The 287523-nt window shown below is 48.1% G+C and overlaps 2 protein-coding genes, 3 long non-coding RNA genes, 1 other non-coding gene and 2 pseudogenes across 17 annotated transcripts in view; 6 read left to right on the top strand and 2 right to left on the bottom strand.

The window, feature by feature from the left end:
* LOC141582669 (uncharacterized) overlaps nucleotides 1–65275 on the top strand; it is a 530026-nt gene extending 464751 nt beyond the window's left edge. Inside the window, exons 2-3 of the long non-coding RNA XR_012515552.1 lie at nucleotides 61778–61832; nucleotides 64737–65275. This is a non-coding gene — a long non-coding RNA (uncharacterized LOC141582669). The remainder of the gene's footprint in view (nucleotides 1–61777; nucleotides 61833–64736) is intronic.
* Nucleotides 65276–100426: 35151 nt separating this feature from the next.
* GLRX5 (glutaredoxin 5) lies at nucleotides 100427–121746 on the bottom strand. 2 transcript variants are annotated; one of them, XR_012516252.1, is made up of 3 exons: nucleotides 121326–121746; nucleotides 110250–112329; nucleotides 100427–109369 (listed from the first exon to the last, which is right to left on the bottom strand). XR_012516252.1 is itself a non-coding variant. In XM_003929008.4 (2 exons), the coding sequence occupies exons 1-2, from the start codon at nucleotides 121618–121620 to the stop codon at nucleotides 112151–112153; spliced, it is 474 nt and encodes a 157-aa protein (XP_003929057.2). In that variant the 5' UTR covers nucleotides 121621–121746; the 3' UTR covers nucleotides 100427–112150. The 2 variants fall into 2 exon arrangements, 1 of the variants encoding a protein (XP_003929057.2); XM_003929008.4 differs by having other exon boundaries at nucleotides 100427–112329.
* A 66-nt stretch (nucleotides 121747–121812) lies between these two features.
* On the top strand, nucleotides 121813–135711 carry LOC101042061 (uncharacterized). Its single transcript, XR_744983.3, has 3 exons — nucleotides 121813–122193; nucleotides 123610–132354; nucleotides 132451–135711. It is a non-coding gene; the product is annotated as an uncharacterized LOC101042061 (long non-coding RNA).
* On the top strand, nucleotides 123044–123318 carry LOC120364154 (small Cajal body-specific RNA 13). The gene has a single exon (XR_005579497.1).
* A 2699-nt stretch (nucleotides 135712–138410) lies between the features above and the next one.
* SYNE3 (spectrin repeat containing nuclear envelope family member 3) lies at nucleotides 138411–241565 on the top strand. Of its 11 annotated transcripts, XM_074393561.1 has the most exons (19): nucleotides 138419–138481; nucleotides 143482–143517; nucleotides 147787–147918; nucleotides 180854–181011; nucleotides 187304–187476; nucleotides 188880–189189; nucleotides 198396–198557; nucleotides 199706–200053; nucleotides 203014–203150; nucleotides 205401–205575; nucleotides 209121–209303; nucleotides 210957–211100; nucleotides 212956–213090; nucleotides 216134–216295; nucleotides 216431–216603; nucleotides 217061–217181; nucleotides 219191–219352; nucleotides 223042–223191; nucleotides 224274–229889. In XM_074393561.1, exons 3-19 carry the CDS (start codon nucleotides 147885–147887, stop codon nucleotides 224517–224519), a joined length of 2973 nt encoding a protein of 990 aa, XP_074249662.1. In that variant the 5' UTR covers nucleotides 138419–138481; nucleotides 143482–143517; nucleotides 147787–147884; the 3' UTR covers nucleotides 224520–229889. The 11 variants fall into 11 exon arrangements, with proteins under 11 accessions (XP_039325387.2, XP_074249664.1, XP_074249662.1 ...); XM_074393566.1 differs by lacking the exon at nucleotides 147787–147918 and having other exon boundaries at nucleotides 138421–138481; XM_074393562.1 differs by lacking the exon at nucleotides 138419–138481 and adding an exon at nucleotides 232733–241565 and having other exon boundaries at nucleotides 139093–147918; nucleotides 224274–224312.
* LOC141582662 (uncharacterized) lies at nucleotides 189988–192894 on the top strand (annotated as a pseudogene).
* On the top strand, nucleotides 237080–245761 carry LOC120363984 (uncharacterized; annotated as a pseudogene).
* Nucleotides 245762–277950: 32189 nt separating this feature from the next.
* Nucleotides 277951–287316, bottom strand: LOC141583591 (uncharacterized). Its single transcript, XR_012516251.1, has 3 exons — nucleotides 287167–287316; nucleotides 281590–281978; nucleotides 277951–280153 (listed from the first exon to the last, which is right to left on the bottom strand). It is a non-coding gene; the product is annotated as an uncharacterized LOC141583591 (long non-coding RNA).
* Nucleotides 287317–287523: the final 207 nt, after the last annotated feature.

The raw sequence follows: 287523 nt of genomic DNA, 5'->3' as shown, positions 1-287523 counted from the left end.
ACCAAAAGATTGGGGAGAAAACAATCCACTTCTTCAATGACCAAAACAAGTCTAGAATTGGCGCTCTTTGGCTCTGCAGCCAGAGCTGGGTCTTGTGGTCATCCCTGAGCCAATCACTATCATCACAGGGGACCTGAGACTCTGATTGGCCAGGCCTGAGTTGCATGCTCCTGGAAGCAGGGAGGAGGTCACCCTCATTAGAAGCAAACTGTGACGACTTTCAAAGGAAATACAGGCTCTGATTAGCCATGGGCTGAGTGGATGCTGATTAGCTCCAAACCACAAATGCTCACTCCCCATGCTCTGTGCTCACCTCTGCACTTGAACTCACTCCAACGCCCCACATGGAAGGACCTTGTCAACCTGGAACGACCTCGTCCATCCCACCACACTCCATCCTACACGCCTATGCACTAAAAGACCCAGAGCCTGCCTCCACCAAGCAGCCTTCCCTGATTACCTCAGCCCACACATACCCTTACTCTGCATTCTGAAGCCACTTACTGTCCACAAAACTCACAAGGCACCTAGCACAGCTGCCTGGTCAAGCTCTTTGTCTTTGGGGATGTGTGTATTTCTCTTCAATACAGTCCTCTAGGAATAAGGTATATACACTTTTTCTTTAAAGAGTTAGATTGTAAATAAATTAGGCTTTGTGGGCCATATAGTCTCTGTAGCAAACACTCAACTCTGGCATCAGAGCACAAAAGTAACCATAGACATGTAAATTAATGAGGGTAGCTGTGTTCCAAGAAAACTTTATTTGCAAAAAACAGGTAGTGGGTTGGGTTTTGCCCAAGTGCTGTAGTTTGTCACCCCTTGCTTTAGGGCTTTAAGGACTGGACTTTGCCTTCTTGATTTCTGAATTTCCCATTCAAGTCAGCACAGTACTTCAAACATAGGAACCAACAGTAATCAAAGCTAACTGGACAACATTGAATTATATTATTTTCATTTCCTTCTTTTGAAAGAAACAGTAGAAAGCTGTGAAGAGTGACCGCAGCCAAAAAGGAACGAATGTGTGTTTCTGGTCCATACAAAGAACGAGACACAGGATACATTGGGCATTTCTCTGTCCAGACTTTTCCAGAAATCAGAAACAACTAAAGCAGTTGGTAAAAGATACTCCTCTCGGGCACACCAATCATGAATAAATGTAAATGCATGACTGTAGGTGTTGTGTGTGTGTGTGTGTGTGTGTGTGTGTACATGTGTCTGCAGTTATGTGTGAAGGCTTGTGTGTCGTACTGGCACACCGCCCACAGGCATTCACATTGCAAAAGCCAGCCTCATCATCCTGCTGAATCCACTTCCTCCTCATAGGCCCTGCCAAGACCGTCCCTTAGCGTGCATCTCTGTGACTGTCTCTGGGAATAGAGATGGTTGAAACCTGGGCCATTCTGTGGTTCCATGCTAGGTATTTTGGGAGCCCTTTGTTCCTTCTGGAGGGCCACGTGCCACAGAAGTCACTGAGGAAAAGTGAGTGTTTCAAATGGGAGTATCGATCCCTCTTGGTCTTAAAGATCTAATTGTGTCTTTGAGCTGAAAGCTGTGGGAAGAAGCACAGGAAAGAGAATGAATGGACTTGGGTTCTGAAAACCATCTTTTCTGCTGCTGGGAGGGGTTGGCAGGCCCTCTTGGGGTTCCCCACTTCTATTGAGCCCCAGATGTCCAACCTTTTATGCCTCCTGCTTTCCTGCCTCACTGGGCTTTGTGAGAGCGTCTGGGTTCTACTACATATTTACCATGGGGTCCTGAACAAGCTGTGTTGTCTTCCTGAGCCTCAACCACACATCTGCACATTAGGAATAAAATCTATTTCTCAGACAATTGTGAGAATGGAAGGTGATGCATGTGAGGTTCATGAGACGTAACTGACTCTCAGAAATGGGAGCCAGCATTAATAGCATCTCGATTCCCAGAGACGGTCACAGAGATGCACGCTAATAATAATTCTACTTATTATTATTAGCAATGATCCAAAATGCTTCATGATCTTCAGCTTTGTTCATGTGGCCTCATTCTCTAGAGGGCCCTCCAATCTATCCCCACACCATGGTGTCTACTTCCTCACAAAGGGACAAAAGCATTTCCCTGGTCATTCTCCACACATACCACTAACTCTTTCATATAAGCTTCAAGAACCTTGTCTTGTTCTGAGGAGCCATATGGCAATCTGGGAAAAGAACCCAGGACTGGTTGTTCAACCTGGGTATAAGTTAGGGCGCCCCAGAGAAACAGAACAATTGGGATACACATGAGATTTATTATGGGGATTGGCTTTTCAGACGGTAGGGGCTGAGAAGTCCCACGATCTGTTTTCTGCAAGCTGGAGAAATAGGAATGCTAGTGGTGTCATTCTGTCCAAGTCTAAAGGCCTATCAATTGGGATGGGGTTGGGGGACAGCTGCTACAAGTTACTGGGTTCAAATACCCAAGAATTAAGCTCTCTAATGTCCAAGGGCAGGAGAAGATGGATGTCCCAGGCAGAGAAAAGAGAGCGAATTCACCTTTCCTCTGTGTTTTTGTTCGATCTGGGACCTCACGGAGTAGATGATGCCCACTTATTTGGTGAGAACAGGTCTTCTTTACTCAGTCCGCCCATGCAAATGCTAATCTCTTCCAGAAGCACTCCTATAAATACACCCAGAAATAGTGCTTTACCAGCTATCTGGGCATCACTTAGCACAGTCAGGTTGATGCATAAAATGAAGCAGCATAACCGGAGTTCAAATTCTTGCTCTGTTGCTTGCTACCTGGAAACCTAGGACAAGCCTCAACCTCTCCAAGCCTCAGTTCTGCAAACATGCAGTTGACTCTTAACTCTATGGGTCAGTGTGAGGAACCGTTAGGGTGAGAGTGCATGGTACATTGAAGGAGCTCCAAAAATAAAAGCTCATGTTCAATACATGCTGTCAGCCCACAAAGACATTTCTTATACCTGCAATACAAACTTGATTCCCACCAATAATACAACATTCCTCTTAGACTACATTTTTTCTTCTCTAAAGAACCACCCAATGGCACAGAAAATGAATTCCCACTTCCACCTTCCTTGTGGCTCGTACAGTTCTCTGTCCTTGTTACATTTTCCCTCTCCCATTTGTGCTGTCGCCAGCTCCATTAGAGCAGGAGAATTAGGGCTTTTTTTTTTTTTTTTTTTTTTTTAGATGGAGTTTCACTCTTGTTGCCCGGGCTGGAGTGCAAAGGTGTGATTTTGGCTCACTGCAACCTCTGCCTCTCAGGTTCAAGTGATCCTCCTGTCTCAGCCTCCCAAGTAGCTGAGATTACAGGCCCATGCCACCACACCTAGCTAATTTGTGTATTTTTAGTAAAGGCGGGGTTTCATCATATTGGTCAGGCTGATCTTGAACCCCTGACCTCAGGTGATCTTCCCGCCTTGGCCTCCCAAAGTGCTGGGATTACAGGCGTGAGCCACCACACCTGGCTGGAATTAGTCTTTATCATGATTGCCTAGACTGTCCTGCTAGTGTTCATTGAAAAGACTTTTTTTTTTTTTTTTTTAGTTCCAAATGCAGAAACTAAGAGCAAGGTTTTCCTTACCAAATTCAAGTGGACATTTTCATTAAAAAAATAAAATAAAGACTCAGAAGCCACAGGGAAACAAGCAAATGTTCCTGTTCCGCTTCACTGTCCCTTGACTCAGTGGGGAGAAAGTGGTCACAAGGCTTTCCCTGGCAGACAGAGGCCACTCAGAGAAGGGTGCGCATCACCAGTGTCCTGTGGAAGTCCAGGTAAGTGGGTCTTGTCTTGTCAGGGGAAGAACAATGTGTCTATCCACTGGTCACTGCCTTCAGTGATCCAAAAATCACTGGGCACCTACTGTGTGCAAGGCATCATGCTACATGCTGGTGTGACCTTAGGGAAAGAAAGAAGTCAACACTGTTCTGGAGTTTCTCAAAATCCTAGGGAGCCAGCCCCAGTCCTTCTCTTCTGTGGGCCTGGCCTGTCTCAAGAGGGTCTGACAGGAACCCACAAGTTCTCTTAAGCGATGCTTCCCCAACACTGTGATGCTCTTAGATTTTAAACACCATGTTGATCCTAAATCCAAACTGCTGCCCTATTCTAAAGTCCCTGGGGATCTAGGCCCCCCAAATGAATTGCTATCCAGGTCAGGAGGTATCTGTTCATTTTCTTTTCCATCAGGGCAAAATGTCTGATCCTGACTGGACCTTAACTAAGAGCTGGAGAACACAGCAGCTTCATCCCGCTCCTAAAGAGGAAAACAAATGAGAACAAAGCTTGAAAGGGCATGGAGGGAGGGTCTCGGGTGGGAGGGAGCCCAGGCGCGGTGAGTGCAGCACAGATCCACATCGGAGGGCTGAGTGCATTGTTCTGTGGAGCTGTAGGGTCTATTTACCTGCTGGTTAGTACCAGCAATTTCATCCACCTGCAGAGGCATCTCTTATGCCCACAAGATGAATTTTGTGTTTAACAAATAACGTAATATCTCTTAAATCAGCACTTTTCTCTAAGAATCCTCCCAGCTGCACACACACACAAACTTTCCCAGAGAATGGTTTATAAAAACACTTCAAAATCTCAAGAAATGGATATAGCTAGAGAAAAAGGTCTCAGAAACTGCCACCACCATGGCAGACAAGGTGACTCAAGGCAGGCGTGGGCAGTAGCCTCATCAGATGGGGATATGGTCCTGCCTTGCAAGACTGTGGTTAGGGTATCACAGAGATAATCACCTGCAGGAATGGGCAGCTGCCCCCAGGCTCCCCTTCTCCGCCGTCCCTCCTTTCCTTGATCCTGGCTGACAGCAAAGCAGCTTAAGGTGGCCTGAATATTGGGGTTTTGAAAGGCTTCAGAAATGCTCCCAGGACAGTGAGCCCCGCACAAGCCCAGACAATATGTTTCCAAGGCTTTAGATGTCTTCTGTGCCTTACTGAAACCCAACTCTCAGCTCTCGAGGCCAACACCCTATGCTGACTCTTTCTTCACTTTTGACCCTCAGTTCAGCTCCTCAGAGTTACTAGATTGTCCAGGAGGAAGAATTGTTTGAGTCACAGCCCTCCTCCTGTCCCCAGCTCTCCCACATCTGCTTTTAAGCCAGCAAGTCTGGCATCCCCATTCCCAATGAGCCTCTTACCCCTGGAAGGACAGTTCAGTGAAGTGACTTTGGATAAGCCACCTACCCATTCTGTGACCTTGAATGCCATGATGGGGTGCTTAGGCATGGGAATCTACAGAAGAATTATAATCAAGTCATTTGCATTATATTGGTTTGCATTTTTAAAAAGTTCCAGCCAGGCATAGTGGCTCATGCCCATAATCCCAGCACTTCAGGACGCTGAGGCGAGTGGATCACCATATCAGGAGTTTGAGACCAGCCTGACCAACACGGTGAAACCACATCTCTGCTAAACATACAAAAATTAGCCAGGCGTGGTGGCACAAGCCTGTAATCCCAGCTACTCAGGAGGCTGAGGCAGAATTGCTTGAACCCTGGAGGCAGTGAACTGAGATCGTGCCACTGCACTCCAGCCTGGGTGACAGAGAGAGACTCCATCAAAAAAAAAAAAAAAAAAAAAAAATTTCCTTCTGATGGCTTTTTCAGGGCAAAAATCACATAAATGGAAAGAAGTCTTGCATTAGACTCAGACAGACACATTATGGTGCTGCCCTACTCAGTGAGGTGACCCTGGGGAAGTCCTTTAGTGTGGTCACCTTGGGGGATCTTGTAAAATGCAGATCTGCTTCTGCAGAGGGGAGGGAGACCTGAGATTGTGCATTTCTCACAAGCCCCTGGGTGATACTTCTACAACAAGACCCAATTCTCTGGACATCCGCCGTGACCCACGTTTCCCTGGACATGGAGCCTCAGTTTCAGCATCTGTAAAACAGCATCAACAAAACCTCAGCTGTATGGGCTGCATGGGGTGACAGCGAGATCTGGCAGCATGTGCGGCTAGGCTTGTGCTGAGGCACCCCTGCCCCCAGCTTGCTTTCTTGCCATCATGGCCATGCCCCAGGATGATCAGTGTCTGTTCTAGGCTCAGCGCTGACTCCTGCATTTCCGCTCCTCCCCCCGTTTACAGCTGGCGCACTCTGGAAGTTTGCTTGGCACTGCACTTGCCTTTCAAATGCCCTAGAAATCTTATTCTGGCTCTTCTCTCTTCTCAAATTCAAAATCCACAATGCTTGCCCGAGGTTTCTACATTCCCAGTGCCATTAGGAGATTAGAATTTTGCAACACTGGCCTCTCTGCTGCTCCCAAGTTTCCACTTTTCATGCCAAGCAAGGCACAAGACATATTGGCCACATTCTCCTTCCAAGTGAAGGAGCAACCTGTGAGGATGGGCTTTCTAATAATGACTTAAATGAGCAGCTCACCTGGTTCATTTCCCAGGCCCTCCAGAGGGCTGGGGTTGGGGAGGGCTTGCAGGAACCCAGTGAGGTAGGGAGGGTGGGAAGCTCTGCATGCATGCCACTGGCCCAGAAGTTTCAGGGCCTGGGAGCTCATCCTGGCTCTGCCTCTCACTCGCTTCATGACTGGGCAAGTCATGACCTACTCAGGCCTCAGTTTATCCATCTCTAAGAAAGACGTGAAACTAAGCGTCCTCTAGGAACCCTTACAGTTGACCCTCCAACCTCTTGTGGTATCCATTTGTAAGTAAGAAGACTCAGGTTTCTGACTATGGGCCAGGACTTTCTACCCACGATATACATGGTAGTCATGCTTATAGCCACGATCCATGATACATGATACATATATCACACACATCCAAGATAAGCATGGAGGGACTTCCTCCCATTCTGAAAATGAACCACTCAAAAGCTACACTTCTCTCCCACTGTGGCCCCATTTCTTTGTTCTTTTTATTGCAAAACTCCTTGATAGAGTTCTTGGGGACGTTTTTAATTATGTCTGCCAATTTGTTGACGCTGCTCCCAGGGAGAGGTGGGGTCCATGTCTCCCACTTGGAGTGGGATGGGCTTTTGAGAGTATTTTGACCAACAAGGCAGGGCAAAAGACCACACACACAGCTCTGCCTTGCTCACAGAAATTCTCCTTCTTAAGCAGTTTCAATACCCTGAGGCCACCATGCTGCAAGGAAGCCCAAATGAGCCCACAGCCAGCAACCTCATGGAGAGACCCCGAAACTGCATGAAAAGTGAGAGAAGGATCTGCCTGACCAGCATCCAGCAGCTCCGGCTCCAGCCACCAACGGCCTGCATGATACTGGCCTGGCAAGTCCCAAGTCAGAACTGCCCAGCCAAGTCCTTATTCTCAGAAACCATGACAGAAAACAGAATGATTGCCATTGCTCTGTGCCACTAAGATTTGAGTGACAGGACAGCACTCAACACTGGAACAGTGGTCTGTTTGTGCTCCTGCAAATCCCTTCATTACCTCACTGCTCCTCCCAAACTGCTTTCATGACCCATGACCATCATCGTGCCAAATCCAGCAGTTTCCACCCTCCATCCTACTCAACCTGTCAGCACCATTTGACTTGAAGTCATATCCTATTACGACGTGCTCTGCTCAAAAATCCCCAATGGCTTCCCATCTAAATTAGACTAAAAGCCAAAGTCAAGACAATAGCCAACAGAGCCCCAGTTGATCTGCCCATTCCCCACCCTTCTCACTCAATCCCCGCTGCTCCTCCTTCTGCTCCCTCTGCTCTGTCCGCTGTGGCCTCCTGGCAATGCCTCAGACATGTTTCTACCTGAAGGTCTTTGCACTTGTGGGCCCCTTGACCTGGAACTCCTAGATAATTGCATGGCTCTTGCCTTTACCTCCCTCACTCAAGTGCCACTCCTCTAAAAAGCTTTCCCTAATGACCCTTATTTATTTATTCTTAAATTTATTATTATTACTATTGAGACGGAGTTTTGCTGGAGTGCAGTGGTGCAATCTCGGCTCACTGCAACCTCTGCCTCCCAGTTTAAGCAATTCTCCTGCCTCAGTCTCCTGAGTAGCTGGGATTGCAGGCACCAGCCATCACGCCCAGCTAATTTTCATATTTTTAGTAGAGACAGGGTCTCACCATGTTGGCCAGGCTGGTCTTGAACTCCTGACCTCAAGTGATCCACCCGTCTCAGCCTCTCAAAGTGTTGGAATTACAGGCATGAGCCACCACGCCCAGTCCCTTATTTAAAATAGACACCTACCAACACCCCTCACACACACACACCACTACGGGACCCTTTCTTGTTCCTGTTTTCCTATAATGCACCTCACCCTCTGGAATACTTTACATTCATTTGTTCTATGTGTCTCCCTCCATTAGGCTCTTTCAGTCACTGCTGTTTTCCCAGCATCTAAACAGTGTCTGGCACATAGAAGGCACTCAGTAAGTGAATGAATAAATGAATGAATGAATGATATACAATTATGGCTCCTGATTGTTGCCATCAGAGTGATACCAGACACAAATCACTACCCACACCCTTCAATAGCTCCCTATCATCTTGAGGATAAACCCAACCTCCTAACCCAACCTTTAAGGCCCTTTATGACCTGGCTCCTGCAGACTTCTACAGGCCCCACTGCTCACTGCTACCTGTGTTGCACTTCACATTCCAGCAACACCTAACTGCTTATGAGTTTTTCCACGTTCCCATATGTGTCCCATGTCCTTGCCTTTGCTCTACTGTCCCCACTTGCCTGAATGCCCTCTCTGCCTTCTCCCTCCTGCAACATTACTTCTCTTTCTGCAGGGTGCAGATTAAATATCCCTTCCCCAGGGAACCTTCTTTGCCTACCCTAGGCTGATAAGCTTCTTCTTCATGCTCCTAAAGCACCGTGGGTTAATCTCCGTCACTGTAGCTACCACTTGATTGCTTACCCACCTGTTTTCCCCACCGCCACTAAAATGTAGACAATACCAATGACTAAAGACGTGAGCATGTTAACTTAATGAAGGGCAAGGTCCAGGGACAATGCTGCAAATGATACTCTACAGGGTGACCCTGGATGAAAAGGAGAGGAACGGTGAGTCAAATCTTCTGGGTCCTTCTTTTAGAGAAACTTGGATGTGAACTGGTTATCAGGAGATGTTATGGAATTATTGTTCATTTCATTGGGTATGTCTGTAAAACTGGGAAAATAGTATGACTGCCTCCATAGGTTGCTCTAGGCTTTAAATCCAGCATTGATTAAATTAGGCACATCTTCAAGAAGGGCTGAACTCAAAACAGAGCTCAGTCAGTAATACTGGTGAACAAATATGATGCTTCCATCTGGTCCAGGGCTGGAAGTGCAGTAGATACTCCCAGAATGTCTTTGAATTGGAAAAAGATATGAAGGCATGAGCACGTGGGGATGTCATGCAGCACCACCCGGAGCATGTTTTGATGGTGTAAGGAAGAGAGGAGAGGGGAGCCCCTGCTCAGGCTCCTGCAGGGATGAGGCTGAGCCTGAGCGAGTGGTGTGGTGACAGGTCCCTGCTCCTCTTCCCTCTATCTTCAGCAGGCAGTGACCTGGGCGCTTCTCTCATTTATATGACAATAATGCCCCCCTGGGCCCAGGGAGCTGGGCAAGGGGAGCTGCTTTCCTAACAGTTGTGGAAAGACCCAGGCTGAGGCTGACAGGGGGAGGAAGATTTTGCCAAACTCTGTTGGGAGACTCAGAATCACTAACAGCAATAGCCAAAAAATCCACCCACCCAGTGGCAAAATTGTGAGAGTGATTGATCATCAGGAATAAAATGAACTGCTTACTGAGAATGATTCAGCCAAGGCCCAATTTTTATTGGTTATTTTATTTGAACTTCATATGTTAATTTCATGAAGTGGGAATATTATCATCATTTTGTAGATGAAGGAATTGAGGGTCGGAGGCGGGTGTACCATCTCCTAGATTCACAAGGAGTCAGCATTTGAACAATTGCAAAGCTCTTTTACCTGCTACACAAGTTCACAAGTTCCTGAGAAAAAACCCAAATGATAAGGTCAGGAATAACACCCCCCCACACACACACACACACATACACCAAGAACCCGGCTTGGTGATAAATTAAGATGTAGGGAGCTGTACTCCTGCATCCTGGGCCGTTTCCTCCTAGGACCTCTGCTCCTGACATCCAGCAGCCTACTCTTTCCACTCTGCTTAGCGAAGCTTCCCTGTCCCACCCAGCCCCACTCTACCTGCTCCCAAGCTGGAACCTTCCAATACTGTCTGAGTGTCCAGCCTCCCCCCAGCACCTCCCCTGAGTATCGATAGCTGCAGGGCAAACCTTACCTACTGGTCAAAGCACCCAGAATTCAGGGCACACCCCTGGCCTTGGATGAAGACAAAGATGAAATACACACCCAGGGATTCAGGGAGAAACCTCTGCCTCAAACAGGAGTGGCTAATTCCAGAAAAGAACAGAGATTCCACAAAAGGGCGTGAAGGAGACTCCTGCACCCACATTGACTCTCTTGCCTAGCAACTGAGGGATCTTTAGATGTGGTCTGTTTCAAAACCACTTTTGTGCTCATTGGCCAATATGATGAAAGAAATAGACTCTTAACAAGGAAACTCTTTCTCTATCTTTCTACACCTGCATTCATTCATTAACACAGTTTTTGTTGAGCCCTCACTATGAATTAAGTCCTGTTCTAGATGCTGAAGTTGTAACAGTGAAGGAAATAGACAAGAACTTCTGGCCTTATGGAGCTGACATTCTGGAAGATGGACAAGCCCCACGTACAGAGGTAAACATACCATGTGTCAGATGGTAACAGGTGCTATGGAGACAAGCAAAAAATGAGAGCAGGGTGGCTGCAATTTTAGATCAGAGATCAGGGAAGCCTCACTAGGATGGGTTCATTTGAGCAAAGACCCAAAGGAACAGAAGGAGGTAGCCAGCCAGATATCAGGGGAGGAAGCATTGCAGGCAAAGGAAACTGCATGTGCAAAAGCCCAGAGGCAGGAGCTATTTCACTTGGTCAAGGAACAGCAGGAGCCAGCACCAGCCAGAGGAAGCTGACAGGAAAGGAGGGGGTGGGCAAAGCAAGTTGTGCAAGGCCCTGTGCAGCACAGGAAGCTCTTTGCCTTTTCCTCTGAGCATAGCTGGAAGTGACTGGAAGCTTCTGAGCAGTGCTGGCATGTGATCTGACTTGAATTTTAAAAGATGACTGTCTATGTGAAGAATAGATGGCTGGGGACAAGGTGGCTGCAGAGTCAATGAGGGGGATCTTGCAGTAATTCAGCCAGGATGACAGAGGCTTGGCTCAGTAGGAGCATGGAGAGACAGAGAAGGGGTCAGACTCACAATGATATACTGATGGCTTATTACATATATAATAAGAGGCAGCTGGGCGGGGAGTTAAGAGTGGGACCTCTAGAGTCCAGGAAGCCTGTGTTTTAATCCTGGTCCCTCTTTCCCAGCTGGTTGTCTTTGGGAGAATTGACTTAATCCTCCTGAAGTTCCATTGTTCCCTCATTGCAGAAACTACCTCTGCTACCTCTTAGCTATGATAAGCTTCCAATGTAGTAATGCTTGTGTGTTAGTCCATTCATAGATTGCTATAAAGACATACCTGAGACTGGGTCATTTGTAAAGAAAAAAGGTTTAATTGACTCATAGTGCTGCAGGATATACAGGAAACATGATTTGGGAAGCCTTAGGAAACTTACAATTATGGCAGAAGGTAAAGGGAGAGCAGGCATATCTTCACATGGCCAGCAGGAGAGCGAGCAAGCTAAGGGGAAAGTGCTACACACTTTCAAACAACCAGATCTCATAAAAACTCTATCATGAGAACAGCAAAGGGGAAGTCCACCCCCATGATTCAACTGCCTCCCACCAGGCCCCTCCTCCAACCATATCAGCCTGTACCACCCCCTACCTGACCACCACCCAACACGCCTCTGACACACAGAAAGCACTCAATAATTATGAGACTTGTGGTGGCTCTTTGTAATCAAAGACCCACTGGGACAGAGACCACAACAGTTTTTCTCTGCTGTACTCCAAAACGCCCACTTTATATCGGCTCCAAATTAAACTCCAGGTTCTGTCTGGGTATTCAGGACACTCTGACGCTGCCATTCTGACCCGGTGGCCATGCTGGCCTTCCCCTTGTGACCTCAGGGATGGCTTATCTCATGTTTATATATTGAAGCTTTGGAGTCAAAATTATAAGAATAGTGACTTTTGTTAAGAAACTATTTTTTGGCATGAACTCCATTGAACTAATGTAAACCCTTAAAATAGTTTTCCACATATTATGAGCTGTGTCTTGTTTTCCCCAAGCTGCTGGGATGTTGAAGGCTGGGAGCTCCTTGCTGGGTCCTTTCCCAGGAATTGCCCTCAACCAAGAGAACTGCCTCTCCCAAGGCCATGCCACCCTCCCAGCCTAATCACTGTTGATGTGAGCAGTCATTTTAGAAATTGTTTTCATAGGACTAGACTTAGGCACAGGGCTGCTGCATCTTACAGCTTCATGGAGTGCTGGCTGGGGGCAGCCCCTGGCATGCCTGGGACACCCAGCTGTGGGTCTGGGCATGGCTTATCTTGTCTGTGTGGTCATAAGACAAAGCTTGGATTCACTGAGCAACTGTTGGACCTATCCAGGCTTCGGACAGGTGGTTTTGCTTAGCATGGCTATCTCTTTCAAGTTCACCAGTGAGCTTATTGCACAATGAAGTCAAAGTTGCAACATCATAACATCCTCTGGGCCAAAACAGCAAGGTTCTGCCCCAGCCCCTGGTGTTGCTTCTGGCACCTCAGACTCCCCTGGGCTGTGTGGCTCTCATTTTCTTCGAATTCTTGTGACCCCCTCCCAGTGGGGAATGCTTAATCCCCATCTCAGATCTCTGCCCTTCTTGGATCCATCACAGCGTGACCTCTTGGGCACTACTGCCAACGTCAAGGTGAGTTACTCATCAGTGTCACCTGAGGATTAAAAGCAAAGCGATGGTCCCAGCAATGGTCCTCCCTGGTCCTGGCCGTTCCCTGTAGCAGTGCCATCCAGCACATGCAATGCAGAGGCCCTAGCCGAATCCCCATTCCCCACCACACACACACACCCTACATGCTGTAAGGAGATTTCTGGAAACAAGTTTTGCCCTACAGGACTCTGCCAAGGTCCCCTGGCTCTGCACTGCAGTTAACTGAGCCCGCACCTGCAGCCTTATCATCCTCACCTGGACTGTAGCCTCCCCACCTCCCATGGCTTCCTTTGCATTGAACTGTGCCCCAGGAAGCTTTCAGAGCCTATGCAGAGCCTAACCTACCACACCCTGACCCAGCGGATGAAGCCACCTCCTTGTTTCATCCACAAGCTCTTTCATCAAATGATCATCACTCACCTCCCAGGTTCCTTGCCCATCAATGCCCGGTCAGTCCCCCTCTGCATACCTCCCTCCAGATGTCCCCAAATACTTGCAGGACCCACATCTTTTCTGCTTTTTCAGGCTTCCACAACATGCCACTGTTGTTTCATTGGCCCGGACTTCCCTTCTGCCCTCTGCTCTATAGCCCCAGTGCACAGGGCATCTCTTCCACCGCAGCTCCTCCTCCTACCCTCCCAAAGCAGATGCTGCAGGGCATCACCCAGATCCTCCTTCAGGATCGAGTTCTCCCCAGTTGCTGGGGTGTTGAAGGCTGGGAGCTCCTCACTGGGTCCCTTCCCAGGAATTGCCCTCAACCAAGATAACTGCCTCTCCCAAGGCCATGCCACCCTCCCAGCCTGATCACTGTCGATGTGGGCAGTGAGGCCCTGGGCAGAGAGGCAGCCCCTGGCCTCCACTCAGTGCAACTCCAAAGAACCATCTACAGCGTCCTACGTTGCAACCGTGCCAAGTGACAGCCTCTGCCTCTGCTCAGCCCTGCTCTTTACAGGGGTTGCTGCACCCCAGGGGTTGCTGCAACCCCTGTAGGTGTTGCTGACAGCAGCAACCTCCCTTTCAGAGTCCACTGGCCGGAAATCGAATCCGTGATGAGCCTCTATTTAATGTTCGCTCGGACACCAGTCTCGCTTCGTGGGGACTCTCCATGGCCTTGTCTCCCCCACCAGACCACCATCCTCTTGGCAGCTTTAGCCATTCATTCCACAGATACTGACTGAAGAGCCCTAACGTATTCATTCATTCCACAAGTCATTAATGAGCCTGTATCAGGCGATGAGTGCCAAGGGTGAGTAATCAGACATGGAGCTTAAAGTGTGCCTTCTGCCTGTAATCCCAGCACTTCGGGAGGCCAAGGTGGGCAGATCGTCTGAGGTCAGGAGTTCAAGACCAGCCTAACCAACACAGAGAAACCCTGTCTCTACTAAAAATACAAAATCAGCCAGTCATGGTGGCACATGCCTGTAATCCCTTGGGATTACAAGGTACTTGGGAGGCTGAGGCAGGAGAATTGCTTGAACCCAGTAGGCGGGAGTTGCAGTGAGCCAATATTGCACCACTGCACTCTAGTCTGAGCAACAAGCGTGCAACTCCATCTTTATATGTGTGTGTGTGTGTGTGTGTGTGTGTGTGTGTGTCTTCCCCTCTGTATGACTTACCCATGCCTACTATTACAAATTACCACACATTTAGTGGCTTAAAATAACACACATTTATTATCTTATAACGCTGTAGATTAGAAATCCAACACGACTCTTCCTGGGCTAATATCTGCATGCCGTTAGGGCTATGTTCCCTCCAGAGGTTGAGAGAGAATCCACTTCTCGCCTTTTCTGGCTTCTAGAGCTTGGCTCATGGCCCCTTTCTCCATGGTCAGAGTCGGCAAGTGCAGGCTGGATTCTTCTCACACTCAGACCTTGCTCCTGCTGTCTCCTTCTCCGACTCTAACTCTGCTTCCTTCCACCCATGGGGACTCTGGTTACACTGGACCCACCCAGATAATCCAGAAAAAAAAATCTCCTTATTTAAGGCTAGCTGATTAGCAGCCTTAATTTAATTTGTAAACTTCATTTTCCCCTTTGCCATGCAAGCTAACATCTTCATAGATTCCAGGGAGTAGAAGGTGGACATCTCCGGGGTGGGAGTGCATTAGTCTGCTGACCCCACCCTCCTGCCTAGCTTGCACATGACACTCAGTAAATGCTCAGTAAATATTACAACAAAAGAGTGAACCTATGAAAAGCCCTAAACAGTTGATCCCAAACACGACTCTTCCCTCCACTTCCACCCTCTCTCCTCGGCCCAGCTGCACTGGTTCTAGCTTGTGTCACACGCTCTCACCCTTTCTTGGGGTGTCACTAACTCCTCTGCTCAGCCTGAGCCCCAGCAAATACTATTCCATTGTCCACACTGGGTGATGTATGTCTCATATGTGTATCTATCTCACTCTATGATGCCTGTCTTGTCTCTGTCCTTTCCCTGCATCTGCTAGTCTCAGAGCACCTCCCGGAGTGCTCAAGCCTGCCCACTGGAATCATTCTGACATTTTCCTCTGCCCACAACCCTCGGGTCCCCCCTGTAATCTCAGTGCAGTTTTTCTGCATTCTACTTCTGTCATCTCTCACCTTGTTTCTTCCTCTAAGGGCCCCATCTACACATTGTACATTTTCTTTTTTCTTTTGAGATAGGGTCTCACTCTGTCACTCAGTCTGGAGTGCAGTGGCACAGTGTCAGCTCACTGCAATCTCCGCCTCCTGGGCTCAAGCGATCCTCCCACCTCAGCCTCCTGAGTAGCTGGAACTACAGGCACGCCACCACACCTGGCTATTTTTTTTGTATTTTAGTAGAGATGGGGTTTTGCCATGTTGCCCAGGCTGGTCTGGAACTCCTGGGCTCAAGCCATCCACTCACCTTGGCCTTACAAATTGCTGGGATTATAAGCATGAACCACCACTCCCAGCCCACACTCTACGTTTTCAATAAGCAAATCACTCCCATTGATGATGCCGCATTTTTAAAAAGTACTTAAGATGGCACCTGCATTTTTTTCATGCAGACAATCCCTGCCCACGCTCTCACTCCACTTCTGGCATGTCTCTCCTAAATTTACAACCACTTTTTTTGGGATGGAGGAACCATTTTTAAAATAATGACATTTAATATTTAAAACATTTCCACTCCTGGCAATATATTAATATCTTAAGTTGTCAAGCCTTAAAGGAAACCAAAAGATCATAGTAATCATGCTGGGAAGCTGTGCCTGATACACGATTGATGAGAACTCCTAGATAACAAAGAGCCAAAGCAGCGGCTCCCCCACCCCGCCTTCACCTCTCAAACCCACACATCACCTCCACACCTGTGAGAGTTACACACAGTGCTGTGTGTGACATGCTCACCACATTGTTTGAAAGGTGAATATTCTAAGTGGAGTCTATCTGTCTACCAGTGGTTTTCTCCATTGTTTATAAGAGCAGTGCCTCGAGGGCAACACCAATCCGAATTTCTGGGTGCAAGAGGTATAAGGGAGGCGGTCTGGTTGGTGGTTGCACTTGGGTATTTGTCTTGACGCTGAATTTGCATGACAAACCCACTGCTGAAGATTGGAGCTTCGGCCACTGCTGGGGGCTGCCTTGATTTTCTTGCACGGCTGGGGTACCCTTTAGAAAACAAAACAGGAGGCTAAGAAAAAAGAAATTTAGCATTTATGGAACATCTGCTCTATGCCAGATATTTCTCAAACACTGACCTACTTAACCATTACAACAGTTCTGCAAGGTAGGAACTATCCCCTTTTTATAAATGAAAGAGGCTGAAAAAGGTTAATTAACCTGCCTGTATTTGGTCTCTTTTGCAGCATAACAAATTACTCCCAAACTTAGTGGCTTAAAACAACAAACATGCATTACCTCACAGTGCCTGTGGGTCAGAAACCAGGGAGAAACATACCTGGGTAGTTCTGCCTAGCTTGCACGGGACACACAGTAAATGCTCAGTAAATATTACAATGAAAGAGTGAAGGTATGAAAAGCCCTAAACAGTTGATCTCAAGCATGACTGTCTTCCCTCCCCTTCCACCCTCTCTCCTCGGCCTAGCTGCACTGGTTCTAGCTTGTGTCACATGCTCTCACCCCAAGAGAGGGTGCACATCCCTTTCTTGGGGTGAAAGCATGTGACACAAGCTAGAACCAGTGCAGCTGACTGAAACCTCACGAGGGTTTCAATCAGGACATTGGCAAGGGTCCCAGTCATCCAAAGGCTTGACTGGGGCTGGAGGATCTGCTTCTGTGTCAGGCAGAAGAATAATGGCCCCCCCCCAAAGATGTCCATACCCTAATCCCTGAAACCTGTGAATAGTATATGCTAAAAAGGAATAAATGTTATAGACAGAATGAAGGCTGCCAGCTGGTATACCTGTATAGGGACATTATCCTAGATTATCCAATGTAATCACAGGGTCCCTAAAAATGGAAAAGGGATGCAGAAGATATCAGAAAAAGAGATTGGCAACAGAAGCAGGGTCGGAAAGATGCAGTGTTGTTTATCTGAAGGCAGAGGAAGGGGCAACAAGCCAAGGAATGAAGCTATCGCTAAAGTTGGAAAAGACAAGGAAGCAGATTCTCCCCTAGAGACTCCACAAAGAAACAGCTCTGCGGACACTTTGATTTTAGCCCAGGGAGGCCCCCTGTTGGACTTCTAACCTACAGACTTTAAAATAGATGTGTGACATTTTAAGCTGCTAGGTTTGTGGTCATTTGTTACAGCAGCAATAGAAAACGAATACAAGCTTCCAAGGTGGTTCACTCACATGGCTGCTAGCAAAAGACCTCAGTTCCTCACCATGAAGGTGACTCCTATAGTCTGCTTCAGTGTCCTTACAACCTAGCAACCGTCTTCCTCCAGAGCACGTGCTCTTAGAGAGAGAGCAAGGAAAAAGCTGCAATGCCTTTCGTGCTCTAGTGCTGAGAGTCTCTAGTTGCAGAGTCACCAAGTATGAACAGTCCACACACAAGGGGAAGGGAACTGAGCGTTTATGGCCGTACGCCCTGAACGTGCTCCAACTCATCTGAAGGGAGGAGTTTCAAAGAATTTATGGACTTTTCTCCACACTGCCAAGGTCATACCAGATTAATCAGTAGATTTCAAATTAAATTATAAACTCAGGCTTCTGTCCCCAAAGTCTACACTCTTTCCATGTCACAGAATTACAGAGCTGGCTCTAAGATTCAAGTACTGCAGTCTTGCCAGATTACTAGTGCTACTGAGGCTGGGTTCCCCAGGAATAGTAATGGGGATCTGAGAACTATTTTCAGTATTTTTAAATTGCAAAGGGAACATCACATTCCCAACAAAGATGAGGTCGTACCAGCTCTTACATGAAATGACATCAACTCAATTTGCTTATACTGTGATCAGAAGCTCTAGTTGGAAGTTATGGATGTCTTTAATAAAACATGGAGAACCTAATGTGATTAAATAAGCTCTATCTGACAGATAACATCTTTCAAAATATAGCCTTCCAAGGACAAAAAACAAAGAGCATCTTGGTGGGGAGGTGGATGGGTATCCCTGCTCTACAGCAGCTTTCTGTTTCACGAATGGGAAAACTGAGGCTCAGAGAGGGTGGGGTCTCACCCAGGTCACGCTGAGAGTTAAACAAAGCCAAGATTGAACCAGGACATCCTCATTCCCAAGTCAGTGCTCACAGCCTCCAAGGAAAAGGTTTTCTTTAAATGAGAGACGGGCGAGCAGGGGAGTAATCAAATAATTTTCTATTTGTTCCTTCAGAGAAGGCTTTACTTATGATGCATAGCTTATGAGGAAAGGCCATTATTGTGTCCCCATGGGAGCTAATGACAGGGAGGTGATGACTAATCTTGGAAGGGGGTTTTGGGGAGGAAGAGGTGGAGTCTCTGTCCAAATGACTACATGGATCCCAGAATAGTCCAATAGGCAAGAAATGACATCGAGCCATGAGTTTGTTCTCTACCCTGGATGTCAATCCCTAAAAGAGGAGGACTCAGATGACCCTTCATTATTATTCAAGAAACCAGATTATTCAAGGGACTCAGATGACCCTTCATCTGAGTCCCTTGAATAATCTGGTTTCTTGAATAATTTCCAGGACCTGGCTCTGCACCTGCCCCCAGTCAGGTTCAGACCTATTTAGAGTCCCAGGAAGAATCCCATTTCTGCAAAATGGCGCAGCTGCTGTGGAAAAGTTTTTTTCACTTGGCTCTCATTTCTCACTTTCTTATTTCAATTGTAGTTCCCAATTGATGCTCCTCAAAAATTGAAAGTAGATTTACCATGTGATACAGCAACTCCAATTTGGGGTATATGCCCAAAAGAATTGAAAGTAGGAATTAAAACAGATATTTGCACACCCACATGCACAGCAACACTATTCACAACAGCCAAAACAAGGAGCATCCAAATGTCCATCAACACATGAGTGGATAAACAAAATGTGGTCTCTACATACAAGGGAAAGTATTTAACCTTAAAAAGGAATGAAATAAGGCCCAGTGCAGTGGCTCACACCTGTCATCCCAGCACTTTGGGAGGTTGAGGTGGGCGGATCATGAGGTCAGGAGATTGAGATCATCCTGGCTAGCACAGTGAAACCCTGTCTCTACTAAAAATACAAAAAATTAGCCAGGCATGGTGGCACGCACCTGTAGTCCCATCTAATCCAGAGGCTAGGGCAGGAGAATCGCTTGAACCTGGGAGGTGGAAGCTGTAGTGAGCTGAGATTGTGCCACAGCACTCCAGCCTGGGGGACAGAGCAAGATTCAGTCTCAAAAAAAAAAAAAAAAAAAAAAAGGAATGAAATACTGGCACATGCCACAACATGAATGAAACCTGAAGACATTCTGCTAAGTGAAATAAGTCAGTCACAAAAAAGACATACTGTGTGATTTCACTTAAAAGGTACTCAGAACAGTCAAATTCACAGAGAGAAAGTAGAATGGTGGCTGCCAGAGGCTGGGAGAGAGGAAATGAGCAGTCAGTGTTTAATGGGTACAGAGTTTTGGTTTGGGAAGATGAAACTGTTCTAGAGATGGATAGTAAGGATGGCTGCATGACAGTGGGAATGTACTTCATGCTACTGGACAATACATTTAAAAATGTGTTATGATGACACTTTTTATGCTATGTATAATTTACCAAAATTTTTTAAAAATTTAAAAAAGATATCAGGGAGGTAACACTCTTGGGGAAGGCTAGAAAACCAGGCTTGGAAGCTACCTATCCAGGACTAACACCCCAAACTCCCCTAAAGACCCCGCAGGGTGGAGACATGGCTGCTGAGCTGCCAGGCACAGACGCATTACCAGTGCTGGACTCCAGAACCTGCCACTGCTGGGGAGCTGCTGCCTTGCCACCAGTCCTGCCAGGATATCTCTGCTTCTTCACAAACTTCTGCCTCAAGGAGCAGAAGCCCAGATCATGTGCACATAGCCTGAATCCAAAGGAAATCATATGCATATAATTTGTATCAACTTCCATTGCAGGAAATGGGTTCTAGTTCATAAAGTGGGAGACTTCTCCCAAATATTTTAGAAAAAATGGCCCTGATATGGTTTGGCTGTGTCCCCACCGAAATCTCAACTTGAATTGTAGCTCCCATAATTCTCCCGTGTCATGGAAGGAACCCAGTGGGAAATAACTGAATCATGGGGGTGGTTTCCCCCATACTATTCCCATGGTAGTAAAAAAGTCTCATGAGATCTGACAGTTTTATAGGGGATTTCTCCTTTTACTTGGCTCTCATTTCTCTCTTGACTGCCACCATGTAAGATGTGCCTTTTGCCTTCCACCATGATTGTGAGGCCTCCCCAGTTACTCGGAACTATGAGTCCATTAAACCTCTTTTTCTTTAAAAATTACCCAGTCTTGTAATCAGCAGCCTGAAAACATACCAGTACGGGCCCTTTCTCTCCATCCACACCACCCACCTTCCAGATCCAGAGTAGCGTGTCTCAGCTCAATACTCCTAACTGCCTCCTTCCTGGCCTCTCTAGAGCTATCCCTTCCTATCCAGTCTGCAGTCTCTGTATTCTCAGGGGTCGTCCCTCTCTTCCTTACACTCACATCCATTGTGTCACCAAGGCCAGCCTGGCTCTGCCTCCCCAGAATTCTTGTCCACCTTCTCCTTGCCACTCCTTTCCTCTCTGCTCTTAGAATCTTCATGCAGGCCCCTATTACCCCCTTCTGGTTCCCAAGCACAGGTACTCTTGACCACTCTCAGCTTCCCCCCATGATGCTTCTACATGGTAAACCAGACCAAAGCATTCCCCTGGTCAAAATTCACCTATCACTGGCTCCTCTGTGCTTTGAAGACAGAAGGCCAAGGCCTTAGCCCGGTATCTATCCATGCATCCTTCACCCGCAGCCTCCCGTGGGATCATAACCAGAGCATATCCCAGCTGCAGTCACCATGCTCTCTCTTGTGCACCCAAATACTACATTTCCAAGTGGACCATCCTTCCCACCCATTGGCCAAGTAAAATACTCAGGAGACTTGCGTGGCCTTCAAGGGTAGGTTGAGGGCCGTCTCTATGTCCCAACACACATATCCTGCCCATCCACAGCTCACTCAGCTCCAGAGCAGCGCTTACTGCTCCAAATTGGAACAAACTGTTCACTTATTGAAGCCCATGACCCCCAGTAGCCTGGAAGCTCCTTCAAGTATGAGACAATGTTGTGTCTCAGCACCTAGCATGGCAAACAGTAGACACTCAATAAATGCTAAATGCATGAATGAGGCAACTGAAGTCTTAGCCTCTAAAGAACACAGCCCTGTCTCTGGGGAGCCAGTCCTGGTATAACAGGCTGGGCTCTTTAAGACTCAGTAGGTTTTGTTCTGGGGTGATGCTAGCATATCTTATTGCCTCTGGCCCACAGGGCCTCTACCCACAAAACCACCAGCAGGAGAACAACCACTGGCCTTTCTCTAGAACTTCCTGTATAACCAAATGTAGCCTAGAACAACTCAGAACCCAGCCTCTCATCTCTCATCTCAGAACCCAGCCTCCCATCTCCCATCTCAGCACCAAGCCTCCCATCTCAGCACCCAGCCTCCCATCTCATCTCAGAACCCAGCCTCTCATCTCGCATCTCAGAACCCAGCCTCCCATCTCTCATCTCAGAACCCAGCCTCCCAGCCTCTTACCGGTCCTGCCTACTCTGTCTAGGCTGTATCATGTCCTCAATGCACCAACAGCATTGCCCAAGCTTCCAGCCACACTGAGGCAAGACGAGCCCTGCTAAGTGTAGTAGGACAGGGCTGGCCTAAGTTTCAGCATAGCTAAGGCACAGGTCTCCATGGTCCCACCCCAGAACTTCCTGGATGCACATGGCCCCACGTTTCATCACCTGCCTTTCTGCTTAGAGTTCTCCCTCTGCCTTCCCATGCTTTCTCCAGTTTCTTCCTTCTCTGCTTTTCCTTCCTTCCTTCTTCTTTCCTTCCCTGCTTCTTTCTTTCCTTTCTTCCTTCCTTCCCTCCTTCCTTCCTTCCTTCCTTCCTCCCTTCCTCCTTCCCTCCCTTCCTTCTTTCCTTCCTCCCTCCCTTCCCTTCCTCCCTCCCTTCCCTTCCTTCCCTTTCTTCTTTTCCTTCCCTTCCCTCCTTCCTTCTCAGTCCCCTGACTTCCCTCTCCTTTCCCTCTTACTATGGTCTGAATGTTTGTGTCTACTCCATATTTGTATGTTGAAATCCTAACCCCACCATGATGGTATTAGGAGGTGGGGTCTTTAGAAAGTCATGAAAGTTAGCCCACATCAATGAGATCAGTGCCTTTATAAAAAGGCCCGAGAGAGACCCCGTTCCCTTTCTGCCATGTGAGGACACAGGAAAAGGACAGCTATCTATAAAACAGAAGTCGGACCCTCATCAGACATTGAATCTTCTGGTGACTTCATCTTGGGCTTTCTGGCCTCCAGAACCATGAACAATAAGTTGTGAGTGCAGCCCTAATGGACTACGACACTTCTCTCTTCCATCCACATCCATTTCCATGAATGCCTGTAGCCTGCCAAACAGGTGGAAAATTGAGAATCAGCACATCTTGGTGTGCCCATTCTTGTAGCTGCTGTGCTAGGCGCTGAATATGGAGCATCTCACCACCTCCAGGCCACAGTCTCTGACACTGGAATCATGATACTCAGTTTACAGAGCAGGAAATTTTGCTCAGACAGGTCCGATCATTTGTCCAGCCTTACTCATTAAGTCACCTAGCTCACATTCAAACTCTAGCTGCAAAGGACACACCCTCCTCCCTGCACCATCTGCTTTTTCTGCTCTGACAATGTCTTCTGCAAGAGGAAAATGGCCTACTCCTTCTGCCCTTGAAGAAGTTTCAGCACCACAGTAGGGAGAGCTTTCCTGCCTGCCAAGAAATTTTGACAAAAGGTGGGGGAGGCCCGGGAAAACCAGACATTCACGTTCTGTTGGGGAGATGCTTGAATTCTTCAAGAATAGATGAGGCTTAGGCTGCATGAAAGAAAGTTCAAGGGTAGGACAGGCAGGAAGGATGGGGTAAGCTACAAGAACATGTCAGCCTCCCTGGAACTCAGAGAGGCCTGTGCGTCACTGAGAAGTGATGCCCATCCTTGTAAACCACAGAGGAAATAGAAATATTGGGCAATGATAAAAATAGCTCCATGGTGACGATGTAGTTTTTGGAACCACCTGGACAGTGAGATATTGCTGATGCTCCACCGGTGAGGCTGCTCAGATTGATCCATGCTCAGGTGGGGGAGACAAGCAAATGAACTCATCACTTCAGGTAGAGAAAAAATAAAAGGTCACCTTTGGTACCAAGATATTTTTCCAAGTCACAGATCCTAGCAATACCTAAATCCCACCCTTACATAACTGAGGGTTTTGCAGCCCAGGGCTTGCTGTCTGCAGTGAGGATCTTTTAAGAAAACAAATGGTCACTGTTTACATGACGATGACAGAAAAAAAATGAAATTATGAAAAATTTTTCATTAAAAAATAATGAAAACCAAGCAAGGGCCCCCTGGAGATCATTTTGACAGGTAAGTAAAAGGCACACCAGAACAAGTCCCAGGACTGCATCTGCCCCACCCAGGGGCCTGCCTCCCTGGTGGGGCCTCGGGGAGTAGGTACCACCGTTCTCCAACTTGCTGGAGGTTTGGTTTTGCTTAGGAGTTTTTCTTATCAAAGTTCCACTCTTTGTAGTTATAAGAGAGAAAGTGAGGCTAGGCACGGTGGCTCACGCCTGTAATCCCAGCACTTTAGGAGGCCAGGGCAGGCAGATTGAGACCATCACGGCCAACATGGTGAAACCCCATCTCTACTAAAACTACAAAAATTAGCTGGGCATGGTGGCACACACCTGAAGTCCCAGCTACTCTGGAACCTGAGGCAAGAGAATCGCTTCAACCCAGGAGGCAGAGATTGCAGTGAGCTGAGATCGTACCACTGCACTCCAGCCTGGTGACAGAGTGAGACTCTGTTTAAAAAAAAAAAACAAAAAAACAAAAAAACAGAGAAAGTGAAATCTAGATTAACATGCCAATTACTCCTTGGTAATTTAATTAACTTTAATTGTCAGAAAACAAACGTTATCTCCCTGAAATGCATTTCCCTTGTTGCTTTAGCTGCTAGCACTTAAAACCCAATCAGCATCTATTCAAAGAGTATCTATCTGAGGGTCCTGGTAAGAGCTACATGACTCAGCTTTTTGTTTAGAAAAATGGTAAGAATAACCAAAAAAAAAAAAAAGAAAGAAAAAAAGGAAAAATACCTGATACTACTAAGAATTGTACTATGTGCTCAGCTGGCACTGCCCAGCTTCTTCTTCCTTTCTTTTTTTGAGAATGAGTTTTGCTCTTGTTGCCCAGGCTCGAGTGCAATTTTGTGATCTTGATTCACTCACTGCAACCTCTGCCTCCAGGGTTCAATCGATTCTCCTGCCTCAACCTCCTGAGTAGCTAGGATTACAGGCTTCCACCACCATGCCCAGCTAATTTTTGTGCTTTTAGGAGAGAAGGGTTTTCACCATGTTAGGCAGGCTGGTCTCAAACTCCTGACCTCAAGAGATCCACCTGCCTCTGCCTCTCAAAGTGATGGGATTTCAGGCATGAGTCACCTCACCCAGACAGCTTCTTAGATTCATTGCCTCTCATTTAATCCTGTAGAGTAGACACTTCTGTTATGTCCATTTAATTGATAAGGAAATAGAAGCACAGGGAAGTTAAGGACCTTGCCAAAGTCACACAATTCATTTGTGGCTAAGCTGGGACTCCAAGTCAGGTCTTTAGTGCCCAGTTCTACATTACGCCATTTGCCTATTGGGAAGGTCTCTAGTCCCATGTATTCTTAAATGTCTTATTTTCTACCACATGCATTACAGCAGGGGCTGGAAAACTATGGTTACATGCCAAATTTCACTGTTTGCCTGTGTTTGTAAATAAAGTGTTATTGGAACACGGTCACACTCATTCATTTACATATTGTCTATGTCTGATTTCACGCCACAACAACAAAGTCGAGTCGTTGTGCCAGATTGGCTGGTCTCCGATGCCTAAAACAGTCACTATCTAGCCCTGTTCAGAAAAAGGTTGTCAGTTCCTACTTTCGACCTCTGGTCCTCAAGTTTGCCTGTGTTTTGGAGTCACTTGGGGAATTTTAAAAACACCTCTGCCTGGGCTCTGCCTCACGTGATTCTGATTAAACTGGTACGGAGTGCAGCCCAGGCACTGGAATTCTGAAAAACTCCCCGGGGCCAGGGGATTCCAATGGCAACCAAGTTCAAGAACCACTGCCTTAGAGCGTAAGGGACTTAACTACCCTTGCAGTAATTACAGAAGTTCAGTGTACACATAGGAACACTTCACATGGCACTTAAGCATCACTCTGCCATCCACAGAGGACCTCCTGCCCCTCAAAATCCTGTTAAATGTAGCCCACAGCCCAATTCCAGCCCCTCCCCACCATGTCGGAGTCCACCTGATCGGTGCCCAGGCTTCTCCCTCCTCATCCTCTCTCCACCTGCTGACTTCCTGCTTCCTCCCTCGGAACCCAGCCCCAGGTCCAATTTCCACAAAACTCCACTGTTTCAAGCATTTCCAGAAGTTACCGAAGTGCGATGCTGCTGATGGCGAGTGGGTGCCGTTGAGGGTCGCGCGACAGAACCCCAGCTGCGTGCTGCTCGCCGGCTCTTCCCGCTTTCCGCTCTTCCGCTGAGGCCCACCCACTTCCTGAGCATCGGAGAAATCCTTCCCCTCCTCCCCGGCTCCGGTGGGGCCCTGGAGACCTGGTTCCTTTTTGTGCCGCGGTTGGCTTATCTGTCCCCTCCACAGGGGACCCATAAGGGATGGCAGGTCATCCCTACAAAACACGTGCATGCTAACTGCTGTGAAAATAAAGATTTCTCAGCATTGTTCATAAAGCAAAGTGCTTGATGACACAAGATAGGAACCAACAGATGCTATTTACCCCATTTTTCGGGTGAGGAAATGGCAACCTGCAAATTTTCAGACACTTGCCCAAAGTCAGTCCCAGCCACCCAGGTTAGGCAGCTGGCCACACACGCTGCCCAGGGAAGCACAAAGATCCCAACCTTAGGCTGTTCCGGTCTCCAGACTTTGGCCAGCCTGCCACGTGCCATCTCTGTCAACCCACTGTCCCTGCTCCTGCTTCCCGAGTTCTGTGAATATGTGGCTCTCGGTAGCCTCCTGTGCCCTCCTGGGATGTCACCTATTGGAACATCTCCACCTACCCTAGTCAAGCTTTCCCTTTGAAATCCCCCCACCCTTGGATCCATTCAGCAGCGTTTTCTTTTCTTTTTGTAGAGACAGAGTCTCACTCTGTCACCCAGGCTGGAGTTCAGTGGCGAGTGCACCACCACACCAGGCCATGGTCAGCAGCACTTTAAAGCAAAGATGTTCTCACCGCACCCTTATCCCTGCAAGATTGACAAGGGTCGACCAGGCCTCTTCTGGGAGAAGGAGGTGGGCTTCATTTATATAACAATAATGTATTGAGTCCCTGTCGCGCCACTTCGAGACTTCCATGAGGAGCAAATCAAACAGTTTCTGCTGTCATGGAAAGAGAGGCTGTGTATTATTTCAGACGAAAGACTACACATTCAGATCCCAGCTCTACTTACCAGCTGTGACTACTCTGTGCCTTAATTTGCCCATCAGTAAAATGGGGATACCGAAAGTACGCATAGTACCCATCATAGGGTCGATGTAAGAAGTCAATGTACATGAAGTGCTTAGACAGTGCCTGGCACCGAGAAAAGTGCTATGTAAATATTTGCAATCATTCTGGAGCTCACAGCCATATTGGGAAGCAAACCTGAAACAAGTGATTAAGGTAAAGTGGTTCGCAAACCTGGCTGTGGTTTAGAATTCCTCATGGAGTTGTTACAAACACACTTTTGGACCCCTCCCCACAGCGAAGAGGCGAGTCCTAAGTCTAAAGAATGGTGTCCTTTTAGAAAGAGGATACAGAGACATGCACAGAGGGGAAGAAGCCAATGGAGGCAGAGATTGGAGTCATGCAGCTATAAGTCAAAGAACACCAAAGACTTTCAAGAGCCACTAGGAACTGGAAGAGGCAAAAATGATGCTCCCCAGAGTCTTCAGGGAGGCTGTGGCCCTGCCAGCACCTTGAGTTCAGACTTCTAACCACCTGAACTAAATTTCCGCTGTTTGAAGCCACCTAGTCTGCAGTCATTTGTTACAGCAGCCCTAGGAAGCTAATGAAGATTTCTAGGTCAAATTTCCAGTTAAAAAGGAAAAAACAATGTAATAAAAATGTTAAGATATTAATAGCTACAGAGGAGAGAGAGAAAAGATCTCTCAATGATTAGGCTGTCTGATCAAGCAGACAGGCTCTAAGTGGGTTTGCCTAGAGAGTAGAGAAAGCATTAAAAACAAATCCTCTTAGGCCTTTTGTGTAAAACGTAAAAGAAATGAAGGGGCAAAATAGTAGCCTATTACTAAAAAGTTTTACAAAGAAGCCAGCACAAATCATACAGAAACAATACTCCATGCTTTAATAGAAGAAAACTTCCAAGACCTCCGAAGTTATGCCTTCTTGCATGAAACCAAATTAGGAGCCCACTGAGGCCTGCCAGGGTACCCAGAAACAAGGATGGTGCCTCAGGCTACCACCTCTGCCATAGGCTTGCCACATTCCTGCTCACGTTCTAGGCTTCAGCTACAGTGAAATACTCCAAGTTACTCAACCATGTTCCTTCATGGTCTTCCATGTCTCCTTACATGCTTTACCAGAAATGAAACCCCTTCCCCATCTCCCCACCATCCTGCCACAACTCCTGCTCACCCCCTCGCCATCCTGAGACCATCCACTCACCTTCCAGGTCATAGTCAAGCACCTTGGTCTCCACAAAGCCTTCATCAAGGCTGCCCCTTCCTTTTCCTGTGCCCACGAGACCCTGGACACATTCCTATGATCCCATTTCTCACCTGCATTGTCATTTATATTGTTACATCTCTATTTGGCCTTCTAACCTGGAAGTTTCCAGAAGACAAGACTGCTGCCTTTTCCTAGCCTTGTTTCCGCTGCTTGCTCAGTACTCAGCCTTGTTTTACTCTTTAGGAATAAATTAGTGCTGTACCTAAGGCCAGCTAAATTTGCAAACGTAAAACAAAAATATTTGAAACCCGAACAAAATGATAGGTCCAACTATAGAAAAAGAGCAAATTTAAAATTAATGTTTGACCATTAACTGTAACATCCAATCAATTTCATTAATTATTCACTTTAGTATTTGTAAGAATGTCATTACAATTGAAAACAATTGTGGGATAGGTTTTCTCTCCTTGCAAGAATCCCTCATATGCCTAATGACTGATGAGAAGTCACAGACAATCACAATGAATTACTTAAATGCAAATCATTTTAAAAGTACAATGAAGGTGGAATGGGGAGATATTGTTCAAAGGATACAAATTAGGAAAATAAGTTCAAGAGAGCTATTGTGCGGTATGGTGATTATAGTTAATAACAATGTACTGTGTGCTTGAAAATTGCTGAAAGAGTAGATTTTAAATGTTCTCACCACAAAAAAATGATAAGCATGTGAAGTAGTGCATATGCTAATTAGCTTGGTTTAGCCATTCCACAGTGCATTCGTATTTCAAAGCATCATGTTGTATACAATAACTATATATCATTTTTATTTGTTGTTTTGTGAAAGGACCATATATAGAAAGTGACCCCAAAATGCGAAAGGAGCTGAGAAACCAGAGAACAAGGCAGATGTATCCAGTTTGCCTTTAGAGGGTGATTTACTGGGGAACTCACAGACAGACGTGTGGTCTTGGATGGCCGCAAGACAGATAGATCTTCACAGTGTTATCCCTGAAGACGCAGGGCTTATATACCACAGGGGAAAGAGACACATGCTCCATAAGGAATGTGCAGGACAATTAAAGTCAACCTTCAAGGAAAGGACAAAAATGCTGTGTACATCATAGCCTTGAATGTGTGTGATAGTATCAAGGCCATCTTGACCTAAGGGCAGGATTTATGGTAAGCAGATGCTCTTTCACAGGGACAGGGGATAAAGTGGGAATCACAGGCATTCCCAGATCTAGAGTCAATCAGAAGTCAACATGGCAGACCAGCATCTGAGATGGAGTTACCTTAGCCTCCATTTGTCAATTGAAAAAAATTAAAATTCAAATAAATAAAGGTAAAACCATCTTAAAGGCTTTCAGATTTCCAGAAGAGAATGTCTAATGTGTGATGGTGGTGTCTTTCAATGGGTTTGATATGGAAAGTGCTGAGAGGTCCTAAGTCAGGAGACCCGATGTCCTGCGAGGATCTTAAAGGGATCTGGCAGTTCCGACACCTAATAGGGATTCAAAAGATGGGCATTGAGCAAATAAATAAACACAACCTTTGTTTCCTTCAGAACAAATAGCAGCTCCTGGGGTACCGTCCATACAAGGAGAATGTATGCCTAGCCTGGTGGGCCATGGAAGACCAAATGCCCCTTGTGATGTCTGGAAAGAACCTTCTCTCTGCTGTCCATGTTTCCATTTCTAGGACTATTAATTAGAGTCATGCTCTGGGCCTCCTACCAGCCCTTTGTTCACTCTGAATTTTAATTAGGGGAAGAGAAAGTAGGTATTCCCAGTTCAGCCCCTTCTTTCCTTCTTAGAGATGCAGATTTCTACAGGAAGTGTGTATTTGGGGCTGCCCTTCCTGGGGTGTTAAGTGTACAGGGGCAGACCCTCATGTGGGGAAGCCAGCAGTAGCCTCGCTGTACCCATGAGCAATGGGCGGGACTTTCTGACGAAAGGCTCAATGCCTCCTTTGCTTCCATGATCCACACTTGGAGTGTGTGACTTCTTTACTGGTTCGTTGTGTGTGACGCTGCCCCTCAGATGATCAGCGTAGCTAAATGATAGGCCTCAGCCTATGAAATATGAAAACGTATCAGTTCCAGACTGAGACTTTAGGAGGCATCACACATTTCTGCTTACCCTTCAAGCACTTCTGCCACAGTCAGTGGGAATAGCATGCACACGTAACCCCTGGTCCCAGAATCAGAGACATACAGGGCAGAGCTGAACCCTACCTGCAGCCTGAAGCTGAGCTGCCCTAGAGAATACAGACCAATGAGTAAGAGAAATACTTTTGCGTGTGTCATAAGCCACTAAGATTCGGGGGGTTATGTGTTATGCAGCAAAAAAAACCTAAGCAACACATCATCTAACCTAATGCTTAGAGATCATATTTGGTCTCCATCTGCTGAACTCAAGCTAGGAAAGAAAGGTGTTACTTAATAAGCCTCTCAAGCCCTAACAACTTGCAGCAACACTGTGGAAAGGTCTGTGCTTGGCAGACTCCCACATCGTTTGTATACATCTTAAGGAGATCCTATGTCTGTAATGGGAGCTTCCATATAGTGGGCAGAGATAAGATGATTCAGGAACATAATACTATTCTCTAAACGGGGATTGGAGAAGAAATTCAAACCACCCCACTACCTTGTTGAACCATTTGGAAAAGCAGGTCAGAACCAGAGATATTGGAAAGTACTTTCAAAGCTTCTAATTTTCTGAAGTTTTTCTTTCTCACCTTGGAATGTCTTCAGATGCCTGGATGGAGCTGTGTTAAAAGTACCTTCTTAGGTGTCTGTTTTTCTTTCTGTGCTGGGAATTCATTGAGGGTAGGGACTGTGTACCCTCTGTGTCCGTGTAACCTTGCTCTGAGCTGGATGGATGAATAATGGGAAGGCTCTCTGACCCTAGAGCACAATGTGGGTAGACGTTTCTGGTGTTGTAAGAGATGCCCAGGCTGCTGAAACCACCTTTACAAAATTATGACAGGAAGAGAAATCTGACATCGTTGACTCCACCTTACTTCTGACCTCCAAGCTGTCCTTGGGCATTCCTGGCCAAAGGGCAAACTAACTTTGGGAAGAATTTAGTTTATAGTTTAAAGATGTAAGCAAGGATGGATAATAGCCCTTCCCAAAACTAAACTGATTTGTAAAATGATTGAAAGGCTACAAGGATAAGATTCTGAGAGTGGCCTAAATTCTGCTAAGATATAGGTGTAGTTAAATATCCAGTCATGGTTCCGGTGGTCACAGGATTTATAGCTTTCCCGATCTCTCCTGCAGATAACATCACTATTGGAAAACCTACGATTGGCTTTCTGAGATGTCTTTTCAGACTTTTGCATTTCTGAAGCTCAGATGACTCCAACTGGACTTGTGATCATGACTCACCTGGTCTTATGACCCCACCCAGAGGCAGACTCAGTGCACAAGGACCATTTTCTACACCCATGTGATATGTTACCGACCAGTAAGCAGCACCCATTTCCTAGTCCCCGACCCACCATGTTATCCTTAAAAAGCCCTAACCTCTGGGACTTCAGGGAGACTGATTATAGTAATGACTTCCATTCTCCCACATGGGCTGGTCTCACATCAACTAAACTCTTTCTTCACTGCAATGCCATGGTCTCAGTGAATTGGCTTTGTCTGTGCCTCAGGCAGGAAGAACCCGTGTGGTGATTACACTGTCACCATCAAATGAGAAGGCTGACAAGAGCACAGATCCCCAGCTTCCCACATCTGCTAACTCCACGGGAGCTTTCTAGCTAAATAGATCAAATCGAGCCCCTGAAGACCATGTCGACATTTCCCTAAAACGGTGAGGCATAGTGATGTGAAATGAATTGTTCTTCACAGGAGACACCCTGTTGGTGGTCACTAAAGCAGTGTTTCCACAGCTGGGATATGTACTTTTTCAAGGGCAAAGGAGGCTTCAGGGCAAGTGACTATATTCTTGGGAATTTTACCTGTATCCTCATTAGCCTTGTGACTCTGGAAATAAAACATAATCTCTTGGAGACCTCATTTTCTCATTTCTTACGTGGCCATTGTTCTGCCGGCCTCACGGAACTTAAATACACAGAATAGATGCAAAATGTCTAGGCTGTAGTAGGCACTTCTTAGAATTAAGGGTCTCTCTCTTTTTTTTAAATGTTTTGGAAACAGCTGGACTTTTAGCCAAATGGGCTTTTTATGACATCTTTGGCCCATAAGCATCAAAGGTAGTTCTATTTTGTTTCAGCACATCTTGGATTTGCCTCATTTGAAGGGATGTGAAACAGAGACATGCTGATACCTGTCATTTTAAGGAGTTTTCAGAGCATGGCACATCTTTCAGTAGCATATGTGTTAGCTTGACAAACTGGAAATGAAAGTGTTAGCTTTGAACCTGAGTCCCAACTGGTGCTGACCCCATTCTTGCCCTTCTAACCTTCTTGACCAATAGGGTGCTTCCCATATGGCCTGGGCCCTGGCCATGGCTCTTTCCTTGAATGGACCTCCTCCCTGGGCTGACAGGTCACCCTTCTCTTCATCACAAATAACAATTCCAACACCAACCCTATCTTCAAAGTGGTGCCAATGTCGCCTCCTACAGGAAGTCTTCCTTTCAGCCACAGGACATTTGTTCTTTCTTTCATGCCTGCTGCAGTGCAAGGAGCTTTGGAGTTAGCACTGGATTTACAAGGTGGACTCACCCCTTCACAGCTCTGTGACCTGAAGCAAATGGCCTAACCTCTCTGTGCAGCCAGTTCCTCATGTAAAAATAGAATAATCATTTAATTTGTAGGGCCATTGTGAAGACTGTATGACATAGATCCCTTATAGCAAGGGGAATATTCAATAAACACTTTTTTCTTTCTTTCTTTTTTTTCTTTTTTCTTCTTCTTTTTTTTTTTTTTTTTTTTTTTTGAGACAGAGTCTCACTCTTTTGCCTAGGCTGGAGTGCAATGGTGTGCTCTTGGCTCACTTCAACCTCTGCCTCCCAGGCTCAAGTGATACTCCTGTCTCGGTCTCTTAAGTAGCCAGGATTACAGGCACACACATCACACCCGACTAGTTTTTGTATTTTTTAGTAGAGACGTGGTTTTGCCATGTTGGCCAGGTTGGTCTCCAACCCCTGACCTCAGGCGATTCACTCACCTCAGCCTCCCAAAGTGTGTGACACCATGCCTGGCCTTCTGTCTTATTCCTTCCATTGGCCATTATCACTGCATTCCCTGTCTTAGTTTGAATGCTCAGGTCTTTTGCCATAAGCCTGTAGCTTGTCATTCATTCACAAAGTCATTCATTAATTCTTTCAAAAGTATTCGAAAAATATTCATTAAATACCTGTTTGCCAGGCACTATCCCAGGCATCTGGATATACATGTGAATGAAGTAGTCCTCACAGGGCTTACCTTCAAGCTGGGAAGACAGAAAATAAACAATAAACAAAACAAATTGCATTATTGTGTATGTTAGAAGACATTAAGGGCTATGCAAAAAGTGGGAGGAGGTCAGCGGGGATGAGACGTGTTGAGGGAAGATCTGGCTGCAGCAGTAAGCAGGTGGCCAGGGAAACCTCACCGACAAGGCGAGGTTTAAGCACAAACTTGAAGGAGATGAGTAAATTTCATCCATTTGTTGAATAAATAAATGAAGGAAGCAAGAAATAATTACATTTTATTTATTTCTAAGGTAAAATAGCCCAACAGAAAGAACTTGAAACTATAAGATTTCAGGCCAGGCACAGTTGCTCACACCTGTAATCCCAGCACTTTGGGAGGCCGAGGTGGGTGCATCACTTGAGGTCAGGAGTTCAAGACCAGCCTGGTCAACATGGCAAAACCCCATCTCTACTAAAAATACAAAAATTAACTGGACGTCATGGTGTGTACCTGTGTTCTTTGCTACTTAGGAGGCAGAGGCATGAGACTTGCTTGATCCAGAGAGGCAGAGGTTGCAGTGAGCCTAGATTGCACCACCGTACTCCAGTCTGGGTAACAGAGTGAGACTCTTATCTCAAAAAAAATAATAATAATAAAAGAAAGGAAAAAAAAAAGAAACTATAGGATTTCTATCAAACCCAGATCATATCCTATTAATAGAGGCAAGGAGAATTCTCAACATAATTGGTCCTTAAAGTAACATACCTTTTATAAATAGTGACATCCTGCCAAGGGGCAAGGGGAGGGCTGAATCAACAGGGGAAGTTTTAATTGACTTCCTCGTGTAAATGATATTTACAAATGCATCTGACAAGAGAAGTCTGTTTGTACTGTGAGTAATTCCTCCTGCAAATTCTCAAATGAGTTTGCTGGCTCTGACCCGTATTGTGTGCGCGGCACTGGGGAAGACTCAGAACTGAGAGGCCAGCTGGGATTTTAAAGGTGTTCCTCCTTAAACTGGCACTGGATGGCAGATAAAGAGACTTTACTTATGTGGTGGCTGTGTCCCAGGTGACCTGCCCAATGGCCACCTGCATGACTGTAGAAAGAACCATTGGCATGGCAGAAAGAACTCATAGGTCAATCTACACATGGTCTTCCAGCAACCCCAGGAGGTGACAGAGATGAAGTCTTCACTCTCACTTCACCGAGGAAGCAGCAAAGGCTCAGAGAGGGACGGCGATGCTCCAAAGTCACACAGCTACTGCCCAGCAGGACTCAGTCTCAGACTCAGGTCGTCCAATGCCCATTCAGGTTCTGGTCCACTCCGGGCAGGTGGGCTGCAGCCAGAGAGGAAGATAAGATGGGGAGAAGGACCCACCAGCTCATTCTGCTTCTCAATCAGGGGCGTGGGTGTTCATGGACTGCCACAGAACATCGCCACCTTGTTTAGCTCCAGAGTGCTGAGTGGAGTGTGGCCACTGGAGTCCCCATGAAAACCACCTCATCTCACATGCCCAGCGAGCAAAAAGGGGCAGGGAGGGTCCTGAGTTGTCAACATCGCAGCATAAAGTTTTCCAGCAGGAGAAGAAACACTTCTTACCAGTTCAGCTCTGCAAGTCTGCAGGGGCCAGACATCAATGCAGATACAACCGTATAGCATCCATTCTTTCCTCGGTCTCAGTCTCATCTGGAAAATATCCCCGGGACATTACTCAAGCCTCTTTGGATCTGAAGGGACATCACTCCTTTCTTTTCTTTTTTTTTTTTTTTTTGTTTTAGACAAGGTCTTGCTCTGTCACCCAGGGTAGATAGAGTTCAGCAACATGACCACGGCTCACTGTAACCTTAAACTTCCAGGCTCAGGACCATCTCAGCATCCTGAGTAGCTGAGACTACAGGCACACAACAGCATAGCTGGCTAATTTTTTTGTTTGTTTTGATTTGTTTGTTTGTCTGTTTTGTAAAGATGGGGTCTTCCTATGTTATCCAGATTGGTTTCAAATTCTTGGCCTCAAGCGATCCTTCCAACATGGCCTCTCAAAGTGTTGGGATTATAGGCATGAGCCACCATGCCAGCCTCTCACTCCTATCTTGAGGGATTTTATGTTTGCTTCATTCATTCATTCATTCATTCATTCATTCATAAGTAGATAACTAGACCCTGGTCCTGTCCTCAGGAATCATGTCAATGTTTGTGGTGCTAGGAGGGGGAAAATACTGAGAATTAAAGGAGCCAGAAGAAGGGTACCTAGCTGTGTCTGGGGTAAAGTGGGAGTTGAAGGAATGCTTCCTGGAAGAGGTGGAGCTTGGGCTGAGCCTTGAAGAATAGGGGAAGTTATCTGGGTAAGAGGTAGACGGGAGAGGGGTAAGAGAGAGAGCATGCCATCAGAGGCCTGTAGACCAGAGAACGCCATGGGAGGCCTGTGGGCGTGGTTTAGACTGCTGGAGCAGGAGGTTCTGAGCCATCCCAGATGGATGGAGCCAAGAAATAAAAGCAGAGAGATACAGGACCTTGGAAACCAGACTGAAGGAGCTTGGACTTGATCTCCAAGAACAGCAGAGACAGCCAGTGGAGACCGTTAATTAGGGGAGTGACAGGGTCAGATTCGTGTGTTAGGAAGACCAGTCTGGCATCTATGGGGAGAAGAGACTGGAAGGCAGAGAGGTAGGCAGGGAGGCCTGGCAGGATTTTACTCTCTCCCAGCTCAGCCTCACAAGGGGTTTCCACCAACCCTTCTGTGACAAGGAGACCTGATGCCCTCAGCAGGTTCTGGAGCCCAGACATCTTGGGATTCTGGGCTGCAGGACCCATGTGGAATCTTCACTAGATTAGCTCTCTGCTGCCCCCTACTGTCTCCAGGAGGCCTTTTGGTCCTTGCAGGCTTTTTCTAGACCTCTTAGATTCTAGCATAGGAACAGTAAACTTTTTCTATAAAAGATGAAGTAATGCAATATTAGACTTTGCAAAACATACGGCCCCCATTGCAACTACTCTACCTTGCAGCACGAAGGCAGCCACAGACAAAATAGAAATAAACGAGTGTGGCTGTGTCCCAATAAAACCTTATTTACGGACATTTAAATTTGAATTGCCTATAGCTTTCCCAAGTCACAAAACATTCTTCTTTTGTTGTTGTTTTAAAACATTTAGAATGTAAAAACCTCAAAAACAATGACAGAAAAGAAATACCCCAATTTAAAAATGGACAAAGGACTTGAAGAGACGTTTCTCCAAAGATGATATATAAATGACAACAAGCACATGAAAAGATGCTCAAGCCCCCTTATCATGAAAGACATGAAAACCGAAGCCACAGTGTGAGGTCATCTCACACCTATTGGAATGGCAATTGTTGAAACGCAATGCATATGGACAAGGATATGGAGAAATTGGAATCCTTATGCAGTTGGTGGGGGTGTGAATGGTGCGGCCGCTATGGAAAACAATTCAGCAGCTCCTCAAAAAATTCAAAATAGAATTACCACAGATCCAGCAATTCTACTGCTGAATATATACCCCAAAGAACTGCAAACAAGGCCTCAGAGACATCTGTTGGCCCGTCTTTGTTGACTCACATTGCACTATTCACAATAGCCAAGAGGTGGAAGCGACTCAGGTGTCCATCAGTGGCTGAATGGAGCAATAAAATGTGCTGTGTACGTACAGTGTTATTCAGCCTTAAAAAGGAACTAAAGTCTGACATTAGCTATACCATGTGAACCTTGAGGATATTACGCTAAGTGAAGTAAGTTAGTCACAAAACAAGACAAATACTGCATGATTCTACTTATGTGAGGTACTTGTAGTAGTCAAATTCATAGACACTGGGAGAATGGTGGTTGCCAGGGCTTGGAGGAGGGGTGAATAGGGAATTATTTCATGGGCATAGAGTTTGAGTTTTGCAAAATAAAAAAGGTCTGGAGGTAAGTCTTACAACAATGTGAATATGGCCGGGTGTGGTGGCTCACGCCTGTAATCCCAGCACTTTGGGAGGCTGAGGTGGGTGGATCACCTGAGGTCAGGAGTTCGAGACCAGCCTGGCCAACACGGTGAAACCCCATCTTTTAAAAAAAAGAAATTGAATATACTTAACACTACTGAACCGCACACTTAAAATGGTTACAGTAGTAGAGTTTTTGTTATCTCTGCTTTACTACGTTTTTTAAATGTAGAAACCATTCTAGGCTGGGATGCTTTATAAAAACAGGTGGCAGGCTAGACTTATTTGTTACTCTGTAATTTGCTGTCTCCTACTCTAGCAGAACAAACTCCATGGAATTCCAGAACCCTTCCTTAAAACCTCACAGCATCCTTCCTGAAGTTCTCAGAACCAACAGCATTTTCCAATTTCCTCACAGGGCTTGGAAGAGAACTTTCGCTATCTTAACAAAATCTGCCTTGTGAACTCCAAATCAGGATCAAATGAGTGGAAGCAACAGAGTCTGACCCATACGGTGAGTTGGTCCCAGATTTGTTTCTGTCTTTCTCCTCCTAGCATGAGTGACAGGCACCGTGAATCCTCTACAGATGCAGCCTCCAGAGGGTTCAACTCTCCCTGTGATTGGGAAGTGCATTGTCAAGCTCTCACCTGAATGGTTTGTCAGATAACGTTCTGACTTCAGTTCTTCATTCAACACATTTACTGAGCACCCAGTCCCTGAACTAGACCCTGGGGTACAACAGTGCAGAGTATACACAGTCCATCTCCCAGGAGCTCACAGCCTCATGAGCATTCATGTGGGGATGTCAGGGCAACAGTGTCCTAGGGACCTGGATAGTAACTTGTTGAGCTGGAGGGCTCCGAAACCCACCCAACACCAGCCAGCACCCTGGGATAGAGAGGAGACAATATCCATATAGCAGAGCTCAAAACATTACTGCCAGGGCCCAGGTTGGCGTAGCAGGCCAGGCTTCCCACGCTCCAAACCTGTATTCATCTCCTTCCGGCATACAGTTAGCCTCCGTTTCCAATTAGGTGTGACCAAGTTCTGAAATGTGGTCCATAAACTCTCCCATTGATGGCTCTTCATGAACACCCCCTTTGCCCTGAAACTGGGTGTTGGAGTTGTCAGGCCACACACAGGAAGGAAGGATCTGGGTTCCCAAAACAGTGCATGGGGAAGAGAGACCAGCTGATCAAAGATATCTGTCTGGGAATTTTGTAAATGAGGAGTAAATTTTAATTTTGCCAATCTACTGAGATTTAGAAGTTCGCCTATAATGTGGCTAGCGCCACTGTGAGAGATACGCTGATGTGTGACGTACAGAGTGAAGAGAAACACACATCTGACTTTTAGGCTCTGTGAAAAAGACTGGCACAGGACAGAGGGGGCGAGAGAGTGAAAGCAGACAGCAGATGTCAGACAGCAGCAAGCCATATCCCAACTCGGGCTCAGATTTGGGCTCAGGTCTTGGACCCACCAAGGGGCCCAAGACAAGCATTCACTTTTTATGATCCTTAGTCAAGCGGGCAGCTGACTCCTGACCTTGAAGTGCTTTGAGGGAATATGAGGTCATGAGTGCAGGAGGCCTGGCACGGTGCTGGCTCAGAGAGTGTAGTAGTGACTCCTGAGGATAGTACGCTCACTTTCTAAGGGTGGGAACAGGCTGTGTTTCAGTTAGGTTTGTCCAAATAATCTTCCATTCTGTATGCATTGTCTTGTCTGTGTAAATGGAGGCTGAGCTTTAGCTGTGCAGATGGACCAACAGATGGTCGTAGAGAGGCTTCCTCCATGCACCTGGAGGAAGGGACCAGCTTTGTGAAAATCTCTCCACCCCTCATCTACATGAGTTTGCCTTCTCTAGTAATTATTCCCTTTTAATAAATGCATCTACAAGAAGAGTCTCCATTTTTACTGCCTTCATAGGCCTGCAAAGGTCTGTGTTCTACACTGAAATTTTCCTGGGCTTTTGGGTAGCCTGTTTCCCCAGTAGCTCTGGGGTGTTTCTTTTTGGTGGTTGGTTTTTTTTTTTTTTTTTTTTTGCTTTGTTTTTTTGAGATAGAGTCTCACTTTGTCAGCCAAGCAGAAGTGCAGTGGCACAACTTCAGCGCACTGCAACCTCTGCATCCTGAGTTTAAGCGATTCTCCTGCCTCAGCCTTCTGAATTGCTGGGATTACAGGTGCACGACACCATGCCCTGCTAATTTTTATATTTTTCATAGAGACAGGGTTTCACCGTGTTGGCCAGGCTGGTCTTGAACTCCTGACTTCAGGTGATACACCTGCCTCCCCTCCTAAGGTGCTAGGATTTCAGGCATGAGCCACTGTGCCTAGCCGCTCTGTGGTGTTTCTGATGGAGGTAAAACCATCCGGTGGTGTGGCATACGACATTGCTCTCTGGCCTTTGTGCCAAAAGATGCCACTACATTTTGCCTCCCCAACCAAAGTCACAGGACAGTGCAGCGAGGAGCAGGAAACATGTGTGACCCCAGTCTGCAGTGTGCCTCAGTGGGTCCTCTGTTGGCTCTTCCTGATATTAGGTGCCAGCTGCCCAGTCTTCCTGCCTACCCTCTGCTTGCACAGGGCAAGAATAAAAGGAAAATGGGAAGTGGGTAATCTCCCTACTCCAGGAGTTATCTGGGGAGGGAGGGAAAAAAGGCACCAGCTCAGCGCTTAGACCTATGATCTCATTCAACCCTCACACCACTCCGAGCAGGTCCTGTTAGCTGTGGGGTAGGAAAGAATTCTGGCCTGGATCCTGAGCCTCCAGATCCTTGGCCTACTCCTCCACACATGCTCAGGCACAGAGAGGCACAAGCAGGAGGATAAGACCAGCCTAGACTGCCCTACAATGGCAGCCGGCTCTGGCTGCAGGTCCGTGGCTTCCTGGCCTGAGGGCTGAACTAGGCCAAGGGTATGGGTCGGGATTCCTGCTCCCCACAAAGGGACAGGCACACATGCTTGCCCCACCCTCACCAGCAGGCCTCACCTTCCTTCCATGTTAACTCTGTGTGTGGTGTGTGCGGAGTTGTGTGTGTGATGTGTCTACTGCGTAGTGTGTGTGTGGCATGTATGGTGTACATGTGGTATGTCTAGGGTGTGGTGTGTCTGATGTACAATATGTGTGGTTTTTGTCCCAGGACCCTCTGGCCACATCAGTGAAGGGGAGAAAAAAAGAGGCAGAGGGGAGGCTAAGGCAGGGCACTGTGGACCATTTGAGCCCAGGAGATAAGGCTGCAATGAGCCATGATCAGGCCACTGCACTCCAGCCTGGGCAACAGAGCAAGACCCTGACTTTAGAAAGAAAATAAAAAAGGCCAAGAGAGCCCAAAAGCCAAAACTGTCTGCGTAAACGTGCGAGTCTACCAACAGAGCAGGTCAGGAAAGAGTAGGTGCTCACACCAGGTCCACGAGTTCCACTGACGGCCTGCCTCTGCTCCCTGGCATGCAACCCTCCTGTGTGTCCTTACCTGTACTGAAACTGTTCCATGGTGGTGAAATGGGGGAAAATGAGATTCCCCCAATGGCTAGTTAATGCCACCTACAGCAACATTGTCTTCTTGTAGAAATAAGCAACCTGAACTCCAGAAGGTCAAGTGCCTGGGCCATGCTGCGCAGCTACCCACGGGGCCAGGCTGGAGTCCACACCGAGAGCTGCTGAACCCTGCTGCACACTCACTGCAGCACCCGGACCACTCTACTGCAGGCTTCTCCCTCACTGACTTCCACCCCCTCTTCTTCCTGATGCTTTCTGAAGGACCCCGACCTCTGAGAGGCTCTGATCCATGAACCCTTCCACTTTTTCCTACATGATAGTGAAAGATAAAAGAACGAACTGCTGCATCAGTTCATTAGTTCTCAATACTGAGTAATGAGTGTTTTAAACTTACCAGGTTAAAACAGCTAGCATGGCTGGGAGCGATGGCTCATGCCTGTAATCCCATCAGTTTGAGAGGCTGAGGTGGACGAATCACCTGAGGTCAGGAGTTCGAAACCAACCTGGCCAATATGATGAAAACCTGCCTCTAGTAAAATACAAAATTAGCCAGGCATGGTGGCTCATGCCTGTAATTCCAGCTACTTGGGAGGCTGAGGCAGGAGAATCACTTGAACCTGGGAGGCGGAGGTTCCAGTGAGTCGAAATCATGCCACTGCACTTCAGCCTGGGCAAAAAGAGGGAAACTCCAATTAAAAAAAAAAAAGCCAGAATTTATAGCCTCACAGTTTCTGAGAGTCTGGTATCCCAGGTTGGCATAGCTGGGCATCTCTGGCTCAGAGCCTCCCAGAAGGTTGCATCAAGCTGTCAGCTGAGGCTGCTGTCATCTGAAGGCTCAACTGGGTCTGCAGGATCCACTTTTAAAATGGCTCCCTCACATGGCTCCTGGCAGGAGGCCTCATTTCCTTACTCACTGTTGGCAGAAGTCCTCTTTGTTCCTTGCCACATGGGCTCCTCATGGGGATGCCTGCATGTCCTCACGACCTGGCAGCTTTCTGGGTGAATGACTGAAGAGCAAGAGCAATTGCTTTCTCTAACCATGTCTCTGAGGTGGCACAGATTCACATCCATTGTTGTTGCAGCTCAATTTTTCTATATGTTAGACACAAGTCACTAAATCCAGTTCACAGTCAAGGACAGGGGAACAAGGTTCCACCCTTTCCTTATCTCTTTTTGGAAAAGGAATAGCCAAAAACTTGTGGACTTTTTTTCTAAAAAGATGGAGATGGGGGTCTCACTGTGTTGCTCAGGCTGGTCTCAAACTCCTGTGCTCAAGCCATCCTCCCGCTTCAGCCTCCCAAAGTGCTGTGATTACAGGGGTGAGCCAAGGCACCCAGCCTGGACATTTTTTTAAACCACTACAACTTCTCTGCTTAGCCTACTTAGATTCTGTAATCCTTCATTACCCTTACTCCTTTACATATAGCCTCCATTTTCTCACCACTCTGTGAATCCAACCACTCACCTATCCCTCACCTGCATCTGAGCAGGTGAACACAGCTGCGGAGAAACTGACTTCACTTTAAGCTCAGCCACCAATCTCAAATGGAGCCTGGCAATTCAACCAGCTCACTGGGAGCTTGCAGCCACTCCTCAAAGGGATTGCCCACCTTCTCCCCCCAGCTCAACCTGCTTCACTCCCAGACAGGGACTTCCTGACCTTCTCCTTTTAAAGATGTTCATCCTATACAAATCGGTGCCTGTCTCTCCCACCTTTGCTCTTGTTGCCATAGATGATGTGACCCAGAACCAGGGCCACCACTTCCCCTTGTGCCCTGCAGCCCTGCTCAGACTTCTCTCCTGCAGTTTTTCCCTCTCTTCCTAAACCTTCATTTCTCCCCTCTCTACCAGGTATTTGCTATCAGTGCACGCACACACACACACACACACACACACACACACACTGCTGTGGCATCTCCTATCTTAAAACCAACAAACAAGGCTATCTCCAGTGGCTCATCATGTCCCTGCAGCTCTCAACTCATCTTTGCTCCCCTCCATGAGAAAACCTTCTTGAATGAGGTTTTTTGTTTGTTGTTTTTTTGGGGTTTTTTTTTGAGACAGAGTTTCACTCTTGTTGCCCAGGCTGGAGTGCGATGGTGTGATCTCCACTCACTGCAACCTCTACCTCCGGGTTCAAGTGGTCTTCTGCCTCAGCCTCCTGAGTGTCTGGGATTACAGGCACCTGCCACCATGCCTGGCTAATTTTTGTATCTTTAGTAGAGAGGGATTTCACCATGTTGGCCAGGCTGCTCTCCAACTCCTGACCTCAGGTTATCCACCCACCTAGGCCCTCAAAATGCTGGGACTACAGGCATGAGCCACCGCGCCCAGCCTCTTGAATGAGTGTCTATGGCCCCTGCTTCTCCTTCCTCTTCTCGTGTTCTCTTTCTGGCTCACCCCAGTCAAGCCTCTGTCCTCCACCCCGCCGAGACTGCTCTCATGAAAGCAATTTTGGTCTTCGTGTCACCCGATCAAATGGGCACATCTGTTCTCATCTTCCACCTCTCTGTTGGGGCCACATGGTTGACTCTTCCTTGTAAAATGCATTCTCCTCTTAGCTTTTATGCTCTAGAAGCTAACTTTCCTACTACTCCACTGCCTGCGTTTTAGAGTCGGCAGATATAGGCCCATTATGCCAATGCCTCCAAATGCACCTCTCCAGCCCTGACTCCTCCACAGAGCCCCAGACGTATTTGCCCAACTCAGCGTCTCCACTGGGGTGTCCAACGGGTTTATCAAACTGATCACTTGATTCCTCAGGGCCCCCAACACATGTGCGCATACATGTGCACATGCACACACACATACATACACGTGCACGCGCGAACACACACACACACACCCACCCACCAAATCAGCTCTTTCTCAAATCTTTCCCATATTGCTAAGCGGCACCATTGCCTACCCAATTGTTTAAGTCAAAGCTAGAGGAGCTGTGCTTACTCCCTCTATCCTCTGCCACACCTGTGACGTGGACTCACTCCCTTAGCAAATCTTGCTAATTCCATCTCCAAAAATCATCCCTAAACCACTTCTTTCTCTCCATCTCCGCAGTTCCTACTGTCGTTCGAGTGGTCACCTCCATCCCCCGACCTCTGCGGCGCCTTGTTCACTGCATGCCCTGCCTCCCTCTGGCCCTTATCATCCATGTCCCAGCAGCCAGAGTGGTCTTGTTAACACACCAATCAATTCAGCTGCCGAGGATAGAAGCCTCCCTGCTGTTTTCCTCCCTCCCATCACACCTGGAAGGAAAGCCCAGCTGCTTACCCCAACCCAGGAGGCCAGAGCGATCTGGTTCTCCCTGTCTCTGGCCACATCTCTCCAAACCCCACCTGCATTTCTGTTCCCTCATTTCTGCCTTGGTGCCTTTGCATCATTTACTCTGCCAGGAATGCTCTGCTTCCTACTCTGCCCTCGACTTGCTCCTTCTCATCCTCCTGATCTCATTTTAAGTGCTGCCTCCTCAGAGAGCCTCCTGACCACCCTAAGTTCACCTCCCCCGACCCACGCACACACGCACACATGCACCTCTCTCTAGCTGTAGTTTTCATGGCATTGTTTTACTGCTTCACTAATCTGCTGATTCCATGTGATCAGAAGAGTGTCTGGCACATAGTAGGTGCTCAAAACAACACACTGAACAAGTGAATGTGCAATAAATATTTGTGGGTAAATATGCACAATATATACTATTCTTCCTAAATTACCAGACAGTGGGGTGGTGGTTTTAAAATGTGTCCATAAATTCTTTGACACTTCTCCTTCCAAAAGGTGTCATAGCCTATTGTCCTATTCTTGCATGCAGCCTGGACTTAGTGACTCGCTTCTACTGAACAAAATGTGGCAGAAATAATGTTTTAGGACTTTTAAGTCTAGGCAATATAAAGGGTGGCTTCTGCCATGTTCTGTCTCTGTCTCTGTGTCTCTCCCTACTCTGGGGGAAGGCACCTGCCATGTTGTGAGAACACTGAAGCATCCTCAGGCCCACATAAAGAGAAACTGAGATTTTTCACCAATATTCAGTGCCAACTTGCCAGTCATGTGGGCAAGTTTGCCACTTTGGAAGAGGACGCTCGAGCCCCAGTCAACCCTTCAGAAAACCACAGCCCCAGCCACAATTTTGACTGTAACTTCATGAGAAATTGCCAAGCAATTTAAAATTTCTGACTTACAGAAACTGTCAGTGATCATAAGTGTTTATTTTTAAGTCACTAAATTTTAGGATAATTTATTACATACCAATAGCTAACAAATATAGTAGAGACACAACTAAGTATACAACATGATTCCTGTGCAGAAACTCCATGGAGGAAGGAAATGAAGCTAGTCTGACACACATGTTTATTCTCACTTTGAGTCCTGGACTTCACGACTTCTTCTTCAAGGTACTTCGTGATATGTACTAGAACTTCTAGGAATGAAAATCAAGCTGATGGGTCTACAATTGGAAAAATATCCTTTTTCTCCCTTTTCAAAAAGTGCACACTGTCCCAAGTCTTCAAGGACTCCTCTTTTCTAAAACACATTTCAGCAATAGCAGCATCACCGGCAATTTGCCTTAGCTCTCAGGATAATATTCATTTAGTCAACAGACTCAAATTCTTAAAACTGCCACATGCTCTTTCATACTTTCCATCCTCAACTTATTTCTTTTTAAAAATTTTATTTATTAGACTTTAAGTCCTGGGGTACATGTGCAGATCACAGAGGTTTGTTCCATAGGTATACACACATGATGGAAGTGGTTTGCTGCATCCATTACCCCTTCATCTACGTTAGTATTTCTCCTAATGCTATCCCTCCCCAATCCCCTGACCCCCTGATATTCTTCCCCTAGCCTCCCACCCCCAGGCCCCAGTATGTGATGTTCCTCTCCCTGTGTCCGTGTGTTCTTACTGTTCAACACCCACTTATGAGCGAGAACATGCAGTGTTTGGTTTTCTGTTCTTGTGTCAGTTTGCTGAGAATGATGGTTTTCAGTTTTATCCATGTCCCTGCAAAGGACATGAACTCGTCCTTTTTCTATGGCTGCATAGTATTCTGTGGTGCAAATGTGCCACATTTTCTTTATCCAGTCTATCATTGACAGACATTTGGGTTGGTTCCAAGTCTTTGCTATTGTGAACAGTGCTACAATAAACACACATGTACATGTGTCTTTATAATAGAACAATTTATAATCCTTTGGGTATATACACAGAAATGGGATTGCTGGGCCTCAACTTATTTCAAGAAGATCTCTGATACGGTTTGGTTCTGTGTCCCTATCCAAATCTCATCTCAAATTGTAACCCGCATGTGTCAAGGGAGGGATCTGGTAGAAGGTGATTGGATCATGGGGGTGCTTTGCTCTCTTTCCAGCTTGTAAGACATGCTTTGCTTCCCCTTCACCTTCTGCCATGATTGTAAGTTTCCTGAGGCCTCCCAGCCATAAAGAACTATGGGTCGATTAAACCTCTTCCCCTTATAAATACCCAGTATCAGGCAGTTCTTTTTTTTTTTTTTTTTTTTTTTTTGAGACGAAATCTCACTCTGTTGCCAGGCTGGAGTGCAGCAGTACGATCTTGGCTCACTGCAATTTCCACCTCCTGGGTTCAAGTGATTCTCCTGCCTCAGCCTCCTGAGTAGCTGGGACTAAGGCACCAGCCACCATGCCCAGCTAATTTTTGTATTTTTAGTAGAGATGGGGTTTCACCGTGTTGGCCAGGATAGTCTCGATCCCTTGACCTCATGATCTGCCTACCTTGGCTTCCCAAAGTGCTTGGATTACAGGTGTGAGCCACCGCACCCGGCCTCAGGCAGTTCTTTATAGCAGTGTGAAAACGAAGTAATACATTCTCCAGTATCTTTTGACAGCTCCTTCTAAAATTCCACTGATCTCAATTCAAGGTGCTCAGTATAAAGTGGAGAAACTAGAACATGTTAGGCTTTCAGCTGCATCATTGAGTGGTGCAAATCAGTCTCCCCAACCCACCCCGCCATATGTACACATGGACATGCACATATGTACATGCACACAGGTACACATGTGTACACATGTGCTGCATTATTGTAAAGGCCATACAAGATAATACACATAAAGAGCTTTAGGCAGGACTGCTAAGGAGGAGCTGCTGTAGAGAAATTATTATTCTAAGAGACTGCATTGGCCTGCTTGTCACCTGCCTAGATTTGGAAATGATCTAAGAGAGAGTTAATAAAATCCGAGCAGTTAGAAAACTTTAAGCAGAGATAGACTAGGGAGGAGAGGGATAGGAAGTGACACATACTGAACGTCTATGCCGTGCCCAGCATTCTACATACATTGCTTCATTCCCTCCCAACACAGGTGGGTGTTACAGCCCCACTGTACACATGGGGAGACCAAGACTCAGGTAATAAGCAGAGCCAGCATCTAAGCCACATATACCCTGGGTTTAGCTTCAACATGCAATTATTTGTTTCTACATGTATGTTGAAAGAACAGATAAGAATAACTTTGAGGTTTCCTTGATTCCTTGTGGTCTTGGGGACAACTGCACATTCTGGCCCCTGCGGTGGTGTGACTATAAAGAGAGAACATGCCTGATGGTGGTTGATTGTGCCTTGGGCCTGGTACCAAGGTCACAGCAACATGGAAATTCACTTTTAGATCATTCCTTCCAGCCCCCGGCACTCTCCTGGCCTCAGCATGAGGGCTGGCATGGTGGAGTCATGAGAAAGTCTGCAATGCAGGACCTGGGTCTGTCTGCAGGAGAGACACAGTGGCTTGGACCTTCATTACTTCCCATTCCCATCACTTTTGAGTGTGTGACCTTGATGAGTTACTTAGTACCCTTGTAGGATGGTACTTCAGAGAGCACTGGGTTTCCCGCAGATTCAGTGAGACTGTGTATGTGGAATGCCTGATGTATAACACAGACCACAGCATGAAGCATTGAAATGAAAACGTCCTGAGCTTTGATCTGGTTTCTGACTTCGACTTTGCACAAGTTCACCTTCCCGCCAACCTGCCTTCCACACACATACCCCACAAACACAAACATGCACACATATACACATTCATACACAGATACACACCGTATATACACACACAGACGCACACATACACACATGCACATATACTCACACACTGCACATATACACACATACATGCACACATATATGCATACACCTCACATTTACACAGAAACACATACATACAGACATGTATGTGCATACACACATACTCATGTACACATATTCACACACCTGTGCATATACACACATACACATTCACATATTTATACTAACACACACATGCACGTACACATGTGCAAATACTGACAGTCACACACATATATGCATACTCTCATCTCACTGCCACTAATGTCCTGTGAGGACTTATATCAGCACCATCCAATTAAAATATAATACACACTACACATTATTTAAATGTTTCTAGCACCCACATTAAAAAAGAAAGAGAAATAGGTGAGATTTATTTTAATGATATATTGTGTTTAACCCCATATACCTAAAATAGTATTATTCTAACATGTAGTATTTTAAAAATACGAATAAGATAATATATTGTGTTTAACCCAATATATCTAAAATATTGTTCTAATATGTAATATTTTAAAAATACGAATAATAGGTGAGATTTATTTTAATAATATATTGTTTGACCCAATGTATCTAAAATATTATTATTCTAACATATAATATTTTTAAAATATGAATAAGATACCATACACTCTTTGTTTTTGTACCAAGATCTTTAAAATTCGGTGTGCATTTTCCACTCACAGAACGTCTCACTTCAGATTTGCCCCATTTCTGGTGCTTGGTCACCACATGTGGCTCCAGGCAGCTCCGCCTCAGACCGTATCTTTCCCTCCCTGAACTTTGGTTCCTCCGACCACGCAGTGAAGGGGGAACCACATGATCCCCTGACCGCACCAGCTCGCCCTGCAGCTGCAGCCACCTCACCACTTTGCTGGTTCCTGTCTGATTAGCAGGGAGTCCCCACTGTCTGCGGAGAGAACAACGCACAGCCGTTGCTGGGAATTAATGAAGCAGAGCCGCACCGGGCTATAAAAATGTCGTTAGGCAGCCCTCCAGCCACGGGGTTGACCAGGGAAGCACTGAATGCACCCATTGGGGAGATAATCGGCTGATAATTGCGGCAGAAGTGAAGGGACTGCTTTGAATGCTGAACACCAGGAGCAGCCCCTCTAGGCTGGGGCTCCCCTAAGAGGGGCACAGGACACAGGGATTACTCCTCTAACTTTGCTTTTATTATTTTATTTTATTTTTTAGTTTTTGAAATGGAATCTCTCTCTGTTGCCCAGGCTGGAGTGCAGTGGAGTGATCTGGCCGCACTGCAACCTACGCCTCCCGGGTTCAAATGATTCTCCTGCCTCAACCTCCCGAGAAGCTGGGACTACAGGCATCGACACCATGCCCGGCTAATTTTTGTGTTTTTAGTAGAGACAGAGTCTCACCATGTTGGCCAGGATGGTCTCGATCTCTTGACCTCGTGATCCGCCAACCTCAGGCTCCCAAAGTGCTGGGATTACAGGCAGGACCCGCCGTGCCCAGCCCTAATTTTGGTTTTAAAAGAATAAGAAGAAACGCCTCACCAATGACCAGTAGGCACTGCCAGAGCAGGGGCACTGGCATCTCAGGCAAATACCACCACTGTAAGTTCCAGCTCCCTTTCTAGCCTCATGCAGTTCAAGGAAATCACTTCTCTTCTAACTACAAGCAGCCAGAAAGAGCACACAGTGAGACACAAATAAAACAGCTCAGGCACGCAGGCAGGCACGAAGGAAGGAGGGGAAAAATCTCTCAGGTAACTGCCAAACCTCACCCTCATACAATGGGCCCCCGTAGAACAGTGGGCCTTAATAGGCACATTCCGCTCCCTTCAGGTGCACTAAAATAGGGAAGCTAAAGGCAAACGGGCGATGGCGTATGTCTGCAGCTGCAAAAATAATGTGTAGAAACAGACACACAATTCTCCCTCCCCAGTAAGCACAACAAAAAAACCACAAAAGCAATCCAAACCTCTAATAAAATTTTCCACCCTAAATCCTTCCACCCTTTACTCTGTAAAAAAAAAAGTGGGTCTCTAACCTAACTCAGCCAAAAGCTCCTCTCAAGTTTGTTTTCTCTAAAATAAACCTGTCTTAACTGGCAAGTCACCTTTCGCGTTTCTTTCCTCTTTCTTTAATTCTTACAAACATAAAAACAGGATTCAGCTCTGCAGTAGTCAAAGAAATGCAAATTGAGCCTCCGAAATGCCTACCTTTTTTTTTTTTTTGCCCCCACATAGCAAGTTGCCAAAAATGTTTTAGAATGCTAATACCCAGTATGGGTGAAGATGTAGTGAAATGAACAGTCTCATATATTGCCAGTAGAGATATGTGGATACAGCGTTTCTAAAAAGTGACTAGCAGTATGCTGTCAGTGTTTTCTAAATATGCAGAAATCCTTCCCTTTTTTTCTGAGGTCTATCCTTAGAAAATAACCAAAGAGGCTTTATCAGTTCGCCTGTGCTGTGAAATACACCATCCACCAACACGTAAGGGCCTGCACACTACATTTAGCTCACAATTCTCTGAACTGTCTGGGCAATTCCTCTGGTCTTGGTGGCTTGACTAATCTGTCTTACATATCTGCAGTCAGCTGGAGGCTCAGCTGGTGACTGCCTGACCGAGGATAGTGGGGCAGCCAGGAGAAAGTCTCACAGACCTCTATGACATGGAGTTTAACTCACCAGGGACCCAGCTGCCATGCCCTGAAACCCATCACCATGTTTCCACTGAGGCCACGTTGCCCGTGGGCCACTCCCTTACCAAGGCCCCCACAGTAGGGACACTAAGGCAAGCCCTCCATCCTTGAGAGACATGGGACACCTGTAACAGCCAGCTTCAGCTTGGGGACTCCTTGATGCCTTTGCCAAGCCTTCCTTAGTTTGTGCAGCCGTCTAGAACAATTCTTCCCAACTTCAATCTCTCTCCCCTCCTTAAAGGGCCAGACTGGCATGGCTCTCTGACAGCTCACCCAGCCTTTCTCTGCCTCTGCTCCATTTTCTCTCACACAGGCATTTCTCCTAATGCAATCCTAATACACGCACTTCATTCTGCCATGGGTCCTGCCTTTTGGAAGACTCAAATGAACGCAGAAAACCCAACTCGCATGTCTGGCAGTTACCTGGCTGTTCACCACAGTTCTCTGCCCCTTGGCCTTTCATCCACTATGAAGATGAGGATGAGACTAGCTCAGCACATTCTTCTGGTGATCTCAGGGAGCACCACAGCTACAACTTCCCAAGTCGCATTTTGTATATCCCTTTGGCCATACCTAGAATCAGTGTGGTGGAAACAGACGCAAGGGCTGGGTGCAGGCAGGAGAGTTTGCAGGCAGCACCACAGAGCCGTCCAGAGATGAGTCTGCAAGGGCACTCAGTGTGCATTCATTTAGTCATCCAACATATGGGTACTGAACACCCACCACGGGCTGGGCGCCATCCAAGATGCTGGGAATTTAGCTGTGCCCAAACTGGCAAGCTCTGCATTCCCCTGGAAACTGTATTCCAGTGGAGAGGGACAGGTGTACAAACGAGCAAGCAAACAGCCCAAGAAAAATCTCAGAGAGCAATAATAATTATTCAGAGAATACAGATAATCAAAGTGTGGTGACATGATGGTGAACCGAGGGAAAGGAGCAGGCCTGTAGGCAATCTAAGCAAGAGAACAGATGAGCCAAGGCCCAGGTGCAGGAAAGAGCACAACAGGCTGGAGAAAGAAAAGGAAGACTGCCATGAGGCTCAGCCCCAGGAGGTGGGTGAGGAGGAGCGTGTGTGATGAGAGCATTGAGGTCATGACACTGGGACCACAAAGGCCTTCGTGCACCGGGGAACAGGCTGGACAAATGGTGAGAAATCCCTGGAAGGGGTATGCATTAGTTCATTCTCAGGCTGCTATACCCAAGACTGGGTAATTAAGACAGAAGAGAGGTTTAATGGACTCACAGTTCTGCATGGCTGGGGAGGTTTCAGAAACATACAATCATGGCAGAAGGGGAAGCAAACATGTTCTTCACATGATGGCAGAAGAGAGAAGAGCCGAGCAAAGGGTCTCACGAGAACTCACTCACAATCCCAAAAACAGCATGGAGGAAACCACCCCGTGATATAATTACTCCCACCGGGTTCCTCCCTTGACATGTGGGGATTATGGGAAATATAATTCAAGATGAGCGTTGGGTGGGGACATAGCCAAACCATATCAGTGTGTAATGGGGGCAGGGGACATGATCTAATTTACATTTGTAGAAGATCATTCTAGGTACTGGGCGGAGATGAGATGACAGAGCAGGTGTGGAGGTGGGCAGAGCAATGCAGAGGCAAATGCAGCTGTCCAGTGAGGACAGATAGGGGCTTGGACACAGAGCTGGGGGAGGAAACAGAGAAGCTGGTTGCTTGGGGATACAGTTTGAAGGCAAGAGTTGATAAGGGCTTGGATGTGAGAGGTGGGTAAGGGATAGGGAGGAATCGAGGCCGAGCCCTAGGTTTGGGGGCTTCATGGTTCCAGAGGGAAGTACCAAGGAGGAGCTGGCCTGGAGGTGGCAGTCGGAATGGAATGTTCTGGCAGGCACTTGTGGAATTTGAGTATTGTTAGATTCCCAGGTGCAGCTGTCACTTTTCCTGTTGGGTGTACATGTCTACAGTTCCAAAGAGGGGCAGGGCAGGGGTTAGGGACTGAGGGGTCTCGGTACATAGTGGGGATGCCACGAGGTGAGATGGACTCAACAGGAGAGTGTTACCAAGGGACCCAGGACTGAGCACCAAGGGACTCTCCCACTGAGAGTCAAGCAGCAGAGGAGAAGCCCTCCAAGGTGGGCCAGTGGATCCAATAGTGAGGGGATGACCCGGGAAAGTGCAGAAGCCGAGGAGAGAAAGAGATTCCAGAACCAAAGGTGTGCACATCTGTGCCCAACGCTGCTAAAGCATGAACATCATGAAGACAGAAAAGCGATTACTGGCTTTGGCAACTCAGAGATCACTGCTGCACTTGCCCAGTGCAGGCTCAGAGGAACGGTGGTGACTGGAGACCGATGGGATTCGGCTAAGATGGGAACCCTGCAGGAAGACATGGCAACTATAGGCCACTTCAGAAGTGCTGTTATGAGGGCAGCAGAGAACTGAGACCCTGGCTGAAGTGGGAGGTAGTGTCACGGGAGGATTTCTTTGTTTTTTTGTAGTACCAGAGCAAGTTTCTAACCTGATGGGATTGACCAGCTGAGATGGAGAAGTTGATTATTCAGGGAGGTGCAGGAATGTGCGTGAAAGAAGCCCTTGGAAGTTTCTGCAGGGCAGGACGCAGAGCATGAGCCCTTGGCCCCTGGCACTTGGCCCCTGGTGGAGCAGAAAGGTCCGTTGTGGTCTTGTGTAGCAAGACGGCGGCATGGGCACACTCGGCAGGGGCTACTGCAGTTCTCACCCCGCCTGGGAAGACTGTTTCATGAGTTCCATCCACAAGACTGGAACTTATAACCTGGGGGGCACGTGTCCCCACATCCCCAGCAGCCAGCCCAGCACAGGGCACATTGCACCTGCTCAAAGGCTGTGTGCAGAATAAGCAATTTCCAAATCAATTTCCAATGTCGACGTTCAAAGGTGGGGGAATTTTGCTGTACAAATAAACAATATTGGAGACACAGGTGATTCTACGTTTTGCAGGGCCTTCTGCCTGTCAAAGTGCTTCCAGGCCCTTAGCCAGTGCCACCTCTTCCAGGAGGTTGATTCTTCCCACTTTAGGAGCCAGCTCCCATTCTCACACCTGCACCAGAGTGTACTTACATGTCTCTTCTGGCAACCCTTCCACTTGACCTGTATTAGACTTGCTATGTTTTCCTCTTGATGGGGCCCTAACCTAATGTTTGAGAGTGAACGAACACTGGGGCCCCTAAGAATGGAGTCATATCCTATTGCTCAGCAGGCTTCAACACATCTTCGCTGAATTGAGTTGGATATCTCAGACTTGTCATGGAGTCTTCTTTCTTCTTCCACAGAGCTTGAAACTATACACATACTCTGCAAAATGGGAAGGAGGCTTAATCACCAGCTCTGTGCAAACAGCAAGGAGATGGGTTCTCAGTTTTCAGTGTATGTCTAATGGGAAAGTTAAAGTTCAGTTCAATAGGGCCCTGCTATCAACCCAGCCAACAAAGGCAGGTGTTCCTCTCTCATCACGCCTCATGGTGCTTCGAGACAGGGTCAACCTGAAAGCCTCCTGTTCCTTCTTGCATCCCCCTCACCTGGCACACAGCCTGGCCCAGGGTAGGTCCTCCAAGCATCTGCAGAGGTGTCAAATCCCAGAGCCTGAATGTGGTCTTTCCACCACTGTATTCCTTGCATATTAAGTAATTGATGTGTACAGAGAGATATGCTTGAAAAGGACATTTTAAAGGCCTGACATGAGCTCAACTCTGCATTGAAGTGTAAGGCAAGAAACAGCTTGGTTAGGACTGACAAGCTGGCTTGGCTGATTTAAGGGAACTTCATGTGGACAGAGATTAGATCAGTCCCATGTGATTCCAGAAGGGAGAGGCTGGATGCAAGGACAGGGAGAGAACTTACTCAAAGGCGGGTTTCGAAGAAGCTCTTTAGCAACCAAAGCTTTTCGGGATGGAGCAGGAAGCCTTACAGAGGAGCAGCCTCTCTTTGGCCCCCCAGCAGAGCTGCCAAAAAGTGACTCCATGAGTCTTTTTGGCTTCAGAGAGAAAAGGTAGACACCTGTGAGGATCAGCAATTGCACAGTCCCTGCGCGGAGGGGACCCGAGACCTCCTTTGTGTATCCTCATCGGCGTTATTTGGTTCTAAGGGAGGCACTTATGGAACCACCTCTGAACCTCTGTGACGTCAACACACTTCAATAAACTTGATGATATCCTCAAGCTTTATTTTATTTTTTATTTCTTTTTAATGTCCTTATTGAGACAGAGTCTCTCACTCTGTCATCCAGGCTGGAGTGCAGTCGCATAATCATAGCTCACTGCAGCCTCTAACTCCTGGGGTCAAGCTATCCTCTTGCCTCAGCCTCCCTAGTAGCCAGGACTACAGGAACATGCCACCATGCCTGGCTAATTATTTTTATTTTTAGTAGAGATGAGGTCTCACTATATTGCCCAGGCTGCACTTGAAGTTTAAGCAATCCTCCTGCCTTGCCTCAGCCTCCCAAAATGCTGAGATTGAAGGTATGAACCACTGCACCTGGCCCTCTTGAACTTTTAAAAAATTATTATTATACTTTAGGTTCTGGGATACAGGTGCAGAACATGCAGGTTTGTTACACAGGTATACACGTGCCATGGTGGTTTGCCACACCCATCACCCCATCATCTACATTAGGTATTTCTCCTAATCCTATCCCTTCCCTAACCCCCCAACCCCAGACAGGCTCAGGTATGTGATGTTCCCCTCCCTGTGTCCATGTGTTCTCATTGTTCAAATTCCACTTAAGAGTGAGAACATATACTGTTTGGCTTTCTGTTTTGGGGTGAGTTTGCTGAGAATGATGGCTTCCAGCTTCATCTGTGTCCTTGCAAAGGACATGAACTCATCATTTTTTATGGCTGCATAGTATTCCATGGTGTATATGTGCCACCTTTTCTTTATCCAGTCTATCATTGATGGGCATTTGGGTTGGTTCCAAGTCTTTGCTGTTGTGAACAGTGATGCAATAAACATACGTGTGCATATGTCTTTATAGTAGAATGACTATAATCCTTTGGGTATATACCCAGTAATGGGATTGCTGGTTCAAATGATATTTCTGGTTCTAGATCCTTGAGGAATCACCACACTGTCTTCCACAATGGTTGAACTAATTTACACTCCCACCAACAGTGTAAAAGTGTGCCTATTTCTCCACATCTTCTCCAGCATCTGTTGTTTCCTGACTTTTTACTGATCGCCATTCTAACTGGTATGAGATGATATCTCATTGTGGTTTTGATTTGCATTTCTCTAATGAACAGTGATGATGAGCTTTTTTTCATGTTTGTTGGTCACATAAATGTCTTCTTTTGAGAAGCATCTATTCATATCCTTTGCCCACTTTTTGATGGGGTTGTTTTTTGCTCATAAATTTGTTTTAGTTCCTTGTAGAATCTGGATATTAGCCCTTTGTCAGGTGGATAGATTGCAAAAATTTTCTCCCATTCTGTAGGTTGCCTGTTCACTCTGATGGGAACTAATTAAACTAAAGAGCTTCTGCATCTCTTGTACTTCTTACACATTAAATAACTGCATCTAATCTAATAACTAGCATAATTTCAAACTAGAGATCAACATATATGATGTTTTGTGACATCTGTAACAGTTTGAATGTAGTATGAAAACATCTGTGATTTTTACTTGTGACAAATTTACAATTATTGAAAATACTACTGTAGTTTCTTGCCTATAGTCCAAATTGAAGTAAATGCTAAATTTTAATGAGAAATTAGAAAAAATGAACTTGTAATTTTTTTTCATTCAAGTTTATAGGACACTCCAAAATCTGCAATGAACCTTCCAGTGCCCACAGATGCCAAGTTAAAACCCTTGAATCTGAGCTTCTGCAGAACCTCTGACATTTTCCCAAGTGTATGTAACATTTTGAGCAGTTTGGTGTCAAACACCATTATGGTGCCCCTTTGGTAAGCTGTAGCATTTGTTTCTGAAAGCCTTGACCCCAGCTGATAGTGACCAGGAATGCTGGACAGTCCTGGGAATGGTCTATTTCTTTGTAAGGCAATAAACAGTAGTGGTCTATGGGAGGCGTGGCTGTTGCTCACCCATATTCCCCACCTACTTGCAGTTAGGTGGCCTGGAATGGAAGGAAGGAATAGGTGCCGCTTCCAGGAGGTGCACTGAGAAGCCCCTTGAGACTCCTACTATCCCTTTCCCAGCCTGGTAACCCTGAAGTGACGCATGGTGAGGCAACTGTAGAAGAAGCTGTGCCCCTGAGTGATTACATGGAGCAGAGTCCCCTGCTGACTGCATTGCACGGGAGTGCTGGTGAGAGGGTAAACTTTGCTGTAGTAAGCTGCTTATGGTGTAGGTGACTTAGTGGGTACTTATGGTGTGGGTGACTCAGTGCACTTAGGCGACCCACACTTATAGACCTTCCTCCCTGAAGACTCTGTGATTGGCACCCCGCATGGTCATTTTTCCTCCCTGAAGTCTTCGGCACCATCTAAGCGGTCTGGACACATACAGTGTATTCTGCCTGAATCTGACCTTTGAGTTTGCTGCAGGGTGCCTTGATTCCTCATTCCTCATGCTTCCACAGAGGGGAGGGAAAGTCTACCCCACTCCCAGGAGGGAAAAGCAGGGGAAGAACACTTCCAGTCTCCCTGTCTCTTGCTCACTCCTGAAGGAAGAGGAAGAAAGACTCCTTGTGTTGGAGAGTTTGGGAGAAGGAACTGAGCATGTGCGGTCAGCCTGTTTCCCTTCCCTGCCCAGAGCTCAGCCACCTCCCTTGCTGCTGTGCAGGAGGCACAGACCAGCGCCTGTGTCCCCTGAAGGAGGAGGCCTGCAGAGCATGAGCAGTGGGAAGTTCAGTACAGGCATGAAGATGATGCCTGAGAACACATTCAATCAATTGTGTCAGGAATCAAGCTGACAGCTTGATCGCCTTTCATCTGCCTCTCATTTTCTATTTCTCTGCTGGGTCTGAAGGCAGGGGAGGAAAAGAGAGTATTACTGTTTAGTAGCCCCAAGGCACTCCAAAGTAGAAATCACAGATGTTTCCCTGTTATATTACAGCTGTTACAGACATCCCAAAATATCATGTACATTGATCTCTAGTTTCAAATTATGCTAGTTATTAGATTCTATCTGGTTGTTCAGTGTGTAAGAGGCACAAAGGGGCCAGGCATGGTGGCTTATACCTGCAACCTCAGTACTTTGGGAGGTTGAGGCAGGAGGATGGCTTGAGGCCAGGTTCAAGATTAGCCTGGGAAACATAGCAGGACCTTGTCTCTACAAAAAAATTTAAAAAATATTAGTTGGGTGTGGTGGCATACACCTGTAGTCCCAGCTACTTGAGAGGCTGAGGTGGAAGGATCATTTAAGTTCAGGAGCTCAAGGCCACAATGAGCCATGACTGCATCACTGCACTCCAGCTTGGGTGAGAGAGTGAGACTCTGTCAAGAACAAGGAAGGAGGGAAGGAAGGAATGAAGGAAGGAAAGAAGGAAGGAAGGAAGGAGAAAAGAAAGAAGAATATACTAATAACTATGTTGATAACTTTATTTTGATGCAATTGGTTTTTTTTCTAATTCAATACATTTTGCATTATGCATGTAAAACCCGGATTCTGAAAAGAGACCATAGGCTTCACCAGATTGCCCTGAGGGTCCATGGGATAAGAACTCCAGGTTTAGATCAGGTTAGTTTACTTAACAGAGAGAAACCCAGAGAGTTTAAGAAAGCATTTATAATGTTTAAAGTCATGAAGAGGTACAAGATGCTGTCTACATGCTAATATTTCTTTAAACCTATTGTTTTCATATTTGTAAGGAGCAACTAGAAACTATCTAATTACTACCAGTAATTAATCAGTTACATCTCATCAATACCAATAAAGGTTTCCTTGTTGACATATATGTTTATAGAGAGCCCAGGGAGATATGGCACCCTTACAATGAATCCTTATACACAGTGATGCTGGGAAACGTTGAACTGGCTCTTTCCAGGGAAGCCTACATTTGTCATGTTTACCAGTTGCTGTGGTGTAAGTGCTCCCACCGTAGTCGATTTCAGGCTAAACAACACGACAGCCACTGAACACAGAGCTGGAGAGAGAGGTGTGCAGCAACACACTATCATCCGGTATAGTACAGTATAGCATTTCCACCTGTAGATACCATCGATGTGAATAACTCCCAAAGCACAGGTAATAGCAACACGGAATCCAGTAACTAGGAAGGGACGTATTTTGCATATACATCACTTTGGAGTGCAGGGGTGCAACCACAGCTCACTACAGCCTTGGCTTCCCAGGGCTCAAGCGATCCTCCTGCCTCGGCCTCCCAAAGTACTGGGATTACAGGTGTGAGCCACCATGCCTGGCCTATATAACTTTGCCTTTAAAATAATCTATTTAATTGTAAATTTATGTAATAAAGTTTTCATAATGGCTGTTTTAACAACCAGTTCGCAACATACCTCAGCACTTACCCATCGGCTCTCGGGAGCTGGTTGGGGCGGCTGCAGCACATCGCTGCTCGACACCTTTTCTACCACACTGAGAGCAGCAACACCTGGGAAAAATTCAGAAGGTGAATTCAGCTGTGAGACAAATCCAAACAGACAACACCTGCTTCTGGCACGTGGCTGATCGGGGAGAGCCCAAGGTAAATGGAGAGCAGGAGGCCAATGCCCCCGCTGCTTCCAAGGGTTTGTTACTGGCACACTCCCGTAATTCAGGTCATCCTGCCCCTATCATAGGTGATCAGCACTGCAGTCAGGGAGGCCTTCCGAGTCTGACTGCACCTGAGTCAGTTCCCGCAGACATCAGGCGCCCTGAGGACAGGTCTGCTGAACAGCCAGCCACTTGGTGGGATGTTCAGAGAGCCTAAAAGTCCAGTTTCCCTACCCCACACCACACCAAAGTTCATCCCTCTCCTGCCTACCTGATCATCAAAGTGTTGTTCTCTGCTCACGGCCAAACTCTCCAGGAGGTGAGGACCTTGCGCTCCTTGCCCGACTCCCGAATGTTCAGGGGCCCCTCTGTGTTCTGCCCCTGCCTGCTTCTGCTGTCACCACCACAGCCCTCCTCACTCAGGGACTCAGTTACCCTCTGTGCGCTGATGTCAGCCAGATCCCCCCTTCCCCAGCTCTCTGATGCCCACCTGCCTGCCAGGAAGCTCCACCTGGGCGCCCTGCAGGCCTTGCAAGTGTGTCCTCAATGGAACTCACCACCAAAAGCTCACCGCCCCTCCACATCCTCCTTCAGCTCCCGAGAAAGGCGCCAGCTACCGTGAGGCTCAACCGGAAACCTCGCCCTCACCACCCCCGCCCCCGTCCTCCTGCCCTCACCCCCCCATCCTCCTGCCCTCACCCTCCCGCCCTCTTGCCCTCACCCACCCCGTTCTCCTGCCCTCATCCCCCCGCCCTCCTGCCCTCACCCACCCCGTTCTCCTGCCCTCACCCACCCCGTTCTCCTGCTCTCACCCACCCCGCCCTCCTGCCCTCACCCCCGCCCTCCTGCCCTCACCCCCCGCCCTCCTGCCCTCACCCCCCTGCCCTCCTGCCCTCACCCCCCTGCCCTCCTGCCCTCACCCACCCCGTCCTCCTGCCCTCACCCACCCCATCCTCCTGCCCTCATCCCCCAACCCTCCTGCCCTCACCCCTCTGTCCTCCTGCCCTCACCCCACCCTGTCCTCCTGCCCTCACCCCACTCTGTCCTCCTGCCCTCACCCCCCCACCCTCTTTCCCTCACCCCACCCCGTCCTCATTCCCTCACCCCACCCTGTCCTCCTGCCCTCACCCCCCCCATCCTGCCCTCGCCCCACCCTGTCCCCCTTCATCCTTACACCCCATGCTCCTCCTGGTCTCCCCTCATCCTCCCCCCGTCTTCATCCTCATCCCCTCCCCAGCTACACTATCTTCTCCCTGACCTGTCCTCGGTGTCTCAGTCACTCACTGCACCCAGGCCTGGACCTCCAGGGCACCCTGCCGGCTCATCCCACCCCCTTTCATAGGTGCTCAGCACTGCAGCCAGGGAGCCTCCTTCATTTTCTCATCTCACACCCTGGCTCCGTCCCTCTCCACTCCCGCCCTCACCACCCGCAACCTTTACATTCTGCTGGCTGCTCATTCCGCCTTCCAGAGGCTCTTCCCTCCGCTCGCCACCTCTTGCCAGCAGTCTCCTGGCTGTCTCTTGCGCATCCTTTAAGGCTCCCACTCCTGCCGTCTCCAGGCAGCCTTCTGTGATCCCTCAATCTGGGTTAGGAGCCCTTTCTCCATGTTTCCACAGCACCTGACCTGCGCAGCACCGCAGGACTGTATATCATGATTGCCCACTTTTTTTTCTCTGCACCCTCCCCTAGACCATCAGTTCTGGCAGGCCAGGGACTTAGTCATGTTCATATGGGATCCTCATGCCGTATACAGTGCCTGGTCGCTATTAGGTGCTCATCAAATCCTCGTTGTTAGAAGTTGAGTTTTGCTAACAGTAGGAGGCAGAATCTTCCCAGTTCTTTATCCTTGGCACTGCTTCGGGCACTTTGTAAATTACAACTCATCGAGTTTTGACAACAGTCCCATGAGAAAGACACAACTCTTATTTCCACTTTACAGATGAGAAGACAGTGGCATAGAAAAATTAAGTGATTCATGCAGGATCACAGGGCTGTTAGTGGCACGGCTGGGATGTGGGTCGCAGCAGCCTGACTCCACAATCTATGCTGATCATAACTGCTGTGCTGCCTGGCCACGTGGGTAGTGAGGAGAACACAAAGGGTGAGGTGCTTGCTAGCTGAGGGGGCAGCCCCCCCTTCCCAGGGAGTAGGGAGCAGAGCCCGCCTCAAAACAAGGGCAGGCCAGGAGTTCCAGGCTGCAGTGAGCTGTGATTATACCACTGCACTCCAGCCTGGGCGACAGAGCAAGACCTTGTCTCTCTCTTTTTTTTTTTTTAAAGTGGAAATGATAACAACTGATATGCGAAATTTACAGGCTTTAAAGCCGTTTATTAACTTTGGCATCCTCACAACTCCAGGATGGGGACAGAGGAAATAATACTTTCCCTCTTTTACAGAAGAGGGGGTTGAAGATCTGAGAGGCTGAGTTTCTTCCACAAAGTAACACAGCTGGTAAGATCCGAGGCTGGGCTTCCTGCTCCAAGACTGCTGCTAGTTCTGGAGGAACCAGGACGCTCCTGGATTTACCCCCTAGAGTTTATGGAGCAGACCATGCCCTGCCCCACGCACGGTATCTTGGGCATGAATGAGAGGTAGACTACACGTGAGAGTAAAATTTTAAACTGGGCCAAGCTGGACTTTATTTTTATTTTTTAATATATATATTATTGCATTTTAGGTTCTGGGGTACATGTGAAGAACATGCAGGATTGTTGCATAGGTACATCCATGGCAACGTGATTTGCTGCCTCCATCCCCATCACCTATATCTGGCATTTCTCCCCGTGTTATCCCCGCCCCAACTCCCTAACCCCCCGTCCCTCCTCTAGTCCCCCGCCACAGACCTCAGTGTGCGATGCTCCCCTTCCTGTGTCCATGTGTTCTCATTTTTCAATACCCGCCTATGAGTGAGAACATACGGTGTTTGATTTTCCAGTTTGCTGAGAATGATGGTTTCCAGGTTCATGCATGTCCCTACAAAGGACATAAACTCTTCATTTTTTTATGGCTGCATAGTATTCTATGGTGTATATGTGACACATTTTCCCTGCCCAGTCTGTCATCGATGGGTATTTGGGTTGGTTCCAGGTCTTTGCTATTGTAAACAGTGCTGCAATGAACATTCGTGTGCATGTGTCCTTACAATAGAATGCTTCATAATCCTTTGGATATATACCCAATAATGGGATTGCTGGGTCAAATGGAATTTCTATTTCTAGGTCCTTGAGGAATCGCCACACTGTCTTCCAGAATGGTTGAACTAATTTACACTCACACCAACAGTGTAAAAGTGTTTCTCTTTCTCCACATCCTCTCCAGCATCTGTTGTCTCCAGATTTTTTAATGATCTCCATTCTAACTGGCGTGAGATGGTATCTCAATGTAGTTTTGATTTGCATTTCTCTAATGACCAGTGATGATGAGATTTTTTCATATGTTTGTTGACCTCATAAATGTCTTCTTTTGAAAAGTATCTGTTCATATCCTTCATCCACTTTTGAATGGGTTTGTTTTTTTCTTGTAACTACTCTGTTTTAGTTCTTTGTAGATTTTGGGTATAAGATCCTTTTTCAGATGGGTAGATTGCAAAAATTTTTTCCCATACTGTTGGTTGCCAGTTCACTCTAATGATTGTTTCTTTTGCTGTGCAGAAGCTCTGGAGTTTAATTAGATCCCATTTGTCTATTTTGGCTTTTGTTGCCAATGCTTTTGATGTTTTAGTCATGAAATTCTTGCCTATGCCTATGTCCTGAATGGTCTTGCCTAGGTTTTCTTCTAGGGTTTTTATGGTGTTAGGTCTTATGTTTAAGTCTTTAATCCATCTGGAGTTAATTTTAGTGTAAGGTGTTAGGAAGGGGTCCAGTTTCTGCTTTCTGCACATGGCTAGCCAGTTTTCGCAACACCATTTATTAAACAGGGAATCCTTTCCCCATTGCTTGTTTTTGTGAGGTTTGTCAAAGATCAGATGGTTGCAGGTGTGTGGCATTGCCTCCGAGACCTCTGTTCTGTTCCATTTGTCTATGTCTCTGTTTTGGTACCAGTACCATGCTGTTTTGATTACTGTAGCCTTGTAGTATGGTTTGAAGACCGGTAACGTGATGCCTCTGGCTTTGTTCTTTTTGCTTAGAATTGACTTTGCTATGTGGGCTCTCTTTTGGTTCCATATGAAGTTTAAGGTGGTTTTTTCCAGCTCTGTGAAGAAGGTCATTGGTAGCTTGATGGGGATAGCATTTAATCTATATATTACTTTGGGTAGTATGGCCATTTTTGCAATATTGATTCTTCCTAACCATGAGCATGGAATGTTTCTCCATCTGTTTGTGTCTTCTCTTATTTCATTGAGCAGTGGTTTTTAGTTCTCCTTGAAGAGGTCCTTTACATCCTTTGTTAGTTGTATTCCTGGGTATTTTATTCTCTTTATAGCAATTGTGAATGGGAGTTTGCTCTTGATGTGGCTCTCTTTAAGTCTGTTATTGGTGTATAGAAATGCTTGTGATTTTTGCAAATTAATTTTGTATCCTGAGACTGCTGAAGTTGCTTATCAGTTTAAGGAGATTTTGGGCTGAGATGATAGGGTCTTCTGAATATACAATCATGTCATCTGCAAATAGAGACAATTTGACTTCCTACTTTCCTAATTGAGTATCCTTTATTTCTTTTTCTTGCCTGATTGCTCTGGCTAGAACTTCCAATACTATATTGAATAGGAGTGGTGAGAGAGGGCATCCTTGTCTAGTGCCAGATTTCAATGGGAATGCTTCCAGTTTTTGCCCATTCAGCATGATATTGGCTGTGGGTTTGTTGTAAATAGCTTTTATTATTTTGAGATACGTTCCATCAATACCTAGTTTATTGAGAGTTTTTAGCATAAAGGGCTGCTGAATTTTGTCAAAGGCCTTCTCTGCATCAATTGAGAGAATCATGTGGTTTTTGTCTTTTGGTTCCAGCTGGACTTCATAATAACAGAAAGGGGTTTACTGAGAGGCCTTTGGGAAGGAAGAACAAGGACACTTGAGAGAGTGTCTGGGGAAAATAAAGCCGTTTCTGGTTTGTACCATCCCCCTTTGGTCTTATCCAGCATGCTGCCTGGGAGCCCACACCTCTCTCGGCCTGTGAGGGGCACTCCGCCAATGTTTGTTCAATGACTTCAGGAATGGATCGGGTGTCAAACTCTGCTAAGCTATGTGTAGGTGGATTTGACTTGGGGTTCAGTCCTGGGGATGCTATTACAGAACCATAATTGGTTTCTCAGAGGTGATTTGGTCCTCTTGTTAGCAGACTAGAACACTTGAGGGCTTCAATCTACTGACATTTAGATTGCCTTGGGAGAATAGCCAGCAATTCTTGCACCCACAGATTTTAAATGCCTGCATTCAGTATCCTGACAGCAGGCTCCAGGTAGAATGCTAATGAAACTGGCCTCCAATCCCCGGACCTCAGCTGTCAGAAGGAGAGAAGAGGACATCTGCACCCCCCGCCAGAGAAAGCCCAATGCCTACTAAAGAATCTGGGGGGCAGATGCAGTGACCTTCAGTCTGGAGCTTGTTCACTGAACCTCAGAGACTATCATTTGAGCAGGTGGTCTTGGGCCTCTATGAGCAGCAGGCTGCACCTCACCATGACCTCCTCATTCTACTCCGAGGCATCTTCATGAAAGCAGATGTCCATTGAAAAGCACCCAAGGGCAGTCTCAGCTGATGAACTTCAGAGACAATGAAGACAAAGGTTCTAGGTCTCCTCTGCCCTTGGTTGGTACCTCTGGTATGCACTTGGCCCCTGTGTCTTTATTTAGACCAGTCACTTTGCAACCCATTATGCCACCCAATCCCTGATCGTGCCCACTCTGGTTCCTCACCTCTACTGTCTGACTTCCCACCTTGAGCTCAGCAAAAGCAAGCGGTGTTTTGTCTGCTTTGATACCCTCAGGCGTCCCCAAACTATGGCACACGGGCCACATGTGGCCCCCTGAGGCCATTTATCCGGCCCCCCGCTGCACTTCAGGAAGGGGCAACTCTTTCATTGGTGGTCAGTGAGAGGAGCACAGTATGTGGCCGCCCTCCAACGGTCTGAGGGACAGTGAACTGGCCTCCTGTGTAAAAAGTTTGGGGACGCCTGCTCTAGAGGAACAGAACTAATAGGATGTGTGTATGTGAAAAAATATATATATGAGTTTATAAGTATTAACTTACATGATCACAAGGTCCCACAATAGGCCATCTGCAAGCAGAGGAGCAGGAGAACCAGTCTAAGTCCCAAAACTGAAGAACTTGGAGGATGTTTTTCTGAAGAATGTTCGAGGGCAGGAAGTATCCAGCATGGGAGAAAGATGCAGGCTGAGAGGCTTGACGAGTCTCTCCTTTTCACGTTCTGCCTGCTTTATATCTGCTGGCAGCTGATTACATTGTGCCTACCAGATTAAGGGTGGATCTGCCTTCCTCAGCTCACTGACTCAAATGTTAATCTTTTTGGCAACACCCTCACAGATACACCCAGGATTAATACTCTGTACCCTTCAGTGCAATAAAGTAGACACTCTGTATTAACCATCACACCCTGTATTAGTTTGTTTTTATGCTGCTAATAAAGACATATCCGAAACTGGGAACAAAAGGAAGTTTAGTTGGACTTACAGATCCATGTGGCTGGGAAGGCCTCAAAATCATGGCAGGAGGTGAAAGGCACTTCATACATGGCAGCAGTAAGAGAAAAATGAGAAAGAAGCAAAAACAGAAACTACTGATAAACCCATCAGATCTCATGAGATGTATTCACTATCATGAGAATAACACAGGAAAGACCAGCCCCCATGATCAATTACTTCCCTGTGGGTCTCTCCCACAACATCTGGGAATTCTGGAAGATAAAATTCAGGTTGATATTTGGGTGGGGACACAGCCAAACCATACAATTCTCTTCCTGGCCCATCCAAATCTCATCTCTTCACATTTCAAAACCAATTATGACTTCCCAACAGTCTCCCAAAGTCTTAACTCACTTCAGCATTAACCTAAAAGTCCACAATCCAAAGTCTCATCTGAGACAAGGCAAGTCCCTTCTGCTAATGAGCCTATAAATTCAAAAGCAAGCTAGTTACTTCCTAAACACAATGGGGTACCAGTATTGGGTAAATATAGCCATTCCAAATGGGAGAAATCGGCTAAAACAAAGGGGTTACAGGGCCCATGCAAGTTTCAAATCCAGCAAGGCAGTCAAATTTTAAAGCTCCAAAATGATCTCCTTTGACTCCAGGTCTCAAATCCAGATCATGCTGACGCAAGAGGTGGGTTCCCATGGTCTTGAGCAGCTCCACCCCTGTGGCTTTGCAAGGTACAGCCTTCATTCTGGCTGCTTTCACAAGCTGGCATTGAGTGCCTGTGGCTTTTCCAGGTGCACCATGCAAGCGGTCAGTGGATCTACCATTCTGGGGTCTGGAGGATAGTGGCCCTCTCCTCACAGCTCCACTAGGCAGTGCCCCAGTAGGGACTCTGTGTGGGGCTCTGACCCCACATTTCCCTTCCACGCTGCCCTAGCACAGGTTCTCCATGAGGGTCTCGCCCCTGCCACAAACCTCTGCCTGGGCATCCAGGCGTTTCCATACATCTTCTGAAATCTAGGTGGAGGTTCCCAGACCTCAGTTCTTGACTTCTGTGCACCTGCAGGCTCAACACCATGTGGAAGCTGCCAAGGTTTGGGGCTTGCATCCTCTGAAGTCACAGCCTGAGCCGCACCTTGGTCCCTCTCAGCCATGGCTGAACCGACTGGGACACAGGGCACCAAGCCCCTATGCTGCACACAGTCTGGGGACCCTGGGTCCAGCCCACAAAACCACTTTTTCCTCCTGGGCCTCTGGGCCTGTGATGAGAGGAGCTGCCGTGAAGGCCTCTGACATGCCTTGGAGACGTTTTCCCCCATGGTCTTGGAGATTAACATGTGGCTCCTCGTTACTTAAGCAAATTTCTGCTGCTGGCTTGAGGCTTGAACTTCTCCTCAGAAAATGGGTTTTCTTTTCTATCACATTGTCAAAGACTGCAAATTTTTGAAACTTTTATACTCTTCTTCCCTTATAAAACTGAATGCCTTTAACACCACCCAAGTCACCCCTTGAATGCTTTGCTGCTTAGAAAATTATTCTGCCAGATACCCTAAATCATCTCCCTCAAGTTCAAAGTTCCACAAATCTCGAGGAAAGTGGCAAAATGCCACCAGTCTCTTTCCTAAAACATAACAAGAGTCACCTTTGCTCCAGTTCCCGGCAAGTTCCTCATCTGAGACCACCTCAGCCTGGATCTTATTGTTGATATCACTATCAGCATTTTTGTCAAAGCCATTCAACAAGTCTCCAGGAACTTTCAAACTTTTCCACATTTTCCTTTCTTCTTCTGAGCCCTCTGAACTATTCCAATCTCTGCCTGTTACCCAGTTCCAAAATCGCTTCCATACTTTCAGGTATCTTTTCAGCAACACCACACTTTGCTGGTACTAATTTACTGTATTAATTCATTTTTATGCTACTGATAAAGACATATTCAAGACTGGGAAGAAAAAGAGGTTTAATTGGACTTAAACTTCCATACGGCTGGAGAGGCCTCAGAATCATGGTGGGAGGTAAAAGGCACTTCTTACATGGCAGCAGCAAGAGAAAAATGAGGAAGAAATGCAAGTAGAAACCCCCAATAAACCCATCAGATCTTATGAGACTTATTTACTATCACGAGAATAACATGGGAAAGACCAGCCCCCATGATTCAATTACCTCCCCCTGGGTCCCTCCCACAACATGTGGGAATTCTGGGAGATATAATTTAAGTTGATATTTGGGTGGGGACACAGCCAAACCATATCAGTGCACACAGTGAGCCTCTTGGATTGGATCTATTTTATTTTATTTTATTTTTTGAGATGGAGTCTTACTCTGCTGCCCAGGCTGGAGTGCAGTGGTACAATCTTGGCTCACTACAACCTCTGCCTCCCAGATTCAAGCCATCCTCCTGCCTCAGCCTCCCAAATAGCTGGGAATTCAGACATATGCCACCATGCCCAGCTAATTATTATATTTTTAATAGAGACAAGGTTTCACCATGTTGGCCAAGCTGGTCTCAAACTCCTGAACTCAGGTGATCCACCCACCTTGGCCTCCCAAAGTACTGAGATTACAGACTTGAGCCACCACACCCAGCAAGGTCACTTTACATTTGCAGGAATCCCCTCCACATCAGCTCCACCAAACAGGAAAACCCTTTGGTACGGGTTACACCTGAGGCTCTGCAGCCAGACTGCTGGACTGAACCGTGTCCTCTCTGGGGCTACTCTGACTGCCCACCTGCGTGGATGGACAATGGCAGAGCCCCTCTCAGCCGAGCAATCCCTCACCCCAGCCCAATAAGGACATTTAATTTTCGTTCTTTCTACTTCTCTCCTCTTTGCCAAATCACTTATTTGACTTTCTTCTCTGTCTCTCTCACTAAAGGATAGAACACCCTCAAGAGCAGGAGCTGTGTGTCTCATCGCTGCACATCCAACATATAGTGCAATTGCTGATGCCCAGGAGGTGCTCAGACACCCTGCTGAAGGGTGAGCAACCCATGGCATGAAAGACATCAATGGGAGGGATCCCCATCATGTCCTCATTATGTGGGTGAGGCACTTATCACATTTCAAAATTTCTGAGACTGGAATGTGTCTTATAGTCACTGTGACTGATTGCAGTCATTCCTGCCTGAGCACATCAACCCTTGCAGAGTGTGGGTGAACCATAGACAATAGCGAAGCACTCTTTTAAGAAATTACTGTATGTGGTAGGCAGAACAATGCCACTCCAGCCTGCAAAGATGTCTACCTCCTAATCTCTGGAACCTGCGAATATGTTACTTTCTGTGTCAGAAGGAGCTTTGCAAATGTGATTAAACTAAGGATCTTGAGGGGGAAAGATGATCCTGCATTATCTGAGTGGGCCCAGCATAATCACCAAAGTCCACATAAGAGGGACACAGGAGGGTCCGAGTGAGAGGAGGCTGTGCATCGACAGACTCAGTGGTCAGAGGGATGAGGGATGTGGTCACAGGCTGAGGAAGGAGGACCATCCCTAGAAACAGAAAAGACAAGGAGATGAGTTCTCTCCTAGAGCCCTGGAAGGAACACAGCCCTACAGACACCTTGATTATACACCAGTGAGACCTGTTTTGGGACTCTGACCTCCAGAACTGTAAGATAAGTTTTTCCTGTTTTGGGCCAATAAACATGTGCTAATTTTTTATAGCCACAATAGGAAACGAATTATACTGCATCTCGCCGTTTGATGACCATCATGGTTATAATGGATGCTGGTAAGACTTACTAACGGAGGATAAAATAGGGGGTAAGAGTTGGATGAACAATGGGATATTTACATTCTCCAAATACCTGCCTATAAGCTGGTTATTAACTACATGATATGGTTTGGCTGTGTCCCTGCCCAAACCTCATCTTGAATTGTAGTTTCCATAAGCCCCACACGTGCGGAGTTGCTAGCATTATCAAACCCCAGATTTCAGGTTCAGGTACCTGATATGCAGCAAGCCAAACACTGACGCATCAGCACTTAGTCAGGAAGGAGACCCAGGCATCTAGGATCACCTCCCCCTTGACCTCCACACTGCATTTCAATAGAAGAAAAGGCTGGCCAACTGGTGCCTCCGGAATCACCTTCCTGTAACTAGCAGGCATGGTATGGGGAATCTCTCTGGAAAATATTGTTTTTATTTAAACAAGATCAAACTCCCACCCCACTCCTCCATCCAGAGGCCAGAACCCTTTCGCATGTAATTCCTAAAATTGTAAACCCAAGACCCTTTCATATGTGATTTCTTTTTGTTTTGTTTTGTTTTGTTTTTTCCTTTTTGTGGAGAATGGGGTCTCGCGATACTGCCCAGGCAGGTCTCGAACTCCTGGGCTCAAGCTATCCTCCCGCCTCTGCCTCCCTAAGACCTGGGATTACAGGCGTGAGCCACAGCTCCCAGCCCATATGCGATTTCTAGAGCTGTAAACCCAAGATCTTTTCATATGTGATTTCTAGAATTGTAAACCCAAGACCCTTTCATATGTGATTTCAGCAGAGAAAGGTTTATTTGATTTGGCTGAAGCAAGAAGGCAGGAGAAGCAGCCTCTCAAATCCAATCTGCCCTTGAACATAACTGGGGGCTTTTATGAGCAAAGTAGGTCGGCAGGAGATGGGTTTCCCCAATGATCAAAGCTGTGTGAGTTCCTCAGCCCAAACAAACTTCTGGATGCTATCAAGGACATCTGCCTGACCTAAGGATCATTGATCTTTGAAAGAAAAACAAGTTCATCAATCTTGCAGGCAGCCCTGGGGGTTAAGACAGGAAGTTAATCAATTACTACTGACTTCCCTTATGCAAGCAAGCCTGCACGGAGGAAAAAAAGAACAAGGAAATAAGTAAAGTGTACCTCTTACGATCTTTATAATAAAGGCTCAATTACATTGGGAGGATTAAAACGCTATTGTAACAGTAATACCAGGAACAACGACATTTAAGCCAGTGTGTCTACTGCTCAGGCACTGCGCTGTCAAACACCAGCAGCGAGTCTAGTACAAAATAGATGCTCAATAAATGGTAGCTATTGAATCAAGGCCACACATTTAATTGATACTATGAACAAGATGTTTGAGGGGAAAAAAATACTATTACTTACTTAATGTGGAACAAGTTGAGTCTTTCTCTTGAGCTCCCCCCTGCTGGTTAGGAGGCAAAAATGTTATTTGGATTCTGTTTAGAGTATGCTCAGATCTGAGTCCTCAAACTGTTTCAGTCTTACATATACACCTGTCCTGTTGGCTGTCCTTGTGCTGACCCTGACATCTGCCTGCTCCCTAAGGCGATGTGAGGAGAGGAGTACATACTTTCCAACATGCTGTGAGGATAGGGACCCTGGCCTGTCCCTGGGAGGCAGAATAGGGCCTGGAGGCAGAGAACATAAGGCTGATCCAAGCTGACTTCCTAAAACAAAGTCAAATGGAATATGAATGGCTTTGGAACCTCACTTCATCCTCTCCATTTACATGATTACACTTTTTTTTTTTTTTTTTTTTTTTTTTTTTTTTTTTTTTTTTTTTTTTGAGCCGGAGTTTCACTCCTGTTACCCAGGCTGGAGTGCAATGGCGCGATCTCGGCTCACCGCAACCTCCGCCTCCTGGGCTCAGGCAATTCTCCTGCCTCAGCCTCCTGAGTAGCTGGGATTACAGGCACATGCCACCATGCCCAGCTAATTTTTTGTATTTTTAGTAGAGACGGGGTTTCACCATGTTGACCAGGATGGTCTCGATCTCTCGACCTCGTGATCCACCCGCCTCGGCCTCCCAAAGTGCTGGGATTACATACATGATTACACTTTCTAACTTCACATTCCTCCTCTCCACTTACAGACACCTCACACGCCAAGTAACGTCCTCCCCATTTACATAGGACACATTTGGAGTAAACGACTTTGTAACTTCTCTTCATTGTCTTCATTTACATAGAGCATATACCAAGTAACCAGTGGAAAGCATCTAGAGAATACCTGTACTGAAATCCCAGAAAATTCGGCAACCGGGGCTCATGAGCCCCTGTGCTCCAGCTTGCTCCCACTCTGTGGAGCGTACTTTCATTTTCAATGAGTCTGTGCTTTTGCTTTTCTCACTTTGTTCCTGTGCTTTGTCCAATTCTTCGTTCAAGATGCCAAGAACCTGGACACCTTCCACCAGTAACACCTGGATGTGCCCCTGGTATGTGTGGGTCCCCACAGTCACCTCTCTCCCCTGGAGCCCCTGGGGGCCAGGGTAACTCGGTCTGATCTTGGAGCTTGTCAGAGGTGCAGGATCCCTCCTGGATTCCCATGGCTGTCACCTCCAGCTGGCCTGTTGGCCTGAGTGCCACCTTGTCTTGCCCAGGGCAGACCCTCCGGTAGTTCATTCAGCCTCTGTGCCACTCAGGAGAAACTGAAAACTTGGCGTTCCTCAGCTGACTCTCCGGACACCTTTCCAAAGGTGGGCCTCAGGGTCAGAGGCAACAGCCCCCTCCTTGCCATGAATATCCTCATGGTTCCAACACCCTATCTTCCAGCCTCGGGCCCAGGAAGAAAAATCAGAAAAGAAGCTTCTGCCTCATTGGCCTTCCCACCTCTAGCACTTCCTCCCTTCTCTCCCATGATTCTCCAGTTTCCAATGGGGCTGGCTGCTCTCCCAGGGCCCCGTGACTCCACTCTCAGTGGTGGCCAGGCCTTCCCCTTGTAGACCATGGGGATCCCTAAGAGCCTCTAGGCTTTGCCCTTGATATGCTAATGGTGGCAATAAAGGAATTCCCAGCACATCTCAAAGCTTTCAAAACCAGGTCTCACACAGCCTCTCCTGCCTCGGGGCAATAAACCTTCTGGCTCCCCTGGAGGGAGCAGCTGCAAGAAAAGGAAAAGAGAGAAGTTAAAATACAGTGATTTAAATTTACAAAAAGTTTCTCCTTAGTACACTATTATGATAATTACGGCCCTGGGAATCCCCGGTGATGTCTCTGGACTTCAGTACACACTTCAGGCAGAGCATTTTTGCAAATTCATGGTCTTAAGTCCCTAGGACAGCAAGATGTGAAGGAAAGCCAGGGAAGCAGAAGTCCTTAGCAGACCTGGGTCTTGAACTCTCTCGAGCCCATGGCTCTTCTTGGATAATGAAATTCAGGGATTGGAAGAGGCTATCTCTAAGGAAAGGCTTTCAACTGAGAGTCTCTGGCAAAGGTTCTAGTAATTCCATGTACTTCCAATTTTTGATTAAAGCTGCCAAGTACAATCACAATGTTAAGATTCAGAGTTCTTCCAATTTTTGATTAAAGCTGCCAAATTCAATCACAATTTTAAAATTCAGGGTACTTAAGAAGTTTAGAATCCTGGGTTCTGCCAGAGCAACCCTCTGCAGGTGTATGGAATGGCTGCATCCATCTGACTAGGAGAAAGAGTGATGGGTACTGGGGAGGGTTGATTAGCAGGAAACTCTCCAGGGCAGATGAATAGGAGGACAGAGCCCAGCTGGAGGGAACCAACAGGGAATAAGAAAATGCAGAGCAAGACGGCAGATTTCAGGAACTGAATAGGGTCAGTCCAGAGAATCTCAGCAGCAAGTACAGAACCAGCTCTTGTACCTTGCCATGCTCAGCAAGCCAGTAGCACGTTGATCTGCTACAATAACTGCCTACAGGATCTTCTGCCTCTATTCCTGCCCCTCCAATCTCTTCGCCACCCTTCAGCCAAAGAGCCCACAGCCTTTTGGCATCTTTCCATTGATCAGGATAAAGACCATGGCTGAAAAGGCCTTTCATGGACTGGCCCAGCAGTTCTCAACCCTGACTGCATATAGGAATCATGCTGGCCCAATCCCAATTCTGATTCAGTTACTCTGGGATGAGGTCTGCGCATCAATATATATATATATATATATATATATATATATATATATATATATCAGCATATACATAAATATATGTTAGTATATTATATATACTGGTATATATAAATATAATATATAAACATATACTGATAAATTTTTATCATATATATTTATATCTTTATGTTTATGTTTATATATACTGATACATATTAAATATATAATATTTATACTGATAAATATATTTACAACAGTATAAACATATTAAGTATATTATATATATTAAACATACGTTAATATATATATTTAATCTCCAGGTGGTTGTAACTCACACTAAGGATTGAGAGCCCCCTGCTCTAAGCCCTGTCAACTTCTCCAGCCTTATCTCATGAAAGTCTCCCTCTCATTTTCTTTGTGGCACAGCAACACTGACCACTTTGCCCAGTACTTTTTTTTTTTTTTTTTTTTTTTGCTTAGTATACCAATTCCATGTATTGCTAAAGAAGTCACTTCGCTTAGTAAAGACCAATGATGGCAGGTAGAAATAAAAACATTTAATCTGGGCTGGGTGGAGTGGCTCGTGCCTGTAATCCCAGCAGTTAGGGAGGCTGAGGCGAGAGGGCTACTTGAAGCTACGAGTTCCAGACAAGTCTGGGCAACACAGTGACACTCACCTCTACAAAAATTTTAAAAATGAGTTGGGCATGGTGGTATGTGCCTGTAGTCCTGGTTGTTAGGGAGAGTAAGGCAGGAGAACTGCTTGAGCCCAGGAGGTGGAGGCTGCAGTGAGATCTCTAATCCCACCTATCCGGGAGATTGAGGCAGAAGAATTGTTTGAACTCAGGGGGCAGAGGTTGCAGTGAGCCGAGATAGTGCCATTGTACTCCATCCAGCCTGGGTGACAGGGTGACATGCTGACTCAAAAACAAAGAAAATCTAATGGATCAAAAATGTGAGAAAATGGGCACAATTTGTTTTAGACACATCCAGTTTTTCAGTTTCATATTTCACAGATTGTTGCCAGGAGTCCTTTAGCTGGTAGACTCTCCCTGTGCATTCTAAAAGCGTTCAAGTTCCCGAAACAGGTTTCTACACACACTTTTCAGGAACACATCTGTTGTGAAAAATAAAATGTTTGTAGCACTGGGACTCCAAACAAAGCCTGAAGAGGGGAAGATGTACTTGAAAGTGCTTATTAAAGAGTCTGGGGGCAGTGGTTCACACCTATCATCCCAGCACTTTGGGAGGCCGAGGTGAGCGGATCACTTGAGGTCAGAAGCTGGAGACTAGCCTGGCCAACATGGTGAAACTCTGTCTCTACTAAAAATACAAAAAATTAGCTGGGCTTGGTAGCACATGCTTATAATCCCACCTATCTGGGAGGTTGAGGCAGAAGAATCGTTTGAACTCAGGGGGCAGAGGCTGCAATGACCCAAGATTGTACCACTGCACTCCAGCCTGGGTGACAAGAGCAAAACTCCATCTCAAAAAAAAAAAAAAAAAAAAAAAAAAGCGTATTAAAGATAGAAAATTCTTCCACATGAGGAAAAGATGGCCAGAGCCACCGTACAGTTAGTTTCTTTCTTAAAGACTGGATACAGAAAAGAAAAATGCGACCACTTGCATTTCTTGCTAAAAGTAAACGAAAAGCAGTTTAATTTCAAGGATATACTGTGGTAGCTGTGATTGGATTTTAGGTCAAATAACCAACAGGTCCAACTCAGTATGAGACAGGGGGAGCCTCATTAGAATGACTGAAGAGGAGGCAGTGTGACCAGTACAAATTATTGCCCTTTGAGAATGGAGGTGTTGCTTTCTTGTTCACTGAAGATTTTAATTAGAAACTTATTCTTCTTTACAGATGCTTCATTTAGTTGTATTCTAATTATAGACCTTGACAAAAAAAGCCAAAAGAAGAGCCAGCAGAGCCAAACCCACGCCATCCTCGGTGCACACTCTTGGTGTAGCCTTGGTCTGCGCAGCACCGTTCTGGAACTCGTCAAGTCGTGCTGAGAGGCAGCAGGGGTGTGGGATCCTGGACTCACGTGGTTCCCAAGCCTGTTTCTGAAGTCCTTTGTCAAACCTGAGACTTCTCCCTTTGCAAGTGGTTTGCTGATGGAAGGCGTGTACACTCTGGCATCTGATACCAGCCGCCCTTTCATAACATGTTTGCCTGATTCATAGATGTCCACTTCAACCATTTTCCCCATGAATGCAGGGTTCTTTGGCACTAAAATCTGCTCATAGAATTGATTGTGTGCAATGTAAAACTTGGAATCAAAAGATTCTTCTGTTACTAAGGCTTGCTGTCTTTCACCAATCTTGTGATCATACGGACTGTAAAAATGAAATACCTGAGAAAGGTCCTTTGTCCTTTGCTTTTTCACTTGTGCTGAAACTTGTTCTATTTCTGCAGCAGGAGTTCCTGGTCGTGGGTAAAACTGGTTAATAAAGAGGCTTGAAAATTTGTACTCTTCAATGGCTTTCACTGTTTCTTGAAATCCTGATCTGTTTCTCCAGGAAAACCACAGATAATATCTGTAGCAATGGTTATTCCAGGAACAATATGTCAGTCTGCCTTTCCCTTGGGTCATTGCACTTGTTTATCTCCTATGCCCGGAAAGTCTACTCATTTCTCAGACCTTGACTCAAACATCCCTCCTGGAGGGAAGCCTCCCCTGGCCTACTGGACTAGACTATGTTATCCTCTTACACACTGTATCCTCCAGGGTCCAGTTAGGAAAACAGAGGCCACTTCAGGTGTTTTAAGTGGAAAGAATTTAAATCCTAGAAACCGGTTACATGGGTGACGAAAATGGTGACAAGCTCAATGGGATGATGTAGCAATGGCAGTGAATTGATGCCACCTCTGGGGCTGGAAGGATAAGAGACATTTGCCAGGAGCTAGAAATTGGGGCAGTCTGGTAGGAGCCAGAATACAATGAGAGCTGCCCACTGTGGGATGGGACCACAGCGGGAGGAAGAGATACAGCCATTGCAGTAGAGCAGGAAAAGCTGCAAGACAAACCTCTTGAACACTGAACTGGGAAGGAAGGGGTGATTTATTCAGCTTGGAGTGCAGCACAGTTGCCTAACAGCTGAGTTCATCTAATAAAGAAAGTCCGTACCCTTTTAAAGGCTTACAACTCTAGAAATTACATGTGAAAGGGTCTTGGGCTTACAATTCTGGAAAGTACATGCGGAAGGGTCTTGACCCATGAAGTAGGTGTCAGGTGGAGGTTTGATCCTGTTTAAGTAAAAATAATATCTTGGGAGAGATTCCTCCATACCATATCCGTGATCTACAGATGGGATTATGGTTAGCAGTAGGGATCTTAACCTTAACCAGCCTGGTGGTGCAAACTGGTTCCTCCTCTGGCCAACTTCTAACTTCTTTTGAGATGCAATGTAGAAGGCTCAAGCTGATTAAGGGTTGCCTTTCTCAGCAGGAGATGCCAATCAAAGTAGAGAAAGAGAGAAAGAAAATACCCTGGTTTCTTCCTTCCTCCCACATTTGAGTCTCCCACCAGTGCTTCCCATTAGCCCAAACTACCAAGAACCCAGATGGCAAAGGAGCCTGGGAAATGTAATTCTACATGATACCGAACAAAGCCGATGTTCCAGTTGGCTGCGTCTGTTACAGTAGGTAGTAGGTAGTCAGCAGGGCAGGGGAGGGTGCCTCCTGACCGGGAATGTCAGATGACCATCAGATCATGGTCAGGTGGTCATTAACTGTCTCTCTAAAATAATAATTGGTCACAGCCAGCACCAGGGAAAGGCAGTCTCCCAATAGATAGAAACACCTGAAACTGATGATCAGCAGCTTCCAAATAAGATCTCAGGAGTTGGGCAAGTGGGCTCAGGCATGAGCCTGAGGCAAAATGGTAGCGTTTAACTGGTATATGACCTTCATCTAGAAACATTCAGCTGGTAAGGGAAGAACGCCTCAAGTGAGCATGCACACAACTCCAGTAAACACACCATAAGCACACTGTGCATGTTCCTCTCCCCAGTGCTGGCAGACCACTGCCCATGCAGACAGCCCACCCCAAGGGAAGAATCAGGGGAGAGGAGGGCAGACCCCAGAAGCATGCTGACACATAAGATCTCAAGTCAAAGGTCAAACCATGCACTTAAGTCACCCACTTGTCCCTCTTCCAAGTGTATTTTACTTTCTTTGATTCCTGCTCTAAAACTTTAATTTTTGTTTTAGTTTAATTAATTAATTAATTTATTTATTTATTTTGAGATGGAGTCTCCCTCTGTTACCCAGGCTAGAGGGCAGTGGCACATTCTCAGCTCACTGCAGCCTCTGCCTCCTGGGTTCAAGTGATTCCCCTGCCTCAGCCTCCCGAATAGCTGGGATTGCAGGTGCCTGCCACCACACCCAGCTAATTTTCATATTTTTAGTAGAGAGGGGTTTCACCACGGTGGCCATGGTTGGCCAGGCTGGTCTGGAATTCCTGACCTCAGGTGATCTGCCCACCTTGACCTCCCAAAGTGCTAGGATTTCAGGTATGAGCCACCTTGCTGGGCCTGTCCTAAAACTTTTAAATAAACTTTTACTCCTGCTCTAAAACTTGCCTCAGTCTCTCACTCTGCCTTATGCCCCTTGATTGAATTCTTTCTGCTGAGGAGGCAAGAATTGAGGTTGCTGCAGACCCGTATGGATTCACTGCTACTAACACATCAAAGCACCCCAAAAGTGAGTCACTTAAAACAATGTATGATTATCACTCATGGTTCTGTGGGTTGATGTGGCTCAGCTAGGAAGTAAGTTCTCACTTGGGCTCTCTCACATGGTGGCTGGGGTGCAATCATCTGAAGGGTCAGCTGGACCTGCTGTCCAAGTTGGTGCACACACGATGCTGTCAGTTGACACCAGCTGTCAGCTGGAAGCTCAGCTGGAGCTAGGAACCAAAACTCCTACACATGGCTTTTCCATGGGCTTGGGGCAGTCTCACAGCATGGTGGTTGTATTCCCAAAGGGTATACACCAAGAGCAAGCTTTGCAGTAGTCTCAGGTGGCAGCTATAAAGCTTCTTATGACCTGGCCTTGGATATCATCTCTTGTATCTATTGGTCAAAGCACAAAATGGATTCAAGGAGTTAGAAGAAAAGACCACTTCTTGACGGGAAAGCAGTATGTGCATCCAAGGTGTAAAATAATTAGTAGTGATGATCTTTGAAGGCAAGCGAGCATCATCCAGCCTATAGCCAGTATTTACATTCCTTTCACATGCAAAATTTACTCACCACCTGAGACACCCAAACTTTCGGTCTACTATGGATGGCATCAGGTTCAGGCTCTAGGGTCCAGGACCTGATCATAGAAATCAAGAGCAGGTGTGGATGAGGCGCTTCAGGTACAACTTCTCAGGTGCCGTTCCTCTCAATCTAAGAACCTGAAAATGAAAGAGACAATTCTGTCTCCCCTCATATACCGTTGCTAGTACACAATAGAGAGTTAAAGGATAAATAAATAGCATTCCCATCTAAGGGGTACCATGGGGAATAGGAGGTACATAGGTGTCCCCAGTCCCTAAAAATTCTGAAGTGCAGCCGAGGACCCATCTACCAAGTACGAGCTCAGTCGGGAGACCCTCACCCAGGCGGCACTGAAGGTACTGAGAGGCAGACACCCAGATAGAACAACACAGTGGATCTACACGGGGGACGACAGCCTGAGAGCTGAGAGGCTGACAGCCTTCCAGGCTGAAGGCCCCGAGAAGGTTCTGCTCCATGTATTTATTTGCTCTTAGATCGGCGATTCTTATTAATACACAGGTATTCTCTATTTACTCATAACTCAAGAATATACCAAGTAGGCAGCTGTTACCCACCTACCACTAATTATAAACTAAAAGGCATTCTCCACAAAGGAGCCACGGGCGCAGCGTAAACTTAATATTTCTCAACACCCATCACTAGCACCTGGATTAAAGCCGGATCCTGCTCCCTGGGAGTGCTTCTCCATGGCTCTGGGCTCTTGGCCACGCTCTCTGGATCACACCTCCTTTTCCATAAGAAATGGCCCATGCGTACAGTCAAACAGCTTTGACAGTCAGCCTCCTGAGTATACAATATTCGAGGCCAAAAGGTCTCCTGTCATTTTGAACTGCCCCTGTTCCTTCAGTCTAAGCCAATACATTTCATTTAAATTTTGTATGGGTTTTTCTGTTATCAGATTATAATCCCATATTTTTTCCCTAAGATATATCCTTCTCTATTTTGGGCTGCCAATAAAGCCGCTATGGCATACCTTTAAGATTCTGAAAGGTCAGGATGTTTAGAAAAGATGGTATAAAAGGCATCTGCTAAGATCTTTGAAGCCCTCTTTTCTAGCAGAGAGGATCTAGAAAGTATATTCTGAAAATTTTTCTCTTTTTGATGTGTTTTTGTTTTAGTTTTGTTTTTTGTTTTTGAGACGAAGTGTTGCTCGGTTACTCAGGCTTGAGTGCAGTGGTGCAATCTTGGCTCACTGCAACCTCTACCTCCCAGGTTAAAGTAATTCTCTTGCCTCAGCCTCCTAAGTAGCTAGTAATACAAGCACGTGCCACCACACCCAGATAATTTTAGTGTTTTTAGTAGAGATGAGATTTCATCATGTTGGCCGGGCTGGTCTCAAACTCCTGGACTCAAGTGATCCACTCACCTTGGTCTCCCAAAGTGCTGGAATTACAGGTGTGAGCCACTGTGCCTGGCCCTTTCTAAGGCCTTAATAAAGGTATTATAGTTGCACCCTGGACTTCATTTGACCCTGACATGCCACATTTTACTAGCATCTCCATGGATTTGATCTTTGCCTTGGGCCCATTTCTTACTATGAAAACATCTTGTCATTTGGAAAGATTGTCCTGAACTGTCTATAGTTTCTCTAAATTCTGTTTGAAAACTGAACAGTTCCTTTTCTGAACTCAAGCTCACCTCTCTATTTCCATATCTTACATGCAGCTTTTTTCAAAAGCTAGTTGGCACTTTGAGCATTCCACCTGGAAGCTTCCTTAACCAGGTCCTCAAGTCCATTAGGCAGCATTTTTATCCCCAAGTTGAAAAAGGCAACCATCTCACTGATTGTCCTGACATTTATACATCACATCTTCTTTCTTCCAGTCTCCAACAACAACTTCTTTGCCATCCTTTGAGCCTTTACTGACAGTCTTCTTGGAATCCTTCCACCTCTTCCCTGGCACCCAGTCCCAAATAAAGCAGCACTTCATTCCTCACTACCAATTCCTTCCGTGTTATCTGTTACTGTGTAGCAAATGAACCCAGGACTTAGGCTGAAATGGAAAATGTGTTCCTTCTCATGGTCCTGTGGATTGGCTGGACTCGCCCGGGATCTCTTATGTGGTTATAGATGAATGGCAGCCCAGGGTGCAGTCATGTGAAGGTTCCACTGCACTGAATGTCCTAGTAGATTCTCTCACAAAGCTGGTGGCTGATTCTGACCAGTAGCTGGGGCTGTCAACTACGTAGCCTTTTCATGCACCTTGGGCTTTTCACGGTGCAATGGCTGGATACTGACAAGGAGTGTCCCATGAGCAAGCATTTCAAAAGAACCAGAAAGAAGGTCAAAGACTGCAGATGCTCTAGCCTTGAACACCTCTTCCACTGTTTCCTATTGATCAAAGCAGCCACAAGCTAGCCCAGATTCAATAGGATGAAGAAATGCATTCCACCTTTCAATGTGGATGTTTTATGTCTGTACAAGAAGGAAAGAAATTGACAGTGGCCATCTCCGAAGCAAGGTACCACAATAGAGAAGGGCAGGCAGTGGTTCTGGGGGCAGGGAAAGAAATGACCAGCATCTTCATCTCCCTGTTCCTTGTCACTGTGATCATACTATTACAGTTTCTCATTAAATATTTGCCTCTGATTCTTGTCTCCCTCCACAGTACATGGACTGCACAGAAGCAAGGCTCACATCTGTTTTTGTGTACAATTGTATGTTCACACTTAGCACAATATTTGGTTCTAAATGCTCCATATGTACAGAATTTGTTTAATAAGTGAATGAACAGGAAATACAGTTGCCTGGCCACTTGATGGGAGTTTCCAAGGGAATGAAAGGCTGTATTTTCACTGTGGCATATGGGTCCCTGGGTGATAAGGAGTAAAGCTTATGTTCATTCATTCATTCTGATCTTTATAAACATCGGTGTCTTATAGATGAGCACTTCTCAAAGCGTGCTCCATGAATGCTGGACACGAGCATTTCTTGGTTTTGAATGTGGGGGGAGGGAAGGAAAGGGTCAGGGTATCTAGTAAGAAAAACAGACATCTGGGGTCCATAACAGTCCCCATAAGTCTGAATTGAGGGGTGGTGGTGGGTCTCAGGCAGCTGCATTGGAACCAGGCCCCCACGGGGATTTTTGCCCTGTGAAGTGTGAGAGTCTATGCAGTGGATGATATTGAACAAAGGGACCATTAAGGCACAGCACTTCACCCATTCCACCATGAGCCCCTGCTGTGTGCCCCACTGAGTGGGGGCTATGCACAGCAGTGAACAAGGCAGAGATGTGCCTGCCCTCAAGGGGTTCCTACTCTTGTGAAGAGTCAGATAGTAATCATAATAATGACAAGAATATGGATTTCAGGAGAGGGACAGTGCAGGAAGCTGTGAGGATGTGTAATGGGGTCATAACACAATGGGGAGTTGGGGAAGACCTCTCTGAGAAATTGACTTTAAGCTGAAATCTGAAGTGGGGACAGGAGTCAGCTCCCCAGGCTAGTGAGGGTCGCAATGCCCCAGCCAAAAGGCCAGCCTGTGGGGAGGCCTAGAGGTGGGAGAGGTTGTGGAAGGGGAAGAGCTGAAAGAGGGCCAGAGACAGAGAAGGAGAAGGGGAGATGAGAAGCTGGCAGGGCCGGACCCCACAGGGCTGCACCAGAGAGTTGTAACTCTGTTCTCCATCCTTGGAGCAGTGACCAGTCCCTGGAGATGGGAGGCGGGGAGTGTCGTGGGTAGAGATGGAAGCCTCTGACAGAGGTTGAGAGGAAGTCAGTGGGGTGGGGAGCCCCAGGACATAACAGCATCACAGCAACCAGAGGAAGGTTTATGAAGGCCATGCCAGTGGCAGATGGCACAGGCCAAGGGAGAGTGATGGCTGCTGAGTGCTTTGAGATCACCCACAAATGAGAGTCACTGTTGAGGCAGGAGATCAGCAGGACTTGTTTTCTGAACACGGTCACACCCCTGATTGTGACCCCACAATTCAGAGAAGGATCTGGTGAAAAGAGTGTGCAGGGAAGAAGCCTGCTGAAACCAGCAGATGGTGACAAAAGCTACCTCTAGTTGCCCTCACTGCTCATTAACATAGACACTCCCACTGACGCCATGACAGTTTACAAATGCCATGGCAACGGCCTGGAAGTTACCTTACGTGGTTCTGGAAACGCCTCAACTCTTTCCCAGAACGTCCTGAATAACCTGCCTCTTGATTAACATGTAACTAGAAGTGGGTATAAATGCGGTAGCTCATGGAAGGTAGGCTGGTGTGGTGTGTGATCTCCATCAAGTCTTTACGAGGAACAGGTGCACCCTTCTGTGTACATGCCTCCCTCCTCCGGTTGGAAAGTGAATGTGATGATGGGAGCCTTGGCAACCACTTTGGACTATGAGGAACAGGGTTATGCCCAAGAGACTGGGGATGGGAGGGCAAAGAGAGTTTTGGGAACTGCTGCATGAACGCTAGACTTCTCTATACAAGAGCAAAATTAATTTTTTTTTCTTTTTTTTCTTTTTGAGACAGAGTTTCACCCTTGTTACCCAGGCTGGAGTGCAATGGCGCGATCTCGGCTCACCACAACCTCCGCCTTCTGGGTTCAAGCAATTCTCCTGTCTCAGCCTCCTGAGTAGCTGGGATTACAGGCACGTGCCACCATGCCCAGCTAATTTTTTTGTATTTTTAGTAGAGACGGGGTTTCACCATGTTGACCAGGATGGTCTCGATTTGTCGACTTCGTGATCCACCCGCCTCGGCCTCCCAAAGTGCTGGGATTACAGGCTTGAGCCACAGTGCCTGGTGAGCAAAATTAATTTCTATTAAAAAAAAAGCTGTCAGAAACATTTTTTTTTTTTCTGAGACAGAGTCTGGCTCTGTAACCCAGGCTGGAATGCAGTGACGTGATCTCAGCTCACTGTAACCTCTGCCTCCTGGGTTCAAGCGATTCTCCTGTCTCAGACTCCAGAGTAGCTGCAATTACAGGTGTGTGCCACCGTGCCTGACTAATTTTTGTATTTTTAGTAGAGACGGGGTTTCGCCATGTTGGCCAGGCTGGTCTCTAAATCCTAACCTCAAGTGATCCACCTGCCTCAGCCTCCCAAAGTGCTGGGATTACAGGTGTGAGCCACTGCGCTTGGCCGGGAAACTTTTTAAAAAGCAGCTGAATATAATCCTATCACACTTACTCACCCTGAGCCAACTTACTCATCTCCCAACACCAGCCACTTAATCCAGTGTGTGTGGACAGTAAGAGCTACCGCACGGACTCCTTATGTGGGTAAACAGTGGCTGACACATACTGCGCACCTACTCCTTACCAGGCCCTTTTCTAAGCACTTTTACTTAATGTGTACTGGCACGTGAAGTCCTCATCACAGCCTCCCAAGGAAGGTACTACTGTTATTTACCATGTGCAACAGGAGAAACTGAGGCAGAAAGCAAGCACTGGCTCCTTCATTTCAGCTGTGAGTGGCAGACACTCCTAACGGAAAACGGCAACTGTGTTTTTCTCACCAAGTCCAGCAGTCTGCTGACCTGGACACTGATGGAGCTCTACTTCATCACGTCCTGGTAGCTCACCAGGGAGTGGACTCTGGAGTGTGGCCCTCACCCCCATGAGCCATGTTGGCAGCACCAATGCAAACAGTGCAATAGAAGAAGGGGTTATAAACAAAACAAAAGACCAATGAGGAAAGGGCTGTCTCTTGAGGAAGGCCTCCCAGAAATTAACATGACATTTTGGCTCAGATCCCACTGGGTGGGATGTAGGCTCACGGTCTCCCGTAGCTGCAAGGGAACTGAGGAATATAGTCCTTACTCTGGACTGCCCTATGCCTGGCAAAACCTGTTACACAAAAAGGGGGAGGATGAATGTTGAGGAACTTAACCGCAAAGAGGTTAAATAACTCACCAAAGCCTCCAGAGGCAAAAATGTGCCAGAGCCTGGATTCAATTCTAAGCAGTCTGACTCAAGTGTCTGCCCTCTGAGCCATTCCTTTCTGCTGAGGTTGGCAATCTATGGTCTGTGGGCCAAATTCAACACACTGAGTGTTTTTGTAAATATTTATTTGAATATAGCCATGCCTATTTGTTTACGTATTGAGTATGGCTGTTTCTGCACTATAAAAGCAAAGTTGAGGCCAGGCGCAGTGGCTAATGCCTGTAATCCCAGCATTTCGGGAGGTCAAGGTGGAAAGAGCACTTTAGCTCAGGAGTTTGTGACCAGCCTAGACAACATAGCGAAACTCTGTCTCTACTGAAAATGCAAAAATTAGTCAGGCATGGTGGCACATGCCTGTAATCCCAGCAACTTGGGTGGCTGAGGCAGGGGAGTTGCTTAAACCTGGAAGGCAGAGGCTGCAGTAAGCTGAGATCATGCCACTGCACTACAGTCTGGGTGACAGAGTGAGACCCTTTCCCCCCTGCCCACAAAAAAAAGAACTTTGAGTAGTTGCAATAGAGAACATATGGCTGGCAAAGCCGAAAATATTCATGTGTTTATGCTTTATGGGAAAAGCTTCCAACCCTGTACTGTATTGAGTGTATTAAAGGAGATAAACTATGTAAAATGATTGGCACAGTTCTTGACCCAGAACAAATACTCAAAAAATAGTATTCATCTTGCTGATGTCATAATAACTGATAATATTGGCACTGGTGTTAGGATCAGCACCAGCATCAGATCAGCATGACTGTCAGCATCTCACTAGGCTGCCTTTCAAGGGAGAAGCAGAAATCCCACCCTCAGGGCCAGGCTGATGGAGAGATGAGCAAATCCTCCCAGGGTCCTCAGCAAGTTCTTTTCCCTCTGCCAGGTGCCAGTGGAGAGGTGAGGTTGGTGACCACTGGCTCTCAGAAGGTCAAGAGGAAGCATCTCTTGCCAAATGGTGCCCATGCTTTGCAGGGCTGGGGACAGGCTGAAATTGCAGCCTGAAATTCAATTCCTCAAATGCGTGTAGGTCAGCAAAAGTTAAAAAGAGAATCTGACCTAACACCATAAAAATCCTAGAAGAAAACCTAAGCAAAACCATTCAGGACATAGGCATAGGCAAGAACTTCATGACTAAAACATCAAAAGCATTGGCAACAAGAGCCAAAATAGACAAATGGGATCTAATTAAACTCCAGAGCTTCTGCACAGCAAAAGAAACAATCATTAGAGTGAACTGGCAACCAATAGAATGGGAAAAAATGTTTGCAGTCTACCCATCTGACTAAGAGCCAATATCCAGAATCTACAAAGAACTAAAACAGATCTACAAGAAATAAACAAACAAACCCATTCAAAAGTGGGCAAAGGGTATAAACAGACACTTCTCAAAAGAAGACATTTATGAGGCCAACAAACATATGAAAAAAGCTCATCATTACTGGTCATTCGAGAAATGCAAATCAAAACCACATTGAGTTACCATCTCATGGCAATTAGAATGGTGATCATTAAAAAATCTGGAGACAACAGATGCTGGAGGCGTTGTGGAGAAATAGGAACACTTTTACACTGTTGGTGGAAGTGCAAATTAGTGCAACCATTGTGGAATACAGTGTGGGATTCCTCAAGGACCTAGAAATAGAAATTCCATTTGACCCAGCAATCCCATATATATCCAAAGAATTATAAATCATTCTATTATAAAACCACATGCACACGTATATTCATTGCAGCACTGTTTACAATAGCAAAGACTTGGAACCAACCCAAATGTCCATGATAGACTGGACAAGGAAAATGTGGCACATATACACCACGGAATACTATGTAGCCATAAAAAACGATGGGTTTGTGTTCTTTGTAGGGACATGGATGAACCTGGAAACCATCATTCTCAGCAAACTGACACAAGAACAGAAAATCAAACACCACATATTCTCACTCACAGGCGAGTATTGAACAATGAGAACACATGAACATAGGGAGGGGAGCATGACACACTGGAGTCTTTTGGGGGGAACTAGGGGAGGGACAGTGGGGAGTAGGGAGGTTGGGGGGGGATAACATGCCAGATATAGGTGATGGAGATGGAGACAGCAAACCACATTGCCATGTATGTACCTATGTGACAATCCTGCACATGTGCCCCAGAACCTAAAGTGCAATAAAATACTTAAAAAAAAAATGAATCTGTTGACAAAATGATTTTAAAGTTCATCCGGAAGAGTAAGCTGGAAAGACAACCAAGAAAAGTTAGAAAAAAGAAAATAAAACCCGGGTGCGGTGGCTCACACCTGTAATCCCAGCACTTTGGGAGGCTGAGGGGGTGGACCACTTGAGGTCAGAAGTGCAAGACAAGCCTGGCCAACATGGCGAAACCCTGTCTCTACTAAAGATACAAAAAATTAGCCAGGCGTGGTGGCGGGTGCCTTAAGCCCAGCTACTTAGGAGGCTGAGGCAGGAGAATTGCTTGAACCCGGGAGGTGGAGGTTGCAGTGAGCTGAGATCCAGCCACTTCATTCCAGCCTGGATGACAGAGCGAAACTCCGTCTCCAAAACAAACAAACAAAAACAAAAAAGAAATGAAAAACATGAAAGATGAAAGATACTCTGCCAGGAATTTTAGATTGTAATGTCTCATTTAATCCTCACAGGAACGCCATAATGGAGAGGCTGCTATTATGCCCACTTTTGAGATGAGAAGGCAGAGATTCAGAGATGACCAAGAATCTCCAAGGATTACAGATTTAAACACATCTATATCTATCTATGTACCTATACCTATGCCTACACCTAAATCTATGCCCATACCTGTACCTAGATAAATGGTTTGAGAATGCATTTGATTGCAGGTGTTTTTTTCAATCAGATCCTAAATCTCTGCCTTCTGCCTGATGCCTCCAACCATGCTGGTCCACTGGGAAATGCCATGAAAGTGATTAGTATGATTATCTCTGATTGCTAAGAAAACCCATCATACTGCCGGCACTCTGTGATCTCTGTCAGAAATGGTTGATTGAAGACACCTGTAATTTTGGAAAATGTTGATATTTAATAAATAACTCCCAGCCCCCTAAATATTGATATTTAGTAAATAATTCCCCAAAATTATTTTACACACATACAGAGAGAAAGAGAAACAGAGAGAAAGGATAGAGAAAGACACAGAGATAAAAGAGAGAGAGAGAAAGAGAGAGAGAGAGAAAGGTTGTTTAATGACCAGGACCAAGAAGGCCTGCATATATTCAGCAAGAAGTTTTATCATCCCAAACCTGAGGCTGAGACTTGATTAGTAAATTCTAAGCCTCTTCTTCTCCCTGCTATTTATTACCAGGGCTTAGAGAACCTCAAGCTGTCAGGTCAGTTCTGTGATCCAAATGGCAGGACGGATCAAAGACTCCCACAACCTCTATGCTCATTAAAATCTATTTCACACACCTGTGGTGACTAGAAGCCGCAAGGGCTTCCAAGCCCCTCTCACATGACTGGACTTGATGAATAATTCCTGATAGTACCTGATAGCACTTGGCTCTCACAGTCTGCACACTAGATGGGTTTCACGTCAACTTAAAAAAAGAAGCCAGGGTTTACCTCTCAGACTTTCTCTCCCCACTCCCCACTGCGACCACACAAATGGAAACACTACTGCATTGCATGGACATTTGTACAGTATTGGTGATCTCTGTCACTAAGCAAAGGAACCCTAGGCAATAGAAAAGTGTGAAACCCACCCATGACTGGCCCAGGGAATGCCAGCTCCCAGGCCACGGTGCAGAGAGTTGGGCTTCATACTCAGCTCCTGCTTCTCTCAAAATCTCCAATTCTATCTTTTAATTATGTCTCAAACCCTTTGTCTCCACCAGCACTGTCATCATTTAAGTTATTTGAAAACCACTCGGGTAACTTAAACGCATGGCAGAATAGGAAAAGAAGAATAAGTAACTTTTTAGGTATTCAATTTGCTTGACATCTCCTATGTGCTAAGTATATTATATATAAGCTCTCTTTCATTCTTTCCACAACTCTATAGGCAGAAAGATGTTATGACCACCAGATGGTGAAACTGAGCCTCAGATATGTGAAATAACAGTTCCATGGTCCCCAGAGCTAGAACCAAAACTTAAATCTGAGTTTTCATTCAAAGTTCAAAATCTGGATTCAATCCAGTAAGTATTCTCGAGCATCCGCTGTGTGCAAAATGTTCTCCCAGGTGCTGGGGAAACAGCAATGAACAACAACAACAAAATTTTTCACCCAACTTTCACCTTTGTATAGAATGTAGTAGGTCATAGCAGCCTGGGTTCCTGCTGCAACAATTAGAAAAAAAAAAAAAAGGAAAAGTTACCAAAATTATACTCTACAGATATTGAAAAGCTGAGGACTCAAGAAAGGATAAGAGGAGCTAATGTTCATAGCATTGAGGAAATAGAGAAACTTTCCATCCAAGAGGGTCATGTTCAAAGAGCGGATATAAGCCAGAGGTGGACCGAACCTAACTAAGGCCCACCCCAGCCACCATCCAGCCCAATTGCTGGGGAAAGAGGAAGACTCTCTGGTGGAAAAGGGCCTCATCGATAGCCTCTACGGATCTCCTATACAAAACAGTCATCATACAATTTTTTTAAAATGTGACCCTCAAAGAAGAAAAAATGTAACCAGAAGGAAGAATGGACAATAGAGGCAGACCCAGAGATGCCATAAATTCTGAAGTTAGTCAAGAGAGATGTTGAAGTAGCGATTATGAATACATTAAAATGGAAGAAATGATGCACAAAAGATGAAAATGAAGAATTTAAATCAAGAATTGGAAATTTATTAAAAAAGCAAATAGCATTCTAGACCTGAAAAACATAATATCTAAAATTGAGGGCTCATTAGATAGGTTTAACAGCAGAATGTACACAGCAGAACACAGAATTAATAAGCTTGAAGATAGGTCAATGCAAAATATCCAAACTGAAGCACGCAGAAAACAAAAAGAGTGGAAAGAACAGCACAGAGTCAGAGACATGTGGGATGTGAGCAAATGACCTCACGTTGTGTAACTAGAGTCCTCTAAAACAGGCAAGAGATCAGGGCAGGCCTAATAGTTGAAGAGATCGTGGCTAAGAATTTTCCAAAACTGATGGAAGAGACCCTCCTATAGGTTCATGAAGTTCTATGGGCTCCCATGGAGCCCTGGGCTCTTGGCCAACAGCTGACCATGGTGGACCTGTTGTCAGGCAACTCGTTTTCTAGCTGGCTCCAGCCTGCTTTGTCTTTAGATTTTAATCATTTAAGAAACACCACTAAGCCTTTTTTTTTTTTTTTTTTTTTTTTTTTTTTTTGATTTAAGATGGAATCTCACTCTGTCACTCAGGCTGGAGTGCAGTGGCGCGATCTTGGCTCACTGCAACCTCCGCCTCCCGGGTTCAAGTAATCCTCCTATCTCAGCCTCCCTAGTAGCTGGAATTACAGGTGTGTGCCACCACACCCAGTTAATCTTTGTATTTTAGTAGAGACAGTGTTTCACTATGTTGGCCAGGCTGGTCTCAACCTCTTGACTTCAGGTGATCTGCCTGCCTCGGCCTCCCAAAGTGCTGGGATTACAGGCATGAGCCGCCACGCCCAGCCCCACCAAGCCTCTTATAGACCTGGTACTATGCTGGTGGCGGACACAGCCAATCAGACCGGCCACTGCCCTTGGAAGCTGCATAGCTCCTGGTGGATGGCAAGAGGCCATACAGAAACGGAACTGGGCTCCCACTTCGCTGGCTTTAAATTCAGTTCCCTTCTAGGGCCCATGAATGTAGGTTAAGATATTCTGGGGAAAGCTCACCAAGGCACCAGGTCAGAAGTGAGAAAAACAAGGTCTTCTTTGCTGTGATCCTTATTTCTTGGACTCCCACAGCCTTGAAACAACATGAGCCAGAGAAGCGTTGGGCCTGGAGCATCCCCTCCAGTTTTGTGGCTGGAAATGCAGCCCCCATTCCATGTTCACAAGGGACGGTGTCTCCCATTCTGCTCTGAGGTCAAGGCTGATTTGACTATTAATGTCCCTGGTGTGGAACAGGTTCTGTTTACGACATGCCCAGAATCAAAGGAGAGTGCCCTCCCTTAGCCCACCCCAGAGAGTCCCAGCTCTCGCAGGGCCCGGCCTTCCTTCCTCCCCTTTCCTCTTGTGCTCAAGTTCCTTCCACCCATCCCATATGCCCTTCTGATTTCGCCTGAAGCATAACTCCCTCCTGGAATCCTTACTCGACCGCCCCACGCCCAGGTCCCCTTTCACGGAAACAGCCTCTCTCTCCTTCCATGCCCTTCTATTGATGGGATGATCTGACTAAAGCCTGGCTCCTGCTAGCTACCTGTGCACAGCAGCCGTGCCTGGTTTAGCTCTCTACTGTGTCCCTGACGTCTTGCACGGTACCTGGCATAAAGTATATATTGTATTTAAAAGTACTTTGATAAATGAATGAATGAATGAATGAATGGGGGGGATGGACGGATGAAGACACCTAGGCAGGTGGGGTTGTTGAGCAAATGTGCCTGGGAATCCGTCTTTCACATTTCCTGATATAGCAACACCAGTGGAAGGCCCTGGGTTCAACAATAGCAGTTCCTGGCCATTCAACAAACGTCCAGCTCTGTGTGAGGAGCTGCCATTGAGGAGGGCTAGGGGATAGGGTGGGGGACAATGTGTTTTCAAGAAAACTTCTTATAAACAACTAATATCAATTTCTCCACAGTTGTTCCCACTTAATAACGATGCTGCTGCTGCTGCTGATGTAATAATATTTATGCAGAGCTTCCAATGCACCTAGTTCTGTTCTGGACATGTTACATGCATTTTTTTTTTTTCAAAACTCACAAATATGCCCTTAGGTATTACTTTTTTTTTTTTTTTTTTTTTTTGAGACAAAGTCTTGCTGTGTCACCCAGGCTAGAGTGCAGCAGTGGTGAAATCTCGGTTCACTGGAACCTCGCCATCCCAGGTTCAAACGATTCTCCTACCTCACCTTCCTGAGTAGCTGGGATTACAGGCACGTGTTACAACACCCGGCTAACTTTTTTTTTTTTTTTTTTTTTAGTTGAGATGGGGTTTTACCATGTTGGTCGGGCTTGTCTTGAAACTCATGACCTCAAGTGATTCACCCACCTTAGCCTCCCAAAGTACTGGGATTACAGGTGTGAGCCACTGTGCCTGGCCTACTCTTTTATTTTATTTATGTATTATTATTATTAGAGATGAGGTCATACTATGTGGCCCAGGGTGGTCTTGAACTCCTGAGCCCAACCAATCCACCGCCTCAGCCTCCCAAAGTGTAGGATTACAGATGTGGCCACTGTGCCCGACAGGTATCACTCTTCTTTCCTCTGACAGGTGAAAAGGCCTGTGGGGTAGAGGGAAGGGGCAGGTTTGCCCAGGGTCTCATAGTAAGAGGTAAGCACCACACTAGATACTGCCTGACCCCAAACCCACAGCGAGGGGAGGCGCGATGCTCTATCCCCATGGCGGCACAGCAGTGAGCGTGGACCCTGGGGCTCAGACTGTACACCCAAACGCAGTTCTTTGTGAGGCTGATAACACCGTCATCACTTTGCAGCACAACCCAACAGAAGCTGGTTAGCCTGACTGTTCTCAGCAAGCCACTCCCAGCACAGACACGGCCCAGCTAGCCACTCTTTTCCCCAAAAGCCCCCGTTTCGAGGCACTGACTTTGCAAACTGCCGAGGCAGAAGGCAGCCAGCCAGCGTCTTTGTCTTTATTTTTCCTGACAGCTACGTCTCAGAGTCCTACAAATTTACCAACATCTCTGAGGGTGTCTGGGCCAGGCCTTTGCAGCCGCAAGCTGATCTCCATGGGCATTTGGAAGGAAGGACTGGAAGGGTCTACTCCCATTACTCCCTGCCCGAGAGGTATCCCAGGCTCCTTCAGCAAAGTCAATCCTATAGGTCTCCTCTCTGGGGACTTGGCAGTGTGGGCACAGCTAACAGCAAGTGTGTGCCCACTGGCAGGTGAACTAGCTCAGGGACCTTAGACAAGGCATTTTTTTTTTTTTTTTTTTTTGAGAAGAATCTCATTCCATTGCCCAGGCTGGAGTGCAATGGTGTGATCTCGGCTCACTGCAACCTCTTTCACCCAGGTTCAAGTGATTCTTTTGCCTCAGCCTCCTGAATAGCTGGGACTACAGGTGCACCACACCATGCCTAGCTAATTTTGCATTTTTAGTAGAGACGGGGTTTCACCATGTTGGCCAGGGTGGTCTCAATCTCCTGACCTCGTGATCTGCCCTCGTTGGCCTCCCAAAGTGCTGGGATTACAGGTGGGAGCCACCGTGCCCAGCCCAGGCACTTATTTTTCTAAGCTTGTTTTTTGAATTGGTGTGTTATTAAGAACTGAGTCACCAAATAAAAGTGACGATTTGCTGTGATCTTTTTATTCTTCCACTCACTCATTCAGTATTTACTGAGCACCTATGCTAGGCTTCACACTCCGTTTGTTACCAGCATGGTTTTGTTTGTTTTGTTTTGTTTTCGTTGTTGTTTTGAGATGGAATCTTGCTCTGTCACCAGACTGGATTGTAGTGGTGCAATCTCAGCTCACTGCCGCCTCCACTTCTGGGTTCAAGCGATTCTCCTGCCTAAGACTCCCAAGTAGCTGGGATTATAGGCATAGCTAAGTTTTGTAGGTTTAGTAGAGACAGAATTTCACCATGTTGGCCGGGCTGGTCTCGATCTCTTGACCTTCTGATCTGCCTGCCTTGGCCTCCCAAAGTGCTGAGATTAGAGGCATGAGCCACCACATCTGCCCAGTAGAGGGCCTTGACTGCAAGTTGTCCAGAGTTGATCTTTTGAGCAAAGAATTGGACAAAACAAACCAGGAAGCAAGGAAAGAATGAAGACGTGAAAGCAGAGACTTATTGAAAGTGAAAGTACACTCCACAGGGTAGGAATGAGCAGCAGCCCAAGGGCCCTGTTACAGAATCTTCTGGGGTCCAAGTGTCCACCTGCTAGAGGTTTCCCACTGGCCACCTGGCGCTCACCCCATGCAAATGAAGTGGTGGCCCATGATCAGTCTGACTGTTGCAGAAAGGGCTCACAGGGCTGGACACTTGATGTGTTACGTCCTTGGTCCTCACAGCAGGTATTGTGAGTGCGTCTGTGCCAGGAGGGAGGTCTGGGGCTCGGAATGCACTTGTACTTTGCCTGTGATCACTCAGCTAGTAGGAGGGGTGTGGAACTTGAACCCAGCCTCGCTCCCAAGCCGTTCTCCTAACCATTGTGTAATGGTGCTTTCCTAGAGCCCTTACAATCCAGCAGTGTCGACAGTACTCACACAGCTAAGCCTGATGTGGGGCCGGTCATACGGAGTGAGTAGGATTTCAGAGGAGGGAGGCAGCAGGTTTTATCTAGATGGACCAGGGAAGACTTGGAGGAAGATGCCGCCTTGAGCCCGATTTTACAGCAGAGCCAAGCCTCTACCTTTCCCTCCACTCCTACTGCTGTGGCTACTCCCCTACTACCGGTCCCTCTGGGAATTTACATTCCAGTGGAGGCGACAAGTGACCTCCTGAGGGCTGGGCTAGTGAAGGGATAGGGACCCAGGAGACATGCTTCAGGATAGGGGGATGTGACCTATGCTAGCGGGTCGGGCAGGCCTCCGCAAAGACGAGTGTTTTCAGCTGAGCCCCATGGGATGAGTACTTTTATCTGGAGAGAAGTTTCAAAGAGAGGAAATGAGCTCCCAAAGAGGACAGCATTTTTTAGACCCAAGGGATGACAGAGCCTGGAGCCTGCAGGGGGATGAAGACAGCTGAATGTGACAGAGCACAGACAGCCAAAGGAGACATCACCAGAGTGGGTCCAGAGCCACGGGGTCTCAGGAGCCACTGCTGGGGGTGTCCTGGGCTTTCTGGCAGGAAGAGAACAATTGCATTAGTTGAATCCAAGATGAGTTACAGGTGTGTGGTTTCTTAAGCGTGGGTAATGGGCAGGTGGGGCTAATTAGGCAATATGGGGTATGGTAAGGGATCAGCAAGAAGAGAAGAAATGCAGTTCAAGAGATATTTAGGGGCAGATACCAACAGGACTTGTTTGGATTGAAAGAAGGAGGCAAATGGGGTTCCCAGGTGTCTGGTTGGGGCAACCGATTTGACAGTGGCTTTCAACAACAAACTACTTGTAAATTGCAATTCGTGTGACACGTCACATTTTCCAGCACACCATCATGTGTATTCTTAGAGCCTTCAGCCATGTGGGAGATGAAGGCGCTATCAAAGGACCCAGACACAGTGCAAGGATAGCCTGTCCTGAGTACGGCAGAGTCCAACCCCCAAGTTCTGGGGAGTCCTCAAACAACTGAGATTACCTTCTTTGATAACCATCCGCAGCCCAGAGGGATAACACTTCGAATGCCAGCTATTCCACATCCCACCTAAGGAGAGGAGAATAAAGTTGGCTACCCCCAGCTGTGTGGGATTTTTGGATTTTTGCCTTTTTCCCTCTCTCTTCTGTCTTCTATATAAATCCTGCTTATGTAGAAGTCAACCTATTGTTTGTTCCCTCATAGATCAACAGATTAATTGGCTTGTTATAGTACCTATGTCTTTTACTTATTCTTTGACAGGCGGCACTATTATTATTTCCTTATTTACAGATGAGGAAACTGAGGCTCCGAGAGCTCGAGTAGGAGCCAGGATTCTGATAGTGGTCTTCAGTGCCCAAATTTCCACCTCTCTCTCTAGGACAGCTTAAAGCCTTGATTCTGTCCTGTTAAAGGGGGCATTTCCAGGTAGAAAAAAATCGATGTGGACGCGCTCGATGTTTCCGATATGATTGTGCTGTCTGGAGCCCAAATGCTCTCCATCCGGCCCTTGAAATGTTTGGAGGGATGCAAGGCCAGAGGAAATGTGGAATGTCCGGGACTTAGGCTCTACCTGGGGACATAGAAAAATCTCTCTGATTTGCTTTTCACCTAGAGAATTACGTAGGGAAGGTCAGGAGTGGAGAGCGCGGCTCCACGTGGCTAAGCATTAGCAGTGCACCTGCAGGCAAGAAGGGAGCCAGATTGAGGCCACCTGCAACAGCGGGGCTCATTCCCGGAGAAGCAGCGCCATCTGCTGGTTTCTCATGATATGACCATGTCAGACCAGAATGAAAGCATTTGGGAGGAACATGGCATCTCAGAAACGTGAAATGCTAGCCTGATGTTTTACTGTTTGGAGTAAAATTTCAGACTATACAAGGATTTGATCCACTTAGGATTGAAAACAAAATCAAAAGCAAGCTTCTATGGTCTGAATGTTTGTGTATGCCCTAAATTCCTATGTTGAAATCTTAACTAACCCCAAGGATAACAGTACTAGAAGGTGGAGACTTCGGGAGGTGATCAAGTCATACCGGTGCAATCTTCAGCAGGGAGATTAGTGCCCTTATAAAAAGGACCACAGGGAGACCCTAGCCCTTGCTACCATGAGAGGACATAGCAAGAAGGCACTAGCTATGAGGAAGTGGGCCCTCACTAAACACCAAATCAGCTGGGGCCTTGATCTTGGACTTCCCAGCCTCCCACCCTGAGAAATACATATTTTTTTTTTAGACAGAGTCTTGCTCTGTTTATCAGGCTGGAGTACAGTGGCACAAGGATGGCCCATTGCAACCTCCACCTCCTGGGCTCAAGTGATCCTCTTACAGAAGACATATTCAGTATTTCAGATATGATTGTGCTGTCTGGAGCTCAAATGCTCTCCCTCCAGCCCTTGAAATGCTTGGAGGGGTGCAAGGCCAGAGAAAATGTGTGGGACTTGGGCTCTACCTGTGGACATAGAGAAATCTCCGTGATTTGCTTTTCACCTAGAGAATTACTTACGGACGGTTAAGAGTGCAGAATTTCCCAGCCTTCCAAGAAGCTGGGACTACAGGCATGCACCACCATACCCAGATAATTTTTGTATTTTTTGTAGAAACCGGTTTTCACCATGTTGTCCAGGTTAGTCTTGAACTCCTGGCCGCAAGCAATCTGCCTGCCAAAGCCTCCCAAAGTGTTGGGATTACAAGCATGAGCCAACACAGCTGGCCACAATTGCTGTTGTTTTAAAGCCACTCAGTTTATAGTATTTTGTTATAGCAGCCTAAACAGTCTAAGAAATGAGCTTTTGTTAATTATTCAATAAATAGTATTGCGCACTTAGGAAAATAAGACAGGTATTGTTTCTGTCCTTTTGGAAGTTGCATTCTGGCAAAAGATAGAGAAGCTGTACTCTCTCTCTCTCTCTCTCTCTCTCTCACACGCACACACACACACGTAGTTATATACATACACGCCTGTGTACATATATACATGCATTTGTATACAAGCTTGTTTTAGGTACTGGTAAATGTCATGAAGAAGGAAGAAGAAGAGAAGATAATACTGACTGGGGTTCTGATGGAGTAAGCAGGTGGTTGCTCTCCAGCCAGGACAATAGAAAAGACCTCTTTGAATTAAGATCTGAATCATGAGGACAAGGTAGCTGTGCAGGAAAGAATTTCCAAGGAGAAGGAACGAGAGCAGAGGCTGGGGAAAACGTGAGGAAGAAGCCGCGGGGGCTGGGGCACAGCCAGAGCATGGCCCAGCTAGTTCCATAAGCGAAAGGCCTGAATCAGCAAGATTCACGTTTCCCAAGATTATCTCTTGAAAAGAATAGGTGTGTGAAGTTCAATCTTTCCCAATTCCTACATTACTGGGCACTCTCTCAATTACTTTAGTTTTTAATAATTACAGTCTTTCTGGGGAAACCACATTAGCCTGAAATAACCTCAAGGTGAGCTGTTTGGCCAAACGTATTTAAAGCGATACTACTAGTAATCCCAGCTGGAATGGTGAATGATGTTATAAATAAGCTTTTTAAAAAAACATAGAATTTCAGTCAGGCATGGTGGCTCACACCTGTAATCCCAGCACTTTGGGAGGCCGAGGCAGGTGGATCACGAGGTCAGGAGTTCGAGACCAGCCTGGCCGATATGGCAAAACCCTGTTTCTACTAAAAATACAAAAATTAGCTGGGCACGGTGGCGCAACTAATCCCAGCGACTCGGGAGGCTGAGGCAGGAGAATTACTTGAACCTGGGAGGCGGAGGTTACAGTGAGCCGAGATCGTGCCATTACAGTCCAGCCTGGGCGACTTTTATTTTAGATTGGGCGGGGAGGGGGCACATGTGCAGGTTTGTCACATGGATACGTTGCATGACACTGAGGTTTGAGGTAGGAATGACCCCGTCACCCAGGTAGTGAGCATAGTACTCAGTAGGGAGTTTTTCAGCCCTTTCTCCCGATGACTTTTCCCACTGTGCCTGGTAGCATAGTTGGTCAAGACTGGATCATGTAGGCAAAGTCTTTTCTAAAGACCCAGGAATGACCACGGGGAAATGAACAAAGTAGAGAAATGGTCTTACAAGATATGGTTTGCTCAGCTTGGGTTTCAAGGCACAGTCTTGAGGCAAACTGCAGAAGCCTTTTGCCTTAGTCTTAAAATAGACTCCATGTCCCTCCGCGTCCCACCATCCACACTGTCTGTACGTTTATCTAACTATATGGTGGTATGGAATTGGGTGCCTTCTTAGAAGTTCCCGGGGCTAATCTCCAAACAAAGTCTGGAGACCCAGTGGCAACGTTTCAGAGATGACCTCAAGGAGGCTGATGGACAGCCGGGTGGTTGCTGAGATGACGTCAGCCTGAGGACGACTGGGACCTGAGACAGTCACCAAAACAAGACACACAGACGTTAGGCTCGGCCCAATTCCTCCATGCTTTCTTTATCAAGTTTTCCTTTTCAGACTCTTACCTTTCTGCGAAAAATTCAAGCGGTTAATTTGGACAGGAATTCAGCTGCCTCCCCTGTCCTAGTTTGGGTAATACATTCACTCTCTTTCTATCAGACGTCACTCTTGTGAACCGGACTCGACCAGCAACGAGTGTCTGGACCTGCTTTGTTGGGTCACACAGGCAGCACCCAGAGGGGCCTGAGTGTGCGACAGAGCTATGTGTTCAGGCTTTGTCCATGATACCCATGTCCTTCCTGCGGAGAGGTCAGTACGCCCAGGGTGGTGGTGCTGTCTTTCCTCAGGAACACAGACTGAGTTAGAAGCTCAGGACGTAGATCCTGAGCAATGGGGCAGGAAGTTCCTGGACGCTGTCACCTGTAGTAGAGTCTGGGGAGGAAGAGCGCAAGGGCTCAGGTGAGTACAGCCTTTGGCCCCACTGACCTGCTATCCTGCGGGAGGGGGAGTAACCAGAGAAGGCAAGGGTGCTCTGAGTGCAGGGGTCTAAGCATGGTGCTGAGTGCAGGGGTCTAAGTAAGCGTGGTGCTGAGTGCAGGGGTCTAAGCGTGGTGCTGAGTGCAGGAGTCTTAAGCGTGGTGCTGAGTGCAGGGGTCTAAGTAAGCGTGGTGCTGAGTGCAGGGGTCTAAGTAAGCGTGGTGCTGAGTGCAGGGGTCTAAGTAAGCGTGGTGCTGAGTGCAGGGGTCTAAGTAAGCGTGGTGCTGAGTGCAGGGGTCTAAGCGTGGTGTTGAGTGCAGGGGTCTAAGCGTGGTGCTGAGTGCAGGGGTCTAAGTAAGCGTGGTGCTCAGTGCAGGGGTCTAAGCGTGGTGCTCAGTGCAGGGGTCTAAGCATTCGTGGTGCTGGTGTGTCAGGAGTCCCGTGGCTACTTGCAACTCAGCAACACACACACTTGCAGTGCGACACGCCCAGGGCTTGCCACACAGTGTCTGGCTCAATGTCAAGATAGAAGTCCTGCAGCGCAGTCACTACTGAGCACAACACATGATCTTCTGGAACCCTGGCCACTTAGACGGGGCCATCACTGGCAGCTGCACACCATCTCCTGAGGGTGTCACAGCAAAGATGACCTACCAAGAGAGGCTGCCTGATGCTGCCTGGTGGCCCCAGGGTCATTGTCCTCTAAGATCAGTGCTGGCATCACTTCTCAATGGCCCCCAGCCCCAGGAGACTCCCGCTCTGTGCCTCCCGATGCCCAGGCAGACTGTTGTCATGACAGAGCTTTCTGTGCTCTCAGCCACGCCCCTCAGTCGCCTACGAGGAGCCATGTTTGGCTACAACTGTACCCCTAACACCCATCTATCCATTCGGTAAGTAAATAGTGAGCTCCTGCATCTGTTGGGTGTGATTCTAAACACTTGGAGTGTAGCAGTGAACAAAACAGAGCTCCCTGGTCCCATGAAGCTTCCAATCACGTGATCTAGTCGGCACCCACTGAAAGCTGATTAAATGATGGGCCATGGTAGAAGCAGACCAAATCAAAGTGAGGACACACACTTTGGGGACCACCATTCAACTCACTACATCACCCTATAAAAGTGAGTTCAGATGGTAGTGGGGTGTAAATGGCTTTCTGGGGTTTAACTTGACAACCTGTAACTATCCATCATCTCTGCAACGGCACCATTTCTTGGAATCTACCCGTATCCGTTTTGTGGGACTCCCTCAATTAAAGTACCACAAACTCAGTGGCTTACAACAACAAAAATTTATTCTGTCAGAGTTCTGGAGGTCAGAAGTCCAAAATTAAGGTGCTGGCATGGGAGGACAACCTGTTCTTGGCCTCTTCTGGGCTCTGGTGGCGTGGATTTCCTTGGTTTGTGGCCATCTCATTTCCACCTCTGCCGGTCCTGAGTGGCCTTCTCCTCCATGTGTCTATGTCTCCTCCTTTTCTGCCTCTTACAGGGATGCTTCGTCATTAGATTTAAGGCCCACCCAGATCATCGAGGATAATCTCCACATCTCAAGATCCTTAACTATTATATCCGCAAAGACCCTTTTCCCAAATAAGGTCACATTCACAGGTGCTGGGGAATAAGACATGGACATACATTTTGGGGGACCACCATTTAACCCACTACATTATCCTATGGCAAAACTCCCTTTTAAAAATTTGAGAGGCTGGACGAGGTGGCTCACGCCTGTAATCCCCACACTTTGGGAGGCTAAGGGGGGATGGGTGGATCAGTTGAGGTCGGGGGTTTGAGACCATCCTTGCCAACACGGTGAAACCCCGACTCTACTAAAAAAATTTAAAAATAAAATAAAACTTTTAGAACAAAATAAAATAAGTGAATTGAAAATAGCCTAGAGGTGAAATAATCAGAGACAAGCAAAAATTTAAACAACACAAGCTCAATTACTGCCAGAGCCATTAAAAGCATTTCTAAAGCTCAGTGTGGTTGCATGCACGTGAAATCCCAGCTACCTGAAAGGCTGAGGTGACAGGATCGCTTGAGCCCAGGAGTTGGAATCCAACCTGGGCAACACAGGAAAACCCATCTCTTAGAAACAAAATTCATAAGTTTCATAACATGGGAAATGTTTATATTGTAATGTTGTAAGTGGAAAAAGCAGAACATTAAATTGTCTTTACAGACCGATTTCAAATACGTAAAATTATGCAAAGAATACTAAGTAGAAGGCAATGTGCCCCATGAAAAGTATTTGTTGTCAGTGAGTGGGATTATTGGCCTGTATCTTTCCTTCTTTGTACTTCTCTGTATTTTCTAAGCGATACAAATTATTTTCATAAATGTGAACAAGTTGGGTTTTTTTTGAAAAGTTAAAAATTTCTTAATGTTTTATTCCTGGTACCACTACCACAATTTACAGGGCAATATACCTGATGTAATGAAAAGAAAAATTAAAAGCGACAGCAGATAAAAGACCTCAGGAACGTGCATCAAATTGACACGACATTGCTCTCAGCCACGCCCCTCACTCGCCTACGAGGAGCCATGTTTGGCTACATTCATCAACAGCTGTGCTTTTTGCAAACTGTGGCTATGACCGTCCTGAACAAGAAGGGTTTCCTGTTTAAGCTGCAGTCACTTTTCTACCTACGGATCATCACTGCCAATGTGAACAAGCTTTGAGGAAATTTTGTTTAAAAACAGTAGCTAAGCGTAGTGACTGACCATCTACGTTTATTTTGGCTTCCTAAATTACACTGGAAGCAAAGGAATGAAAGAAATGTAAAATAATGTAGATGATCAATAGGATAAATGATGTAAAATCGCAAGAGCAAGGAGAGACAGGAGACACGAGCAGTCGAGAGAGCTGGCAAGCTTGCACACAGAGAGAATTAAGCTCAGCTGCTTGGGACTTGCCGGCCCCACCCAGTGTCGCGCAGAAGGAGGAGAGGGGCTTTGGGGGAGGCTGAAAGCAGGTGTAGGAAGCCAACCTGCAGGTGCCCTCTCCTACCTTCACCTGCCCTAGCAGGTAACCACCTCCCATCCTGGAGACTGGGAAGAAGGGCCCAGTGGACCAGAGAAACAGGTGAAAGTCTGCAATCTAACTAAAGGGGTCTCCAGCCCACTAAATTGTCTAAGGAGGGGTGAAGTGCCTGAGCTAGGAAAAGAGCAAGTCCAAACTCCTGTGCTGATCAGTACTGGGAAATGCCCGTGAACAGCCACTGCACTCCAGCCTGACGCGTGCTACCACATAGATGAACCCTGAGGGCACTATTGCTAAGTAAAATCAACACTATTGTATCAGTCTGTCCTCACACAGAACAGACTGGGTATACATACATACCCGAGACTAGATAATTTAGAAACGAAAGAGGTTTAATTGCCTCACAGTTCCACGTGGCTGTGGACGCCTCCCAGTCATGGCGTAAGGTAAGGGAGCTTGTGCAGGGGAACTCCCACTTACACAACCATCAGATCTAATGAGATTTATTCCCTACCACAAGAACAGTATGGGGGAGACGCCTCCCATGATTCAGTTATCTCCACCTGGCCCCCCTTGACAGGTGGGTATTATTCTAATTTAAGGTGAGATTTGGGTAGGAATACAGCAAAGCCATATCAGCTAAAAAGGTAAATGCTGTGTGTTTCTACTTGTATGTGGTACCTCGAGTAGTCAAATTCATAGAGACAGAAAGTCAAATAGTGGTTGGCAGGGGCTGGGGGTTTGGGTTGGGGGAGGAAGGATGGAGATGGGGAGTTCTTGTTTACTAGGTGTGGAGTTTCAGTTTTGGAAGGTGAAAAATTCTGGAGATGGATGGTGGTGGAGGCTGTACAACCACGCGAACGTGCTTAATATCCCGAACGATGCACTTAAAAATGGGCACGATGATAAACCTTATGTGTATTTTACCATAGTTTTTAAAAAGATTAATAGGAAATAAGAACTCTCTTAGGAATAATAATTTTTCAAGTTAGCAGAATTAAAGGGAGGGACGTCTCCGTCTGTATTTTTAGCAGAGACGGGATTTCACTATGTTGACCAGGCTGGTCTCAAACTCCTGACCCCAAGTGATCCACCCACGTCAGCCTCCCAAAGCACTGGGATTACAGGCATGAGCCACCATGCCCCGCCCATCTAACCCAGTATCGATCCACTGTTGGTTGTCCACCCTGTCTCTCTCCTGCTGGCAGATGAGCCTGTAAGAAGAGGAATGTTTTTTGCGTCACTCACTGCTCTCCTGCCCACACCGGGAACGCTGCCAGACTAGAGAGGCACACAGCAAATACCTGTGGGAGAGAAGAGAAAAGGAAAGCCAGATAACATCTTGACATATGTCTGAGTTTTTTAGAAACCCAGACCGCCACCAAACAAATCACTGGCACCGAATCTCAGATAAGGGAACTGGGGACTGAAGTCTGACCTTCATTCTTTGTTCTAAGTTTCTTCCTGAGGGGCCTGGAGCCTGAAATAACATTCTTTTCTGCTGCCCCCAAAGTTGGAAACAAAGCTTCTCTCCCTTAACCAATTGTAAATCCGAACACCTTTGAATCTACCTGTAAGCCCCACCCCTCCTTCACAACATCCCACCCTTTTAGGCCAAAACCATTGTGTCATCTCCTCCATGTATTAATTCATGATTTTGCCGGTAGCTTCCACTTTCCTGAAATGTACCCCTTCCTCTAAAAACCCTTATCTACAAGCCATGGTGGCGGGGGGCGGCGGGGGTGGGGAGGAGGTCAGGATTTGAGCATTCACTTCCTGGTCCTCCCTGCATGGTGTTCTGCAAACAAATAACTTCCTTTCTACTGCTGCAAAGCCTCAGTGTGGCTATCTGGTCTTACTGTGTTGAGCAGGCAGACCCAAATTGTGTAACAATATGGGTTTAAGGAAACCTTTTCCAACAGGCTGGTCTCAAAAAGCAAACCTCCCATGCATCTTCTTTAGGAAGCTTTTGCAGGATGTGCTCCAGCAGAGCAAAGGAATAAAGCAAAAAAGACCAAGACACAGCACACAGGAACAGAAAATTCAACACAGGAAGAGCAGGATGACAGACATCAGAAGGCAGCTCGAGGGTGGAGGATTCCAGGAGAGGGCAAAGGTGACTATGAGTATCCGATGCTTCTGTTCAAAAACTTTATATTGACAGGTATTTAACAGATGCCTGTGCACTATATAAAAATTCAATACAAAAGAATCAGATAGAAAATAAACCACTAAAAAAAGACAATTGTTAAAAAAGGGAGATAAAAATTAAAGGAATACAGCACATGCTTATATACATATATATTTATTTCACTAACATATATAGTCATAATAAAGACTATTGTGCTAATTGTATAGGGAACAGTGAGAAGGATAGATTAGTGATTATATGACAGCATTTTTTTTTTTTTTTGAGACAGAGTTTTGCTCTTGTTACATAGGTTGGAGTGCAGTGGCACGATCTTGGATCACCGCTACCTCTGCCTCCTGGGTTCAAGCTATTCTACTGCCTCAGTCTCCCAAGTAGCTGGGATTACAGGCATGCACCACCATGCCTGGCTAATTTTGTATTTTTAGTAGAGACAAGGTTTCTTCATGTTGGTCAGGCTAGTCTTGAACTCCTGACCTCAGGTGATCCGCCTGCCTTACCCTCCCAAAGTGCTGGGATTCCAGGTGTGAGCCACCGTGCCTGGCCAAGAGTATTCTTAACTATCAAAATGGCAGAGATTAGATAATATCTGATTGATTAGCAAAGAAATAGCAATATAAGCATATTAAGAAATAACTGGTTAGGTGCAGTGGCTCATGCCTGTAATCCCAATATTTTGGGAAGCCCAGGTGGGTGGATCTCTTGAGCCCAAGAGTTTGAGGCAAGCCTGGCAACATAGTGAGACCCCATCTCTACTAAAAATACAAAAAATTAGTTGAGTAGTGGCCACGTGCTAGTAGTCCCAGCTACTTGAATCACCTGTGTGGGAAGTTGAGGCTGCAGTGAGTCGTGACTGCACCACTGCACTCCAGCAGGGGCAACAGAGTGAGATCCTGTCTCAAAAAGAAACAACAAAAAAAGAGAAAGAAGAAAGAAGGAAGAGAAGAGGAGGGGAGGGAGGGGAGGAGAGGGAGGAAGGGAGAGAAAAATAAAATATGGAGGGAAACAGAAGAAACAGCTCAAGAAATGGAGACTGGTTGCCTATAGAGAGCAGGACCCATGGATCAAAAGGTAAAAGGCAGGAGAGTGCTGTTTTTCACGATTACTGTAGTTTTTTAAGTATTGTTTGACTAATTATATGCATGCGTTGTTTTATTAAAGCTCAAATGAATGGGATGCTAAAAGCTTATACCCTATTTGACCGAATTGCTGACAACCACAGGGAACAAAAGGACAGACTGTGACCAAGGAAAAGGCTGGGGGTAGGGGGCAGACAGAGGAAGGCGGGGGCAGCAGCAAGGGCTGTCAGAGGGACACCACCAGGAAGTGAGAACTTGGGGCAACAGGTGGCCCTAAGTATGTGCAGAAATATCCGACCCCTCCAGGGCTGTGACAGGTCAGACGGAAGTGCAGGGAAAGACCAGCAGCCCACGGGACGTGCTTGTAAAGCACTTTGTTTATTTACGGCTGTCTGGAATTTCACAGAGTGAAGTCCCAAGGGACCGCTGGCCTGGCCACCCGGCCAGCCGGCCATCTGGCCTCACAACACACGGGGCCCAGAAGGCTTTCCCTGGCAACACCTGCATTCACTGTCCATGTGTCTAACCTCAGAGGTGGGAACCTCTGCTTCCTTCACATACTTGATAGTGGATGGCCGGGGCAACTTCCATAACCCTGGCCTCCCTGGCTCTTTCAGAAGGAAACTGAAGCTCAGATTCAGTTCTTCTTCTCAGGGCCGCAGGGCGCACACTCTGGACGCGCGGTCAGAGCTGCACTCAGTGGCTGCATTCACTGAGCCGGGGCTCTGAAGTGTGCTACAATATGGATATGATCACAGCTCCAATTCCACCAGGGAGTGATATTGGACAAGTGACCTGACCCCTCCCAGTCTCTGTGTCATCATCTGAAAGGAAGAAATAATATCCCACATTTGTGGGTCTTTGGTGATGAGCAAATCATGGAGCTAAATGGTCAATAATTGTCTGCTCGTACCAAGTAAGTATCCACCATGAAATCCAGGCAGCCAGGAGTATTCATCTCCTTGTGCCACTGTAACAAATGGCAAGCTTAGTGGCTTAAAACAATGCCAATTTTTAATCTGATAAGGCAGGAGGTCAGAAGTCTAAAATGACTTTCACTGGGCTAAAATGATGGCCTGTGTTCCTTCTGGAGACTCCAGGGGAGAATCTTGTTTCCTTGACTTTTCCAGCTCTAGAGACTGCCTTTGATCCTTGGCCTGTGGCCCCTTCTGCCCTCTTCAGAGTACCTCACTCCAACCTCTGCTTCTCTCCTGCCCGGGACACCTGTGATTACACTGGGCCCCGTCACGTGAGCCAAGACAATCTTCCTATCTCAAGATCCTGAACTTAAACACAACTGAAACTTTCCCCAGGTAACATATTCACACTCTCTGGGGGCTAGGACATGGACATGCCACCACACTTTTTACAAAATCCACCTGAACTGAAGGAACTTAGGTATAACTGACACTATCCCTTGCTCTCTGCTTTCCCAAGAATCATTTTCAGGAGACTTTACTAAGGAATTATGGGCAAAAGTTAAATAAAAAAATTTAAAGGCCAAGCAAGGTGGCTCACGCCTGTAATCCCAGCACTTTGGGAGGCCGAGATGGGTGAATCATGAGGTCAGGAGTTTGAGACCAGCCTGGCCAACATGGTGAAATGCTGTCTCTACTAAAAATTCAAAAAATTAGTCAGGCGTGGTGGCAGGCACCGGTAATCCCAGCTACTCGGGAGGCTGAGGCAGGAGAATCACTTAAATCTGGGAGGTAGAGGTTGCAGTGAGCTGAGACCCTATCGCTGCACTCCAGCCTGGGCAACAGAGCAAGACTCTGTCTCAAAAAGAAACAAAAAACAATTAAAAAAGCCAGAATAACAGGAAGTGTGCTGCTAGTTTCCCAGGATGACTATTTACTTGTAAACGTACTGAACAACTCTGAGGTTCTCCTTGAGATTTGAAATACTTTGATACCTGTCAGACTCTGACAGCACCTAACAACCCCAAGTTCAAGGCGAGAGGTGAGGGTTATCTGACAGCCAGCTGAGGTCTCAGCCTCTGCCCAGCCTGGGTCTAGAGCCAGAAGAGATCCCCAAACTCTCAGGCTCAGCATGGCCTCTCCAGGAAGTTTGCTTCATCGAGGGTGGTGATGATCAAAGCTAACAGCTTGCTCAGGACTAGTGAAAACACATCAGTAATCTGGAAGTACTTTCCACATTTGCTCACCAAATTTCCTAGGAACCGGAGAATATTTTTACCTCCTTTTTCTGGCAAAATGAATCCCTGTGAAAATGGCTGAGGTACAGTAGAACCCAGTGTCATAATCCCTGCTACTGATAAACTGGAATTAGATCAAGGTTAAACTGCATTCTTTGAAGCATAAATCAGCACAATAACTGCCTAACGTATCAGTTCAGGAAAGACTCTCTGCTGTGGTATGAAATAGAAGCAGTATTTTAAAAAATAAAACTTGGTGGCAGTAAGTCGAACTATAATTGTAGGGAAGATGCTTTATAGAGAATTCTTTCTGGCTGAAGGCCCTGTCGTCGCCCAGGGCTGCTGAGCAGTCCACTGACAGTACCATCGCAAGGATTCGATCTTGTCCTTTGCTTTCAATGATGAGTCTACATGCTCCGGGACAACCAAACATGAACGATGTTCTGTTCATCAGCATGGCCTTCTCTCTACTCCCTTAAACCCTCCAAACGGTGGTGAATACCACGGAGCGGCACAAAGTCCGGGTGTCATCCAACATGAACTGTCAAGGTCAATTTGCAGTGAGAGCTCATTATGATCCATGTTCTTGGTAGGGTGCTGTCATCTAAGCTTGCGACACACCTGAGCTCGGTGGCATCTGCTATTTGCTCTGTTAAATAGGAAGGGAGGTTACTAAGTTGTCCGAGGTCAGTTGCACACCAGGCAAGGGCTGGGATGCAAATCCAGGGAGTGTGACTTGAGTGCCGGCTCTTAGCTACTGCCATGTCACCGGGCTGTAATCTGTAAGAGCCTAACATTTCTTGTGACTAATGCAAAAGGAATGAAGAAAGGAAATTCTTCACTCTTTTCTAAATATACTTTTTGGGGGCCCTCTGCATGCTGGCCAGAGATTTGAATAAAGCCAAGTGAAAGGCAGTTAGGTCCTGGGGTGAAGAAAAAAGAACAGGGCTGTACAGCGAATCAAGGGGTCTGTTCTGTCCGGGGTCAGGGAAGGCTTTCCGGGGTAGGAGAGACTTCACTGTGACACAGCCAGGCGCCCCGGGAGGTCCGCGAGGAGGGGAATAACATGGCTATTCTGGCTGAATCTGGGATAGGGATTGTAGAGGTGAGGTGGACCTTCAGTGCCATTTATTGGCTCAGGCCAGGCGTCCCTAAACTTTTTACACAGGGGGCCAGTTCACTGTCCCTCAGACTGTTGGAGGGCCGCCACATACTGTGCTCCTCTCACTGACCACCAATGAAAGAGGTGCCCCTTCCTGAAGTGCAGCGGGGGGCCGGATAAATGGCCTCAGGGGGCCGCAGTTTGGGGACACCTGGCTTAGGCTCTGCCCTCAGCTCTGCCCTGGCTGCACTGGGCTCTCAGGGAAACTGCCAAGACAACAACGCTCCCCTTACCCAAAATGCCCACAGAGCTTTAACACCTAATGTGATGTTACTCTCAGGAAGTAAGATGGGAATGTGGCTTTACACTAGGCCACCTGGGTCACTTCATGCATCTCTATAAGTCCCTGGACCTTAAAATGGCTTTTCTCTTCACCATTCTTCTGTTCTGCTTCATATTAGCTATCATATGGTTCTTAGGTACCATTTAAAGCTTTTTTTAAAAGATTTACTAAACAATTCTTAAGTGGAATGTTAAATTTTAAAAACTCAATGTTTTGTGTGGCAATCCCCTAATATTTATCTTTTCCTGTTGGCGACTCTCAGGAACATGAAAGCTTGCTCACCTCACATTTAAATTTGTTTCTGCTGGCACAGTGGCTCATGCCTGTCATCTTAACACTTTGGGAGGCCAGAGTGGGAGGACTGCTTGAGCCAGGAGTTCACGACCGGCTTGGGCAACATAGAGAGACCCTGTCTCAACAACAACAACAACAACAACAACAATTAGCCAAGTGTTGTGGTACACATCTGAAGTCTCAGCTATTCAGGAGGCCGAGTGGGAAGGATGGCTTCAGCCTGGGAGGTCAAAGCTGCAGTGAGCCATAATCAGGCCACTGCACTCCAGCATCGGCAGCAGAGCACGACCCTTTCCTAATCAATCAATTTGCACCAATAAAACCTTGCCAACACAAGTCATTCCTCTACACTTAGCACAGTCCCTCCTGTCACAAACAAGGGATCTGATTTCTCAAAATATAATGTATGTCAAATATCTAAGTAAACTAACAAATGTAACAAGAATTTTCTCTTAAGCTGGCTGCTACGGCTTGAAAAGTTAAAGGAAAGCTTCAGTTCCCAGATTCTACACAAGTGAATTAAATAGTGCCAATAAAAATAAACCCAACTTAAAAGTTATCTTCTGTCCTAAGATCTCTCTAAAATTCACAGCTTAAATGAAGTGTAATGACATTCATTTAACTACCAATCCATTAAAAACCTAAAAACTACTTGAAATCATAAAACACTTAATCTAAAATACCTTCACCTATTTCTAAGGGTCTAATAACACACAGACCCTGAAGCTATGACAAATACTGAAATAATCACACTGATACAGGCCTAATGTACTGTAATGAAAACCCAAGCAGCAACTGTGTATTTTAAATAGATGTATGATACTGCTGTTTGCACAATGAACCTGTGTCTCTGCTCTCATTCTCAGTGAATTCTAATTATGCAGACTATCAAAATCATTGAGACTTATACTAGATAGCATCTTCAATTTCCTACTTGGTAGACTTGTTAAACATACAGAAAAAATTATTATTTAACTCTGATAAAGAATACTTACGTTTCTGGTAGAGCCCAGTGATTCCTTCAACTTAAAAGTTCTCTAGGGACTTTGACATGATCTCACTGTAATTCATAAGCGTGAGTCAAATTGCTCACTCAGCAGCCTTTTCCTAGCTCTAGTATTCTAGAGAGGTTTCTTACATTGATGTTTCTCATCATTTCACTTTTCAGATGAAACCTAAGGGTACATAGGCAGATTTAAGGAAAAGTCAAAAGAAGCAAAATTGTGAATAAGTACCACACTCCTCACTTGTGATGGCAAGGGACAATTTTACAGACCTGGCCTATGGCCCACAGCCTAGATCCGTCCAGGAGCAGTATGAAGTGACTTACTCATGGTGACTCTGTCAGCAGGACAAGGTGTATCCTTCTAGTGCTCTTGCTTCCCTCATTTCTAAACCAAATGGCTCAAATGGATGCATTCCAACCTCCTCTAAGATCCCAGGGTTCCTTAGCTTACAGAAGACATAAAGCTATCAGGGGATGTAGCAGACAATTCATGTAATAACCTTTTTCTGAGAATAATCTATTTTTCTTTTCTCTGACACCATGAGGTGGGAGATTACTGAGGAGCAGTGCTCTAATCTGATGGGGCAGTCCCCAGGACAGGGGGTGGGGCTACAGCTTTCCTTCCCTTTCCAGAACCTCTGGGGAAAGGGGCCAGGGGCGCCTCCATCCAGTTCTAGCCTTCTCTCATGGAGGAAGTCTGTTTTCAGAGTTTTCACAGAGGAACTCAAGGAGATTAAATCATCAACAAATATAAGCCTCTAGAATGTCTCTGGGGAGAAGAGCCATCCTATCCTTTTGATTAGAAAATGCATCCTTCTTCCCACCTCTGCCACCATAAAGATGTGTCTCTAGACAAGTGCTCTCTTTATAAACAAAGCCTCCACACCGCAATAGGGTGGGTTTCCTTCCCAGGGGCCACTGCACAGCCCCAGGTGTTACCAGGCCCCAATCTCAGGTGCAGAAATCATGGAAAAGCCTTATAAAGACACCAGACACTGAGATAATCTCTGCCACAATTCCAATTATGTCCTTTTTCAGAAAGGCCCTGTTTTTTAAGAAGTAAAATGCTCATTAAATCCCCTAGCTGGATGGACTGTTGACGATGTCTCCCTATCTAACTGTAGCAGTTTGCCAAGCACAGGGCTCCAGAGATAGGCAGGTGGAGCCGCCTCCTCCGGCCTCACCCACCTCTGCTCCCTCCAGCCCACCGGCACCTCCAGCTGCATAGTTGACTCAGTATCCAGACAGCTGCTTCCCCAAGAAAGTGGACCAGGGCTGGATGGCAATTCTTGTGGCAAATTTAATAGAAGAATATGAGAATCACTCTTCCCACACGTAAGACACTGCAGGCACTCCAAATCCTTACAGACATATGTGCTTCAGGATCAACTCAGACATGCACAGCATCCCGGCGCTGGCAGTTTATTTTAAAAAACATCACTCCTCCCCACCCCCCCACCCCATTGTCACAGTTTCTCTTTTGCCCATCATTTTTCCATAACAAAAGAAGCGACACAAAATCTGGGGGGAAGATACTGTCTTTGCAGACTGACACATTTGCAGAGGGGTCACGAATAATGATTCCAAAGCTCCTATTTAACTCCTGAATCAGGTCCAGAAATAAATGACAATATAAGAATGAATGTTGTTTACAGCAGTATCATAATACAGCATTGAATCATTACAGTGCAGTGGTTGTAATTAAGTCCACAATAAAATATTCTTAGCCCAAACACCAGACGAACTAAAATCACCCAACTGCTCACCAACCAAAATGATCAGTGCAAGCAGCTGTTGTCTCAATAGTGAAAACCAAAATCAGTAAGGCTTTTCTGGCAGTGAGTCTGACATGAACGGCTTCCTCTCTGCTCAGCGAGGACCCCACCGCCCTCACTTAGAGTCTTGGTCTTTCTTTTCATCTAAAAGGGCAGAGTGGATCCCCAGCTTTTTCAGTTCTTCCACCAGGTCTCCATTCTGGTGCATCTGCAGAAGAATGTCACAGCCCCCCACAAACTCGCCGTTGAGGTACACTTGCGGGATTGTGGGCCAGTTGGAATAGTCTTTAATGCCTATGGAGAAAGAACATTATTTGTTATTTAAATGGCAAAAGCTGAACCTTTCATGGCTAAATATGTAACTTTTACCCACTACTAGCAGACAACCCACTGTCCCTCCCTGGCTTCCCTCAATCTTAAGAGCACTGTGCTTGCTACTAAGAGCATGAGTTTTTGTGTGAAAGAGACCAATGGGTAGGCCCTAACTCTTCCAATTACAAACCGTCTGCCCTCAGACAAGTCACCTGATCTCTCATCCTGTTTCCACCCTCATCTCACAAGGTTTTTGTGAGAATTAGGTAAGATTCTCAGTAAAATACCTGATACGTCATGGACCCCAGATTAATGGCAGAGGACTGAGCTGGGTAATGCAAGTTGCATAAGATATATAAGGCCACAATTCTCCATCTGCCAGTCAAGCTTCAAGTGAAGCCAAACTTGAAGAAACGTCACAACCAACTTCGTTTCCAAATGGACCCATCATGGTAACTCATGGCCAACTTGGGCAATCCCACTGTGCGCTTTTCATGACTCTGACTGTCTAGGTTGCTACAGGCCATCAGTTACTTCTGCTTGAGATGATGGGTTGTTGATTTTTTTAAAAAAATCATTAACAATTACTTTTACCCAAGGAAAAATTCCTGTACCATGGCTATGGACTATCAGTTTCCATCCATCCAGCCTCTGTGACGGGCTCTCTGTGGAGGAGACGATCTGGCTCTGTGCAGAACCCTAAGGGACTGGTAAATCTAATGAAGGAAAGGCCTAGAGCTCAGCAAGTTCTCTGTAAAGGGCTGGGGGCTGGGGGAGTGAGACCAGCTCTGCTCTTAAGAGCTCACAGCAGCCAAGAAACCAATCAGCCTGCATGTGATCAGTCCTGTGTGCAAATGGCTCTGAGGACACAGAGGAGATGAGGGACGCTCTGTGACAGCGCAGCTGTGGGACTACTCTGTTCAATTCTGAGCCACAAGGATGATGACTGTAACAAAATGGTAAGAAAGAAATGTGGCTTTAATCTTAAGACATAAAAGATTACTCTTTTTAACATTTCTCTTCATCATTCTACTTCCTTTTCTTCTTGTATGTTAAATTGACTGTGCTTTCAAAAACATATCCGGCCATTAAAAAGCCTGTATTGGTCATGTTAAAAATGAAGACAGTCAAAGCATGGCATGTATTAACTAACCTTTAGAGTTACATATATGTGACACTTTTATATTTACACAGATATTTTTAAATGGCTAACATTAGCATAAAGATAAACAAAAAAGTCAACAGATTGTTCAAGTAAAATTTACACAAATCAATTTTTATGTAAACACACAAATTAAAAATGCAAAAACTTGCTCTTGATACCCTATGATTATCGACCATTTATTTTCCAAATAAAATCACTGATTTCAGTTATATCACAAGTAAGTCCCAATATACAATTTATTTTTTCTTAAAAGTTACTGCCTTCTAAAAAAAAACTGACTTTGCTCTAAATGACAGCCCTAGAGAAAGCCCCTGAGCCAAGGGCTTTATCTTGTTCCTCCAGACTTCACATATTAAGAAATGGTTACATTGCTCTGGACCTCTAAAATGACACCTCTCAGCCACTCGGGTGTTGGTAAAGAAACATCAGCTAGCTGGTTGGCATTTGCCAATAAGGGGTAAATTCCATTAATCATCAAAATGTCTTTATAATGCCAAATATCTAGACCAGGCGTCCCCAAACTACAGCCCACGGGCCGCATGCGGCCCCCTGAGGCCACTTATCCGGCCCCCTGCCGCACTTCAGGAAGGGGTCAGTGCTTCAGAAGTGCTTCTGAAGCCGCACTTTCATTGGTGGTCAGTGAGAGGAGCACAGTATGTGGTGGCCCTCCAACGGTCTGAGGGACAGTGAACTGGCCCCCTGTGTAAAAAGTTTGGGGACGCCTGCTCTAGACATACTAGAATATCCTGATGAGTTCAAGTTGTTCATTGTGCTGATGTTTGGTGCTATGTCAACAAAAACAACTAGCATTAATTTGCGTGTTTTTTATTTTCTTCAAGCTCTGTCCTCAAATACAAAGTCTATCAAAACTTAGCTGAGTGTTTAAAGTAAACATAAGCTTCTTTTAATTCCCTTGAACTTTCTTAAAAAAAAATTTTTTTTTTTTTTTTGAGACAGAGTTTTGCTCTTGTTACCCAGGCTGGAGTGCAATGGTGCGATCTCGGCTCACCGCAACCTCCGCCTCCTGGGTTCAGGCAATTCTCCTGCCTCAGCCTCCTGAGTAGCTGGGATTACAGGCACACGCCACCATGCCCAGCTAATTTTTTGTATTTTTAGTAGAGACGGGGTTTCACCTTGTTGACCAGGATGGTCTCGATCTCTTGACCTCGTGATCCACCCGCCTCGGCCTCCCAAAGTGCTGGGATTACAGGCTTGAGCCACCGTGCCCGGCCCCTTAAATACATTTTATACAAATGAATCATTTACCTACATGATAGATCTGTTTTGTTTCAATGAATAATATAATGTGTGAAGCTTTCCATGATAATCAGTTTTTACTGATTTATCTTGGTGGGTGTCTACAATTTTTGAAACATACCAAAAATGGAAATAAATTTGCTGCCCAAGATTCACCCAAAACCAAGATTTACCCTAAAAATACATGTTTTTAAAGTAAAATTGCTTTTCATCAATCAATTTTATAGTATTGTACTCAACTAAAGAATTGGGCTTGTCTCATAAAGTTTAATGAATGAGACATAAAGTTTAGAATTAAACATAAAGTTTAATGAATGATGCAGATCATACGTCCTGACTGTAAGAGAAGAGAAGAGGAGACTCCCAGAATCTTTACCACCAGAACTACTAAAACGAGCGGGCTCTCAGACACTCCAAACACCCAACACACAGCCAGGGGCAAGTGATACTAACTTCTCAGTAGCCACTCTGCCTGTTCTTGACAGCAGCTGACGGTTTACCAAAATTAAACTTAACCACTTCTTTAATTTTTAGATGAATAGGTGAAAAAAAGGCAGCTGGCATCAAGGCAAAACTTTGGCATCCTTCTTAACAACTATGCTATTTTCCATTTTTAAGAAAACTGATTACCGGTTTAAACATTTAAGGAAATACTCAGTTGCTTCCTAGAGAGTGAAGTGAGAAACTTCTAATAATAAAAGACTACTCTTCATAAGTTGAATATTAAAACAGATCCTGCGGACCCACAAGTAACTGTTTAAACATGGTTCATTTCTCTCACACTTTTGTTTTCAAAAACTGCAGTATGCAGTGGTAGTTCTTACAAATATCCCTTGAAATAACTCAGAATCAGAGAGCAACTCCTGAAAACTAGAAAATCATATCCAAGAATGAATTTGAATGATAATGGTGTTTCATATATGATAGACAGTGGTGATTCCATCTGGAATAGAAAATGCTGACTAAAAGTATAGCAGAGTAACACTAGGAACTGGGAGTTAGGAGACTATCTTACAGAGACAATTTACACATGTCTAGTGCTCCATCAAAACACTCCAAAAAAACAAATTCACATTCCAAAGCATCAAGCCAGAAAGAGTAGAGAAATGTACTTTAAAATTTCCCTCCAGAACTTTCAAAAGGTACTTTTCAAACTTCATCACATTCAGAACACTCAACTTTACTCCTGGTTTGGACACTAAATTATAAGGAGCACCATAATCATAGTCTTCTTTCTTTCCTGGTAGAACTTCACTGCAGTAGCTTTAGAATCTGACGTGAAATCCAACTCTGCCTCTTACTGACTAGGCTCTGTGACCTTGGGCAAGTCACACCACCTCTGAGAGTCACACTTTCTTCATATTCTCTAATTTAGACAATGGCGTTAAGTCGAGATAAGATGAGCTGAGCTGAAAGCATGGAAACCAGCAGACCCTCACTAGAGGAAAAGCAAAACATGGGGTGGAGAGGGCAAGACAGGCTTGCGGGTCAGTGGATCTGGTTTGCTAGCCTGTAAATGGAGTCTCAGACAAATCTGTTAATCTCTTAGCTTCAGTTTCCTCATCTGTAAAATGAGAATATATGATTTACAGATTTATTATGAAGATTAAATGATACCTAATCAATGAACTGAGTTGAGCTCCTAGCATAGTACCAGGTACAATTGGACCTTTTCTCCATACCAATATCCTCTACCACCCACCCGTCATAGTAATGCTTTTCTGTGAAAAATATGCCAACAGAAAAAGAATAGGAACATAATGCAAGAAAAAGTGATTATGTCATAAAGTAATAAAAATACGATTCAGGCCAGGTGCGGTGGCTCACTCCCGTAACCTCAGCACTTCGGGTGGCAAGGCTGGTGCATCACCTGAGGTCAGGCGTTTGAACCAGCCTGGCTAACATGGTGAAACCCTGTCCCTAATAAAAATACAAAAATCAGCCAGGCATGGTGGTAGATGCCTGTAATCCCAGCTCCTCGGGAGGCCAACGGACGAGAATTGCTTGAACGCGGGAGGCAGGGGTTGCAGTAAGCCGAGGCTGCGCCACTGCACTTCAGCCTGGGCAACAGAGTGAAACTCTGTCCCAAAAAACCACAAACAAACCATTTATTGAGTTAAGGATTAGTTTCACACTCTTTAAGTATTTTACAAAAATAATCTTATTTAATCTTTACAAAAATCTGGCAATGCAGGTACAATTATCCCTACTTTACAGACGAAAAAACTAAGGCTCAGAAGGGTTAAGTAACTTACCCAAAGTCACAGTGACAGCATGCAGTGAAACCAGGATTTATACCCAGGCTTCCAGGAGTATAAAGGCCCAGGCTCTGAACCACATGCTACCTGAGTCCCTCACCAGAGGCAGCCTCTACCCTGCAGCTGCCATCTGTCACTCCTGCCCGTGACTGCAGGTGCACTGCATGAGTATCTGCAATACATGGGACTGTTTCATACCTTTAACATTTACATACACAAATGGTAGTATGCCATAATTACATGTTTACAACTTGCTTTTTGAGCAAATACTGTATTTTTGAGATTCAGCCACGTTAAATACATCTAGATCTAGTTTAGTTTATGATTTAGCTTTCCACCATATGACTAGTTTGTCTATCCGGTCTACTACTAACAGACCAAGATTCCTTCCTGTCACTTTTTCACTATTGCAAGCCATGCTGCAATGGGCACCCTGACACAGGTATCCTAACACAGAGGTCCCAACCTTTTTTGGCACCAGGGACTGGTTTTGTGGAAGACAATTTTTCCATAGACCAGGGAAGGGTGGGGACGGGTTCGGGATGAAACTGTTCCACCTCCGATCAGCAGACATTAGTTACATTCTCATACCTAGACCCCTCGCACGTGCAGTTCACCACAGGGTTTGTGCTCCTATGTGAATCGAATGCCACCGCTGATACGACAGGAGGCGGCGCTCAGGCGGGTAAGCTCACTTGCCCACCGCTTACCTCCTGCTGTACGGCCTGGTTCCTTGGCCTGGGGTTTGGGAACTGAAGTCCTAACACATATATGCAGAAGTCAGTCTCTAGGCCAGGGGTGGATCAACTATGGTCTTAAGGCCAAATCCAGTCTACTTCCTGCTTTCATAAATAAAGTTTTATTGGCACTCAGCCTGCTCATTCATCTACGTATTGCCCACGTCTGACTTGAGGCTATATAACAGCAGAGTTAGTTGAATAGATGCGATAAACACCACACAGCCCACAAAGCCTGAGGTACTTACTCTCTGGCTCTTTACAAGAGTAGGTTTGCAGATGCCCGTCCTATATACCTAGGAGTCACGCAGCTGGGCCTTAGGCTCTGTTCACCGGGAACTTGACTGGGCACTACTGACAGTTACTCCTCTTTGGTACCATTTTATACCCCCACCTGCAGCATACCACATGTCCACCACACAAGCACATACACACAACATGTTATCCAACTTACAGGCTTACCAGCATGACATGTATTGTACTACTATCTTAAATTGCCGGATACTAAAAAGGTTGGGCATATTTTCAAATGCTTAATAAGCATTCAACAATAGAATATGGTTGTTTATTCAACAAATCTTTGAGTCCCTATTGTGTCACTCCTCCAGATGCGAGGACTACAATGATGATCTAAGTTGGTAGCAATTTACAGATATTTATAAAGTCTTTAAGGCCACAGAGTTTGCAATATAATGATAAATAAAAGTAGCATTTATTTATTAAAATGCTCACTGAAAGCTTGCTTTGCATAAGCAGTACACACAATGCCACAGGCAGTTGTATAAGACATGTTCCCTGGTCTCTGGAGGGCAAAATACTATGTATAGACAAGCATGATCTTAATGTGTTTAAAAAAAAAAACAAAAACGCTTAGGAACTAAATCCAAATGTTAATACAGTAGTTTCCATGAGATTACAGGTGATTTTCATTCTTTAAACTTTTCAGCATTTTGTAAGTTGCTTCCACGAGCGTATGTTCCTTTATTAAGACCAGGATTAGGAAACGAGCCTACTGGGCCCTCATCCCTTTGTGACTGTCTTCTGTGTGCATTCCAGACAAAAAGAAAAGGACAAGAAGGTCTTGAGAAGGCAAGAACATGGTGCTGCCTCACAGTCACCTTTGTTCTTTGGGTCACAGTCTCAAGATCTATCTGCATCACATTCCTGGGAACCCAGTTCCCAAAACTAGGAAAGAATGTTTTCCTCTAGCTTGGGCCCTTTGTAAAGTTCAGGTCTCCTTGGCATAAAAACTGACAAAAGGCCAGTTTTGCAAGAGCCTCATTCCTATTCCTAGAAATGACCTTGGATCTGGTGCACAGATATAGCTTTGGCTGGCAAAGGCAAGCATCAGACAGCCAATTAGTTGCTTTTGGTAAATAAAAGTGTAGAGGGAAGAGAGGAAGCGTCTTAATACCCTGGCTGAACTAATCCCCATTTTGAGAACCTGCATTTACCACCCTGCCCTGGTCCAAATGTTAATACTTACACTAGTCTTTACTTTTTTAATCAATAAAAGAGGTGTATGCTATATTCAATATATATGCAACATACTTATTAACCAAAATAGCAATCTGATAAAACTCAATGGTCAAGGAATGTAAGGGTTAAATTCCTGTTGCTGTTGTCTGAACACTTAAGAATATAAGCTCAGAAACCAGACACCAGACTTGGATGGAAGGCAGAAAAACAAAATGTTATCAGGACACATTCTTATTTTTGCTCATTTCAGTTTTAGCTATATTCCAGCAAAGCTCATTTCCAGCTATAGTAAACAAGGGAAAATAAATTCACAAACCAAAGACCCTCAAAACATTATACTAGGCAAGATAACAATGCAACCTTTTACTAATGCCATATGGGCAATTTGCAGGAGACCCCCTGCAAGGTCTCTGTTAAAAGATTGCAAAATAGGTACTCCTCTTTTAAGCAGAGAAGCTGTCTCTGAAGGAAGACTGCAGGTCTCTTGCCTCGTACATGATAAAATTGAGCCAGTGACTGGTGGCATTCTAGTTGACCAGCAAGACAAAAGGGTCATGAGAATAACATATGGTAATATCACATATACCTGGCCATTTCAACCTGCTCTCTGCACTCCTCAGCATGCCTCCTGGGCCCACCCCGCACCATCATCACCTACAGCAAATGGAGAATCAGCCAGCACCAAGAGTTTCTAAGGATTAGATAATCTGGGAAAAAATACATTTGAAAACTATGAAGTCCTAATATTAAGACAGTTACCATTTACTGGGTTCTTTCTGTGCCAGATAAGGTGATACACACTTTCTGTAATTTTTACTTCTTCTGTCTTGCTCACGAAAACTCTGCCTCGTCGTCTCGTTATCCTCATTTTACTGAAGAAAAACGCAGTTAAGTGACTTGTCTAAGTTATACACCTGACTAGCCACAAAGAGGATTTCAACCCAAAGCTTTTCCAAACACCATCCTGTCTCATGAATGTAAGGAATGGCCATGATTAGTAATTTCAAGTTTAGAATAACAGAGAACCTGGCACTATTTTTAGCATACACTTGGCACCTCTTTTTGGCTAGGGACATGCAGGGACTCAGTCACTGAAAGTCTCTGACTGGGATGCAGGTCACTCTCTAGAAGGAACAGGTACGGCCTTCTCATTTCTCCACCAACCCTGACCATCCTGGCCAAGGACCAGGCCCTTGTGCCTGGCTTCTTCCTCCTCCCCCATTCAGATAACAGTAGCAAAGCCATGTGAGGTACTTGGAAAATATGCTAATTACCTGCAGCCTCCCCTCCAGGCCTGGCCCCTCTAGCCTCTGGCCCAATGGCCCCCTGGGCTGCAAGGCTGAGACCGTGAGTTAGCCCGGGCTCAAGAGCCTTGGCTGCTGCTGTTCCCCACAAACCTCTCCAAGCCCTGGCCCACACACACTCAGCCCCGTGCTTGAGTATCTAAAGCCAAATGTCATGACTTTCCGCCCCCAACACAGATCCTAAGGCCAGCCGACAGCAGTCCCAACCCTTTGCTTGTGGCAATCACAGAGGATGGTGCTTGACACCCCGAGCCATGAGCCAACAGAGGCCGGCCTCCGACCTCACTAGCCTCAATAGCAACCTCAGCCCTCTCCCCACCATCGACAGCCCCAGACCCTGACCCACGAGCAGGCCAATGGCTTCTAAGCTCCCCAAAGTGTCCCCGAAAGTGCCTTACAGTGGGTCCTTACTATGCATTCCCCAACCGTGGAGGGCAGAGTCAGGCTGTGGGCCACCCTCCTCGGAGCCAGCCATTGACAAGTCGCCCCGAAACGCCTATTTTAGCTCGAAGTGAGGATAAGTGAACCCTTAGGACTTTACCTACTGCTCAAGTTGGCAACAGTATCAGACCCCCAGATCCACAAGACCCAGTCAAATCAACCACACCCGACTCTACTCGAGGACAGTGCTCCCGGCCCTAACCCGACTCGAACCTCCAGACAGACCCCGGACGACGGAGCCTCGCTCCCCAGCCCGGCGCGGCAGAACCCCTCGGCCTCGTGCAGCGACGTTCCCGGGCCCGGGGCGGAGGGCGCCTGCTCAGCACGCCGGCCTGACCTTGTCGGAGCTCCGGGTCGTCCAGCACGTTGTAGGCCGCGTAGTCGCGGACGCCGTGCAGCCGCAGGATCTGCACCACGGCGTTGCTGAAGCCGCACTGGGGGTGCTCCGGCGTCCCCTTGAGGAAGACCACCACCTTGTCCTTCTTCACCAGCGCGTCCAGCTGCTCCGCCGAGCCGCCGCCGCCCGCGCCCGAGCCCGCAGCCCGCACGCCCGGACCCCAAAGGCCACCGCCGCCCGCGCCGCGCCCCCAGCGGAGCAGAGCTGCCGCCGCTCGGCGGAGGGACCCGCTCATCCCCGCACGCTCGCCGAAGCCCACGATGGCCCGGGCCCTAAGCCGACCACCCGGAGCCCTCCCCGGCCCGCGGCAGCCGGGCCCGTCCCCCGGTGGCCCTCATTGGGCCTGCTCTAAACTGCCCTCCGTGATTGGACAACACTGACCGGCAATACTCGATTCTACCAATCACGTTGCTCGTCCCACCTGGCAGCTGGGAGGTGGGCCTTATGCCGGAGCCGCATCCTATTGCGTTACTATTGGCAGTAGGCAACCGCTTTGTTACTTTATTGGAGAGAGTGGATGTCCATCAGGGTCACGCTTGCCGGGCAACGAGAGGCAAAACAAGAGGGAAGACGACTTTCCTCCCGTGAGCCAATGGGGCCAGCTGGGATACTCGGAGACCCCTGGGAGAGGCACGGGGCTCGCCTGTTCCGCGGAACGCCGGGAAGGGGTCACCTCCAGATGAAGTTTCCGGTTCCGGTGTTAGCGGCGGTCGAATTGTCATGGCAACGCGGTTGGCTGGCGCGTGGTGCGGGTCTCTCGGGAGGTAGCGTGACTAGGCCAGGCCGGTATCTGCCTCTCCCAGCTTAGGTGAGCGTCTCCGGGGAGCGCTGCGGCCGAATGCGGATCTTCGCGGCGGGGAGCAGGAGCCTGCCCGGGGTTCCAGCGCTTGGGCCTTAGCTTCCACTCTTGGACTCTTCCTCGGCTTCGCCGTCACGTGGGAGCTGAGGCTCTGGGGCTCCCGCCTCTGGCGCGCGATTATTTCCTCTAAAAGAATTTTCATTTTTAAAGTTTGTAAAGCGCTGTTGCCTGTGTGTTTTTCTTTGGCTTTCTGTTTTCTTCCTTTCTTTTTATAGAGACGGAAGTGGAGGCGGGGGTGGTGTCTCACTTTGTTGGCCAGGCTGGTCTCGAACTCCTGGCTTCAAGGAATCCTCCTGCTTCGGCCTCTTGAAGTGCTAGGATTACAGGCGTGAGCCACCGCGCCCAGCAGCCTCTGAGTTTCCGGCCTCATTGGCCCTCTAGCCCTTTTAAGCTGTTGGGCCTAGACTCAGGAAATGTTTGTTAAATGGTAACTAAGAAGTGAATTCGTTCGTTCCACAAACGTTTTCTGAGCAGCGGCTGGGTGCTAGGCGCGGTGCCAGCGCGGAATGTCCTGGTGCCTAAAGCTTGGAGCCAGCGGGAGAAATAAGCAGATACAAAGGAGCGCAGAGGAGAAGAAGAAAGCCTCCTTTGGCCCGTTGCTTGCTCTGTTCTCCCTTGTACTTACCATTGCTTGACACAGACAGTATTTACTAGCTTGTTTATTGACTTCCCTACCAGGCGCTCAACTTTATTCACTGCTGTATCCTCAGTGACTAGGACGGTGCTTGCAATGTGGTAGGTGCTCCTGTTGGTGGGAAGAATAAATCCAGAGGAGCAGGGCTTAGTGGAATTGCTACATAATCTGTAGTCTTGGAGCCGCGAAGGGTTGGTAGTACCCTGGAGCACACCAGACTTGCAGAAAAAGCATACTCCAGAGGAAGCTGAGGCATGCCTGCTCGAGAACCAGCTGTTCCATGTGCAATTTTCCTCTGATAATTCCTGGTCACTGTTGCCACGGTGGTAATGACTGGGCTATGTCATTATCTATCCACCAACAGTAAGAGAAGCATTGCAGTCGAGATATTGTTTAGCAGATGGAGTGTTTTCTGTTGGACACTAAGTACTGCTACAAGTTTCTTTTCTTTTTAAACTTTGAGTATTTTTTTTACAATGTTGCTGGAGGTGATTTGTTTATGCTTTGGGAGTGTTCAAATTTAAAATCAAAATCAGCACATGTCAATGACTGAGTCTTTCAGATATTCATTTAGCATGAAACTTGAGCCTAGTAAACTATGAAAGTAAACTTGGGACATTACCCATCAGTCTCAATGTTATATTTTCACCCCCATCAATATTGCTGATGTTCATTTTCTAATGTGGGACCTGAAATTTACCAGGTGCTTAAAGAATCTTTTTGCTTTTCAGATTGATTGATTCGAGGTAAATCAGAGGAACAAGCAACATGAACAGAAATATATAGAAAATGCTATTATGCCGAAGCGTAATTGTTTCAGAAGTCCGGTATCTGGTGCACTTAACAATAGAGAATGTATTAAATTCTTTCCAAAATAACCTTTCATTCATGCCTATGTTGTAAGTTTTTTGTTTGTTTTTAAGTAAATATTAGTGATTTGTTCCCCAAAACCTAAACTATTTATGGCTGTCAACTTAAATAAATAACGAGCAGAGAGAGGCTCCCTAAAAGAAAATGGCGTTTATTCAGGAATGGAGCATTATAATGGGAAAATGCATGTCATAGTTAAACGAGTGTATCCTGGGAGATGGAGGAAGACAAAGGTCTTTATAGGAAAAATGAGGAGGGTTACGTAATTGTTTTGAGATACTGATCTTTGATCACGAGGATCAGTAAGAAAGGTGACACCAGTCCCAGGTTGGAGAGGCAGTTCCTTGGCAGGCATTGCAGAAGTATTTTTTTTGCGTGAGATTGAGATGGCCTTTGTGAGCATCATGGTTTTGCAATCTTTTGTGATAGTTTTTCTTATCAGGCATTTATGCTCGAAGACTCTTTATGGCCTTCCCTGTGTCTATTTTGATTCCAACATCCTTCTCATTGCCCACTCTAAACTGTCTAATTCTGCTTTTGTATTGGTTGAGAGCAGGAGAAGAATTGACAAACTTAGCATTCTGAGAGCAGTAATGAGTATCGTATTCTTACCTGATGTATAATATTGGCCTCAGAAACACAGTTGTCTTTTTCAGTTGTTGAACATTGTATTACGTTGAGAATGCAGCTGCCATTAAAGATTAATAAGAGTAATCGTTGAGAGGGAAGAGTACAAAGCCTCCGTTTTGCTAAATCATCGTGAAGTTGCCATGTTTTTGTAGAAAGTGATAACATACAGTGTGTGAAATGCTGAGGATATAGAAAAGCATGTGGGTGCTCTTTCACGGAGCTCTTTTGATAGCCTGACCAAGGGCAGGAAACAGATCGTGTATCTGAACCAAAGAAATGGAAACAGTACATCTAAATTTAAATGTTCAGTAAAACAACCCAAAATACAGTGAAATATTTAGTGCCAAACGTCAGTGATCTTAAGAAACAAAACAGTATTCCAAGTATTTCGTCCAAAGTAGCAGACTTTTGCATATACTTTGGCATTTTGGTTTTGAGATTCCTCTTTCATCCTATGACAAAAACATGACAAAATATACTTCTTAAATAAATATGTCATCAGTCTGCATCTATGGCCAAACACTGGATGTTTTGAGTAAATGGCCTGTATTAGTTTGCGATGGCTTCGCACCCTGTGGACGGTTAATGAAGAGGTGAGGGTGGGAAGTACAGAAACTCCTGAGAATCCTCGGGTTTGAGTCACAGGATGGATTAAACCCCAAACTAAATAATCATGCCATGGAAACATGCTGACTCAGGCATTCTAAACATGTTTTTCTTCCCCTGTGCTTATTTTTAGATAAGGCTTCACTATATTTGGTAAAACTTCTGTTTTCTATCTACTTGTCCAAAAACAGATTCACCATTGGATTAATAGTGTAAACCTTTACATATCTGAAATAGCTTCTTCCCTTTATCAGCTCCAAATGAAGAACTAGAGTTCAGATTACTGAACTGAAGGTGATGCTTTATCTGGGCACTGCACATTTCAGTGTTTCTGTTCCTTTACTTTTTTAAAAACTTACTTTGCTTTATAAAGAGATGAGGTCTCAGTAGGTTGCCCAGACTGGTCTCAAACTCCCGGTCTCGAATAGTCCTCCTGCCTTGCCCTCCCAAAGTACTAGGATTACAGGTGTGAGCCACCGCACCAGCCCTGTTCCTTTTATACTCAGTGCCGTGTTCTTGTATGTTCAACAATGACCTGTTAGAAATTGAGATGGTGTGTTTGCATGAGAACGTGGTACAAAAGTGTCTGAGCTGGCCAAAACATTCTGCAAATGTCATAGTAAGGGCAGAGTGGTTGCTGGAATTGTGCAAGGGTCTGATCCACCGCACATTCCTAAGCTAAAATAGCATTTGGGACCCAGAGTTCTACTGACCTGAGCTGGAACCTGAAAGCTTTCTCTGCGGTGCCCTTAGCTATCATCTGGTAGTTTTAGAGCATAACTGCAATCCTGGAATTAATTGGATTCCCTGGCAACACCAAACATAATGTAATGTGTAAGGAACTGAAGCAAAATCCAGCCCTCAGAATTTTTCTAGTCCCTAATGCAGAGATAGATATGCTTGTTGGATTTTGACTACCTCTTTCTGACAAAGCAGCTGGTTTATTAATACTTTGGCCATAGGAATGGCCTCGGCTTTACTCATCACTGCTTCCCACATCTTAGAGACAGCCTGGAGACAGGAAGGCAGGCCAGCCCCCATTGCGTCACACAGGCCGCGCCCCCTTTGCCTGCCCTGAGTCCCTGGGTCACTGAAAAGAAAGGGCGTGCTGTAGATCGGGTTAGTTCAGTCTAGGATAAACTGTAGGAGGTAGGTAGCATTGATGAAAAACCCAGATGAATTTCTTCATAAAAAGGCTGCAGGGTTGTAAGGAATCTGTGTGGACTTTGTCTGCTCCTAAATATTTACCCCTAAATGTTATCTTGCATAGATTGTACTTTTTTGTTAAACTTTTGTGTATATACATAAATTTATTTGAACCTTTCGTTAACCCTAGCATAACCGTTCTCAGACATTTTGGTCTCCAAATTGTTTTTTCTAATGTAATACGTTGTTGAGCCACATTAGCACTTGCGTGTCTAAGTTTTGTTGCTTTCACATGCAGTTTCTATTTTCCTGCTGATTCATAGCATCACCAAGTCCTGCAGAAAATCAGCTATATAGTAGATACACAGGTGATTTTTGTGCTTTGTAAAATTAAAATGACAAAAACTTCTCATATCTAATAGCTGGACACGGTAACTCATGCCTGTAATCCCAGCACTTTGGAAGGCCGAGGTCAGCAGATCACCTGAGGTCTGGAGTTCAAGACCAGCCTGGCCAACATGGCAAAACTTCCTCTACTAAAAATACAAAAAAATTAGCCGGGCATGATGCGGGTGTCTGTCTCCTGTAGTCCCAGCTACTTGGGAAGCTAAGGCAGGAGAACTGCTGCAACCCAGGAGGCGGAAGTTGTAGTGACCTGAGGTTGCGCCACTGCACTGCACACTGCAGCCTGGGTGGCACAGCGAGACTCTGTCTCAAAAAAGCCAACAAAAAACCAAAAATCGAATCAAAAAAATCTAAGCCATAGCCTTCTGTTTCTGAAAGCTGTGTTCCTTTTGGTCCCACGCTGCTCTCTCATTGAGGACCAAGCTCCTCGGCTGCATGCCTTTAAGTTCATACATCTGCTGGATTTCATTCTGTTGTGAGTCTTGCTTAATAACAAAGACATGGGCCTGAATCATAACTCCCATAAAGTGGTATTAAGAATTAAGTGGTAATCATAAAACTTGTTAAACCTTTTGATTAAAGGTGATGAAAGAATTGTTTACTTTTCCCCAACTGCCTGTTTAATGACAGTGTTTTGTAGTATTGCATGTTTATTTTAACCAGCAGATAGTTTCTATAATTCAGATTATTACATTTTAAAGATCTGAAAAGGTTCCTAGATCACAGAATAGAAAGTGTAAGGAACCAGTGCTGCTGTGTGTCAAACCTGTTAGGAAGATTTATCTGTTAGCAGAAGTTTCTGTCTCCCTCTGATAGTCACTGAGTTTGCCAGAAGAACATTTCGGAAGTTTAATTGTTTTCTTTTGAATGACTGCTAAAATGTATTGCCAAGGCCATAAATATGCTTTATGATGAGTCAGATCTTTGAGCTTTAATAATTTAATGCCTTCAAAATACAATCTTGCTATTGTGGGAACCCATTGCTCTAGCCTTCTTCAATAGTTCATCTGTGTATGGCACAGTGACTCATGCCTATAATCCCAGCACTTTGGGAGACTGAATTGGGTGGATCACCTGAGGTCAGGAGTTTGAGACCAGCCTGGCAAACATGGTGAAACCCCAGCTTTACTAAAAATACAAACATTAGCCCGGCATGGTGGCGGGCACCTGTAATCCCAGTTACTCAGGAGGCTGAGGCAGGAGAATTGCTTAGCCCAGGAGGTGGTGGTTGCAGAGAGCCAAGGTCGCACTACTGCACTCCAGCCTGGGCGACGGAGAAAGACTCCATTTCAAAAATTAAATAAATAAATAAATAGAAAACAGTTCATCTAGCAAAAAAGAAATTCACCTCAGTTTCATTGCAGGGAAGGAAGGGATGATTCAATTTAGAAATGGGATGAGGCATTAATTGTTCATTTTCCTTTGCAGGAAGAAATTGGAGGATTATAAATATTTTTTTCTCCTTTTATAGCCAGAAAAATCCTATTTGCTAATTCTAAACTTAATATTTTTTGAAAATGTATCCTAGTGAGATATTGTTAATATTAAACTTTAGTGAGCTATAATTTCAAAGAGTTTCAATAAAATGCTGTCAGAAGGCTGGGCATGGTAGCTCATGCTTGTAATCCCAGCACTTTGGGAGGCTGAGATGGGTGGATCACCTGAGGTCCAGAGTGTGAGACCAGCCTGGCCAGCATGGTGAAACTCCATTTCTACTGAAAAAAAAAAAAAAAAAAAAAAAAAAAAAATTAGCTTAGCTAGGTATGGTAGGTGCCTGTAATCCCAGCTACTCAGGAGGCTGAGGCCAGAGAATCGCTTGAACTCAGGAGGCGGAAGTTGCAGTGAGGCAAGATCACACCATTGCACTCCAGCCTGGGCAACAAGGGTGAAACTTCATCTCCAAAAAAAAAGACGACTATCATAAAACAGTTAAATTCTGTTAAAAAAAAAAATGGAGAGCTTTTTTGCATAAGTTTTATTATATAGGCAAAATTGGGTGATCAAAAGATTTTGTCTTTTAAGACAAATTCGGATTTTGAGGAGAAGCTGTCATATTGGCAAACCTTCCCTCTCCAGATACACAGTGATCTGGCATTTTCATATCGAGTGTGTATGAGTGCAGCCCTGGGGACATGTCAGTCTGGTGGATGATACTCCCATTGGTTCATCTCTCTGTATACTGTGCAGCCACAGCTCCGTGATAATCCACACAGACTACTGGCTGTCTAATTACAGAGCAAATAATATCCTCTTACTTGAAGGAATTTTTGCTTGTGTCCAGAGAATAACACATCTTTCAAAGTCATTCTGGTTTTGAGAAGCACATTTTCTTTGACATTTTATGAGTCTCTGTCTTTCCTGGCAAGGCAGGTAGGGGGCACTAGTCTATTTTACTTAGGAAGCTGGGGCAAGAGCCAATAAGGGCTGCCCCTGGAATTATACAGTGTCTGGGAATTAATCATTTTGCCCAATTCTAGGAAAAGCCTCTCAGCTCTCACCCAAGTGCTATTCTTATTTTAGGGAATAGCTAACTTACTTAGTTTTCTAATATAGCCACAACAGATCAGAAGCAGTAAATTTGAAAGGCTCACACTGAAAGCAGGAAGAAACAATGGTCGGTAAGGAAAAGATGAAGCACTATGAAGCAGACATTCTGGGATTCTTTGTAGAAAGCAGCATTCTGGGGCATTTGATATAAGAAGGAGTGAACAGCCTTCACCTGTGACTGTTCCTTGTGAATTAGTGCCTTGTATAATGCTTTCAAGTAACCAAGAAAAAAGTTATTTTCCACATACTCTGAATAAGAAGTCAAGGAAACATGCAGTTTGTTTTAGCTTGCCAATAACAACTACACACACACACACAGAGCTTAAAGTTAAGGTTATGTTAAAAAAAAAGAATACTCCATTGTGCCAGGTAAACACTCTGTTAACGTACATCACATTAGTTCATGAAAGACCCCTTGGAAATACCTAGTACATTTTATTAGGTGGTGAGGGACTGAATAATGTTGGTGTAAAGTTGAATTTTTCTAATCGTGTAAACTAAATGGGCTTGATGAGAGAGCTCAGCTGACGTTAAGTCACAAAGGGCTGTCCATAAAGTGGTTGTGCAAATGCTGATGTCAACCCAGGACACAATTAGCGACATCAAAGAATATAACCACCTCACTCATCCTACTGCCCAGCCCTGTTTCACAGTGGTTGGGGACCAGAACCCCTGCAGGGAGTGTGTGCATTGTAATTTTGTGGATTTATTCCTTCCCCACTCCCCCCCAACCCCCACCGCACACGCACTAGGCCATCACCTTCTAGTTGGGTAGGATTCATTTTTGTAACCTGGTGCCCTAGTGCCATCCCTGGGACTTCCTGTGTGTTCAATACATAATTCTTGTATAAAGACTACATAACATGGTGGACAATACAGAGCAGTACCTCAGCAAATCCCAAATGGTGTAGAACTCATAATATTGACCGCAGGTACCATAGGAGGTGGAGAAACATTCAGTGATAGGTCCACAGGCTCTGTGCTAAGCAGGATACACAGTGGAGTCAGATGCTCCCAAATCCCAAGGACCTCGCAGTCCTGTGGTGGGGACAGATGCAAGAATGCACCTGAGAACTGGACAGGGGAATGGGGCTCTGGGAAAAGCTCAGTGAGTGCTCAGGGATGGGGAAAGCTCAGTAGGGGAGTGACCCTTGAGCTGAGTTTTGAAAGAAGAGTAAAGTGCCTCTATATAAAAGGGAGGGACATTCCAGGAAGAGGGAGCAACCGGGGCAAAGGCAAAAGGCCCCTGGGCCTGCTGGGGGAATGCCAGGCCATTTCTTGAGAAGTGCAGGATTGGATATAGCTCAGGACAGATGGCAAGGCCTTAGGCTCTCCTCTGGATGAGGGACGGTCCCAGGAGGAGTGTAAGCTGTGGAGTGTTTGAGAGATCACCTTTGCAAGTGAGTTGAGGATGGATCAGAGGTGCCCGAGCTAACAGGGCCATCTAGGGTCATCAGATTTAACCATTGGGGTGGGAGGCGTGGGGGAAGGGCACCACTGCGATCTGAGTTCTTGGAAGGTAAGGATGACAGTATTTAGTGACTGGGTGACTGGGGAGAAAGGGAAAGATTCAGGTTTATTCCCAGGGTTTTGCTTAGCCACTGACTACGCTTACTGATGCGGGGAATACGGGGAGGGGAAGGAGGATTGGAAAGGTAAGGTCTTGAATTACTTTTGAGCATTTCTATTTCCAGGGGCCTCAGGAACATCTCAATCATCGGGTTATGTGTGAAATAAAGGGAGCGATTATACAGATGATTGCCTCTTCGGGTCTGGATTTATTGATAAAGGAGATTTGGGGAGGGAGGGCAAGAAGGAGTGTAGAGAAGGAAGCCTGGGGAAGGCTTACCAGAAGCCACAGAGGGCCTGGGCGTGGGGGCTCGCACCTGGAGTCCCAGTGCTTTGGGAGGCTGAGGCAGGAGGATTGCTTGAGGCCATGTGTTCTAGACTAGCCTGGGCAACATAGGCCCCATCTCTAGAAAAAGTTTTAAAAGTTAGTTGGGCACAGTGGCGTGTGCCTATAGTCCTAGCCACTTGGGAGGCTGAGGTGGGAGGATAACTTCAGCCCAGGAGTTTCAGACTGCAGTGAACTATGATTGTACCGCTGCACTCCAGCCTGGGCAACAGAACGAGACTGTTTCTTTTTAAAAAAGCCACAGAGAGAAGCCAGGTAAGAGCACAGGGTCTCTTGGATTTGGTAATGGAGGTAAACAGTGTGGGCTGATGCAATCTGTGTTTGCTGACCTTGGGCACTTCACTTAACCTCTAAGGGGCTCTGTAACACGATGGAGTTGGGCCAGTGAATCTGTCATTTTTGTGTGTGTGTGAACCTTTGTTGTAGGCCATCTCTAGTTGGGGAACAGAGCAGATGGAGTCCAGTCATTTTGCACAAACGTTTCTGTTTGGATGATGACAAGCTTGACTGTGGAAGCTGGCATGGCGCTAGCCGAGACCTCTGAAATACTCAAGGACATCAGGATGTGTGTGCTGCCTTCTCTCTTGCCTATTTATAGCAGTAGCTTCTGTCTGCTGAATAGGGCTTTTCAATTAACCAGGAGGTACATTGAGCGACACTGGCAGGTTTCCTCTGTATACCAAATCTACAACATCAAAGAAGAAATTGAAGATAAAAATTCTTTAAAACCTTAGGCCAGGTGCTGCAGCTATTGCAATTGCAAGGACTTGTGGCAGTCGGTTGGAAAACGTTTCTTCTGCATGTGTTCAGTGCCAGTTGTTGGCAATAGAATTCTAAGGTTTCGGAACTACCGCAATGAAACAGTGTTTTCTATTAGGGAAGTGTCCTGAGCTGTCAAGAATTGTCATCAAGAGCAGCAGGTTTTGTAAGATCCATGGACCGATTTGGTACCGGCCCCTGCCACTTGGATAGAGGCTTCCCCAAAGAGCCCAGTGCCGACAGCTCATAGGGAATGGGTGGGGATGGTGCAATACCCTGCATGGGTTCCGGTGCCCTAAAGAGGGTGCCAAGGCCACGCCTCTGTGCGTCTGCCAGAGCTGGGCTCAGAGCCTCCGGGCTTCCTGGGCACTCTGCCTATCACATAGCACTTCTAAGATGATCACATGTTCAGAACAGCCATGCTTGTCAAAGCAAGGAGAGGATGCTTCAGGAATTTTCAAAAACGTGTCTAGGGATTAAAAAACAAACAAACAAACAAAAAAAAAACGCCAAGCTTCGTTTTCCTCCTTAGTGGGAAGTCTTCCTTACGGCCTCTTCCTGAGTTAGTGTCTGTCGTGAAGCATTCTTTGGAATCAGAGTAAGTGGAGGATTTAATTTACCATGGTAGTACACATTTGCACAGAACCTCAAGTTTGTTGTGCATTTCGTCATCTTTATGTGAATCTCATTACAGCTCTTACAGGGAAAACAGGAAGAACTGGCCACATTTTATGAATGTGGAGACAGGAGGAGGTGAGATGGCTCGCCTCTGCCCAGCGGACTGGGGAATGCAGAGCCCAGAGAGACAGCAAGTCAGAAGATGCTGATCCAGGGAGCTTTTCACTCTGCCACCCACCCCATCGTTGGAAACACCGACATTATCAAGGCTGCATTTATATTTCAAAACAACAACAAACAAACATGCCAGGTTCATAGTATGCTGTTGTTTTAACCAAACGATACAGCTCTAGAGCGAGCAGCCATCAGTGCTGTGAGTGAAGAGCGAGCACACATCTTGTGTGTTTAGCAACTGAGGAGGCAGCTGAAGGTGGAAGTGACTTTCCTGGTATGTCACAATTCAGAGAATACAAAACCACATTCATTATCTGAAATGGGCTCAGCTGCCTCTGTGTGCCTTATCATACCGAGCTGGGAACTTTGATGTGTGTGGTGTATGTTTGTGTGCGTGTTTTGCTGCCTGTGCAGGTAATCTACATAACTGGAGGCTTCAGGCTTGCTTTTTAAACACGCGCGCACACACACACACACACACACACACACACACACACAGACTTCTTACCTGTTACATTACTAACACGGGTACTGGTTTGTTTGCTGACTATTTGAATTTATCAATAACCTTGCCACAGAAGGATCAGCATAGCTAATCAGTATATGCTGTGTGTGGAAAATATAACCTAAAAAAACAGATTGGAATTTAATCATGACCACTATTGCTATGAGACAGGATCAACAGCGATGAAGTGTGTGGGTGCTGGGGTGAGACTTCCTGAGTGTGTACCCCAGGTGAGTCACGTCGTAACTGAGTGACGATGGCCAAGTTTTCACCTTTTTTCCGTCATTTGGACAACAGGATGATAATAGGAGCAATCCTGAAAGGTGATGATGAGGATTAAATTAATAATATAAGTAAAGGCTTAGAACAGTGTGTGGCCGATGGTAGGTAAATCCTTAATAAATGTAAAATATCATCATTTCCATCATTTGAGATATCTCACACAACCCATTTTATCCAGAGGACAACCCCAAACACTCATGCCTCCACGTCTCTCTCCTGTCTCTGGATTCCTGAACAAGTCAGTTTTGTACCACGCAGTCTCACATTTGATGATATGCAGCATTATTTAGTTATATGAATGATTTGTGTGTCTTAATGTCGCTTCCCCAACAGACTGTACATTCCTTGATGGCAGGAACCATGTGATTGGCTTTTGTTAGATTTCCGCAACTCAGGACCCAGTCCTAGGCAACTGTTGGACACTTAAACATCCTCATCACTAGATGTGTTCATCATTAGGAAAAAGGAAAAATCCAGTGGTGTGAGTTACATTATATCCAACAGCTGAAACTTAAGATGTGAAGATTTATATTGACACAGACATATGTACAAAACATTTATAGCAGATGTATTGATAATAGATAAAAACTGGGAACAACCCAGATGCCCTTCAACAAGGGAGTGGTGACCCAGCCCCTGATGCATGACACTGTGGATTGCTGCTCAGCAATGAGAAGGCATAGACTCGATACAGGAGCCAGCCTGGGTGACGCTCCGGAGAACTACACTGAGTGGGTGAGGGCAGTCCCACTGTGCAATTCCATGATTATCACATTCTTGAAATGACCAAATTACAGACAGGAGAACAGAGGCGTGGCTGCCAGAGTTGAAGGAGGGGATGGGGAAGGAGGGAGAGCTTTCGGGATCCTTGTTATGGAAGTATCTTGTGTGGTGGTGATGGTGTCTGTCAGTATGCTAGCTGTGATACTGTGCCACTGTTTTGTAAGATGCTGCCACTGGGGGAAACTGGGTAAAGCATACAGGGGACCTCTGTATGATTTCTTACAACTGCATGTGAATTTACAGTGGTCTCAAAATAAAACATTTAATTAAAAAAAAAAACAACCCACATACACTTAAGTTGGTCCCAACAGAAGCCGAAAGAGTAGACTGGGCTTCCCAATGGTGGAGAAACATGACAGGCCTCTTCCAGAAGGATTTTCTGTGTTTCTTGTTTTTTCCTTTTTTTTTTTTTTTTTTTTTTTTTTTTTTTTTGAGATGGAGTCTTGCTTTGTCGCTCGGGCTGGAGTACCCAGAGAGGTGCCCCTGCTTGGTTGATGAGTGGCAGCTGCCCATGCGGAAGGCAGCCTGCCCAGAGAAGTTAACATACCAGGGTGCTGGATGCTCTCACCCCAGAAGCACATGTAGCACCCGAGTGGGAAAGGACAGACCAACACTTGGAGAACTGACAAAAAACAAAGAAGAAGGAACAGTTCAGAGCAGAGCTGGGATGAGAACCAGCTCTCCATGCTCAGACCAGGACCTCTGTGATGAGGCACCCCAGAAGCGGGCACCCGTAATGTGAGCTTTTCATCCATGTTAAACTGAAAGCACGTACTTACTTCACCACTAAGTGGGAAGCCAGGCTAGGGATGGAGAGATGCGAATGCAAACATTCTGAACAGCAATTCCTGTCCTGGGACCCTGGGCCATTCCCCTCCTCCCTACTCTCTTGCCTCAGTTTACCCATGAGGTGCTTTGTTAGCCTGAAGGGCCATGGCAGCTTTTGTTGTACCCCATCTGTGGAGACTGAACACAAACACAACTGAAAAAAATCTTACTTACAAAATGAGGATCGTGCAGATTGCTGTTGAAGCTGGTTAACCAACAGCAAATGTGAAACAGACCCAGATAATTTCCCCAGGCCTATTAAATTGATTCCTGCTTCCCTGGGAGTGGTGGTGGAGATGCTGGCTGCAGGGAAGAGACACAGGGAAAGAGAGGTAAAAACTTCGCTTTTTGGAAGACATTTTGTACGTTGCACAAACAGCCCCCACTGCCAAGTGAGTCAGAGCTTCCTAACAGCATAATTTTAGTGCCCTTCTTGTGGTTCCCTCTATGGGCTGTTTCTGAAAGGAAGGTCTCAGGGCGGGGTTTCCTGTATTGAATTCCAGAGATGACAAAGGGGCTTTTCCCCCAATCCCTTGCCAGATTTTTTTTTCCAGATAGGTTTTCATGTCTGCTCCCTTCTGTAGCTGCAGGTAATGCTGAAGAAGAGGGTATTGTGCCCTTCCTAGTTGCAAACTCCCACATCCCTTTGCATTGCGTATTCAACTTTTGCTTTCCTTCCATATGGACTACTTTGGAGAGGAAAAAGACTGGCCTCAAATACAAAATAGGGTTCTCTTTTTGATGTGATGTTTATATCAGGCTTAAGAAAAGTAATGGGTGGCCTGGCATGGTGGCTCACACCTGTAATTCCAGCACTTTAGGAGGCTGAGCGGGTGAATCTCTTAAGGTCAGGAGTTTGAGAACAGCTGGTGAAACCTTGTCTCTACTAAAAATACCAAAAATTAGCTGGGTGTGGTGGTGCATGCCTGTAGTCCCAGCTATTTGAGTGGCTGAGGCACGAGAATTGCTTGAATCTGGGAGGTGGAGGTTGCAGTAAGTAAGTAAGTAAGATTGTGCCACAGCACTGCAGCCCGGGTGACAGAGCAAGACTCTGTCTAAGAAAAGCAATGAAATGGGAGAGTATTCTGAAAAACAGCAAGCCCTGCAAAGCCCAAGAGAATAGCAATCACAATAATAATAAAACTATCTGCACAGTATTTGCACTTCATAAAATACATTTATCACATGTGTTTTCACCTATAAAAACTTATTGCTATCCCCATCTAGCAGATGAGAAAACCAATGTCATAAGAGGTCACATGGCTTGTGACCATTCACTCAGCTACACAAGTAGCAAAGCTGGTCCTAGAAAGTGAGTATCTCCGTTGCTCTGAACTGGTGCTCTGCACTGGACCAGCAGCAGAAGGGACAGTCATCTCTGTGTGCCACAGTCCCCTGACACAGAATTATTGCACCCTGACCTCCTTGGAGGTAGCAGTCTATGCCTCATTCTTCATATTCCCAGAGACTGGCTATAGTAGATGCTCAGGAACGTTTGATGAAAGACTGAAACGTGGTATGCCAGAAACTGTAGCAATCATACTATTCCCAGAACCATAACAGAGCAGCTTGCCTGTGCTGGGTGCTCAAACAGCAGGCACAAAACCATACAAGATAGGCTCCTATTATTAGATCTATTTAACAGAAAAGGAAACCTAGTATGAGTAATCAGCTGAACCTTGCAAGCTGGTCACTTTGGCGCTAAAGCCTGAGCTCCCAACTGCACCCAACCATCTCTATTGGTTACGGTGGCCTGCTCCACCCTTGGAGCAGCCGGGGGAGCCATCTCTCTCCTTGTGCAAATCACCTGACCTCTTTGTGTCTTGGTTTCCCTTGTCAGGCGAAACTCATTAAACTTTTCCTAACTACCTGGAGGATGTCTGCAGAGATTTAATGAGGAGACACGTTTGAAAGCATTCTGAAAAGCAAAAAGCATGATCCAGATGCAGGCATTATAATCATTGTTACTCACAGCCTGTACCTGCAGTTTGTGGTCACCTCAAGGCCTGCGGCAGCACCTCTAATGCAGTCACAGAAATAACAACACATATAATAGGATACTTGGAACCAGTCAGTCACAGGGATGGGAGGGGCTTTGTGTATATCTTCAACACTTAATTACAACTTAATAAATGGGATCTAAGAGGTGTGGGTCTATCTCAGAGTGAATCCTGGGTTTTGGCTAATTCTTCCACTTCCCTCTCAATTAGGAAAAGACCCCCCCACCCCACCCCACACTATCTTGTCCTGCTTTACAATTCAGTCTCTTAGGACGCTGACTTTTACACAGATCTGTTCTACAAACATCTACCATCTCTGCTAAGAAACAAAAACGGAAAACACCCTCCCGGAAGCATCGGATTTGGGCCAGTTACTAACTCCTCATCTGTAAAATCTCTAGCCGCACCTAAATTATAATGACTGGAGTCCGCGTTATACCCAGTTTTACAACTTGTATCCCTCATTAGTGGCGCTCATCTGATCCAGAGGAGGTGGAGCCTATCATGCAACTGTGTCATTACTCGGAAAAAGATAAGGGCTGGGGGCCAGGATTGTTCAAAGCCCGGCTGGATGCAAGGGAAGGCCAGTGACCGCTGACCTGGGAGGAGAGGGAGAGTGCGCCTAGGTGCGCAGGCTTCCAGCCGTCAGGCAGTGGGGGAGTGGCAGGAGGCTGTGGAGCAAACCCCCTGCCAAGGCAACTTCATGTGCACAGGCACAGAGGCAGATTAGACATTAGACATTCTGCGACCAGGTTAAAGGGTTGGCGTGGCAGGAGCAAGGGTTGGTGAATGGATGGGAGGATGTTTCTACTGGGTGGGAAGGGAGAAGGGAGGCGCATTCTGAGGACCTGGGTTTGTTGGAGGTTCACGGTATACTTGGGGATTCACATTCCTTGTGATTCCCGGACTGTGGGTGGGAGAGGACGGGCAGGGTGCCCCCCCCCGCCCTTTCTTCCCGCGTGACGCTGGCTGATGGGTGTTGTGTTCTTGGATTTCGCGCCTCCGGGCGATGTGCCCTGCCTAGGCCCCCACCTCTGCTCTGTGAGGGCAAGACCTGCCGGTGTCCTAATCCCTTTTCCAAGTCTGGGCGCACAGATCCAACTTTCCCGGGGAGAGGCAGCTCTGCGCATTCCCTAGGATGAGAAGCGGGTGGGTAGGGTGGGAGGAAGACGGACAGGGGCCAGGGCTCCGGGCTGCTTTCCAGGTCAGCGTGGACAGGACCCCTCCTTAGCCCCCGCCCCGGGTCTGCGACAGAGAGCGGCGAGGCTATTCTTCGGTCCTGGTCTCAGGTGCCACTCAGGGTGTCCGCCGGGCTGTGGCTGCGCACCCGGGGCCTCCGCCGAGCGCGCGCGAAGAGGGGCGCGGCCTCTCCCGCAGGGCCACCCGGCTGGTCCTGGCGTGGGCGGGGGTACTCGCGGGTGTCCGGGCCCGCCCCGGCCCCGCCCCGCCCCGGAGCCGCCCGGGACTCGGGGAGGCGAGAAGGAGGCTCGGCCCTAGCAGCCCGTGGCGCCGCGCTACTCCACGCTCCGGGCCGGGTAAGTGGCGCGGGGACCAGGAGGCCAGGCCGGGGTCCGGGGCCGGGGCCGGGGCAGGGCGGGTCGGGTGCTCAGCCCCAGCTCAGCTCTGACACAGCCCCAGGATCAGGGGCGCCGAAAGTCTGGGGGACCTAGGAAGGCGCGCCTGGCGCGGGGGCGGGGGCCCCGGAGTGACAGCTGCAGGCGGGCGGGTATTTTTAGTTTAAATCCGACAGTTCCTTGTGGGCAGCGAAATTCCCGAGCCTTTCCTTTGAACCCCGGGAGCTTCGGCCCGCAAGAAAAAGCCCTAAAGCCCGGGGCAGCGCGTCACAGGCGGGCGGGGGGCCTCCCCGGGGCTTCCCTCTGCCTCCCCTAGGGGTGGGCTGGCCTGTCACCAAGGCTTGCGCGCGGCGGGGACCCGACCCACTCCTGGCCACCACGAGCACTCTCGGTAGTGCCTGGGAGAGCAGAGCAGGCGGCGGCGAGGAGGGGAAGTCCAGCCCCGAATGTTCAGTTTCGTTCAGACACCTTTTGGCTGTGCAAACTTGGCAAGCAGGTCAACCTCTCTGAGCCTTATTCCCATATCTCTAAAGCGGGGGGGGGGGGGGGGCGGGGGGGGCAGTGAGGCCAGAGATGGCTTGCAGGGCTTGAGGAAGCCTCGGATGGATGTTGACTTCTCTTGGGGTCTTGGGCTCTTGACCCCAAACAGCAGACTCATTGGTATGTCTCATTGGTCAACCCGGGAGCAGGGTCCTACACCGTCCCGCTGACCTCTCCTTCAAAACTGGAAGCCAGGGGGCTCTGGCCTGGGCCGGGTGATAATGAATATTTTTAGTTAACCACTTTGGCCTTGAAGCTCCAACCCTGGGCTGCTGCCCTTCAACTCTTTCCCAGGTTCCTGGTCACCCTTTCAAGTCTGAAGTGTTACCTTCATCCCCGCACTGGGTGGGGTGGCTTTCTACAGCCAAGGGCTGCTACTGGGTTAGCCTGATGTGTCTTGGAGACATGCCCCATCCCACATGAATGAGGGCATGAGGAGAATGGACTGTCCTCCCAGAAAGGAGAGGGTGTCACAAAATCACTGCGGTTCTGAGCTTGGCAGGACAGCCTCCTTCATCCACCAAGAGGAGCAGAAACAGGCCCAGAGATGGGGAGTGATTTGCCCGGAGCCACACTGCGTGGCTTGCTTAAAGGGCCCTGACTTGCCGCCTGCACTACCAGGGCAGCCAACAGCCCACAGAAGTCAGGATCTCAGAGGTGGGAGGGGCATATCGGTGCCAACGAGCTGTTTTGCTCAGTTTCCTGTCACTGTGCCCCAGTGGGACGCTCCAGCACATGTGGGTCTGCACATTCCTCAGGCCGGACAGCACTCGGCAGGCTGACAGCCACAGCTGTGCCAAGGCTGCTGGCCCCGGGCGTTGTTTTCAGCCAGAGAGGCCCCTCTAGGGGTGGCTGAGCGGGAAGTGGGCTGGCATGGCTTATTTCTGGAACTCACGTCTTGTCGCGGGTCCTGAGGAGAAGGCCTGAGGATGGGCTGGTGGGACAGAGGGAAGTGGAGATAATCCAGGCTCAGGTTTCTGCCTCCAGGTGCAGTCTGGCATCTGGCTCCCTGAAGGTACTTCAGGGTGAGTTGGAGTTCTTTCTGTCTCCATGGGAACAACCCTCCTGCCTGGGTGCTTTGCATGCTCTCCAGCAGCTGTGGACCTGGCCATGCCTGGGCAGCCCCTTTGCCTAGTGATGCAGAAACATGAGGCGGGCTGCTGGGGGCCCTGGCTTGGCGGCCCCAGGAGGCAAGACTGGGCAGGCCCAGCTCAATGTCCAAAGCACCTGGGAACCTTTGGGAGCCCACTGGGCAGTGGGGCCTCCCGCATCGTCCAGCTGTTAGGAATGGGGGCAGTCAAGTTGGATTACCTGAGTCCAGTCCTACCTTAGCCCGTTCCTGGCTGTGTAGCATTGGGAAAGTTGCTTCACCTTTTAGAACGTCAGCGTCCTTCCCCGGGAACAGGGGCTCATCATAGCACTGCAGGTGTTGCCTCAAAGGGCGTCGTGAGCACTAAATGAGCTTTGCCCTGATCAGCATCTCAGATGATGTCAGACATAGCACACGTGAGCAGGTGTCACAGTTTGAGGTGAAAGGGCATCGTTGGGATACCTGGGTTCTCCTCTGCTCTCCCCTTCCTCTCCCTGCCTTGATTTCCCCTTGTCTGTCAATGGTGGGTGGTCCTGGCTCACCCACCTCACAGTCCTTCCAGCACAGAAAGCTGGCCCTTGGCCCCAGGGAGGGCAGAAGATTCTAGAGAAGCCTACAGAGGGACTCGGATGTGTCTGTGGAGTCTTCCAAAGCACTTCCTGCCTCTCATCTCCTAGGATCTGGTAGTAGGCAAGGCTGCTTTGCTGGTCCGTTTACAGATGAGGAGGCTGATATCCAGTGGCTGGATGTGGTAGAGCCAGTATTAGAACTCAGGGCTTTTGACCTGATGCTCTTCCTGACACCACATGGCCTATGTTAGAAGATCCAATGAAAATGTTGTACGTTCATCCCTGGGAAAACAGTACTGACCAGACAGGATGCTTGTCTTCATTCATGAAGCCATCAGTACTTACTGGAAAAAAAAAAAAAAAAAAAAAAAAAAAAAAAGGATTCTGAACTTTAAAAAAAAATAACATCTAAAGCACCCCAACTGGACCACAAAGATAGAAACCCAGGAGCAGCAGTGCTTCCTGACCCTCCCATCCTGAAAGGAATCTTTGCTTTAGGACTTAGGGATAATGTTCTGGGGCTGAGCAACTAGGAAGTGGGTGCGAGACAAGCTGATGCCTTAATTCTCTCCTCTTTAAATACTACCCTTTCGGGGTTGCTGCGAGGATAAATGAGGTAACTGGGGATGATGCTTAGCAGAGCACCCGGCATGGTGGGGGCACACCGTAAATAGGACTGATGGTTTGTTTTGTTGTTATTGTTTTAGGTGGAATTTTTTTGCTCTTGTGGCCCAGGCTGGAGTGCAGTGGTGCGATCTCAGCTCACTGCAGCTGCCGCCTCCGGGTTCAAGCGATTCTCCTGCCTCAGCCTCCCAAGTAGTTGGGATTACAGGTGCCTGCCACCATGCCTGGCTAATTTTTTGTATTTTTTTAGTAGAGACAGGGTTTTGCCATGTTGGGCAGGCTGGTCTAGAACTCCTGAAGGACTGATGGTTTTTATTATTACTAATCCTCATCTATCATTATAACACCAGTGTGCAGCCTGGATCTCGCGCCTGGGTTTCTAGGCTGCAGATACGACATAGGGAATCCTAGCATCGCCAGGGAGAACTGCTAAGGCAATTATAAAAGCTCAAAACACAAGCTCATTAAACAATGAGTTGTTTAGTGACACATAGCTGAGAAGTCAAATGATGACAAAAAGCAAGAAGGTGATTACCTTAAATAAAAGTCAAGCATTACCACACACGCTGAGGAAAGGCCAGAGGATTAGGACAGTCATGGGGGGCAGTTACAAAGGAAATCACTTTGTATTTATTTGCTAATTACGTGTATGTTTTATACATGCCTTTATACACAGATTCTGTTTCACAACCTTAAGCTGCTTTAAAAAAGAAAAAGGCAAGGGAATGAAAATGCTAAATCAAGGTGTTCATCTTTAGGGGAAAGTGGGTAATTGATCAGGGAGGTGCTGTTTTACTCTCAGTGGGATCTATTATGTTCTGTTTCTTCAGTCCAGTGGGAGGCTTGTGGCCATTTTTTATTTTTTGTTTTTATTAATTAATTCATGTTTTTTTGAGACAGAGTCTCACTCTGTTGCCCAGGCTGGAGTGCAGTGGCACGATCTTGGCTCACAGCAACCTCAACCTCCCAGGTTCAAGCGATTGTCCTGCCTCAGCCTCCTGAGTCGCTGGGGTTACAGGCATGTGCCACTGTGCCTGGCTAAGGGTGTTATTTTAAAATATGTTTATGCTTCACCATGTACAAATAGGAGGCACATATATTCCATTATATATATAATCTTACATAATACAAATGAAATTAAAAGATCACATGGAGCATTTTCAGATGCTTTCTTAGAAAATCTGCCTCTTTCCTCAGATTCAAATGTTAATCTGGCTGGATTTAAAAAATAAAGCAACAAATCCTGTTGTATGACACATGATTTCTCTTTAATGTAGGAGACATAATCTCCCTCTTTCCAAATCATACAAGAAGCAAGATAACAATAACACTCTATGATCTCAGATTATCAACAGGATTTTTAAATGTCCTAGCCTAATGATTTATGCTGCTGAATCATAAAATCCTGAAATATTTGAGCTGGAAGGAACCTCAGGTCACCTGGAACAATCTGCTGGTTTTACAACAAAGGGAAGTGTCCTGGTCAAGGCCAATGTTGGGCACACATGTAGGGAAGACAGTTCTTTCCAGGCTGTCACCCCTGTACGACTCTCACGAGGACACCACTCGACAGACAGACCAGTGTGAGTCCTGGGTCACAAGCCTCCTCCTTAGGGTAGTCAGGGAGAGAGACGGGAAGTATACATGAGCTTAAACTGATAGGATCATTTTATTTTTAAAAAGTCAGAAGAGAGTTACAATTTACAATGGTACCACACACTTCTAGAACTTATATGAACAGAAACATTCTCAAAGAAAATACACAAGCAGTGCTTAGAATCTTTTTTCCTATGGGAAGTCCTCTTCGGAAAGAGCTCCTCATACTCATCCTATTTTTTTAACTGACTTTTGAACTTTTATCTTACTTTTTTTTAAAATTATACTTTAAATTCTGGAGTACATGTGCAGAATGTGCAGATTTGTTACATAGGTATACATGTGGTTTGCTGCATCCATCACGCTGTCATCTATATCAGGTATTTCTCCTAATGCACTCCCTCCGCTAGCCCCCCACCCCTTGACAAGCCCTGGTGTGTGATGTTCCCCTCCCTGTGTCCATGTGTCCTCATTGTTCAACTCCTGCTTGTGAGTGAGAACATGTGTGGTTTTCTGTTCTTATTCATCCTATTTTTTTGCAGGGCATACTTGATCCCTGAAGCAATTGAGTGCTGCAGGTATGGTTATTTCCATTTTTCAGTTGGGGAAACAGGTTCAGAGAGGTTCAGTGCCTTGACCCAAATCACACAGCAGGTGAAGATGGAGGAGGACTTTCATCCAGAGGGGGAGTGGAAAAGATGAGCCACTTTCGTTTTCAGTGCGCTGTGCTGTGAGCACATTCTTCACTCCTTAGAGGCTGAAATTCCACGGCCCAACCCAGCCTGGGGGGCCATGGGGAAGTGCCCTGGTAGAGGACAGTTGGGTGGTGGCTTTCCAGCTGTCAGATCGCAGAGATGATCTGGAGGCTAACGCTCTACCTCTCCTCGCTGCTCTTCCGCAAGGAAGCCCACTGTCTGCAGCATGGGCATTGGTGCGTGGGGAGCTGGGGGAAGCCATTCCATTTTGGTCCTGCACGTCTTGATTCTTGGCCCCCTTCTTCTCTCATCAAAGGGATTCTTCCTGCTTTCCCTCTGCAGAAGTGTCTGTCACAGCCAACAGGGCTCCAAGAGACAGGTGTTCCAGGACTGCTTGGCTTCAGATGGTGGCTTTCCTAACGCATGGCTGTTGTGTCCCAGCATGAGTGCTCCCCTGGGCAGTAGAGACCTGGGCCCAGGTCCTTGCCCTGCTGGCTACCCAATGCTCTCAGGTGTTTCCCATCTAACGGGGTTAGTGGTAGTTCCCCACGGAGCAGGGCTTAGTGAGGACCTAATGAGAAAAAACTTTACGTGGGTAAGGCAACTTTCGGAGACTAGGAAACAAACCCTAACGTACATGCCCAGAGAAATTGTGTGTGGGCGCTGGAGAAGTATTTAGGAGTGACAGCTGCAGTCCAGCCAGCCTGAGCCTTAGAGATGATCTATGCTTATAATTTTACATGTGGAGAAACCAAGTCTGTGCAGCAGAAATGGCTGGCTCAAGTCCTGGAGGTGCTTCAGGGTCAAGATGCTGTCTCCTAACTCCCCGGCCAGTGCTCTTACCTGACAACCACCATCCCTCAAAGTGTGTTTCATTGATATTCATGGTATAACACAACTCAGGATGGTGGCTTGATGAAATGAAATGGCAGGCTTTCAGTGTTCGGCCCATGTGGTCATCACCAAGGCATGGGCAGAACAGGGTGGCCACCAGGGCTGGTTGGACTCTAATTTAAGCCACAAGTTTTATTTGAGATCTGAAAAGGGCTGAGCCCCTCCCAAGTGACGTTTGCTGAAATAATGCAGTCCGCTGACTCACTGGGGTAGCCTCATTCCTTAAGGACGGGAGGAGCCTGTATTTGACCTTCACCTGGGTTAGTCTGTTTCCTGCTCTTTAAAGAGGGAGGTTGAGATTAGGAGATTTCTAAGGTACCTTGAAGTTCAGATATTTTCTCATTCAAGGACCACAGCCTCAAACTAGGTGTTTAGGGACCTGGGTCTGGCCACTGCAGTTCACTCATAAGCCCAGCAGGGTCCAGATCACTGACAGGTGACTCCCTGCTTATCCGCCTTGTTCTGAGGATTAGGTCCCACATTCTTAGCTGGCCCAGGTTGTTGCAATGTGTGCCACCTCCATGGACCATAAAGCCCTTAGCTCATCCTGACCTTTCTCACCTGACACCTGTACTCAAGCCATTCCCCTGCCCAGCTCTCCTCCCGACCCCTTCCCACCAACACCTGGCTAGACATCACCTCCTCCTGGAAGCCCTCCTCAGCCACCTCCTAATCAACAGTTTCAAGAGTGATTCCCCACTAGCCTGTGACCTCCTTGAGGGCTGGACACAGGGTTATTCATCCTCACATTTCTGCTCCCAACCCAGAGAGAGGGTGCTATTATTATGATTACCATTATTAAATTAAAAGGCTTTAAAGTAGGATCTTACAAACATTAGGTGTGCTCAGAGCTCTCTTGAATGAAGTATGAAGGGCAGATCCTAATATTTCCAGGACACAGGAAAAAAGTGAGCTCTGAATGCTATATAAAAAATAAAAATAAAATAAAATAAATAAAAAAAGAAAAAATAATAAAAAATAAAATAAATAAATAATAAAAAAAATTAAAAAAAAAAAGTGAGCTCTGGAGCCATGACCTGAGGCTGGGGAGAGAAGGTACAATATGCGTCATCTCCCTTTGTGGCCCCCTTCAGGGGGCTGTCCTCTTGGAGAACCCTCCATTCTCCTGGGTTCTCTGGGGGTTGACCCTGGAACCTTGCGGATATCTCTCTCTTGGCGTCCCTGGGACTCACTCGCATCTGATGTTCTCTCCCCTGCACATGCCAAGTTTTCCTTCTTCTAGCGTGGCTTCTTGCTCTGTCCCTTCCTAAAAACTGCCCCCCGCTGGCTGCACCCTCTCTGCATCGGAACCTCAGCTCACAGCCACAGCCTCAGAGGGACCTTCCTGCCCACAAAGTGGCACCCATCCCATCCTGCCCACATGCTCTGTCCTGTCACCTGAAATTATTTGTGTTAATTATTTGCAGCTGAGCTAATTGTCTGTCTTCTGTACTAGAGAAGATAAGGCCAGGAATTGTTTTCTGTCCAGAACCCAGCCATCAAAGCTGCTCAATGCTGTATATACTTCTTTTGCTTTTGAGCAAACACGGAAATTTAGCAAAATTATGTAAACTTGATCCTGAAGTTTTAGAATGGCAAATAAATGTACAATTGTTTACATAACAGAAAAGGCTAAGCAGAAAGTAAATTTCAATATGTCAGTATAGAGGCTCTACTTTATGTAGACTTAAATTAATGTGAGATATATACCTTCATATTCAGAAATCTGGATGTTTCCTTCATACATTAAACTATTAATAAGCAAAAAAAAAAAAATGAATGAATGAATGAACGAATGAATGAGTGAGTGGGCTGATGGAGTACATTGGGTGCCATCTATGATTCTGGCATGGTTCATCCTTACAGCTCCTGTCTGTCTAGTGCTTACTGAATGTCTAAAGTGCTCTCTGCCTTTTCTCTCTTCATCCTCCCAACAGCCCAATGAAGGATGCTCTGATGTTATTTTCATTTGGCTGAGAGGTTAAGTAACCCACCTTCAGCTACCTCAGCTAGCAGCAGAGTTGGAAACTGAATCCAGGTGACCTGATCCCACAGTTCTGGCAGGTGACTGCCAGGCTGCACTGGCCCTTCCGTGCCGAGAGTGCTGTGGGTAGGAGTGGTGAGTCACTCAGCCTCCTAACCAGGCATCTGGCTCTTTCTCCACAGCCCCCAGTGGCTCTCACACTGCCAGGCCATTCCTCAAAGGAAATCCTTTCTGTGGGACCAGTTTCACATGAGCTAAGAATGCCAAAGGTTTTCCAGAGCCGGGGCCCACCCCAGAGCACCCCACCCTGTCTTCTCTGAACACACCCTTTTCTCCTAGGGAACCCCGGCCGCCACTTGTTCACTAGCTGTTAAGAACTTGGTGACCACAAGCCAGTGGCTGCAGGGTTGGGTGTGAGCCAGTTGGGATTGCCAGGTTTATCTCTGTCATTTAGCCAGCACCAGGCAGCGAGCAGGCCTGCCTTCCATGATCTGCCTATTTATCTGTTTGCTGATTTCAAACTCAAGTTTGCTCAGGCGTAATTTAAAAAAATTGATTATTTTAAAAATTCCATCTTGTGGCATCTCTTGTTCTACTTCCCTCTGGGTAAAACCACCCAAATGTCCAGGGAGGGAGATTGAGGCCAGGCTCTTCCGGCCACAGTCTTCACTTGCTAATGTGCTGCTTGGAGGAGGTGAGAGGACGGTCCTGGAAGTTCCTGTCTGGGTCTCCTGCAGGAAGCTGCAGGGTTTAGCTGGAGCCCACTTTGGTTTGGGAGCCAAAGAAGCATGTGTTTGCGGCTGGGAACTGGGCCCTTCCGCTTTGTAACCCGTGCCTTGGGCAATGGCGTTTCTTCAATGTACTGACATTGGCTGAGGTGGACACGAACTAGGAAGACCACAGAGACATGGCCCTGCCCTGTGGGAGGTGTCCAGTGGGTGAGGTGTGTGCTTTAAGCAGCCCCATCTTAGGGGGTGTGACTCTATGAGAGGGAAGCTCAAGGGGCTGGGAGGGGCACCAGGAAGGACCCTTTAATTTGCCCAAAGGCGCAATCTTTCTGGGCCTCAACATTTTCCCCTGTAAAGTGGGTGTGCAGGGGCACGCTCCTTGCCTTGCTGGGTATGTGAGCATCAGTTGTGAACTGCAGCCCACCCCGCTGAGGTCAGGGCCCATCACTATTGTTAGTTTAGCCAGCAGAGCAAGGTATCACTGGCACCATCTGTGCAAAGGAAGTTCCAATTTTGACTTTGATGGAGTTTTTTTTCTGCTCCCAGGCCTCAGGTAGAATCCCCCTGATTTGAGCTGGGACCCTGATTTTGTCACCTGTGACAAGTCACATAACTTCCATGGACCTGGGTATCACACCTGTAAGATGAGGCTGGCTGTACCTTCCCTGCAGAATCACTGTGAGTCGGAGATGAGAAGACAGATGTGGGATTCCCAGCAAGCAGAAGGTGCTGGGTCACGCCAGTTCCTGTGGATTCCCTTCCCCACCTCTCCAAGCGCTCCCTCTTTTCCTTGGGTGCTCCCTAGTCGGGGAGGTGACTTTGCCATTATGCAGATCACTTGGAAGGGAACTCAGCACTTCCGCCTGCCTCAGCCCCCAGCATGTGCAGTGAGTTGAAGAGGGCACAGCTGCAGGCTGGCCAGCCCTTGGCTCAGGTGTTGCTGGCTGATGCCCGTGCCCTAGCAGATCTAGGAAGGCATGATAGGCCGGAGTTGACCCAGCCAAGCCTACATCCATGTGGACAATGTCCCCCTTTAGAGGTATACAGGGTGCAGACCACTTACCTTAACCATTCGTTGCCTGCCTGGGGCACCAGCCATCTTCAATTGGCCAATGTAACTTTTTTCTTTTATGAAATTAACTGTGTATAAAAAAGTCATGACTGTAGCAGGCTCTGCTGTCTCATTCCCAGCCCTGAGCCTCTAGGTCCCCTGAATACGGTGGAGGGGCTTAGACCAGGTCAGATCTCATCTTGGTGTATTTGGACTAGGGGCTACTGGTAATTGCCAGAATGAATTTGGTGGCACAAGCCCAGGGCACTGAAAGCCAGCCACTCACTCTTCATCTCTCTCTCTCTTTTTTCCTTTTCTTTTAATCGTTCTGATTAGATGACCTTTTCATGGCCACCTGGGCTCTACCCTGGACCAATTAGTTAGAGAGTCTCTGGATGTGGGGCTGCTTATCTGCTGCTTTTTAAAGCTTCCCAGGTGATCCTGATGCACAGGGATGTTGGAGAACCCCTGGATGTTGTCCAGGAGAACATCTCAGTGAGGGCTAATCTCTGTTCAACAGCTCTCTAACAATGAGCAGGCCCCACGTGTAAACTAGCAACATTATCCAGATAGAGTTAAACCTTGTTTATGTTCATTATTTTATGACACATGGCAATTGATCCTGACTGTGTTTTTTTTTTTTTTATTTTTTTTTGAGACAGAATCTTGCTCTGTCCAGGCTGGAGTGCAGTGGTGCAATCTTGGCTCACTGCAACCCCCACCTCCCAGGTTCAAGCAATTCTCCTGCCTCAGCCTCCTAAGTAGCTGGGATTACAGGCATGCAGCACCACGCCCAGCTAATTTTTGTATTTTTAGTAGAGACAGGGTTTCACCATGTTAGTCGGGCTGGTCTTGAACTCCTGACCTCATGATCCACCTGCCTTGGCCTCCCAAAGTGCTGGGGTTACAGGCATGAGCTGCCGTGCTCTGCATAAACATTTATTTCTTAATCCAGATATAAGAAAAAAAGAAAAAAGATAAAAAGAAAAAGGCTTCTTTTAAAATAAACAAGTTTAAATGGGTCAAATTAAAGAAAATTAATTAGAAAAAAGTGGATATGTCTGCATCTCGGATATAGTCAAAATCATGACTGTAGCGCACAAATGGCCACACTGTGAAGACATGGAACTAGATGACCTCTAGGGCCCAACATTCTGACAGATCTGAGGGCTGTCCAACGAGATCACTAACCCAGGACTGTTGGCACCAGCCACCTGGACTGGCAGAGAGTGGGACTGGCAGACTTGAGAGCGGCCGTGTGCATAGCAGGGCTTCCCAGTGTAGCTTCACTCAGAGCTCCCCAGGGACAGTGCAGCTAGATTATCTCCATTTCAATGCATTTGCCCTCTTGCTCCACCTTCCCCAGACCATAGGAGCAGCCTTCGAAGCAATCTGTCCAGCAATCAGGGCCATTTTCCTGGGGTCAGCGCTGCCACGTAAACTCAGTGAATGCAACAGTACAGGACCTCAGTGCCCACAAGAACCTGGCTCCTTTGCTGGTGCTTGGGCTAATCAAGCATTGGAATGAAGCAAGGTGCCCAGAGTCCCAGGGCAGGACCCAGAACTGCTGCCTTCCAGGCTGGGACTCTGTAGATCGGATAGGGCCCCTGCCCCCAGGTCTTAAGCTCCCCAGAAGGGAAACAAACAGAACGTGATGTGAACAGGCCCTGCCCAGCCCTGGCCAGCTTTTTCCGCATGTGTCCAGTGGCCCCTACCTGTTATCACTGGAGAGTTGTCCAGTGAGCCTTTCTTTTGTGAGTGATTGTGTGAGGCTCCGATTGTCTTTTTATTTATTTATTTTTTAAATAGAGATGAAGTCTCTCTATGTCGTTGAGGCTGATCTCGAATTCCTGGGCTCAAGGGATCCTCCGTCCTTGGCCCCTCAAAGTGCTGGAATTACAGCCATGAGCCACCATGCTGGCTTCCTATTAACTTTTAGCTGATGTAGTGATTCACACTGTGGGCCCCTGCGAGGGTGGGACCCAGTCTAGCAATGATTCAGATACTGCTTGGAGGACGTGGCGAGATGGTTTCAGCAGAACAACCGTGACGGTGTGGGGGACCTCAGCTTATTGGCAAAGGCCCCCTAAATGACTATAAGTGAGACAAATGCCAGGACGAAAGCTCTGATGAAGACACGATTCTTAGCGTTTGGAAACCTTTGCTTGTCAGCAAAGCTGGCTATCCGGATTGTGTCACAGTTTGCTGAAAGGACTAGCGTAGAATTTTCTAGGATTCCGGACCCAGAAGAATGCTGTGCTGATAGGCAGAGGGTGGGGTGAGGTAGTTCCCTTGGGCTGATAAATAGCACTGGCCTTGAAGCTTCCAGAACAAACTCTTTTGGTAAAAGACCAGAAAGGAAATATGTAAGTATATTTTGGCTCTTCGTCATGTCGAGAAAGCAGCCACAGACACTATATAAATGAAGGGGTGTTGTTCGTGTTCCAATAAAATTTTATGGACACTGGAATTTGAGTTTCACAGAATTTTCATATGACATGAAACACTATTATTCTTTTGATGTTTTTCTAACCGTTTAAAAATGTTAAAAAACATTCTTGGCTCAGGAGCTGTACAGAATCAGGCAGTGAGCAGTGGTTTGCAACCTCCTGTCTGGAAGCCTTCTCTGCAGTAGGGGGTGGGCTTGCAAATCTGAACTAGTCACTCTTCTAATAATTTCAGCTCTCAAAAATGTAGTTCTGACTGGGTGCAGTGGCTCACACTTGTAAACCCAGCACTTTGGGAGGCTGAGGCAGGAGGATTGCTTGAGCCCAGGAATCTGAGAGCAGTGTGAGCAACATGGTGAGACCCATCTCTACAAAAAATATAAGAAAATTACCCTAGCATGGTGGCCCATGCCTGTAGTCTCAGCTACTTGATAGGTGGGAGGCAGGAGGATCACTTGAGCCTGGAAGGTCAAGGCTGTAGTGAACTGTGATCACACCACTGCACTCCAGCCTGGGCAACAAAGAGAGACCTGTCTCAAAACAAAACAAAACAAAAGTAGTTCTGAAACAAGTTGCAATCTTGTGTCTACTGTTTAAAAGAGAACCTACTTAGTGTTAATTTGTTTGCTCATTCAGCAAACACTAATGGTCTAGTGGTTAAGAGCAGAGGAAACTTGTCATATACTGGCTGTGGGACTTAGGGCAGGTGTCTTAGCCTCTCTGAGCCTCAGTTCTTTCATCTGTAAATAGGCAGGAATAGCAGGACCTACTGCATTAATGAAAGAATCCTGGTAAGACTTAGCCCAGTGCCTGGCAGATAGCATGCCCTTGATGAAGGTTCGCTATTACTCTCTCATGTCTGGGAAAGAGTCGGAGACTTGTGTACAAAGGTGGATGGCAATGCTTAACGCTGCATGGTAGGGGAGGCCCAGAGAAGTGAAGGAGCATTTCCGAGGTCACGAGCTAATAATAAATGGTAGAACTAGCAAACAGTGTGAGCTGCAGGACCCAGCCCTTTCCCTGCGTCGCCCTTGCAGGGGACTTGAGGGTAGATTAAATCCACTTTATCTAGAGGCTTGCTAATGAGATTAATTTAATCATTAGCACCTTTCCCATGAAAGCTGGGGCTCTTGTAACTCCTCATCCCTGTGCCTCAGATTCTTGGGGGGACCAGCATTGTTTGGGGGGCCTTAAAGCTGGGGGTCAGACCTCCAGGAGCTCAGAGTGACACCAGCCTGACCGTTTTCTGTGAATGTCTTTGGTGGAAACTCACTGCTCAACATGGAGCTCCATTTTAGAAGCCTAGAAACAAGCATCTGGGGAAGACTTTAAGTTTTTCTGAGTCCTGTGGTTTCTGAGTCTCTGCAGGGCTAGTGGAAAGGGCTCTAGAAGGTTCTGGAAGTCAAGATTCTGAGTAGCTGCTTTTGAATAATGGAATCCTCAGGGCCTTGCAAAATGAATGCCGAAGGTGAGTGCCTGATCGGTTTTACGTGCTGGTTTTCCTTCCGTAACATGGAGATGGCGGCATTGTGATTATTTGCTCATTGCCTCCATGTTTGCTTGTGGGGCACCCACAATGGGTCTCTTTCTGATTGTGCAAAGACAGGCGGGGGAGGAAGCCTGTCCTTGGATTGCGGAGGCCTCGGGAGATAAAGCTCAGACAAGGAAGACAGTGACTGGATCTGAGAGCCTGTGGCAGCTGTGATTAGGAGCCTCAAAGGCAGGACACACAGGCTGTAGTTGCCTGTCCCGTCCGTAACCCAGAGCACGTCTCCCTCCCTGTCCCGGAGGAAAGGCTGCTCGGGAACCTACCTGGTTCTGAGGACTCAGGCTCCGGGAACCCAGCCCCTATGAGTGGCTGGAACGTGGGGGTGAGGATGGGGTGTCAGCAGAGTGGGGGATAGTCTGGGGGTCTTGGAAGGTGATATGAAAGTGAAAGTAGGTGTGATCAACTGTTTTTGGTTTGCCCAAGACTAAGAGGTTTCCTGGGGTTTGGGACTTTCCAAGTTAAAACCTGGATGGTGTGCATCAAATCAGGATAAATTGGTCATCCTAGGTCAAAGTCATGCTGCTTTGTGCACTGGGCATTCGGGTCATTGGTGGAAGGAGTAAAGGGGGATCGTCTCTCCCCGGAGCCTTGGTGCACCCTCAGATTAGACTGCCCCTTCTCAGTGTTCCCAGAGCCCTTGTGCTGTTCTCCAAGGGTCTGTGTGCCCCTTAAGAGTCTGTGAAGGCAGAAAATCTCCTTGGACTTGGGGCCAACCCCTGCCTGCTCTGGGCCAGAGCGTTTCGTAAATGCTGTTGGATGAACGAATGAGGCTTGAGACTTTCCACCTTCGTTTCTTCCCCGCTGGGGACAGACTATCAGATGCTAATTCATGCTGTGCTGTTCAGCACATCTTGTTCCTTCCCCCCACGCCCTTCCCTCCTGCGGCCACCTCCTTCACTGTCCCTTCAGCTCAAGAATCTCCTCCTCTGTGACTGCTCCTACCCAGCCCTTCCTCTGAGTGAGTTTCTCCCACCCCTGCTGTGTCCCTCTGAACCGAACCTCACTCAGCTCCCTAATCCGGCCTGTTTGTGGATGCATCGTTCTCCCGCATGCGCTGCGAGCTCCTCGAGGGCAGGTCTCCAGTTTAGTGCTTCCTCTGCTGTACGTGGCGCCCGGACACCCCATGGAGGTGTGGAGAGAATGAATGAAGCCAAACACACGAAGCAAAGATCTGTTCCTTCCCTCACTCACTAGCTCCTTGGTGAGGCGCCAGCTCCTGGATGACAGGCACAGTCCTGGGCAGCGGGGTAGGAGTCCTGGACAAGATTGGTAAAGCCTTTGCGCTGATGGAACTCACATTCTAGAAGGATCTAGTCAACAAGGCAAGTAAATAAACATATCAGAAGGTTGCATGTGCTTTGAAGAGGACACAAAGGAGAAGGTGAGTCACCCGAGCCCCTGCCAACTGCTTGCAGGCCGGGGTGGAGTCGCCAGCTCCACGGAGGGGATATCCAGCACATGTGGTGCCCATTCTGTGGAGGCAGAAGGCTTGCATTGTCCCTGGGTCGTACTGCAGTCAACTTGGACACAGTGGCATTTGCCTTTCATGCAAAGCGTGTGGACCAACAATCCCGTTAGAGAAATTCATTAAAGCCAGTATTGTCTGAGAGGAGGGAAAATATATTTTAGAAAGTCAGGCGGGGTCTTGTGCCTGGTGTGGGAAGCTAGCATGTGTCCCTCCTGCTTCGCCGCTCCCCCCTCCCCCACTGGGAGCACAAAGAATGGGGCTCACGTGCTGACCGTCCACTTCTGCCAGTTGGGTGGGTGCCCTTGGGGCTGTAGCAGCAGCAGGAAGGGTCAGAGACTCTGCTCTGGGACTGCTGGGGACAACGCAGGGTGCTGCTAAGGAAAAGGCGTGAAAATGGCTGACTGCCGTCCTGCGGGCTGTCAGGGAGAGGATCAGCAGGGATCTTGAAGGTGGTTGCTCAGCTTCCAAGCACTGCATACAACAGTGGGGCATTGTTCTCTGGTTCTGATGGGGAGCTCAGCCCCAGACACAGGCCAGCTCTAGGAGGAAGGCAGCCTCCTCCCGCTGAGTGCCCTGCGGCCAAAGCAGAGTCCCAGAGGGCGGCTTCTCCCTGCTGCCTGGCTGTGGGTGGCCGCTGGTGCTGAGGTCTAGGGACTCAAGAGGACACCAGTGAGTCTGCAGGTAGCCCCTTCATGTAGGGACCCGCAGACAGCAGCGGGACAAAAGGCAGTTCCTAGGCTGGGTGCCTGGCTTCTCACAGGCACATTGCAAACCTGGCGTCTCAAGGTTCTGGCAGGAACAAGCATGTACTAATTATAACCTGCACAGCCTGTTAACCGTTGACCTTGGATTCCAAGGAGGTGAAGGTTCTGGGCAGAAGGTCTTAAGGGTTCTCTGCAAAACAGGAAGTAGGCCAGGTGTGGTGGTTCACACCTGCAATTCCAGTACTTTGGGAGGCCAAGGTGGGTGGATCGCCTGAGGTCAAGAGTTCAAGACCAGCCTGACCAACATTGTGAAACCCCCTCTGTACTAAAAATATAAAAATTAGTCGGGCATGGTGGTGGGTGCCTGTAATTCCAATTACTCGGTAGGCTGACACAGGAGACTTGCTTGAACCTGGGAGGTAAAGGTTGCGGTGAGCCAAGATCGCACCATTGCACTCCAGCCTGGGCAACAAGAGTGAAACTCCATCTCAAAAAAAAAAAAAAAAAAAAAAAAAGACGGAAGTTAGGGATACAGGAAGCAGACTCTTCTAGGTAGCTCAGTGAACATCATCCTGCAGCCCCAGCTGAATGAGGACAATTTAAAACCTTCTGGGTTCTGCTAAGGGACTGTGGGGGAGAACCAGGGGGCAGGATTGCTTGCTGTGTGATCTTGGGCAAGTTACTTAACCACTTTGAATCTAAGCTCAACTTCCTTATCTACAAAAAGATCCTATTTAATGGTGGGTGGGAGGACTCAATGAGCTGATGTGTAGGAACATCTAACATAGTATCTGACACCTGGTGGGTACTTAGGAATGTTAGTTCCCAGTCCTCTATACTATGAAAAATCCTGGAAGGCTTTCTGGAGGTGGTGATGCCAAAGCTGATGGGTGAATGTAGCCAGGCAGAGAAGGGTGGAGGGACCAGCAGGAGCAAAGACCAAAGGGAGAAATGATGTGTACAGGGAACCACAGGTGGCTCCTGCTGCAAGCAGAGGAGGCAGGAAGTAGGGGAGGCCGAGGCTGTAGAGATGGATGGAGAAGAACTTTGAATACCCTGTTAAGCATCTTGAACTTTCTTGGGTAAAGGCTGTGAGGCATGGGAGGTGTTCATTCAGAAAAGCCTTTGACTGAGCCTTTAGATGCTCCTTTCTGCCAAGATAGGACTCTGGTTCCCCTGCCTCCTGCAAAACTGGCAGATTTCCTGGAAAACAAATGGAAGCATCCTCGTGCCTGAGCCTCTGGAGCCAGGCATGGATTTGGCTCTGCCAGCCAAGGGCCCCAGCGCTGCAGGACCATGGGTCTCCCTAGGGGTTCAGTGAGTACAGCTCCAAGATTCACTCCTGCCAAGAACTCCCATTGGAAGTGAGCCCTGCCGTTTCTCAGGCTGGGGTGCCATTTATGAAATTAAAAGCAAGGTTTGAATGGTTGTATGTTGTTTTTGTAAACCAAAGCTAGAAACTGTAGAGGGTATTGTTTTTTTTTTTTTTTTTTTTTTAGCTGGAAAGTAAAGCATGCCAGGCTTCACAGTCAGCCTTGTCCTGCTGCCATAGACTCAGCACCAGCCGGATCCAGCCTGCTGGGGATGGAGAGGTGGCTTCTTTCCATTGAGGACCTACGGAGCACTAGGCTCGCTCAGTGCCAGGCTCTTTGCATGCTTGTGGGTGCCACTGTCATCCTCATTTTACAAATGAGGAAACTGAGGAACAGAGGTGAATATCCTTCACTGAGTCACACAGCTAGTAGATGAGAAGTCACAGCTAGTAGATGAGAAGGCAGATGCAGTCCTATTCTATCCATACCTCAAAGTCTATACCTTTTCTGTCTCATGTAATGTGAATGCTGGACTTCATATTCTTAATGTTTTCTGAAAGTCTGGTAGAACTATGAAATCTTTTGATTTGTAGGCTGGGTGCAGTGGCTTACATCTGTAATTCCAGAACTTTGGGAGGCTGAGACAGCTGGATCACTTGAGTTCAGGAGTTCCAGATCAGCCTGGCTAACATGGTGAAACTCTGTCTCTACTAAAAATGCAAAACTTAGCTGGGTGTGGTGGCGTGCACCTGTAATCCCAGCTACTTGAGAGGCTGAGGCAGGAGAATAGCTTGAACCCAGTGAACAAAGATTACACCACTGTGCTCCAGCGTGGGTGACAGAGTGAGACTCTGGGTCTCAAAAAAAAAAAAGAAAGAAAGAAATCTTTTAATTTGTGATTAAAATGTAACTTTAAAGGCCTCTAATTAAAAAAAGAATGTTAATACCACTTTAAGGAAATTGAAGTCTTAGAAATGTACCCATGATTTCACTGCTCTATGATGCTACTTTTTTCCTTCTTTTTTTTTTTTAAGAGGTGGGATCTTGCCCTGTCACCCAGGCTGGAGGGATTCTGGGCCCAAGAGACGTTTCTGCCTAAGCCTCTTGAGTGGTCAGGATTACAGGCACGTGGCCCTGCATCCGGCTTCATTCTTCATCTTTTTTGACAGTCTGTGCATGATTTGCACAGGAGGGGTTGGCCAGCTGTGGCCTGCTGGTCAAGTGCCACCTGTCTTTGTAAATAAAGTTTTGTTGGAACACAGCCATGCTCGTTTATTTACATGCTCTGTGTGGCTGTTTTCCGGCTGCCATGACAGTTTGAGGAGCTGTGACAGAGACCACATGGCTTGCAAAGCCTAAAGGCCTTTCTCTCCGATCATCTCCAGAAAACGTTTGCCAACCCTTGTTCTAGAGTGCAGCACTTCGCCGTCTGCTCTTTTTCTCTGCAGACCATGGTATTAATTTCTCATTGTAAATGGCCACAGTATGCCATAGAGTGGGTGGATGTCACTGGCTTTCTTTGCTGGACTTTTATATTGCATCTTTTTAAATTTTCTCCCGTCTGGAGAAGTGTCACATTTGCAAATCTATTATTTATTTAGCAGGCACTTACATAGCACCTACTGTGTGCCGGCATTGTTCCTAGCACTTTACCAATATTAACTCACTCACTCTTCAGATCAGCAGTGAGAAGTTTATGCTATCACCATCCCATTTTACAGATGAGAAGGCAGAGTTGGAGGAGTTAACTATACTGGGCTAAAGCCGCAGGGCTTATTTGGCAGCAAAGTCAGGTTTGAATCCTTAGCAGCTGTTAGGAAGTGTCCCACGGAAAGCAGGCCTCTGTGAATCTCTGTGTCGGAGGACAGGGGCTGGGGCAGTGACTCTCCAGGAGGGAGCCCCGCTGGTCCCCATCGGCCCAGCCCTGGAGCCTCACATCATCCAGATTCAACTTGGCCCTGATCTTCCAGCTCAGGCCAAGTGACCACAAATTGTATTTCTTTGTTTAAAATGGCCCTGAAAAGAGGGCCAGCGGCTGTTGCTAAAGAGAAAGTGCAGAGGCCTAAGAAAATAATGGCTCGGGATCGGAAAAATCCCCTTTGGGTGTAGGAGTGTGAGGGTAGAAGGCGGAGCCCGGCAGGAGCTTGGCTTTGTGGCTGGAAGGGTCCACAGCTTGCTCTCTTGTTAGATAAATTGTAACCTTGCAAATATTTGAGTTGCCTGGAAAAAAACAAAAATGCAATATAACTGTCCAAGAAAAAGGAAGTGGTTAAAGAACGTTTGTGACCTTCACTCCATGGCCTATTCTGAGCCGTTTACAATGAGAGTGTAACAATAGGCACCCTGCATTGCTTGCGGCAAGCATGTCCTTAGTCTTCTGTGAGATAGGGGGCCTTAGGGAAGCCGGGGAGAGGAGGGAATTACAGACGTTCCCACCAGAAGAACAAGCTTCCTAAGATTTCATGGAGCCCTCTTGGCCTGTCCATGGGCTCCACATGATGTCAGAGGAGGCAGGTTAAAATCCGTGGCCCACAGAGGCATTTTGGAATGTGAATATAGCCGGGGCTCCTTCTTCCAGAAGGTCCCATGTGAATAAAGGCCGAGTTATAGAGACTGGGTGGAGGGGGCAGGGGAGGGAGTCCACAGTGTCGAGAATCCCCCGGATGCTACACTCACTTTCCAGAAGAGGAAGCAGGCACTGAGCGTTGTCAGGGCAGGATGCTCTTATTTGTTTGGTTCATCTCTGTGATCATCAGCACTGACCACGGTGTCTGGTAGAGGCTTTGAAGGATTTGTCATTAAATGAATTAAGCGTCTCCCAAGCTTTGGAAAGGAGAGAAATTGGGTCTGGTAAGGTTCTTGGCTAGAAGAAAAGGTGGCCGCAGCTCACCTCTCTGCCCATCTGCTTAGGAGCCTTTTAGGATACGGCCTTCATCTTCTCCCAGCCCCAGGCTCAGGCACACTCACCAGGGATGGTCCAGCCTGAGCTGCTGGAGCTCACCCTCCACCCCATCTGCCTCTCAGTCAGTTGGGTGTGTGATGGGAAATCCTGTTCTGAGTCAAAAAGGAACCCTCCTCCTTTGCCTTCCTGATTCACTTCCTCATTTTGCCTACCATTGCAGCCTGGCACAGGCACTGGAGCCACACGGGCCTGGGCTTGCTTCTGACTTGGTGCCTCAGTTGCTGTCTGACCTGGGCAGGAGAGCCAGCCTCAGTTTCCCCATCTGTAAGGCCACACAGTGACTCTTGCTTTGAAGGTCGATGGGGGCCTTCATGGTGTCTGCCCAGTGCCTGGCATGCAGCAGGCCTCACATGTGGGAACTCTTGCCGTCGTGAGTAGCATTTGGTAACATTTTACCCCATCAACAGGAGTCTCCATTGGCATCCAAAGGTCAAGACCCATGATGACCTTGACACCTACCAGGACAATCATAGGGTCGAAGATTAGCCCAGAGTGGGAGATAAGGTAGCAGCAGGCAGGAGACTCCTTACCTGTCAAACAGCATTGCCCAAGGTGGGCCTGGCTGGGACGGTAAGGACAGACTTTGGGCACAGACACTCTTGGGAGGAATGGAGGCTGCTCACGCATTTCATCAGATGTTGCCAAGCCAAATCAGTTCTTGAGAAAAGACCTTTCTGTCTGAACCCATGAAAATCAGGTTTATGATAAAAAGGAGGCTTTAGGGTTAAATGGCACTTGACAAGACGTTTCCTGGCATGTGACTTAAGGTGCAAGGGCCCTGCTTGGTCCAGTGTGGTTTCTACACCAGTGAGCAGATGCTGTCCTGACTGCTGTGGGTCCTGTCACTGAGTAGGCTGTGCCACTCTCTTGCTCACAAACCCTCACTGGCTCCCTATTGCCCACAGAGTAAAACCCACACAACCCTTTGGAATCCTGTGCTGTTCAAGCTCCCAGCCTGCTCTCCAGTGCGGCCTCCTCCCCTCTCTCTGATAACAATTGCCAAGCCCATCCTGCAGCCTGAACCTGGCCTTGCACATCCCCACCTCCTAGCTTTTGGTCTCACCAGTCCATCTGCCCATTATACCCTTTCCTACTTCCCAACTTACCCAGATCCTGCTCATCCTTCACGTCCCAGCCAGGGTGTCCCCTCCGCTATGAGCCTCTCCTGGAATCTTCATCAGAATCATTGACCCTTTCTCTAGACTCTGTGCCTCTGCACTGATCACCCATGGCACTCTCACTTAGAGTTTGTGATTTGGAGACCCTCGGCTTGAAACCTATAGACCCTGGTGGCACAGCACCAGGCACATCTGGATGTGGAAGTCACATGGTCTTTTTTTTTTTTTTTAAGAGTCAGGGGATGTCACTGAGTTGCCCAGGCTGGCTTCAGACTCCTTCCACCTGAGCCTCCTGAGTAACTGGGATTGCAGGCAAGCACACCACACCTGGCTAAATGGTCTTAGATTTGAACTCTCACCTCCTAGCTACTATCTCTTGAATCTCGGGCAGGCCATGAAACTGCCCAGCTTCAGGGTTCTCATTTATACAATGAGAATGAATATTAAGACCTACCTTTCAAGTGTAAAATGTTTTTAAAAAAAATCTCAGCAAATGCTGTTGAATTGAATTGAGTAGCTTTCACAGGGGGTGAGTTTGTTCCTCACTGGAATTCCAAACACCAAATGATGCGCTGTTGGGTTGAGAACATTGTCACTCAAGACTGTTGGTATGAGGGCATCACTTCACTTTATTTTCCTCTGAGACTGCAGGCTTCCCACAGCGATGCAGCTACTGGCAGCCGCCCTCCTTCCCCCAGGCTGGCACTCTGCGCATTGCATCGGGCTGCATTCAGCACCTCTTTTCAGAGGCACAGTTTGCTTTTGTTTGTTCTGTTGTTTGATTCAAAAAGTTCAAGTCATTTATATAAGGCCTATAAGACCAATATGGATGCTGAAATGGTGTCAAGCTCTCAAAAGCTTCTGGCTAAGCAGCTGGGATCCACCTGGATTCAAATCCCAGCTCTGCCTCCAGGGCAAAACCAGTTCTGAGATTTTATCCTCAAGTTATCTCAGCTCTCTGAGCCTCAGTTTCCTTATCTCTGAAATGGGGATGATGATACCAACCATTGAAGTTGTCTTAAAGAGCAAGTGCATTAATAAATGCTTGGAGAGGGAGGGGCATATTAACTAGCACCTAGTAGGTGCTCAGTAGATGGAACATATTGTCCTCCATTTTGAAAGAAAGATCTCAAGCAGTTTCTTAGCTTCCTTTATATTGGCACCCATTGGTAAGGTACAGGTTTTAGCTTCCTGGAGAAAAAATTCCTTTGAGGCCGAGCTGTGGAACAACAGAAGAGGCTGCCAGAGGAGGTAGTGAGCCATCCTTCACTGAAGGTGTTCAAGAGTCTTGGGAACCTTTGGTGGGTGTATTTTCAAGGAAATTCAAGCAGAGATGGTTGGTTAGATTAGGTCAGTTTTAATGGTCCTCCTAGTTTTGGGATTCTGAAGTTTTTAAAAAACAGCTTTATTGAGATATAATTGATGTCATACACAATTCATCCATTTAAAGTGTACAATTCAGTGCTTTTTTTTTTTTTTTTTTTTAAATAGAGATAGGGTCTTGCTATGTTGGCCAGGGTAGTCTCAAACTTCTGGCCTCAAGGACTCCTCTCACCTCAGCCTCCCAAATTGTAGGGATTACAGGCATGAGCCACCTCGCCGACCTTCAGTGCCTTTCAGTATATTCACAGAGCTGTATAGCCATCACCACAATCATTTTTAGAATCGTTTTACTACCTCCAGGAGAACCCCTGCACTCCTTCGCAGTCAACTCCCTACGCTCCCACCTCCCTAGCCTTAGGCAACCACTAATCTACTTCTGCCTCTGTAAATTTGCTTGTTCTACACATTTCACATCAATGAAATAATACAATCCATGGTCCTTTGTGGCTAGCTTCTTTCATTTAGTGCAAGGTTTCTGAGGTTTCTCTATATTGTGGCATATGTCAGCACTTCATTCTTGTTTATAGGTGAATAACGTTCCATTGTATGGATAGACCACATTTTACTTATTCATTTATTAGTTGATGGGCATTTGGGTTGCTCCTACTTTTTTTGGCTGTCAGAAACATTTGAGCACAGGTTTTTGTGTGGACATATGTTTTCATTTCTCTTGAGTATATATGTAAGAGTAGAATTGCTAGATCAGATGGTAGCTCTATGTTTAATATTTGAAGAACTGCCGGGCTGTTTTCCAAAGTGGCTGCACCATTTTCTATTCCTAACGTAAGGGTTCCAACTTCCCTACATCTTCACCAACACTTGTTATTATCTTCTTTTGAGTATAGCCATTCTAATGGGTGTAAATTAGTATCTCATTTTAATTTGAATTTGCATTTCCCTGATGGCCAGTGATGTTGAAATCTTTTCTGTGCTTCCTGGGCTTCTCAGTGTGCTTATTGGCTATCTTAGATGTAGGTAGAATTGGCTATTCAGTTCCTCTGTCCGTTTTATAATTGGGTCATCATTTTATTATTGAGTTTTAAGAGTTCATTGAATATTCTAGATGTAAGTCCCTTATCAGATATGGGATTTGCAAAAATTTTGTTCCGTTCTGTGGGCCATCTTTGCACTTTCTTGATGGTGTCACTTTTTTTTTTTAACCTTTTTTGCCTTGGAAGTACAAAAGTTTTAATTTTGATGGTGTCTAATTTATCTATTTTTTAAAAAATTTGTTGCTGTGCTTTTGCTGTCACATCTAAGAAACCACGGTCAGGAAGATTGATGGCTATGCTTTCTTCTTAAGAGTTTTATAGTTTTGGCTCTTGCGTGTAGGTCTTTGATCTATTTGGAGTTAGTTTTAGTACATGCTGTGATGTAAGAGTTTAATCTCATTCTGTTGCATGTGAATATCCAGTTGTCCCGTCACCATTGTTGGAAAGATTATCCTTTTCCATCGAATTGTCTTGGCACCCCTGTTGAAAATTAACTGTCTGCAAATATGAGTGTTGATTGTTTCCTTCTCTGTGAGCCATTTTGAAGAAATAGAATGCTCCTTCTCAGAGACACAAGAGAGGTCATGGCCATCACTCTACCACCGAGCTGCTGCCAGATCTTGGGAGGGTCTATTTCCTTTAACGTCTCCCCGTCTGTAAAACGGCACAGCTAGATAAGAGGATTTCTAAGAACAGGTCCAATTTCGACATGTTAACTGCAGGGAGGTTTTCACAGAACCTTTCATTGGTTCACTGGAATGTCCTATCATCCCGTGAAGGCTGCCCTGCAGCCCAGGATCTAGAGCCAGCCTCAAATCTGGGGGCAGTTCCAGCAACTCCCTACCCTGGCCTGGCCCCAGAAAAGCCAGCCCTGCCTTTCCAAGAATGTTGATGTTGCATGTATTTATGGAATAAGCAGCACTGCCTTTCTTCTCTGTGCCAGCTGTGTCTCAGGCCTGATAATACAGAGGAGATGAGATATAACCTCTGCCCTTGAGGGGGATATGGAGTCTTGCTCTGTTGCCCAGGCTGGAGTGCAATGGCAGGATCTTGGCTCACTACAACTTCCACCTCCTGGGTTCAGTTGATTCTCCTGCCTCAACCTCCTGAGTAGCTGAAATTACAGGCATGTGCCACAACACCAGCTAATTTTTGTATTTTCACTAGAGAAGGGGCTTCGCCATGTTGGCCAGGCTGGTCTCAAATGCGGCCTGACCTTGTGATCCATTTAAGGAGGACATTCCAATGGGAAGATAGACACATCAACAGATGAGGCAGAGCTGAGCAGGGCATGCTGGCTGGCACTGTGTGCCACAAGCTACAGGTATGAGAAGGTGGATGGCAACGCATGGCTTTGCTGATCGGGCCGCAGGCCTGGCGCACGTGGTGAACGCTTGCCCTGCGCCGTGTCTGAAGAGTGTCAGGTTGAGCTACGGAGCCAGGCCACCATGGGGAACTCTTCGTAGCTCTTTCACCTGCCGCCCAGGAGCAGCTTGTACTTGACTTTCACCTCTGGCTCTGCAGCCAACCTCAGCATGCTGACTGCGGGCTTCCTGGACACTTGTCTACTAGCTCAGTGTAGTTCAGGGTCACAGGAAGCCTCTGCAGCGGGCCTGCCTGAAGTCCAATCTTGGCTCTGCACGCTTTCAGGAAAGTTATTTAACATCTCATCCCTGTGCCTTGTTGCCTTATCTGTAATAAAGGGCTAGTCATGGCATCCCCCGATAGGATATTTGCTTCTGAAGCCCTGTAGAGTGCTGTAGAAGATAGCAGGGCACAGAGCTAGCTCTTACCGAGGTTCTCCAGCTGTTACAGGTTGGAATTGTAGCTTGGAACAATACAACGTTGACTCCAGCCTGCTGCACCTGCCATAGTAGGTTATTATAGCCCGTGGCTGTTACTCGTTATAATATGGAAACATGGTACAATTAGCCTTTAGGTTGCCAGAACAAGAGATGATGATGATAGTCCTTTACATTGGGATAGGGCAGGGCTTCTTAGCAGTGTGTATTTCCCTTATGAACTGATTCAGTTAGAAAAAGCCCCAAGGTGAAGCAGACGTGCCCCTTCACAACAACCTTCCAACTGAAAACTCACTCGTCTCAGAGCCGGTGGAAGTCAGGTGTGAACTATTGCTCTTCTCTGGGGTTTGGGAGCAAGTTAGTGGTGGAGCCCACACTGGAACCGTGACCCTTAACCCCATTCCAGGGCCTGCTCTGCCCCGACTCATGGCCTAAAGGAAGCCTCCCCGCCCCCCGCCTTTGTTTTTTTAAGATGGAGTCTTGCTCTGGGAGTGCAGGGGTGCCATCTTGGCTCACTGTAATCTCTGCCTCCCAGGTTCAAGCAATTCTTCTGCCTCAGCCTCCTAAGTAGCTGAGACTACAGGCGCATGCCACCACACCTGGCTAATTTTTGTATTTTTAGTAGAGATGGGGTTTCACTGTGTTGGCTAGAATGGTCTTGATCTCTTGACTGGTCTTGATCTCTTGACCTTGTGATCTGCTCGCCTCGGCCTCCCAAAGTGCTGGGATTACAGGTGTGAGCCACCGCACCCGGCCCAGAAAGCCTCTTATTTTGGGGTTATAGAGTCTTTGTTGAGGCCCACTCTTGCCTCTGATTCCTGCCTTGCTTGGTTTCCCTGAGTCAGCAGCACATGAAATCAAGGACTAGTGAGGGCAGAGAGATGTCCATCCTGGCTCCACACTTCTTTCTTTTCGTAAAAAAATAAACCAGGCATGGTGGCTCATGACTGCAGTCCCAGCTACTTGGGAGGCTGAGGCAGAAGTCTTGGGCCCAGAAAGTTGTTTGAGACCAGCCTGGGCAACATACCAAGACCCTGTCTCTAAAAATAATAAAATAAAAGAACATTTCTGCGTACCTGCTAAGCACCAACAGAGGTAGGTATTGTGGCTTGTATTTTCCAGTTGTAATTCCATTCACAAATGTGTGTGAGCACTTACTGTGTGTCAGTGACTGTTCCATGCCACGTGTTGTGATCAAAATAGGCAAGGGCTGTGCCCAGAAGTGGTTTATGTTCACATGAGGACAACAGGCTCAGCGTTCAGAGGAGCTGGACTGGAATCAGGTCCCTGAACTCAGAAGTTACTGATTTTCAATCCTTATTCGAGGAGACCCCCTGCCAGCTGCATGAGTTGTTCAGAAATCCAGGCCCTGCACAGGAATCTATCTGGGGCCTGCAGGAGGTGGGAGAGAGGCCCATGCACCTGTGGGTGACTCCATTTGTCTTCTGCTTTTACCGGCATTGGCTGTTGGTTCACGGTGCCTGGTTCTGTCCTCAGAGGGTTGCCTGCATTCAGGGAGTTGGCTGGCAGCACCCTGAGAATTGGAGCAGGTCCCTGTTGGCCACATGTCTTTGTCACTCAGCCACTCAGCTGCTCACTCTTTTAGCCTTCAGCCAGCAGACCCAGTGCTCAGCACACAAAGGAGCTTTCAAGGAGGAGATGGCTGGGAAGTGCTCAGCACAGTCTGGGAGCTCAGTGAGGGCGTCCTACACCACAAAAGGAAGGCAAACCACAGTGAGGCATCATGACACACATACTAGAAGGGCTAAGATGAAAAAGACTGACTACAGTGTTGGCAAGGCTGTGCAGGAATTGGAACTCACACATGGCTACTGGGCACATAAAATGCTGAGCCACTTTGGAAAACAGTTTTGCAGTCTCCTCTCCTCTTCCCTCCCCTCCCCTCCCCTTCCCTCCCGCCCCTCCCCTCCCTCCTCTTCCCTCTCCTCCTCTCCCCTCCCCTCCCTTCCCTCCTCTCCCCTTCTCTTCCCTTCTCTCCCCTTCCCTTCCCTCCCCTCCCTTCCTCTCCCCTCCTCTCCCCTCTTTTCCCCTCTTCTTCCCTCCCCTCCCCTCCCCTCCCCTCCTCTCCCCTCTCTTTCCCTTCTCTGTTCTCCCCTCTTCGAAACAGGATCTCCATATGTTGCCCAGGCTGCTCTCAAACTCCTGGGCTCAAGTGATCTACTCACCTTGGCCTCCCAGAATGCTGGAATTACAGGCATGAGCCACTGTACGCGGCCTGAGCAGTTTCTTAAAAGTGTAAACATGCACCTACCATGTGATCCAGCTATGCCACTCCTAGGTATTTACGCAAAAGAAATGAAAACATATGTGCACACACAAGTATTCATCACAGCCTTGTTGGAAACTGTCCATCAGTGGGTGAATGAATCCACAATCTGTGGCACAGGAATGCTATGGAATAGTACTCAGCAACGAAAAGGAATGGAACACCGATACAGGCAACAACAGGGATGAGTCTCAACGTAACAATCCTGAGTGCAAAAATCAGACCCCTCCCTCTAGAAAGAGTAGAGCTGACCCTTGTGCAACGCAGGGGTTAGGGGTGCCAGCCTCTTGCACAGTTGAAAATTTAAGTCTAACTTTTGAATCCCCCAAAATGTAACTGCTAATAGCTACCAGCCTTGCTGGTAACATAACGTTGATTAACACGTACCTTGTACGTTGTATGTATTATATTCTCACAATAAAGTAAGCTAGAGAAAAGAAAATGTTACTAAGGAAATCACAAGAAAGAGAAAATATATTTCCTGTTTATGCAGCAGAAGTGGGTCGTCATAAAGGTCTTCATCCTTATCATCCCCATGTTGAGTAGGCTGAGGAGGAGGAGGAAGAGGAGGGGTTGGTCTTGCTGTGTCAAGGGTGGCAGGGACAGATGATAATCTGTGTGTGAGGGACCCACACAGTTCAAATCTGTTCAAGGGTCGCCTGCATTTTCTGTGTCATTCCATTCCAATTATGTACAAAACTCTAGAAAATGCAAATGAATCTACAGGGACAGTCAGCAGATCAGTGGTTGCTGGGACAGGGTGTGGCTGGGAGGTGGGAATTACAAAGCCAGCCAGGGAGCTTTCCGGGGAGGCAGGTGTGTTCATTTTATAGATGGGTGTTGGCTTTATAGGTGTATGTGCTAAAACTTATCAAATTGTGCAGTCGAAATATGTGCATTGTCTTGTTTATCAATTACACCCCCAATAAGGTGGTTTAAAATAATGGCAGCGCCAATCTCCAGCTGATCAGTCAGGAAGATGAACCTGCCATGCCCCTCTTCCTGCCACGCCCCTCTTCCTGCCACGCCCCTCTTCAGGCAGCTCCTATGGTTCGTGCCAGCAGCATGAACAGTGACACAAAGCATCGTGGTGGAAAGGCCGGCTCCCGGTCTAACTCTATCCCTCACCCTGCCAGGCTACCCAGAGCCTCTGTCTTCTCATTGAGAAATAGGAGCAATAACAGGACCTACATCCAAGGTATAAGAAATAGAAGAAAGACAATATAAGAAAATCGTGTCAAATGCTTAGTAAACATGTCATAAGTGGCAGCAGGCACAAGGCTTTGTGGGGGCCCAAATAAAGGAGTAGTCACTTCTACAGAGGGAGTAGAGGCTGAAAGGATTTCTCCCCTGCTCCTGCAGTGGGTGTGAGCTGGAAAAGAGACAGAGAAGAGTCAGCCAGGAGCAGGTGTGGAGGGGTGGATGGGGCAGAGCAGAGCAAGGACTCTCCAGGCACAACTAGCAGACTGTGGCACCTGGACTCTCACGTTCTAGAAACAGGCACAGTGTGGTGTAGCCAGTGTGCAGGGCAGGGAGTGCCCTGGCTAGTTAGGACCATAGGGCTGGCAGGAGGCACCATCCTTGAGGGTCCAAGGGACACTGACTTTATCCTTCAGGCTGGGGGCTCTCACCTTTGGGTGTCAGAGGGATTTCTCTGGACACCACGAGTTTCACATGAAGTTTTAAAATGTGCGTGCAATAAAAACAAAAAAGTTTAAACCCTCCATTTTGGCACAGTCCTTTTCAATGGAAACACATGCTCTTCTAGTAGAAAGCTGTCATTTCTCAAGTCTGAGTTGATAAGAGTACAGTCCGATTATACGTTCTTGAGCAGACACGATTTTGCTTTAAAGGATCAGTCCATGAGCCGCTGGGGTTTAGGGCCGAGGAGGACCGTGCAGAAGTGTGTGTGGTCATTCCTTGTTTGCTGCTCTCTCAGGCTGCCGTACAGATGGCCCAGGAGCAGGGAGATGTCCAGGCAGTTGGGGCCAGCCGGCCAGGTAGGTCTATGGGGTTCAGGAAGGGTCCCTCTGTAAGGGAAGACTCCTGCCTGAGAAGAAGGTATGAGGCATTGCGGGAGAGGGGGAGGCCTGGCACCTCAACTCCCAGGGCCAAGAAGACCTTGGGAGAGGGGGTGGGGGACGGCCTGGGGGACATGAGTCAGCACCGGGCTGTCGGGCGCTGGGTGGGTCACTGGGGAAGATGCAGGCAGGTGCAGGGACCAGGGATCAGACATCCTGGCTGGCTCTGCCTCACTGGCCCAGATCTTCTTGGGGGTGATGGGGGCCTGGGGGCTGGCTGAGTACCTGGGATTAGCCTGGCCCAAGAGCAGATGGGAGCTCTCCTCAGGGGCCGGGGCCCTGCAGATTTCATCTATGGGCACTGTGAAGTGTGTTTCCACTGCAAGGCATGGGGTCGGCGAAGGGCTGCTTCCTAGGGGCTTCCAGAAGGGAGGAATCCATCCTCCCTTTTGCCTGGCATTGTGCGGTTGAGCTGATGAGGGGTGGTGGCGGTGCGATGTACCCCTTAAGTGCAGGCTGCTGTCTGCAGCTCCGTCCCTCCTGATCCTTGTCCCAAATCAGACTCTGCTGGTCCTCAGGGGTGAGGTGGGCGCTGAGCTCGACAGGGGAGGTGAAGTGGGGGAAAGGAGAGAGGAGGGGATGGGTGTTTATAGTCCAGCGGGATCCAGGCTGAGGCTGACATCTGCGCAGAAGCGGTCGTGGCGGTGCCAGTCATTCAGGGAAGGCTTCCTGGAAGAGGAACCATCTGAGCTGAGTCTGTGGGGATACTGGGTATCCTAGAGGGAGTGATATAAGGGGAGAGGGAGAGGAGACAGCCTGGTGAGGGCAGAGGGGAAAACCACTGGGCATTTCAGCAATCCTGGGAGGTCTAGGGGCTGTGGGGCAGGGGTGGCCATTGGAAGGTGGGGTTGCAGAGCTCCTGGTACCTGTAGTTTAGGGCACCCCATCCTTGGTCAGGGAGCAGCCAACTGCCTCAGTTTACCTTCAGGGCGTCTGAGGAATGTGTGTGTTCTCACCCTCAGGTGAATGTCTCAGGTCTGTTGATTAAACAGAAGCCACCACAGGGGTGGGTCCGGGGAAGCTGTGTGAAGTGAAGCCCATTGGAATTTGGGGAGGGAGGCAGTACCCCCGCCTCACTCTGTGCTTCTCCGAGAGGAAGAAGCCTGCTCCGCTCTTCAGAAACAGAAGTGACAGATGCAGTGGAGGCATGAAAGGCAGGGGTTCTTTGGGCTTTCCTTGCTTTCTGATTTCTAATCTTGGCCCACATTGACTCAAGCCTAATAGCACCCAGCCCCAACCGCACCCCCCGCCCCCACTGTGTGGATGAATTTGCCAAATACACACTCATGCCCACAGTTAGAATCATCCGTTTTTGTCTACAGGCGCCTGAGACATCCTCCAGCCCATGGTTCTCAAAGCGGGGTCCTGGAGCAGAAGTGTCAATGTTACCCAAATCCTCATTAGAAATGCAAGTTCTCAGCCCCCACTTTTATAAATTGGGGGTGGGGTCCAGCCATCTGTGGTTTAAAAAGCAGCCAGGCGACTCTGAGGCAGGCTCCAGTGTGAGAGCCACTGAGTGAATCCACCGCTCCTCAAAGGATTTTGGTTTTAATTCACAACTCTCAGTGAAATACATTCCACATTTATACGTACGTAATGTATCTCTCAAACAAGCAAGTCTCACAAAACAGTATTTATCCTTCGTCCATGAGAGGCACTGAGATATTTTTCATTCTGTTCTATTTTCTTTCCTTACAAAGCACTTGTGATCAAGACCCCTGAGTTGATTTCACAACCCAGGCATAAGTCACACGCACAGTGTGAAACGCCAGTGCCAACCCGGCTGCGTTGACTGGCCTGTCCACATCACACCAGTGGCCCGTGGCTGTCGTGTTCCAGCCAGGCTAGGGCTGTGCCCTGGTACCCTGCCCAGCGCTCTCCGACCTGCGGCAGACGGCCAGTGCCCTGCCTGCCTGCCCTCTAACCGGCTCCACCCACACTGCCAGCAGACCCTGTCCCTCTGTGGCCAGGCCTCCCCTCAGGGCCCACCTCGAACCTCCCAGGAGCCCTCCCCTTCGGAGCCTCTGATTGGAGCTTGAGCCAATCACATCTGGTCCCTAGAGCTGAGGCCCCACCCCTTGGAGCCACCTGCCCTGCCCTAGGAACTTACTTCTGCAGCAGCCTGGCCTTCATTCCTACCACGGCTGGGGACCTCTTTGTACCTTGCACACTTTGCCCCCTCCGCTCCGTTCCATTTCCCTCTTAGTTGCCCCGGTGCCCTCCCTCCCCTCTCAAACACCTGTATTTGTGTGTTGCCAAGGCCAGCACTTGCCAGGTAGAAATCCTGGCATCCTCCAGACTGTGCCCAGGGAACTTGGGTTTCATTCATTGAGACTGGAAATGTGTTTTATGGTCAGAGTATCTGTGGAAGGAGGTGCATCAGAGAGCAGCTGGCTTTCCCTACCAGGCACTACTGGTCTGTAATGGTGGGGCTGACTTAAGATGGTTTGGGACCTCTTGCCTCCAAAACAGTCCCTGGCCAGTGCCCTTTGTAGATGTAATTGTAGAGTGGATGTCACAAGCCCTTCTAAGGCGGTGTTGTTCACAACCCCTTCTTGTGTAGCCGGTAGAGAGAGGGCGGTGTGGCTCTGCAGCATGCGTGGCTTTGGTACAGTCCCTTAACCTGCCACTCCTCTGTCTGCGCACCTCTAAGACGGAATGAAGACCGGTAATTGCTCCTCACGTTGGATTAGCTGCCTTGCAGGGTTGCTGTAAGATTCAATGAGAAAACGCTCGGGCTCCATCATTGACTTCCTATCCTTTCATTCCCATGCTTTCTTCTGAGAATCACCCTCTGCCAGTGCCACAGAGGAGAGGATTGCCAAGGCCTGTCCTCTTGGTGAAAAACCTCCTCTGCGGTAAATAAACAAAACGACATTCCCAGAATCCACTGGAAAAAAGCTTTGGGATTAAAACCAGCTGTAGCTCAGTTCCTGAAATTCCATCCAAGCGTAAGAGAGCAGAGGGAGAGAGGATAAGGGTGGGAATGTGTGTGGCAGGGCAGGAATGAGTCACAGGCCAGCGGAGTGAGTCACGGCAAGTGAACACGCCTGTGCCAGGACTCTGGGTCAGCTTGTGGTGGTGGCCCCGGCCAGCTTGACAGAGCATGGGCACTAGGCTATAACTGCTAATGGGGCCTGGCATGGGAGCTGGGGTTGACTCGGGTCTGAATCCCAGTGCCTTCTGGGTTCCAGGGCAGACTGTCAGTGGGCAGCTGGGTTGGTACAGGGCTGGAGTGAGTGGGCACGGTGTGACTGAGGCTGCCTGGCAGCTGGGGGTGCTCCGTGGTTGTCCTAAACTCTAGATTCTTGAGCTACAGCTCGAGATAGATTCCTGCCCTGGAGTTACCTTCCTGGAACTCGGCAGCTCCCAGTGGGGTTCTGGGCAGGACAGGGAGGGCCGTGGAAGCTGTGTGGCACCAGGGCAAAACTTTAGGCTCAGGTCATCGTTGGTTCAAGTCTTGCCTGTGCTACTTAGCATCCCAGTGAATTTGCGCGGCATTGTTAGTATCATAAACCTGTTTTCTCAGCTGTAAAGTAGGGATAATATGAATGTCTTGTGGATCTATGTAGGATAAGTGAGTTAGAGCTATAAACCTTTCCTCGTACAGTCAGGCACATGCAGAACACAGGGGAAATGTTGGCTTTTACTGTTATTGATGGACCTGGGCCCACCACTTTTTAGCCTGGACCCACCACTTTTTAGCAGGCTGTTCGCTTCTCCGAGTCTCAGTTTCCCTCTTTGTAAAATGGGACAAATAATGCCCACCACATGACAGTCACTCCCTGAAACTGACATTGTCCCTTTCTTTGCTTGGGAGCACTCCTAAAACATGATTGTGGGATTGTGTTAAGTCCCAAGCAGGGTTCTTGGAGCCTCTGGATCACTGAATGACAAGAAGAATTACACTGTTTTAAAATTCCCAGATAATTTTAATTTATTTACTTATTTGTTTATTTATTTTGAGACGGAGTCTCGCTGTCCCCCAGGCTAAAGTACAATGGCCCAATCTCATCTCACTGCACCCTCCACCTCCTGGCTCAAGTGATTCTCCTTCCTCAGCCTCTCAAGTAGTAGCTGGGATTACAGGCGCATGACATCACGTCCGGCTAATTTTTGTATTTTTAGTAGACAACATGGTTTCATCATGGTGGCCAGGTTGGTCTCAAACTCCTGACCTCAGGTGATCTGCCCGCCTTGGCATTCCAAAGTGTTGGGATTACAGGTGTGAGCCACTGCGCCTGGCCCCAGAGAATTTTAAAAACTGCTGTTAGAATGTCGAAGGGATTGAGCCAGGGGTCAGAACCTGATCCTTATGCGGCATCAGCCCCTCACCAGTGGCATTGCAAAGCCAAGGAGGGGCCCCACCCAGCACCCAGAGCTTTGAAGAACTGGAGAAGGAGAAGGGAGGGAGAGAGGTCTGTGCCCAGCGACCCCCAGGGCACAGGGCTGTCAGCCCCAGTTGGCACGTGCTGAGCTGGCAGGTGAACCGTGCCAGGCGTTTTCTTCAGTGTCAGTATCCTGCCCTTCCTGCCAGGCTGGTCCCCCAGAGACCAAATTGCAGCTTGGCCAGTTGCTTTCAGGCCTGGAATCAGGGCAAAGGGAGCTGGTGTCCAGATGGACATTCACCTTACCTGAGGGACCACAGGTGCAGCCTGGCCTGGGGGCCCACACATCTATTTCTCCCTGTCCTCTGCTCTGCCCTGGGTCACAGGAGGGCTCACCTCCTGCAGGCTGCATTGTCGGGGCTCCCCTATACTGGCTTCTGGCGGGACCAAGGGTAAGTAGTCGGCTGGGGGTTTCTCTGACAGCCTCTCTGCCCTGGGTGACATCTGCAGCAGCTGTATTTCCTTCGGGGCTCTAGTTCCTGCTGCTCAGTGGCCCCCAGCACGGGTCTGGTACTATATGACGTCGTCTCCCCACCTTATCTCTCCAGCCTAGGGCCTGATCTCGGCTGCCTTTTGTCTCTTTACAGCTTCTCAGCTCCTCCTCCGCATTATACCCTCCTGCTTCGTAGCTGGACTTGGAGGGGCTTTACTCTGCTGATTGGACCTTGAGTCACACAGCGTTGCTTTCCTCCCAGGGGAAGTTCTGTTGTGCCCCATGGTAGGTGAAGTTCAACTTTATTTTGGAGGCAGTATGGTCCACTGAGAAGAATCTAGGGCTTCAGAATCCAGTAGAACAAGGTTCAGATCTCAGTGCCCTTGCGAGTATCTCCACGCCCTGGGCCAGTGACTGTAGTCTGTGCATTCTTATCTGGGGTTGTGGAAGGTGACAGCCGCTCCTGGGCCCTGAGCACCTATTACTGACCGGGAGCTCCCCACACCCGCCTCAGTCGGGGCCTGCAGCATTCTAAGAGGTAGATGCTGCTGCTGTGCCTGGGCTTGTGGGGGAGGAGACTGCCCCGGCCCCCAGCTAATGGGCCACGGTGCCCAGCTGAGAGGAAGCTCGGCTGCTTCTCCTCTGCTGCTCCTCAGATGGGCGGGGGCTTCTCTCAGACCAGGAGGCCAGGAGGCTTAAACGGGGTGGCTTTTGGACAAGAGCCTCATGTGGCATGTGCATGTCATTAGTTCATGAGTGTTAGCACCTTGTCTTGCGTGTGGCTTTTTTTTTTTTCCAGTCCGCGTCACGTTTTCCGGTATCCCTGAGTCAACCACATACTTCTTTATGACTTTTCAGCTTCTTCAGAGTGCTCTGAGCTTTCTCTAGGACTCAAATTAAGATGTCCCATTTTGAGAAGGTGGCCCAGGCCTGGAGCTCAGATTCTGGAAGCTTCCTGTCCTCGGCCAAAGTGCATCCTTGCAGCCCGTTCCTGGGGAGGCTGTCTCCCGCTGTGCCTGCAGGCCTTGTCCACCTCTGGCGGACTGGCTGGTCTTCCAGGCCCATGGCTTTTGAGGCAGGTTCTGTGTTCTGAGCATGGGCTCGGTCTCAAGCCTGCCTCATCACCTGTCCCAGCTCGGGGGTTTCCGTCATGAAGGAAAAAAAAATCACTTCTCTTCCGCTGTCATTTGTGATAACCACATGGACGCTGAAACCCAAACCCAAGACTGTTTCCTTTCTGTCTCCTCCCTACACCAGCGCCAGCCGGAACCAGAAAGGGTCAGTACCCTCGCGGCCAGCCCTCTCACTGACTCAGTGGGGACAGCTCAGAGACATGCCCAGAGCCCCACTTCCCCGCCTCCTGCAGCCACACCCCAGGGATGTCCCCAGGCAGGGCTTGAAAACAGAAACTACTTTTTTTTTTTTTTTTTTTTTTTTTTTTTTTTTTTTTTTTTTTACCCCTAAGCACGTTTCTTTTGCAATGTTGTTTGGAAAATGCATGGTTTCTTAATTTTTTAAATACTTTCTCCATTTAACCAGTCCGGAGATGAAAGTTCTCCCCTCGCAGAGAAGCACGCTGGCTGTGCTCACTCCTGCAACCTTTCCTTCTTGTCCTTGGCCATGTGCATCTGCCTCTCTGCAGTGACCCCAGCCTCAGCCCTCCGAGTACAGGGCGCTTCCCTCCTCCACCCACCCTGGCCTGGAGCTGGCTCCTACCCTCCCCCCTCCAGTGCCTAACCCTTGCCCCCTCCAGTGCCCTCAGCAAGCAGTGCCTCCCAGCCATCTTCCTCGAGCCAGGTGACAACCACTCCTTTGAGGTTCCCTGGCCCTGTTCTGTCTTAAGGCTCATGTTTGCCTTGCTGTAGCTGCCTTATCCCCGCCCTCCACCCCACTGCGCTGGACTTGGAGCCTCTCAAGGCCAGGGTCGTACTGGGTTTGTCTCCACATCCTCAGCTCTGCGCTCAGCAGCCACTTAGTGCACAGATCCATTAGCCTACCAGCCGGTAACCCAGTTCCTGCGCTCCCCCAACCCCAAGCTGGTGACACGGTTGCTGTCTGGGTGCAGGTTCCCAAGGAAGGAAAACCCTCCAGCCAACACCCGTGCGTTTGGTAAAAGGAACTATTTCCAAGCATAGTGTGTACGCCAGGCTCTGGGCAGGTATGTTTTTATTGTATTTTATTTTATTTTATTTTATTTTATTTTAGAGACAGGATCTCTCTCTGTCACCCAGGCTGTGGTACCGTGGTACCATCATAGCTCAATGCAGCCTGGACCTTCCAGAATTCAAGTGATCCTCCCACCTGGCTAATTTTTTTGTTTTTTGGTAGAGATGAGGTCTCACTGTGCTGCTCAGGCTGGTCCTGGCCTCAAGGGATTCTCCGGTGTCAGCCTCCCAAAGTGCTGGGATTACAGGTAGTGAGCCACTGTACTTGGCTGGGTTTTTTATTAATTAAATCTAGCTGTTATCCCCATTTTCCAGATGAGAAGATGGACACCCAGAGAGGTTAAGTGACCAGCCAGATGCCACACGGCTAGTGAGTCATAGGGTCTTAACCACTAGGATCAACCACCGGAGATAGGGGTTGGCCCACAACAGCCTATAGGCCAATGCCCTTGTGTCTGTTTTTATCTAGCCAGTGAGCTAAGAATGGTTCTGACATTTTTAAAGGGTTGTAAGAACAAGAAAGACTATGCGACAGGCACTGTATGTGGCCTGAGACAGCTACCTTCTACCTGACCCTTTCCAGGAAGAGTGTGCCCCTATACCCCTCCCAATGCACAGTGTCCCCAGACCGTTCTTCCTTGGAAGGGGTTCAGGGAGTGACTAGTGGCTGTACAATGGCCATGGGAAGCTGGCTTACCTCGGCCTGCCTTAGGAGGAGTGGTGATGCAGGAAGCGCTGCTCTAGGATGGCTGAGGACGGTCCTGCAGGCAGACAAAGGGAGCCAGGGCCCAGAGCAGTCTGGCTGGTCCCCAGGCCAGGCTTGGCCTGGCTTGCAGGGGTCATGGTAGCATCGACCCTCTCAACCCACAACCTCAGAGGTCCCTCAGAGACTCCCTGTTCAACACTCAGTGTGCAGTTGGGAAAGCTGAGGCCCAGAGAGGCAAAGGTACATGCCCAGGGCCAACGTCCAGATTCCAGGTTCAGGGCTTTCTCTCATCTTCCCCACCTCAGCCATACCTGGGCGTTTAGGTAGCCCCTACCTGTCTCCCGACCCAACACTGCAGGGGACTTCATCTGCTCATTTGTCCCTTCAGTCAACATTCATGAAGGGATGTCAGCTTGACTTGAGAGGCCTGGGGTGCAGCGGTCTGAGCTACGACCCTGAGCAGGCAGGCGGGGAGATTGGCTTGCACAGGAGAGCGTGGGGCTGGCCCGGGGCCCTGGGGTTCCTTACTAGACAGCGATTTGCTGGGCAGGGGACATGCTCCTCGGAGAGACAATGGGCTTGACTCTGGCAGAGGGGAGGCTACCGGCTGAGAATGGCACATCTGTCACTGGTAGTTTATGAGGAGGGATGCAGGAAGACACAGACTGGACACAGGGTGGCCTCGGGGCCAGTTGGAAGACTGTGCTGTGACAGATCTGTTAAGTGGGGCTGTGACCTGCTGGATTGTGTTTTAGAAAGTCCTGGCCGGGCACGGTGGCTCACACCTGTAATCCCAGCACTTTGGGAGGCTGAGGAGGATGGATCACCTGAGATCAGGAGTTCGAGACCAGGCCGGCCAATGTGGTGAAATACTGTCTCTACTAAAAATATAAAAATTAGCAGGGTGTGGTGGTGGGCACCTGTAATCCCAGCTACTCAGGAGGCTGAGGCAAGAGAATTGCTTGAACACAGGAGACAGAGGTTGCAGTGAGCCGACATGGTGCCACTGTACATCAGCCTGGGCAACAGAGTAGGAATCCATCTCAAAAAAAGAAAAGAAAAAAAAGGAAATCCCCCTGACTGCCGCTGGGAGGGATGGGAAGAGGACCAGGTGCTTTCATTCACCAGAGGACATGTTGCTGCCCTCTCTCTGAGGGAGGGTCTGGCAGTCCTCACCCACCCAGTCACCTCTCTGTCCCCAAGGCCTCCACCTTCACCCCTGGCTTCCACAAAGGGACCAGCCCATGAGGTTCCCTGGTGAGATTCCAGTGACGGGTGCCTGGGAAGAATGTCTCGTTAAATCAGTTATGGATGTCACTTGTTTGCTTTTTAATATTGGAAACTTTTTTTTTTTTTTTTGAGACAGAGTCTCACTCCATCACCCAGATGGAGTGCAAGCTCACTGCAGCTTCAGCCTCCTAGGTTCAAGTGATCCTCCCACCTCAGCCTCCCAAGTAGCTGGGACCACAGGCGTGCGACATCATGTGCAGCTAATTAATTTTTAAAAAATTATTTGTAGAGAGGATGTCTCACTATATTTGAGACCCAGTCTGGTCTCAAACTCCTGGGCTCAAGTGATCCTCTCACCTCACCCTCCCAAAGTGCTGGAATTATAGGCATGAGCCACGGTGCCGGCCCCAGATGTTTAAACTTTGTTGAGGGAACAGGCTCTCCTTTTGATTGGCAGTTAGAAGGCCTGGAGCAGAACTCCTCCCTGGGGTCCATGGACCGACAGGGGCCTCCAACTAGAATTCGGGAGCCTATGAACCTGGATAGGAAGCTAGCTACGTCCTCACGGCTGCGCACCTCTGACTGAGAGTATTTCCTTCAATTATGCGTGAAGCAAAGCCAAAGCGAAGCCCTCTCTCGTATTCACAGTGCCTGGAGCTTTGTCACATGTAATTTTGGGTCGCATTCACAGTCATTGCAGATATCTTGAAATGTCATTTATGCTCAGCACTATTTCAAAATTACAGTAGCTATTAGGCCTGCTGTTAAATCTTGTGATTTAATGTGTTAAAAGAGAGGCAAGTGAGGGTTCATATCTCATGAAATTTGATTTTTAGTATTTGGTAACTAGGTTTTCACATGATTCACTTCCTTTGTAATTCTTTGCATTCGATTCTTGGCATTTAAAGCCCTTACTCTGAGGTGCGGCTCACGGAAAAGTGGCCCGGCTTGCAGCTCATCCACCTGCAGCCACACGTGTGTTCATCACGCAGCTTCCTCATCCTCTGAGAGCTTCTTTAGAGTAAGATAGCATCTGCTGTCTGATTATGTGATGCTGTGGTCGCAGCATCAGGCCTGGCTCTTTGCATGTGCTTAAGTCCTATGTTTCCTTGAACTGAGGCAAAATAGAATTGGCCAAGAGGAGGCTCAGGTTTCCTGAACTTGACCTGCAGCCTCGCCCAGCCCACAGTTTGGTTGATCCGAAGCACCCTGCCTGCTCCACCCTACTGGGTCCCCGGGTTGCATCTGCTGTACCCTCCTGACACCAACCACTGAGCCTCACAGGCCATGGGCATTGCCAAGAAGAAGGGTGCTCTAAAGCCTCGCTGCCTCTTGGTGATCAGAGCTGCGATTCCCCACCGTCCTGTCATCTGAGACCCGTCTCTGCCCCTCCCATTCCTTGCTTAATAACAACAAAAGCCGAGTTTTTGGAAATCAGTCAAGTCACACACTAGCCGAGAAATTGGAGCCACAACAGATCAATTTAAACGCTTGCACATCTGATGTGCTTTTCAAGCGAAGCATTCAAAGGCAGGGAGTGGCTACAGGGAACATATTAAGTTGTTAGAAAAAGATCAAAACAGCTCTGAAAGATAAACAACTCATTGGGAGAATCACAGGACGGGTTTCCAGAGCATAGCCTCTTGGCCACGCGCCTGCCCCTGGCCGGTCTGCCTCCTTTGGCCCAGCAGGTGTCTGATGGCCCCTTCCACTTCCTCCTTCTCTCTGGTGGGTTCTCCCTTCAAGCTTCCTCTGGCCCTGGGCAGGGCCTGGGGAGAGTGCCCAGGCTCCCAGTAGCTGCTCGTTGAGCTGATAGTAATTCCTTCAATTACACATGAGGCAAAGCCAAAGCGTAGCAAGCAGATGGCCTCACCAACTCATGACTGAAGACGATTTTTATTTTTAATCATGATGATTTTTACTGTGATGTAATAAAAATTGTAATGCGATGTAAATTCTAAGTGCCTAAGAAAAAACAAGGGAAAAAACCTTCCAAGGGCGATCCTACCCATCACAGACAATCATCCTCAACCAAGTGGCCTTCAAGGTCAGTGAGCCTCTTCCCCACATGCCAGGGAGAGAGAGAGGCCTGGGGGTGCTATGGGATGTGCTTAAAAGCCAGGCCTGGGAGAAGCTAAGGCCACTGCACACAGTGCTGGCTTGATAACATAGACCCTTTAATGGCAAGACTTCCCAGCCTTTTTCTGGAACATCTGGGCTCGAGGGATCCTCCTGCCTCAGCCTCCCAAAGTTTTGGAATTATAGGCATGAGCCACCATGCCCAGCCCCAGCCTTTTTCTATGAGTGTAGTTTTTGTTAATGTTTCATTTTGCTTTACTAGTTGTAGAGTTGTGACTACTTAATATATAATTTTGTCTCATTTTTTGGTATTGCCATTATATCCTAAAAATTCCCCGTCACAAATTCATTTTAAGCCTCCTTTTGCTGGCTGCATAATATTCTAAAGTGCAAGTGTACCTTAACTCACTTAAGTAATCCCCTATAATTGGGCACGTAGGTTGTTTCTGGTTTTGTTTTGCTGTTTTAAATAATGCTGTGTTGAGCTTTTCAATGCGTGAAACCTTATATCCATTCTGGGCTCATTCAACAGACAACATTGGGCTTACTCTGCACAAGGCATTGTGGGAGATTGGAGGATAAACCAGACACAATCTCTTTAAATAAAATGCAGACTCTAATGACTTTCAAAGGGGTTACACAATTGCTGTACGCAGACAGCTGAAACTGGAATGCCTGGGATCGATGAGGTTTTAAGAAAGTCACGGGAGAAAATCCAAGACTTTGCAGCATAGTCCAGGGGAAGTCAAGTGCACAGTTCGGCAAAGGGGTTCTCTGGCAGGTGCCATGTGCCAGCAGGCAGGTGTCACCTAGGGTTGGCTGGAAGCAGGTTGCATCTCAAGGGTTAAGTTCATTGTCAGTGGTTGCCAGGAGGGCTGCATGGAGGTCAGGGGGTGGGCAGCTCTGTGGGAAACTTTAGCAGCACCCACCCATGATCTCAGGCCAGTGAAGCAGTGGTGACTGCATGCACCTAACACGGCCATCCCCAGCCTGAGAGGTTCATCTCAGAGAGAGCTCACGGTTTGTGTCAGCTTGGCCCATGCCGGAAGCTGTGCTCCCTCTGCCATCCATTCAAATCAACATCGTTCTGGGTCCTGACATCTCAGACTGCAGGTTTGGAGATGCTCTTTTGGAGAGTGTGCAATCCAAATAGACAGACGAGAGATGCCTCTGAGCCCCAAGCTGGGAGAAGAGGAAGCGGGGAAGTGGGGAGGCCGAAGAGAAAGCTGTTTTCCAGGCTAGAGCCCTGGGCTGGCTCTCACAGAGAGCAGACCTGTTTTCCTTCCCTGCCTAATTGCAGTCTGACAGACACGCTCACCTCTGGCCGCATTGTCCAACTGGGGGCACCAGGAGGGTGTTGGTGGTGGGAGTGGGACTGTCCCAGGTGTCCTGCCGGGGACTCTCCACAGCCCCTGCACCCCTGCCTGTTGGCCTGATCTATGGCCCTTTCTTCAGCCCCTGCAGGTGCCATGACTCAGCAGCCCCAGGAGGACTTTGACAGGAGCGTGGAGGATGCCCAGGCATGGATGAAGGCTGTGCAGGATCAGCTGCAGGTCAATGACAACACGCAGGGGCCCCGCGCAGCCCTGGAAGCCAGGCTTCGGGAGACAGAGGTATGCAGAGGCGTGGCCTCCGATGGCCCCCATCCCACCCCTTCAGAACTCAGGTTTCCTGGCTGTTAAATGGCAAGGGTGGACCAGGCAGGTGCTTCTCAAACTCTGATGTGCACAGGGATCTCCTGGAGATTTTGTTTAAGTGCGGACTCTGATGGGGTCTATGGAGGTGAGACCTGAGACTTTGCTTTTGACAAGTTCCCAGTAATGCTGTTATTGCTGGTCCTCGGAACACACTCTGATGACAGGAAAGAGAGCCTGTCCTCTCACCCTCCTGTCCCTGAAGGGGGCACCTGTGCAGTCAGGTGGGTCCCCAGCCCTTGCTGGCCCAGGCCTGGCTTCCCACCCCTTCTCTGCTTCCGCCCAGCTGGGGTCCCTGCCAGATCTGGGTTGGCCACGGTCTTTTTCCAGAGGGGTGGGGAAGGGACTCTGTCCAGCAAGGAGTGACTTCCTGAGCTTCTCCAGAACCAGAGTCTGGCTTTACCCACCCCCTGGCACAAGTCCATGTAGCACCAAGTGCCGGTGCCCAGTGCCTGGCCTGGCATCGTGGTGCCCTGTCAGAGGGTGGGCTGCCCGAGGCCTGGGGACAAGAGGGAATAATGCTGAGCTAAGAGTCGGAAGCCCGAGTTATAGTCTCTGCTGATGCTAGATTGCTGTGTGACCTTGGTAAAGTCCCTGTTCCACTCTGGGCTTCGGTTTCTCCATCTACACATGGAGCGGTTGACTTACACACCTCTGGGGTCACCTCCATTTAGATATTCCATAATTCTAATTTATTACCCAACACTGGTTGCCCTGAGGGGAGGGCCTGCCTCCTCCTGCAGCAAACCCATCGCCCAGCCAGGCAGGAAGCAGTGATGACCCCACAGCTGGCTCCCTTGTGTTTCCTTTGTCTTCTGGATTCTGCTCATGGTATTGCACATACCTCATGCCCTTTCTGGAAGTGGACACTGGAAATTAAGAATCCGCATCGCCTTTTTCGAGTCAGCATTTGATTTCAGTGTCACCACAACATCTGGAGGCAGGAGCCATTGTCTACATTTTACAGTTGGGGAAATGGTGTCTCCTCGAATGGTGTCCTGTGACTGGAGAGCCCTCTCACCCACGTTCAAGCTGTCTTCTGTGCTTCCCTCACCTTCTGTTCAGAAAGCTCCCTGACAGTTCACCCAAGAGTGGAACACCCCCGTGTTCTGCAATCCCTGTGCCAGGGCTGGGCTGTGCAAGTGGGTGAGGCCCACCCTGCTCTTGGGGGTTCCCAGCCCAATGGAGACACGTATACAAACAATCAGGGCAACTGCACAAGCGTGTCTAAGGCACACCCCTAACGTAGTTCCCATGATGTTATTCTCCTCCTCTAAAACCTTCCATGGCTCTCACTGTCCACCAAAGAAAAAGCAAACTTCACCTGGCATCAAAAGTCCCCCACTATCTGTACCACTTGGTTTTCCAACCTTAGCTCCAGCCACTGTCACACCTCTAACGATAACACCAGCCTTACCTCCAGCCACTGCCACACCTCACACGATCACACCAGCCTTACCTCCAGCCACTGTCACACCTCCCATGATAACACCAGCCTTACCTCCAGCCACTGACATACCTCTCACACTCACACCAGCCTTAGCTCAAGCCACTGACACAACTCCCACGATCACACCAGCCTTAGCACAGCCACTGCCACACCTCCCACGATCACACCAGCATTAGCTCAGCCACTGCCACACCTCCCACGATCACACCAGCGTTAGCTCCAGCCACTGCCACACCTCCCATGATCACACCAGCCTTACCTCCAGCCACTGTCACACCTCCCACAATAACACCAGCCTTACCTCCAACCACTGCCACACCTCCCACGATCACACCAGCCTTAGCTCCAGCCACTGCCACACCTCTTACGATCACACCAGACTTACCTCCAGCCACTGCTACACCTCCCACAATCACACCAGCCTTACCTACAGCCACTGTCACACTTCCCATGCTCACACCAGCCTTAGCTCCAGCCACTGCCACACCTCCCACGATCACACCAGCCTTAGCTCCAGCCACTGCCACACCTCCCATGATCACACCAGCCTTACCTCCAGCCACTGCCACACCTCCCACGATTACACCAGCCTTAGCTCAGCCACTGCCACACCTCCCACGATCACACCAGCCTTAGCTCTAGCCACTGCCACACCTCCCACGATCACACCAGCCTTAGCTCCAGCCACTGCCACACCTCCCATGATCACGCTGGCCTTACCTCCAGCCACTGTCACACCTCCCATGCTCACACCAGCCTTACCTCCAGCCACTGCCAAACCTCCCACGATTACACCAGCCTTAACTCCAGCCACTGCCATACCTCCCACGATCACACCAGCCTTAGCACAGCCACTGCCACACCTCCCACGATCACACCAGTCTTAGCTCCAGCCACTGCCATACCTCCCACGATCACACCAGCCTTAGCACAGCCACTGCCACACCTCCCACGATCACACCAGCCTTAGCTCAGCCACTGTCACACCTCCCACAATCACACCAGCCTTAGCTCAGCCACTGCCACACCTCCCACGATCACACCAGCCTTAGCACAGCCACTGCCACACCTCCCATGATCACACCAGCCTTAGCACAGCCACTGCCACACCTCCCACGATCACACCAGCCTTAGCTCAGCCACTGTCACACCTCCCACGATCACACCAGCCTTAGCTCAGCCACTGCCACACCTCCCATGATCAGACCAGCCTTAGCTCAGCCACTGTCACACCTCCCATGCTCCTGCCCTCCTTCTATTGGCAGAAGACCTCCTAGATTTTCCATTGCCCAGCCTTTGTCCGTGTGTTGCCTCTGCTTGGAATGCTGTTTCGTTTGGGTCTGGGTGTGCTTGAGAAGTGAAACCCTCCTGTCCGTGCATCTGACCCATTTCCCCATTTCTCAGCCCCACACCTGACCTTCCCTGTCTGTGACCATCACACCCTGCATGCGTGCTCACTATGTTAGGGTGCTTAACACGTCAAACTTTACCCTTTGCTGGCACGTCTTTCCCTCCTGGAGTTGGTTCTGGTTTAAGCTAAGTCAAAGGTGGTCCTTAGGAAGACACAGTGGTGGGGCCAGGGTGGACAGCCCTGGGAGCCAGAGGCAGCACTTCTGTGAGCCCCAAAGGAGTGGGAGTTGGGGCGGAGGGGAGTCATGGCTGAGCGTTCTGCCACTGTGTCCTCCCACGGAGCTCAGACATGCTTCATTTTCTGTGTGTTTTGCTATTTCAAAACCAGTTTCACAATAAGAAAGAAAACATCTTCCGTTGCCAGCTTGTGAAAGGGGGCAGCTAGTGCCTCTCAACCTCATAGGGCCTGCACAGGTTCTGGGGTCTCCCTCGTGCTTCCTCCACCAGCTCTGTTACGCTTGTCTCCAGTGCCTGTTTGCTGCAGTGACGGGATGTGGGCTCTGACCCAGTGTTGACCCTTAATAGCCATGCAGGCTGGAGTGAGTCCCATGCCTTCCCAGGTCCACACATTCCCATCTGTAGAACAGGAAAGAACCCCCTCACCCCTTCTGTTCCCAAGGGGTTATAGAGACTCTAGAACCCTCATGCCGTGGGAGCTTTCTGTAAGGTGTGACTGGAGAACCCAGCACTCCTGGGTTGAGAGCTTGGCTCCTGGGCCTGCAGGCCTGGGCTCCAAAATCTGCCATGGCTGTGGCACCTCAGCAGGGTTTTCCGGAGCTCCCTGAGCTTCAGCTTGCTTCTGGGGAAAGTGATAGCTGCTGCCTTGCAGGAGGAGGGAGGATTAAGGAGAATCACTTCTAGACATGCGTGCATGCGCAGTGCGGGCTCTGCTGGCAAAGCTGGGTAAATGGAGGCTGCCGTTACCTGTGATTTTAGAAACTGGTATAAGAGCATGCTAACTGTCCCTGGCCATCCCCAGAGCCTCCAGGAGTGGGTCTTAGGAGCTTCCAGCCACTCTCCCAGGCCCCAGTGTGTTTATTAATTTATTTGTTTATTGAGATGGGGTCTCGCTCTGTTGCCCAGGCTGGAGTGCAGTGGCGCTATCTCTTGTCCCGTACCTGGGTTTAGCCCTGAGCCAGGAAACTTCCTCACCAGCTTCTGGGCCACCCACTTGGTCAGGGGCCTCCTGGTGTTTCTCAAGGCTTGGCTTCCCAATGCACTCATCCCTCAATATATCTTATTTCTCTACCTTTGCTCAAATATCCTTCTCCAGTGGTCTTCAATTAGAGACCTGCAGGCTTGATGCCAATGCCACCTCTTCCACAAAGCCTTCCTGGATTTCTCCCAACCCTCCTTGAGCTCTCATACTACTTTGTGGTCTCTTCTGGCCCTTTTCGCAGTCATTTGTGCTCTTTTTTTTTTTTTTTTTTTTTTTTGAGACGGAATTTCGCTCTTGTTACCCAGGCTAGAGTGCAATGGCGCGATCTCGGCTCACCGCAACCTCCACCTCCTGGGTTCCGGCAATTCTCCTGCCTCAGCCTCCTGAGTAGCTGGGATTACAGGCACGCGCCACCATGCCCAGCGAATTTTTCGTATTTTTGGTAGAGACGGGATTTCATCATGTTGACCAGGATGGTCTCGATCTCTTGACCTCGTGATCCACCCGCCTCGGCCTCCCAAAGTGCTGGGATTACAGGCTTGAGCCACCGCGCCCGGCCTGTCATCTGTGCTCTTACCTGCAACCCTCCCTCCTCCCAGCTTGTTCATCCGGGACCCTGGCACCCAGTGTAATACTCAGCTGGGGGTCATCTGGTCTCTGCTGAGTTGAAAACCCTGATTAACCCCATTCCTTCACTTTCCTGGGCTTCTGATTCTTCTCTCCAAGGTATTTCGTTCCGTCTGATCCCCACCTTCCCCTTGCTCTCATTGGCTGCTTCAAATTGGAATAATTTTGTGGCCGCAGTTCAAGTACTTTCTCCCAGTTGGCTGCGCAGCCCCGGCCCAGCACTCCTGGACCACGCCCTTCGGTCATGGGCTGTAAAATAACCCCACACCAGCCAAAGAGTGTCATCATCAGGGCAGTGAAAGAGGGTGGAATCTACTTCTCGGAATTTGGCTTTTCCAGCCCAGCCATAGCCCCTGACCTCCCCTGGCTTCAGGCCTCCGATACACATCCCACAGGGTGATCTTTCAGGGCAGACATTTCTTCTCCAGGTGGGGTGGGGGGCTTGGCATCTTGCCCGCTCCTCTGCTTCGGCGAGGAAGCATCAAACTCACTCCCTTGAAAAGACAGTGGGTCTCGTGGGTGCTCATGGCTCTCCCTACATTACCTAATGCTTATCTTCCCCCATTCCTAGGCCTAGAGAATGTCACTCCTGTGACAAAGGTCACATCCGTAGTAAGGAGTGGCCCTAGGATTGGAATCCAGTCATATTTGTCTACAGAGACCAAGCCTTAGCTGCCACTGAACTGGAATAATAGCGACAATGACAATAGCTAGCGTTAATTGGAGATGTACTGCTTGCTGGACATCGTGCGTTGGTCTTGGTCCTCCGAGAAGCTGACACCAAGATGAGAAGAAATGTGCATGCTATTTATCAGGGGGAACACCTGGGAGAATATGGGGAGGAAGGGAGTCAGGAGAGGCTGGTCCGAGGGATGCAGACGTGAGGCCGAGGCCAGGAGAGCAGCGAGGAAGGAGCGAGGTCAGGAGGGGCCATCTCAGCCTGCCCTGGGTTCTAGGGCCATTTCCAAGCCATGAGCTGTTTGTGAGTTACAGTCATTCACTCAGCATCTTCCACAATGGACCTGCTTCAGTGTCCCGGCTGCTCTTGGGCTCTGGTGGGAGCAGCCTCAGGAGCAAGGCTCTGGTGCAAACTGCAAAGGCAGAGATGATTCTGGAGACTCAGCTGGGCCCTGGGTTGGGCCAGCTCCCTGCAGTCCACCTGAGAGGTGAACTCTCACGCTGCATTCTGAGACGTGTACCTTGCGTGCATTTTCTCATCATTTAATCCTGAAAAAAATCTGAGAGATAGATACGATTCATACTTGCACTTTACAAATGAGACGTGTCTGAGTTCACACAGCTAGAAAGGGGGCCGAGTGGCGAAGGAGGGAGTCATTCATCGGACGGCACCTGGCATGCTTCTCTCCATCACTTCACCCTCCCACCCTCAGAGTTATTAGCAGGTTGCCCAAGACCCCACAAGAAGGGTTGCAGGGGCTGTGATATGAATCTCAGATCCTCTGGCCTTCAAGTCCTGGCTTTTTGTACCATGCCACTGTCTTCCCAAGGCTGTGCCTGTCTGCCTTTTGCCCAACTCTGGAAACTGGCTTGTGTGTCCACAACAGAAAATATGCCAGCTGGAGCCTGAAGGGCGTGTGAAGGTGGACCTGGTGCTGCAGACGGCTGAAGCCCTCTTGGCATGCTGCCCTGGGGACCAGAAGCCCGAGATCCTGGCCCGGCTGAAGGATATCAAGGCCCAGTGGGAGGAGACGGTCACCTACATGACCCACTGTCACAGGTAGTGCATCCAGAGCCTGAGCTCCCTGGGCCTTTGTCCACAGCTGCCATTGACCCCCCCCCCTGCCCACCACGACACTGGCCTGGGCACTCTGCCCAAGAGACATTCTCCGGTCCTGGGATTCCAGGGCACAGGATGTTCTTCTGGGATTAGGGCGAGCCCTGCCTGCCTCTTTCTGATTATAATTAAGTTGAATGATGATAATAGACCCTGGGAACCCAGCGTGTTTCGCCAACAATTCCTAAGAGACTTAGCAGGTGTGCATTCTCCAGGAGCATGGCACAATAGCTCTGGAGAAAAAAGGCCTAGTGCCCTGCTGGCACTGTAGCCCAGATTCCCTGCCTGTACCAGGAAGCTGGGTGGTGGTCGGGAGGTGCAGGGGTTGTGAGGAGTAGATACTTGGACAGACCTGGCATTGTCTTGTCCTGCTGGTTACTTCTAGTGTGGCTTTGGGAAAGTTACCTGACCTCTCTGAACCTCAAGCATTGCCTCTGGACAATGGGAGTAATCAAGTGCTCCTCGAAGGTTGTCAGGAGGCTAGAAGGGGATAGCAAATGTTCAGAGCAAGGCACAGTGCTTGGCACAAAGCGGGCCCTCAGGAAACAAGGGCTGCCAGGATCCTCTCCATCTGCATAAAGCAGGAATGTGCACGGAGATGGGAATGACTTTGCATAGTGCTTTCTGCTTGCTAAATCCTTGCACTGAAAACTCCAAACAAAATAGCTTGATATTGGCTGGGGAGTTAGAGCCACCTCCCCAGGTGAGATGGGGAAACTAAGGCAAGCAAAGAGGCAGGGGTGCGGAGTGAGAGCAGCACCCCTGGAACCCACAGCCAGGCTCCTAGCCTTCCGTCCCCATTGGATGCAGCGAGCCTACGGGTGCAGGGTGCCCTGCGGGTGACTGGAACCCACAGACACAGTGGTGCCCTGCAGGTGACGACACATCTGAACGGCACTCTTCTCCTAATATTAGTGGGTGTGCCTGTGCCAGGGACCCAGAGAAACTGTGTTCAGAGCGCCGGTGCCAGAAAGAAGTGATTGGGGATGTCTGTGCCTTGATAGTGGGAGTTCAGGGCCAGGATTTAAGGTGCTGGAGGTAAAGGACTCCCCAAGATGCATCCCCAAAACTCGTGGTTCCTGGAGCAAGTTTGGAGTCTGAGCTCCCCTGGCTCTTACCCTCACCTGGGGAGCTTATTTACTGGGTAGAGTGTCTTATCCAGTAGGATTGAGGGAGGGTCCAGAACCTGGAGTGTCAACCAGCTGACTCAGGTGCCACAAAGGACATCATCATGCCCCTGGGCCACAGCCACCTAGTATTGGTGGCGGACAGGTGGCAGCACAATCCCCTGACCTGGAAGGCAGGTGGCGGGTTCCCTCACAACCATGAGGTCTCTGTGCCCACAGCCGCATCGAGTGGGTGTGGTTGCACTGGAGCGAGTACCTGCTGGCCCGAGATGAGTTCTACCGCTGGTTCCAGAAGATGATGGTTACATTGGAGCCCCACATCGAGCTCCAGCTGGGCCTGAAGGAGAAGCAGTGGCAGCTGAGCCACGCCCAGGTACTGCTGCACAACGTGGACAACCAGGCGGTGCTCCTGGACCGGCTGCTGGAGGAGGCAGCCTCCCTCTTCAACAGGATCGGGGACCCCAGCGTGGACGAAGATGCCCAGAAGAGAATGAAGGCTGAGTACGATGCAGTGAAGGCCAAGGCCCAGGTGAGGCTGAGTGGGCTTCGTCTTCACCACCCATCCATTTAGCTACCCTTATCTACCCATCCAGACACCGTTTGCCTACTATCGATCTACCTGCTATCAGTCTATCTACCCACTATCAGCCTATCTACCTACTAGCAATCTACCTGCTATCAATCTATCTACTTACTATCACTCCATCTCCTGACTATCTATCTACTATCACTCTACCTATCAATCTACCTATCAATTTATCTACCTGCTATCAATCTATCTACCTTCTATCAAACTATCTACCTATTATCCCTCCATCTACCTACCATCTATCTGCCTGCTATCTATCTACCTACTACCAATCTATCTACTATTAATTATCTATCTACCTGCTATCACTCTACCTACTATCACTCTATCTACCACCACTCTCTCTACCTACTATCAATCTACCATTTTTCAATATCTCCACCTGCTATTAATTTATTGACCTGCTATCAATTTATCTACCGGCTATCAATCTATTTACCTACTATCAATCTACTCACCTGCTCTCTATCCAACCACCCTCCCATCCGTCTACCTACTCACCCATTTGCCTCGCCACCAAATCACCCCATCTCCCATTCACTCTCCACCCACGCACCCCACCATCTGTTCATCCGTGTACCCTCCCACCCATCTGCGGACTCACTCATCCATCTCCTTCCCCACCAACCTAACCAATCTCCTATTCATCTCTTCAGCCACTCAATTACCCACCCTGTCCTCTACTCATTCACCTACTCATCAACGCAGCCACCCCTTCACCCACCCATTCCGGCATCCATCTCTCCACTGCCTACTCCTTCACCACCTACCTACCCACTGTCTGCCATAACCCACTCGTTTATCCCGCTGTCCACCCACCCGGCTACCCACCCACCAATCCTCACCTACCTACTCTTCCACCATCCATTCACTCGTCCACCATTATCTACCATCCAGGTACCCAGTATTTCTCAGTGCTTAATATACATTTAGGTGTGTTGACCGACTGACTGATGGACTGTGATGTTCACAGCTTCCCCCTGCTCCTCCTTTCTGCCTCTCCCTGGCTCCCTCCTCCCTTCCCTTTCTCCTCCCGCCCTTCAGTCCCTCCCTCAGCGCTTCCCCTTGCTCTCTCCTGCCCTTGCCCCAGCCCCTCTGTCCACCCTCTGTCTGCATTTCCTCACCCTATTCTTGCCTGAATTTTGAAACAGTTCATTTAGTTCTCAAGTTCAATTATATGTTTTAGAAATTTTCTTTGGTTCTTTATTATGTCTCCCTATTCTTTTTAACAAATTATGTCATTTTCCCCTGAGATTTTGCATTCCTCTCAGATATAGCTTACATTTGCAATCGCTCTAAACATAGGTGTTGTACAGTCTCCATCAGATTTTTCTAGTGGCTGAAGCTCCAGGGTCTGCGGCTGAGGCTCCACCTCAGGCGCCTGTGTGTCTCCTGACGTGGTAGATTGTTCCTTGGGGGGGTAGATTGCTCCTTGGCGGGGCGCTGTCGTTTTGTGCTCTGAGCTCAGCCCCAGCAGGCTGAGTCTGTGAGGAAGCCCATGGCTGGGACACCCCCTAAGAGTGGCTTTCTGTTGGCTTCTTCAGCTGGGCTCCCCTGGAGATTTATCTTCACAATTTCTATTTTTATGTTTGTAAATTGGCTTGGGGATTCCCGAATCAAGCAGATATTCTAAATGTGAACCCAAAGCCAGAACCATGCAACAGGCCCCAACTCTATATTGTGAAAGGTGATGGGTTTTTTTTGTTGTTGTTGATTTGTTTTTAGGCCCAGGTTAAAACACGTAAGTTTCCTTCTCGGATTGTGTTTGTAACAGTATTTTTTTTTCTGCTTCACCCTTGGGCAAGCCGGGGTTGGCAGCCACTTGAGCCTCTGAGCCCAAAGTCTCACTTCTTACTCCAGCCTGAGCATTAAACTCAAGCTTCTAGCAACCAAGACTTGAGGCACCTGTGTGAGTTTAACAGTGGTTTCCTGGGCATCTTTACTTCTGGGCCGTGGGAATATCCCTTTCCTTGGTGTGACGTGGGTCTGCAGTGAAACAATGTTTGTTATGTTACAGTGAAACAAAATGTGTGTTACGTTACATTTTATCAGGCATTCCTGGCTCTTAGCGCTGGCACTGGATGTCTCCTGGGTTCTTCATGCCAACAGTTTAAGGAAAGTAAGCTCTATGATAAGCAGGGCTAGAGAATCTGCCAGGAACAAGACTCTGGAGCTTGGGAAGGTACCTGGATTCCAGGCCAGACACTGCTGCTTCCCAGCTGTGTGGCCCTGGGGCAGCTCACCCGACCTGCACCCAGGGTGTGGGGATTGTATGCTTACATGTGAGCTCTTTGAAAACTGGCAAGCATTTTACCAATATAAAGAATGGCTTTTATTCTCAGTAGCAGGGACAATAAATAGTAACAACAACGGTCTTTTCGGAGCAGCAGGTGCTCAGAACGATCTATTGAACTTATGAGAACTCTACCCCAGCAGTTTGAAAGCAAACAGACCCCAGAGCCCTAGAGCAGGGTGACAGGAGGCTCCAGGAGACCGCACAGTGTCCAGAATGGATGGGCAAGGCAGGGATTTGACTTGGCTCTTGCAGAGGCAGCTGACTGGCCCTCAGCCGGCCCTGCCAAGTCCCGTGTGGCATGGGGAGGCTTCACAGCGATTCCCTCTCCAGGTCTGCCCCTCTGGCCCGGCTGGGACAGGTGCCTGGCTCCACAGTCTCTTTGCTGTGACTTTACAGGAAACAGGTGCTCATGCCAATCAGCAGAGAAAGCCTGGTGCAGGGTACAGGGTGTGGAGGAGATGAGATAAAAAGTTGTTGGTGTGTGTGTGAGGGTGTGTGTGTGTGTGTGAGGGTGGAGGCTGTGGTGCTGAGTGAGCATCAGTTCTGGCTCAGATGCTGAAATGATCGCCTCCAAGAGCCTCATTTTCTTTTTCTTTCTTTCTTTTTTTTTTTTTTTTTTGAGACAAAGTTTCACTCTTATTGCCCAGGCTGATGCAATGGCGCAATCTCAGGTCACCAAAACCTCTGCCTCTCAGGTTCAAGCAATTCTCCTGCCTCAGCCTCGGAGTAGCTGGGATGACAGGCATGCACCACCATGCCCAGCTAATTTTTTTGTATTTTCAGTAGAGATGAGGTTTCACCATGTTGGTCCGGCTGATCTCAAACTCCCCACCTCAGGTAATCTACCCCCTTGACCTCCCAAAGTGCTAGGATTACAGGCGTGAGCCACCATGCTTAGCCAAGAGCCTCATTTTCATTCCAGGGGGCCCTCTCCTTGCATGATCCAAAAAACTATAGGCATCAAAGCTCTTATCAGTAAGAGTGGTTTTTTCCTAAACTTTTCCCTTCTCTGACCTCATCTGCTTCCCCAACTTTTTTACGAAGCAGATGGAGAAGATGTTACTGGACTCATTTTTTCTAGATGAAAACATATTCTACGAGTTAGACACCAGAGGCCCAGTAGAAAAAGCCAGAAGTGCTGGCAGCTCCCAAGGTGGGACTCCCTGCAGCTGCACCTCAGGTCCGGGGTGAGTCTCTGCACCTGTGACCATCAGGATGAGCTGGGGCCCCACGTGCTTCTGTGGCCAGGCTGAGACAGCGGAAGGCAGGTTTGAGCTCCTGAAGAAGAAGTCCTTGCTTCCAGGGCTCTCAAGAGGCGAAGGCCCAGTGCGGGGGGTTGGGGTTCCTGGGAGGAGAAGCATGGGAGCCTGTGTCATGTGTAGAGTCAGCAGTGGTGGGGGGGATTGGGGGGCGATGATGGGGAGGCTCTCTCCATGGTAGAAGCCCTTGGATTGCAAGATGCGCTGGTCGATGCTGATGCCAATGTGGAAGTGGGGCGCTGTTGTTTTTGGGGTGACTGGACCCTGCATGGAGAAGTGAGGCCAGTTCTGGCTTTCTCAGCTGCTGGCTGAAGCCCACGGCCACGTGATTATGTCTTTCTGCACCCCAGAAGTTGAGGACTTTGTTCTCACTCACAGGGAGCCTGGTCAGCTCTGACATGGGAGCGCCGTGGTACACCCTGGAGGTGTTTCCTGTCTCTCCAGAACTGGCCGTGGGGAGGACTAAGGGGTAGGTGGGGAGGGCCAGGCAGGCCCCTCCAGCCCCTTCGAGGTTGTATTCATAAGGTATGAGCATGCATTTTCATGGGTGGAGGTGCCATAGCGTCCACCAGATCCCATGGATGGAGCTTTCATGGGTCCAGAGAGTGCCATGTTCTTCTGAAGCCTGCGGGGCTCCTGAGAGGGGCAAACTTTTCCATCGCCCTTGGCTGGAGATTTAACTGCTTAGTCCTAAACTCCTCATCAGCAAGGTGGGATGCAGCCCCAGGTATTGAGCTCCTGGGTGTCCCTAGCCCTTAAGCCCCAGGCAAAGGGGGAGGATTCTAGCCTCATCCTAAGAAGGGTCAGAATTCCACATACCCAGCAGCCTGCAGAGATCCTTGGTGGTCCCAGCCTCCCAGTCCCTGCTCTGGATGCTTGGTGAAGACCTCCTCTGTGTAAAAGGTCTCTCTCAAGGCAGTCCTCCAACTCTAGGGACAGATTTGTCCTAATGCCTTCCTGGGGGGTCCAAGCCTGGCCTCAGGGTGGGGAGGGTCACTAGGTTTGGATTAGTGCCCCTACTTTTACCTACGAGAGCCTATTGGCTCTGCTTGCCGTGCTAGGAACAGGCTACTGTTTCAACGATGAAAACCCTATTTTTGACGTCCAACATGTTAATTAGCATAGCCACTAGGGTTGATGGGGACAGAGCCACAGGAGTGCCATGGGGTCCCCCCTGCACTGCAGCCTCTGTGACCACCTGCTGGAGGGAGATTCTTGACTGGGGCCAAGGCTAAGCCCATGGCGTTTGCAAGTGAAGTGTAGACAGGGCAGGCGGGCTGCGGGGAGGGGCTTGCTTATTTGTTTTTAATCCCAATTTAGTTTTCCCAAAGGCAGGCACATGGAAGTCTCGGCCCTCACAGAAAGCGCGTCTGTCTGGCATCTTGGCCATGAATCAGAGCGGTTCGTGATGAATCAGAGATGCTCGTGCAGCCTTTTGCAGAGGCATCAATCCACACCCTTGTTAATTGATCGGGTTTTGACATTCCTGACAGCTCTGCCTGCTGCAGATGGTGTAATTGCTGGGTCTAATGAGAGGGTTGAGCACCTTCCCATTTGTCACCCTGCCATTCTCCAGCACGGCTGGATTCTGCCCTGTTATGCCTGGCGCAGGTCTCAGCGGGATCCCCACCCCTCCTCCTGAGCTCCCCTCTCAGCACCTGCTCCCCATCACGCAGACTTTTATTTACCCTGGACTTCTCCGGGTGCCAGCACCTCTTCCTTCACACACTGGGAGCCACGGCCGGCACTTCCATGGGGCGGTTCACTCCCTGCCGCATCTGTCACCATCAGCGCTGGCCAGGGGCCCAGCATTCAGCCTCTGCCTGTTACTCCTGACCCACTTTGTTTCCTGAATGAGCCTTTCCTGTGGATGGAGGAGGCTCCAGGAGAGTTTTGATGGATTTAAGTAACCCCACTGGAAGGAGAAGCCAGCAGGGGAGTTTGCTGAGACCCAGCACCATCCTTAGGGCTGCAGGTGGGAAGCAGGAAGGGGACGTTTCCCCTTCTTTGCTCCACTTTCAGATTCAAGCAGGACCCATATTTTGTAAGAATTTTGTCTTTCTGTATTCCAGTTGTAAACTATTTCAATTCTTAAAACTTTAAAACAGGTTTCTGGCTGGGCGCGGTGGCTCACACCTGTAATCCCAGCACTTTGGGAGGCTGAGAAGGGTAGATCACTTGAGGTCAGGAGTTCGAGACCAACCTAGCCAATGTGGTGAAAACCTGTGTCTTCTAAAAATACAAAAAAGAAAAAAAAAATAGGCATCATGGCACACTCCTGTAATCCCAGCTACTTGGGAGGCTGAGGCATGAGAATCGTTTGAACTCAGGAGGTAGAGGTTGCAGTGAGCCGAGATCAGGCCATTGCACTCCACCCTGGGTGACAGCGAGACTCCATCTCAAAAAATAAAAAATAGGTTTTAAAATCAGGATGTGTGATGCCTCCAACAATATTTCTCTGTTTCACAGCACCAGCTGGAGTGCTCAACATTTTTTTCTTTTTCTTTTTTTGAGATGGAGTTTCACTCTTGTTACCCAGGCTGGAGTGCAATGGCGCGATCTTGGCTCACCGCAACCTCCGCCTCCTGGGTTCAGGCAATTCTCCTGCCTCAGCCTCCTGAGTAGCTGGGATTATAGGCACGCGCCACCATGCCCAGCTAATTTTTTGTATTTTTAGTAGAGACGGGGTTTCACCATGTTGACCAGGATGGTCTCGATCTCTTGACCTCGTGATCCACCCGCCTTGGCCTCCCAAAGTGCTGGGATTACAGGCTTGAGCCACTGCGCCCGGCCCATTTTTTTTCTTTTAAGACAGGGTCTTGCTGTGTCAGGTAAGATAGGCTGGAGTACAGCGGTGCAATCACAGTTCACTGCAGCCTCCACCTCCCAGGCTCAAGCGATCCTCCTGCCTCAGCCTCCCAAGTAGCTGGGACTACAAGCATGCTTCGCAAACCCAGCTTATCCTTAAATTTTTTGTAGAGATGCCATCTCACTCTGTTGCCCAGGCCAGTCTCGAACTCCTGGCCTCAAGCGATCCTCCTGCCTCAGCCTCCCAAAGTGCAGGAATTACAGATATCAGCCACCACGCCCAGCCTTGAGAGAACTCTTCAGCTCTCTACTGAAGGACTTGGTCCTAAGCCTGGGCTTCCCCATTTCTAAAATGGGGATGTTTCCTCCTACTTGCGCTGGTGGCTGCAAGGTTTATATGAATTAGCATTTTTAGATTGGGTGAGGAGACTCCCAAAGCAGGGGAAGGCATATCTGAAAGAGCTAAGGGGTTTTTCAGATGCACTTGCCCGTTCACTCTTCCCAGCTGAAAGCATCTAACTTAGCTTTGTAGATGATCACAACCTTGTGGACAGGGCCTGGCTCCATGACGAAGAGCTGAGGTCAGCCAGCTATGGCTCACACACCACGTCCAGCCCATTCTTAGCTTCAGCCTCAGCCTCCCGAGTAGCTGAGACTACAGGCACATGCCACCATACCCAGCTAATGCTTTTATTTATTTATTTTTTTGTAAAGACGGGGTCTCTCTGTGTTGTCCAGGCTAGTCTTGATCTCCTGGGCTCAAAAAATCCTCCCACTTCAACCTCCTAGAATGCTGGGATTACAAGGATGAGCTAGAATGGCTTTTACATATTCAAATGGCTGGGGATAAAATGAAAAGCCAGATATTTCTGGATGTGTGAAAATGACATGAAAAACATTTCAGTGCTCATAATTAAAGTTTTATTGGAACGTGGACACTCTTTTCACGTTGTCTGTGACTACTCATGTGCTACAACATAAGTTGCATGCTAGCGGTGGAATAGCCCCATAGGACAGGCCAAGCTAAGAGCATTTTCTGTGTGGTCCTTGACAGAAACAGTCGTTGACTTGGAGTCTGACACTTGCCATTAGAATCTTTTCTGTAAGACCAAAAGAGTTATGTGATGTCCCAACTCCAGTCTGGCCATTTGCAGAACAGCAGAGGGTTTTGTGATTGTCTGAGTATTAAATAAGATAATGCTTTGAAGTTCCAAGCAATCCTAGCTTAGGTGCTTATTAAATGAGCCACCTGTTTCCCTTCTCTTGGCTCTTTTTGGAAACTTCCCTCTGATGGCAAACACTCCAGATTTGTGCTTGCTGCCTTTCAGGAAGTATTTACAAAGCCTGCCCTGAGCTAGACCCTGGGAGATGAAATAACAGGGGCAGCCTTGTTTCTAGGGACCTCCTGGAACCCCAGTGGGTGATGATGCCATGGACAACTGCTGTGACGAAGTTGCATCCCAGTGGTTTGGGGACACAGAGGGAAGGTCGTTAATTCAGCCTGGGGCAGTGGGCACAGCTTCAGAATAAGAAGGAGGGGTCTGGGGTTAGTATTGCGGATGGGCACCCGCTGGGGGTGTGAGAAGAGCTTAGAGAAGGCAGCAGATGATCAGCAGTGCCTCGTGGCTGTAAAAGCGCTTACCAGCTACCAGGCTCTGTTTCAGGGGTTGTGTGAGTTCTGGCCCATTTCATCTCACTTTCTCCCAATGAGGCAGGTGTTATTAACCATGCCATATGGATGAGGGGGCTTGGGCACAGAGGGTTAATTAGATGCCCAAGGTGGGGCCAAGGTTCAAGCCACAGGCAATGGGATCCCAACGCCAGGGTCTTGACTGCTGGACCACAGAGCTACATTATGGGGACCTGTCCTTGAAATGTTAGGCTGCAAGGATTGGACTTGGGCCTGGGGCCAGCAGGGAGCCATGAAGGAATATGGGGAGACAGCACTATGATCAGGGCATGTTTTGAAAACCCTAGTCTCTAGGAGTGCAGAGGGCTCATAGCAGGGACACTGTCATTTTCCAAATGTTGGCCACCCCAGGGCATGATCTTGCCCCTGTATTGTTAAGCACTTTGGTGGGCTTGGCTAAAAATAGCGATGACGCCAACCCATGCAACACACATCACCATATTCACAGGGAACCGGGGTGCTTGACGTTGATTTGCACACCCTGTGGACACAGTCGTGTCACGGAGCTAGAAATGCTGGTTGACCCAGCTTTGCCTCTCAGATTGAATCTTGGCGCTTTCCTAGCTGGATGATCTGGAGCAAGTCGCTTTACCTCTCTGTATTTTTGTGTCCTCATCTGTCACACTGGGATTGTGATGGTACCGCCTTATGCGTGGTCAGGTGAGTTCACTGGGCTCGTCTGTGTAAAGTTCTGAGAGCAGCGCCCAGCACCCCGGTCAGTGCCCAAAATGACAGTCTGGTGTGGTAGTACCGGTGCTAATGCTGCTGCTGTTGCCACACCCCAGTCTTGAGTGCCATTCCTGGGATGTGGCAAACAAAGAAAAGCCAGCTGCAGAATGACAGGGCCCAGTGCCAACGTGCTCTGGTCTCCAAAGCCAAGTCTTTTGATGTATTGCTCGTAAGGCAGGACAGAGTGTCTGAAAGCTCTTTGTATCCAGAGAAAGGGCTGGGGGTTGGTTGCGCCTCCTGCTAACACACACACACACACACACACACACACACGCACGCACACACAGGCAGGCTATGGGTTTTCCGGCCTTCAGGCTATCTGGGCTAAGGACATTCATGGCTGGTGATTCTCCTCCTCCCACAGAACCGGGTAGATCTGCTGGAGCAGGTGGCCCAGGAGCACGAGGCGTACCAGGCAGGCGTGGATGAGTTCCAGCTGTGGCTGAAGGCAGTGGTGGAGAAGGTGAACGGCTGCATGGGGCGGGACTGCAAGCTGCCCATCACACAGCGCCTGTTCACACTGCAGGTAACCCCCAGCTGTGTCTCAACCAGAGGGGCCCTGGGGCACTCACAGAGGGTAGGTTCTATGTTATAGTTTCTTTAATAGGACAGTGCTTGGTGCCACAGAATATATAAATACCCATGGCCCACAGACCCCCGTGCGGAGAAGCGTGGAATCTTGTATGAAACACTGGGGCCCTCAGAGGCTTTATGGAAATCTCTGGCCGCCAGAGCATTTGGAAACCCAGGACCACAGCAGCAAGGTCAAGGCCAGTAGGTCGCAAATGGGGGGCATTTGGCAATATCTAGAGACTCCTCGCCCCAGGGAAAATCTTTGGCAACGTCCTAAGAGGGGGTAGAGTGGTGGGTGATGCTACTGCACCCAGTGGGCAGTGGCCAGAGATGCTGAAAACCACCCCACGTTGCACAGGGCAGCCCCACACAGCACAGAGCCACCCAGCCCACACGGCAGCGGTGCCCAGTGAGAAGAACCGTGGTGCGGGCCTTAGCCTGCCATTGGGAGAAGTGAGGTCCCCACTTCTCACCTGCTGCGTGGCCCCGTCTCCAGGCTCCCTGACTCCCTCCACAAAGTGAGTGGATAGAATGTCTTCCGTAATTCAGAAACACCTGCTAATTTTTGCCACAGCTCTGCAGTGTCCGAACTGTTTCTTTAACATTTATGTTTAAATGGACTCATTTTTTAAAAACACTGATGATTAGTCATTCAGAAAGAAAACACATCACCGTCATCAATGGAAAAGAGGGTGCCGATTCCAAATAGGCAGATAACCACACAAATAAGTACAATGAAACCAAATGGAGCCATTCGGTTCTATTTGGCTCCACAGAGTTGCCAGCTGAAGGCGTGGAAAGGAAGATAAACCAATGTCAGAAAGTGTTAAAGACAGAAGCCCCCAACAGAGGCTTTCTCCTTGACTAAATCAGATGGCTTGGAAAAGACTTACAGGAAAGCAATAGCATTCTCGGGGTGACGGTGGGGAGGGGGTCCATGCACTCAAGGCAGACAGCCCAGCCCTTGGGAAGACCCCTCTGGCTCTAACGCAAGACGCCAGGAATCAGTGCTTCACGTGGCAGTCCTAGGTCTGCTCTGGAAAATGCAGCCACTTTTTTTTCCCCTGCCTGTTTTTCCCTCACCCGCTCTGCCCGCTTCAGGACATTGCCAAAGATTTTCCCAGGGGCGAGAAGTCTTTGGAGAGGCTGGAGGAGCAGGCTGTGGGCGTCAATCGGAACACCTCTCCTTTGGGTGCAGAGAAGATTACCGGAGAACTGGAAGAGATGAGGAACGTTCTGGAGAAGCTGCGTGCCCTCTTGGAGGAGGAGGTGGAGCGGCTTCGGGGCCTGCTCAAGTCCAGGGGAGCCTGTGAACAGCAGATTAAGCGCCTGGAGGCCGAGCTCAGCGAGTTCAGGACCGTCCTGCAGAGGCTGGCTCAGGAGGGCCTGCAGCCTGCAGCGAAGGCCGGGACCAAGGACGAGCTGGTGGCCCACTGGAGACGCTACTCGGTAAGCGTGCTTAGCCGAGTCACGGAGCCCGGGGTGCTGTCCGTGCGCTCAGACCTCCTCTATGATGGAGAATCGGGCTGAGCCTTGAGCTCACTCATGCTGCTTCTCCAGGACTCTTGGTTTCTCAGCTTCTTGGGTGGGGAGTAGACAAGTTGGGTGTTTATCTCCATTTTCTGGATGAGGAAGCTGGGCCTGCAGAGATTTTTTTCCCCTCAACATCCCTAGGGTCACATGGTGGGTCTGTGAGTAAATAACAGCAGAGGTGGATCAGGCAGCCAGGTTTGAGCCTCAAAGCTACTCTCTTGCCCAGTGGTGGGATAAGGGCTGGGCTTCCTCTGCATGAAACAGGGAATGTTGGATCAGAAGGGGAAACTCTTACTGTGGAGATGATGGGGAACAAACATGGGCCCCTAGGAGGCCAAGCAGCAGAGGCCCACGGTGGCAGAAGGTTGCTCCTAGACCCAGACACGACATCCCATCAGAGCTCCCCCACCCCCCTCCTCCAGGTATATGCACCGAAGCTTGACTTGTGGATAAAGAAAGTTTTAAAATAAGACGCATCAGCCCTCCTTACCTCTGTCTTTATATATCGTTAATCGTGATATATCAGTATCCCGACTCCACGAGAGGAGATATGTACAAGCAAAGCCCCCCAGCTCTTGCCCGCACTCTGCCACTGTTGTTGTATTTTTTCTCTTCCTTCTAATCTTTGCCCATATGCAAAAATACTTTTTGTAGGGAGAAACAAAGGGCACGTACTCCTCAGGGCTGTCTTCTCATCCGGTCTCACAGCAGACCAGGGTACCCTGCAGTGATCACCTTCCTGCAAAGAGCACTGTCCTCCCTCTGGGACTGTCTGCCTCAATGTGCATTGGAGGTCATATGGTACCGTGGTTAGGCATGGGGACTTTGGGGCCAGACTAGCTGGGTTGAAGTCCTAGTTGCTCCCCTTGCTAACCAAGTGGCTTTGGGGAAATTACTTTAAACCTCTCTTACATGTGAAATGAAGCACTGAGAGGCTAGGTGGCTTGCTTGTGATTATACATCCAATAGGTGGAGACAGGGATTTTAACTTGAACCCAGGTTATCTGACTCAAGGTCACATGCTTCCAACCACTGGGCCAGCTCAGGCTCCCAGTTCTAGAAAATCGACATAGCAAGAGCAGCAGACCAGGAATCCAGACATCAGCGGATCTGTCCCACTGGGACTACAACCCCGGTTGCTCCCAAGAGAACGGGGCTGGGTGTGACTTGTGGCATCCCTCTGCTGACCAGAACAGGATCCCTGTGTTTCAGGGAGACTGACTGTTTGCAGTGAAGGTTGAAGTCAGGGTGGTTTTGTGGCTTATCCAATGTCCTATTAGGAAATGCAGCTACCTGGCAAGGCCCACCCGCCTGAGCCTCCCAGGGAATCAGCAAACGAAACCTGCCGACATTATGGGTACCAGCAGGGCGCATCAGAACTGGAAAGGATGCAGTCTTATTTTACAAGGAGGGAAACTGAGCCTAGAAAAAGGCCATGCTTAGCCAGGCCACCCAGCCATGGCGCAGCGTCCCACTGTGGCTACTCCAGGAATGAGGGCCGTGGGTGTCCTGCATGGCCTCAAGTTGACGATGGGCCTTCCAGCGGCCTGGACAGGCCTCTCTCTGGGGGCAGCCCCTGGTCTTGCTCACCCCTGTACCCTTGCCCTTCCTCGGCCAAATCCCTGGAAGCCAGCCAGCTTTTCTGGCCGCTGATACGCAGGGCTTCTTCATGAATGATTTGCAAGCTGCCAGTTCCCACAAACCAATTGTGTCTGATCTTCCATGAAAACTTTCATAGACATCATTACATTTGCTAACTGAGTCGCGTTAGGAATATTTTTGAGAATGAACAGGGCTGGCTGGGCAGATTCTGTGTCCTTCTGCCTATATAGTGGCACCTGTTGCCTCAGCTGCTGCCTAAAATCCTCCCCTCTATTTGTGCTTTCTCCCCTGAGCTTAATACTCTTATCCCTGTTCATCTGTGGATACCCCAGGCTGAACCTAATTGGAACGGCCCCTGGTTCCTTGTGGCTGGAGGATCGAGCAGAGGTCATTAAAAAAAAAAGGGGGGGCAAAGCACAGGGCTGCCTCTGTACCAAGTGCCTTGTCAATATCACCTGATCCATGTGGTTGGTGAGAGTGGCCCCATTTACCAGTGAGGGAACTGCCCAAAGTGAACAGCTAGGAAAAGACAGAGGTGGGTCTCCCGCCAGCTCTGTGTTATGCCAAAGCCCGTGCACTTCCCACTACCCGACCCTGCCTCCTACTGAGCAGGGCCAAGCCAGGTGCTGGGAGTTGCAGATCAAGGTCAAATGAGGAACTTCCCAGGACAGCAGGGAAAGGCTGTGTCTGGAGTGTCTGCACACAGTGAAGTGAAGCAACTGGGGAATGGTCCACACAAATATCTTCTAGGCCTGCCGAGAATAATCACCGGATTAACAAAGCACCTTTAGAGGCAGGAAGAGGCCCTGCTCTGATGTCAGGTCCACCATCTACAGACTCTGCAACCATCAGAGAGCCCTTAGCCCGAGTTTCTGTGTAAATAACATGGGGACACAGAGACCAGCCTTTCAGGGTTGTTGCGAGGCTTAAACAGATGGGACACCCGGCGCTCAGCCTGGCATTGGTGTCTCCTGAGTATTAGCTATTTGTATCATTAGGTGCTAGTGTTTGCCATGACAATGCTGGGAGGTAGGGGATAATAAAGAGCAGAACTGTAGCCCAGCAACATACAGTAAGGGCAGAGTTCCAAGTCATGGAGCTGGAGATGAGAGGGCCGGGGCTGAGCTTGAGTGGGGCCCCAGTTCCTGCCCGTGCTGACAGTTTCCTCCCAGCCTGACCCAACCTCAGTGGCCACTCTCACTCCCCTGCACACACGCACTTATCCCGTGGAGGAGCCTCATCCCCCCACCCCGCTGTGTCATCTTATGCTGCAGGCAACACAGGCAGCGCTGGCCTCGGAGGAGCCCCGCGTAGCTCGGCTGCAGGCCCAGCTGAAGGAGCTCATGGTCTTCCCCCACGACCTGCAGCCACTCTCCGACAGCGTCGTCGCTGCCATCCAGGAGTATCAGAGGTATCGGGGCAGGCCGAGGGCGGTGGGACTCAGGGTATGCTGGAACCCACATTTCCTCATCTCCAGAAGGCAGGCTTGCTTTCTCCTGCAGCCTAGTAACTTCTAAATCATTCTCTGCACCTCTCAATGACAGGCTTTTACAGGTTCTCACTTGGCTCAGACCCTGTCCCCTTTGACTGTTTTGCATTTGCTCGCAGAAAGAGGCCTGAACTTTGCATTTATCCAGGCTAGCAGCTCAGCCACCCATCCTGTCATGACTCTTTATGCAGATTAGCATTGGGGAGGGGTAATGGCCCAAAGGGAGGGCTTTTCAATTTTCCATTCCCCTGCCTTCTGATGCTGACTTCAACATCTGAGTGTCTCCAGATCAGCCTCCACCTGCCCGGCAGCCCCTGGGCTCAGGCACAGCAGCGCCTCCAGCTTCCATTTAACTTCTACAGATAATTTTTCAAATAGAATGTCCAGCACCAGGTCACAGGTAACCAGTACATGAAACCTCGGTAAGAGAAACCAGAGGGAGAGGAAGACCCTTGGCCACTCTGTCTTTGCTTTCAGCAAAGAGCAGCATCTCCGTTTCCTCCCTGTGCAGAACCGAGCAAAGTGTTGATTTGAAATCTGTTACCTGTCTTCGCTGCATGAGCCTCAGATGTGTTCTGAACATAGCACAACTTTCCCTGTGGCTGTCGGGCACCTCCTACCTTTGCCTGGTACAGGGGGCTCCTTCAGAATGGATGTAGAGAGCTCCCACCTTTGCTATGTGTCTCTCATCCCACAGCATGCTCAGGCCCATGTCTATAGAATAGGGGCAGTGGCCTGGATCCCCCATGGGAAGCTAAGGTGGGGGTAGGGCTGGGCTAGGGGATTGGATTTCCTGTGCACGGAGCAGGCAGGGAGACAGAGTGGCCAAGGGTCTTCCTCTCCCTCTGGTTTCTCTTACCAAGGTTTCAGGTACTGGTTACCTATGACTTGGTGCTGGACATTCTATTGAAAAATTATCTGTAGAAGTTAAATGGGCCTAGGATGACGGTATCTTATTCAAGAAAGGGTTTTGTTTGCTTTTTCCAGGTGCCTCAGGGCAGGCAGGACTGGCTTAGGGTCTCCATAATTTCTCCTCAGGGCCTGTAGTTCCCTGGTCCTGAAGCTGGGCCATCCGTCCGTTTGACTGGCTCGCAGTGCACTTTGATCCTGAAGGCATGACCTTTGCCATCCAGCTTCACGTGAGGCGCGGGTTTCAGAACCTGCCTGTCTTTGATAGGCCCTTGTCCTGAGAGTATGCCAAAACCCTAAATCAGGTTTGCAGCTATGTTCTTCCAGATTGGCAAATGCCCTCAGGGTCAAAGTAGCTTTGGCTGTTAGACTCACATTTCTATTATTTGTTTTTTAAAACTTTGATCAGGCAATTTTTTTTTGTCTGTTTTTGTACTCAGTGGGAAGGCCAGTCTGAATTAATTTTCTTCCATGACTGGAAGAATAACGTCTCCATGTGTCACCTCATGTAACACTTAGAATGACTGTATGAGAGGGGTGCCCTTTTCAGAGGCAAGAAAGCTGAGGCTTATTAATGTTGAGCCACTTAAGGTCCCATAGCTGGCTCCAAACTCCCAGCTCTTTATACCTACTGTAGAATCAGAGAACACTCATTCCTCTTATTTATTTATGTATTTATCTGGAGACAGGTGTCGCTTTGTCACCTTGGTTAGAGTGCAGTGGTGCAATCAGAGCTCACTGTAACCTCAAACTCCTTGTTTCAAGCAATCCTCCTACCCCAGCCTCCCGAGTAGCTAGGACTACAGGCATGCACCATGATGTCCGGCTAATTTTTAAATATTTTTTGTAAAGATGGGGTCTCGCTGTGTTGCCCAGGCTGGTCTCATACTCCTGGCCTCAAGTGATCCTCCTGCTTTGGCCTCCCAAAGTGCTAGGAGTACAGGTGTGAGCCACCGTATCCCGCCCATGCATGCACATTATGTAAGAGCCTACAGGTCCCAGGGAGCCCCAGTGCCTGTTCTCAGGAAGACCCCAGGCCTGCAACTGATGCCTTGTCATAGCTACAGTAACCAAAGTTCCTTCCAACTACATCTTGTAACTACTGCTGCAGATGCCCCCAGCAATTGACATAGGAAGAGGGCCCACCCTGGGAGCAGTGAGCAGCGAACGCTGGGCCTCTCGAGGGTCTCAGCAGAGGCCCCTGCCCCCGGACTGAAGCCACTCTCTCTCCTCCCTCGTTTTCTCCCTCCATGGTCCTCGCAGCCTGAAGGGGAGGAGTGCCAGGCTGCGCAATGCTGCGGGGGTGGAGCTGTGGCAGCATTTCCAGCGGCCTCTGCAGGATTTGCAGCTGTGGAGGGCCCTGGCCCAGCGGCTCTTGGAGGTCACTGCCAGCCTGCCGGACCTGCCTTCCCTTCACACCTTCCTGCCCCAGATCGAGGTAACCGTGGTCCTGCCAACTGGTTGTGACTGGGGTGGGCCTCTGGTGGGGCATGGTGTTTCAGCCTCTCTCCCAGGGGAAGGTCCACTGCCGGATCTTCTGGATATCTGGGGAGAGCTCCCTGCGCCCCGTCTGCTGAGTCCTGGTGCACAGGGAGTGTCCGTGCTTGCTTGTTATGGTGACAAAGGTCAGCTCGGCTCCTGGGCAGAAGGTGAAGCCTGCTACCTGGGGTTAACCCGGGGTTCCCTACGGACGCTCCCCACCGGGAAGCACCACCTAGGTGGAGGCATCAGCAGTCCTGAGAGAGCAGCGTTATCAGGCCATTGCCTTTACTGCGGCCACAAGTGGCAGGAAACCTGCCCTGACCTGCGGTGGCTTAAAACAGCGACATTCAGGCAGCCCAGGGTGCCAGGCCACAGCTCAGCGGTGTCACCAGGGCCAGGCCCTTTGTAGACCTAAGCCAAGTCCCCCTTCATGGCCCCAGCATGGCTGCTATGGCTCCAAACATGCACCTCCCATGAACAACTGGCTCTGAACAGAGCCGGTGGCGCACGGGGCGCTCCCCATCTCCACTTCCGCCTTTCAAATCCTCCCCTGACCCCGGCACACTCCCCTTACGTGGCTCATTGGCCAGTCAAGGTCATACGACTATTCCTGGATCAATCACTGGCAGGGATGGTGGGATTACTGTAACTTGTTTGTACTAATTAGACTCAGCACCCCGGAGCTGAGCCCTTTGCATCCCAAAATGCTGGTTGTTTGGAAAGAGAGAAGGAGGAATGGCTGTGGGATAGGCAGCAGGCAGCATCTGCCATGATGCCCACTACTACGGTGTCCCCAGTGTGCCTGTACATACTGCCTCTGGCATCACTGAACTCTGAAGTCCATCAAATGATTTTGTGTCTAGAGATTCTTAGACACAAAGAGTGGGAAGAGACTCAAACGTGAGATGTAAGTCCCCATTTATATCAATTTTCATTCTAACTCTAAAGGGCATACCTACTTGGACAGTGTAAAGGTGTGTGAAGAAGAAGAAAAAAAGCTCCCATAATCCCACAAGCCACAGGGACGAACATGTTGGGGCAATTTCTCCATTGCTTTTTCTGCCACCTTGGTATTATGGGGGAGAACCAATAACCAGGGCTGGCCCCTGCTCGCCGTTGGGTACACTACTTGGCCGTGTGCCTGCATTTCGAAACGTCTACACTTGTGATTTTCCACTTGGGGCTTATGTTGGAACAAGAATTTATTTTCTTTCTTCACTTTCGTTTTGTTTTGTTTTGTTTTGTTTTTGGGAGACTAAGTCTCATTCTATCACCCAGGCTGGAGTGCAGTGGTACGATCTCGGCTCACTGCAACCTCCGCCTCCTGGATTCAAGCGATTTTCCTGCCTCAGCCTCCCAAGTAGTTGGGCTTACAGGCATGCGCCATCACACCCACCTATTTTTTGTATTTTTAGTAGAGATGGGGTTTCACTATGTTGCCCAGGCTGGTCTGGAACTCCTGATCTTAAGTGATCCTCCCGCCTTGGTCTTCCAAAGTGCTAGGATTACAGATGTGAGCCACCGTGCCTGGCCTCTCTTCATAGTTTTTAAGCTGCAAGGCATGACTTTTCTTTCCAAGGATCCAGTGGGCCCCTTCTCCCACCCCCATGCTCCAAAGGATGATTGCCATCTTTATTAGGTACTCCTCAGGGCATCCTGGAGTGAATTTCTTATGTGCCACAAACCTCAACTTTAGGTCAGAAGATCCCAAATCTATCCTTTATATCTGATGAAATCCATTTAGATATTTCCATGAGATACGGTCACCAAGAGACAGAAGATCTAATTGTAATTTTTGTGTATTTGGGTTCAAGTTCTGTAATTGAATATTCTGATATTTTCACTTCACGCATTTGAGCTTTTTTTTCTCAGTATCATTTCAAATCATTCAAATAAAAGTGATCATTTTCAATGGCTGGATCATATTCTATTTTGGAGTATGCCATAATTTAATGTATCCACAATTAGAGGTTTAGGTTGTTTTTTATTTTTGTCATAATTTACATATTTTGAATATGCACATATGGTTTTATTTCCATTTCTACCAGGATCGCCCTCATTTTGCAGATGAGGGATCAGATCCAGGGAAACTATTTGGCAAAAGAGGAAACTGAGGCTCAGAACTGCCCGTGGCTTCCCAATTGGTACATAATCCAGACTCATGATCTCAACTCCCCAGCCTAAACTCTTCCGTAATATGGTGTCTGGGCTTGGCGGAAAGGGGGTAAGACTCCCCTACAGTGTGGCTGGACCTCTGCGTGGCTGGGCACCAGCTGGATGCTCTGGTATGTAGGTCATGCCAGCACAGCTGCATGGCTGTGGTTACACTGCCTCCTCCAGAAATGTCTGCCCTTCCAGGCCCATCATCAGTACTGCCTTCTCCAAAGCAGTACTCGATTTCCCCAATCGGGAGTGTCCACGTCTGCTTTGAACTCCCACCGCACTAGCTCAAGCTTTGCTTAGGAGAATGATCACTTTCTGTCTTGTATTGAAGTGGCTTACCTGGGTGGGAATCTTTGCTCTTTCTCTCCCCACCCCATGCCTAGCTCAGTGTTTTAAGTCTGAGAGTGGGTTCTCAGCAACATCATCAGATATAATATGAAAGAACTCTGGCCAGCCAAAGACAAAACCTCGGGCTTCCAGAACCCCAGACTCTCAACTAGAAATGCAGGAGGTGCTTACCTGAAACAGCTGGAGAGGCAACAGGAGTCAGATGCTTGGTTCAGGCTCGGAGAGCTGCAGGGCTTGGGGGTGGGGTGGGCAAGAAGAGTGAGTGTAGGCTGACAATGGGGTCAGGGAAGGCTTCCTGGAGGAGGCAGGGCCTGGGCTGCTCAGAATTCAGGTTGTATGGGAGGCTGCTGCCATTCTAAGAGGCTTCTGAGCCCCCTTAGTTCCTCTCTTTGCCTGGCAAACTCCTGCACATCAGTAGTCTGCTGAGTATCACCTCCTCTGGGAAGCCTTCCTCAATTCTTTCTCATGATGCTCCTACAGGTCTATAGCGCCCTTCAAAATGTCCAAAACACTGCTGCAGGTAGTACTGGGGGTGCGCCCCACTGTTGTTGGTGAAGAGGGATCTTTGAGTAGAGGGTCAAGCTGGCTCGGTCTGGGTTCTGCTGCATTGTGTCCGGTTGATGGTGGAGAGCCAGCTAATTGGGAGGAGCTGCGTGGTCCAGGTGCGTTAGGCTGAGGGTGCGCCACAGTCAGGGCCAGAGGCCGTGGAGACGAGACAGACTTCCGAGGCATGCAGCAGGGGGATATGACTCAGGCTTGAGTATCAAGACAGATGTGGGAGGTGAGAGAAGACCCAAAGCTGACCCCGAAACTCAGGGCCTCACCAGCACATTCCTGCCAGCTCATTCTGAGTTTGCTGCTTCCTCAGACACCTGCACAAAGGCACAGCTTCCTAAGCAGTTGCAACGAGAACAGGTGTGCCCCGGCTCTGTCTGTTTCTGAGCTTTGCTCTGCCCCGTCTGGGGTTCATGGAAGCCTTGTCTCCCACAGGCGGCCCTGATGGAAAGCTCCCGCCTGAAAGAGCCGCTGACCATGCTGCAGCTGAAGAAAGACCTCCTGATGGGTGTCTTTGGCCAGGAGAGGGCCATGGCACTCCTGGAGCAGGTGGCGGGTTCCGTGAGGGACAGAGACCTGCTGCATAACAGCCTTCTGCAGAGGAAGAGCAAACTGCAGGTATGCATCCCCAGGCGTCTGCTCGGGACTCGGCCTGGCCACGGGGCTGGAGTACTCAGTGGGGAGGCAGGTGGCCCTGTGTTCTAAACTCAGCTCTGCCACTTGCCACTGTGTGGCCCTGGGTATATCTTTTTGTCCTTGACAGTCTCAGGCTCCTCATGTGTAAACTGGATAGGATTCCTGCATGGTCCCTTTCATTGTTTTCCTAACCACCTGTCTGCCTCCCAGCCCTGTCCCCAAACCCCCTGCAATCAAATTGAATCCCACCCAGTCTTCTACAAAGAGCGACGGGAGGGTCAAATAAGAAAATGCCAATAAAAGCCGTTGTAATACAACCACCCTGGAGCTGGAAGCTCGTGGTGTGACACCTTTCTGAATGACCATGACTAGTGACACCTTTCTGAATGACCATGACTAGTGACACCTTTCTGAATGACCACATGGCATCAATGACATGTGGACAGCTTATTCTTTTAGGTAACAAATGTTTGCTGAGCATCTAATGATGATGACAATAATAACTACGATCCATGGGGCACTGGCTATGGGCCAGACAGTTGCTAAGAGCTCCAGATCCTGGATCTTATCTAATCCACATAAGAGCACTCATTACTTGTCTTACACATGAGGAAACTGAAGCAGGATGCTCAAGAAAATGGCTCATGGTCCACAGCGGGTACAGCCAGGACCCAGCCATGATTTCAGCTCCTGGGCAGGTAGCACTGGGGGTACATCCCACTGTTAGTGACGGGGGATCATTGAGTAGAGGATCAAGTTTCTTCCATCTGCAGGGCCTGGTGCCGTTCTAGGCCCTGGGGAGATGAAGAAACGAAGCAAAGGTCTTCACCCTCAAACACTCACAGCTTGCTGGTGGACACAGAAAAGCAGGCAATTACTAGAAGACATCCAAGTGCTGTTTGACAGCAAGGGTTGGCAAACTGTTTCTGGGAAGGGCCAGATCGTGAAGGTTTTACAGTCCGCAGGGCAGGCGGTCTCTGTCGCAGCTCCTCAGCACCAGACACAGCTGTAAAGGAATGGGCATGGCTGGGTTCCTATAAAACTTTATGGCTGAGTATGGTGGCTCACGCCTGTAATCCCAGCACTTTGGGAGGCTGAGGTGGGTGGATCACAAGGTCATGAGTTCAAGACCAGCCTGACCAACAGGTCGAAACCCCGTCTCTACTAAAAATACAAAAATTAGCCCAGCGTGGTGGTATGTGCCTGTAATCCCAGCTACTCAGGAGGCTGAGGCAGGTGAATTGCTTGAACCCAGGAGGTGGAGGTTGTAGTGAGCTGAGATCTTGCCACTGCACTCCAACCTAAGTGACAGAGTGAGACTCCATGTCAAAAAAAACAAACTTTATTTACAAAAACAGGCCTCTGATGGGATATTTGGTCAGTGGGCAAGGGATGTCGATGGCTCTAGTTCCAGGGGGATGTGGCCAAAGTGTTCTGTGAGGACACTATGGTGACTCTAAGGAGGGGCACCCAACTCCATCAGGGCTCAAGGAAGGCTTCCTGGAGGGGGTGGCACCTGAGTGAGCAGGATCTGGCCAAGACGAAAAGCAGCCTGGCTGCATGGGTCAGGTCTCCCAACACAGTGCCTGTGAGAACCCTCTTAATGTGCACGCTGCCTGTCCTGTGTCTCTGCAGAGCCTGCTTGCTCAGCACAAAGACTTTGGGGCAGCTTTCGAGCCTCTGCAGAGGAAGCTCTTGGACCTCCAAGCCAGGGTCCAAGCTGAGAAGGGACTTCAACGGGACCTTCCTGGAAAACAGGCCCAGCTCTCAAGGTTGCAGGTGAGGGGTCTGTCAATCACTCCTACCCGGGCGCTCAGCTGCACCTGGAAGCAGCTTCTTCCTCCAGCAGTAACCAGCAAAGCAACAGCTGCCGTGAGCCAGAAATTTAGACCCTTGGTTGAGATCTGACCTTTCATCTCAACAGAACCTCTGCTTATTTATCTGACGGCCCCTGGCCTCAAATGGCTGAGTCTTGAGCTCAGCAAAATGACGAGCTGTCTTTGTGTTTACTCCTCAGTTCCAAAGTCTAACATTGGTATTTGTTTTTAGAATTGCTTCGCTAAGTATTCTTAATGAGTCCAGAGTTGTTCAGTTAAACCAACTTTGGGATTAAGAATAAATGTTCTGACCATTGATCATGGTTGGCTGGATAAGGAGCTTGCTGGTTTTCAAAATGCATGTGATACAATAGTTATCTTTTTAAAATCCAAGTTCAGCTCACACAGAAATTGAGAGTGTTCTCTAGAAGACATTAAAAATAGTGCATTTTAGGCCAGGCGTGGTGGCTCACGCCTATAATCCCAATACTTTGGGAGGCTGAGGGGGGCGGATCATGAGGTCAGGAGTTCAAGACCAGTCTGGCCAACATAGTGACACCCCATCTCTACTAAAAATATGTATATGTATGTATATATATATATATATATATATATATATATATATATGTAGCCAGGTGTGGTGGCACACACCTGTAATCCTAGCTACTTAGGAGGCTGAGGCAGGAAAATTGCTTGAACCCAGGAGGCAGCGGTTGCAGTGGGCCAAAATTGTGCCATTGCACTCCAGCCTGGACAACGTTCAAGACTGTCTCAAAATTAAAAAAAAAAAAGTAGTGCATTTTAGGCCAGACATGGTGGCTCATGCCTATAATCCCAATACTTTGTTAGGCTGGGAAGGGTGGATCATGAGGTCAGGAGTTCAAGACCAGTCTGGCCAACATAGTGACACCCCATCTCTACTAAAAATATGTGTATATATATATATATATATATATATATATATATATATATATAGCCAGGTGTGGTGGCATGCATCTGTAATCCCAGCTACTTAGGAGGCTGAGGCAGGAGAATTGCTTGAACCCAGGAGGCAGCAGTTGCAGTGGGCCAAAATTGTGCCATTGCACTCCAGCCTGGGCAACGTTCAAGACTGTCTTGAAATGAAAAAAAAAAGTAGTGCATTTTAGGCTGGGAGGGGTGGCTCACCGCTGCAATCCCAGCACTTTAGGAGGTAGGCAGATTACCTGAGTTTAGGAGTTTGAGACCAGCCTGGGCAACATGATGAAACCCTGTTTCTTCTTAAAAAAAAAAAAAAAACAAAGAAAATGAAAAAAATTAGCCAGGCATGGTGGTGGGAGTCTGTAATCCCAGCTACTCGGGAGGCTGAGCCACAAGAATCGCTTGAACCCAGGAGGTGGAGGTTGCAGTGAGCCTAAACTGTGGACTGCACTCCAAGCGTGGGTGAGAGTGAAAATCTGTCTCCAAAAAAAGGGGAAAAACAGTGAATTTTGGGTTTTAAAACTAAAATTGGGACGTGCTTCTTCATAATGAGAGGTGGTCATCAAGGATGAGTCCCGATGTGAGTTTGCCCCTGGAGATGCCATCTGGCCTGTAGCAGAGTTTATTTTCATGGTGTTCCCGAATATTTTTTTCTGATTTTTAAAATCTCTCCAGCCCTGAGAGTGGGCACATTAGACCAGCCATGTGATTGGTACGGCCGCTGGTGTGAAAGAGCCCCATTACCCTTGGGAAGGCACCCCCCTAGGCTCTCCCATTCAGAGCCCCTGCCCTGATCAGCCACCCCGAGGGAGGGAGAGGCAGGAAGATTCGCCTACCTGTTCCCTTCTCTACGGCAGGAGCTACAGGAAGAGGGACTGGACCTGGGGGCACAGATGGAGGCTGCGAGGCCTCTCATCCAGGAGAATCCCAACCACCAGCACAAAATGGACCAGCTCTCTTCTGACTTACAGGCCCTGCAGAGGTCTCTGGAGGTAAGGGGCTGGCAGAAGGGACTCTGGTTGGACTGAGAGCAGGCCCCTGTAATCCTCCACGCCTGGGGCATTTCTCCCCCTTTCCCACCTTCATTCCTTCTAACCTCTCTTTTTTCTTTCTCCCTTTTTTCTTCCCTCCTCATTCATACAGCAGGTAATGACTGAGCACCTTCTGCATGCCAGGCAGTGTTCTAGGTAGACCCTAAGGATGGAGGTAGCAGAGCATGACAGCCCAGGCCCCTGCTCTGCTGGGAGGTATGCCCCAGTTGGGTAGATGGGCAATTAATCAGCAAACAAACAAGTAAATGCACAATTACATATTGACATTAGGGCCACGGGGCAAAGAAGAGAGAGCGGCTGCTGGGAACCTCAGGCACCCTAGAGCCTGCATCAGGCCTGGAGGCCACAGAGCTTCGTCAGCAGTGCCCTCTAGTGGCCACCTCAGCTCTTTCTAGGGCTTGCCCAGGATTGTATTGAGTCCTTCCAGCAGTGGGGGTGGAACTCCAAGCTCCTTCAAAACTGGCCTGAGGACAAATGGAAATGCAGACTCAGGCCCCACCGTGACACTGATTTGGATGGAGCCCTGGGTCTGCCTTTGTCACGAGCCCTGAGGAGTACAAAGCAGGGTCTCTGGCACTCACATCTCAAGAAAAGCCAGTGTGAGGCAGTGAGAGTTCTCCACCGTACCTGACTTTGCATGCCCTATTTTCATACCAAATATTCCTAGCCTCCTCTTTACACTCCTGGAATTCAGAGGGAGTGTTACCCTCCCAGGAAATAGAAAAGAGAAGTAAAAGGAAAGTAATCATAAACCAATGTTGTGTCAGTATGTAAGTACTCCCAGATGGCCACAGTCAAGGCAGAGGAGCTGCTGAGCGTGTGCCCTCCCTGTGTGACAGCTGCAAATGCGGAGTCAAGTGGCACAGCCATCAGGGCCTCTGGTGATGCGGTTTTCTGACACGTGAACCACGCTTGATAGGACTTTGATCAGACTCAACAGCAGTCTTCCATCCGCTTACCCAAAGGGTGCAGCTCTAGAGAAGTCGGCATGTTTGTGAAAACTGCAAAGCCTCTTCGTGTTTGTGTGTTGATTGGAGTGAGAGTCTGAGCTCAGGTCATGACAAATGGAGTCTTCCTGCTGTGGATATTAGGAGGACGTGAGAAAATCACGTGGGATGTGGGCCCATTCTGCATTGGTGGACTGTCCGCCTAGGGTGGGATGTGAGCACCCGTCCCTCCCACTCTACCTCGTATCACCCCCACCACCTCTACTGAAGCAACGGAAAACTCTCCCCACCCATTTCCAGGAAATGCGGCACCACCTGTGGAGACCCATTGGTCTAAGTGATGATCAATGTCTGGATGAATTTTTTTTAATTACATTTAATAAACCAGCAGTTTGTAGTTTCAAGGTCGAAGCAGTAGAGAAATAGGAAACACTGCCCTCACTTCTCAGTAGCCCAAAGAAACTCACAGAAGCAGCAAAAGTCAGCTCTAATACCTCCATCCAAATGATGGGCTAGGTGAATTGTTATAAGAAGCAGCTTCGCTAGGTGTTGCAAAATGATATTCCGATTCTTATTGTTTACATTCTTCTTTAAAGAGAAATTGCCCTTTTATTAATTTGGTACTTGGTGCCTGTGAATCTAATATGTCCTTCCCCACAGCGAGGTATTCTCTGTGTCTCCCTGGCGGGGCGGGGGGGGGGGCACGTTTCCATGTTGGAGGTCACCGCTCTATGCACGGGAAGCCATTGGAGGCATTTGGTCTAATGTTGGCACACAGGGACCGGGCGGGGACAGTGGCAGGGACAACCCAGAGAGGTGGAGTTTTAGATAACTTCTCAGGCCATCGATGGCTCATTGCAGACAGATGCAGCAGGCTCTCCAGCCCCTGGTATGGGCCTGGTATTCAGGGTCTCAGCCAGTATCTGTAGAATGCAGAAGGCAGGGCCTATATTGGCCACGCAGAGAGCCATGATGACCTAATCTGGGGAACACAGCTGGAATGGGCAAGGCAGGCCCTGGGGTCAGACTGGTTTGTGGCAGGCTATGGAAAGAAAGCTCCCAGGGTCTCAGGCTGGCTGGTCAGGGGCCTAGAGAATGGCTGCCCTTCTGGGGACAGTGTCTGCCTTCCCTGGAGACAGAGCTGAGCAATAGATTGGCCCAGGAAGCAGGGCTCAGGGAGAGAGAAAAAGAAAGACTGAACGTGAACACCTGAGTGTGCAGCTTGATGAGTTTTTTAAAAAATTAAATGCATCTGTGTCACCAGTACCCAGCTAAAACACAGAATATGACCAGCCTCCCAGAGCCCCTGTGCCCCTGCAGTCATGCTCAGCTCACCGTTCCTGACCCTCAAGGGCAGCTCTGACGTCAGGCTTGCCACAACAGAGCTTGGGGTTGCCTGATGTTATCCTTCATTTAAATTGAACCGGACAGTGTGTTTTCTTTGGGCCTGGCCTTTAGCTCTCCACCTGATGGTCGTAAATTCATCTGCTATGTTGTATGTGGACGTAGACTGTTCATTCCTGCCGCTGTAAAGCATTCCATTGTGTGAATATACCACTGGGTATTTATTCATTCTACTCTCAGTGGGCACTTGGATAGTTTCCAGCTCGGGGCTGTCACATGTGTGCCCTTGGGTGAGGATGTGTTCCCATTTCCAGGTCATACACCAGGAGTGGAATGGTGGGCCGTCAGCTGCAGCCATGTTCCGTTTGGGTAGATTCTGACCCATGGTCTTCACAAGTGGTTGGGCCAATTTACACTTGGATCAGTGGTGGACAAGAGATCGATTTCCCACCCTCACCTAGACTTGGTCGTTTTCCTAAAAGCAAGACAGGCTTTAAACCAGAGTTGATCGTCCCGGGGTCAATTCCTTGTGCTGTGTGGAGGGAGGGGCCGGCCCAGCCTCTTGTGGTGCTACTTGGTGGGAAGCCCTGGGGTCCCTGGCAGGTGTGAGTCTGGCAGGGTGAAGGTGGTGCCGGGGCTCTCCCCCTTGGCCACCACTCAGGATGCCCTGGGCTCCTCGGGCTGTGTTGCAGGACCTTGTGGACAGGTGTCGGCAGAGTGTGCAGGAGCACTGTACCTTCAGCCACCAGCTGCTGGAGCTACGGCAGTGGATCACTGTGACCATGCAAAAGCTGGAGGCACACCGAGGAGACGTGGGCCCGGGCACTGCCGAGTCCCAAGAGGCGGAGTTCGAGGTAAGGTGGTGGTTCCCTCCCCAACTTCCCAGCAAAGCAGCCTTGATGGGCCAACGCACATACACTCAGGAGCAGAAACCTCCCTCCACCTTCACTGTGTGTGTGTGTGTGTCTGTGTGTCCGTGTGTCCTTCAGAGGCTGGCGGCAGAATTCCCGGAGAAGGAGGCCCAGCTGTCCCTGGTGGAAGCGCAGGGCTGGCTGGTGATGGAGAAGTCCTCTCCGGAGGGTGCTGGCGTGGTGCGGGCAGAGCTCGGGGAGCTGGCAGCGTCATGGCGGGCCTTGAGGCTGCTGGAAGAAAGTCTGTTGAGGTGAGAGTGCCTCCTGGGCTCTGAGCCTTGTCTGGGACACCACCCCTTCCCACTCAGGGGCACTCAAGTGCTTGTAGAGCAGATGGCCAGGGCGCTGCCTAGTGTGGAACCAGAGACCTTAGGCACCTTCACACTGTGGCCCAGTTGGCTGTTCTAGCAGGAGCAGGAGGAGCCAAGAAATGTCCCCATTTGGGGAGTTACCCTCCATCAACACTGGCTTGAGCCTCAGTTTCCCCATCTGCATCAATGGGCATACGCACCTTCATGACAGGTTACTGTGAGTTTAAAGTCAGAAACTGGAGGTGAGCATGCCTCAGGAACATCCTGACAAACTTCAGTGGGAGGCACTGACTTGTCAGCCGTGGCTCCGCAATTCCATTACTTTTCCCATGTCCTGGTGGGTCCCCACCACATCTCCACATTGATTGGGCTGAGTTTGTCTTCTCAACCTCATCAGAAACTGGCATCTGCAGAGGATGGAAGTGGATTCGGGGAAGAAAATGGTTTTCACCAACAACATCCCGAAGTCAGGGTTTCTCATCAACCCCGTAAATCCGATTCCCAGGCGTCGTCGACGGGTGAGTCTGTCTAGCAGGCCTTTGGGGGAAGAGGCCAGGCCCCACGTCAAAAGATGGGTAGGGGTCTCCAGCACAGGCCCCTCCCTGTCTGAGGCAACATGCTCAGCACTGAGGACTTGGCTACATCCTGTCTTATTTGAGCCTGCCCCAGCTATGGCCCAAAGAGCAATTGACCCTACTCCACGGAGGACCTCAGCGATCCCAGAATCTGCAAAGCCAGGCTTCCAGGACAGGTCATGGGTGTCCTTTAGCCAGACAGATACTCACCTTTGTGAGCCACGAGCAGCAGCTCCTGCAGGGAAGAGTGTTAGGGCTGAACACTTCCTGCTGGCCCAGGTCGGACACTGAAACCACACAAGACGGGGATATTTTTGTGCCATGTTTCATCCATCCCTCACTGCCTTTAAACAAACTTGAGCTTTGTTGAAAACAAAGTTATTCCCTGTTGTTCAAGTACATCATATTATTCATTTTCTCATTGATTCTTTCATTCACTTATCCATTTGCTGAGTGCTACCGTATTCCAACGACTGTGCTCAGAGCTGTGAGTAGCACTGCCGACCCTCAGAGAACTCGGAGTCCAGTGCAGAGTTTTTCAGTGGGCACCCAGCCTTGTATTAAAATGTGGGTTCTGGGCTGGGTGTGGTGAGCTACACCTATAATCCCAGAACTTTGGAAGGCCAAGGCAGGATTGCTTGAGGTCAGGAGTTTGAGACCAGTCTGGGCAACATAGCAAGACCCTATCTCTATAAAAAATTTTTTAAAAATTAGTTGGACATAGTGGTGTGCACCTGTAGTAGTCCCAGCTACTCAGGGGTCTGAGGTGGGAGGACCACTTGAGCCCAGGAGTTTGGGGCCGCAGGGAGCTATGATCGTGGCACTGCACTCCAGCCTGGGTGCCAAGACAAGACCCCATTTCAATCAGTCAATCAATCAATCAATCAATCAAAAATAAAATGCAGACTCTGAGTCAGTAGATCTAACTGGGGCCCACAGTTCGATTCTGCATTTCTAACAAGCTCTCGGGCTATGCCCGTGGTGCTGGGCCCAGGAGACACTCACTTCTGGGAGCCACCAGCAGTCTCACCTGCAGGGAAGAGAGCATCGGGGCTGAACACTTCCTGCTGGTCCCAGAGTGGAAACTAAAATCATACCAGATAAGTGTATTTTTGTGCCATGATTGTATTTTATAAAAAAAAAAAAAGAAAGAAAAAGAAAAGAACTAACTACATTGTTTCCCCTGCCATGACTTCCCCTTACTGCCTTTAAACAAACAGCTTTGTTGAAAAGAAGCAAGGGAGTGCATCCACCGGCAGTTAAATAAGCATTTATCAAAAAAGGAGGTAACTTGGCGGACAGGCCAGAGGCTACGGGAGCCTGCAGCAAGTCCCAGGTCCGGGACAGGGAAGCCCTCCTGGAAGATCTGAAATGTCAGCTGAATTTTCGAGGCTGAGTGGCAGTGAGGAGAGGAGGGAGGGAGACGTGTTCCCGGCAGAGGAGACTGTGTGAAGAGCAGAGGCAGAAAGAGTGCCAGTTAGAGGGGTCAAGACATGCCTGCAGGCCTGGGCTCAGAGGATGGGGAAGGCAGCGGGACTGAGGGACTGAGACTCGCGGGTCACAGCGGGGAGGAGTGAGAGGCACCAGCGCGTATCAGCAAGAACTTAGCTGAATGGGCTTAACGTCGTAGACAGATGACAGATCGCTGGGGCTATGGAGTCCTGAGGGGGCAAGCACAGGGGAGGGTGACTCCTTGTATAGCTATCCTGGTAAGGGACGGTGGTGGGTTCCATCACCTCTCAGGGGAACAGAGAGGAGATAATGAGGACTGTTCTTGGCCCCTAAATGTGGCCGTGTTGACTAGAGATTCTCTGTTCATCCCCCAGGCCTCTCCTGTCACCTTTTAGGCATCTTGTCCCCGTCCCTGCCCCTCTGCCTCAGGTGGAATTCCCAGGACACACAACCAGGAGCCTGCTTTACCTCTGATGCTTTGGCCCTGTGTGATCCTACAGGTAGATCTTCTCCAGGAGGAAGGAGGGAGCCATGAAGATTTCTCCCAGCTCCTGAGGAACTTTGAGCAGTGGTTGCAGGCGGAAAATTCAAAGCTTGTTAGAATCATCGCAATGAGAACTTCTACAGCTGAAAACTTGAGGACCAGAGAATCAAAGCTTCAGGTCTGTTCCCCAGGAGCGGCCCCTCATCCATGGGGCTTGCAGCCACAGATGCTTTGCCACCAGGGGGGTCTTCAGAAGAAGGAGCACACCCATGATGTGTGAGCTGTTCTCCTCTGTCTATAGATAACGGCTTTTACATTTTTGTTGGTTCAAAGATTTTAGAACTTTTTCTGGCATTCATGCACATACTCAGTGTGCTTCTGTATTTCCCTACTTGGAAAATACCACCACTCATCACTTGACTCCTGTGTCACTTAGCTATTGCTGGGTGACAAACCGTACCAACAGTTTGTGGCTGAAAACAACCACCACGTATTTAACCCGTGGTTCACAAGCGTGGCAAGTTAGGCTGAGCTCAGCCGGGCAGTGCTTCCAATCTGTGTGCTGTCAGTGGTCAGTCAGTGTCTAATTCTGGGGCTATTAGAGCTGAGAATGTCGGGGACTACACACGTCTCACGCTCCTGTGGCACAGTCTCGACTTCTCAGAGCAGAGGCAGAGGAGAAGGGAGCAGCAGCAGCGGGCAAGGACTTTTGAGGTCAAGACTAGGAGCCAGCATCACGTTAATTGCCCTGCATTCTGTTGGCCAAAACCAGCCTAGATTCAAGGAAAGGAAAAAGAGACTCCCACCATTTGATGGAAGGGACTGCGAAGTCATATTGTGTGGGTGTGGATGTGGCTGGGAGGTGGGAGATGAGGGAAGTCACAGCCATTTTTGCAAATGAACGACCGTTTCTCTTCTGTCTTCTTCACTCCCACATCTAATTGGTTGCCAAAACTCCTTGATTCCACCTCCTAGACATTTTGCACTATTACTGTCTTAGTTTAGGCACTTACCATTTTTGGCCCTGACTACGGCTGTAGCCTCCCAGCTGATCCTCCCTTCTTCCTGTTGGGTCCCCATCTAGGTCATGGCTCATTCTGCAGCCAGAATGAGAAATATGGCCTTGTCCTTCCCCTAACAAAAACCTTTTACTATAGAGTTTAACCCCTGAGTTTATTACTCAAGGCCTTTCTCAACCAGGCCCTAGCTCACCTCTGTTTCCCTATTTTTCTGCGATTTTTTCCCATATGTTTAGGTTTAAATTTATTTTTATTTATCTGGCTTGGGATTCATTTTAACTCCTGATTCTGGTCTAGGATCTTTCTGAAAAACTCTTTAGAATAACTTTTGTTTTTTTTTTTTCTCTTTTTTTTTTTTTTTTTTTTTGAGACAGAGTTTCGCTCTTGTTACCCAGGCTGGAGTGCAATGGCACGATCTCGGCTCACTGCAACCTCCGCCTCCTGGGTTCAAGCAATTCTCCTGCCTCAGCCTCCCGAGTAGCTGGGACTACAGGCACGCACCACCATACGCAGCTAATTTTTGTACTTTTAGTAGAGATGGGGTTTCACCTTGTTGACCAGGATGGTCTCGATCTCTTGACCTCGTGATCTACCCGCCTCAGCCTCCCAAAGTGCTGGGATTACAGGCGTGAGCCACTGCGCCCGGCCTGTTTTTTTTTCTCTTAACTCCCAAACTTGTTATTTGAATTTTGTTTTTACTAACAATATTTCTTAAAATATTATCTCTGCCTTGTTCCCTTTCTCCTCTCCTACTGTGATCTCATTTAAACATATGTTACTACTTCTCACTGTGTGCTTTATGTCTCTTACCCTCTTTTGTGTATTTTTCATCCTTTTCTCTCTTCATGTTGCATTCTGGATAGTTTTTCTGATCCATCTTCCAGTTTACTAATTTTCTCTTTAGCTGTGTTTCATCTTCTGTTACACATGTCTATTGAGTTCTTAACTTTTTTTGTTGTAGTTATCAGTTCCAGAACTTCTATTTGGTCCTTTTAATAATTGAGTGTACCACTTTTCTTATCTTTATTTTTTTTTCTTGTTTTATAGTTCCTATCTTAACTGAAACTGTCACTTTTCATACCTTCCAGAAGCTTGCTAAAATTTTTAAGCCCATCTTTTAATTCTTTGAACATAGTAAACATAGCTCTTTATAGATTGTTTCTAATAATTCCAAGATCTCAAGGCATTTTAGGAATGTTTCTGTTGTGTATCATTTCTGCCTGTTCGTATTCTTGGTTTCTTGTGTCTTTGTGTGGCTGCTTTGTGTGCTAGACATTATGTCTGCCAAAATATGAATAAGAGTTATTTAAGATTTAGGATAATCTTTTCCCTCAGAGTCAATTTTGTTTTCTTCTGCAGGCAAGTAGGGGCCTTTCATTTTGGAGCCACTAAATCCAAGTTCAAGGCTTGAGTCTCCCTGATCTACTAGCATGACTTTGAACTGGGCTGCAAGTCCACACAAGGTTCAGGTTTACTTCCGGTCCGTTTTTGTAGGGTGAAGGTATTAGGAGCTTGGCGAAAGGGTGAATGAATCCTATCAGAACCTCCACCTCTGTAGGGCTAGACTTTGATCTGTGTCTCCCTGGCCCGGTGAGGCTGCCAAAAGCAAAGGTGTTTTACAGCTATTCCTTCCAAACTGGCAAATATTCTATGGGCAAAAACAGGTCTGAACACAGCGCTGACTTCCCTGGGTTTTCATTCTTTCCCAGGTTGTGGCCTGGTGTGCCTCACACTCTTTTGTTAATCCTTTCGTGCCTTTAAAATGCTTTAAATATTTTGTCCTTAGTGAGAGGTTTGGTCCCAATTATCTAGTTGGCCATTACCTGGAAGTCTTCCTTGCTTGCTTCGCCCATCTCCTCTCACTCCTTCCGCCCCACCCCCACCCAACTCCAGCATATCAGAAATGACTTTCTGTTCCTCAGGTTAAAGCCCCTTGCTTTTGTACAGCATACGTTCCAGCAGGCTCTGAGAAGCTAAGCAAGGTATCCCATGTTACATGCTAGTAGGATGGGCCAGAGCCAGGATCCAAAGCCAGGGCTTAAACCTGGGCTCCTGGATTTCTAGCCCCGCTCCTACTGCCCCATCACACCTCCTCTTAGGAGTCCCGAGAATAGGCTGGGCGCGGTGGCTCGAGCCTGTAATCCCAGCACTTTGGGAGGCCGAGGTGGGTGGATCACGAGGTCAAGAGATCGAGACCATCCTGGTCAACATGGTGAAACCCTGTCTCTACCAAAAATACAAAACATTAGCTGGGCATGGTGGCGCGTACCTGTAATCCCAGCTACTCAGGAGGCTGAGGCAGGAGAATTGCCTGAACCCAGGAGGCGGAGGTTGCGGTGAGCCGAGATCGCGCCATTGCACTCCAGCCTGGGTAACAAGAGCGAAACTCCGTCTCAAAAAAAAAAAAAGGAGTCCCGAGAATAAAAGTTTCTGTCTCAAGGGAACACAGGACTTACATGAGAAAATCTGCACATTCCAACACCACTCTGCCAGGCTCAAAATGCCAACTGAAAGACATGTTCACAATGACAGCTTTTAGGATGATGCTACCTCTAGTCAAGCCCTCTGGAGGACTTGGTCCTGGAATGTCAGAGTTGGACGTAACCACTGGGGGTCTTCAGCCCAGCCACCCATTCCCGAGGCCAACCTGTAACATTCCTGAGAGCAAGTGCTGGGTCTTGGCTTGAATTGCACAGATGGAAGTGGGAGTCACACTTTATGGATTCTGTCTGCCTCCTCCCTGCCCACCTGTCTGTCGAGTGAAATTTAATGGACCCATCCTTACCAGCCAGGTGGCACTGTCCAGGCCATTTGAAAGCTGCACCATAACGCTGCTATTTCCCCCCAGGAGCTGGAGGCTCGGGTGCCAGAAGGTCAGCATCTCTTTGAGAACCTCCTTCGTCTCGGGCCAGCAAGGGGGACCTCAGATGAGCTAGAAGATCTGCGCTACCAGTGGATGCTGTACAAGTCCAAACTCAAGGACTCCAGCCACCTGCTGGTAGGTGCCGAGGATGTGCAGGTCCTGGGTTCTAGGGATAGGACTGTAACTGGGCCTAGATTCCCCTGGGGATAGGTGCTCAGCCTGCGTTCACCCTGCCCTGTGCGTTCACACACCACACAGGGGACAGGAACACTCACGGGTCCTGGGAACTTGACTCACATGATGCTATTTGGCCATCCAACCACCTTGTGAGGCTGGAGTCCTAGTGAGGTAGTTAATATGTAAGGGGTGCTTCCTACCGCCCAAGCTGAGGGCTGTGCGTGCACTCTCCCGTTCAGGCTGTACGGCTTCCCTCTGCTAGAGTCATTGTATCTCCAGCCTCCAGAGGGGGAGCGGAGACTCCAAGCAGCGAAAAAACTTGCCCAAGGCCACATGGGTGGTCAGTGGCAGAACCAGCCTGCAAACACACCCCTGTGTTGTAGGCGTGACCTGGGGAAGCACTGGAGTGGCATCAGGAGCCCTGGGGTCCAACCCTGTGTCTCTAACTTGCCCTGTTTCTCCGTTGAGCAAGAACCTCCTTTTGGGGAGACCCTGTGTCTCCTCACACAAAATAATAATAATAATAATAATAATAGCAAAACTAGTATTGATCATAACCTTTGCTCAATACCATGTCCTCATAACAGTCCTTTAAATAAGAAAGTGCTGTTATACGCTCTGTGAACCAATGAGGAAACTGAGGCACAGAGGTTACGTTTCCCTAAATCTGAGGAAGGTGTTGAGATGGCCCCTAAGGGCCCTTCAGCCTCAGACCCCAGCCCCAAGCTGGGCGCCCCAGGCTTTCCTGGCCCCAGAGCAGCCAGGATGGCCACTAGGTGTCAGCCCAGCCCCAGCCGGGTCGACCATGGCCCCAGCCGGCCTTGGCCAAGGCCTACCCAGACAGAATCCCAGCTGGGCCTGAAGTGTGTTAAAAAGCTCATTAAATCGAATCACCTGCTGGCTCAGGCTGTCCAGATGACCAGAAGTTTTAAAGAAACACTCCCCTGACAAAATGAATATTCCATTACAGGCTCTGTTGGGATTTAAGTTTCACTCACTTATTTTTTCCCCCCCTTTCCTCTCCTTCCTTGAAATAACAGACACAGAGTTCTCCAGGGGAGCCAGCTGGATTCCAAAAGGTACAGTGTCTGCCATCTGCTCCACGCGGCCAGCGGGCAGGGTGCCTGGAGGGTTGGTGGGCCCGTGACACTGGGGCAGGACTCGTGGGCTTTCTGGAAGGTTCCAAGAAGACCAAGGAACATTTATGGGGGATCACCTCTGGGCTGCGCTGTGCTGGGCCCCAGGGTTCTTGCTTTCAAGAAACCCCAGGGTCGGGGGTCAGCTGACAGGGTGTGACAAGCACATAGCAGAGAGGGGGTCTTGATCGCCTCCCAAATCAGGGCACGCTGGGGAGTGGGCAAAGATGCTCCCGGTGATTACTCTGTGACAACAGGTGTGAACTAGGACTGTCCCAGGAAACCTGGGTTGTTGTGGGCAAACTGGACGGTGTGGCCACCCTGGTGATGGAGGGTATGCGGGGCTCAGTAGGAACAGGAGAGGGAAGCGTTGTGCCTTTGAGTTCTCCTAGGCAGGAGTTCCCACCTACCCCACTGAGCCATGCTCAGAGCCACTCCCAGGGTCTTTGCAGGCTGAAGCAATAACAATAAGAGCAGTCATCATGACGACAGTGAGTAACAGTTACAATTGTCACCCGAGATGCTTTGTATTGGCCATCCACAGGGTGTGGCAGGAACTGTGCAGACGGTTGTCATTAAGGTCTCCTGTAATTCTCCCAGTGACACCCAGGAGGCAGCATAATCTCAACTTTCAGCACGAGGAAACAGAAGGGGCAAGCCTGAAGTGACTTGTTCAAGGAAGGCATCGGCCCCTTGGTGGTCTCTGGCCTCTGACTCCAAAACTCACGTTGTTAACCTTCTGCGTTGTGACTTGGGGAAGACTCCCCTGGGGCCTGGAGTGTCTCCCCATTTCTAGAAAAACCAAGTGTAAATCAGTGTACCCTGGTGCCACTGTTCCCAAGAGAACCAATGCTCTGTTCTCCTGCTAGGCGTTGGCCCATAATGACACGGGCCTCCAGCATGCTCTGGTCCAAGGAGCTCCGACATCCTCGAGATCTCTCATTCTTTGGAATCTGCATTTCCCAGAAATCTGTGATTTCTTCTTGGCCTCTGGCTGGTGGCATAAGTAACATCGGTAGGAGAGTGGGTGACCCATGGACTGGGCAGGGCAGTCACAAGACCAAGGCTGGGCCCTGGGCCTAACACCAACTGGTTCGTGGCCTTGAAGGAGTTGTTTGGCCTCTCGGGGCTCACTTTCCTCATGTAGAAAATGGAACTTGGTTGTTTTTTGTTTCTTTTTTGAGATGGAGTCTTGCTCTGTCACTAGGCTGGAGCGCAGTGGCGCAATCTCAGCTCACTGCAACCTCCAACTCCCTGGCTCGAGCTATTCTCCTGTCTCAGCCTCCAAAGTAGCTGTGATTACAGGCATGTGCCACGACACCCAGCTAACTTTTTTGCATTTTTAGTAGAGACAGGGTTTGCCATCTTGACCAGGCTGGTCTTAAACTCCTGACCTCAGGTGATCCACCCTCCTTGGCCTCCCAAAGTGCTGGGATTACAAACATGAGCCACTGCACCTGGCCTAAAATGGAACTATTAATGGCAACCTTACTTCATGAACTTATTTTGAAGATGGTGTGAACTGTTGTATATGAAAGCAGAAATGCTTGTGATCACTTAAGCCCTGCCCACAACCCTCAGTTTAGAATAACAAATAGACTTCTCTTGAAATAGGGAAAATCATCAGGAAAGGACAGGTGGTCCACACAGGCCAGCCTGGTGGGTCCTGGTGGGAGATGCGGAACCCAGGACCTGGTGTCCAGACCGACTCTAACTCCTGCACTTCAAACCTCTCTCTGGTTGGACACTGCCACCTTCGCAGCCCCCAGGCCAAGATCCATGTGAGCGTCAAGTTTGGGTCCACTGGTGTCTAGCCATGGCGCCTAGCACGTAGTAAATACTCACTAAATGTTTTTGAGGCTCTGTTGTAGGCACTGAGATATGTCAGCCACCTGCCCTGGAGACTGTCCATCCTGCTTGGGTGGAGAGGGACATGGGGCCAGAGCACATGTGTCCAGCTGATGTTGCTTAGTAATCACCGTAGAACCCTCTGGGTCAGAGAGCTCTGAAGGTCAGACCACTTGGGATCCGTGTAGCTCTGAGGTATATCTTGTCTATGGCCAGATGTTGGGTGCAGCTTGGTGGGGTATGTAAAGCAGGAAAGCCCTGAATGACTAAAGAATCTGCTTACTTGGGCTATGTTTAAAACAACTGGATGTGTAAAAATCTGACTTTGGTGCTTGCTGGCTTTTGAGCTAACAGATCTCCTTCCACGTGAAGAAGTAAACAACGTGGGGGCCAACACACAGAGATCACTGGTGGCTCCTTTATAGGACAGCTTGTTAAAACATAGATTGCTGGGCCCCGTCTCTGGAGTTTTCAATTCATTAGGTTTAGAGTAGCCCATGAATCTGCATTTCCAACACGATCCCAGGTGATGCTGCTGCTGCTGACCTGGGAACCACCCTTTGAGAACCACCACTTTACACTCCGGGTTCCAACACAGGCTCCACCATTCGTGTGTGTGACCCGAGGGTCATTTAGCCACAGTCTGCCAAACTCAACTGAGGGTCCGCTGAGCTCCTGGTAGCAAAGTTCCTGTGGTAACAATGGCACATAGTAGGTTCTCAGGTGCTGTGTGAATGAGAACCTGGTAGACTTCTGCAGACACGGTCCTGCTTTTCTTTCTGAGAGTTAATGAAGTAACGCCTCCGAGGGGCAAATCCTCCCTTCGCTTTGGTGTGGGCGTGGTTTTTCGTGGGTGGGGCTGCGGTGTGTGTCTGTGTGGTATGCATACACATGCCCGTACGCACGTCCCCGGGCCTGGCGGGTAGAAAGTAGGTGCTGTCCTCAGAGGTTGTCATCTTGCCAACTTAGAAACATTCCACCTATTATTTCCGGTCCAAAGGGAAGGGGGGCGGGGAACCCTACCCCAGAGCTAATTATTTATGAGCAGTTGGTAGCCCACACTTTTTCCCTCCCTCCATGCTCCGCGTCACTGAAAGCCCCAGCTACGTCAGTGGCTTCAGCCTGCTTGTTTGTATAAACAGAATAATTAAGATTTATTAAATTTGCAGCTGCCTACGCGCTTGCCAGCTCACTGCTGCGGGAGCGTTTGCCCGCAGCATTTAGACACGTGAAATGTAATTGCTTTTTGAGTTGTAGTTGGGCTGAGAGTCTAAACTGCATTCCTTGCACCGGCCCAGGGAAGCGGTATAGCCCTACCTGAGACCAACATTTAGTTGGGGATGGATTGGCCAAAGGTTCTATGAGCCTGGATGAAACAGGGCAGTGCTAGTTTGCGGGAGCAGAGAGCAGCCATCTCCCATCCATTTCATATGTGGGCTCTTGGAATATAGACCCAGGTCTTGTGTGACCTGAAGGTAGCATTGTATTTATTTGACTATGGTTCATAGGTTTTAAGACTCGTAATTTTGTGAGTTTTCACATCTCTGGAATTCGGGTGTCTTATTACAATGTAGTTCTTCTAGTGAAGATTTGGGTTTACTGCCCATCACCCCCGACCTGAGATTCTCTTAAATGAAAATGTCTGCTTGCGGGCTGGGTTCTGTTTGGTTTTCCTTTGGACCACACTGATTGTGAAAACTGAGACCGCCAACCTTGGGGAGCTCCAGCCTGTGGTTCAGACTCCTGGGGAAGAGTTTTGGTTTCTCACCCTTCCCGCAGTGCCGAGAGGACTTGGAGTTTCCTGGCCTCCTCTTTCTGTGAGCTGGGTTTATTCCTCATTTCTCCTTACATTGAAGGCACAGCTCCCCTGGTGCCCATATTGACATGGGCCTTCCAATCAGATGTGCCACCTTGGTTGCTGTTCTTTTCCCTCTTAGCCATTTGTAAAATAATGGTGCACTTTATAATCAGCGTCTTAGATTGGATGAGTTGCTGTAATACCAAATCTTAGTGAGTATTTCATGTTAGATCATAACTTTCTCTCAAAATTATGATTTTGTTGTTGTTGTTGTTGTTGCAAAAAATTCCTCTTGTGTTCCAGGCACTGTGCTGGGCACTTGTGTGCTTGGATCTTTAACACTCACAATTGCCTTCTCCTTTTTTAGTGGGAGGAAATGGTTTCCGGGTCCCTTGGCTCCTCTTTCACACATGCTATGGGGCCAGATGGGAGTCAGGAGAGGCAACAGAGCTTGAGTTGTTACCCCTGTGACTTAGTGTGGAACTCTGGGGGCAGGTCAGATCTGCTTCTGCCCTGGTCACAACCAAAGGCCTGGGCTTTGCTAGGGCCATGCAGTCTCTGACCTCTAAAAGGGGGAGCCAGGGACAGGCTTCAAACCATGCTCTGTGTCATCCCGGGTCCTTGCCACTCCATCCGTCTACACAGCCCAGAAGAAGCCAGTCTTTGATGATTTGTGAACAAGTTGGTGCTAAAACTTTGGTCATGAAGTATTTGAAACTAGTCTTTGACTACCGAGATCCAGAGAAGCACACATGTCCCTCACCTTCCACACCCCAACTCCTCTGAAATTCACCCCAGTGAGGTACCCAGCAGCCTTCTCTTCACTAAGACCAGTGAACTGCTGTCCTCATCACACTTGGTCCTGGGACCCTGGGGCTGATGACCACAGCCTCCTCTTCCTGCTGCCTCCATCCTGATACCTCTCTTTGTTTTATTGTTTGCCAGTTATCTAAATCAGTGTTGCTAACACTCAGTGTTGATGAAATATTATTATTTAATCCACAGTTCATATTTTAAACTTTTAAGCTGGCTCAATGGTCTCTTTTGAATTTATAGACTTTCTTTTTTGAGCAGCTTTAGATTTATAGAAAACTGGAGCAGAATGTGCAAAGTATTCCCATAGACCTCCTCCCATCCCATCCGCCTCCATCTTCCCATTAATTAACAGCTTGCATTGGTGCGGTCCTTTTGCTAAGGTTGATGAACCAGTATTGATATATTGTTATTAACTCAGCCACAGCTTGCCTGGGCGCTCACTCTTGGTGTTATACAATCTATGGGTGTGGACAAATGTCTAATGTTCAGTATCCACCACTAAAGTACCATGCAGAAGAGTTTCATTGCCCTGAAAATCCCCTGCGCTCCACCTGTTCATCCCTCCCCACCTCTCCCCAGGCCCTGCCAACCACACATCTTTCTGCTGATCTCTGTGGCTTGCCTTTTCTAGGAGGTCCTATGGCTGGACTTATACACTATGCAGTCTTTCAAGCTGATTTATTTTACCCATCAACATGCATTTAAGGTTCCTCAGTGTCTTTGTGGCTTGATAGCTCATTTCTTTTTTCTTTTTTTCTTTTTTTTGAGGTGGAGTCTCACTCTGTTACCTGGGCTGGAGTGCAGTGATGCGATCTCGGCTCACTGCAAGTTCCACTTCCCGGGTTCAAGCGATTCTCCTGCTTCAGCCCCCTGAGTAGCTGGTATTATGGGCGCACGCCACCACACCTGGCTAATTTTTGTATTTTTAGTAGAGATCAATTTTCACCATGTTAGCCAGGATGGTCTCGATCTCCTGACCTCAAGCAATCCACCTGCCTCAGCCTCCCAAAGTGTTGGGATTACAGGCATGAGCTACCATGCCCGGCCTCTTTTTTTTTTTTTTTTTTTTGTGACATAGTCTTGCTCTGTCACCCAGAATGGAGTGCAGCAGTGCAATCTCTGCTCACTGCAACCTCCACCTCCCGGGTTCAAGTGATTCTCTTGCCTCAGCCTCCCGAGTAGCTGGGATTACAGGTGTCCGCCACCATACCAGGCTAATTTTTTTTGTATTTTTGGAACATCGGGTTTCTTCTTGGCCTCTGTTGGCCAGACTGGTCTCAAACTCCTGACCTCAAGCAATCCACCTGCCTCGGCCTCCCAAAGTGCTAGGATTACAGACATGAGCCACTGCGCCTGGCCAATACGTCATTTCTTTTGCTCACTGAATTATATCACATCGTCTGGACATACCACTTACAGTCTTTCTGGTAGAATTTTTCCCCAGTCTAGGAGCCAGTCCAAGATCACACATTGCATCCATTGTCACGGCTCTATTTTCTGGGCCTCCATTTTTCTTAATTCTTCTTGACTTTGACCTTTTTGAATACAGGTCAGTGTGTGGAATCTCCTTCTGTTTGGGTTTCCCTGCTGTCTCCTTGTGATTGGATTTGTGGCGGGTTCCTGGCAGGAATGTCACAGAGTGGTGCTGTGGTTTACTTGTGCCTCCTGTCAGGAGACACATGGCATTGGCATGTCGCACATGGGCTCTGCTCACTCTGGTCATCAGTTGAGAGTAGCCACCCTTAGGGAGGCTTCTCCCTGTGAAGTTGCTACCATTCATTTCATCATGGATAAGTGACCTGTAGGCGCTGGGTAGAGGCACTGGAAATACAACGCGTCTTTCATCCCATTTCACCAATGGTAGGAGATTAGGTCTCATGGACTGTGATGAACTCTGGGCTGCGATCCTCAGAAATCTGGAGTCTCAGGTTCATCCTGTAAGACCTTGGAGGACTCTTGGTCAGAGCCTCTGTTGAGTATTTAACTCCTTTACACAACATCTACTCCCTCCCCACCGCCATGGACACATTGACTCCTGTTTCTGTACCCTCAGGGATGGTGTATTAGTCCATTTTCATGCTGCTTCTGATAAAGACATTCCCGAGACTGGATGATTTATAAAGAAAAAGAGGTTTAAAGAACTCACAGTTTCACGTGCCTGGGGAGGCCTCAAAATTATGTCAGAAGAAGAAAGGCACATCTTACATGGTAGCAGACAAGAGAGAATGGGAGCCAAGGGAAAGGGAAAACCCCCTATAAAATCATCAGTTCTTTTTTTTTTTTTTTTTTGAGACGGAGTTTCGCTCTTGTTACCCAGGCGAGAGTGCAATGGCGCGATCTCGGCTCACCACAACCTCCGCCTCCTGGGTTCAGGCAATTCTCCTGCCTCAGCCTCCTGAGTAGCTCGGATTACAGGCACGTGCCACCACGCCCAGCTACTTTTTTGTATTTTTTTAATAGAGACGGGGTTTCACCATGTTGACCAGGATGGTCTCGATCTCTTGACCTCGTGATCCACCCGCCTCGGCCTCCCAAAGTGCTGGGATTACAGGTTTGAGCCACCGCGCCCAGCCTTAAAATCATCAGTTCTTGTGAGACATATTCACTACCATGAGAACACTATTGGGGAAACTGCCCCCATGATTCAATCATCTCCCACTGGGTCCCTCCCACAACACATGGGGATTATGGGAACCATAATTCAAGATGAGATTTGGGTGTGGACACAGCCAAACCATATCAGATGGGGAGCTTGTAACTTCCTGAGGAAGCCCCCTTCTCTTTTGGAAGAGCCAAGATTGTCAGTTTTCTTGTTGGTTTCTTGAAGGGTGTGTGTGTGTGTGTGTGTGTGTGTGTTTTCTAAGCATTTAAGAAGCATATAGAAAGGTGTCTTATTTTTAAGAGCCTTCTAAGTGAGGATGTGAGCTCTAAGTAAACAGGCACTGGGCAGGCAGCAGGAGTCTTTTGAAGAGGACCACCTCTTGTCAATACTTGCACATGCAAACACTTTTTGGACCTTCAAAGATGTTTTCCCCAGAGATCATGGCCAAGGCACAACCCTTGACTTGAATAAGCAAAGTGTTAGCTCTAAGAATGGAAGGCCAAACGAAAAAGGACACTTGCAGGCAGACCCTCTATTTGGGAAATCGTTAATTACAGATTGATAGTTGCAGTGGAGACCCGGGCTGGGTGGGCCTACAGTTCACTGTCTTGTCCCTTTTCTCTCTCCCTGGGTGGGTCACAGGGGTCAGAGATTTGGCTCTACCTAGCCCAGCAGCTATGGGAAGAGCCACCTCCTCTGTGAACTCACACTCATTCAGCTGTTTAAACAATGTGTCACCCCCTGCCCTCCGTTCTTCAAGTCACTGCTGAGGTACATGCAGCCAAGAGTACTTATTCATTGTTTTAAGCAGGCTGTTTTACAAAATCAGCATCTAAGGACTTTGGTGAGGGAACACATTTGAGGCTGGAGGCACAGGGATAAGTGTTATCATCTGGAAAAGATACTTGGAGCAGGGAAATAAATGAGTTGACTCAGAGAGGAGAGGTAGAGAGACAGAACTGCCCAGGTCAGACCCTCCCAGGAACACCTGCATTTAGCAGTGATTCTGCATTCTGTTTTCACCCTCACCATCGCTACCGCCATTACCACCACCACCCTCTCCACCTCACCATCACCACCACCACTACCCCCACCATCCTCACCATCACCATCATCCTTACCACCATGACCCTGACCATCACCACCATCTCCCATTTCACAGATGAGAACACAGAGGCGTGTGCTATCATACGGTCAGTTCATTGCTGCCACCGCTCCGGGCATCCTCGTCGCCCCCTGAACCTACCCCCGCCCCCAGAGCCCCCGAGCCCACTCACCTGTGCTGTGTTGGTTCTGCAGACTCGGCGGTGTCGAGGACTAGGCTCCCTCTTCCGGAGGGTGTGCTGTGTGGCCCTTCCGCTGCAGCTGCTCCTGCTGCTCTTCCTCCTCCTGCTGTTCCTGCTCCCCGTCAGGGAAGAGGACCGCAGCTGCACCCTGGCCAACAACTTCGCCCGCTCCTTCACGCTCATGCTGCGCTACAATGGCCCACCACCCACCTAACCCACTGGGGCGCACAGGTGACTTTCTTCTCCAACCTCCATCAGCCCCAGGGCTGAGGATGCCTGCCCGGGAAACTGGAAACAGGGGCAGGCCAAAGACTGCAGAGCTATAGCCGTATAAATGCTGGGATGCTGGGTCAACGTTCCCAGAACAGACTTACTTTTTATACAGTGTCATCTTAGTCTATTTATACGAAATGTGTACTACACATGACTAGGAAATAATGTATAGAATTTTTATATGATCTGTATGTAAATGCTCAGTATGTATAACTTCATGTATGAGGTCTATTTGTAGTTGAGAAAATTTCTAGCAATGTCTCCCTTCAATGGGATTTTGTGGTATTGTTGACTTGGTCTGCAGGCAACCCTAGAAAGCAAGGACAATAACATGTCACTTTTATGGCAAACTCTTCTCCAAAGCCAATCCCAGAACTCAGATGTAGTGAAAAGCCTCTGAGCTGCCACGCAGAAGAGCGGCACAGAACCTCACTCGGAGCCCAGTGACTTTATGCATAACGAGAGCGAGTATGCTTGTCTAGTTTTAACAGCCAAAAAGAGTAGCTGCCACGTGTCAGAAGTAGAAATGACAATGACCAGAGGCAGGTACAGTGATAGCAGTGACAGAATATCAAGGGAGAAAACGAAGAGCTGCAGAGAGCAGATCCCCGAACTAAGAAGGCACAGCCAAGGGCAGGCATCGCATGTGGGAGCCGGGACCCCAGCTCTCAGCAGTCTCTGATCACCGAGCCCTCATGAAGCGGGGAGATCCTGCTCTGTGTGTTTCATTCAGAGAGAAAGCGGGGAAGACAGGTTTTATTTTTAAGACTTCATGCAGAATGGTGAGGTGCACTCTGTAAAGCAGCTCCCACTGGCAGTGCCCAAGAAGGACACGTTTCCTCTGTCGCTCTTGGACTGAGTTTTCATTGTCGGAAGCTCAAGCTGCAGGACCGAAGGGAAGCATCTTTCATGCCAGGGGCTGGGGATCCAGGGGCCAGGACAGAAGTGAGATAATCTGCTTTGGAGTTTGGCCTGTCTGATGGGCTCTGCTTCCCCTTCCCAGAAGGGACTCTGGAAACAGCAGGCCCATGGGGCCAAGAAAGTCTTATGCGCATCCCCACATGGGACTGGAGCCCAGGCCACCCAAAGCCAGACACTCTCCAGCCAGGTGTAGGTGAGCCAGGCTCCATGCACCACCTGGGCTGGGGCCTCAGTGACTCTATGTGAGTTTCCGAGGCTAGAAACTCATCCCTTCCTTGCCAGGGAACTCTGGATAGTTCCTAAGTGCTTTACAACTGGACCATGTTCTTCCTAAACCAACACTAAATTTTCCCTTTAAAAAAAATACTTAATGTCCACTCTTTACAAATGGATTTTGTCTATTCAACTGCAAATAGGAGCTTCAGAGGACATTTCCTTGGGCCTTATATCTGGCTATGGAATCATAAGGTATTATAGACTGAGAAAGGCCCTTTACGTAGAGGGGAAACTGAGGCCCTAAGAGGGCCTGACGCCCAGCACCACTGCTCTCTCGCACACACTGACCCCTTGTATTCCTCCGTGAGCTCTGCCCTCGTGGACTCTGGCGCTGGACAATGAGGACATTCACGGGGCGGGAAACCCGTGCTGCCAAGGGGAGCCCTTGGGGCTGACTCAGAAAGCATGCTTTTTTTTTTTTTTTTTTTTTTTTTTAACTCATACAGCTTTAAGCAACATGTGACTTGGGCACTACATTTCCATCCACAGGCCTGGCTCTGAGTTATCATTAATGTTATTATTATTTATTATTTTGAGACAGAGTTTCACTTTTTCCCAGGCTGGAATGCAGTGGTGCGATCTCGGCTCACTGCCACCTCTGCCTCCCAGATTCAAGCGATTCTCCTGCCTCAGCCTCCTGAGTAGCTGGGATTACAGGCACCTGCCACCACACCCAGCTAACTTCTATATTTTTAATAGAGATGGGGTTTTACCATGTTGGCCAGGTTGGTCTCGAACTCCTGACCTCAGGTATTCCACCCGCCTTGGTCTCCCAAAGTGCTGGAATTACAGGTATGAGCCACCATGCCCAGCCAGTTCTTTTTTTTTTTGAACAGCTTTATGATAAGCTGTAGGCTTATAATTTTGCCCTCTAAACAATTCTTTGGAAAACAAGCCCCGTGGACTCTCCATCCTTCCATCAATTCCTTCCATCGGGTTGCTTCAGTTTAACCTGTTTCTAGAGGGCTAGTATATGCAGAATTGGCAACTACAGGGGGTGGAAAGTTCGAAAAGTAGATCCTACAACCCTGTGGCTTGGTTTCCAAATATCTCTGGTGCACTGGGAAGAAGAGAAAGCACACTTTTCTCTAGGTATTTGGTAACCAAGCCATAGGGCCGTTCTCTGCTGGCGACCCCCTTACTAGAAAACCAGGGGCCCAGTGAGCCAGGGTCTCAGGCCCAGGCAGCCAAGCCCAGGTGTCCAGAACCGGAAGTCAGAGCCGTGGAGTGGGGGCTCGGCAGCTTCCCCTAGTTCACAGGTGAGAACGCTGAGTCCCAGAGAGGGGAAGACGCTTATCCATGGCCACACAGTGAGAGGCAGCAAGGCCAGAAGGCAGCAAGGGCACTGGCCCCCCTGGCCCTCAGGCAGTGCCCTGCCCATTGTGGTGTGAGCTCCCTGTGTTGGCAACTTCAGGAAAAAAAACAGCGACTGGGCGTGTGTGCAGCTTGTCACATATACCACATATTGAGGGAGGAGAAGTTGGAACGTGCGGGCGGCGGTGGGAATATCTACCTATATTTTTAAAATTTTGATAATGATGCCATCAAGTCTGCTTGTTTGCATAACTGTTTTTTTTTTAAAAAAAGAGAATCGATATTTTCATATAAATATACTTGTAATATGACATAACAGCCTGGTCACTGGTGCTTTCAAGTACACGTGCAATCTCCTTTGCTTAAAGGAAGCCCAGGCAATTATTCTTACGGCTTCAGTTTCTGGCCTCTTTAACAACAACCATGCAGAGCTTTAAGGTGCTGCTTGAGAAAGGTGTCGCCGTGGTACTTTGTGTGTGTGTGTGTGTGTGTGTGTGTGTGTGTGTTCATCTGTCTCCAAAATGAAAGGTCTTAGAGTTTATAAAAATTGGTACTTTCGTGGTCCAATGCAGGGTGTGTGCATGAGAGAGAGAGAAAAGGAGAGAAAGGGAGGGAGAGAGAAGGGAGGGGAAGAGGGAGAGAACCTTCAGTGGGCTGGCTGATGAATTAGTTATCCCTGCCTGTCTCTCCCTTCTGTCTCTTTCTTTCTTAGTCTGTTCTCTGCACGTGGAAAGGCACACTCGGGACCCAGGGGGTGTTTAAAAAGAAAAGCTGGAATGGGATGGGACGGGCAGGTACTGACAGCAGACGAGGCCAGGAGACCCCGGGAGGTCCCTGTGGTGGTGGGACAGAGGGAACGCTGATGACTGAGACAAAGAACACACTCTGTCTGGTGCTCGTGGGTGCATGATCCCTTGGGGGGCACTTCGAAGCCTTGCTTTATGTAATTCCCACCCTGACACCTGCCCCCAGGCTTTGATATTGTTTTAACCCCATGGTTGAGATGGAACACCGAAGCTTAAGATATAAAGACCTTGCTCATGCTGAAGTGGGTCCAAACCCACAACATGGGGCAATGAGGACCCCAAAGCCCAGGCTGGAGGAGGGCTTCAGGCTGGTTGTACCAGGTCGCAGTCTCTGTAGCCTCTGGAATGAGGTTCATGGGCAAGCAGGCAGAACTCTGCCCGTCAGCTCGGCTGGGACATGGCCAGAGCAGAGCATCCATATGTCACCCTGAGGGGCTGGCCCTCAGCTCTGAGAAGAGTCACCACTGCTCATTCACTTGGGCTATCTACCATCATCTTCACATTACCCACCTGGAAGGTGAGCCCCTCTAATGTCTCACGATGAGGTCCTTGGTCATGAATGACAGAATTCCACACTCCCAGTGCCCAGCACAGGATTAGCGCTTTGGCTTGTTGAATTGCATTAAAAACCCAAAGGCAAATGTGTTTCCTGACACCAACTCCCTTCCAGAGGAAATGGGTCATGGATGACCTGACACAACTTAATCTCTCAAGCCCCATTTGCCTGGGGCAGCTGGCTCGAATTCCCTTAAGGGACCAGGGGCCCAAAGATGCTTATCTCCAGGCAGCTTCAGGGGAAGGAACTGGGCACCCTCTGCAGCCTGGGGGCCAAAGAGAATGACAGGCAGAGGGCAGAAAAAGGCCTGAAGGTGGACAATTTGTGCTAACTGGGTGTTACGGCTGGCAAACGGACCGTTGGCATCAGCTTGCCCTGTCTTGCAGGGGATGGGGAGGCTGGGGCTGCTCCCAGTTCGGGAGTAAGAGGGGATCTTACATTAGACTGGAGCCAGGCCTGACCGGGAGTCTAGGAGGCTTTGCAGAAGCTTCGGTGACCTGCACTTTATGCTGGTCTGGCTGAAGAGGGCAGACGGGGAAGTGGGCCAGAGGGAGTCAAAGGCAAGAAGTGATGTCAGGCTGGATTCGCCGAACTGTGTGCTTAAAAGTGGTTAAGATGCTAAATTTTATGTTATGTATATTTCACCACAATTTGAGGGTGAGAGGAGGGACAGAGAGAGGGCAAGATCAAGAGAGAGAGAGAAAGAGAGAGAGAGAGATAGGAGAGAGAGAGAAGAGAGAGAAAAGGAGGGAAGGAGGGAGGGACAGTGAGAGAGAAAAAGAAAGGAATGGCAGGTTGTACCTTTACAGTTCCCAACTTTCCTCCGAGGACAAGCGCTGGTGGCAAAGCTTTCACTGACCAAAGGCAAGGTGAAACAATACGAGGAAATGCCTGGCATTTTTCTTCCCATAGGATTTTTCACCCAAACGCTGGCTCTTCATTCTGGGATTATGTCCTTCCTACTTCAGGGGTGCTCAATGGTCTTTAGGAGATGAGGAAGGGGTAGAGGCGGCTCCGTCTTATTTGATGGATTCTATTGTGTTTTTGGAGCCTTCATGGGACAGAATAAAAGGTTGCCAACTCTGTGTTGGTCTCGCTCCCGATACAGTATTCTTCCTGGAAAAACATGCCATCCGAAAGTTTGGGAGCTTGTGCTGGAGATGCTGGGGAGAAGAGAGCAGTGTGAGGACTGCTTAGTGCAGGAGTCCCTGAGGGAGAGGAGGAAAGACAAACGGCAAGAGACATAGTGGAAATTTGTGGCAACTGGGCTTGGTGGAGGCCAGGAGCCTGCCAGCTGTGGCCTTTAGAAAAAAACCCAGGTGCTCACTGGCCCTGCCTTCCTGCTGGCCATTTGATGCTGCCCAGGAGCTGCGGCTTTCTCTCTCCTGGTTGCTGGGCAGAAGTGCCCTGTGCCTCTTTCCATCCTAATCCAATGCCACAGGCACTCTCCAGCCACTTCACTGTGCCAGGTTTTGTGCCGGAAGATTGGGGGTGAGCAAAGCCCAGTCCTGCCCTTAGTGAGCTCACAGGCCAGGGAAAGGGTTTGAGCCATTGAAGATGCCCAGCTGGATTGGGGGGTTATTGCTCTTGACTTTGCCCATCTGTGTTTGCAGAGTGGGCAGGCCCACTGGCACAGAAACTGGCAGAGCCACACAGGGGTGACAGTGGGAGAGCTCAGGACAGGGTGTGAGGGTGTCTTGCTGCCTCTCAAAGGCCACTATCGTGACTATGAACCATGCCGGGCAGAGGAGATGGGTCGAGGTAGCCAGGGCAGCTGGGCCAGGCAGAGAGAGGACCTGGGCATGGAAGAAGGAGGGGAAAGTAGACTGTCTGGGCCTCAGGAGGTCAGAAGGATGTTGGGCTTTGCTGGGTCTCAGAACAACACAGCCTGGGAGGTTCCTGGAGGCTTCAAGGGGAGTCCTCAGGCTAAGGTGGCGGATGTTGACTGTCATTTCCATTACTAGCACAAATATTAGTCTGTCATCCTGGTAAAAATGTGTAGTTGGAAATGCCAAACTGAGAAGCCCACTTTTCCCCACTGGGGATCTTCTGGGTTGGCATGTATGTCCTAGTGACCAGCATGTCCATGCTCAAGGATAATCTCATGCCCTTTCCTGCCTCCTGCCTAGGACTTCTACCCAGAGGAGGGGAACTGAGGGACCCCCCTACTCCAGGGAAGCTGTGCCTGTGGCTGTCAGCCTGAGATGCCAGCGGCTTCCTTTGGAGTCTGTAATCAGAGTGTTCTTCACCGGTGTCCACAGTGATCACCAGGGAGCCTCTGTGTCCATAGCCCAGTGGGATCCTGCCCTAATTCCCTCTCTTGTGGGAGCTCAGCTAATCCTTACCCCAATCTGATTGTCACAAGTCTAGGTCAGCATTGGAGGGAGGTGTGGGCAGCTGCAGCCCTTGCTGCTCCCAAGACAGACATCATTAGTTGATCACCAAGCTTTCCAACTTCCCACTCGCCAACCCAACGGACCTCCCAGTCCTCAAAACCACTCCAAGCAGCTACCAGTCAATCATATTCAGGTATGTGAGCAAAACCTGTTTGACATCCTACACCTGTACCAGCTCTCTCGGAAAGCTCTCCATTCTGGCCTCGTTTATTTAAAATTTTTATGTTAAAATTAGGATATTCCCTATCAGAAATTGCTTTTTCTTCATCTAGTACTTGGGTGAAACAAACTAGCCCCAGAAAGCAGTCAATGGGATGAACTGCCAGGTAGGAGTTTTAGGAGAGGCAAAATGGATTAGGAAATGCTAAGTGCTCTGTTAAAGGACAATACCTGGATTCTTTAGGCCATCAGAAGCGGAGGCTTCTATAGACTATCTTGTTCCACCTTTGTACCCATTTTACAGGTTAGGACTCTGAGGCCTCAGCAGTTCCTGTTTGGCCAGTGAGCTCAGGGAGTTAGTTTCAGGAGTGGGCATCAGTCTTTGCACCCACTGGGTGACACTGCTCAGCATTGGACAGGGTTGAGTTGGAATTCTGTTGCTGATGGGCTGGGTGACTTTGGGCGAGTTCCTTGCCACCTCCCTCCCCTATTGGTAAGGAGGGAAGTCAGCCCTGGAGCATCCAGTGCTCCTTGAAACATCGGGTATCCTAAAAGGATGTGTGCGGGCTTGCATCTGGAAGAGAAATCCCTAGATTCAGCCACAAGTAGCAGGATCCCGCCTCCCCCGACCAACTTTGGCTTAAATCAGTGAGAGCCTTTCCTTTTCTCTCCTCCTGAGAAGTCTAGAGATAGGCTACCAAGCACCAGCTTGGCTGGGAGATCCCCACCCAGGCAGTGCTGAAGGAACTGAGAGGCAGACACCCAGACAGAACAGCAAAGTGGGTCTATCCAGGGGGCCAGCAGCCTACCAAGCTGAGAGCCTCAGGGGCTGACAGCATTCCAGACTGAAAGCCTGGAGCAGACTCTGACCCACTCATTTATTCTCTCTAAACAGGTGATCATTATTAATAAATAGGTGTTCTGTATATATCAAGTAGGCAGCTGTTACCCACTTACCACTAATCGCAAACTGAAAGGTATTCTCCACAAGGGAGCCACTGGGGCACGGTAAACAAACTTAATGTTTCTCAACAGTAAAGACAGTTGCTGGCACCATCTCAGCTTACAGGGGTCAGAGCCAAGGCTTTGTAACTCTTTTCTTTATATCACAGTTACCTCATGGCCCAGGATGTTTGCCGTACCTCCAATTTTTCATCTGGGTTCTAGGAGGAGGAAGATGAGTGAGTTAGATGAATCAGCTCTCCTTGTTAGGAGCTTTCCCAGAAGCTCCACCAGCCACTTCTGTTCTCATCTTGTTGGCCAGGGCTGTGTCACAGGCCTTCCCCACATCTGCAAGCAGTCTGGGAATGTGCACCCCAATAAGATGGGGCTCAAGTAAGAATGAAGGGCAAGGTGGATTGGAGTGGCACTTAGCTATCTCTGCTACAGTTGGAGGGAAAACCCAGAGTTCATCCCGACCCTCCATGTCTTGGCCATATGCTCCTTATGTGGAACTTGAAGGCATCCTCCTTGCAGTGTGAAAGTGACCTGCCACCACTGCCTGCCACCTGCCTCTCAGGGGTCCCTGAGTCCTTCAAGTCTACCCAAAGGTATTACAGACATTCTTCCTGCAAGACTTGGGAACCAACAAACAGATCAAGTGCCCTGCTGGCCAGAGTCCGTGTGCAGGAACAGCCCCGCCCTTCTTCGTCCTGACTCTGAGCACCAGGGCTAAGCTTCTGAACCCTTTCTTTGTTTGGATTCAGCCCAGGCAATGCCTATTTGCTTTGATTTCTTCTTGAGTATGTGGAGCTACTGGGTGCAAATCTTGGAAAATGAGGCTCTCTGAGCCTTTCCAGGCCAGCCCTTTGTTTTCTAGCAGACAATTGAGGCTTTGAAAGGGAAAGTGGGTGGGGGCACCCCACAGGTGGCCCTCATCACCCAATTGCCAATGCCTGCAGGCTCCTTCAGCAAAGGCCCAGAGTCAAAGGACTTAAAACCAGCTGTCGTTTCTCCCTTAGTTTCTGCGTTTGAGAGAAATGCCTTCTGTTTTTCAAAGTAAGAACAAGGAGAAATTTTTTTTCTAAAAGAACATTAAAACACAGGCTCTTGGTCTAAAAGCAAATTGTACAGCAGGATGTTCAGGGCCTTGAAGCACAGACAGCAGGACTCAGCATCTCCCAGTGCCCGCTCTCTGTTGTCATGGTAACACCATTCCCAACCCAACCACCTTGTCCAGCCGGGAGACAGCCATCACAAGGAGGGACCTCCGTTTCCCCCAAGGATCCTGGGCTTCCTTTCTGAAACACTTGCTTCTGAGCTCAGCAACCAGGGACATCAGGCCAGCCCACCCCCAGCACCTCTGTGGGAATGAGGGCCAGAGCCCTGCAGCCCCTCTTTCTTTTCTGATGAGAAAGGGAGGGAAGGAAACATACACTGAGGGCCTGCAGTGTGGTCATGACACTTTCAAAAAGCCTGTGCTGTGGAGTTGTGATCAGAAACCTGGTGCAGAAACCAGAGTGTGGAGAGGGTCTGCAGCCTGCCTCAGAGCAGCCAACTAGGTGGTGAGTGGTAAATTTGGGACTTGAACCCAGGCATGACTGGCTCCAGGCCCAATGCTCCACTCTAAGGAATGTTCCTTGGGCCTCAGTAGCCTCCCCTCCCCTCCCCACCCCTCCTCTTCTCCCTTCCCTCCCCCTCCCCCTCCTCTCTCCCTCCTCTCCCCCTCCTCTCCTCCCCTCCCTCCCCCTCCCCTCCCCTCCTCCCCCTCCCTCTCTTCTCCTCTTCCCCTCCTCCCCTCTCCCCCTCCCCTCCCCTCCTCCCCTCTCCCCCTCCTCTCCTCTCCTCCCCTCGCCCCCTCCTCTCCTCTCCTCCCCTCTCATTGCCCATCCCCCCCTCCCCCACATCTCCCCTCCCCCTCCCCTTCCCCCCTCTCCTCTGCAGGCTGCGGGCTGCTGCCACTCTGACAACCGGTGAGATAGCTGGAGGTGACATTCCACAGCAGGGGCAGCAGGGCTTTCCTCCTGTGCCCACTCCCGCTGGGAAGTCCTTTGACTCCCACCATTGATGGGAGCTGGCAACACCAGGATGAGGCCCCAGGGGATGGGAGCAGGTACCCACTGCCTGTCTACCTTCCCCCTGGAAAAGCACAGACAGGCCAGCGCTTGCAGGGGCAGGCAGAGGACAGAGGTGGCTTTGGGCGGTCACTGCCTGCTGAGCAGCTCCAATTCCTCTCATGGGAGAAACAAGGAGGCAGTCACTTGTGCATGTTCCAGAAGTTTTACTGGGGAGGAGGAAGTGGACAGAGGAAGTTGTGTGTGTGCGCGTGTGAAGGTGTGGGCAGGTGGGGGGAGGCACGTGTGTGTGAGCGTAGCATGTGCAAGTACTACGCATGCATCTCCACGCAGAAGCACACCTGGGCAGCCCTGGCTTCCAGCGCTGGGCTTCAGCACGACAGACCCCAGCCTGTGGTCTCTCTCAACCCAGGGAGACCTCAGCAGGCTGAGGACATTGTCCTCAGAGCCCAGAGTTTTCTGCCTCTCCTGGGAGCAACTGGTGTCCTCTCCCTGCATTCTCCACAAAGAAGGGCAGGTCAGTTGACCCCTTAGATCTCTGTCCTCTGGGAACTTCCCTGGGCTGGTTTAGAAACAATGCCCTTTTTCTCAGGATAGCAGATAACCGGCTTTGAAAGAGGGCTTCATTTCATGGGTCCTAAACTTTCTCATTTCTCTCTCTCTCTCTTTCTGTGTGTGTGTGCATGAGGAAAAATGGCAAGTTTCCAACACCAGCTTTGGAGGAATGATTATGTCTTCCCTCCATTTCAAGTCCAAAAGACCAGAGCTCTCATTCCAAAGCTCCCACCCAGACAGATTTGTTAGTTTCGTTTGTCGTCCCTCCCATGGTGGGGGCCATGTCTCCTCAGAACCCACCCTGGAGGCAGTAGGTGGAGGTGCAGTGAGTTTGGCCTGCCCATGACCTCCACCCCTGAGGTTGTGAACGAGGAAGTCTGAGGAGCTGAGAATGTTTTTCAAGATGCTCCCGGATGAGGCTGATGTCACATGAGATGGAGTGTTGCTATCCCTTGGAGTCCAACCTCTGCATAAACGAGGTTCTCACACACCAGTTCTCAAATTCGCTCTACCCTCAGCGAAGTCTATGGGAGCAAACTCACTTCATCCTTGGTACCTGGAGACCTGATTATACTAAGCTGATATTGACCTGTTCATGTAGCTGGCATGGTGTGTTTCATGCAGTGTGGACCAGGCAATGGCATGCCTGGTGTGTGTGTGTGTGTGTTTGTGTGTACACACTTTTGTGTGTATACATGTGTGTAGATGCTGCATAAATGATTTTTGATGTCACACTCAAATTCATTCCATTGTTTAAAATGTTCTATTATGTAAACGGTTTGCAGAGGGACCATATCTACTCTTGTCATATTATTTGTGATTGCAAAACATGCATTTGCAATAAATTAAGCTTTCTGGGAAGGCAAGCAGTATTGGAGCCAAACGACTGGGAACATGTGTGTGTTATCTCGGTTCATATCAAGTCCAAAGTTGATGGAGCCTTCCCCGCCATCCAGGGAGGAACACCAGGACCCCAGAGTTTCTTCTTAATGCTATATTTTAAAGTCGCATTGACGTTTTCCTCCCCTTCCTTTTGTGCAAGTTGGAAGTAGCAGTAAACTGTATCTGCTTTATGTTTGGAAATAAAAATCTCTATTTTGGTCTATGAAATATTGTGTGGTTCGGAAATTCCTTTTCTGAAGTAAAGGAGTTGGTCCAAGAGGTTCTGAGAAGAAAGATGACGTGTGGCTAAGGCTGACATTTTGAAATTCTGACTTTCAGTTCAAGCTCGTTCATGCAGAGGCTGAACTCAAGGCGATAGCTACACTTGATCTCGTGTGAACATCAGCCTCGTCTGGGATCATCTTCAAAGACATTCTCAGCATCTCTCCAGACCTCCTCGTGCACAGTCTCAGGGTGAGGGTTATGGGCAGGCCAAGTGGATACTGGAAATTCCAAAATGTACTTTGGATGCATTTTCTAGAGAAACAGCACCCCAAATAGATCCACGCAGTACCCCAGATGGAGGTAGAAGGAGGCCTTTCCAGCCATTTCACTCCTAACCCTAGGGATCAAAGCCCCACCAAGGCAGTTTAACAAAGAATTCTTGGGTTTAGCGATCTGGTTTCTTAACTCTTAGTGCACTGGAAGCTGTGAACAGGAGGACGCCGCCAGATGCAGGAGAAGCTGGAGACATCAGCCTCACTTTCGAGGGTAGGTCTAAGAAACCGGCCAGGGGCCACCACAGGCTAACAAAGGCTCCTAATGACCGTCCTGATTTTCCAAAAAGAGGAAAATTGATGTCAGAATCTTCTGCTTACGAAGGGTCAGAAGTGTACACTTCAGTTTAGAACACTGTCATTAGAAGGTTTTAAAATAAAAAGTTTTCCATGCTGTCTAGTGTATTCTCCCAAGTGAGAATTTTTTTAAACTCTGCCATCTTTTTAATAATGTGTGTAATACGTTTCCCGAGTTCTTTCCATGTCTGTGTAAACCCTTCTCACCCTCTGGGAGGGGCGGCGGGATGCGGGGGCGGGACTTGGGCGAGCAGTGTGGTATCTGCAGCGCCTCCCTCCTTACACGACAGGTAAAGAGACAAAGTTTTAATCTCCATATGAATCCAAGTGGAGTCCAGAGACATGCCTGAGAAAGACTTGGAATTGTTAGTGCAAAAGGAATTCCAGGCTGGAAGTGGTGGCTCATGCCTTTAATCCGAGCACTTTGGGAGGCTGAGGCGGGCAAATCATTTGAGGTGAAGAGTTGGAGACTAGCCTGGCCAACATGGTGAATCCCCACTTCTACTAAACGTGCAAAAAAAAAAAAAATTTGCTGGGTATGGTGATGCATGCCTGTAGTCCCAGCCGCTTGGGAAGCTGAGGCAGGAGAATCGCTTGAACCCAGGAGATGGAGATGGCCGTAAGCCAAGATCGTGCCCCTGCAGTCCCACCTGGGTGACAGTGAGACTCCGTCTCAATAAGAATAATTATGGCTTTTGCCATTAAAAGTAACAGATTTGGATCTGGTTCAGTGGCACACGCCCTAGAGTTAGATGCCATTCAAATGAGTGTCTGAGTTTTTGACTTGGTGAAGCGGTTCTGCAGAGCAAGGGCAAAGAATGAGGAAGTGTGTTCCATTGGGAAGGAGGGGCGGTTCTTGGTTTTTCCAGGCTGGTCTTGTTTAGGGCAGATGAAGCCAGGTTGCCGGCACTCCTATAGCAGCCCCTGCAAACTGAAGAATCACTTTCCGCTGTCGGGCTGCAAGACCACTGCGGGCTACAGGAATTTACAACCGAGGGATGTGACTTCACTCAGAGTATCTGGATCCATTGTCTAAAGAGTAGTGCCAAGTACCCTCCCAGAAACGCTTGTGAATCTTGTGGCCTGAATAGCGAGAACCCTTCTAAGCAGTTGTCCAAAAAATAAAGCAGCATGTTTTTTGAAGAAAGACAGAACTCTGTCCATTGGGATGTTCTGCCTTTCAGGTCTATATGGAATTGATCACAGCATAGCCCTATTTAGCTGATCTGAAGACGCCTTAATCTGTGTAACATAAAGGTATACCACATGTCATTTACGTTAACTAAATGTGGTATACATGTTTATTTCTACAGCAGAAGCATCAAACCTGGGGTCAGGAACTTCAGGGTTAAAACACTGCTTCAGTAAGAAAGCTAGATTCATCCTTCCTTAATTTAGCACCTTTTGTGGGAACCCAACCCACTGTAAGAGTAACATTAAACACACACGTTTCTAAATCTTTACTGAGGTCTCTCATATTCCTGGCTGGGCGACTCCTTCATTTTTATGACCGTGTGATTTTTTTCACAACCAGGAGTCCCATGGAAATAATTATCTTACCTCCGTTTTCATCCACGGCTTCCAAGCCCAACTGTGACATGCTTAATTGGAGAGATTCATCGTCTTCTGGTGGAATCCCCTTGGTGAGAATGTCACTCAGCTACTTGGCCTTGCCGGCCTCCTCTGTCACTGCCTCTGCAGCCCTGGCTCCCACTCATGCAGTGACGTTTCTTTGTCCTGCTTCCCTTCATTATGCTGCAAGAAGAGAGACCCTGACTTGCTCAGGGCTTCCGGGCTGGAATTCCGTATTGCAATTGCACGCTGGCATGCATCTGGGTCCCTGCTCTCGGCTCCAGCTTGGTCTTCACTGTTGGCTGCTGCTGCCAGGTTCTAACAGGAGGGCTCCTCCTCCAATGGACAGAGAGGGAAATTGCTCTAAATTGTTCTGAGACACGGCCTGCCTCCTGTTGTGTGCACTTCCTGTCTTTGAGCTTGTGCAATCACTGAGGCCCTTCTCCTTTGGGATTAGGTGATGGGATAACAAAAAGTAAAAAGCAACAAACCACAATGCTAAATGCAATACGGAGTCCCGCAGTGCATCCTGGAACAGTGCATGGGCATTAGTGGAAAAGCCAATAGCACACAAATCAGGTTTGCAGTTTAATTGACACTATGGTACTGGTGTTAATTCCTTCGTGTTGACAAATCCCCCATGGACATGTGAGACGTTACCATTAGAGGAGACTGGGTGTGTTCGTCTGTTGTTTCGTTGCTATAAAGAAATACCTGGAGCTGGATAATTTATAAAGAGAAGAAGTTTAATTGGCTCACGGTTCTGCAGGCCGAACAGGAAGCATGGTGTTGGCATCCACTTCTGGTGAGGTTCTATGGAAGCTTCCAATCATGGCAGAAGGTGACAGGGAGCCAGCATGTCACATGGCCAGAGTAAGATTAAGGTGGGGGAGGGAACGTGCCCCACTCTTTTAAACAAGCCGATCTCTCTGAGCAAGCATTTATTCATCACGAGGGGGATGGTGGTGCTAAGCCATTCATGAGAAATCTGCCCCATGATCCAATACCTCTCAGCAGACCCCACCTCCAACACTAGGGATCCCATTTCAACATGAAATTTGGAGGGACAAATATCCACACTGTATCACTGGGTGAAGGTTATGAAAACTTTGTCTGTTTTTGCACCCTTTCTAAAGGATTCCAAATAAAAATGTATTTATTGTTTGTTCCATTTTATTTTGTTTCTATTTTCATTAGAATGAAATGAATAGAATCTTATCAATGTTGTGTCTATCTAGTAAATGAAAAGACCTGAATTTTTAAAAGCATCAAACATCTCAAAAACAGTTTGCAGTTTTTAATGATATCTTTATAATTAAAAAATAGCACAAAGTTACATGCGGAATAATGGCATGTTCCAAAAAAGATTAGTCTCCTCTTCCAAGTAGCAAATTCAGCAGTATTTAGGACAAGCACTCAGGCACTGTGTGATGTGTAGAAAAATGTCTATTTCCTTCTTTTTTCATCAGGTTACGTATTTTTCTTTCTTTCCACACTAATTTTTTTTTCTTGTAATTGACAAATAGTAATTTTACATATTCACGGCATACATAGTGATATTTTGATACATATAATGTATAGTGATCAGATTAGGGTAATTAGCATATCTGGCATCTCAAACATTTACCATTTCTTTGTTTTGGGAACATTCAGCATCCTTCTTCTAGCTATTTGGAACTATATACTATTGTTAACTATAGTCAGCCTACAGCGGTGTAATATACTAGAACTTATTTCTCCTGTCTAGCTGTAATTTGGTAATTTGGTATCATTTAACAAATCTCTCCCTGTGCTTCCTTCCTCCTACTCTCCCCAGCCTCTAATATCCCTGTTTTACTTTTTACTTCTATGAGATCAACTTTTTTTAGCTTTCACATATGAGTGAGAACATGTGGTGTTTAACTTTCTGTTCCTGGCTTATTTTGCTTAACATAATGTCCTCCAGTTCTATCCATGTTGCCACGAATGACGGGATTTCTTTTTTTTAATGGCTGAATGGTATCCCACTGTGTATATATCCCATATTTTTTACATCCATCTGCTGTTGGACACCTACATCGATCCCATATCTTGGCTATTGTGAATAGCACTGCAATAAACACGAAGGTGCAGATGTCTCTTCAATATAATGATTTCCTTTCCTTTGGATAAATTCCCAGTAGTAAGATTGCTAAGAATTTTATTTTGTGAAGTATTTTTTTATGGCCCTGGAAAAAAAATTGTGAGGGTTCTCTTTTGCTGCCTTAAAAGTGGCGGTGAAACTGTTCTAGGAACAGGCTTAGAATCAGCCTGATCGGTGTTTGGCTCCAAGCAACGAAATCTGCAAGGCATCAGACCTTCAGAAAGTTCTCCCATCTTCTTGAATACTTATCTCAAAGGAATGTGGTTGTGCAGATTAAATGGGATAGTATGTGTAAAGGGTGCTCGGCCCATAGGATGTACTCCTTAACTGAAAGCTACTTATTCCACCCCATCCCAACGGCCTTCCCAGTCATGCTAGGAAGGTTCTGAAGAAGCGTCTTCTCTGAAGTTCTCTAGGATGCATAGTCTGACCCCCACGTCCTATCCTGCAATGATTGCCAGGAGTTCAGGATCTCCCTTATGGGCTTACAAGTGTCCTGGGGATGCTTGTTAAGGGGAGGACTCTAGACTAATCAGTCAGCGGTCAGTTGCAGAAAACAGAATCCACTCTAACTAGCTGAAGGAGAAAGGGATTTATGATGGGGTATAAAGTGGCTCACAAAATTGTTGAAGAAGCCGACTCTAATCTGAGGTTTCAGGAGGAGCTCAGCCTCAGGACTACGCTGCCTCTTCCACGGTGGTGAAAGCTGCTCCCGCCGATGGGAGGCTGCCAAACCAGAAGAGCACTGCTGCGGCCGACTAAAGGCTTTGCCGTCTCCGCACTGCAGCCAAGGGGTGCCCCGGCCTCCTCGCGCACCTCCTGCCACACTCAGCATCATGAAGGAGAATCGGAGTTGGAAAGACCTAGCTCACAGCCAGAACACGGCAGCAAAGGAGGCAGGGATAGGCCATGTTATTTATTTATTCTTTTAGGTGTTTTTCTTTAAAAAAGAGACAGGGTCCCCCTATGTTGCTCAGGCTGATCTCGGACTCCTGTCTCAGCCTCCCAAAGTGCTAGGATTCCAAGAGTGAGCCACGACACTCGGCCAATGGCATTTGGGCTTTACCCTTCTGCATTACGGGAAAGCATCTTGCAAGGAGTTTAGTGGGCAATGAATAAGCACATCTACAGTATCCCCCACAGCCCCCGCCTCTGGTCCCTGTGCACCCCAATTTCCATGTTTAAACTTCCAAACAAAAACATCGGTGGAAACAATAAGCTCCCGTTCCACCTACTGCACCTACCCACATACGAACAAGTGAGTGCTTAGCAAAATGTCTCATTTATCAATTTATCCATTTCTGTGCTCTGTTAGTTTTCCTCTGGTTCATTCACAATTGTACTTGATGTCCTGAAGTCTGTGAACTAAATTATGAGGTTGACTGTCACATCCCTGCCACCAGGCCCCCTTGTTCATGAGCAACTGAACTGACATACTCAGGACCATACTGGACACCCGATTATAAAGAGCCTTCTCTACACAGACGGACTTTTGATGAGCATTCAAACAGTACACCCACGATTTCGCTGAAAGGGCTACTCACGTATATTTCCTCAGACCTCTGTGTTATCAATCCCCATTCTTGTCCTTTTCAAGCCCTTGACTATCCTTAAGGAAAGAATCAAGTAAAGAATATTCAAATAAAGGGTATTATTGAGTTCTTATTTTATGTCAGGAATAAATAAAACAGTGAACAAAACACAAACCCCCACACCCTGCCTTCCCAGAGCGTACTCTCTGATGCTGGTACCGCCTGCTCATCCGTGTAGATCTGTGCTCTCAGTCATTTCTCTTTCCAGGCAAAATGAACTATTATATATAATTTCAAAGACAGTGGGGAACGTTCCTTCTCTGTTATCTTTCATCACCAGCCTTCACAGAGGCTGCAGTCCTATAGCATTATACTGCTGGCTAGTCTCATTACATCAAGCAAGGTCAACTAGGCTCAAATTCTTTTTTTTTTTTTTTTTTTTTAGACAAGAGTCTCACTCTGTCATCCAGGCTGGAATGCAGTGACGTGATCTCAGCTCACTGCAACCTCCACCTCCAGAGTTTAAGCAATTCTCCTGCCTCAGCCTCCCAAGTAGCTGGGAATACAGGCACGTGCCACCACACCTGGCTAATTTTTTGTATTTTTAGTAGAGATGGGGTTTCACCATGTTGGCCAGGCTGATCTGGAACTCCTGACCTCAAGTGATCTAACCACCTTGGCCTCCTGACTTACAGGTGTGAGTTACCATGCCTGGCCTCAAAGTCTTTATTCTGAAGACAACTGGTCATGGGGGATGCCAAGTGAAGCTATGGGATAGGCTGAGGGTTAGGGGGTTCTAGCAGGAGTAGGTATCCTGGGGAGTGTGACCATTGGTATGGCCTATAGGCGCCCCCACTCCCAATTCATACTTTGAAATCCTAACCCCCAAGATGATGGTGTTAGGAGGTGAGGCCTCTGGAAGGTGATTAGGTCATGGTGGTGGAGCTGTCATGCATAGGATTATTAAAATGAACCCAGAGGAAGAGCTGCCCCTTCAACCATGTGAGGACACAGCAAGAAGGGACCGTCTATGAACCAGGAAACATGCTCTCAATAGACACTGAACCTACTGGTGCCTTGATCTTGAACTTCCCAGCCTCCAGAACATGAGAAATAAATTCTTGTTGTGTATAAGCCATCTAGGCTATGATATTTTGTTATAACAGCCCAAAGGGACTAAAACACCCACATACACATGCAGCTCACAAAATGACCAAATGAGACACTGGGCAAAGGTTTCAGGCCTGGACATTCATTCAGCAAGTAGACCATGGCCCTGAGGGCAGGCAGTGTGAGGTTACCCCCCATGAGAAAACTGGACAAGCATCTGCCAACATCCTTCCAGCCCACAGGGCTCCTGCCCCCGTGAGCACTGCTCCTGCCATGAAGTTCCTCTCTATTGCATCACTTTGGACCCTCCTGGGAAACGGAGTCTCTCTCTGACCACAGTCTGTAGTTGAGCGCCAATGTACCTGGACTCCAGCCTCCAATGTCTATGGCCAGTTTGTGACCTCAGCTTTGCATGTCTCACACAGTACCAAGGCGGCTCTTTGTTTGCTGCCTGTTCTGTGCTCTCGGTGGCTGGCACTGACCTTCTCGTGTTTGCTGCTGTTTGGGGTTTCCTAAGTTCAGATTTGTTCCCTTGTTTGTTTTGAGCCTCAGAGCCTCGGCCAGGGGTAGACCTGTGGGTCAAATCCAGCTGCCGCTTGTTTTCATACAGCTCAAGGAGTAAGAATGGCTTTTAAATTTTTAAATGGGTTACATTTTAAATGGTTATGTAAGTACCCACAAAATAGCTTCAACTTTGCCTTTTGTGCTGCAAAGGCCTAAAATATTGACTCTTTGGTCCTTCACGGAAGCGCTTGTCAACTCATGCTCAAGGACATCGCTTGTGCAATTTCGCACTGGGTTACTCCATGTAGCTAAGCTGTCCGCCCCCGAATCCCAGCAAGGTCCTTCCCTATGACCAGCTCCCAGCAGACTGGCTCTGACCTCCCTAAAGGGGGCCAGGGAGAAAGCACACTGGGTGGGGGGCAGGAGAAATCGGTTCCAGCCTCTCACTCACCACCAGCTTGCTTTGTGACTTCTGGTAAGCCCCATTCCCTCTCTGTACCTCAGGTCCCTCTCTGTCAAATGGGGAGTTTAGATGTGAATCACCTCGGAAATCTCTCTCAGCACCATCAGTCCCCTTCAAACCATTGTCCTCCATAACCACGAGGAACACACGGAGAGAACAAGGCACAGGACAGTCCCAAGGAGCCCCAGGATTGAGCCCATGATCAATTCTTCATCCTGGGGCAGGGATGACAGGCCATACAGGCACACAGACACACATGCTTTACACTGCAGACACGTGCACATACCTGAGTGCCTGTGCACACACACCACACATTCATGCACCATACATACGAAGGCACACAGACACAGACACACTACACACACCCACACACACATACAAATATACCACATACCTGTGTGCAAGTATACACACCACAGACAACCATGTACCACACACACAGAGGCACACACAGACACACTCCATATATACACACACTTGCACACATACAATCACACCATGCATATACACAGATGCCATACACACAAAACACAAACCACACAGATATGCACATACCAAACACACACAGATGCACACATACACCACACATACAGCTATACTACATACCACACACAGACATCACAGAGATACACACAGATACAGATACAGATGGTCATCACACACAATTGCCAGACATGCAGGCCAAGTACACAGGTGCACACCCACACCACACACACAGAGACCAGCGTAGACACAGACGCAGGGTGCTCTGGGCAAAGCGTTGTGACTGCGTCTCATGGGCTGTCAGGCTGGGGGCCACAGCAGAGCTCTGCGGACACATCCCTAGGGGATCCCTCCTTGACTCTGGTCTGATTAAGTCAGCTCTGCAGAAACCAGAAAATTAAATTTGGAGCCATGTCTGTGTTCTGGATATGGTGCATAATTTCAGGATTACTCTGGGTAAAGAAAAGAGAAGGGACTCTTTTCTTTTTTTAAACTGGGTTTGGAAAGGAAAACATGGTTGTGGGGGCTAACGTGTATTGCTGGGTGAGGTCTTGAGGGGTGTGGTTTGGAGCAACGGGGCAGGCATCTGTGCAGGCAGCAAGCCTTGCTTTTGGGGTCAGGGAGGATGTTGGTAATGCAGGGGTTACAAAGAAAGATAATCATGTTTTTGCTGAAGTGCATGTCAACCGTGACCACAGGCCCAGGAAGTCAAACACTAAATATATAGTCTGTGTCTGCCAGAATATCTCCCAAGCTATGTTTTAATATGTGTCAAAATTCAAATTTATCCTGAAGTCAGGGGAAGTCAGAGAGGAGCCGTTTACCTATGGATACTGAATACCATGATTATTAAAATGATTATGCAACCTTCACAGTTTGCTGGGCACTTCCACCCACAGTCTTTCATTTGATTCTTACAATAACATCGAAGGCTTTTTTTGTCTCTTCTACTGAAGAGGAAAACAAGGCTGAGAGAGGTAGAAAGGTGACCTCAAGGTCATAGCCTGAAAATGGCCCTGCTGCCATCCAGCCCTGCCCTCTCCAGAGCACAAACCTGCAACACAGCAAGGAAGCAAACCCACTGTTTATGTCTCTTTTATTTTGCAATCCCAAAACTATCAGGTGCAGATGAAAGAGCAATCCCTTAAGGTTAATAGAGCAGAATTAGGAAATCCTGAGCAAAATCTCTTATCCCTGAGATACCTGATTGGTTATATGAATGGCTGCCAAAACAGAGCACTTAACACAGAGCACTGTGTTAAGAGGGATTCTGAGACTGCTCCAGGAAAGAGCTGCACGGTCTCTTGGTGATGTCTCCTGTGACAGTCATAGGGAGCGGCTTATAGTCATCTTCACTTTGGTCTCAGTTTCATTGTCTATAAAAGCGAAGGAACTGTTGTCAATCTGGGTCTGTGAACTAACGTGCCTACAGAACTCAGATAGGAAACATCTGGGTAGACCAGATGTATTAGTTTGTTCTCGCATTACTATAAAGAACTACCTGAAACTGAGTAATTTATAAAGAAAAGAGGTTTCATTGTCTCAGAGTTCCACAAGTTCTACAGGAAGCCTGGCTTGGGAGGCCTCAGGAAACTTACAGTCATGGCAGAAGGTGAAGAAGAAGCAGGCACATCTTACGTGGGCTGAAGCAGGAGGAAGGGAGCGAGCCCTACTACACACCTTTAAACAACCAGCTCTCACGAGAACTCACTCACTATCACGAGTCACCTCCCACCAGGCCCCTCCTCCAGCACTGGGGATTACAATTCCACATGAGATTTGGATGGGACACAAATCCAAACCACACCACCAGACCAAGTATAGAAACATCCTAAAAGAAGGAAGATTGGGATCTCTGTCCAATCATTGCCATGTGGGGAGTGGGCTTTGGGTTATAGTGACAGTTTCTCAATCATTCAAGATCTCACATTTTAAAACTCTGTTAGGTGGCAACTAATTTTAATATTTTTTAAAAAAATACCTGTGCTAACTGTGCACCTGTACATGAGCTTTCAGGCTGGGTGTGGCCCATAGACCATTGCTTTGCAAGTTTTGGTTTAAATAATCCCCAAGATTCCTTTCATTTCAAAAATTCTAAAATTTGGTGTGGGATGCAAGTCCACAGACCATGTGCATGTGAAATGTTTCTCAATAGCTCTAGAGTTCTAAACTCGGTCCCACCTACATGGACCGAGATTATCATTATCACCTGCTAGGTGCCTACTGGGCTTCTACAAACATTGTCTCATTCAGGCTTCGTGACTCGTCCAGCTGGCTTTTCTCCCTTATTTTGCAGCTGAAGACACAGGCTCAGAGAGATGACTAATTTGCCCAAGGTTTCCCAGCACATAACCAAATTGAAATTTACTTCTTGGTGATTTCCCAAGATTTTGGTTTTGTGGATGGAAATTCCATGACATAATCAGCACTCGGTGGAAACACAATGATAAATTCATAAAGCTTGGGAGGGCTTCACCCCAATACTGTATCTAGATCCACTGTGGAATTCCCAGCATTCCCAAGGATTGTAACTTGATTTTCTTCAATGAAGAACCCAGCAGGCATTATCAGGTTGGGCCAGGACTGGTAGCCCCTGGGTGAGCAATTTCTTGGCAGCCCTCCAGCCCATAAAGTGTCCTAAAAGGTCACCTGGTTTTGGCTCTTGGTAGAAGGTGGGAGAGATGAAGAGGCCCTGAAAGCTGGGGTCTTTCCCATCTGTTCCACATTACATTGCTGTTAAATATGTCATGATGTCCATTGAACCAACAAATACAAGCAGAACTAATCACTTGCAGAACTAATCGCTTTGTTTAAAGTTATTTGACTGACATCATTGGTAATTAGATGGCATACTTATTCTCTCATAACTGCAGTGGACTGGTTCAGTAAGGAATTTGGAAAGAGAATAGGATCTCATCCATTAAGTTGAGTAGGATGTATCTTGATGCTGATGGAGGTGAAAAATAATGACAGCTCTAGGGATGGGGGTGGAAAGGAGAAATGCCTTAGCATTGTCTCAGCCGTAAAGATGAAGTCTAGAGACTAAAGACTTTCTGAGTGTCTATTTATCCATCCATCCATCCAATTATCCATCCATCCATTCATCCTTCCATCCATCCATCCCTCCATCCATCATCCATCCATATATTCAACCATTCATCCATCCATCCACCCATCCATCCATCCATCCATCCATCTCTCCAACCATACATACATACACACATACATTCAACCCTCCATTCACTCATTCATCCATCCACCCATCCTTCCATTCATTCATCTATCATCCAGCCATCCACCCTTCCATTCATCCATCCACACAACCAGCTATCCATACGTACTTACATACCCACATACATCCAACCCTTCTTTCACTCATCCACCCATTCATCCATCTTTCCATTTGTCCATCCATCATCCATTTACCCACCCTTCCATTCATCCATCCATACATCCAACCATCCATCCATCCTTCCATCCATTTATGCATCCATCCATCCTTCCACTTATCTATCCTTCCATCTATCCATCCATCCAGCCTTCCATCCATACATCCAGTCATCCATCAATTCATCCATTCATCCATCCATCTATCCAACCATCCATACATCATCCATCCATGTATCTGATGATCTGTTCATCCAACTATTCATCCATCCATTCATCCATCCATCTGTTCATCTCTCCAACCATCCATCCACATACACACATACGTCCACCTTCCATTCACTCATCCATCCAACCATTCATCCTTCCATTCATTCATCCGTCAGCCATCCACCCTTCCATTCACCCATCCATACACCCAGCCATCCATTCACCATCCAACCATCCATCCATCCTTCCATCCATCTGTGCATCCATCCATACTGCCATTTATCCATCCTTCCATTTATCCATCCATCCACCCTTCTGTACATTGTATATATCCATATCCTCATCCATTTATCTCCATTGCTGAAAGGGAACCACAAGCCAAGGGATGTACATGGTTTCTAGAGGCTGAATAAGGCAAGGAACAGATTTTCCTCTAGATCCTCCAGAAGGAACATAGACCTAATGACTTGATTTTTAGCCTCATTTTAGGACTTCTGAACTCTGTAACTTAAGATAATAAATCTGCGCTATTTTCAGACACCAGGTATGTAGTAGTTTGCTATGGCAGCCATAGGAAACTCATATACAACCTCACAGGGTCACTAGAAGCATTAAATGAGCTAATACACAAAACTCAGTTAGCACTGTGCCTGGAGCATAATAAATGCTCAAAAAAGTCGTAGTGACTCTTATTTTTGTGAGTGCTCTTATGACGTACTTTGGGGATGTGGCCTTGCCCTCCAAGGAGCTCTCAGTCTATTAGGAGATAAGAGAAGTAACTTTCCAAGGGGTTGGATAAAGGGGAAGGTAAAGAGAAGCCCCAAAAGTGAGGAAGACTGTGGTTTTGCTACCTGAAACCCATTTACCCTGTGACCACTGGGGCTCCAGAGGGGTAAGGGGTGTGTTAACACCCCATCCTAACGTCAGGGTGATGTTGCAACAGCATAGCCAGATCCAGAGCCAACTGCAGGCCCAGTGGAGAGGGGGCTCTTCACATCCAGCTAGGGGCCTGGTTCTGAGCACGCCATCCCTCAGGCTTCCGGGCAGCTTATAATGCACTTCCTCATGCATTGACATGTTTAAATCTTGTTTAATCCTCGTAACAATCCTCTCTTATTTTCTAAGCACTATTTTTGTTTCCAAGTGGTAATAGCTAAATTTGTTTCTGATTGAAAATGTAATGCATGCTCATCAAAGCAAAATTCAGTAGACAAAGACAGTGAACTTTGATATTTTCTACAGCAATACTTGTGATTAGTCCCAAATCTTCACACTCCCTCTACCGGCCCCCTGTGGCATGTGCTTTATCAGGGGCCACTGCTCTGGGTGGAGTGATCTCCATGTCTTGGTTCTAGGCTCAGCTATGCAACTTGTTTTGACCAATGATGGGAACAAACGTGACAGTAAGCAGAGGCCTGAGAGCCCTAGCACTTCTGCCACCTCCATGAGAACCAGCTAGATTAGCGTGTTCTCATGGCACTTGGGGCAAAGATGCTCATGCCCATTTTACAGAGACACGTGGCCTATTTGCTCCATCATTTCGGTGGACAGCCAGCTGCTACTGAACCTGTTAAGTGAGCCCAGCCACCACCAAAAGAACCACCTAGCTGAGACCAACCTGCATCACTGACCCGTGTATTCCTGGGATAAACAAATGCTTATTTTGTTTGTTTCTGTTTTTGCGGGCATGTGTGTGTGTTCTCATGAAACCTTATTTTTTATTATACTTTAATAAATTTGATAAGCAATTTCAGCAAAGTCTCAGGATACAAAAATCAATGTGCAAAAACATCACAAGTATTCCTATACACCAATAACAGACAAACAGCCACATCATGAGGGAACTCCCATTCACAATTGTTACGAAGAGAATAAAATACCTAGGAATACAACTAACAAGGGATGTGAAGGACTTCTTCAAGGAGAACTACAAACCACTTCTCAAGGAGGTAGGAGAGGACACAAACAGGTGGAGAAACATTCCATGCTCATGGTTAGGAAGAATGAATATCACGAAAATGGCCATACTGCCCAAAGTAATTTATAGATTCAACGCTATCCCCATCAAGCTACCAATGACCTTCTTCACAGAAATGGAATAAACCACCTTAAACTTCATATGGAATCAAAAAAGAGCCCACATAGCCAAGTCAATTCTAAGCAAGAAAACAAAACAGAACCAAAAACCAACCAACAAACCAAAACCCCAAATACTTATTGTTTTAAGTTACTGGATTTTGGGAGTTTGTCACGTACCATTATTGTTAATAATTATAAGAACAGCTACCAATGACATGTACTGAAGACTTACAGTGTGCTGGGCTTGTTACTAAATGCTCTTTAGACATCAGTGTTTCTTACTAACATATCTAGATAAGAATCACCTAGAAGTTTGTAAGAAGGTCCCAGAGTCCCAACTTAACTTAATCAGAAAATCTGAAGAGATGCCTGGTAACCTGCATTCTAACATCCCTCTTTTGATTTTTGTGCACCATATGCCTGGGAACCATTAACACGTGTTATCTCGTTTCAGCTACACAGCATTCCCATGGGGCAGAGATCCTCATGCCCATTTTACAGACAAGGAAAGGGAGGCTCAGAGGAATTAAGTTTGCTAGCTCCAGGTGAAGCCAGCACTTGAACTCAGGCTTTGTGATAGCCAGAGATCAGGCCTTTAGTTCATCGCCAAGGCTGCCTGCTGTGGTCCAGGGCTGGCTTGGTAAAGCTTCCCTCTGCCTGACATTCTAGGAGCTGCCTTTGGTGACCAGTGGTAAGTACTGTTCTGGGCTCACCTGAAGCTGGGGTTGCTCCAGGAAGAGGTGAGAAGTGGCAGGGGATTAAAGTCTGCTTTCTTTACTAAAATGGAAATTGTTGTTAAATAAGAGCATCAATATTTAATTACTTACAGTGACTCCTCTTTGCATAACAATTTCAAGTCCAGATTCAATATGAAGCAAGCTTAACATAAACACAACACCTGGGTGCAAGTCCCATACCTTCTGGATGAAAGTCAGCTGTTCAGCTGTTCCTGCTTACTCACTCCAAGACTAGTTTCCCACGGTCTGCTCTGCAAAGAAGCCTTTTATTGTATGCTCACTTCTGCTCCCAGGTGATGAAAAGTGCCAGCTACCCGTCCACAAGGCCTTCTCACACCACAAATGGCTCCAACATTAAAAATCTCACCTTTTTGCTGCTAAAGGCCCTTAGAGTGCGGTCCGCCATCTGAGGTAGAGGCAATGGTGGTGCAGTTCCCCCGTGCCATTGGCTGTCCCTCGTGACTCCAAAGCAGCAAGTTTCAGGGGCTGCTTTTCCCTGTTCTCTCCATGACTTCTGTCCCTTTCCCTAGATTTTCTCCTCTTCTAAGCTCAAAGCAGAAAAGACGCAACCATCTTAAATGACCTCTGTCTCCACGTGCTCTACAAAGGCTGACGTGCAAATCGCAGCCCCCGCTAGAATTCTTTCTTCTGACCTCGGCTCCAGCCTGTCCTCTGGCTCGCTGAGCTGTTCTCTTGCCACTCACATGGTCCAGGGCAGCAATCACGTCTCAGGAAAGCCCTGCTGCATTTAACACTTCATCACCTCCTCTGAGAAATATTTCTGGGACCTGCTACTTCAAAATGGCAGGATTATTCTCTGTCTAAACACTTTAAAGATAAGAGCAACAGAACCTTGAGACAAATTCCATAGACAGTTTTTCAGCTGGGTGAAAATGTGAAATGGCTTAGCATTTGAGAGGCCCACAGATGGCCAGGGATGACTGGGAATGCTGGGCAAGAGTTAGGGAGGTGAGACATGAAGATGGAAAGAAAGGCAACAACCAGATCATGAACAGGGAAGTAACAAAACTCAAATAACCACAGTAGTAGTTAGAGCAGCTAATTCTCACACTGTGCTTATCATGTATTGGATAGCTATAATAACTCATTTAACCCTCACAATGGCTCTATGCGGCTGGCACTATTATTACTCCCATTATACAGAAGAAGAAACAGAGGCTTCTTTGGTTCCTGCCATTTATAAGCCAGATCTTCCAGACTCTTGTTACTGAGGAATGCCCCCCACCTCTAGAATAGTTTTTCTGTGCATTTCCTTTTCAGAATTATCTTAGTTCATTTTTGTGCTGCTATAATAGAATACTTAAGACTGGGTAATTTATAATGAACAGAAATGCATTGGCTTATGGTTTGGGAGGTTGGGAAGTCCAAGATCAAGGTACTGGCATCTTGTGAGGGCCTTCTTGCTGTGTCACCACATGGCAGAAGGCGTCACATGGTAAGAGAGAGAGGGAAGTAGGCCAAACTCATTCCTTATAAGGAACCCAGTCCCACAATAATGGCATTAATTCATTCATGAGGACAGAGCCCTCATGACTTAATCACCTCCAAAAGGTCTCACCTCTCAACACCGTTGCATTCAGGACTAAGTTTCTAGCTTATGAACTTCTGGGGACACATTCAAACTATAGCAGGAACATTAGCAACAACTGACATTCACCGTTTGCCACCCAGGAGCCTAACCAGTGTGGGGCAAGCTGGGGAGTCACCATTTATTCCGCTAACTGAATCCTGGTTTACTCCTTTGCTCCTGAGTCTGCCTCTCAAATCCCAAACATGCTCATTTTCCAGATACTTCTCAGCCTCAACAGGAGACAGTTTTGCCTCCCTGCTCTATGGACATTTGGCGATGTCTAGAGACATTTTAGTTGTTACAACCGGGGAGGACGTGTTACTAACATCTTCTAGTGTGTGAAGGCCAGGAATGCTGCTAAATTTCCTACAATACATAGGACCATCTCCAATGACAAAAAAACTATCCAGCCCCAAATGCCAGTTTTGCCAAGGCTGAGGCATCCTGTTCTAACCCTGGGGTCCTTCTTAGTTCTGGGAAGTGGCCCCCAATATGAGGGTCCTATTTCTGAATTTCTCCCTTTAAGTAGAACTGTGAGAGCTCTTCCCTGCCTGCACTTGATGCCAGCAAACTGCCTTTGGGCTCCCCATGGCTCTCTGTGGAGCCTGAGCATTGGCTAGTGTGGTCACCTGCTCCCTGTCACCATTGCCACATGCCACTGGACATCTGGGCATCCTCCATCACCCATGGCAGGTCCACTCCACCCACTTGCCCTCCCACAGTGCCAGCCTTGACACATGGGCATGACTTGCCTCCAGGTCTTGGCCAAAACCAGCTGCTCTTCCAAGACACAAAAGGGACACCTACCACCGTAAGGTCATCTCACTCTACGACACAGTGTCCAGCTCAGACAGAACACCACCCACCAGCTTCCTGTTGAAGCTATTCATTTCCCAGGCTTCCAGAGATCCAATTCCCTAGAGTTCCAGTGCTGGGGGCGAACCCGGCAGCAGAAAGAGAAGACTCTGTGACCTGTGCCTAAAAATAAAAATATTATTCAATTTCACATCTGACAGACTGAACGTCTGATGCAGAAAGCAAACCCATGGCAACTGCAAAAACACACTGGAAACCTTTTCACTTGGGTGGATCAGAATGAAGCAAGGCTGGGCTTTCTGGAGACAGAGAGTTTCTCAGCTCAACTCTCCGGTTTTTGGGCTGGGATGGGGGTGTCTGTGGGTATGTGGGAAGGAGAAAGGGGTGGACCCCACTCAGCTGGTCTCGTTTGTTTGGGCTTCCCCTGCCTTCCTGGGATTACGCCCTCTCTTGAAATACATGCAGCTTCTGAAGTAAATTTCCACGAGAACAGAGGAAGCTGGAGGGCAAGTAAACAGAGACTTCATTTGGGTCCCCACTTCAAGTGAGCCCCTTTTCTTTTACACTCTGATGAAACTGTGGGCTATGGACGAGCCAGACAGAACTACCTTTGTCCCCCAAATCTTTCCCTGGCTTTAGGTTTTGCTTCTGCTCTCTGCCTTGTTTGAAGCATCTTCCCTTCTCATCTCTGCCCCACTAAACCTGACTCATCTTTCTGGGTCCAACTAAAATGTTACTTCCTCCAGGAAGGATTTCCAGATTTTTTTTCTGTCAGCCTTATCCCAACCTTTGCAGGTAGCAGTGGTCTCTGCCCACCCACAGTTCCCGTAGCATTTTGTCAATGTGTATATTGGGCCTTCTAGCTCAGCAAGGCAGGGCTGGGAGCACCTTGGAGGAGAAATCAGGTGCACCTGTTCAAATCCCAACTCTGTTCCTAAGTGGGTGTGTTACTTTGAGCATTCCACCTTGGCATGCCCTAATTTCCTCACCTAGAAAATGATGGTCCAATTGCCTACCTTGTAGGGCTGTTATGATGTTTAAGTAATAAGTATGTAAGGAATTGCCATATACCACAGTCTCCTGAAAACACTGGCTATCGATCGTATCCATCAGCTTCAGGCTGGAATGGGCTCTGCAGTATGGGCTCTGGAGCTAGACATGGGTTCGAGGCCTGGCTTCACTGCTAAATAGGTTTTAGGAGTTGAATTGTGCCCCCCCACCCCCCGCCAAAAAAAAGATACATTGAGCTTTTACTCCCAGTAACTCAGAATATGACCTTATTTGGCTACAGGGTCATTGCAGGTGTAATTAGTTAAAACGGGGTTGGGCTTTTAATCCAATATGCCTGTGTTCTCATAAGAAGATGGCCCTGTGAGCAGGGAGGCAGAGGTTGGAGTCAGCAGCTACGGCTACAGAATGCCAGGATCGCCAGCAACTACCAGAAGGTCTGAGACAGGTCAGGAGTGGGTTCTTCCCCACGGCCCTCCAAGGAAACCAGCCCTGTTAAGACCTTGATCTTGGACTTCTGGCCTCCTGAGCTGTACAAGAATAAACTTCTTTTTTTTTTTTTTTTTTAAGCCACCCAGTGTGTGGTCATTTGTTCCAGCAGCCTAGGAAACTAAGACAACAGGTGTTTGCCTCTTTCAGTCTTGGGCTCCCCAGCCGTAATCCAGGGCTTAAGGGAGATAATAGATGCAAAAGTACTGGACACCCAGAAGATGCAGAATTAATATCAACAGAATCTGAAACCCAGTCACCTTCAGAAAAAGGAATGCAGAAGTGGGGTGATATGTGCATTCCCGGCCTGGGCTAGAAGGAGGGAATGTGGACCCCAAGTGAGGAATCGAATCAGCAATGTCTGCTTTTATGTTTCCACATGTATTTATACTCTGTGACCTTTCGCAAAGGCAGACAGTGTGCTGGAACACTTGCCAGACAAGACAGAAAGGGTACCAGCCGGAGAGAGTACAGAGAGCACAGAAAGATGAGGTGGGGAAGGAATATCCCCGAAAGATCCAGGAGGCCCGCCAACCTGCGCCCCCAGACAAGGTGGTACGGAGGTCGTCTGCCATTTCTATTTGTCTAACATCCCTTCCTACGACTTCTCGAAATAGGATCATCCTTCCTCCTACTGACCTGTCCTCCCTGCATGTGATTCTAGTACAGCTGCAAGTCAGCCCCTGGCCAAAGGAGTGGGCACGTGACCCAGGCCTTGACAGGCAGAATCTCCCACCTCCCCGGACCTAGTAATGGTGATAATACAGGAAACACAGGTCACTCCAATTGACCAATCCCAAGCTGGGATTCTACCCATGGAGGCTGGAGAAAGAAGACCTGAGCTTACCTTAAGGCTAAGCGGGGATGACAGGCACCTGAAGCTCCTGCCCCTTTCTCCTCCCGCATGGAGGAGTTCATCTGCAGTAGGAAACTGGGCATCATGCAACTGGGCCTATGGGCAGAGGGGAGCAGAGGGTGTGTGTGTGCAGCAGGGAGGTTGGGGGAGAGAGACAGGGGGGCTGATAATGTTATTTCAGTCCTTAAGCCAGCTCCACTTGTGGACTTCTCAGTTACATGAGTCAATAAATTCCCCTTTTCAGTTTAGCTAGTTTAAGATTCTGTCACCCACAGTGAGAAAGTCCTGCTCAGTCCAGGAGGGCTCGTAGACAGGAAGGGGAGTGCAGGAGTGACACCTCACAGGAGGGAGCAGCACCAGGGCGCCCAGAACCCTCCAAAGGAAGAACGATTCTGTGCCTAAGCGCAGGGGCAGGGAGGGCCTTATCCAGGGAGTGTTCAGAGTAGCTCCCAGAGTCGGGGGCTTTTCAGAATTGCTTACCTGGGCCCTAGTGTGGTGGCTCACGCCTGTAATCCCAGCACTTCGGGAGGCCAAGGCAGGCAGATTACTGGAGGGCGGGAGTTTAACACCAGCCTGACCAACATGGTAAAACCCAGTCTCTACTTAAAAAAAAAAAAATTCAAAACTTAGCCAGGCATGGTGGCACACGCTTGTAATCTCAGCTACTCGGGAGGCTGGGAGGCTGAGGCAGGAGAATCGCTTGAAACCAGGAGGTGGAAGTTGCAGTCAGCTGAGATCATACCATTGTGCTCCAGCCTGGGCAACAGAGTGAGAACTCCATCTCAGTGAAAAGAAAAGAAAAAGAAAAGAGATAAAATGCTTACCTGGGCATCCAGGCTAGGAGGTCTCAAGCCTGCCTCCTGTGCACCCTGCCCAGAACTGTCGCCATTGCCCCCCCAGGCCGGCTTTAGCCGGCTCATTTGGTGTCTAGTGGAAGAGTTGGTTCGCTTGCCTGCCAAGCTCACCTTCGCCTCCTGACTCAGCTGTCCAGGAAGCTTCCATATGGAATCTTTTTCCATAAGCCCTGAAAGGGGCCAAGGGATCCCAAACCTATCAGAGCCGTTTGGACTCTTTCTTTCTTGAGAATCTCAACTAAGTGACATGAAGACTGGACCGTAGAGTTATGTCGGAGTCCGCAGGGAGGGAGGCTGGGGCTGTGAGTAGGCTGGGAAAGCCGGTCTATGGTGGGGTGGGGGATGGAGCCAGCAGGAAGAGGCAGAGGAGCATCCAGATGGCCTCTGGAAAATGTGTCTCGATGTCATTCCAGTTCCCACGAGGCCCAGCTGTCCTTCCTGCACCTCCTTCCTAGGAGAGTCCTTCCATCCTTCAGTCACCTCGCTTGTACTGGAGTTAGTTGGATGGGGGTTATGTTCCTCACAGCTGAGACACAATGGCCACATCTTCTCTGCCTCAGGTAGGCGTGCTGGATGCAAGCAACAGAAACCAACTCTGCCAACATAAGCAAGAGGGAATTTATTGGAAGCCTGGCAGCTAAACTATCTGGCTGGGAATGGACAGGTGCTGACTGTCCTGGAAAGTTCGGGAAGCATGAGCTTCTCGACAGTGTTCTTGAGCACTGGAGGTGGAATAGATGAATTCCAACCGGGTTCCTGTCCCTGGGTCCTGTGTGCTTCGGAAGACTCAAAGACTCAGAAGAGTGGAGCCAACTGGTCTCCCTGAGACTCTGCATCAACCTCTTGCGTGGGTTTGGCGATAAGGGGAGGCTGTGGCCTGAGGAGCTCCTGAGTGCCCTGGGATTCCTGTAGTGAGAGCATGAACTTAACACCTCAGTGATAAAGCCTGGGGTTTGGCAGATGTGAGTTCCCCCAAGGAACTGGGGAGCCAAAATATACACACAGATGCAGCTGCCCAGCTTCTACATGTCAGGGACACTCTTGCCGCTTCTCACTCGGGCCCCCAAATTGCCCAGACCTGGGACAGTGGAGAAGGAAGAGTTCAAGATATAGAGCATATGTTCCATGCCACTCAGACACGACAGTGTCACCTTCATCATTAGGAAGAATGGGCAGGGATCCATGGAGAGACCTTCCAAGTGGGGAGGAGGGACAGATTAGGAGTACAGAGGGAGGGACTGGTCCCAACTTAGAGGAGGGGCGCCTTTTCTGCTAAGAGAGGTGGGAGGAGAACACGTGGCCATGGCTGGACATGGGCCGCAGGTGTGTGGAGGGCAGGTGTGAGCAGCACACAGGAGTCCTGCAGTTCCTTTTTTTTTTTTTTTTTTTTTTTTTTGGATACGGAATCTCACTTTGTCTCCAGGCTGAAGTGCAGTGGCGCAATCTCAGCTCAATGCAACCCCTGCCTCCTGGTTTCAAGTCATTCTCCCGCCTCAGACTCCCGAGCAGCTGGGACTACAGGCACGCACCACCAAGCCCAGCTAATTTTATTTTATTTTATTTTTTGTATTTTTAGTAGAGGTGGGGTTTCATCATATTGGCCAGGATGGTCTCGACCTCTTGACCTAGTGATCCGCCTGCCTCAGCCTCCCAGAGTGCTAGGGTTATAGGCGTGAGCCACTGTGCCCAGTCAGTTCCTTCTATGAATTAGGTGTCAGGTCTTCTCTTGAGAGTGGAGAGGCTGGAAGAGAAGAGAATGTTTGTGGTTTAATGGAGGCTCGAGCATGCTGGTGAAGGATGAGATGCAGAGAATGGCCCAGCATGAGTCCAACAATCACCAAGGCATGGAGGGCCCTGGTGGGCTGGAGACCTCAGGATTTTGGCATCCGTCACCCTTGGTGGCCAGGCAAGAAGTAATGCGGGCAGAGAGCTGGGTGGGCACAAGATTGGGTGTTGACAGAAATGTAGAAAGAAGGCAAAGGAAAAAGACATTGAGGGTGGGGGATAGGAGACTCCAAGGAAGGTGAGGCTGATGGAAGAGAAAGGGGTGCAGATACTGGTGGTGCAGGTGGGCAGGAGGCTGCTCAGGGAGGGCACTGGCGATCTCCTGTATGGTGACAGTCCCGGGTGTTGGGGGAGTGGCGGTCAAAGTGGAATGGTGGGCTCTGGGAGCCAGGGGCTGGGTCGTGCACGTTTCCTGAAGTTCTTAGAGAGAGACAGGCCTGGAGAGGAAGAGAATACTGAACGCCAGGGACCACGGTGCTTTCTGGGGTTGGTTCCACACCATGGCTAGAATGCCTTGAAGCTGGCTGAGCTTGAACTGACTTCCTCATTCTTTTGAGTCTCCAGTTACTTATTTGCAAAGTGAGTTGAGAGCGGTGGGACAGGGAAGGCTCCTCTGAAGCGTGGAGCCTCCTGAAGCTCCCGGGTGCTGCCCAGAGGCTGAGCAGCCGCACTCAGGTCCGGTGCTGGGAGCTCAGCAGATGTGAGGAAGAACAGAAAGGCTGCAGCCTGGGCCCTGGGCCCCAGCTCACCTGTGCCCGAACCACCCTTGTTCAGGTCTGCCTGCTGTCCCCTTGTCCCAGAGGCCTGCCTGGCTGGCCTTTCTCAGAGAGCCCCTGGCAATCACATGGCTGGCCGCCCACCTGCTGGGCGCTCCTTGCTGCCCGTGTGGCCCCTTCACCCGCAGGTCTGTCTGTCTTCCCACTGGGCTGTGAGCCCCGGAGGGCAGGGCTTTGGTTTTGCTCAGTCGAGTGCCCGGAGCTAGCACAGCATCTGGCATGTGATGGGCATGCAGGATTTGCTCTGAAGGGGGCTGCAGGGAGATGGCACAGGGCTTCGTGAGTTGCAGGAAGGGCTTTGGGTTTTGTTCCACACTCCAGGCCTGAGCCATTGGAGGGAGTGAGCAGGTGCAAAGGGACCGGTTTTTGCCTTTGACAGGGCTGGCTGCTGGGGGTGTGTGTTGTTTGTAGGGGCAAAAAAGGAAACAGGAGGTCTGCCAGGAGCCCCTTCCTGCAGTCCAGGCGAGGGAGGAATGTGGGTGGCCTCAGATCCTGAAAGCATAAGGACCACGCTGGAGACCAGCTGCAGGGGTGTGGAGCTCCCAGCACACGCTCTGTCCAGGGGAAGGGGAGGAGGTGGGTGGACAATGAGAATGCCTGCCTGCCCCTCAACATGCACAGAGCCAGGCTCACTGCATCGAGGAGGGACAGGCACCTGGACAGGAGCCAAGATGTAGCCAAAGGGGAGAGGTGCAGGGTGAGGCAGGGAGGCCAGCTCTGAAAAGTCCACATCCCAGGCCAGGGCAGCTGGAAACTGAGTCCTACTCCTGGACACTTTAACAGCAACATGGTCTCTCTCTTCTGCTACAGAGCAAGCCACGCTTAGTGCCAAGGAATGACTCTTTCTTGTGCCTCCCCCACCTTTTGTGTAATTATGCTCTTGTTGAATACACCTGATGTGAGTGGCAGTAAACGTGGCGGTTAAGAGCTGGGAGCCAGACTGCCTGGAATCGGATTGTAGCTCCACAGTCACACTCTGTGTGACTGGGGACAAATTAATTAACTTCTCTGTGCCTCAGAACCCCATCTACACAATGGAGGTGACATCGAGAGCATCTGCCTCATGGGCTGATTGTGAGCGAGCATTAAAGAAGACAGAGTGCAGACGGTCCTTAGCAGAGTTGGAGGACAGGCTGGAGAGGGAGGCTCCTGTAAGCTGAAGTTTTCAGAGAGTAACTGTCACAGAGTAAGACGAGGGGCTGGCAGGACAAGGCCTGGGGAGTGGCCACAGGATTTGGGGACAAGGAAGCAGTCTGTTACTTCTGGTTGATTTTTCTTTGAAAACAGGACAGGCTTGTGAATGCTCCTAAAAACTTTGAGAAAGGAGGCGCCTCCCTCTGCTTTTCCCTGTGTCTGCAGGTGGGTTCCCCGCCCCAGCCTCCCCAGCAGGTCTGGATGGGAGCATCCACAGAGTAACAGACCTCTTGGGCTGGCTGAGAATCCATCACTGGATTCTCTCCTGAGGACTCCTTCTAATGTATGCTGGACAGCCTCTGCTCTGCAGGAAACTCAGGAAGGGCCGAGGTGATTCTGATGCAGCCAGACTCACAGTGGAAACAAACCAGCTGAGTTCACAGTGCACCTGCTCACACCTATGCCCACCCATGAGCTTTCAGAAGCATCCACTACAAGGTGATCACTTTTGCAAAAAAAAAACGGATAGACCTGGAGATGGTTTGAGTACCCTGACCTTGGGCATGGCTCCCATTGGGCCTGCCCCGTCTTTGAGAATGGAGGTCTCCCCAAAGCAAGGGGTCCTCCAAAGTCACCATCAGGGGCCATCCTTCTGCAGACCATGGCCTGCCTGCCCTTTGCCCTTCACACCCCGCTCCACTCTGTCTCTTGCATAATGACTGACAATCGCATGGCATTTACCCTTCACAAAACTCTCCCAAGTCCATTTCATTGACCTTCCATCTCCCATCCAAAGACTGTTGGCTCCATGAGGGCTGGCACCAGCAAGCAGACGGTTGCTGCGAAGGATGCCGGGCTGTGGCAGAGGTGCTGGGGGCAGAAGGTCAGTGCAGGCTTCTCGGAGGAGGTGAGAAGAATCCACTGGATGAGCTGCATCTTGACTACAGAAAGATTTTATGCAATTATGACTTTGCCACATGTTAACGTGCCTCTGTAGGTTATATAATGAATAATGAATAGAGGAATTGAGACAAGTCATAATTACTGGTGGCCTCATTGTTTCTGGACAACTCCACAGAAAATGCCAGAATGTATATAGTAGTGTCTGGAAATGTGTGTGTGTGTGTGTGTGTGTGTGTGTGTGTGTGTGTGTGTGTGTGCAGGCATGCATATTTTAATCATATAAAATCTGTTGAACTGTTCAGACTCCTCCAAGCCAGAGACAAACTATCTGCTATGAGATTTTCATTTGACCTCAACATTTTTGTGCTGAAACTCAAGAAGAGGCTTCTGCTGCCCCCCACAACTCCCCCCAACCCAGGTTTTTTCTAGGTAGAAGCTATGGATTCAGACAGACCCAGACCTGATGTCACGTTTGACCTCAGTCAACTCCTCTGAACCTCTAGTTCCTCCCCTGTCATCCTTCCTGGGGTTGCAATAAAGCCTTGTATGTGGCGGCCTCTAGCCACATGCCAGGCCCGTAGAAAGTGGCCAGTGAGTGTGGGTTCTCTCTTTTCCCACAGCCTACTTTTAAACGCTGTCTCAGCTTGGTAGAATGCAGCATGGTACCTGGCACAAAGATGGTGCTGCGTCAATGCTTGGTGAATGGAATAGACTCATGGGGAGACAAACCACGCAGAGAACACAGGTTGATAAACGAATCCCGTTCTGGAGTCCTCTGCTTTCCCATTTGATGGAAACCACGATGCTAGACTTCGAAGACACTCTCATCTTCCCCAGTGGCTGTAAATCCTGCCAACGAGTTATCAGACAGTAAAGGGTTTTCTTGTGATGTTTTGGCATTCTCTTGAACGATGAAGGTGACCCTTTGGCCTCACTTATCACATTTCATGATAAAGTCAGGCTCCAGTGAGGGGCCAGTTTGGAGATCACAGAAACATCTGCTTGAAAGCAGACGATAATACCCATTCAAGACAAGGGCTTCAAACGGAAGAGTTCCGTGCAATATAAAATCCCAACTCCATTTCCACCACAATACACTTCTTTAGAAATTCAAATCGGATTTGGGCCTCAAAGGAGAAAATTAAAACCAGAAACGGAGACGCGAACGCCAATTTTGTTTGGTTTGGTTTTTTTCTGTATGTGTGGCAGCATTTTAAAAGACAGAAATGCAAATGCCCTCCTGTCAGGATTCTACTACTCTCAACAAGGTTAAAGTTTCCACTGAGTTACTATTCTCAACAGCAAATTTGTGACTTCACAGACTTATCAATATTTTGCTGATATGCATGAAATTTCAATGACATGAAAAGAAGAGGACTGGAATTTCTACAAGCAGATACTGTCTTGTCTGCCACTGTATCCTCAGCCCCTTGCACGAGTTCTGGCCCACAGCAGATGCTCATCCAATATTTGCCTAACAAATGAATTAAGCCATAGTCTCAAACATAATCATAATGCCATAATCAGTTTGGCAAACATTTTAGAGTCACAGTGCACTTTTACCGTGTCTCAAGCAGTTCAGCCTACGGTAACACAATACCGTTGACCAGGTGGCTTATAAACAACAGAAGTTTATTTCCTACACTGCTGGAGGCTGGGAAGTCCAAACTCCAAGTGCAGCAGATTCATGTCTGGTGAGGGATCACTTCCTCATAGACAGCTGCTTTTTCACTCTAACCTCATGTGGCAGAAGGGGCAAAGGGTCTCTCTCAGGGCACCTTCATAAGTGAACCAATCCCATTAATGAGAGCTCTGCTCCCACAATCTAATCACCTCCCAAAGGCCCCACCGCCTAATGCCATCAGTTTAGAAGTGAGGATTCTAACACAGAAATGTTGGGGGAGACACAAGCATTCAAAACACTGCATACCCCTGTCAATAGAAAACCCAAAACACTTCAAATCTAATATGTCCAGACTTCAGAACAGACATTCATCCAAAGGAAAATAAATGGATACATCAATTTCCTATCAGGTCACAGGTCAAACTCTGGCCAGCCCCATATCTAGGCTGAACATGCATCCTGAGTTGAGTTAACGGTCTTATTCTCATTTCTCATTTGTGAAGTGTCATGTATCACAGTGCAGTGGCTTTCAATTTGTTCTTTGTCAGTCACCTGCAGGCATCACACCTGCATAAATAATTCCATGAAACTCTTAAGAAGACTTGAAAGTTAGGACTTCATCCACCTCCAGCTGTCTACTGTGGCGTGTTAGAAAGAGTGCAGGACTGAGCCCTATACTGAAAAGAAACCACTGGAAGGAAACAAAAGCTGAGTCATAAGGAAACAACTGAGACTCCAGAAGAAGAAAGGCCAGATAAGAGTGGAGAACGGAACTGAGTTCTCAGGCATAGCTGCACACCGTATTTTTTAATACGACATCAAGACAACAGAAGAGGCAGCTCTGTGAGGTTAGGAGAGTTATCTGAACCAAGCTTCCTTGTGAAAGTTGAAGAAAAGCTAATTAGCACAAAAACGAGCAACAGGAAATAATCAGAGAATATCTTATACCAAGTTATTGTAAGAAAAAAGGGAATAAGAATCAGAATAATATCCCTACAGACAATGAAAGCACACCAGAGACACTCACAAAATACATCAAACTGAAACCTACTATTAAAAAAAAAAAAAAAAAAAAAAAGCTAAGAGGCATTGGGGATAAAGTACAAGGCACAATGGAAAAACATAAATTAGAACTTGAAAAACTTAAAGAAAAAGAACTAAGAACTAGAAGTAGAAGAAAAATTCATTTTAGAAATGAATACAAAACCAGGAGAACACAATAGCCAAGAGCACAATTAAACACGCCCTGAGAGAAATCAAAGACAAAAAGCTATGAAGCTTTTTAACAAAAGTAAAAATAAAAGTAAAACAAAGAGACGAAGCGTTGAAAGGATGTGACCAGATATTGAAAATAGTCAAAGAAGGTCTAATACATAACTAATGGGAAGCTCTAGAAAGTAGAATGAAAGCAAGAGAATAGAAAACAGTAAAGACTATACTTCCAAAACTCTCTTCTAGAAGAAAAACCTAAGATTTGTGTATCTAGAAAAATTTACCAAGAACAACCAACACCAAAAAAGTCTATTAAAACCACAGACTTTAAAAAATAAGTCCTTTGAAAGCTTAGGAACAAAGAACATGTAAGTTATAAGGTAAAGAAAGCTATCAGATTTATGATGAGATTTTAAAAGATAGTTTACGCTAGAAAATGGAATAACTTAAGATACACAAGAGGAATAAATGCAAAGCAAGGATTTTATACCCAAGTAAACCAGTTTTCAAGAATAGAGGGTATAAAGATGACACAAACTGTCATCAACATGCAGCAACCAGAAAATATTGTTAGCTGGGTGTGGTGGCTCACCCCTGTAAGACCAGCCTGAGCAACGTGGCAAAAGTCTGACTCTACCAAAAAAAAAAAAAAAAAAAAGCAAAACTCAGCAGGGCATGGTGGTGGCAGTGTGTGCCTGTAGTTCCAATTACTCAGGAGGCTGAGATGGGAGGATCATCTGATCCCAGGAGTTCAAGGCTGCAGTGAGCCATGATTGTACCACTGCACTCCAGCCTGGATGACAGAGTGAGAACCTGTCTCCAAGAAAAGAAAAGAGAAGAAAAAAGCAAAGCAAAGAAAAAATTGTTTCTGTATTCGTTCCTATGGAATCCACCAGAGAATCAGCTGCAGATGACCGAAATGATAGAAAGGCATTAACATGAAATATATACTTACCAGTAGAACTAGGACAAAAGACAGCTTAAAGAAGGCATGCACTGGCCATACGTCCTGACAATGGAGACATAATACAACAACAATCGAGAGAAGGAGGAAGCATATATACAAGACATTCTTGACAGTTTTCAGTCATCATAATTGGTCATTTCAGTGTTATGAGACTGTTTTGTGTGTAAGTTGAGATAACACAAATGAGTAATTACGGGATATTTAAATTCTAGCATCCCTTGTGCCCTTCAAAATCAAGATGTTCAGGTGTGGAAGAAAGTAGATATAGATGTAATCTAAAGAGGTTAAGTTAAAAAACAAATAAAAAACCTATAGTCCTGATTTGAAGTAGAAACATCATGATAAACTTACGATGCATGTTTTGCATAGTCTAGGTATCCTAGCTCTGACTACTGAAAAAACCTAGAAACAATCTGGTCGCCACATGCTAACATTAACCCAGAGACTGAAATGTAAGAGCTAAACTAAAATACTTCTAGAAGAAAACATAGGCAGAGAAAAATATTTACGACTTTTGGATAGAGAAAAATGTCTTAGACAGAAAAAAAAATCTTGATCATCTAAAAAAAAAAATGGATCAACTGGACTTAATTTAGTTAAAACTTTCTGCTTTAAAATAACACCATTAATAACCACTTACAATGAATGAATTTTATAAAACGTAAATTATATTTTGATAAAGCGGTTTAAAATTTAAAAGCAAAAAGCAAAAAGATACTAGAAGAAATAGTGCTTTTTTATTGTTTAAAAAATAACAAAACTCAAAGACACCAAAGTGAACTGTGTGTGGTGGTACACCTGCCTTCCCAGCTTCTTGGGAGGCTGAGGCAGGAGGATTGCTCCAGGAGTTTGAAGCCATCCTGGGGAACATAGTGACACCTCTATCTCAAAAAGGAAATAAATAATTTTTTACATACTTTTTTTTAATGTATAAAAGAAGGAATTGAAAATGCAAGACATAGTCTAGGAGTAAATATTCCCAACACATGTACCTGATAACGGACTCAAATTCAGAACATATAGAGGACTTCTACAACTCAATAATAAAGAAACAAAATGCAGGGTTTTTTTATGGGCAAAAGAACTGATGCTTCACCAAAGAAGGTATGTGAATGCCCAATAGAGATGGATACAACTACACACCCACTAAAAAACGAGAATGAAAAATTCTGAAAATACCTAATATGGTTTGGATTTGTGCCCCCACCAAATCTCATGTCCAATTGTCCCATGTTGAACCCCCGGTGTTGGAGGTGGGGCCTGGGGGAGGTGATTGATCGTGGGGGCGGAGTTCTCATGAATGGTTTAGCACCATCCCCTCGCTGCTGTTCCCGTGGGAGTGAGTGATGAGTTCTCAGGGGATCTGGTTGTTTAAAGGTGTGTAGCACCTCCCAGTCTCTCTCTGGGTCCTGCTCCTGCCATGTGAAGACGCCTGCTCCTGATTCGCCTTCCACCATAAACAAAAGCTCCCTGAGGCACCCCACCCCCCAACCCAGAACCAGAAGCGGCTATGCTTCCTGTACAGCCTGTGGAAACTGAACCAATTAAACCTCTTTGCTTTATAAATTACCCAGACTAAGGTCTTTCTTTCCCTTTTCCTTCCTTCCTTCCTTCCTTCCTCTTTCTTTGAGATGGAGTTTCACTCTTGTCACTCAGGCTGGAGTGCAATGGCACAATCTCGGCCCTTTGCAACCTCCGCCTCCCCGGTTCAAGCAATTCTCCTGCCTCAACCTCCTGAGCAGCTGAGATTACAGGCATGCCCCACCACGCCCAGCTAATTTTTGTATTTTTAGTAGAGATGGAGTTTCATTGTGCTCGTCAGGCTGGTCTTGAACTCCTGACCTCAGGTGATCCAGCCTCCCAAAGTGCTGGGATTACCGGAGAGATCCACCACACCTTCAGGTGTTTCTTTACAGGAATGTGAGAATGAACTGATACAATACCCAAAGCAGACAAGGATGTGGAGTGGGAGTAACTCTAATTCTCATAGGTTGCTGGTAGGAGTGTATAAAGGAACAACTCCTTTGGAAAATAGAAATTTCTTAAAAAATAAAATAAAGTTAAACATGCACCTACTATATATCCCAGCAATTCTACTCCTAGGCATTTGCCCAGGAGAAATGAAAACTCGTAACCTTGCAAAGATGCATACCGTGATGAGTATGAGTCAGTAATAAAAAGGAAAAAAACTAGAACCCAAAATGAAAGAAACTAGTCACAGAGGAGATCATTCTGGATGTCTGACTCCATGCGTAGGCAGTTGTAATATAGATAAAATGATTTCATAGTGATTGAAATCAAATGAGGAGTTGTCTGGTTGGGAAAAATGTGGTGTTTGACCAGAAAAGGACAGAGGGACCTTTGTGGGACCTTGGAATGTTCTCTCTCTTGATCAAGGTGGGGGTCACTTAGGTATACAATTTGTCACAATTCGTCAGCTGTACATTTTATTGTTTATAAAGTATACCTCAATAAAATGGATTAAAAATAATAGAGTAGCAGGCTAGTCAACATACATTTGAATAAATACGGGCATTTGAGGAAATCCTAACAAGTCACAGCTCTTCTTTCTTTAAGAAGCATTGAGAAGCGGATCCAAGAACCAGGCAGACGGAGATTTTTTAAAATTAGCTTCATTACTGAAGTGGCAAAGGGCACAGTGTAGCCTGGCGACCACAGTTGGGCTCCTTCTCTACTGAGAAGTCTCCAGTCTACTTCTCTCCTCTTGCCCATTAACCCAACGCTGGCAAAGTAGGTGCAGTCAGGCTTGTGCCTACACCCACCAAACCCAGCACTGGGCAGAGACAGGATCTTAATTTGGGTTCTCCCAAAGCAGAGCCTGAAGCAAGGACTCAGGTGCAGGCAGTTGATTTGGGAGGTGATCTCAGGATGTAGGAGCGACATGAGAGGATAGCAGGGTGGGGCATGGGGAGGAGCCAGCGACCCATGGCAGTGGCTGCTGCTACAGGCTGGGCAGCAATTCCAAGGCACCCTCTGAGAGGCTCTCACAGAGCTTTTACAAAGGAAGCGAAGCTGTGCCTTCATCCACCTCCCTCTCCCACACAACTAGTGCCCACCGAATTGACCTGGCTCTAGACTCTCAGACGGCAGAGTGACTTGGGCTGGGAGGGTCAGTGTTTGCAGAAGGAGCTGGCCAAAGCTGGCCATTGCCATCGACTGTGAACCCCTCAAGGGCAGAAATGCTGAGTTACTCATTTCAGTGTCCCCTGGCACACTCATTGGCACAAAACAGGTGGTACTCAGTGCATACTGCATAGTAAGTAAAGCAGGGAGGGAGAGAGGAAAGAGGGAGGAAGGCAGGAAGGACGGAAAAGGAGAGGGAAAAAGCCTTACCCCGTGAAGGGGCAGGTTTTGGGACAACTTCGCAGTCTCAAGGGAGATGCAGGGGCCACACTGAGCTGTCGGGGATGGGGCTGGGGAGTATCCAGAAGTGGGAAGGTCTCCAGTGAGAGAAGACTCCTGTCCCGGGGGAGAGCACAGGATTAGGGCTGGAGAAACAGCATGTCAACAGACCCTAGGGTTAAGTGTGTGCAACGCTGCGATTTAAGAAACACATATCTGGTCCCTGCCCCTGGCCCCTGACACACAGCTACTGACGCCCTTGGACTCTCTGGAGTGATAAGTGTCTTTTTATGCTAATGAGATCACAGGTGGCTGGCTGCACAGACCGAGGCAGAATTAGAGGGTTGGGACTTTAAGCCCCACCTCCCAACCTCTGGGGAGGAGACAAGGGCTGAAGGTTGAACTGATCACCAATGGCCAGTGGTTTAATCCATCATGCCTACCTAACGAAGTCTCCATAAAACCTCAGAGGGACAGGGTTGGGATGGGTCTCCAGATGGCTGAACACGTGGAGGTTCTTAGAGGGTGGTGCAGCTGGAGAGGGCATGGAGGCTCCGTGCTGCTGCCCCCACACTGTGCCCCAGGCTTCTCCTCCATCTGGCTCCTTACCTGCATCCTTTGTAATTCCTTTAAAATAAACGGATCCATAGAAGTAAAGTGTTTCTCTGAGTTCTGTGGGCTGCTCTAGCAAATTAATCAAACCTGAAAAGGGGGCTGTGGGGAACCCCTGTTCACAGCCAGTCCGTCAGAAGCTCAGGCCACAAGCTGGGGCTGGCGACGGACATCCGAAGTGAGGTACAGTCCTCAACCTGTGGGCTCTGATGCTCCCGCCAGTTAGATGGCGTCCGAATGGAATCACAGGACACCCCACTGCTGTCCGCTGGAGAACTGCTTGTGTGTGGGGACCTCCCGCAGACCTGGTGTCAGAAGCACTGTGTTGAGTGCCACGAGACATTAGGACAAACGCCATCCTTGGTTAATGTGGAACCAAGAAAGTGAAGCTTGATACTGGTGCAGGAAGGAGCAGAATCAGACGCACTGTGAGGGGCAGGTGGCTGAGGGCCTCGCTCAGCAAGATTAGGGACTAGGTTCTGGCCAGCCCTCAGGGCAGCAAGATTTGTGAGAGACTTCGCAGAGGCCATTGGTGCTCCATCCTCGGCCGACCCCAGGGAACACAGTCCCACCTCCTCAGGCCATCTCCCGTGTCCTGTGCCTGACACCTTCTCCAGCGGCTGGAATGACCGCCACCAGAGGACAGCCAGGGTTGCTGTAAAGCTCCTTGGCTTCCTGCCTTTGGTAGGACAATTCCAAGGGGCACCAGATAGACTCTCAGAGGGTCCCTGGTGCACCGAGCTCCTCAGGCCCACCCACCATAACTATCTCATGAACCCCCCCACCGCCCGGTTTTGGGATTCCTCCCACTCCTGTTCCCTCATGTACATCCTGGAACAACTTCCGAATAAAAGATGGACACCTACCTCTCAGGACCCGCTTCACGGGGGCCTCGAGCTGCAAGTAAATAAAGGACAGTGGGCTGAACCGATGGCTGGGCTGGATCACGAGGAGGTGAAATGAACGGCCGCAGAGTGGATGCACCGGTGTCTCTGTGATCACACTCTACTAGGACTGTGCAGCCACCTTCTCTAATCTGCTGAGTAGAAAAAATAAAATTAGGGCCCTCCCTGATCATTTCCTCTTGTGGCTACCGTATTCATTTGCTTGGGCCTCGTAACAAAGTACCACAGATTGGGTGGCGGGTGTGAACAACAGAAACGGACTTACCGTTCCAGAGGCTGGAAGTCCAAGATCAAAGGGTCGGCCGAGCTGGTTTCCCTTGAGCCTCTCTCCGTGGCCTGCAGATGGCTGCCTTCTCCCTGTGCCCTCACACAGTCTCCTCTGAGCATGTCTGTGTCATTTCCTCTTTTACGAGGGCATCAGTCCCATTGGATTAGGGCCCACCAGTTTGACCTCATTTTACCTTAATTGTCTTTTTAAAGACCTATGTCCAGGTAGGGCACGGCGGCTCGTGCCTGTAATCCCAGCACTTTGGGAGGCGTTCAAGACCAGCCTGGCTGACATGGTCTCTGCTAAATATACAAAAATTAGCGAGCATGGTGCCACACACCTGGAGTCCCAACTACTTGGGAGGCTGAGGTAGGAGAATATCTTGAACCCTGGAGGTGGAGGTTGCCGGGAAGCAGGGGCAGTCATATTCTGAGGTACCTACCTTCATCAGCACTTCATCATATGAATTTGGAGGGGGACATAATTCAGGGCTAGTCATTTGATTTGGTGGCCACCATGGGCTGACCTGTAGACAGCAGGGGACCCTCCAGGAAGGCACTCTCTCCCCAGGCATCGTCTTCCTCGCCTCAAATGTCAAGGTCACTCTGGCCATCTGTTGCTCAGAGCTTGCTGTGAGCTTAACCCACACTGGGGTTTTAAAATTTAAATCCCCCTGCATAATATTAATCCCTGCACCTCCTTCCTATTCCAGCTCCCAAAGAAGGCGACAGTCATTGAGACGCGGCCACCGGGTCCTCCCGCGGGCGAGCTCGGGCTCTCAAGGTGCAGAGGATCTGGCGTGGTTTGCATTTGTGTTTTAATGTCCTCCAACTCCAGAGCATGTCCCCGAGCGAGCGCCGGAGAGGCCTGAGCTCTCCACCTGCGTCTGCCTGACACAAAGCTCCGTTTGTGTCCCTGCGGCTGCGGGGAAATGTCTACCCCGCGCCACCTCATCCCCCGACAGGCCGCAAAAACCCCAGCCCGAGGTGAGGCTCAAAACAGGCCAGGCCGCGCGCTGCCAAGCCAAACACAGAGGGAGCGGTGCGAGCCCAGCAGAGAAACCAGATTCCCTGGAAATCGCGGCTCCCCGCCGTCTGGAAGGCGGCCCCAATAAAGCGGCTCCGGAAGGCCCGAAGGACCCCCACGGCCCTCATCTTGATGGAGACGCCAGTAAAAATCTCAGAACCTCCAGCCTGCAGGCCCCGCAGGCACGGCCCCGGGCTGTAAACCGGATACACGCAGCTGGGGAGCAGGAGGGAAGAGGCCTGCTCCCAAGAAAGGCCACCAGCCAGCCGGGCCAGGCCCGCGAGTAACCGAGACGCCTTCAGGGAAAGGCAGGCAAGGCAGGCTGGACGGGAGGGGAGCGCGCGGCCGAGGCGCAGGCTCGAACCAGGGCCAAAGCTGTTAAATCCACGGGAACTTCAGGATGGAGTCATGACCGCCCAGCAACTGCAGGTTCCTAAAGAAAGCCGGGGGAACCCGCCTCAGGAAGCAACAACAGACCCTGTGGTTGTAAACTCAACTCGCAGGGCACCTTAGAGACACAACTGTGCTCCAGACAGAGGAGGGAGACAGAGATAGAGTGTGTGTCTGAGTGTGTGTGTGTGTGTGTGTGTGTGTGTGTGTGTGTGTGTACCTGAATCCATGGGCAAAGGCCAGACCAGTTACGCATACATACATTTGTGCACATATTTGCAACTGTGTATTGGCGGCTGTCATGGAGGCAAATGCACAAATGTGTGTATTTGTGCGTCTGAAGCACTCCCAGATTAAACAAATAAAAATACAGGATGTCTGGCCGGGCGTGGTGGCCTGTAATCCTGGCACTTTGGGAGGCCGAGTTGGGCAGATCACAAGGTCAAGACATAGAGACCATCCTGGCCAACATGGGGAAACTCCGTCTCTACTAAAAATACAAAACTTAGCCAGGCATGGTGGCATGCACCTGTAGTCCCAGCTACTCGGGAGGCTGAGGCAGGAGAATCGCTTGACCCTGGGAGGCAGAGGTTTCCGTCAGCCGAGACCACGCCACTGCACTCCAGCCTGGCGACACAGGGAGACTCCATCTGAAAACAAACAGGATGTCCAGTTAAATTTGAATGTAGGCAAAAAAAGCAAATACAAATGTAAATATTCCTAAATATTGCCTGGGACGTATTTATGCTAAAACGTATTCACTGTCTATCTGAAATTCAAATGTAAGTGGGTGTCATATATTTCTCTGGCAACCTATATGTGCATGAATGTCTAAATTTAGAGTGGCCATGACATTTGAGATCGCAGAAGAGGTCTTTGATAAAGAGACAAATACATACATACACATGCTCATCCCCTCTGCCTCCTTACACACACATATAGAAAATGATACTGTAATAGTCCTCAAAAGTTCTCCTAACAGGTGATTAGTCATTCTTTGTAAGAAGAACATTGTGTGCCTTATATGGCATGGTTGTAACCTAAATGCATTTAACTTGCAAATTCATCTCCAGGGCCTTGCAGAGAGCGAGGCGTAGCACATGCAAATGGTGTGGTTATGTCCACTGCTGCTCCACCCAGATTTGCATCTGCACTCCCTCCATCCTCACAGCCCTAGACACCACCCCAAGGGGACCACTGGCTGTCCAGGCTTCTCTAGGGCTTAACGTCATCCATTTTTTTTTCTACCCTGTGACTCCGAAAGGTAAGCCAGCTCCTTCGTTTGGGGCATCCCGCAGAGGCAGAAATCTGTTGGAAGGGGATGGAAATAACTGATTTGAACTTTCTGGATGCCAGAGGAACTGCACATTCAACACAAAGACTATTTTTTCCCTTCGAAAATGGTCTGAGCTTGCAAACTCCCAAACACTAAGTCTTCCAAGGATAACTTATTCAATGGAATCACTACATGCCCCACTTGACGTAATAAACAGTTCCCAGGCCCTTCCTTAGTCTTTTCCTGGGTAAGGATGTAAAGGGCAGCAGCTCTGGCGATGTGTGAGGTGCAGGTATGATGGGTAGGAAGACGGGCTGTCAAACTAGACTGGGCCCTAGAAATCCTCTAGCTGAGGGTTCTCAAGCTGGCCTGGCTGGTCAGCAGTGCACAGTCACCTTTAAATGTTTAAATTTTGTGCTTGCAGGCAGGGCATGCACCCTCCATTTTCACCCCATCCTTTCCTCTCTATGATCTGAGAACCGGCTGTTTACTATGCGTGGGCCGCCTGCCTGCTCCTGCACGGGACAGACTCCCTCCATGAGGAAGCTGGGTCCCACACAGTTGGGCTGGTAGCAAGGCAGGGCGGGAACCCAGGTCTCCAATTCCCAAGCCGGGGCAGGACTCTGTTTCTCCTCCACTCTGCAGCCCTCAGGCCATGGAAGAGTGAGTCCTGCTAGCTGAGAATGCAGAAGTCAGGCATAATCCATCTGGCCATGTCACCTTGGGAAGTCTCCCCAGCAGGGTGATGCTACTCTGAATCTGATCAGGCAGAACTTAAAGGGTTACCCTGACCCTGCTCTATTTACAGACCTTGATCCCAGCTCCTTCATTTAATTTGGTTTTTGTTTTTCTGGTTTGTTGTTGTTGTTGTTGTTGTTGTTGTTGCTGGTTTTTTTTTTTTTGAGATGGAGTTTCACTCTGTCGCCCAGGCTGGAGTGCAGTGACTCTATCTCGGTTCACTGCAACAACTACCTCCAGGGTTCAAGCCATTCTCCTGCCTCAGCTTCCAAGTAGCTGGAATTACAGATGCATGCCACCACACCCAGCTAATTTTTGTATATTTAGTAGAGACAGGGTTTTGCCATGTTGGCCAGGCTGGTCTCGAACTCCTGACCTCTGGTGATTTGCTGGGATTACAAGGGTGAGCCACCACGGCCTGCCTCAGCTCCTTCCATTCCACTGATTGGAATCCCAATCATCTGCAAAGAAAAGAGAAAGAGAAGAACCACATTTTTTTTCTGTGGGAGTATTTTTTGATAACCAGGGATCCCGTGAGAACCCACTGTTAAATTTTCAACCACAATAAATATTAAACTTATATGCTTAAATAAATTATATTAAAAATGTGGCAATAAATACTCAAAACTTATCCCTTCATAATTATGTCATGAGATTTTACAGTTACCTATGCTGTCAAGGATGTGGATGTTTACTGCATCTGTGGAGCGGTGATACTCCTTTTTTTTCTTTTCTTTTCCTTTTCTTTCTTTCTTTTTTTTTTTTTTTTTGAGATAGGTTCTTGCTCTATAGCCCGGGCTGGAGTGAGGGAACACAAGCACAGCTCACTGCAGCCTCCACTTCTCAGGCTCAGTTGATCCTCCCTCCTTAGCCTCCCAAGTAGCTGGGACTATAGGCACACACCACGCACACACCACCACCCATGGCTAATTTTTGTGTTTTTTGTAGAGACAGGGTTTTGCCATGTTGCCCAGGTTTGTCTCGAACTCCTGGGCTCAAGTCATCCACCGGCCTCGGGGTAGTAATGTTATATAATGGCATGCTATTGTGCAACTGTTTCTGGCTTCACGTTCAATAACATCACACACATTAGTAGCTTGAAATATGTCACTGTGGAAGTATATACACCGTGGAAATTGGCAAGTGCTACAAATGAGACTTTGATTTATTGTTTTATTGATTATCTAGACTTAAGAAGGTGATGAAGAAAATGTTAATGACCAAGATTATTAGAGGACAATTTTCAAAAAAGGCTAAAATTATGGCTCTCAAGCAGGTATAAAATGAATACAAGTCAATTATTTTCCCTAGCTCATAATGAGGAATCAGTAAGAAGTTACCGCTGGGTTAAATGAGGATTTGCCTTGCACAGATATTCTACTTGGTAAAATTCATTTGCATAGCCCCAGATAGGTAGTGGAAATCTTTCATGTCCACATTTGCTTAGCTGTGGACATGAAAGATTTACCCACTATCAATTTTCTATAAGTTAACATATCTGTGGAGTTGTAAAATAAAAAGAGAGACAAAGGCACACATTTAAAGGAGATCACCCTTCTTAGTATATACCTCAGAGTTGTTTAACCCCCATGGCTGGGTGCCCCATGCCATCTCTAGTGTGTACCTGTCCCCAGATGCGTGCGCCACATACTAGGGAAAACACTGAGAATGCATGTGCCTGGGACCCTGGCAAGAGGCATTTCCTTCTTTTCTTCTTTCCTGTTGAGTGAATGAAATTGATAGTGCACTACCTCTGATGAAAAGACAGCCTTCAGTAGAGTAATTACTCATTCAGTTTCATGAAATCTTGTAGAAACCAGATAAATCATCATATCCATTTCACTAGACAGAGAAACTGAGGCACCAAGGAGCAGAGTGACTTGTAGGGGAAAATACACACGGCTCATTGTTGGGCCATCCTGTCAGCAGAAAAGGAAGAAGAAAACGGTTATGTTGATCCTTACGCAGAAGAAATCATAAATCTCTCTCACACTGGCTAAGATAGGAAGTCAAGCTGAATGCTGATTTGCAGATGTTGGAAATCAAATTGCATTGCCTGTAATGGAATCCTAGGCATTTGTAGGGTCAAAAAACAAAGTAACCAAACACACACACTTCTTTTCTTTTCTTATGCAATAGTACCAATAACACAGTGTTAACCCAAATCACATTTCTTTATTTTAGCTTCAGTTACCCTGAAGAAAATTCCAGCCAACAACAGCCACATTGTTGTTTAAGTAAGTTGACGCCAGTTTGGCTTTGATGTGAACTGTGAATTAGACATGGACACTTGTATTTTATTTATAACAAAATGCTTTAATTTATTAAGGGCTGATGATTGTTATGTCAACTATGTATAGTTTTTGGTAAATCTCCCATCACCCACAATGAGGATGTTACTAGTATTATACCTATTTGACAGATGAGTAAACTAGATTTAAAGCAGCTCTTTAGCCAGCAAGTGGCCAAGCTGGGGTTTGAACTCAGCACTCCAAAGCCAAAATTTCTTCTAAAACATGTGAAGAGCCTAAAGCAACATGGCACTGAACTTACCAGGAAATATCAAAGGAGTCTGCAGGACTGAGCCTGCAATATGTCTGCTCTGCCACAGGTGAGTGTATGAATATAAAGGGAGTGCTTGGCGACCCGACCTGTGGCCCCTGGCTGATGACCCTGGCCTTGACCCTCTGCCGTGTTTATGCTTAGTGACTACAGATGGTCAGGGTCAAGAGCAGCTTGGCTTCATGGGTGATCCAGTTTTGAAGGCAAACAGAGCTGGGCTTGCATTTGGACTTTATTATTTACCTGTTATGTAGATCTTTGACCTGGGACTACCTCTCCCCGAACCCCAGACTCCTCATTAAAACCTGTGGCTGCAGCTGGGTTTGGTGGCGTGCCTGTAATCCCAGCACTTTGGGAGGCCAAGGCAGGTGGACGACAAGGTCAAGAGCTGGAGACCATCCTGGCTAACATGGTGAAACCAAGTCTCTACTAAAAATACAAAAATTAGCTGGGCGTGGTGGCGCATGCCTGTGGTTCCAGCTACTTGGGAGGCTAAGACAGGAGAATCGCTTGAACCTGGGAGGCAGAAGTTGCAGTGAGCTGAGATTTCACCACCACACTCCAAGCCTGGCGACAGAACAAGACTCCATCTCAAAAAAAAAAAAGTGTGGCTGCAGAAGACTTCCTTCACAGGTGCACTGTGAGCATGAAATGAGCTAACATGCATGGTGGCATGCAGTGAGGGCTGGATGATGCCAGCTCCTTTCCTTGCCACTTGGAAATGCAACCCTAACAGCTCAGAGAGAGAGGGCCCGCAGAGAAGGTCATCACAAGGTCAGCAGCACCTTGCAGGTGTTGGGGCGGGGGAGCGGGGCGGAGAGAAGGGACCAATGCTTTCACCTTCCTGCTGCTGCTGGATTTTGCCCAAACCCAATTACTCAGGCAGGGAAGAGAGTGTCATCCTCCTTCCTATATGAGGAAACTGAGGCTCGAGTTGAATAACCAAGTATGAAGCCCCACCACTGCCCCCACACCCTGGTCATTCGAACCCCCTTCATGGATTTGCCACGTCCATGTAGCCCCCGTACTGCTGTTTGCTAAATATGAGCCCTCAAGTCTACTTGGCTACTTAGTTACATTCATTGTCAAAGGAAACTTGGCTTTACCACCATACATGGGAAAGCAGCTTTGTGACTGCAGCCATAATGAAGGATATGATGGAAGTAAGTCCGCTTTATTAAATTCCAGCTGAACACACTGTTGCCCCTGAACCTGGAGCCTGCCTGCTGTTGATTAAAAAGGAGATAAACAGAAGTCAAAGAAGCGTTCAAGACAAAGTAGCAGCAAACAGAGACTCTCTTCCTGACTTCACAGCAAGCCAACTGAAAAGGGAAGAATGACTTCATATGTGTCTGTGCTACCTAAAGGTACAGTCCCTTCTGCACCATCAAAATCAACTCTGGGCTTCTAAAGTCTCTCCACAATGGGAAACACTGACACACGTGGTCCTACTTTGGGCTCAGAACTGTTGAGTGGCTTGCCAGTGGTAAGAGGGCTGAGAGGCAGCATCTCAGGCTGGCCTTGACCGCAGATCAAAGCTGTTTCCACTGCTCCACGGGTCCAAAAATGCTGGGGTCGGGGGGTGTGGGGGGCTTTGCTTGCTCAGAATTTCCATTTCCCAGACTCAGCAGCTATCAACTTTTCTCCTACAGATTGTTTTAGAAATGGGTCTGTCTGGCCACCCGCCAACACACACACACACACACACACACACACACACACACACACACACGGTTTGACGATGGCACGTTCATGTCTCTGTGTCCACCATTCTGTGACCCTCAGCAGTGCTGGTGTTTGAAAATCCTTCATTGTGCTGGGACTGTCCTGGGCACTAAAGCATGTCTGACAGCATCCCCGGCCTCTGCCCCCTGGGTGATGGTTGTCTCCTTCCAGGAGTGACAACCAAAAATGTTTTCTGGGGGACAACCTCCCTCCCCCACCCCGCTTTAAAGCACTGCTTTTGATGGAAAAAAATGTGGTTTTTAGTCCCTGGGGGAAAAGCCTACTATTAGTGGGATTTAGTTTGTTTATTTTACTCTTTTTGAGAAGGACTTAACCTTTTTAGATACATTTCTAAGTTATAGTTATTATTCTTACCTCCTGACTAAAGATTAATAAAGCACGGGAAAAAGGGCATTTACTGTTGACGTCACTAGAGGCCAACTGAAAGCCAAGATGATGGGCCAGAGGGTAGAAGAGGGAGGGAGCAGATAGGAGGAAGGAAGGAGGGAGGAAGGGAATGACCACTGAGTAAGCATCCTCCTGGGGGCTGGACCTCCAAACATCGTCTCCTTTCACTCAGATTCCCACAGGCAGGGTTGGATAAGGAAGCCAGACTAGCAAGGTCAAAGGGCAAGCAAGTGGCTGGTTGGGTCCTCTCTCTGGCTGGGAAGCCCACACTCTCTTTTCTGAGGAGGAGAGTCAGCTCCAGGACTCAAGGGACTTGGAGCTCAGCTAGTCCAGGGACTTGGATTCAATTGTGATGTGAATTCCCTGAGGGCATCAGCTAATGTCACTGGAATCCAACCTGTCACCAAGAAGACAGGGAAGAGGTAGACCTAGTGGATGTAGGCGAAGAGGGGCCAAGAGGGCTTTAAGTCACGCAGCCTGCCTCTCAGCCCTCTGCACTGCCCACGGCTCAGTCAGATCGTCCCCCTCTGCTTATGTGCACAGATGGGCTGGCCAAAGGGTGCTAAGAGAGATTAGCAAGGCAGGTAGTCAGCTGTCACGAACAGAGCCCCAGTGGGAGATGCTACAGGCTTAGCATGAGGTCATCTCAGACCCCTGGATCTTTGTCTTCTATTCCTCTCTCCTTCCAACTTAGCAACCCACTACCTAATTGCAGCCAGCAGCAGACGTCTCATGGACCAGCTCCTTGCACCTGGAAAACCAGAGATCACACACAGGGCACCCCTCAGGTCAGAGAAGCCTGCTGAAGTAATCTTAACCCTGCTTGGGTGATAAAGTCCAGCTCCCAGAGCAAGAACCACATTTGCTTATTTCATTAAACAGCATGAAAAAGATTCAAGACTCCTTCCCAAGTGGCCAGCCCCAGATCACAGCACGCCCCGTTACCCTCCTCACCTTCTGCAGAAATGCCAAGGACTAGAGAGGTTCATCAATTGTGATGGAAATTCTTCCTGGGTGGATGTTTGTCTCTCGCCAGGTTTCTCTGCATGCCAGATGCCCAGGCTCGCATCTGCTCCATGGCACACTTATTCAGTATGATCTGAAAGGAAGTTGTTGGCAATCTGAGAAATAGGAACCCTTCCCGTTTCTGAGACGAAAGGACTTCTCAGGTGAGAAGCACATTTACATACATACCCCCTTCCGAGTGCTCCAGGGCCTTCAGGAGGGCAGGTGACAGTGGAGGCTGTGGCTCCGATTGCGACACAGAGCCGCCATCTACTCTCCTGGAGCCAGAAAGTCAGCTGGCCTGTT

This window comes from Saimiri boliviensis, chromosome 2 (assembly GCF_048565385.1).
Source record: "Saimiri boliviensis isolate mSaiBol1 chromosome 2, mSaiBol1.pri, whole genome shotgun sequence".
Lineage (NCBI taxonomy): Eukaryota > Metazoa > Chordata > Mammalia > Primates > Cebidae > Saimiri > Saimiri boliviensis.
This window is presented reverse-complemented; position numbering and strand designations above follow the sequence as displayed.

Coding starts and splice junctions, on each gene's coding strand:
- SYNE3 (XM_074393561.1), top strand. CDS start 147,885: ATGAGGCTGGCTGTACCTTCCCTGCAGAATCACT. Junction 209,304..210,956: donor AGAGGAAGAGCAAACTGCAG/GTATGCATCCCC, acceptor GTGTCTCTGCAG/AGCCTGCTTGCTCAGCACAA. Junction 213,091..216,133: donor CCCTGCAGAGGTCTCTGGAG/GTAAGGGGCTGG, acceptor GCTGTGTTGCAG/GACCTTGTGGACAGGTGTCG.
- GLRX5 (XM_003929008.4), bottom strand. CDS start 121,620: ATGAGCGGGTCCCTCCGCCGAGCGGCGGCAGCTCTGCTCCGCTGGGGG. Junction 112,330..121,325: donor CGACCCGGAGCTCCGACAAG/GTCAGGCCGGCG, acceptor CTTTCTCCATAG/GCATTAAAGACTATTCCAAC.